The 242,924-nt window shown below is 38.3% G+C and overlaps 2 protein-coding genes and 1 long non-coding RNA gene across 16 annotated transcripts; all 3 read right to left on the bottom strand.

Annotated features, from left to right (window-relative positions):
- Nucleotides 1-43,312: 43,312 nt before the first annotated feature.
- Nucleotides 43,313-140,957, bottom strand: GALNT3 (polypeptide N-acetylgalactosaminyltransferase 3). Of its 7 annotated transcripts, XM_045868707.3 has the most exons (14): nucleotides 135,488-140,957; nucleotides 108,029-108,079; nucleotides 79,492-79,612; nucleotides 70,012-70,052; nucleotides 66,038-66,656; nucleotides 61,967-62,139; nucleotides 57,336-57,485; nucleotides 55,284-55,518; nucleotides 54,682-54,799; nucleotides 53,017-53,217; nucleotides 50,262-50,393; nucleotides 49,972-50,073; nucleotides 45,274-45,426; nucleotides 43,313-44,406 (listed from the first exon to the last, which is right to left on the bottom strand). In XM_045868707.3, the coding sequence occupies exons 5-14, from the start codon at nucleotides 66,616-66,618 to the stop codon at nucleotides 44,284-44,286; spliced, it is 1,968 nt and encodes a 655-aa protein (XP_045724663.1). In that variant the 5' UTR covers nucleotides 66,619-66,656; nucleotides 70,012-70,052; nucleotides 79,492-79,612; nucleotides 108,029-108,079; nucleotides 135,488-140,957; the 3' UTR covers nucleotides 43,313-44,283. The 7 variants fall into 7 exon arrangements, with proteins under 7 accessions (XP_045724663.1, XP_064442707.1, XP_064442708.1 ...); XM_064586637.1 differs by lacking the exon at nucleotides 70,012-70,052; XM_064586638.1 differs by lacking the exons at nucleotides 70,012-70,052; nucleotides 135,488-140,957 and having other exon boundaries at nucleotides 108,029-108,533.
- Nucleotides 140,958-141,090: 133 nt separating this feature from the next.
- On the bottom strand, nucleotides 141,091-235,154 carry TTC21B (tetratricopeptide repeat domain 21B). Of its 8 annotated transcripts, XR_010410173.1 has the most exons (31): nucleotides 235,017-235,154; nucleotides 231,411-231,540; nucleotides 231,209-231,319; nucleotides 227,947-228,113; nucleotides 225,067-225,189; nucleotides 222,163-222,320; nucleotides 217,131-217,215; nucleotides 215,829-215,927; nucleotides 213,514-213,706; nucleotides 212,748-212,845; nucleotides 212,224-212,424; nucleotides 208,436-208,565; nucleotides 205,047-205,204; nucleotides 203,133-203,354; nucleotides 201,134-201,372; nucleotides 199,469-199,541; nucleotides 198,877-198,987; nucleotides 198,015-198,153; nucleotides 193,943-194,049; nucleotides 186,236-186,424; nucleotides 184,699-184,809; nucleotides 183,421-183,502; nucleotides 175,122-175,272; nucleotides 174,760-174,921; nucleotides 172,514-172,709; nucleotides 170,523-170,630; nucleotides 168,760-168,984; nucleotides 163,755-163,875; nucleotides 159,689-159,756; nucleotides 155,306-158,104; nucleotides 143,929-145,175 (listed from the first exon to the last, which is right to left on the bottom strand). XR_010410173.1 is itself a non-coding variant. In XM_054506157.2 (30 exons), exons 1-30 carry the CDS (start codon nucleotides 235,035-235,037, stop codon nucleotides 141,106-141,108), a joined length of 3,990 nt encoding a protein of 1,329 aa, XP_054362132.1. In that variant the 5' UTR covers nucleotides 235,038-235,154; the 3' UTR covers nucleotides 141,091-141,105. The 8 variants fall into 8 exon arrangements, 7 of the variants coding, with proteins under 7 accessions (XP_054362132.1, XP_045724657.1, XP_045724656.1 ...); XM_054506157.2 differs by lacking the exons at nucleotides 143,929-145,175; nucleotides 155,306-158,104 and adding an exon at nucleotides 141,091-141,117; XM_045868701.3 differs by lacking the exon at nucleotides 155,306-158,104.
- On the bottom strand, nucleotides 164,347-168,751 carry LOC135363886 (uncharacterized). Its single transcript, XR_010410174.1, has 2 exons — nucleotides 167,700-168,751; nucleotides 164,347-167,585 (listed from the first exon to the last, which is right to left on the bottom strand). It is a non-coding gene; the product is annotated as an uncharacterized LOC135363886 (long non-coding RNA).
- Nucleotides 235,155-242,924: the final 7,770 nt, after the last annotated feature.

Here is a 242,924-nt window from a genome sequence, read left to right on the forward strand (position 1 = left end):
TATAAGGAGATTTCCTTTTAGTGACTAGCTGATTGAAGGGGGCCTTTACCCAAATACTCAACTAGGCCTTACTTTTCTGAAGCGTTTTGATTTCTCTTGCCTGGGACAATTAGCAAAACAGTCCAGAATGCGTTGAATACTTTCTAATTACCTCACGTTCTCTTATTAAAGGGGACAGATAGAAATTAAAACATGCACTCCCCACCTTTAGATTATCTGCACTTGGTTCGTCGGAGGACTTCTAAGATCCTGTTTTCCTGTACATTAATTTAGGTACCTAACTAGTGTGTTCTACCTTCCCCCCCCCCCAATGCAATATGACTATGCTAAGTCTGTTTCATATTTTCAACCTTCTGTTGTTACAGCATTTCACATTTTATGCCTCTTTGAAATGTGGACATGCCTTGCTATTCAGTGACTGCATTGCTAATTTTTATGTCTTCTAGGCTTAGGTGTTTAGAAATATGGATATAAATATATGGTAGATCTCAATTCTTTAAAAAATACTATTTTATTTCATTGAACTTAAAAATGTTTGATCTCAAGAAAGTCCTCCAGTGGAAAAGATTCTACTAAAACTTGGTTTGGGGAAAACATGTCTCCTGGGCAGCTCCTTCCTCTTTGCGGTCAGTCCCGCCCTATCTCCCCCCTCCAGGGGGCCAGATTTATAACTATTAATGTTAACATTAAAGGAGCTGTGGGTGTGTCCTTATGGAAGTAGCAGTAAGGAGGGCAGGCATGTGACTCTTGAATGATAAGCCCTTTGGGTTAATCAGATTGGGGTTTTTGCTCAAATCTCAATAGTATGTCTCACGTTGTCTACAAAGTTACACTTTTTAGTGCTTGGTTTCCAAAACTGTTTCCCTTACCAATACAATCTAAAGAGCGCAGGCCCAAAGAAAAATGACAAGAGGCTACTGTCCCTTCATTTAGGCGTGTGAAAAAAACCACATGGGCCCTATTTGCTGGACCATTACAAGCCCTTGAAATATTTACTCGTGAAGCAGTCAGCATATTCTTGGAACACAGACGGTGGCGGGGGGAGAAGAGACTCTGGCTGGGGCAAATTTGAAGGGTAGAATGTCAGTCCAGTTTCTGCAAGGATAGATACTTAATTTGGTTCAGCTTTGTATTCGCAAGAAGGTTGATGCCTACTTGTTTGTTTGGCTAGGTCTCTGTTTTGTAGCTTCATTTCCAAAAGGATGCTTAACCTAGAAACAGGCAAACAAAAAAAATCAGAGCTTTTTCCCCTGTCCATTTGGAGTTGAAAGTCACTGGGCACAGAAGGATTAACCTTCCAAGCATGAATTCCATTCCAAATTTTCATACACATAAACTAACCCCTAAACATCTCCCACAAACTACATACACAGATTACCTATTAAAATACACACACACACATACACACGATGTATACTACACACTGGAGAATGACAGATTTTAGGCTATGGCCAATAATAAATACTGTATTTTTTCCCTACCCTAGGACAGGATGCCGTTTTATGATCAAAAAGGAAGGTCTAGAAAAGAGGATAATTTGTAAAGCTATAGTTTGAAAATGTTGGGTCAAAGTTGCAAATAATATTAATGATGGATTCATTTCATTGTTACTTCCTTTCCCAGAAATGCTGAGAGAGCACAGTGTTCTATCTGACTTTTTTTTTCCTTTAATAGCCCTTCTATTCAACAAAAACTGCCCACATGCCAGGAGAGCGCTACAGTTTTTCTAAGCTTTTTAAAATGGGGATCAAGCTAGATGCGGCCGGTTGGGATACTTAAGATCTTTATACTGAGACACAGTGACACCTGACCTGCAGCTGTTGTATTGCCCCCATAGTATATCTAACCAAATTTCTGTCTTTTTCTGACACGTGGCTTTTTAGTCATTGACTGCCAGGCAAAGCGTCGTGCTTTGGTCCCTGTTGTTTTAGCACCAGCCCTACACTTTTTATTGGGACTTAATTCCTAGTTATAATACAGACTAGATTGATTTGCAAATCAAGTGGCAGGAGCAGCTTGCATTTTCTTTGTCATTCTAGGTTTCCTTTGGGAGAAAGAAGTCAACGAAAGAGATTTACTTAAGTTCCCCACCGCCCATCGTTTAATCATTGATTATTAAGACATAAGTAAAACGTGTTCGACTCATGTCTTTTGTTAGCTGAATAATATAGTTACTTTTTAAAAGTCAGTCTTTTCTTTGTGATAAAACTGTATTTTTCCCAGTGTACCAGCCACATATAAAATGTGAAATGAATATTATTCGAGTCATAAAATCTTCACAATCATTATGGCCCAGCAATACCCTCCCCCCCACACACAAAACTCTATGAATTACAGAAACACTCGCCACAAAATAATCAAGAAGCTAAGATATTATGTGATTATGTTCTTTATATTTTTATATTCTAACAGATGATATCCCAGCAAAATTCTGGTTTGGTTATCATTAAACAGGGAAATAGATCATGATTTATTTCCTATACATTGATATATCATTGGTTCTCTAATTAAACTTCTGATATTGTACAAGTTTATAATTCTTTGATCTTGATATTTAGAATTTACTAAGTATCAACTCTATCAACAAATATTTATAAAACACCTACCCTGTTAGAGGAAGTGTTCTAAGTGGGTAAAAAGAGGAGGTAAAACACTACACATTCTAAGGGATTGTGATGATGAAGAGGTACGGCATGAAATAAGCCTCACTGTAATTCTTTTTTGTTGTTGTTCTTTTTTTTTTATTATGTTGTTAGTCACCATACTTCTAAGATCCCGTTTTCCTGTACATTAATTTAGGTACCTAACTAGTGTGTTCTACCTTCCCCCCCCCAATGCAATATGACTGTGCTAAGTCTGTTTCATATTTTCAACCTTCTGTTGTTACAGCATTTCACATTTTATGCCTCTTTGAAATGTGGACATGCCTTGCTATTCATACATCATTAGTTTTTTTTTATGTTATGTTAATCACCATACATTACCTCATTAGTTTTTGATGTAGTGTTCCATGATTCATTGTGCATAACACCCAGTGCTCCATGCAGAACGTGCCCTCTTTAATACCCATCACCTGGCTAACCCATCCTCCCACCCCCCTCCACTCTAGAACCCTCAGTTTGTTTCTCAGAGTCCATAGTCTCTCATGGTTCGTCTCCCCCTCTGATTTCCCCCCCTTCATTCTTCCCCTCTTGCTATCTTCTTCTTCTTTTTTTTTTTTTTAACATATAATGTATTATTTGCTTCAGAGGTACAGATCCGTGATTCAACAGTCTTGCACAATTCACAGCGCTCACCATAGCACATACCCTCCCCAATGTCTATCACCCAGCCACACCATCCCTCCCACCCCCCCACCACTCCAGCAACCCTCAGTTTGTTTCCTGAGATTAAGAATTCCTCACTATAATTCTTTTAACTGGTGATTTTATATCACGAATTAGAAAAAGTGACATCAATTCTTGTCTAATTATATGCAAACTGTAACTAAAAGGATACTTCTTCTCCCTAAATTAATGGAATTCACTGGATGCTCTTCTTTTCCTCTCCCCCTGTCCAAAATTTCTGAATTAAATCTAGACTCAGCTAGAGGAACTGAATCGAATGAAAAAGAGATTTTCAGCTAATTGCTTCTTCAGTGTTAGGTCTATATAAGCGATGCTAAATTTATACTAGCAAATCCCTACCAGATAGTTTCCAAAGCTGGTTGACTCATACATAAACCAGGAAACATTTCAGGAAAACTTTGAAACAATGATGTGGAACATAATCACCTTTACTTCTATTTATAAACAAACAGCTTAAAAAATTAGCAAAACCATAGTTCCAAGTTCCAAAGGCATTGCCTTGTAGCCTGTAGAAAACAGAGGTCATTCGGGCCACCTCAGTTTTCGCTGGGGTTACGAAACCATCAAATGAGCAGGTGGAAAATGGACATTCTCAGAAGTCAGATAGAGACTGCTTTTTTAAAAGGTGCCACGAGGCCTTCCATTTCTCCAAATATGACTTCACCTTCCTGTTTAAAAATGGCATCTGTCCTTATTCTCTCGCAGAAAGTTTAGAGTGTTATTACTGTAGCCAGCGTATAAAAGACCAACCTTGAGTGGGAAGTACCTTCTTACTTTCAAAGGCAAGACTCGAGTGTAATTTGAAACCAGAACTCTCTGTGTATCCTTTACCACAACCAACATGGAAAGCTTAAAGCCTTAATTGCTCTCCGTTCTAACACAAATTTGCAACTTCTGATTATATTATTCTGAGATCTGCTAACTTGTGCTCAAGCAACTTAAATACCTAAGCCACATGCCACAGCTTCGCACAAATAGCACAGCTCAACAGATGTTTACTGGTGCATTAAAGAATTCAGTTGACTTAATTTAACTGAATATCAGCAATTGAAAAGCCCACTAAAATTATGGCGGTGTCAGGGTGGGGTGGGGTGAGGACGGAATCTAAGCAAAATAAGTGGTAGTGTCTCCCGGGAACTGAAATGTTTCCGCAGAGCTGAACAACTAGAATTTTCACCAGAAAAACTAGATTCACAAATGGCAGCCTGAAACCTAGAAGGGGCAGTGACAATCTCGAAACTCAGAGCCCAGTTGGTGTTCACATCTGCTGCCCACCATCCACATCGATTACGTCTTACTCTCTAAAGATCATTTGATGCTTGCTTTAAAAAATAAAAAAACCAAGCTCCAACATGCTAAAGAAACTATTTTTAAGATTTAGACACATTTTATATTAAAGTGACTGACAGACTATTGTCAAAAGTGATGAATATGGAAATAAAAGAGCTCTTTAATATTTTACCTGTCAAATCTGCATATTTAATGTGACTTTTTAAAATAGTCACTTCTAAGTTTTACTTCAACTCCTCTCAGCTTTCAAACTAGACCATGAGACCCCCTTCCAACCAACCAATGAAGGTGGGGGTTTTTGTTTATTTTCTTTCTTATCATAAATTCAAACTCAAAGCTTGATATGACCTGGGTTTTACCTGGTGAGTGGTCCCGCGGTTAGTCTAACTTTGGGCTGTCGGGAGAGTAAATGGACTGCCTTGGGTTTTGATCTCTGACAGTAGTAATTCAGACAGAATAATTGGAAGCAGGAAGGTGATTACAACCAGAATCAAAGCCTAAACCAGTTCATTCTTTATATGCAATTATTGTAATCTAATTAACATATAACCTGGAATTTTAGTAAATACAGGTACATGTTACATTCATGGAAAATGAAGTAATTTCAAAGATTTAAGTCATGTTGTTGAGTACTTTCTTTCACTTGTGATAAATATATCACTATACAGGGTAATTGTTTCTTAGTTGCTACTTTACACTTGCTTATAATTCAAGAAAAGTCAACTCTAGTGTGTCATTTTATTTCATCTCATAAGTTGCTGGCAGAACTCAAGTTTCAAGAGATTATGATAGAATTTATTTTGGACAATATTTGCATTTAATGTGCTAATGATGACATTCCTTTCTTCGCATTACTCATTACCCTGGTGATAATCAAATCAGTTCAGTAACTCATTTTTGTGACATGTATGAGGCCATTTCAATATTTTAAGATGATGTATATTGATTCAAAGGATTTAGGAAAAGACAAATTGATGGTAGAAGTTAGCCTTGCCTTTGTCTACGTGAATTTATGTGGCCTGGTTGTATGGTTTTAGTGGCAATTTTGGAATAACTGTTTTGTTAGGTATGCCTTTCCTTCTACTTTGGCTTTCTTGTGATATTTTTATCTGGCTTGGGGGTGTCTTAAAAGTTTTTTATTGATGAGTATTTGGAAGGACATTGATTGAGAAAATATCTCTTTAAAAATTATGTAGGTGCTTCTATCACCAGAGAACTTTATCAAGTCTTACTGCCCACTATGTAAGACCAGAAACCCCTCTGTTTTTGCTGTTGTCTCTACATAGGAAGCCTATTCAAAATTAGATAAGAATTTTAAACTTTGTAACATAATTTATCCAATTTTGTTTTGCTTCTCCTTTTTATGTTGGTCAGCAAGCTTTTCCCCTTAGCCGTAAAGAAAGCCACCCATCCTTAAAACAATTTCAAAGGAATTTGAAATTTTACTTATTTATTTTTGGAAATTTTATTTAAATATAAAAGAAAGGAAGGAAGGAAATAAAATCAAAATCTGAATTCTCCTAAAGAGGAAAAACATAAATATCTAAGCCTAAGAAATAAATTGCCTGAGGTTATTCTTTTTTTAATTAAGTGTTGTTCCTTGGATGCTTTAATGATACCCAAATGATATCTGAACTTGATAGACTTTAAATTTTAGTAGTTGGCACAGTCATTTCCTTTGTACCATGATTAAATAGGGTCCCCTGCCAAAGGTTACGCTCTGAATCTTGATTCATTAGGCGCTAGTCATGCCAAACGGGTGTCTTAGACTAGTTTAATCTTTTCATGGATACTCACAATGGCCAACTGTGTGTGAATAATGAAAAGTTTGAGATTCTTGTGTATTCTTCAAATTTTATAGTCCTGAGACTAGAAGAGATCTCCAGAGGTCATCTGCTTCATCCATCTATCTCCAGGGAGGACTGTCATTCAGGCATGCCCAACAGGATAGATACCCATCTATTCTTAACATCGCTAGGGAAAGCGGTTTCCTTGGCAACACAATCCAGTCCTCTTAGGTTTTTCTCACAATAAGAAAATATCTTGGCCAGTCTTTGTGGGCTAGGCACCTGGCAACAGTTGTGGTGATTTGGGCCATTGTCCTGGCAGACTCAAAGGACACTGGGTTTCCCCTTACTTTGATGATTATTGTATTTGATGACTCCGCAAGTCCCCTAAGAAATCAGATTCTTAAAAAATAAAGATGTGAGTATTGAGACCATGTTCAGTACCATGACCTGCTTTCAACAAATATGACGGTAGTTTTTTTTTTAAATTATTTTTATTTTTTCATTTGTGTTCACCACTGCTGTAATGTCAGGAGGTAATGCTAAGAAAGGTGACTGTTTCAGATCCCCAGTGACAGACATCAGAGTTAGGATCAAGTGACTTGACTCACTCAATTTTCTGAGAAGTTACAATGACATCAAGTGAGCATTTTCTACCTTCTTGCTTCTAAATAAGTACCTTCTCATTAATCTTTCTTTACCCTAAAATGACAAATGAGAATCTCAAGCTTTTCCACTCCTTCTGGGGAAGATGTGACTAGTTTTGGAGAGTCTGCTATAGAATAAAATGACTCTGAAGAATTACTCAGCCACCATTTGATCCCAGCCTTTGTCCCCATGTTATTTTAAACAATGGCTGCCTGCCTTCTCAGGGATCAGCAGAATGATTTAAAAATTTGTCATCTTGACAAGGCCTGAAATCGAAGGGAGGAGTCTGGGAAGATGGTGATTTTTTTTTTTTTTTTCTGATTACATCACTTGACCCCCTGCAGCTTTCAGAGCATTTTCTGTTTGCTCAGACTCGTTTCCAACTCAGAGTCAGAACTAACCAGAAGATGAGGAGCACTCCGGAAATCAATGTTTCCTTTCTCCATGGGATTTTTTTCAATCTAGATACAACTGCTTATCTCCCCAACTCGGATGCTCTTGGTGAAATGACAGCCACATCAGTGTGGTTGTTCCCCACAAATAACACTAGGGGAAATAACCCTTTTGCTTTAAAAAAAAAAAAAAAAAAGCTATAGAATGTTTATGTAAAGAATTTTGAATAATTTGGCCCATGTTTTAATTGACTCTAGACACCTCTATGGAAGTAAGTCTGAGGCGTAGTTTGTGAAACATGTTTCAAAAGTGTTTGATGTAAAATAAATGCTAGACATTTACAGTACAGACATAGTTAAAAAAATTTAAGAACCTGTAGATTACAACTCTGTTCCTAAGAACCTCAGCCTTTATTGTGTCTTAGTAAAGTTGATCTGCTTTCATTTTAGTTTATTGCATTTCTGGTGTAATAGCCTCTTAAGATAGAACTATTAATACATATGTACTGGTTAATGCCTGTTAATGCAGAAAATGGCACTTTGTTATTTCAGTGTGCTTCCCTCAGTGTCACAGGGTATATCAATTTGATAGGAAAAGGTCATTTGACATTGGTCAAAAATGCATTTTCCCCATTTAAAATATATATGTATAATTGGTTGCATAGACAAATGGCACCTTTTGCAGTATCTTTATCTTGATCATAGTCTTAGATGTCAACTGTGTCTCCACTTTCCAGCTGCCATAGCAATTTGGAACATTTGCAAATTCTGGTGAAATTGAGTGAGCTGAATGTAATGGTAGATCGAAGAATCCAAAGGACTTGAGTGTTATCCTTCAGTCTATGTTGAACCATTCACACATTGGGAATGGTCTTTACACAAGGGAAGTCTTTTGAGTGTGTTTTTTTGGTTTGGTTTGGTTTGGTTTGGTTTGGGGTTTTTTGTTTATTTTTTGCTGACGAAAACAGTAATTTAAAAACTCAGTGAGACAAACTCACTGTAACATTTTGTTGACATTGTGATTGGTTTTATTTCTTCATTGATTTCTGTTACCGCTTCTACTCAATTTCAACAGCATTTCAACAGACATTTTCTTACTGTTATGTTCAATTTAATCACTCAGAAAAGTTGAAAGGGAAGAAAATCAAACAACAGTTCATACATACAATCGCTCTACACTAAAACGTCATATTGTATGTCACACAGTTTCTAGATTGATTTCTCTTGTGTATAAGTTATAACATCAAAGATGCCAAAGGGTATATAAAATAAGCTACAATAATATTCAACAGAACTTAACCTGGATCTTATGTTGTAATAATTTATTCATATTAGATGTAGTCTTCTGTATTTATATTTTCAGTATTTATTATGAATGACATGGAAATTCGTGTATTTATTGTGGCTTTTTATTGCAGTGTGTATATATATAAATCACAAATAAGCATTTTTAAGTCTTATCCTTAAGTTTCTTTTACTAGTGGCACTTGTATTATGCTGTACTTTTTATTATATATTGTACAATATCTTGTCCCTTTGTTTGCAGCAGAGTAAAACCGGTTTCTAAGTTGTATCTACTGTTGCATTCTTTTGTATTTTGTGTAAATCCTTTGTTCTTACATACTGAGCTGTCACAAAACACGCAGGAATACCTCCCTCCCTCTGGGTAACAGAGTCTTTAAACGGTGAATGGCTCCTGTGAATGGCTTATTACATTATCATCTCAAAGAGGTGTTAACTTTATTATGATTGATCCTGCTAACATTTTTCTTCCTCAACTATTCAACTCCTTCACCAAGTAATGATGTGTGAACAAATATGAGGGCCAGAGAGGAACTCCCTATTCAAATGAAATTTGGGAGGATATTTTGACAAAGATCCAATTTCTTGTAAATAGTATCCTGTAATACACCTGATTAGTAGTATTTTTGTTTTGCTTTGCTTAAAGCAGACTCTGTGTGATTTGGTGTTTAAAATATTTGTGTACACAGAGAGCATATAAATACCTGCTTCATAATGCTGAATTAAGGTAACCTTTTGTTGACAATAGAACAAAGAGAAAATGGATCCTTCTTCATCTCCTATTATATACAAGTCACTGTCCTCAAACAACTTGTTTTCTTACTCTTGGACACTAGATTTATATTTTTGAAAGTGCAGTCATAATACGTGATTGTGAGAACATCCTACAACTCAAATTTGATCATGTTGCTCGCTTACTTAAAATATCTCCTCTGATAGTCCTTCCTCACTGCCAACAAGATAAAATCCAAACTCTTTGGGATGCCCCACGAGATCACCCAAGATCTGAGCACAACAAACATTTCCAACTTTTTTGCTCATCAAGCTCTCTCTTCACTTCACATGTCCTCCTTTGCCCACAAGACAGACTGCTTAGACCGTGTCCGCTACTCTATTTTTCACTGCCTTTGTTCAGCATGCCCCTTTTGTCCAGAACACACCCCCCACAACCCTGTCCTAATAGCACAATTCTAATGACCGTCTGCTTGTTTTTCAAGGGAAAACTCAAATGTCTCTTCCTTTATGTTGCCTTTCTGATTTTCCTGAAACTGGATTACCTGCTATTTTATACCCAGTGCAGACATTTCCCTTCACGGTCCACTGCACTCACTTATTTATGTACCTACTGCCTCTACAGGACTCCCTGAGCACAGAAAATGTGTCTCTACTCTCCATATCCTTAGCATCCAGCTTAGTGCCTGGAACATAGTAGACACGTAAAATATTTGCTGATACATTTGTGGTACAATAACAAAGGGTGCACTTGCAGAATTTCAGATGAGGGAAAGATGACTGGCTGAAAGGGAGGAGAAGAAGTCAGATTTAAGGGGAGGGAGAATTTCAGCTGGTCGGGGACATTCCATATTCCACCTTATGATCAGCTCGAGGAGAGTCTGAGTCAGGACCAAGTCACACCCTTCCGTGCAGAGCAGAGGGACGTTGCTAAGAGCAGATGATTTACCTTTGGAACAAATGAACAATCAGATGAGAATCAATTCAAGTCAATTCAGATACTGAAAAGCTCTGAGAACCAGACCAAAGAATCTGACTTATATCCTTAGGGAAATAGGGAAATCCCAAAGACATCACGAATCAGGGTAGTTGCAGTACACAGATGGTTTGGGAAGATGAGAATGCCAGAGTAAAAATCTTCTCGGGAAGAAAATAATAATAATTGCTGAGGGCCTACTCTGTTTAGAGCACTGTGCTAGAAAATGAGGGGCCGGTGGTGCACAAGATAAGCAGGGTCCCTCCAGACCAGCGAGGATAGAGGTCTGGGTGATTGTGGCCAAGAAAAGATCAGTTATTTGAAGCCCTACTGAGGTGTGAAAGATTAAGAGTAACAGCAAAATTATGAGTTTGAAATACTGTAGATGGAGTATGGGAAAGGATTTAAGAGAACAGATATATCATTACCAGCGTCAGGAGGTTACAAGAAGGAAGATGTGTTCTTTTTAGACATTGAGTTGACTCTGGAATACTTAATGAAAATAACAAATGATGGAGGGAAACAGGAGTCTAGAACTTAAATAAAAATGTAAGATTGGGGCAAAGGACTGTTTTGTTCGAGAATACAGGTTTCCCCTGCTATCCGGAAGGAGAGTGTTCCCACAAAACCTTTCCTAAGCTGGAATGACGTATTACCATTTCGTAAAATCGAGGATCCTCTTCAGAGTTCTTTTGGTTATCAAAAGCAGATACACTAGGGCTTTCACAGAAACTGAGTGGCCTCAAGTTAAGGAAATTTCAGAGAGCAGGAAAAGCCTGGGTGGAGAGAGAAAAAGAGGAGGAGAATGGAGAGGACTGAACATTTGCGAGGCTGGTGGTGCAGGTTGTGTTCTCCAGGAGCGGATGCCGAGATGGAGTTGAGCAAGTTTTTTTTTAGGGCTCAATACTTGTGGAAGCCAACGGGAGGAAGCAGATCAGGAAGAGGGAGAAATCAAGCTCTGATGCAGACCCAACAAAGCCCCAGCCAGGCCACCCCCACTGGGGTACTCCGGAACATAAACGGCTCCTCTGCCCTTGGTGGGCTGAAGACGGCTGGGCCTTTATAACCAGCCACGACCAGTCTTTTGGTGTAGTCCACCCCGGGAAGGGGGTGCTCTGGGGAAACATGGCACTCTATAGTAGAGGAGCACTCTCAGAAGCTGGGAAAATCCGTCCTTGAAGAGAAGCCCTTGAAGGTGGCAGAGCTCCGTGTGTTCCACATTCCACCCCTCAGAAGCACTTCATCATTTAAATTTCAGGGAGCAGGCCTTCTAGGATTCTGGAAAACTTAGACGGGTTTGGTGAGTGAACTACAGCCCCTGCCACTCTAGCTGGTCGTGAACCACAACTGATACTCATTATCTCCCTCTTTCACTATAAATTCTACATTCTCTTCTGCTTCAGTAACCACCTCTGCTAGTCTCGGTGGCTTACTCGGTGGTATGAGCCAGACCCAAGAGGCATCTAAGTGGTTATTCCTTCATGCTTCCAGGGTGTTACATCAGCCCCAACTCTTCCTGATGATCAAGGTTGTCAATTACCTCTACAAGGATGGTGACTCTTCTCCCTGCCCCCAAATGCCCAGGCAGCAGCAGGAGCGTAAGTTCTATGGGAATCTTTCGCTCCCTGATAGAAGTGTGCCCTGAGAATTAGGACCTTTAATCTGGTGGAGCCTACAGAGTTGCAGGGTAGGAAGCACAGATTTCCCCAGCGGGTCATGTTAAATGGGTCCATTTCGCTTTCTCCCCATGGAAGAAAGCTATGCCTTGGTATAAACTGAAAAGTACCCATGTTGGCTGTCCATCTACTTTGTCTCTAGATGTATCAGTTTCTACTAACTGTTTCCATAACGCTCTGTAGGTCAGGGTCCCTTGGCTACCACTTTAACTTTGCTGCTCATTATAATTGTATCCTCCTTGTTTTAGTACTTACGTGTCATCACCTGTCCTCTCTTGTTTTAGAGTTCTATCATCCCCATTGGCTACTACTTGAGGCCAAGAAATGTCCATGCTCCATATACCATCAGTAAGGGAATCCACATTACTAGCCAAGTGGTAAGTGCAGCTCCCAAACTTCTTCTTCTTAACTGATTTTCTGGACCATTCCCAGTACCAAATGTCAGATTGGATTTTTTAGAAGCAGACTCTAAAATGGAGATGGACACGTAGGGTATTTATTAGGTATCAACACCTGTGGAAGCAAGGAGAAAAAGCAATTGGACAGAGGGATAAGTTGAACTTTGATGCAGGTCTGACAAAGCCTCGGGCCAACTCACAGGGAGCCCCAGAGCTGATACGGCCCACTGGAGTTGTCCCCTAGTGAGCCAAAAATGTCAGATCTTTATGTCCCCACCATGACCAGTCATTGGATGTGAGTACCCCAGGCAGGTCATGCTTTTGAGCAAGACATCTCTCTGCAGCTGAGGTCATCCCCAAAAGAGAGATAAGTTTGCCCTGATATGAATTTGGGTGGTACATCTCCACGTCCATCACATCAAAAGAAGAAGTAAAGACATGTAACAGTTAAGAGATCGACATAAAGTTTTGAACGTAGATTGAAAGAAAATGAACACATATATTTACCAGTACTATGGTTAGAAGCTCTCTTTGTTGGAATCTCTCAACAAAGTCTCCACTAATGTACTTTCTTATAGATGTTTTCCACGCACAAGTTCCCTATGCTTTCCACCACCCTGTCAGTATGGAACAGCTTCTGCTTCTTTGTCAAGTTTTCACTGGTAAAGCGAAGCAGCAAGCCAATTACCGAGATCATTCAGATGAAAATTTTACTTTTGCCTGAATTAGCCAGAGAATTGAAGCATAAATAGACCTTTTCACTTGACTGATTGAGATAATTGCCTCACTTTTCTAAAGGAGACCTATAGCTGGGAGGCTGTGTTTGGTCACCAAAACATGTTTGTAATATGCATTATTGACTTTTCTTGAAACAACTATGCTTGGCCAGGTGCCACACCCAAACGCTTGCCCTCATGAAACAATACACAGTAATACCACACCTGGAAAAACTCAGTGCTTGAAGTCTTTCATTTTGGGCAAGCCGCAGAACACCCCAGCTCAGATCTCCAGAAGGGGTAAAATGGCATCTGGGGGGGGGGGGTCCTGCAGGGCAGGAGGTTGGCTCAGTGGATGCAATGCAGGAAGTGAGAATTAGCTCCAGGGGCATGGGGACAAATGGCCTTTCCTGAAAGGAGTGGGTAGGTGGACTTGAAAGAAACATGTAATTTCCATTTATTATTGGAGGGGTGAGGGGAGTTAATAGAGAGACCTGAGTAGGGGCAGACATTAGAGCCTCAGCGGGACTCCGAGCACAGCCTCTGGCCCGGCTCCTATGTAATAGCAGCGCTTTCTAACAGCAGGGGACACGGGGAAAGAGAGAGTCCAAAGAAACAGCACAGCATCTGAGTTTTTCTGCAGCATTACTATCTGGTGGCCTGCGGTTTCCACTGCACGGTCAGCAACGACCTAGAAAATTCACTGAAGAGCAAGGTACACATTAGAAAAACCCCTCACAAACTTGAATTCCAGGAGAAATGGTTGGCATGTGCCTGTAATTACTTTGTGATGGCTCCCCTCACTGGCTAACTGGCAGAACATCTCAGACCCTGAACGGGAGTGGGAGGACATACCCCTGAGGCATCCTACTTAACTTCTAAGTTGCCTGCACTTCCAAAAAAAAAAAAAAGTTGCTAAAGTAGATTTTATTTTCTGAGTAGCAAGGTAAACGAAGGGAAATCTCAGCCACAGAATTTATAAAATCCAGCAGAATTATTTTCTGATTTCTCTATTTATTTACCTTCAGTGGATGCTTAAAAGGTTTGGTGTTAAGATTTGTGATTATAAAATAATATGACTGCTTTAAACCTTTTAATTTTTAAAACTTTTATAGCACATCTAAGTGTTCAAACTATTTTTTTTTTTAAAGATTTTATTTATTTATTCATGAGAGACAGAGAGAGAGAGAGGCAGAGGGAGAAGCAGGCTCCCAAGGAGCAGAGAGCCCGATGCGGGACTCGATCCCAGGACCCTGGGATCACTACCTGAGCCGAAGGCAGACGCTTAACGACTGAGCCACCCAGGCACCCTAAGTGTTCAAGCTATTTGAGGTGATAGATGAGATACCACAGCAAGCACACACACGCATCAGGATTGATGTATCTAAACACGCTGCCTTTTGTTTTTTGAGAAGACACCGTAGGGAGGCTGCCATTGTTCAAAGTTATATTGAATTTCATTTAAAAAATTGTTTGGGATATAGCTTTAATTGTGACAAATCTTAATACTTTAGAAATCTATTTGGCTTTTTTTTTAATATCCACGTCATTCAAATCAATTATGTTGAAACACCGATGAACTAGTAAAGTTAAACCATTTATCTAAAATAATAAAAATAGGGCGGCTGGGTGGCTCAGTTGGTTGGGCGACTGCCTTTGGCTCAGGTCATGATCCTGGAGTCCCAGGATCGAGTCCCGCATTGGGCTCCCTGCTCGGCGGGGAGTCTGCTTCTCCCTCTGACCCTAACCCCTCTCATGTGCTCTCTCTCATTCTCTCTCTCTCAAATAAATAAATAAAATCTTAAAAAATAATAAAATAGAAATAAAATAAAATAATAAAAATAGGGGCACGTGGGTGGCTCAGCCGGTTAAGTGTCTGACTCTTGATTTCAGCTCATGTCTTGATCTTAGGGTTGTGAGTTCAAGCCTGGCAATGGGCTCCATGCTGAGTGTGAAACCTACTTAAATAAAATAAAATAATAACAATAAAATATGTCTTCCAAATTGTTCCCCAGGATTCCCCCCAAAATAATATTAAAAATGTCAGATAACGGTACTAAGTACATATCAGCTACCTTTCCCATAGTTTTTGTATATGGCTCTTTATTTGAATATAAGAACTGGTATATTTTATCAAAAATTTTAAAAACAATTTTACATATAGGTATCATCAAATGTTTTTATGTACATTTTGTCATCAAGATGTCTAAGAAGACTAATTCAGTTAGTACAGGGCTAATTTTTTGCTTTGATCTAAGCCAAGACTAACAAATCTTGCTTGCAAAAGATACTGGCATGGGGACAAACAAAACAAAACAAAAAACCTTTAAACTGATTATTTTATTTAAGCTGATCCTACAATAGTTAGGATATTCTTGAAATTAACACATTCTTACTCTTTCAGTTTTATTTTTATTTACATTTATTTTAGCATATCCACTGGATTAGTTAAAAGATTCTAAAGTATGCTATGTTTAGAGGCAAACAAGCCTTTAAATCTCAATGGTTGAAAACCCGGTCTCACTTCAGGTCCATCTTAAATGGGTGAGGCACTCCGCTCTAAGCTGACCTCCTGGGCTATTGAGACTGGGGAAGGCTCCACACTCTGAATCGTTGCCGCCTCCCGGAGGGCATGTGGCTAATCACGCACTGCTTCTTTAAGGTTTCTAACTAGAAGTAACACATATCACGTCCCCTGCCATTGCATTGCCCAAAATAAATCATACAGACAGAAAGAGAATTGCATTTTACTTCCTATCGTCTTACCTGATTCCCAACAAAGGTACTTGAATTATTAAAAAGGGGGAGGGGCTGGGTAATGCCACCTACTAGGTGCCAGGAAGAACAGAAACCGGTGACTATGAATAGCATTCGCCAAACGAGGAGCTTTATCTCGGTGCAGAGAAAGGACACAGTGCTTCTTAGTCGAGAATCGAATGCAGCAACAGGATAGAGTAAAATTTGAACTATATACTTTGATTTTCTTTCTTGTTAACAGCAAGAGGCCTACCATTGTATTTGCTGGTTAGGTTTAACATCTGAATTTCTTTCCGAGTCCTACTTTTTACTGCAATAAATTGCGCTTAAATAGGGCTCTCTGGGGATTTCCCAGGGATTAATGAGACGGTGGGTAGGGCCACTCAGGATGGCTGGGAGGAGTGGGCAACCGCCTGCTGTCAGGGCTCCCACCTCCTTCTTGACCGTTGCCATGGTGACAGCTGCAGTGGGAGCCCCCTGGGAGCCTGCTAGGCACCCCGCGGCCAGACCTTTGTATCGGACGGCGTGCTATCCCCAGCCTTTCAGAATCAGCACAATGAACTCTTTAGCCAGGGTGTTTCTGCTTACTAACCTAGGGGACAGTTTATTCTTGCTTGGACTGTCACTGGCCAGATGTCAGTTTAGAAAGAAACTATTTTCTCCTTCTTCCTGCCCCCTTCCTCTCAGCTTGTTTTCATCACACCCCATCATTTTTTTTCTCATGCTATTGTTACGTACATAGGAGTTATTAATAGAGCAATTCACAAATTTAGATACAATGGAAAAGCCAAAGAAACAAATAGGGTCTCTCACACAGCACGACTCATCGACAGAATTTTCTGTGATGGTAGAAATGTTCCAAATCCGTGCTGTTCAATGAAGCAGCCACTGGTCACACATGGCTACTCAGCACTTAAAGCGTAGACAGTACAACTGAGTAAATTTTCAAATTTCTTTAATTCCTTTTAATTTTAATTGGAATAGCTGCATGTTGGTTAAGTGAGGACTACTGTCCTGAGCAGCATAGTTCTAGAATCATATTTAAGCCCGGTGAGTTGTGCCACCTACGGCTGCCCAGGGAGGAACCATCCTCAGCAGCTTCCTCTCATCTGAAGTAGCGGGTTTATTATCTGCTCTAAAGCATGTTATTGTTCTTGCCGCATACGGTATGCCTTGGCCTGCACTGACTGCCTCTTGTAAATTTAATTATGCAGCTAAAGAAAAAGGAGGGGAAGGAGACGTGATGATTTGGGCCATTACAGGTAATAATCATCTGGAAGCAACCCTTAAGGGGAAAGATGCTACTGTTTCTAAATAACATATTGGCCACATTACTGTGATTCTGCAAAAGAACCAGATCCTAACTAGAGGTTGTCAGTTCTAGTCCCAGATTTTATGCTAGTTAACGGTGTTACTTAGAAAAGACACACAGCAGAGGGGTTTTTTGGCCTAAAAATCCTTATCTGTTTGAAAAGGGAGACAATAGTATTCACCATGTGTTTACTAATATGACAGAGGCTTTATTTAAGTCTCATTTATTCCTTTTAACAAATTCATAAAGTAGGGATTATTCTGTACATTCCAGAGGAGGAAATTGAAGCTTAGGAGGGGTAAGGGGTCAACACTTCCTACTAGTAATTGGAAGAACCAAAAGTCATTCAACCCTGAGTCTGTCTCCAAAACCCAAGCTCTGCCTACAGAATCTCATTAGAACAGGTCTAACATCCCTCCTAATTCTTGTGGCTGAAGTGAGTGCCATGTATTTAACATATTGAATGAACTTTGCATACAACTAAATGTAGAACTCTTGACTGTACTCCATTTTTAAAAACATAATAATGACTGTAACCATTAGCAGCTTCCTAACCTGGACCCATCTATGGTGCCCTAATTCAGTGGTTTTGAACCCTGGCTTCACATTAAAATTATTTGGAGAATTTTTAAAAATACTAATGCCAGGGATCCTTCTCAAACCAATAAAATCTCCAGGAAGAATACGTCCGAAGGATAATTTGTTTTAAGATCCTCAAGTGAGGGGCACCTGGGTGGCTCAGTCGGTTAAGCGTCTGCTCAGGTCATGATCCCAGGTTTCTGGGATGGAGCCCCACGTTGGACTCCCTGCTCAGTGGGGAGCCTGCTTCTCCCCCTGCCTCTGCCTCCCCCCCACCCGGCTCGTGCTTGCACTCATGCTCTCTCTCTTTCTCTGAAATAAATAAATAAAATCTTTAAAAAAAAAAAAAAGACCCTCAAGCGATTCCAACGTACGGGTGCGGCTGAGAACTAATGTATCAGATGGCAAGTGGTGGAAACCCGGCTCTCCTGAGCCACCTGCTAGATCTTCATGGACCTGCCTCCAGGAGAAAACCCTTTGGTATCTTTCTTTTTTTTTTTAAGGGAACAAATCTGTGGTTTATTTTTTTATTTTTTTAAAGATTTTATTTATTTATTTGAGACAGAGAGAATGAGAGAGAGAGAGCACAAGACGGAAGAGGGTCAGAGGGAGAAGCAGACTCCCTGATGAGCAGGGAGCCCGATGCGGGACTCGATCCCGGGACTCCAGGATCATGACCTGAGCCGAAGGCAGTCGCTTAACCAACTGAGCCACCCAGGCGCCCTGTGGTTTATTTTTTAAAATATTTTATTTATTTATTTCAGAGAGACAGAGATAACAAGAGCGAGCTCGAGCAGGAAGGAGGGGGAGAAGCAGACACCTCACCGAGCAGGGAGCCCGATGCGGGACTCGATCCCAGGACCCTGGGATCATGACCTGAGCCGAAGGCAGACGCTTAACCGACTGAGCCCCCCAGGCGCCCCAGCCCTTTGGTATCTTGGTCCATATGTTTCATTCTGTGGACTCATGCTGGAGGAAACTATCCAGTTAAGACGGGAGAGCCATGTCGCACAAACAAACTTCTGACCACTGACTAACCAGGAAGCAAGAGGAATTTTTCCTTTGAAGCCTCAAGGCTCCGAAGCCTCTGTCTGTCACGTGCAAAACGGGAAGCAAAGCAGTGCAAAGAGAGTCCTCACCTGACGGGAGAAGGAAGGACATGGCAGCTTTGTTCTGGAGTCCTTTTCACGCACAGTAGTGCTATAGTGATACCCGCCTACGTTCAGGCTGCCCCAGGGTTGAAAAGGCTCCCAGCTGGCAGGTAATGGCATAGGGATGCAGGTATTCTGAAGCAGGAGTCTCCCACAGAGCACAGGGACTTAATAACTAAGGTGGTTCGTAGACTAGAAAAACAGGCTTGCCCATACTCTCACACCTAAACCAACTGCCTTTTGTTTTAATTTGATCCAAGTTCTAAGCAGACTTTTCTCTTACCAAAAAAAAAAAAAGCAATTGTACATCAAACGTTTAGTAGCCCTCAGCACAGCTTAACTCTCACATGATTTTCAAGAGCTCAAAGTTTATGTTAAAATCGTGTTTTACAAAAAAAAAAAAAGAAGAAGAAGAAGAAGGTAGCAGGAGGGGAAGAATGAAGGGGGGGAAATCGGAGGGGTAGACGAACCATGAGAGACGATGGACTCTGAAAAACAAACAGGGTTCTAGAGGGGAGGGGGGTGGGAGGATGGGTTAGCCTGGTGATGGGTATTAAAGAGGGCACGTTCTGTAGGGAGCACTGGGTGTTATGCACAAACAATGAATCATGGAACACTACATCTAAAACTAATGATGTAATGTATGGGGATTAACATAAGAATAAAAAAAAATTAAAAATAAAAAAAATTTTTTAAAAATCGTGTTTTACTAATTTCACTCCTCTGCTCATCCTCAAAAATCTTAAGTGACATGACTTTCTCAACAGCAGTGATTCACAGACTTGGAGAGTCTTGTTTAAAATGCATATTCCTGGGCGCCTGGGTGGCTCAGAGGTTAAGCAACTGCCTTCGGCTCAGGTCATGATCCCAGGGTCCTGGGATCGAGTCCCACATCGGGCTCCCGGCTCAGCAGGAAGCCTGCTTCTCCTTCTCCCACTCCCCCTGCTTGTGTTCCTGCTCTCGCTGTCTCTGTCTCTGTCAAATAAATAAATAAAATCTTTAAAAAATAAAAAAATAAATAAAATGCATATTCCTGGACCCCACTCCCAGAGGTCTAGAAAGGGACTCATTCGAAATCTGTGTATTTTAGGGATTCCGGAAAACTGTGATAGGTGCTCATGGTAGGCTCAATAATGATCCTCTAAAGATGTCCCTATTGTAACCTTCAGAACCTGTGAATAAATTGGCTTAAATGGCAAAAGGATCTTTGCAGACGTCCTGAGGTAAAGGATCTTGAGGTGGGAAGATTATCCTGATTATCTCTGTGGGCCCAGTGTCATCCCAAGGGCCCTAATCAGAGGGAAGCAGGAGGGTCAAAGTCAAAAAAAGGCAATGTCACATCGGGACGAGTGGTTGCAGTGATGTGCTTTGACGATGGAGGAAGGAGTCACGAGCCAAAGAATATAGACAGTCTCTAGAAGCCGAAAAAGGCAAGGGAACAGATTCTCAGATTGTCTCCTGTGAAGCCTCGAGAAGAAATTCTGCTCTGCCAGCATTTCTTGATTTTAGACTTCTGATCTCTAGAACTGTAAAATAATAAATTTATATCGCTTTAAGCCGTTAACTTTGTGGCCATTTGCTATAGCAGGTAATAGGAAACTAATACAGTGATCCATGAAATACAACATTAACCCAAATAACACACTTGCTATAGAAATCAGCTTCAGTGCCTCTTTTTCTATAATGAACAGGAACCTAGAACAGGAAGGGTGAAGTAAATTATCCAACCTCACTCAGACTTGGGGAAAGTCCAGAATAAAAGTGGCTCTTAGTTTGGTTCTACTCTATCCTGGAGTTCAAGGTGTCCTTCTCAATCTAGCCCAGCCTCTCCGGCATGTTCCTCTTCTTCCTCCATCCTTACTCCCATGGACAAAGCAAACTAGTAGACACATTTTCCTCCCTGAATAAGCCACATAATTTGCATTGCACTACCTTGGTATATATACTTCCCTCCTCAAGTCCTTGCATTCTTGAATGATGAGGTTCCTCCAGGGTCAGTCTTGCCTCTCCCTGAGCTGTCCTGCATCAAGAGGAGCACTGACCTCTGACCTCTTTGATGTTGGTACAACTGTTTTTTAGAGATCAGGATGAAGAATACTCAGTGAATCTAGTTATTCTTCGGTGTGATGATCTGATTGGCTCTGGGCTTGCTGATACTCCCTAAAGTAACAGTGAGGCAGGAATGGATGACTAAGGAACTTTAATCCAAGTCAAGTCCCTTGATTTTTAAGTTCTATGTCTTTATGAATTATCTTTAACTTATTTTAACAACTTTTAAATAATAAATTGGAACTACTTGTGTTGTTAGTGTAAATAGATACCTTCCTTGTTCAACAATTAAATTCTTGGGGTGCCTAGGGGGCTCAGTTGGTTAAGAATCTGACTCTTGGGCGCCTGGGTGGCTCAGTCATTAAGCGTCTGCCTTGAGCTCAGGTCATGATCCCAGGGTCCTGGGATCGAGTCCCACACCGGGCTCCCTACTCAGCAGGAAGCCTGCTTCTCCCTCTCCCACTCCCCCTGCTTGTGTTCCTGCTCTTGCTATCTCTCTCTCTGTCAAATAAATAAATAAAATCTTTAAAAAAGAATCTGACTCTTGGTTTCAGCTCAGGTCATGATCTCAGGGACATAAGATCAAGCCCCGCGTACGGCTCTGCCCTGGGTGCAGACCCTGCTTGGGATTCTCTCTCTTCTCCCTCTGTCCCTCCACGCTCTCTCTTCCACTCTCTAAAACAAACAAATAAAAAAACAAACCTGCACAGTTACTTGATTTATAGATGGCAACCTTGATATTTACATCTCAGTGGAGAAACACAGACTTTTTAAACATATTCCTTATTGAGACATAATTCACAAACCATAAAATTCACCATTTTAAAGTTGTTTTTAATATATTTACAGAGTTGTGGAACCATCACCACTCATTCCAGGACATTTTCACTACCCCACAAAAAAAAAAATCCTTGAACCGTTAATAGACACTCCCTATTCTCCCTGCTTCTCAGCCCTGCCCCAGCCCCTGACAACAACTAATCAATTTTATCTCTCTATGGACTTGTCTGTTCCATGTAAATTAAATCATTCAATAAGAGGTCTTTGTGGCTAGCTTGTTTTACTAAGTTTAATGTTTTTAAAGTTCATCCATAAATGTATCAGAATCTCATTTCTTGTTACGATTGAATAACATACTCCTGTATGGATTTACCACGTTTTTTTAGCCATTCATCAGTTGACAGATATTTGGGTAATTTCCACTTTTTATGTAATGTGAATAATATTGCTATAAACATTTGTGCACCAGGTTTTTTCGGTGTGTGAAAATATGTTTTCAATTCTATTTGGTATACAGCTAGAAGTAGAATTGTTGGAGCATATGAAAACCTATACGTAACTTTTTGAGGTATTATCAAACTGTTTCCCATTGTTTTGGTGACTATGCCTAGTTTACATTCCCACCAGCAATATATAAGGATTCCAATTTCTCCACATCTTTGGCAACACTTGTTATTTTCCTTTTTTATTTTAATTAGAGCCTTTCTAGTGGGTATGCAGTGGTATCTCATTATGGTTGCATTTCCCTAGTAGATAATGATGCTGAACCTCTTTTCTTGTGCTTTATTGACCATTTGCATATTTTTAAAGAAATGTCTATTCAAATTTTTGCCTATTTTTAGTTGGGTTATTTGTCTTTTTTATTATAGAGAACATAGTCTCTTAGATTACTCTAAGAGTCCAGAATTTGGAGTACACCTCCCAGGCATTAGCCTGCATCTTTCTCCTTTTCATAGATTCATTTGTGTATTTCAGGTCACCGGTCCCGTTACAGCATCCCCTTCCTCACAGCAATCAAAGTTAGGACCAAGAAATGAGTGGAGAAGCCACTCTCCCAGCTCCAAAGAAGTTTGGAAGGATGGTTGAATGGCTGCCTCCTTCTTGCCACTCAGATCTCAGAGAGTCTTTGTTTGACCATGGCACTCACTTTCTAGTGTCATTATTTTGTTTCATACTTTCTGTGAAATGTGAAAAGAACTACCTAGAGGATTCTTAGGTCGTCTAGTATCAGAGCCCCTAGATAGCCTCTTTATTCTGTTTTCTGTTTTTAAGAAAATCTGGCAAACTAAAAGTGTACTCATATTCAATAGTAATTATCAGAAGTAATTCCACATTCTAGAAACTAATTTAACTCAATGAATGTGGTAACCTGGTTTAAGGTTAATCAGGGAAAAAAAAAATGTCAGATGCTTTCATTCTTCGTACCCTCGTAAATAAAGCATAGTGAATATTTCATGTTCAGTTCTTGCATAATTTCAAGTTTGTCATATGGGTTTATTTTATTGCTACCACAGAGAGAAAAGAGGGTCCGAATGTACATCACTCCCCAGAAAACAGTATTTTAGCAGCACTTATCAGTAGTCACATACAGCTCTGCCACTCACCATCAGTAGAACTTCGGCAAAATGAGGAACTTATCTGAGTCCCTCTCCCATTTTGGGGAAAATGGGGATAATAATACTATCTTATAGAAGAGTTTTGAGGATTGAAAACAATATTGTATCTAGCATTGCATTTCTTACAATAGGTGATCAGTAATATTAGCTGCTTTCCTCTCTTTAAATGTTTGTTTCATCTACAACTTTGTTATGGTGGGTGGAAGGGAGAAAAATTAGGTAAAAGTTTACCAAAAGAAAAAACATTAGGGAAAGCAAAATAAGGCTCATCATGTATTTGGATACCAGCTAATGAAGGTCCACTCCAGACCTTCAGGTAGGAACTCGATGATCTGTGTCTTAACAAGCTCCTCAAGGATCCTAGTGATTGGCTAAGATAGGAAATTGGGGGTGCCTGGGTGGTGCAGTTGGTTAAGCTTCCACCTCTTGGTTTCAGCTCAGGTCGTGATCTGAGGGTCCTGAGATCCAACCCCAACTTGAGCTCTGCGCTCAGTGGGGAGTCTGCTTGAGATTCTCTTCCTCTTTCTCTGCCCCCACCCCCGTGCTCTCTCTCTCTCTCAAATAATAAATAAACCTTTAAAAACAATAGAAAATTGATGCTGTATCTTTTATTTTTCTCCCCAGAAAAACTAATAAAGTTCAAAGTTGAACATTAAAGATAGGCAGAATGCAGTTGGCTTAACTACTGGGATAGAAATGATGATAAAAAGTTTAATAGAAACTTTTGTCAGGACTGTAAGAATGGACTGCTAAAGACCTATTGTATCAAGCACAAGGAAGGCAAAGATTTGCTGGGGACACAGTCAAATGCTGTTGCCTATGGGACATGAAACTTAAGACTCCCCATTCCCAGCCAAGATCAGTTTTCCTCTTCTATAGCTGTACCTAATTGAGTATGTGCAAAACTGAAAGTTGTTTTAATTCAAAAATAAAAATGCATAACACATTTCTTAGTTTAGAGTCTTTGTTCCCAAAGTTAGCTCTAAATTAGTTGCTTAGAACCACATAAATATCTTTTAAAAGAGATAGTAATTGGTGCAAATGGTTAATGTACTTTTAGGTTTTTGCAGCATATTAAACATCTATTTGAAATAACATAGCAGAAGAACAGTTCAAATAGACCTCTCTTAAGTTCTGGAAATAGAAGGCCATGGAGAGAATGCAGCAAACACCAAGAGCTGAGAAAAGGGGAAACAAAGGGAGTGTGTTTCCTCTTCTTGTCTGAATGTGGAGTTTACCATAACGACAATGTTTTTTCCTCTTTCCTTGACGTTTTTGCTCCCTTCCCCCCCTGCACTGGTCTGCAGTGCCTTCAGAGTTATACCACAGGAAGACCAACCCTAACCCAGTCAAGGTTTTCCTCTACTTAGTAAACACACCCTGTACCTCCAGTGTGTGCAAAATTATGGGAAAATCTTTATCTCATGCAAAATCCTTTTATCATCTCCATGGAACCTACAGTGTTTTATGGAGGCTGTCATCCAGGAGAGAGATAATATATGTAACTTATGGAATATTAGGCAACGCAAAACAGTGAAGAACAACAATGATAACAACACTGAAGTTAGGCTATCGGCAGGAATGCAAGGGCCGCTAGTTTTAACCCAGTTTTCAAAAAAACTCAAGGGGTACCACCGCTTGTAGTATTTATGCTGTTGGAAATGTGAAATTGTCCTTGGAGTCTTAAAAGACTGGAATTTCTTTCATTTACCGATAGCCCCAATTCTCTTAAATAGGTGGCACTTAAAATAATTTAAGTTACCAAAATCTCAGTAACACTCAGCTTTTCTTTACATATATATATACACACACACATATATAATATTTATTTATTTATTTACTTATTTACTTATTTATTTATTTTGGAGAGAGAAAAAGAGGGCACGGGTGAGAAGGGGAAGGGCAGAGGGAGAGTCTCAAGCAGACTCGCCTTGAGCGTGGAGCCCATGCGGGACTCCATCCCAGGACCCCAAGATCACAACCCAGAGATCACGACCTGAGCAGAAATCAAAAGTCAGACGCTTAACCCTTAACTGACTGCACCACCCAGGCGCCACACCCAGCTGTTCATAATACACCAGGTAAAGAGACATGGAGATAATCTTTTACTTAAATTCTTCGTGTCACAATGTTTTCATCATGCTAAAAAGAAAAGTAGAGTCAAAATGGAGATGCACTGTTATTTTTTCATTGTGTTCTCTTTTTAGGACATTGTAGTAGTTTTCTTTTAACTTTTAATTGTTACATAATTTCACATGTATAGAAAAGTTTCAAGAGTGTTACAGAAAATTTCCATATTCCTTTTACCCTGATCCCCCAAATGTTAAATTTTACTGTCTTTACTATATCTCTCAAACATTCCCCACCCCGTGCCCCCCAGAAGTTTGGCTGTAAGTTGCAGAAATGATGTCCCTTCGCCACGAAATCCTTCAATGTTTTACCCGCTCTGCTTGCTGGGTGAGTCTCCAAACCCTCTGAGGCACACGGGCTGGAGGGTTGTAACACCTCCCTCCCAAGACTTCCAGCTCAGCGTTAGACCCAAGCTTCCATGGACGACAACATCTCCGCAGGAAGTTTGGAGCAGTTTCTGGAGTCTCTTGAGAAGAAGAGGGCAGTAACTATTGTCTTTCCCGTCAGGGCCTTTGCTTTCTAAAGCTTTTTGACACCCAAAGCTGCGCGAGTAGTAAAAACAATATATCATTTCCCTCCCGCCTTAGCTGCTGACCTAATTCAGCTGAACACACCCTATTAAATATTTACTAAACATCAGTTCGTGGAAGCACTATATCAAATGGGTACACAAGGGCAATGCCCACCGGGCGGGTTTCCAGTAGATCAAGAAGCACAGTTCTGAATTAGGAGAGTGGCTGACGCTCCGAGAAGAGTAAGTGTAACGTGCACTTGACTGTTTGGAAAACGGTTCTACACAATGGCAGGAAGTAGAAAAAGATACGTTATAAAGCAGAACCAGAAACAGCAGAACTACAGCATCAGAGAAGCTACATATCTCCCTGGGTTGAGATGGAAATAATCTTCCTTCATTGATTGTTCATCTTTCGCATTTGCAATTGCTCATTTCCTTGAGCACCGAGGGCAAATCTGAGTGTTGTGGATGCTGATGCTTTTACAATGCAGGGGTCTCTTGTTATGAAAATAAACATAAAATTATGAACATAGAGTCCCAAGTAAATATATCTATAAAGAGAATTTAAACCTCAACAAATAAGCAAATTTTGAGGGGCTGACAAATAGCATAAATATCACAAAATCAATAATAATAACATACTAGATTTGTTAATTAACATGCCTTTACAATACTTTTCTTGCATTTTTTGGCTGCATGCTCTCTTCACATGATTTTTGTAATGTCATTCTCTACAGGGAGATTATAAAAATAATTCCCTCTTGGGGCACCTGGGTGGCTCAGTTGGTTAGGTGACTGACTCTTGGTTTTGGCTCAGGTCATGATCTCAGTGTTGGGAGGTGAAGCCCTGTGTTGGGTTCCATGCTCAGTGGGGAGTCTGCTTGAGATTCTTTTCCCCTCCCTCTGCCTTCCCCACACTGTTCCTCCTCCCCCACCCATACTCTCTCACTCTCAAATAAATAAATAAGTTCTTTAAAAAAATACTAATTCCCTCTTACCTCTACCATGACTGGATAAAATTTCTATAAAAAATAAATAAGTTGAGCCACACATCTGCCTTCGGCTCAGGTCATGATTCCGGGGTTCTGGGACCAAGTCCCACATCGGGCTCCCTGCTCAGTGGGGACCCTGCTTTTCCCTCTGCCTGCTGCTCCCCCTGCTTGTGCTCTCTCTCCCTCTCTCTCTCTCTCTGACAAATTAAATAAATAAAATCTTTAAAAAAATAAAAATAAATAAGTTGACTCCTTTATTGCTGCCAATTTTAAACAATGGTTTAAACTTCTCTTTATAATTACGTCCTTCATCCTGTGGATGGTGCAGGAAAAATTGTTCTGTAATAAGTGACAGGGTGGGAGTGAGGAACTTATCAGAGGCTTTCCAAATGTGAAACCTTTTGTTAGAGTGAGGGAGGAAGAACAAGAGGAGCTTGGGACGTGGGGGAGGAGGAAGGACAATGAAAAGAGACAAGAGCGGAGAAGAGGAAGCAGAAAGCAGAGCTGGGGAGACAATGCTGAAATCATGTTTCCCAGACCTTGACTCATAAGGCCTTCCCTAACTTTTTCTCTTCTCCTATCACAAAGTGAATCGGAATGCCGAGGGGCAGGCAGGCTTCCATTGTTGAGAGAAACGGATCCTAAAAATAAGAACAAGCAGACACGAATGGGTGACAAACATGATGAGCACTGCGGTGTCCACTTTTCAGTGAACCATAAAAAGATGTAAGCACAGATGGAAGAGGACAGTTGATCTTTGCTGTGAGGCTTGAAAAATAAAGACCAGAAATATAAATGCCATCAAAATGTTGACTCTTCTCAAACCAGAAATTTTGGTTTCATATTCAAAGCCATGCCCATTTAGAAGAAACACACATTCATTTGGGTTTTGTGGTTTGGGAAAAGGACTGCCAGAGAGGAGGCGGCGGCCACAGCGGAACATTCCTGGACGATCCGCAGCGGGCCCGGGGTGATCACCATGCTGGGGACTCCTGCTCCCTAATAGTCAAAATAGCAACAGGACCACAAATAATTCAAAGCCTGAAACATTCTCTTCCCTCCAGTTCAAACTCTCCTGCTTCTTCTATCAGATGGCTCCAGCCATCCTGCCCCCTCCACAAAACCTTTCCTCACTGACCCGGTGACAACTCCCTTTGAACTCCATATAAACACACAATTCCCATGGCCCCCTTGTAACTCCAGTAAATGCACTTGCTCTTTGCTTGCAACGTAATGCAAATCCTTTTATGCGGCATTTGTTCAATGCTCGTTGCTTTGGCTTCTCAGCTGTTATATTCGGCAGGCTCTTCTAAAGTATTGTGAGTTCCATATCTAATTCATCAAGCATTTTACTTAGCAAAACCTCTTCTACAGATAAACAAATATTTATAATTCATGCTCAGTGATAAATTAGAGACGAGGCCATTTTAAAGAAAATAAGGATAAAATAATGGTCAGCAAAGCAAACCGTCCTTGTGAGTGATGTGTATGCCTCCTTCCACAACCCCCTTACCTCCTCACCATCTTCCAGTTCCTGCTTTTTTCACCTAACCTTTTTTCTTTTAATTATGAAATGCTTCATATACACCTAAGACCATATAAAATATAAATCTTCAGGAGCGCCTGGGGGGCTCAGTAGGTTGAGCGGCTGCCTTCTGCTCAGGTCATGATCCCAGGATCCTGGGATCGAGTCCCGCGTCGGGCTCCCTGCTCTGCAGGAAGCCTGCTTCTCCGTCTCCCTCTGCCTGCCGCTCTTCCTGCTTGTGCTCTCTCTCTCTCTGACAAATGAATGAATAAAATCTTTAAAATATATATATAAATCTTCATTTTCAAGAATAATAATAGAATGAACACCTCTGCACCCACCTTAAGAAACAGAACGTGCCTTAGACATGCCTGCGTGTCCCTTCACAACCACATCCCTGTCCTTCCACGTTCCAAGGTAACCACAATCTCAACTTTTGTGTTACTCACTGACTTTTGTAGTAACCCAGACTTTTGCGATTCTTTCTCTCTAACGATACATCATTTAGTGTTAAAACACTCAGTAGCAATCACAAGCCCATCTGTGTAAGAAAAAAAAAAAAAATCAATATTGCCACTGATAGAAGACCTCCCCTGGAAGAAAATAAGCTGACAAAGGGCTCTCCATCCTAGTGTGGCTTCAGTTTCCCTGGGAGTTTACAAAAGTCATTAATAGGGAAGCAGAGGGAAACAGACCGGGAAAGTGAGCCTGCCAAAGTCAGGGCATCTGGGGGGTGAGTCTGGAGTCGGAGGTCTGGCAGTGATGGGCCAGGACAGAGGGCAACTCTGTTTTCTCTGCTTCTACATTCACTGAGGCCTACTCCCTGCTCTCAAGAGGAGGTGAAAGATCACCCTCTTTTACCTTATCCAAAGAATAAACTCCAGATTACTGGTGTAATGTCTAAGTTGTCCTTCCAAGGACAGCTCACTTCATGTCTTCCACTAAAGCTTCCCTGACGTCCCCAGTGTGCATCCTCCTTACCTTGTCCTGTCTTTGGGCATGTCACGTCTTGGGCAGATACTTCCGTGACTGTGTCATTTGCACCAGCAACGAGACCTTTCCACAGTGATGCATGTGAAATAAAGATGTTAAAAAATATTTCCCACCTTCATTTAGCCCTAAAACCAAACTCATGTGTAATTGATTTTCTCATTTCCTTCTACTTTTTATAGCACAGCTGGAGGTTGTTTTACTCTCATAATTAAGAGGTAAACAGTAGGTGAACAAAATATTAAGAATGCCACTGCCTTTTAAATAATCTTTCCTAACTATAGCTTTCTATGATGGTAAGTACCTTTACCGTATTAACTAATCTATAAAAATTAGTAAAAGAATTTTCCAGATTATCAGATATTGCTATCACCCAGAATTAACCCTGTTACATTGCTATTTATCCTTCCAGATTTAATATCTTTTTTTTTTCACAAAAAAACTTAGATCATCCTGAATATGCTGTTTCTCAACTTGATTTTTTTTTTATTCAGTATACGCTGGGTTTCTTCCCATTTCAATAAATGCACTTCTAAAGCAGTAATGTTTAATGTCTGTATACGACTCCATACATGTGTAATAAAATCATAATAAAAGATGGGAAAATAAACATAAAATTCAGAAAAGTGGGTGTTTTTATTGAAAGGGGATTGGCTTTGAGAAGATTCTAGCCATGACTTTAGAGATATTAATATTTCATTATTTTTATACCATATATACTGTTTATAAAACTTATACACAAATAGACGATTTTATAATATAGATACATCAAAATTCATTCAAGCAAACTCCTTCCAGTGAACATTTATATTTTTCCAATCTTTCACTAAACAACACTGATGAATATTCTTACACTAAAACATATTACAAGTACCTTTATAGTTATCCTAGGACAAATCTCTAGAAATAAAATTGTTGAATCAAATGGTTTGCATAATTTTGAAGTCATTAATATATATTGCTGAACTCCCATCCAGAAAGTTTTACTAATTTGAATCCTCACCAGCAATGTTTGAGTGTCTTTCTCTCCCTGTCCTCACCAACACTGACCATAATTATGAAAAAAAAAAAAAAAATCTCTGCCAATTTGATTAGTGAAAATTTGTCTTCTGTATTTTCTCTAATTTGAATTTCTTTAATTACGGTGTAATCAAACACTTGATAAGTTTTGAGTCATTTCTACTTTTTCCTTTATTAATTACTTGTGAATATATTTTACTAATTTTTTTGATAAAACGTTATTATTTTTATTGGTTTCTAAGAATTACTTATATAAAGATGCCAATCTTTTGTCCATCTTATATCGTGGTAGGCAGAATAATAGCCTCCCCAAAATTTTCACCTCCTAGCATCCGAGAACCTCTGAATATATTGTATTCTGTGTCAAAAAAGGAATTAAGATTGCAGGTGGAACTAAGTTTGCTAATCAACTGATCTTAAAACGGGGAGATTATCCTGGATTATCCAGTGGACTCCTAATGTAATCATAAGGGGTCATAAAAGTGGAAGAGAGAGACAAAGGCAGGATCCGAGTCAGAGCGAGATTTCAAGATGCTACAGTGCTGCCTTTGATGATGGAGGAATGGAGCCAGAACCAAAGAATGTGGGTGGCCTCTAGAGGCTAGAAAAAGCAAGGAAATAGATCCTTTCCCAGAGCTTCCAGAAGGAACACAGCCCTGCCAACAGCTTGATTTTGGCCCGGTGAGACCCATTTCCGATTTCTGATCTCTTGAACTGTAAGGTAATAAATCTGTGTTGTTTTAAACCACCAAGTGTGTGGTAATTTGTTACAGCAGCAATAGGAAGCGGATACACACGTTGCAAATGTTTTCTCAATTTTTTATACACAGAGTCTTTAAAAGCTATCAAACTGTGCTTTTTAAAATGTATTCACTATATTTCTTCTATTCTCAACTTCAGTGAAACAGATAAAATTTGATCCAAAACGCAAGTGGTCTAGTTTGGCTTCAAATATATGTATTTTTTCTGTTTTGAGAAGTGTTTATAAAAAACAAGAGATTGTTTCCTCTTGTTTTCCTCCTCTCTTTTTCCTTTCCTTTCTCGTGGAGGTGGCTGGGGGCTGAGGAGGTTAGAAGGACAAGGAGGAAATGGCATTGCTAGGGGCTGAGGAAATGCTGGTAGGAAGGGCGGCCAAGAAGGGCAATGGCATAGTCAGGAGGCTGCTCACCTGCAGGGAGATTGAGCTAATAAGTAAATACATTGAAGATAATGGGAGCCAGGTTTCTCATGGTCAACGAAGGGATTTATAAAAATAGAAATGGGGAAGGCTAAGGTATTGGACTGCAACTGAGAGATAGAGAGCTATATAGTAATAAATAAAGATATGTGTACAGATATATAATTAAATAACATAGATATAATAAACATACCTGTGTCTGCCAAGAGGGCAAGAAGTAATAATACGCTACCAGTAATGAGCACACCGAGCACCCAGATATTGATTTCTACGTGCCTCCGCAAAAAGGAACCACGTTCTGTGGAGAAATGGTCGATTCCAAGGCTGGGACAGAGAAAGTACAAAATGAGTCAAAAGCACAGAAATGCTCAGAGAATGATGGGAACATGCTAAAAAACATCACAGGAGTCAGCTTGAAGAGGCTTCAATGGCCAAATTTGGGACAATCAGAGCATCAGAATAAATAATGATAGTAATCAGATTACAACCCATTGAATGAAGCAAAAATCCATCAGGCCAGGATGAAGGAATGAATAAGAAAGGAAAGCTTTGGGGTGCCTGGGTGGCTCAGTTGTTAAGCGTCTGCCTTTGGCTCAGGTCTTGATCCCAGAGTCCTGGGATTGAGCCCCACATCCGGCTCTCTGCTCCGCGGGAAGCCTTGCTTCTCCCTCTCCCACTCCCCCTGCTTGTGTTCCCTCTCTTGCTGTCTCTGTCAAATAAATAAATAAAAATCTTTAAAAAAAAAAAGAAAGAAAGAAAGAAAGGAAAGCTTTTTCTTTCAGTAGAATGCCAACAAATGCATGGAGCAGGAATGATGACACATGTCACAGTGGAGTCATCGGTGGATGCTAAAGCCAGTGGGTAGTAGCTTCATGAAGAACCTATATGTTTGCATAGTCTTGGAGTATCTCTTAACAAAGCCCACCCACGAAGGGGAAAATGATGACCTTATGGTTTAGGAATCTGGCAGTTACAACTTGGATGAGTTATCAAGGTTAACATCTCCAGTGGTAGGAAGGATCAACATGGAAGGACTCTTGATGTAATACTGTAAGGACAACATCATCTCTGTGCTATTCCTGATAAGAATTAACGGCCTGAGTCTGGCCATTTGGAAATACCACAAGGCCTTAGGTTGATTGACATTCTTTATAACTCTAAAACTGCGAGCTACACGAATGTCAGGGAAAGACTGTGGAGCTGCTCCAGTCTGAAGGAGACTAAAGAAATATGAGAACTAAATGCAATGGACGATGCTGAATTAGGTCCTTAATATATCTTTCAGAAAATAAAGGAGAAAACAACTTCCTAGTTTCGTGAGACTAGCACAAAATAACGCCCAGATAATGAAACCTGACAAAGCCATTACACGAAAATTCCAAACCAATGTCTTTCCTGAACACAGATACAGAATCCCTAACAAAATATTGGCCAATTAAGTCTTCCAAAATAGAACTAATAAACAAGTCCAGCAAGTGTGCAGGATACAAGGTAAATGCAAATGCAAATACAAGATACAAGATCAAATGCAAAGAACCTAGAATAGTCAAAACAATCTTGAAAAAGAATAATAAAGTTGAGCAACGTATTCCACAGGATTTCAAAACCTGCTATAGAACTACTATTGCCTAGAAAGACATGTAGAACAATAAAATAGAGTCTAGAAAGAGACACATACAGAGCGCGTCCATTCATTTTCAACAAGGACACCAGCGCAATTCTTTTGGGAAAGAAAGATCACAAATGGTATTGGAACAACTAGATATCTTTATGGAAAATTAAATAAATCTCAACCTCCATGTCACTCCAAAAACTGTTTCAAGATCAGAATTATTTCAAGACTCACCCAAAATAAAATCTAGAAGAGTAAAGTGTTTAAAAGAAATATAGAAATATAGCTTCACAGCCTTGGAGCAGGCAAAGATTTCTCGGTATATAAAAAGAACTAAATATAAAATAAAATGTGATAAATTACAATTCATCAAAAATAAGGAGTTCTATACATTAAAACACATCATTAAGGAAATAAAGAGTCAAACTTCAGACTGGAAGAAAATAGTTACATGTGTCTAACATAGGGCTTGTATTCATAATATATATTCATATATTTATATAATATATAAAAAGATCTTCTATAAATCAGTAATAAAGAAATCTACCCAATAAAATACACAGAAAGTTAAAACACTTTACAAAAAAGATATGACTGTCCAAAATGGACATGAAAAGATGTTCATTATTCATCAGAGAAATAAGAATAAAAACCACCATAAGATACCATTCTACACTCACTAGAATGCCTAAAATCAGAGACTGAAAATATCAAATGTTGGTGAGGATGCAGAGCCACTGGGAACTCTCATGTGCTGCTGGTGGAAATATAAAATATTACGATTTAAAAAAAAACACACATTGGGCAGTATCTTTCACTCATCAATTCTATAAACCCATTCCTAGGTGCCTATTTAAGAGAAGTAAAACCATACCTTTACAGAAAGACTTATACGTGAATGTTTATAGTACTCTTGTTCAAAGGAGCCTCAAATTTGGAACTCAAATGTCCATCAGTGAAAAATGAATAAACAAATTGTGGTGTATCCATACATGGAATATTACTCAGCAATGAATCGACACACGAACCTTCATGGATGGATCTCAAAAATAGTATGATGAATGAGAAACAGATACAAAAGGATATATAATGTATGATTCCATTGATATAAAGTGGAAAAAATAAAAACGAATTCATGCAGATAGAAATCAGAAAGTGGTCATTTCCTGGGTTGAAAGTTTAAGTGGAAGGAGACACAAGGGCACTTTGTGGTATGATGGAAATATTCTATATCTAGTTTTGGGTGGTGGTTACAAGGATATCTATAAGTTAAAACTCATCAAACCAAACCCTTGAGATTTGTGCAATTTATTGTATATAAATTACATCTTGATAAAAAGTTAATTTTCTAAAGCAAACTAAAACTTGTTGCTATAAGAAAACATGAATATGATCTCTGTGCAGTACAGAAAATATTTTGACCTAATTGAGAGGCAAAAAACAGTGAGAATGTTCATAATATGATGGATTAAGTGGAAGCATGTTCATATATACTCTATGCATAGCCAATTAAATGTGTTTGCTTTACACTTTAAAGCAAAAGATAGTAAGGAAAGAACGCAAATCATGTTATAGTTTACAAATCCTAGGATTTGTACTAAAGTCATTTGCATTTTTTTTAGCTTCCTGGCATCTGAACTTCTTTCCTAAGTCTGTGAAATGTCTGCCTTCTGCTGCAGAGGCCCCAAAGCCAAGCTCCAGTGCTTTGAGAGGGCGCATGAACAGGCTCAGTCCGTCTGCACCCAGCTGGAGATTGATCTGGGAGCTGTTGAGAAAAGAAGCCGGCTGTGGGGATTCATTCTGGCACGGGCAGCAGCTTGGAGGACACAGTCACAGCTCCGGCAGCAGTGGAGGGGGGGGACATCCAGTAGCCAGTGTCGGCAGTGGGCAATGCCACCGCGGGGGGAAATCAGGTGCAAACCATTCATCTGGTGTTTGGTGACAGCAGGACCGGTGTCCTCACCAGATGAGTTCTACCGCTTAATGTTCACTTCAAAGCTGTGTGCTCTGCTTTCCCCTGCTCATTTTTCTAGCCTTTTCTCCAGGGTTCCAAATGATTCTATAAACTCCTCAATACCCTTTCAAAAAATTCCTTTTTCACCGAAATCATCCAGAATTAATTTTTCTTGCCAGCAATAAGACCCTGTTGGGAAAATAAAATTAAAACACTCGAACATAGAATAACAGCAGAAATGATGCTCCTCCCAGTTATTTGGTTATTTTAAAAGTTTGGTTATTAAAAGGTTATTTGGTCTTTTAAAACAATTTTTAAGTTACTTTCAATAATTTAACATCCTGAGTTCAATTCATGCTTCCAAAGTATTTTTCACAATTAATGTTATGTTTTAAAAGAGGAGACATTTTCAAAATATGCACTGGCAAAAAACTAGATTTCTCCCATAATAATTTACACAGTGGATGACTGAGATTCTAAAGGAAAACCTTAAAGTTAAAAAAAAAATTGTTAAGTAGACACAAATACATAGCTAACATTCAAGGGAGTATTCGGTCTATGCTATAGTACTCAAGAGTACTCAAGAGATATGTAGTACTCAAAATGCTGTTGTCTTCTGTGTCACTCTAAGAGCTTCAAGACATGTTAAGCAGCCTACCTTTCCTTATCAGTTGTGAATTTATCAGTCATCAGTTCACTGAATCTACTTTATATCTATTCAAAATTTCCACCTACATAAACTCTTTAGGTAAAGAGCATGGATTTACTCTTTGCTATGTGAATTAGTACCTTTAAGTTTAGATTCCATTATTCTTATACCACTGGATTTTATAAATAAATCTATGACTCTGTAAAACACCTTTGGAAGAAATAATGCATAAACTCAGAGAATTTTTTCCATTAAGATTTTTTTTTTAACTTGGATCTATCTTCAACAGTCCAAGCAAAATCCTTTTTATGCTGTTCTCTCCTTTTTTCCCCCATTTTTCCTGTTCATCTTCCATTCCTATGCTCAGAGCCTTTCCCCATTCATACACATTCTGTGTTTAATATAAGTATTCTTGAAAAATACAGAGTTGTTTCATGTATAAGTATACTGAATTACCTAAAATTTAATGTGACATGAATTTCATTGCTCCTTACCTTGCCCTCACGAAGCTTCCATTTTGGTGGAGACAAAAGACAAATTCACAAATAAAATAAGACAATAATTTCAGGTAGTGATAAATTTAATAAAAGAAATACACAGGGTAGTGCAGTAATAATTGGGTTCCTTATAAAGGGTGGTCTCTTTTGAGAATGTTATTGAGCTGAAACCTGAAACATAAAAATACTGTGATGAAGAGCATCCATACAAAGAAGACATAGGCTTTGAAGCAAGAACAATGACATATGAGATGACTAGAAGAGACACCTGCCGTGTCTGGAGCACGAGCCAGAGAAAACGTGGTCATAGGCGGGGCAGGAGAAATAGGCAAAGAGTGGGTCATCTTGGGTCTTGTAGGCTGAAGCCAGGAGCACTGTTTTTATTTTAAGAACAACTGGAAGCCCTTGGAAGATTACAATGGCAAGAGGGCAATGTGTTTTTTATTTAAAGGGCAAACTTTAGTTTCTGTGGAAAAAAAAAAAATCAGCTAATGGAATGAGAAAAAAGCAGGGAAGTTAGTTAAGAGACCATCTTGGTCCATGTGAGATATGATGGTTTGGAGAAGAGCAATAGGACTGGAGATAGAAGCTTGTGGTGCCATAGAAGCCCAGAAAGGAGAGAATTTCAAAAACTTAAAAATGAGTTTGTAGTCAATCATTTCAAATGCTGCAGAACTTAGATATTTGAGGACATAAAAAGAAATATTGGATTTGGCAACTTGGAAGTTGTTAGTGACAGAAGATAGATTGGAGGTCGTTGAAGAATGAATGGAGGTTTTTTTTTTAATTTATTTATTTACTTGACAGAGAGAGAGAGCACAATCAGGGGGAGTGACAGGCAGAGGAAGAGGGAGAAACAGACTCCCCGCTGAGCAGGGAGCCTGACACAGGGCTCGATCCCAGAACCCTTGGATCATGACCTGAGCTGAAGGCAGATGCTTAACCAACAGCCACACAGACACTCCTGTTTTGTTTTATTTTTTATTCAGAATGCCAGATTCAACCCTCATTTTCTTTTGGTCCCTTCCAAAATTCCATGCAAATGACAATAAAGATAAAATGAAAATTCACAAATCCATAGGAAGAAAGAGCAGGGGAGGTTCAATTTTGGAGTTTGAAAAACAAATTAATTAGTAGTGAATGTCAACAGAATAAGGAAAGGTTAATCTAAAGCTAGTAGTGGAGCAAGCAGGGCAGTAATCAACCCATTTTGCACTGCAAGACCCCTAAGAGAATCCCCAAGAACTGGTGGTACCAGGTGCCTCTGGAAGAAGCACCTGGAGAAAATGGAGTTGAGAGAGGAGGACTGGTTACAACTCTACCAGTCTGATCCCTAGATCCTCTCTGATACCCAAGAAGAAACCTAGAGAGTCACTCACTGGAGAGTGTTAACAAGAGGGTCTCTAGAATAAGGAACATCAAGCACAGTTGAGGACAGGAGTCTTATATTGAAAACCTTCTCCCAATGGCAGTTAGTTTTACATCCTCCAGAAAAGTGATTGGAAGATTCTTCTCTGTGGATCTAACTAGTCATTTTGTTTCCCAGTATAAGGGCCCCATCAGGTCACCCTACAAGACAGACTACAGTCAACAAGTCCTCCCCGCACTACGGAAATTTCTAATAAGTATTCAATACTCCTCTGTTAAGGATAAACAGGCAAGAATCACCAGATATTCGAGGAAAGTATTATGAAATGCAGAGAGTAAAACAAATAGGAAAAAGACTGCAGGTCAGAGGAAACAGTCCATGAAAATAGATGAAAACTTTAAGATAAAAAAAACTATCATTAATATTCCTACAAAGGTAAAGGAAAAAATTTCATTCATATAGTATAACAAAATCTTATGCAAGAAGCATTCAGAGAATAAGAATGTGCTCATGGAAATTATAAGTGATAGAAATTTAAAAACTTAGTAGACGGCTTAGAATGATACATCAAGAATACTTCCTAGAAAATAGAATAAGCAAAGACATGGGATAAAGTGAGCAAAGTGCCCTTCCAAATATATTAAAAGATCAATATATTAGAGGTCTGATATAATACAGTTTCCAGAAAGAAACTAAGACTATAAAAGATAAAATTAAGAAATATTTAGAAAATTTCTCAGAATTGAAAGGCATGAGTATTTAAGGAGCACAGAAAAATATAAAGCAATGTAACACTCACTATGAAGTTTCAGAACATTAGGGCAAATAGAAGACCTGTAAGTTTTCAGAGAGAAAAAAATAAGATCACTAACAAAGGATCAAAAATAAAAAATGCACTGGATTTTCTTTTCTTTTTTTTTTTAAAGATTTTATTTATTTGACAGAGAGAGAGACAGTGAGAGAGGGAACACAAGCAGGGGGAGTGGGAGAGGGAGAAGCAGGCTTCCCGCTGAGCAGGGAACCCGATGCGGGGCTCGATCTCAGGACCCTGAGATCATGACCCGAGCCGAAGGCAGTTGCCCAACCGACTGAGCCACCCAGGTGCCCCTGGATTTTTCAATATGGGCATTTAGAAGAAAATGGAGCAATACCGTCAAAATATCAATTAAAGAAATGATTTCTAACCAAGAAATCTATATTCAGGCAACCTATTAAATGTGAGGGTAGAATAAAGGTATTTTCAGATATAAAGTTCTCAAAGAAAGTATGCATCCTGAACCCTTCCTCAGAAAGTTACCACATGGTGTACTCCAAAATGAGGAAACAAACCAAGAAGGAGGAAGGCATAGAATCCACAAGACTGGAGGATCAGCATGAGGGAGAGAGAGAGAGGAGTATTCCCAGAATGATGATGGTGAAGGTATCATTCCAGGATGCCAACTGCTAGGATGCAGGAGTAGAGGATGCAAATATTTTGTAAATACTTGGATTTATCCAGGATCTGGAATTTTTCAAGTAAGAATGATAGAGAAAAGAACATGTGAGTTGAAAGTGGTAGAGAATTATTATAATGTTAAAAAACTGAAACCATTTTGGACCAGCAGGTAGGTGTGGACTAGAGTTGATGATAGTGAATAACAAGATCAATGGTTTGAAGGTCTCAAAGAGGTAGGGAAAGGTTTTTTAAGAGAAAGAACTAGTATGAATGACCTAGAAGGACAGGAGGTGCTAGTCAGAGAGTTTATAAATGATCAAACTGTCAGAGAAGAAATGGTTACTAGTGATGCCAAGAAAGGGTGTGGCCGAGGGAAGGAAATATGGCAGTCAAGTAATTAGAGCACAGACACTGGAGTCATTTGCACGAACATTGAAGTCACCCACGAGTGTGATAGAACTAGGGGTATAAAGAAGGGAAGTCAAACAAGAACTAAAGTATTTAATGAATGGAGGGAATGAATCAAGAGAAATGACCTATAGATTTATAACTCACAAGAGCTAGAAAGGGTGGAGGATAATATATCCACATGGCATGGTCTTCATGGGGCATTTTTGTAGAAAGGACACACCTACTTCAAAACCTCAGTTTGAAGCACAAGAAGGTTAGAAAAAAAAGACAACAGCATTTAGATAGGAATAAGAGGAAGTATCCATAGATGTCTAGCTTGAGTTAAGGCAAGACAAAGAATAGAACTTCCAGAGATCAGGCTGTTGACACAAGGGAGTTTTCTGATCAAAGAACAGGAGTAGAAGCTGGCAGAGTAGAAGACAATGGACAAGGTGGGGGAATTGACCAAGCTAGGGAAATCACAAGATGTGGGAATTGCTGGAGAACCATAATGGCAACAGAGGACAGCAGAGAGCACTGTTCTATGGTGATGCCTGAAGTAATCAGATGTAAAGCATAATGGAAGTCACTGTGATCGTCTCAAAGGATCCTAGGCTTTGGTTCCATGAGTAGTCTTTTTACTCAAAGTGTGGTTTCAAGACCAGCAGCCTTGGCCCCATTTAAGAGCTTATTAGAAATACAGAATTTAAAAAAAAGAAGAAGAAGAAGTACAGAATCCTAGGTTCTACCCAGATGTAATGGATCAGAATCTGCATTTTAATAAGATCCAGTGTGCACAATCAAGCCTGACAAGCATACTCTAGCTATTTACCTCTAAAATACAAGGCACTGTTTTTTCCCTTCTTGTTCCTCGCAATGGACCCACTGCAGACTGAAGGTGTTGACTCATCATGGACTGTTTCTTTCCAAAATATCATTGTCAATCATTACTAGATGTAAACTTCTTGAAGGACCATTTTGTGTATCATTAGGTCCTGATGCCTACTACAATCACAAAAATACCGATATTTCCTGAATATCATTAAATATTGAAGAGCAATAGTGACTACACCTGTGTGCAGAAAAAGCTCTTCTCCAATGCAGTTGGACTGATAAGTGACTGACAATTTGAAAAATGTAGTTAAAATAGAAAGCCATAAAAAGAAGATATGTTTCAAATATTTTTAACTTAAAACACACACATTCATTCCTACACTTGTATGTATATTAATTTCTTCACAAACATTCCATTGAAAGGCCAAGGCCTTTTGAGTTTGAATTGGTTTATGAGAATTATGCAACATCTTTCCTGCACAAACCACACTAACAATACATTGTCTGAAGATCCTTTGTTTTGCTTTTTTAAAAGTAAATTGGAAGCAATTTGAATGCAGAATCTTCTGAGATATTTGTTTTCTCTTTCATAGTTCTCATCCACACATAACTTAGCATTTTAAAAAAATAATTTGGCTTTTTTTGTTGTTTTCCCAAAGCATTCAACCAGCTCCCTGTATCTTTGCATTTATATTTTGATGGCTTACATAGTATTTAATTAAATTGTCTAACAGTAAGGTCAATTATCTGGCAATATAGGGGCTTAAAAGTTCGTCATTATTGGTTGTAGTAATAGGCAATTTTAGTATATTGCTTATTTTCTCTTGTAGCTAGTCACAACTGGTTCTAAGTGAGCCCACCCATCAGGTTAACCCTAGAAGGTTTGGCAGTGAGCTTACCAATCTAGAGTTCTCAGGACTTAGTCCTCTGGAATGAAGGAAACATGCCAGGTCTTGTGAAGCAATTAGACCATTTGCCATGGTCACTTGAAATTGAGGAAAAGCTCCACAATTTCACACTTGTGTGTATTCAAGTCTCTCAGGTAGACGGCAACCAGACTCCATGAATAGATGCCTATTAGCATTGTTTCAGAATTATCCTGAAGGGTAAATTCCTAATGAAATGAATTATGTGACACTTGAACAACAGTCTGAGGCTCCCAAATCAGGTAAGAAGGACTCTACCTTTGATGCATTTAATACAGTCATAATAAAACCAACTAATCTAAATAGATTTTGGTTGAGTCTTGACATGACAACACATGCCTAATACACAGAGGGCACTCGAATTTTTTTTTTAAATATGCTTTATACATTTTCATTTACAGAATATCTTTGAGGATTTGTTTTGTGAGATATAATGAACTCTAAGAGCAGTATTTGCTCCTGGATATTTACTCTAGGGTAACAAATTGAGAAACAGAAATTGTGCATGTGAATGGGCATCCGTGTATCTTTCACAATACATATTAGTATTTAGCTATAGTAGTAAAAATACCTTTACTTATTAAAGAAATACCAAATATGAATAATAAGCTGTCATGTCATGAAATATAAATCATAATGTTACTATGCTATTTCAAAAAAAATTTTTTAGGGGCGCCTGGGTGGCTCAGTCAGTTAAGCATCTGTCTTCGGCTCAGGTCATGATCCCAGGCTCCCTGCTCTGCAGGGAGCCTGCTTCTCCCTCTTCCTCTGCTTGTGCTGTCAAATAAATAAATAAAATCTTTAAAAAAATTTTTTTAAAGCAGGGAGCCCGATGCAGGACTCGATCCCAGGCTCCTAGGATCATGACCTGAGCCGAAGGCAGACGCTTAACTGACCGAGCCACCCAGGCTTATGCTATTTCAAAATTATTTGTCTTTCTGCTCCATAAGATCTAAGCTCAAAGGCATTATAAGACTCATTCTGCCTACCATAACTTTGGGCACAAGTTAGACATATAATAAATGTTAGTTGAATTGAAATAAATGTTGGCATTGTAATAAATTAAAGAATGTTTTTTTTTTTTTAAGATTTCATTTATTTATTTGAGAGAAAGAGAGGGCATGCATGTGAGTTGGGGAGGAGAAGAGGGGAAGGGAGAAGGAGGGGAAAGAATCTTCAGCAGACTCTGCACTGAGTGCAGAGCCTGACACTGGAGCTCAATGCTGGGCTCAACCCCACAACCGGAGATAATGACCCCAAGATCATGACTGGAGCAGAAACCAAGAGTCAGTTGCCTAATCAACTAAGCCAACCAGGCATCCCAAGTCCCCAAGAATGCAGGTCTTTTAATGCAAGTTCAAAGTTACAAACAATGAAGTGAAGGAACCAATAATTTTAAAATATTTTCTTTTGTACAACTGAGGCTCAGCAACATTTAAAATATGAAGCCAATCATACTTTACTTCTTAAATAAGAATACAAGAGATCTCTATATAAAATGGACCAAAAAGAAAAGTGTTAAATCTATGTAGGCATCACATTTTTAAAAAATTACTCTATTAGATGCTCAAGGAATATCAGAAATTAGTACAAAATTTTCAAAATATCTAACATAGAATCCTCCACTCCCCATTTTTTATGCCATTACCACAAAATACTTGAGTTTTCCTTAAGAAATATCTGACGGCTCTACAATAGGTACTTAAATTAAGTATACAAAATTCATGCCCCCCCATCTAATATGAATTATATATTTTATCCAAAAGAGGAAAGAAATTTAAATCAAGTAATTACAACAGTGATAAGGATTCATTTTATTGTGTTTTCCACATAGAAGGATTTTTTTGATGAAAAAAATTCTTTACAAAGACAATCTAAATTGAATCAGTAACAAATAAAATTTAGCTTTTAAATGAGTCAAGTATTCTGCATTTGAAATTCAATTTCACAAACATTCAAGATTAGTGAATTTGGTAAGAAAAAAGGACTAGCAGAAAGGAAAAAGACACCTTTTCAACAGATAGTACTTTACAGTTTTTTTTTTTTAAATATTGCTTTGGGAAAACACACAGTATAGTTATTTAAGAAATATCTTTTAAGCAAGATTTAAGTGCTTTAAGTCAAGTGGGCTTCAGACAAAAAAATATTTTAAAATTTGCCAAGATACTGAAGTGTTAAAAATATTCTCCTTAATCATTTAATTTCATGTTTAAGGAAACCTATGACAGATAAGTAAACAAAAGGCAAAAAAGTTTACTTGCATTTTTATATAATAAATCCTAGATCTATAAAAATTTCCTGGTTTATACACAAAGGCCAATGCTTGACCTTCACTGATCCATTTCTATGTAGTTAAAAAAATATGGTATCAAATCTTTCTCCCTCCCCCCAAAAACTAGAAGAAATATTTTAAATTGTGAGTGTGTGAATGGAGCTATGCATATCTTTGAGTGTACAAAACACACATACATCACTTTACTTAGAAAATTATTTTCATCATACTGTAAACATCTCTTCCCCTACATCTGGACATTTCAAAATAGTCTTTGGTATTATTAGTTATTGTGCTTTGAAACGGAAACTTAAAAGATTTCTGTAGCAGTGCTACATAGACATTTTAAGATATAAATAAGAAAAATGCACTTGGAATAAGTTACAATTAGCTGCTTTTGCATAATTTTCAAAAACTACAGTGTATGCCTAGTCACAGTTTTATGAGAAAGAATATCTCCTTTTTCAACTCCTTAATTTTAAGGAACACTTAATCATTTTGGCTAAAAATCCATTTTTGAAGTGGATCTGATGGATTGCATGACACCAAGCTCGGATGCTCTCCATTTGCTGAAAGGCACATTTTTAAGAATGGATTATATAGAAGTTGATCCTAGAATAAAAGGAAACACAACAGACATTAAATTTCAAGACTCATGGTTAACTGATAAATATGAAAACTACATTATGGTCTCATCGAAGCTAAAGGAGACTCACATACCAAAGGTACACAGTTAACTTTTAATCTTTCTCAGATCAACCTTGTCTTGATAAAATCTTGTTGGTTTCTGGTATGAACAATACCATTTATACCACTACTTTTCAGTTCACAGGAGGTATTACATAAATAAAGAGATGTATAAAGAGTAAGGTCTGAATCAAGTTTTCAAATAAGAACCATTCCATTGGTATATCCATAAGTGACAAACTCTTTTTATAAGTTATAAAAATCAGTCTTTTAGTGTTCTAGTATGGCACAGAACAATTTTTAGGTAAGAATTGCTATGTTCCAGCTAAGCCTTAACACATATATTTAAAAACAGGAAGGATCTTTTTTGTATTCTCTCAATTCTAAATTCATTTTAAAAAACTACTGAAACAGGAGAAATGAATCACTTTAGGTGAGAAAAAGATAATGATTTTTTTTGTCTCTCTGCCATTATAAAAAAAAAAAATATGTGACTGTTGCCAGAAGAATTGTAAGAGACTCTAAAGAGACAAATATGAGCAACTATTATTAATAATTTACAAAAGTGTTGATCTGTATAAGTTATGCTTTCATTAAACAACTTGTTTCTAAGAGTATTGAATCCATAGATACATTCTCTCATCACATTGGTAGACATACACAACAAAGTTAAAAAAGAGAAATTCTGATGGATAACATTAATAATGCTATGTTTCATGCATTTTCCCAGATAAGCAATTAGAGCTAATCAAAATAATTATAGAAAGGGGTGAATTAATTGCACTGATGTACCTTCTGGATCTCCCATATCTGTTCTCCACTGGCCACTGTCCTGTGACCTTTGTAGGCACACGCTCTCAGCTGAACAAGACCTTGAGCAGCATGAAGACATAATTCCCTCTGGATGTTATGCCGAATTTCATGCTGAGCCGAGTATTCAAAATACTGTGAAAAGAAGAATGCTATTACTGACCTGTATTCTCACCCTGTATCCTCAGCTGCAAAATAATGGTCCAATAATAGTAATTTAAAAAAAACCCAGCAACCCACTGAATAATGAAGTCATGTGTATACACTCAACAAAATAATATAATAAAAATAGGTATTAGAAATATAAGCTGAGCTTTTACAACAGCAGATGCTATAACCCTTTCCTAGCCTATCACCACAGGAAGGTACATAAAAAAGTAATGTCTCCCTCCCGTGTCAGAAGTGGGAAGTTATCAGGTGGAATGGAGGTTAGCTAGGACAGGTACGTCTCAGAAAAGGACCTGGAAACTTCTAGCAAGCACATTAACTGCCTCTTCCTCTCCACAAGTGTTCCTTCTCTCTTATTCATCTCAATTAATGGCATTTTCACTTACACTAGGAACAATTAAATGAGGTAATCTCCATGTCTCAGTTTCCTTGCCTGTAAAATGGGTAATTTAATAGTTTTCCTGCCCCACAGGGTTATGAGGATAAAAGGGCTAATATATGTATAACACTCAGAAAAATAACTGGTACATGGTAAGCTTTTAATTCATCTTAGCTGTTATTACTAGGATTAATGTTTCTCTCTCCCCATATGTCCAACTAATTAATTAGCCCCTTAGTTCCACTGAATTTCCCTGTCAGATGTCACCATTGTACTTTGCTCTGTACCTCACTTCTCTTTTTCCAGCACTCAGAATCTCTACTGTAGTACTTCCAGCTAACCTGCAATTTCTATAATTTCACTCGGCTGCCAGTTAGTCTTTCATAACACTGATTTGATGTCCTACCTCCCTTACTTGAGTGAGTCACTACTGTTGCTAAGAGGAAGTCCACACTCCTTAACTAGTACATGAGCTCTTCCATTTTCAATCTTACATCAACCACTACCTGAACTCTACACCATGCTCTTTTCAAACAATTTTACCAATGTAGAACATATGCATCCATAAGTCTAAGACTGCTTTACTGTGCGCTGACTGAAATATCCTTCTGAATCCTTCTCTGCCTAGCTAATTCCTTTTTTATCCTTGAAAAGCCAAATCAAATGTTACTTTGCTTCTTTAGTTTCCCTGAGCTTGTCCTACTGAACAAAATTACACCCTTTTCAGGGTTCCTATAGTACATCAGAAATAACTTTTATAACTTTTACTCTGTTGGAATTGTGCGTGTAGCTAGCTGGCTTCACCACAGACCAAAGCCAGGCAGCGTATCTAGTAATAACATCCATTACAAATCAAATATTCCATAATGTTGACACTCCAAAGGCAAAATAAGTGAACATAATGGATTTTCAATAATGAAATAATTAGTCTTAGCACTAAAATTTATTGAGCCCTTATTATGTGCTAAGCAGGGACTGTTTTAAACCCTTTATGTGTATTGGAGTAGGCACTCCACAAACATTAGCTGAATTAATCTTAAGTTCCCCTGGTCTTGGTCTCATGCTTAATTTAGCTCCTTCCACAAATATATCCATCATTTTTATAACCTGATAGTTCTTCAGATGGAGACACTGAATGAAAATGAGTGTAGATCATGAAAACCGCATTTTGGCTATACTTCTTCAAGAAAGATAAATCTTAGGATATCAAAGGTGGTAGGAAAGTCTGTCCAATATTTTATTTCACCCACGTTATTAAAAAAAAATCATTAAAAGGCAAGTTATAAGGAATAGGAAGTAGGTGAAGATACTTAGGCAACCAAAAAGAATATGTAGTTAGCTCCCTGGGAACACTGGAGAGACATAAGCTAGAACCAGGACAAATACCCTGGAATAGGAAGCCAACGAAGCAAAGCACTAAGTGTTACAAAGTCATAATGACTTACACTGCCCTGCACCAGTATATTGGTCTGTACAGTCACATTATCAAAATACTTACTATTACTTGGCATATACAAATACTGTTACAATGGAGTTTCATGTTATACAAATATCATTATCTGCTCAAAACAGTAAAAGGGAGCATAAAGAAATGATCAAGTTGGATGATATCTCAAAAACGCTTAGCACTCAAGGAACTAAAATTTGCAGAGCAGTTTAAAGGCAATGTTTGACTGAGAAAAAAACTTAAAGGAAATAAAACAAAAAAAAATTGATGGCTATATTACAGTGCTAGAAATCAGAAGACTTTTTTCTTAAAATATAGACCGGGAAATACTATTCTCCTGCTCAAAACCCTCAGATGGCTTCTGTCACACTGAGAATTAAATCCAAGTTCCTAGGGGAGGCCTGCAAGGCCTTCTATGACCAGGCCCCTTATCTACGTCTCTGACCTTGTTTCCCACCCTGTCTTCCTGGACTACTCTGCTGCAGACACACACTAGCTTTCTGACTCCTCCACTGACCCGCCACCGGCCTCTAGCCTTGCACTCCCTCCGCCAGGACACGCCCCTCCTAGAACACAGTTCCTCTCCAATCCCTTTAGGGCTTTGCTCCAAGGTCGCCTTCTCAAAGAGGTCTTCCTGAACCTCTGAAAACAAACCCCTCTCCCACTCCCCAGGTTCACATTAACCACCTATCCTGCTTCATGTTTCTTTATGCCCAAAATTACGTATTTTTTTTTCTTTTCCTTCAAGATCACAAGCTCCACAAGGTAGAGATTTTGCCTTTTTCACTACGGTAACCCTGCAAGTGACATTATAGTCTCTAAACAAATATTTATTGAAAGAATATGTGACCTACTTCTCCATTCCCAAGGGAATTTTTAAAAGACAGCTATATTGTATTTATAATTTACAAATTATTTTAGAGACAAGACTATACAAACATCTTTATGGCAATGACAAGAGAAAAACATAAAACAACATATATTTTCAACTTTTATGATAAAATAAATGTAATGCTAGAGGAAGCCTGAGGCAAGTCTGTAAGTATTTATATTTAGTGATAAGATTTTTTACAAATGACAAAATAATTCTCATTGTCCAAAACCTTAATTTTAACTAGCATAGTCCAGTGTTATTTCCAAAAGAATGTGATTATTTATATAATTATTTTTCTTTTAATATATAGAAGGAAATCTTAAAATATGTATGTATATATATACACATACACACATATGTAGACATATACATGTATATAGATATATATGCATGTGTATATATATATACATACATATATATGTATGTGTGTGTGTGTGTGTGTATATATATATATATATATATACATATATATATATATATATATCTGTGTGTGTATCTTCATCCCATTTCAGAATTACACCTTAATCATCCAGAGATGGAACCTGTTCACTAGCTACAGCTTCTGGGCATCTGCGTCACCTACCCTCAGTAGATTGGTTCATTTGGATGAGTAGGGATTGGAACTAAATTAAGCTGAGGCTAATGAGTAGGGAGAAACATGGAAGAGGATAGACCAGGAGATAAACTGACTCTTTCTTCTTAAAACTGACATCACCAAAGTTCCATCCTCTTAAAAATAGGACATCACAAGTATTTAATATTGCAAAAATCCTCTACACCCATCTTGGACTCTCTACCAAAATACCTGCAACTCACAGAAAAAAAGACACACAAGCTCCTCTCCTTTGTACCTTCCTCTTCATACTCTTCTCATCCTGTTCTCATTCCCATCAGCTACCTCACTAACTCCTATGCACCTTCCAAAAAATGTTTTCAAATGTCCTCTCTCCAAGGAAAATGTATGGGCACCCAGTCTAATTCATTCATATGCCCTCCTTCATACTCTTGAAGTACTCTGAATGCTTTATCCCAGATCTTTTCAGGCTGACTGTAACCATTGGTGTTGAAATGTAGATTTCCTGAAGGAGTCAAAATCTAAATTGCTTGAACCCAGCAGAATATCCATCTGGCATGCAGGGGTCACTCAGTGAATTTGTTGAATGAACAAATGAGAGTCCAATCTTTCCAGGAGTTAACTTGTAAAAGGCAAGGCAAGGAAGCTAAATACTAGAAATGATATTTTCCTAAGTTCTGTACCCATAGTAGGCCAAAGAGTGACATGTAACATTTGAGTCTTGATTGTTGAAACAGTCAAAGAGTGGTAACAAGCAGATATATCATCAGTGAAGGATAATCAAGAACATGCCCTTATTTAACAACATATTGAAATAATATCATGACCCACAAAGATAACTTCTAATACTGCTCTTTTGGTATTAACACTTAATATAATTTGCTATTGAATGCAGTTAAGTAAATATAGCCTTTATGTATAATTTTGCAAAATCACCTTGCCAGTAGTCCCCTAACATCAAAGATCCACTTAAAAGATCCCATTTTTTAACTTCAAATGGCTTTATTCTATTATTTTCTCATCTGCCTTTCTACTGAGTGGATAAGCCACTTCAAGTTGTTTTCAGAGTCAGAAGGAGAGTCAAAATCAAGTACTCAGCAACTTTAATATTAATTGCCAAACTTAACCTAAAACATTTTAAACAGCCATTTACCTGAATACAAAGCTGATCTGGGACTTCTAACAACCTACTCGTGTTTGTGTCAGTGAAAAGGGAGGACTTTTAGTTCAGGGCTCACCTGGTTTCCCCCGAGGCCATGACATGTGTACAAAATTAACGGTTTGCCTCCTTGATTATTTTCTCCAACATCCAGACACAGAGGCTGACCAATGCTTTTAATCTGAAGGAAAATTTTCAAGTTATAGAAAAAAATTTTAATCTATGTGGTTGATATATTTTTTCAATTAATTTCAATAGTAATGCAAAATCTCAAAAGCCATAAACCAGAAAGTATTCCAATTTTCCCTGAACCACATAAATGTTTGTGGCAAGGCATATACCAAGTAAAAAGGAGCCGAAAATACTCACATATCCAGATATAACAGGATTAAGGTCTGGCACATATGCTTCTGGATAAATAGTGTTCAGATACCATGTAAAATTTTTACACTGAAGGCGGTGCTTTATTTCAAATCTTTTTGAAAGATCACCAAATGATTTCTGGAGAAAGATGAGAAGTAAAAAGAATGCTTAATCAAAACAGCACTGACAAAGGAGTTTAAATGCTATGATTTGTATTTATATTTGGGTCTTAAAAAAAGAATTCTGGGCCAAAATGCAAGATGCAATTTAACTGCATTCACCATTTATTCAGGCAACAAGTACGCTTCCCTGCTTGTTTCTGCCTTGAAAGAGAATCAAGTTACCACTGTGGGTGCTGACTTAAGCCTATTTTATTCTTTCTTTGTGCTACCAAACCTCCCTTACTGAGGCAAAGATCTTTAGAGAAATGGTAGTGGGAGAATCCAAAATTGATCCTCATTTTACACCCAAAAATTATCTGTGAAGTGAGGTGTGAGGAAGCAGGTATAAACAAACAGTTGCCAGGACACCTGGGCGGCTCAGTCAGTTAAGCATGACTCTTGATTTTAGCTCAGGTCATGATCTCAGGGTTGTAGGATCAAGCTCTACCTTGGGCTCTGCACTGATCGAAGTTGGCAGAGAAAATATTTAACCTTAATTGAAATGATAAGCTTGAGTATTTAAGCTACTTATATATTTTATATATATTCTCCCTCTCCCTCTGTCCCTCGCCCTCCCCACTCTCTCTCTCAAAAAAATTACATAAATAAAATAAAGAAACAGTTGCCAATACAATCTAATTCGTATCTCTTCTCTAGTCAAGACTACAAAAGACAACACAGTGGGGCATAATTTTTTTCTAGTTTTAAGGGTGTTACTCCTTAACAATAACAAAATATTCATAGAAAAAGGCAAGTTTTTAATCAATTGCATTTTATTTTCCTTTATTTTAAAAAGACTAAGAAAAAAAATTTTAAAGAACACTGTTAAACTGAAAAGGTATTTGGTCTATAGGCAAAATTTTAAAGAAAAATTATATTTAGTACCTAAATATATACAAAGTTTAAACACTCAAGCTTACCATTTCAATTTAAGGTAAATATTTTCTCTGCCAACATCAATGTCTTGAATCCAGGGGTTTTAGCAAAAAGGGTAAAACTCTAAAGGACTTCTGGCTAACTCAGGCATTTTATCACAAGATCTGTTTGCCCTGTGGTAAAAACAAGGGTTTACTGGCTTGCTTGCCCCTTTGTGGGTGACAAGGGAGTGTAAGCTGCAGTTAGTGTCCACCTGCCTGCTTAGCCAAGTACCCGTGTGCAGTACACAGTCTGCCCAATTTGTCCTGCCGGCCTTACATAAACAGATAACATCTAATCCAGGAGTGCTCTGACTTTGCATCTTACTAACATGTTACAGGGAGATACTGGAGACCAAAGAAAAGCTGGAAAGAGGTAACCAGACCTTTTGTTGTAACAGTCAAAATGCTAATGCCCTTTAATCTCAATATATACCCCCTGCAAATCAGCACTGTTTCTTTTTTTTTTTTTTTTTTAAGATTTTATTTATTTATTTGAGACAGAGAGAATGAGAGAGAGCACATGAGAGGGGGGAGGGCCAGAGGGAGAAGCAGACTCCCTGCCGAGCAGGGAGCCCGATGCGGGACTCGATCCCGGGACTCCAGGATCATGACCTGAGCCGAAGGCAGTCGCTTAACCAACTGAGCCACCCAGGCGCCCAATCAGCACTGTTTCTTAAAAAGGGTTGGGTGCCATTCACTGAGGCACACTCCTAAAACGTCTAGTTCATTTACCACAACCAATATTGAACCCATTGGACCTCAGTGCCAATGTATTAAGCATCACAATTCTGCAAAGCTTTTATCCGTGACAGGTCAGTAACAACAGTGCCATACATTTGTGAACACTTACTTCTTTATTTCATGACTACTCTGGGAGATAGGCAAGTATTTCACCTCTCAAGACGGAGAAGCAGAAAGAAGAAGGTTGGCTGAGCACACACCCCATGTTGGGCCAACCTCTCAACCACCCTATGAAGTGTCATCCCATTCTACAGTCTCAAAGGGGCTTTGCCAAGGTAACCCCTCCAGCAAGCAGTGCAACCAGAACTTGAAATAAAAAAAAAGGCTTGGGACACCTGGGTGGCTCAGTTGGTTAAGTGTCTGCCATGATCTTGGGGGTCTGGGGATCAAGCCCTGCATCAGGCTCCCTGCTCAGCAGGGAGTCTGCTTCTCCTTCTGCCTCTCCCCTCTCCCCTCTGCTTGTGCTCCCTCTCTCTCAAATAAATAAATAAAATCTTTAAAAAATATTTTTTAAAAAGCCTTAATATTCCTGGTTTATTATCCTGCCACATTCTGACACTGTGTCCAGCCCCAGTTCAAAAAGCCACTTAGCACCTTTCTTAAAGTGTTAATTGCATCACCTAAAACCAGTTAAAAGTGGTTCCACTTAATCTTACTTTTCTTTGAGGAAAATCCTGAACCAAGGCAGTTACAAAAACGAAATATCTTCCATATTTAAAGAGTAACATCAAGTGGAATGCCTAATTTTTTTAAAAAGCAGCTTACTTGACTTTTCCTTAAAAAGAGAAAAAAACTGGCATCAATAAGATATATTTTGAGTTTAAAAAACCAACTTCAAACATAATTTTTTACAATGTTTTGTACTTGAACTGACTCAAATAAAAGAATATGTGAACTTGGTGTGGATTTTAACTGTAATTTAATTATTTAGCTCTAACTTACTTGTTTAACAATTTTTGCTGCATCTGTGTTTCTCCTATAAAATATTTCCTTGTATTCATCCATCCAGACTTCTGCAAGGCGAACTTGGTTGCGAGCAATCACCTGAGTGCCTTTTGGAAAGGTATGAGGGCTTTTGCTGCGAAAAACATGTCCAACAACAGAGCAAGGCATAATCTCCAACTGCCCACCACATTGCCATACCTGATAATTAATGATATTTGTTTAATTTACAGTATATTTACAAAACCAAAATGCTGCTTTTAAGTTCATCTTTAAGATACTAATAAAAACAAAATATAGAAAAGAAATTTATTATAACCACAAATAGTCTCTGTCCCCTCCAGTTCAACTTAAATTCTTAAATAATAAAAAACAGTTTTATGAAATGGTACAAAAACTAAAGACAAAAAGGCATATTTTCAGAAAGTAATTTAATAAAATAGTGACTTCAGATCTTTCATAAAAACAAAGCCCCACGTTTCTTTTTTTTTTTGCAAACAATTATGCAGGCTCTCTAATATATACACCAAAGACCAAAGGCTCTTTTGTATTTGACTTCTACCTTCTTACACAAGCTACATGGTCACTTCACTTGAACCAAAGGTTCTCTCTTCTATGGCAGGAACTAGCAGTCTTGGAGTAAGTGGACCCAGACTCTGTTTACCCCTTGCATATTCAATTTTGTAATTAAGAAAACAATTCCAGATAATACCCAAGTACAGTCTTGCGAAGGAGTTGGTCATTATAAAAAACTCATACCTATTTAGAGATAGAGGGTCAAAAAACTTATTTGGGAAATTATTAAATCAATACCTACTCACTTAAAAATCTTTAATACAGCAATCAGTTCTGCCGTAGTCACTAAGCAAAAAATCTAAAATGAAGACATGTTTAAATAGTCTGTGCTAGTATTAGGGCAAGAGGTCATATTCTTTTTTTTAAACAAATGAGAAAACTCAGTGGTATATTTAATTCAACAAATTGTGCCTGAAATCTAACATGTGTTAGGGGTTGGGAATACTTAAATGAATAAAAAAAGGCCCTCCCTTGAGCAGTTCAAATTTGGCTAAGACCATCATTGCCATTATGTGATGAAGCCAGAACTAAAACTTAAATCTTCTAACTCCTAGTTCAGTTCTTTTCCCACTACATTCCAGTCTAAAAGATGAAAAATGAATGACAGGGTCATTGCAGAAAATGAACTCATGAAATCAAATAAGTGTACGTGGAGACCATCCAAAGTTTTTGTTTTGTTTCTCATACTAACTTTTAATATGCATAGGAAAAAAAAAAGCTCATTTAATGCAAAGAGTTAATGTCTTTTTAAAATTATACACAAATGTTTTTCCATTCTGACTCCCTTGATAATCAACTCATTTCCTGAAGCACTAGATTAAATTATATTTATCTTGGCTGGAATTCAATAGCTACAAGTGCATTAATTGGTGCTATTGGCTGAACACAGGCGTTTAACTGATTCCTCTTGTTACATTGGCAGCAATGAGTTACATTTTAAAAGAAATACCCTTATTCTAAAATTTCTAGCAATTAAATTTTAGAAAGCACAAAAAGTAAAGACTGCACACATCTATGATAATCTGTATCAGCCAATTAGAACAAAATGTGTATTTTACTGTTTAATATGTACTATATTTATAAACTTACTCTGAAAGACATTTCTATATTTTCACCTCCCCAGATTTCCATTTCTTCATCGTAAGTTCCAATATATTCAAAATATTCTTTTGATATGGAAAAAAGGCCTCCTGCAAAAGTGGGTGTTCTGAAAAATAATCCATTGTCAAACTTCGTTATAAAAATTAAATAAGAAAGAAGAACTTATTTAAAGAGCAACTGAATCAAATTCCCAAACAAATTAAAGAGAGATCACAATTTCAAAAGTTTTACATAGGTTAATAAAAACTAAAAATGCTATCTTCAGAGTCAAGTTTTGTGGGGGTGAAGGGTAGTAGTTTAAATATCCTTTTCCCAGCAGAACAAAATTATGAAGTGTCTTCTAACCAAGCCTAAAGATTCTGAAGTATGATTATGAGGAAGACTAAAGACCTCGCTTACTTCTACTTCCTACTCAGTAATATCATGCGTAAATATATATATAAATGGCTTTTTATTCCCTACATAGAATGTGTATGTTCTTTATCTCGTTAGTGTGAATTACCTTGGAGGCAAAAACTGTAAAAAACAAAGAGTGATTACATGTTTAAATAACTGAACTGCATATAAGACTTGGAGAACAATCATCTTACTTAATTGGGTAGGTTTCATCTTTCCTTCTTTGCCTCTCGTGATCAGGAAGCGATTCCCAGCCAAATGAAAGACTCCAGTCAAAGTTTCCACGGTTGTGATTACTTCCATAAGGAGAAGGTTTGTTGAATTCAAACGTGTTTAGATCTATGGATGCAATATCCGGACTCACAACTGCTGTGTAGTTCTCGGCTATTCTAGCCAACAAAGGTTCTAACCAGCCATAGAAACACTCACCTGAAAGGAACATAATTCTAATCAATCCAATGAAAACACTGAGGGTTTTCTCCTTTGTTTTTTGAAGACAGTTTAGAGAAATGAATAATAGTCAATTGTGTTTTGAACATTTAACATCGAGGAGATTTCTTAAAGGTTTCTTGTGATGCGATGAGGGTAAAGCAAGATTCAGCATAGTTCGGAAAGTTTGTATACAGGAGATGATTTTTTTTTTTTTTTTTTACCTTAGTGAGGAAGTAAAATGACACTGGAGTATTTAAGTTTCAGATGCTGTGTTTCCCTCTGAAACGAGCTATGAATCAAACGTAACTTCTTGCTGATCCATGCCACCTAAACCCATAAGTGTTCTGATTTATTAAACTCTCCCTGAGTAAGGTGTAGTAACCAAAATCGTCATTTCTCTGACTGAGTTTTAGGAGAAAATAAGTCAAGGAGTCAGAATATTTTGATTTCAGCAGTTGGAGAAGGACCATTCAAACCTGCCCCAGCCCTAATGGAAAGTGGGGGCAAAGGAATGCCATAAAAAAATCTTGGCCTGGCCAGGCTCACTTAACACACAGAATTCGGGAGATTCAGTCCTACCCAGGCTTCCCCATCAGGCAGAGTTTGGCAGTTATTAGGAGGACCACTTGGTATCATGGAGATCCATCAAATACATTTGCCTGATTGGAAGAATGCCCAGTCTGACATAATTGTAATTTTGGACCAGGAGAGGAAATATTGGAGAATGAACCATTTCCTTTTTTAAACATCTCTCTCTTCATTTAAGAGCCAGGTATTAAGAAAGTACTGGATATGATAGCTCAAAAGAGACTCAAGCAAATCCAAAAGCCCTCTGTAACAATTAGCATATAACCAAAACCATTTGCCGGGTCAAACATAATCTAAGGGCTAGTCAATTCAATTCAAAACTAAATGCTCATACAAAGAGTATAACCAACTAAATTTATAGCTGAGGGACTAAGTGACATTTTAGTAATCCCTAACATGCACTTTATTTTTTTAATTTTTTTAATTTTTTCATTTTTCTAAGATTTTATTTATTTTTTGAATGAGGGAGAGAGGGAAAACAAGCAGGGGAAGTGGGGGAGGGAGAAGCAGGCTTCCCGCCGAGCAGGGAGCCCAATGCGGGGCTAGATCCCAGGACCCTGGGATCAAGACCAGAGCCTAAGGAAGGCAGCCATTTAATGACTGAGCCACCCAGGCGCCCCTCCCTAACATGTACTTTAAACATGGGCTCTAAAAATTCTATATACTTTCTTTAAAGTCATTGACACTGGAGAACAAAACCATTAAAAATAAAAGGGAAAAAAACAGTAGCAATAAAACAAAAATTGATAATATTCATTTTAAAATGCCAGAAGAGGATGGAACACAGCACAAGAGGAGTCTGCAAATCTTTGAAAAAAGAACTAAAATACAGAAATTGAAAGTATCAGGACCAGGACAAAACTTTCATTCATTTTAAACTGTTAAGAATCAACAGTAATAAGGAAAAACTTTTTTTCTTTTTTTTTTTTGACAGAATGAGCATTTGAAAAAAAGCCCAGGCAAGGATAACTTGCTGGGGAAGTTGGTCACTGAAGGATACTGGAATTGAGGAGCCTAAAACACAGAGGAGGTAAGAACTCCATTAAGTTAAAGGAGGTTCCTACCCAGAGCTGTAATCTGCTTCGGCCATCATTGCTATAATCACCAGTTGAAAATGATGTTAAAGAAAATACAATTAGTCATTTAAAGAAAAGTCGTCTTCAATTTTTAAATTGGAGGGAAGCAGAGGGAAAATGTTACAACTATGTCTATACATATATACTTACAGTGAGCATCTAAAAATGTGAGTGTTTCAGCTGTTGCAACTGTTGCTCCTAGCAACCTTGCAGTGATCAGACCTTTTCTCTCTCTTTGTCTGACTATTTTTACTATAGAAAATTGTTTTATATATTCTTCTAGTTTATCATGTAAGTACTCTGTAAGAAAAAAAAATCAGGATTAATTCTTCCTAAGTTTATATTCATATATAACACATGAAGGCTAATTAAAAAAAACCACAGAGCAATGATATCGCCACATTTGTTGTCTTAACAATTGCACACACTCTTCCATTAGGATGAAAATTGTATATTTAGCTCTTTAATGAAAAAAAATATAGCTATATATGCAAATCTTAACTTCTGAACTACTATAACACAAAATGTTTTAACACAGACTTCTCCTGTACATGAAATATCAATAAATATATTTGGGAGAAAGCAGAGACTTCAAATGGAGTAGACCTCAGGAGTTAAGAAGACTCATTTAGGGGTCTAAGAACATTAGCTAAGGGAGTGAGGGAAACTGAATTTGGCCAAAAACATATTTGACACTTTTTTAAAATTGGGATTTAAATCTGGAAATTTAAAGAAAAATGACAAGTATCAAAAGGATTCTGATACTTAGGCAGTGATAAAATAATTTAAAACCAAAACATTAAGGAAAATGGCAAATAGGAAAGTCCAAGGCTATCGCAGTTTGGGAATATTTTTACAGAGTCAGCATAAAATTTTTGAAAGCTTTGGAGTCCCCTGACACACAATTTTTTTTCCAGTAAAAATATGACAGAAGAAGGGAGGATGTAGGTGAGGAATGAAGCTAAAAACAGGCTAAATCTTGTTAATGGGTATATAATTTAAGATATTCATTCCAATTTGGATGAGAGACATGATAAGCAAGAGTTAAAACAGTAGATAAAAGAAGACACATTAATCACATCAGTCAGGTGTTGCTCATATCGTGAAACAACTTCTTAAGTCTGCTTTTTCACCATTAAATTCATGATTTTTTGTTGAGTATATAATATAGTTCCTCAGGTAGCCTTCTTAGGCTCATAGTACAGCCTCAAAAAGATCTGGGAATGCTGAGAACATCAATAAATGTCCTAGGGTAGATGTTTGCTTCTGCCAGATTTCAGAAGCAAGCACAGATGACTTCATCTGTGATTATGTTTTTGTTTTTTTTCCTATTCTCCAGTGGTACAGATAAATGAGTTGCTTATTCAAAGCTTAAACATTCATAAAGAAGGTGAGAGTCCAGGAACAACTTCTGTGGAAAATAAATCTAAACACTGTTGCCACAGAGTAACAGACTAACTTTTTAACTGCCTTCTCAGGTACCTCAGAATTCATTCTCTGAAAGACAAGCAGGATTGTAATTTATCTTAAAATATAAATCATGGATATTCCTGTTTTAACCATAGATTTGACTTGTAAAATAAAAACTTATATAAAAACATTTCAAAGGTCTAAATGGGGATTTTTTTTTTTTTAATGGAGTCACTACAGATTCCTTCAGTAAACTGTCTCACTGTTTGATTTGTTAAGGAATTTTTCATTTACCCACAACTTCTGAACTTCCTATACATTTTTATCTGCCCCTTAAATTCAGTCCCCATCCATACCCATCTTTTTGTGAGGTTAAGAGCACAAAGCTGTGAAATCCGTTCTCCTGGGTTTATCTATTTAGAGCACCATTACTTTTAGCTGTGTGACCTTAGGTAAGTTATTTTATTTTACCTGTACTTCAGTTTATCTCTAAGATGGGGATAATAACACCCTCACAGGGGATTGCTGGGAGGATAAAATGAAAAATTACTATACAAATAAAGCATTTAAGACAGGGCTTACCACGTGACCTAAGCTCTGACAATGTTGATTATCTTTTGTTTTACTATCATTGGGACTTACCTATCTTTGTCACTTGATTAGCCACATATTTTTGCTGCTCTTCCCTAAACCAACTGAAATCAGGGATTATCATTTCTACCTCACACACTCCTTTACAGTGACTAGGGACACATTTTCCATAGTGGGTACTCATCATTAGATAGACCATTTATTCAGTAAGACAAATTAATTACATTAGTATGCAAAGATATCCCTCACCAAGAAAACTATTAATTATTATAAAGAATTATAAAAATATCCAGGACCAGGTGCCTGAGTGGCTCAGTTGGTTAAGCCACTGCCTTTGGCTCAGGTCATGATTCTGGAGTCTCAGGACTGAGTCCCACATTGGGCTCCCTGCTCAGCAGGGAGTCTGCTTCTCCCTCTGACCCTCCCTCCATCTCATGCTCTCTCCTTCTCTCTCTCTCAAATAAATAAATAAAATCTTAAAAAATATATATATATCCAGGCCCTTTGACCAAGCAGTCTAACTTACCCAAAGATACAATTCAAATGGAGGAAAATAACACAAGCACAAGGATATTCATTAAACACTGTAGAGTGAATAAAAGTGAATGGTTAAGTAAAATGGTCCATCATGGTCACCAAAAATAAAGTTCTGAAGGTGAAAGAAATGGGCTAATAATAATATTATATGAAAACGTCAGATTTCAAAATTGATTTCTGGCATGGATATAATTAGATAAACATGTTTATTTAGACAGTGATTAAGAGAGAAATAGAAAAATTAAAATGAAATAGGAAGATTATGATTGGATATCACTTTTTTTAAAAAGAGATTTTATTTATTTGAGAGAGAGAGCACGCGTGTGCACGCATGAGAGCACGAGAGAGAGAGAGAGAGAGAGAGAGCATAAGCAGGGGGAGAGGCAGTGGGAGAAGCAGACTCTCCGCTGAACAGGGAGCGGGGTGCGGGACTCAATCCCGGGACCCTGGGATCATGACCTGACCCAAAGGCAGATGCTTAACCAACTGAGCCACCCAGGGCCCCTACTTTTCTTTCTGATTTCCTTTAAATCTATTAATTTTATTTGTACAATTAAATAATAGAAGTTACTTTCAACTGAAGGCTTACTACAAGTAGCCTTATTGTGGCCCCGATTTCTCACTGCTTGAAAAATCAAACAAAATAAAAATCATCTGAGAAGAAAGCTCACAAAACCAGAGCAGGATTTTTTTTTTTTTTTTTTTTTTTAACGACAAACCCTATGAGAGACATGCAGAACTTAATTAAATGTCACTTAAAACTCTATGGACTGCAGACCAAGTAGAAAGAATCAGAAAAAATTCTGAACATTTTAAGCAGTAAATAAATTAGTTGATTACAATTAAGTGGTGATATAACCTGGGTAGGAGGACTGGAAATTCAAGTCAGAGATCTGTATGTAGTGTTACCCATGAGGAGGAGACTTGAATTATAAAACTTGCCCATTTGGTGAATTGGTTTCACATCCAGGTCAAAAATCTCTGGTGATAAGCAACCTTATTCCACTTAGATGTTAATGTAACTTCAAAACATAATCTCAATTCACTGATATTTTGAAATTATAGAAATGTTTAGGATTGTATGTAGAAATAATTAAATAAGCCCGGTTAATAATTTTATGTTTTATTCACTTATTATCATTTCTTAAGTCTGGATAAATCTTGTTATTGATGACATGTCTCTTAACAAGCAGTATTTTTTTTTCTTTTTTCATAGTACGTAAAGTAATGGTTTATCTTAAAATAGATGTTGCTTTGGATTTGATGAAAGAGTATTACTATCTCCATTTTATAGATGAGGAAACAGCTAATTAGTATTAGAGTTGGAATTTGACCTTAAAGAATTTGGATCCAAACTCAACTCATTCAGGAATAAATTCTGTGATCATTGAAATAATCTGTATCTGACTGATATTTAAAATACTTGTAATGTTTGAAAATTTAGCAACATAGGGTATTTGTCTGATTAGCTTTGTGATTCCAATTTAAAATGTATAATTTAGGACCTGACAATTGACTGGTAATTTTAAGTATAAATGCATTAAAGAATTTAGCTAACTTTGTAAACTATATTGGCATATTTAGCAGCCAAAGTAAAACAGAATGTAGCGACTCTTTAATGATTTTTAACTACTCGTTTATATTATTAATATATTATTTATATTAACTCATCTAATCTTCAAAACAACCCTAGGAGTTATGCACTACTTATGTATTTCCTCAATTCTAAGCTGCACAATTGGAAACTTCTTATAATCAATGGCATCTTTGTTTAATTGTCTGTGAGGGTTTTTTATTCAAGTGGTAAATAAACTAATGATGTATCATACAATACATTTGATGGAATATGGCATTTTCCCCATTTTACTGAGAAAGAAACTGAGACATAGAGGAATTAAGTAATTTGCCCAAGTTACATAGCTGGTTAGGACCAGAGCTGGGATTCAAACCAAGGCAGCCTCACTCAAGGCTCAAGTTTGTGTTCTTAACCACGATGCCTTACAATAAAAGTCTTACACCGAGGACTACAAAGTTATGAATCATGGTACTTCATACATTTCTGAACTCTAAAATATTTAAATATGGACACACTTAGGTTCTCCTTTCATCCATACCTACCATTCAAGGTATTATATTCAAGTTCTGAGGTGGCATACAGAAAGTACAATATAATAAAATAGACTTTGGACAACATCAGATGGGATTTACTTGGGAAACAATCTAATTTTCATGTGCTTTCTTACCATCTACACTAGCATCATCCACCAAAATGATTTCCTTCAGCAGTATGGCGGGGGAAGAATAAAGCACACTGTGGACAGTTCTAAGCAGCGTGGACCAGGCTTCATTATGAAAAACTATTATGACACTGGTGGTAGGCAGGGGAGGACAGCGCTTAAATTTTTGTTCAATACATCTAGAAGAAGTCAAAGAAGTAGAAGAACAATTACGAATTTTATTACTTTATTTCACAGCTATGTCATTACTAAAATTATCATTATTTAACCTTTATCACCATAGGAACAATAGTGGACAAATTTTTTCTATGTAAGTTGATCTTAATGCTATGGAAATATAAATAGATCACAACAAATTTTTTTACACAGAGATCATGTCCACTGACACAGATTACATGTCAAGGATTAAAATATGCTATTGTAAGTTTTCTCAACAATATAAAACACAAATAGCATTTCAAAAAGGGAAAATAACCTACAAGTGACACAAACCTGTAAAAATGGAAAATACTTGTAATAGCTCAAATAAAAACCAAGTTTTTCTCCTTCCTTGTAGAAATCATCCTTTTTTCTTATTACTTGCAATTTTTTAAACAGTGCAACTTTATTAAATGAATATTTATCTTTGCAGAGATTCTTATTTTCCTATGTAATATTTCTCATGTTTTTAAAATCAATTTACTTAATCTATACTTGAACCAAAAGGGAAAAAATGGCTTACCATAAAATCTATTTTTTATGGTGTTTATGACTCAGCAAGACTTATTAAGTTGCTACCATATGCCATGCTGTGTTAAAGATTTTGCTCCAATAATCTGATCCACAGTTTATTTAAATAAGACCTAGCATTTTAAAATACTAAACTTAAGAATTTTAAATAAAAATCCTAAATCCACGTTAAAAAGTCCTCCGATCCTGTTACCTTATGAAACATTATGGGCACAAGGAGAGAAGTAGTTTTTGGCTGATTAATGGTACTACCCATTAGTTAAACACATTAGTTACAAATTAATCTTGAATTCATTTTTATAATAACATCTTCCTCAATGAAAATAATCTTCATGTGAAGCCGTTAGGTGTGGGTGGATCTGTACGGTCTCCAGGCTTGGAGACTGAAGCTGACCACAGTCCCTTGCCTACTGAGTTGAGGTGGGGATCAAAAGATACAACATATAGTAGAGGGCTTCAGACCACCGTAAAACCAAACAAAGTGACCCCGGGACACAAAAGATGTGTGGTCTATGGTAAAGATAAATAAAGAAAATAACTATCTTTAAGTTCACTTAAAAATCATAAATGGTTGTACAATTTTAGACAATAGAGTATAAAATCCTCCCACACAGTAAAAAGGCACCACAAATACAGTGTGTGAACAATCAAACAGTGCTGTTCAAACCCAAAGATAAAGAAGTAAATCATTCACTTATGGAGATAAGAGTCTAGCACGCTTCAAATACTCTGTGAGGGTCCGTGGAGAAACCAGAGCCCCCAGTATGATACCAGAGGCCTGGGAAAGCCACCCTAAGAGAGATACCCTATAAATTCTCATGAATCACTTTCATAGCCATACCTCAGTATGAATGTGTTTCAGATCCTTTTCTGAGAAGAGGTCTTTAGGGTGGAATATTTGTAGGGATAAAAAAAGAATTAGATTGAGGATAGAGTATTAACAGAGTGTGTCAACACTGCTGAGTAAGAAAAGGAGAGGAAAGTTATAAGTGAAAGTGATTTTGCTCTCTTGTGCCTTCATGATTTCAAATATATATGCATAATCAGAAGCAAATAATCACATTCATCCTCACTGACAGATGAAAGCAAACCATTTATTTTAGATTGAATTTTGGATAAACTACCAATTAGAAATAAAGTCCAAACACAAACTACCTATTCATAATTACTCTTGACTCACAATTACACAGAAACAAATGACTAAATATAAGCTTGTATTTTTAAGACATAAAGGTTTACAAACCAACATAAACTAAAAGTAAAAATTATTAAAAACTCCATACTATTTTCCTTTAAAAAAAAACCTTATGACTTAATTGTCTTATAAGCATTTTGGGGAGGAGTTTGGGGATTAAAAAAAAAATTTCCCTACATTTACTTGTCATGGGACTAATAAACATAATATTAATTGAGAATTACAAAAAGGTTTTGGAATTTTAAATATAAAACCTCACAAAAATTCTCATAAATAAAATCTGATCACTTTAATCTTACAAGGCTTTCCCTCAGCTTAAGCTAGGATTTATCTGCTTAACTGATAACTACTAATACCAAGTAAAGGTGTCATGTTATAACATTAATGCAAGTGATAATAAAATTTCACAGTATGATTTTATAAACCCCAATTATTCTGAAACAATAAAAAAGTATGTTAAACTTATGCTTTAGAAATTTTTTCACGTCATTTAAAGTAGTGAAATCAAACAACTTACCAAACTGACTGCGTATTGCCAGTCAAACCATTTGTAAAATTTGACATATAGATATGTGCTTAAGTTATTACATGAACATCTGCCTTTGGGAGACCCTGGATCTATATTTTTAATGAGCATGGAAAAGATCAGCAATTCTTCAGAAAATGTGTTCCTTGCTGATATAGGTTAAATTTAAAGTAAGAAAGTGTTAAATCTTCACCAGTTCTTCACAGTTCTAGGTATCCAATTCCTATCCAAAAAAGGTTCTTTTGAGTGCTTAGTTGTTTTTCACTTACAATAATTTCATTAGTGAATATTATTGTAGCTCCTTAATGCTATACTGGGGGGAAAAACTTATCTTGAGCTGACACTGACTGTCACATCAAAGAATAAAAATTATGCTTCTTGATTTGTGATGTGGATTGCTTTTTAGTCAAGACCTCTCTCCAAATCAGTCAAATGCAATACTGCATTTTAACTATTAACATAAGAAAGGAACTATTCTGTGCCTTGTTATGAAGGTAGAATATTTTACAGACATCCATTTGTTTCTTCACACATTCATTTAAAAATGATGAGCACCTTAACTTTGAATCACACAGATTAGAATAGAGAGACAGAAGTCTAATCTACACAACTTCAATATTGAGTGATTCATAGTTAGAACAGGTATTTGTGATCATAACTCTAGAAAAATATGAGTGAAGCCATAGACTTAAGTCTATAAAAGTTCTTTTCTTCAGATTCACTTCCAAATATAATTCTATCATAACCAGAAAGCAAATATGTAGGCATCGCTTGCTTGCAGTTTGTCTATCTTACACTTTCAACCAATCAACGGTGGTTTGAAAGTGGTGGAATTTATTTTAGCCTATTTGAATTCAAATAGAGCATTTGAACACAACCTCAAAGAGAACAAAATGGTTAACTAAGGAGAGCATAGTAGGATCTGGAGGGAAACCATAGTAAAAATACTGTGTACTTGAGATAACATGTAAACAAAGTGACACAAAAAGCAATGTTGGCCTCTCAGAAGTTACAGGGAGACAATTCTATACATATGATACTCAACAAAACTCTGGAGAAAAAAAAAATCATAATTGAATTAGCAATTTAACAATATTGTTCCTTAAAAGAAAGGTTACAAAAGGTTACAGGGCATTGTGAAATACAATTACAGTGCTGAAAGTAGCCACAAAGTCTGTGACTTAGTTCATAGAATATTCTTATCTAATAGCTCCAAAGTCTTGGCACTTTTTTAAACATTTCTATTTATTCTATAGCAATACACAGAGGAACCGAGACAGCTCCTCCGCCTCCCACATTTCCCATAAAAACGGCCCCATATTCCCTACTTAATAGATTAGAAAACTAAAGCATTTAAGAATAAAGGATTTCTTTGTGGTTCTACAGAAGTCAGATCTAAAATTTAAGTTTTCCAATTTGTAAGGTAACAACTTTTCATGTCTGCAATGCCTCACCAAGCACAGATATGGTTGGCCTCAATACTAAACAAAAACATAATTAAACAAATTAAACAGCAATTGTTGATATTTGCCTCAGTGTGGCTGAAGAACAAGCACATTCCTTAGTTAATGCCCCTCCCCAGAAACCCTAATGTTAAACAGTAAACAATGAATATTCTTCAACATACTCAGGAGGTCGAGTGTCTGGTCCAAGATCTCGGTGTAAAGAAATCCTGTCACTTGCAAAAGCGTTAAAACAGTGTTTGGCTTCTCCACGTTCTTTTTCCTTCTGCTCTTCAACACTTAAATTGGTTGTCTTGAATGCTTTACCAGAAGCACCAGGTGCATTGGAATCCTGAGGTGGGCGGTCAAGAACCGGTTTCAATTCTGCTGCTGTATAATATCCTTGCAAACAGGGTCTCTCACCAGCATCAATGCTTTGCCTGACAGGTGCTCCTATTTGCATTTTTGGCATTGCATCTTTAATATTGTTTACAGCTTCTAACATTAAATCAAACATCTTGTTTTTGTTTATATTTCTTTCCATCTTTGATTCCTCTTTGGAATATTGAACACTTACTTCTCTTTGCATTAAAATCAAAAATATTATAAAGAAAAAAATTACTGCACCAAGCTTCCAGAACTTTTTATGATAATGTCTTTTAAGATGTAATTTTACTAGTCGCTTTATGTGAGCCATTCTGACATTAAAAGCTTGCCACTTGACAAATAACTTATAGTTTCCTCTGTTACTTATATTTTTTATCATAGAGTTGCTGGCAAGAAGCTTTCATTAAATGATAATACCTATAAACAGAAATGATAAATGGCATTAGTAGCTATTCATTCCTATAGGCAGGGGTCAATTCATTCATTCAAGCAACAACTAAACATAAGGTATAAATAACGTACTCTTATGGTTAACAAAAATACAAAAATATCTTGCCCTCAAGAAATTACACTTTTGGAAGAACACATTGCTATAATTAGTTATAATCTATTAAGGCTATAAAACATTAGGGATTTCCCTCCAGTAAAAAAAAAAAAAAAAATACCTTGTAAGCTGTGGCTAATATTTACTATATGATCGGCACACAATTATTTTTATAAACAAATTTAGAGAATTTTTAAAAAGGTATCTTAACTCAATGACCAAGGGGCCAAAAGACTTCATTGAATTGATTATAAAGAAAGGGTGAAATCCATAAGAAAGCAAAGGTATATAGGGACTGTTAGGCATACATCTAAAATAGTGGCTTTTATTTTATGGAATTTGCCCTCAATGTATGAACCTCTACTCCAAATGAATCAGTTAAGATTATAAACTGGCATGCTCTCAAATTTGTTTACCTGATAATACTTGTGAATCCTGACAGAGCCAATAAAGACTAGAAAATTAAGAGCATCTATTGCATTTTTATACCACAGCTATTTTCTTTTCTTTTCTTTAACCACAGCTATTTTCAACAACTCACACAAATACAAAATCTAACAGCAAAAAGAAGATGGCACTAAGCTTTACTTGAAGTGACTCTAAAAAGGCAACAAAGATCATTGAGTTACAAAAGCAGTATTTGGTTTAATAAAATACTGCTTGCAGTTGACCCTAAGAACAGAGCAACATGTTTATTAAACTCTAATATGGGCCACCAAAAATGAAAGAAAAGAAAAAGAAAAAAGAGAACTTTGATGACAGCCTGAGTCACAGTGAGGGTTGATTTTCTTTATGATGAAGTTTTAAAAAAGGCAATAGGAAGGGGTTTCAGTATATAATTACATACCATGCACCATTATACTCAATCCTATTTGCAGGGGCAAAGGGGAAGGAAAATGACTTTTTCCCTAAATCCTAAACATGTTTTAAGTCAAATTTAATTTATAGAAGTGAAAACTACGTTTGACACTTTATTCAGTTTCTCTTCCAAAGATATTGCTAAATTTAAAATTAAAAAGCCAAGTTCTAAGATGGATTCTCTGGCCTTTAGTAAGACATTTTAAGCTAAATAAATAAAATACGCAGAACTTGAATAGTTAGTTCTATATACTACCTCTATTTGGAAAGATGTATATGTATGTATGTATGTATTTATGTATGGAATAGACACTTTGGCTTCAAAAGATAACTCAATTATAATGTATGTTGCTCATAAAAATGAGATTTCAGTATTACTGAATTTGGGTTACTTCAAGAGCCGCATGTAAGAATTAAAATGACCTGGTTAGCTTTTTACATTATTTGAAGACATAATATAAATAGTTTCAGAACCACACAAATGTTGCTGTGTAAATTCTTACGTATCAAATGTTGTGCTAGGCTCTGGCTACCAAATTAAAGATAACTCTTACTTTCAAGGAGCAGAGACTAGTAGGAAATATGGCATGCCAACGTGCAACCATAAAACATGTGCTAAGATGGAAGACTGAAAGCAATACGGCAGGTAAGGAGAAATGTTAGGGAAATTTTGCCAAAGATAACACTGATGAGCAGAATCTTGAAAGATAAGCAATTTTTAGGCAGGTGGACAAGAGAGAAGAGAAAGAGAGAATGACAGATGCAAAGACATAAAAGCAAGACAAGACATGGGCAGTCCAAGTGAAAGACACAGATAGGAAATAGCAGGAGGGGATGCTGGGAGGTCACTTAAAGACTAGCACACAAAGTGAGTCTGGAATCCACCAATTTTGTTCGGAGTGGAAGGAAATGGATTATATTAAGGAAGAATCATAATCATATTTATGTTTTAGATAAGTCACAGGTTCCTCAGCACCAGTAAAGGTGATGAATATCAAAGAAATGAGGAAGGTAGAAAGGATGGAGAGGACTAATTCAGGAGTACAGGAAGTAGAATCAAATAGGACTTGGTGAAAGAAAGGGAGAATGGAAGGTGGATGGCTGAAGTGATGACATTAACAAAGGCAGGGAATATAGGAAGAAGGGTAGACCTGGGGTGGGAATTAGATAATTTGTTCAGTTTGGGAGACAAATTTGAGATGCTGATAGGACTTCCAAGGTGAGTTCTCATGAGCAAAAAGATACATAGGACTGAAAATCAGGGAAAAGTTCTGTGCTAGAGATGAAAATGTGGGAGTCAGTCTTGGGGTACTGAAGAGTTCACCTACAGTATATACAGTAAAGAGGCCAAAGAAATAGCTACATTTAAGGGGTGGGAGGAAAAAGGATAAACTGGAAAGATAGATCAGGGGGAATATGAAAACAAAATAGAGGACAGTCAAGGGAAAACAGGTTAACAGATAAAGTATCCATGTCATGTGGATATAGATTTTACAACCTGCAGTTTACCCTTGAGAGATGTTAATTCTTTGACAGTTGGTTCATCTTTAAAAGTAAACTGCACTAGACCTAGTCCAATGGGCTTTAGTGCAAAACCAGGAATGAACCTTGGCAGAGAATCCACTAGACTAGTTATAGTCCTGCCTCCAAGATCTAGGGCTTAGGATCTAGGGTACATTCAGAATAATAGGGCAACAACCTGATCTAAGAAGTTCTAGGAAGGTAAGAACAGGCAAAAGTTGAGGCTTCATAGGATAATGGTCACCTATGAAATACTACCTGATCACCTTTAATCACAGTTTGATAAATAGATATAAATCAACCTATGTTCACCCTCCTTCCTGTCCCTGAGTCAACCACCAAAAGTCCCCTTCTCCAGTGCTGCTAGTGATATTAGATCTCCTGAGAAGCCAGATATAAGCTAGATTAGGAATTTGAGAAGGAATGAGCTGGTCTTCTTAGGATGTTTTAACAACACGTAAATCAGGAAAGGGTTCAGGGAAAGTACAGAGTAAAGGGAGATGACAGAACTAGATACTTCTATAACAATGGTGGTTTTCCCAAAATATTATATGCCAGAAGTCATATTTGTGGGTAGGGTCGGGAATGAGAAAGAAGGATGGAATTAATGAGGTGGTTGGAAGAAAGGTTTTTTTTTTTTTTTTTAGGAATAAATTATAAACTAGAAAAGTCCTTCATCAATCGGACAAATAATCCTATCATCGTGTGTGTGTGTGTGTGTGTGTATCTAAAGACGTCACTCAATTAGTAGGTTTTAGTTTAGGATGTCTCCAATGAGGGAGTCAAGGAAAACTCATGAAGGATACAGATAGTGTCTCCCTCATTCATGGTTGTTTTTCTGGCACTTACCAGAATGTTGGTGACACAGTGAACACCCAATATAGGTTTGACTGGAAAAGGAAAGAAGGACCAAGATTTCATTTATTATTAGAAATAATAAAGCAATAATTCACTTCTGTTAAATGTTGATTAGGTCCCTGATATTTTAACATTACACAGGTTCTCATTTAGTCCTCCAACAATCTTGTGAAGTCATTCCCATTTTACTGACAAATACTGAATGTCAAACTGATTAAGGGGCTTGGCGAATGCCATTTGTTTAAGTGGAAAGGTAGCATTCTCCCAAATGTGTTCAAATTTGAACTAAATTACTGAGCTTTTTAACTTATCTGAAATAAGATCTTTAAGGGTCAAAAATTGACAATCTAGGGGCACCTGGGTGGCTCAATCAGTGAGGCGGCTGACTTCTGATTTCGGCTCAGGTTGTGATCTTGGGGTCCTGGGACAGAGGCCTGAGTCAGGCTCTGCACTCAGAGGGGAGTCTGCTTGAGGAGTCTCTCTCTCCCTCTCGTTCTGCCCCTAACACTGCTTGCGTGCACTCTCTCTAAAATAAATAATTTTTTTTTTAAAGAAGAATTGATAGTCTAAATGTAAGGAGATAAAGGAAAAACCTAAGGAAAGAACTACAAATAGCTTCATATCAGGTAAGGTTTTCTGGACAAATGAGTTAAAAAGGAAAAAAAAAAAACAAACAAACCCACACAACTGTTTTCAGAGCGTATTTTTAGAAATAAAGATTGAGGATGAGATTGTAGATTTTAACAATGGAGGATTAACAGATTGAGTCCTTTCAGTAGCACAGTCTACTAATGTAGGAACAGGATGCTTTCCTCTTTTCAGATTATTTCAGAAGGGAATAGTCTTTTATCAATTGCTGATCATTTGAAGATTCCAACATAAATCTCCCAGGGATTTTTATATGACTTTTCTGTCCTTTGCTGCTATTGTGCAGTATCAGGATTCCATTAATGAAAATTACACTCAACATTAAGCATCTCTATCAGCGGTCTTCAACTCTGGATACACATTAGCAGAAAGCTCTTTTAAAAAGAGTGCCTTAGGCTTCCCCTCTAGAGAGTATGATTTAATTGTTCCAGGGGCAAGGCATACATAGGGCCTGCTTTTGTTGTTATTTTAGGCTCTCTAGATAATTCTTTTTTTTTTTTAGATTTTATTTATTTGACAGAGACACAGTGAGAGAGGGAACACAAGCAGGGAGAGTGGGAGAGGGAGAAGCAGGCTTCCTGCAGAGCAGAGAGCCCCATGCGAGGCTCGATCCCAGGACTCTGGGATCATGACTTGAGCCGAAGGCAGACGCTTAACTGACTGAGCCACCCAGGCATCCCCAAAATAGATTCTTGATATAAAATGACCAAAAGTTATTTTGACTTAGATAGATTAGATGAAATCCAAAGCATGAATGGCCCAAAGTTTCCTGAAAAGGCTTAGAAATTAATGGTGATATAAATGAGGCACTGGGGTTTTATTACTAATTATAGTGTTGTAAAATCATCTTTAAAATATTTTAATCCCATCATAAAGATGGAAAAACCCATACTCTGAACAATAAAACACATAATCCAACACAATAAATGAATGAGTTAAAGAAAACCAGAATTCTTAATTCCCATTCCTGGGAATAACATCATGTTCCTAGACCTCACTACTTACCAAATTTGAAGACCTATGTGAAAACAGCCAGTAAAACAAAACAAATTTCTCCTAGAATCAACTTCCAATTAAACTCAGAAGTTTCAGAGATGAAAAAACAAAAAATCAGCACAACAGCAAATTCAGGATATAGAAACGAGCAGATGAAGGTCTTGTTCTTATTGTACTTTCTAAACCCTTAAATACACCTATCTAAAATGGTCATTTGCTAATTATAAAACATCAGATTCACAGGAGATAGGAATACCATGAAATCGTTTTTTAAACTAGAAAAAATTAAATTCAAAGACCTTCTAAATTCTAAAGTATAAATGTCTAAAATTAGAAAAATACAATAAAATTCAGAGGCCCCTGGTCTTAAAGAATATCAATCTATATGCTAGTTTATATGTAGACATTACAAGAGGGCATTAATAATAAATAAAAATATCCACAAAATGGTATTTTATAAGGCTAAAACAATATGCATTATTCTAACAGTCTGTGAGACTGGGTTAAAATCAATGGATTATTCTCAGGGGTAAAAATGTGTTTCTCTCTGAACAGAAAGAACTGAAATACCACAAATTAAAATAATCCAACTACAAAGCTGTGCCTACCAGTTATGTAGACTATGGTTTCTCAAACCCTAGTGTGACAATTAATCACCTGAGAATGTTGTTTAAATGCAGATTCAAATGGGAAAAGATCAAGATAAGATCCATCTTTAGTCTCTGTTGTCCCTTCCAGGTGGAAAAGGACACATTGCAAAAACATTAGTTAAGCTGTTAGTTTAATTTAAAAATTCCAACTGAAGCAATCTTCTAAAACAGTAAAAACAGAGCATTTCATAACTGCACATGAAAGTAACATTTAATAAAATAAGAGGAAAGTGGTTCTTTCCATTTCTTGTTCCTATATTCAAGAGAATAAACCTTTACATCCCCAGGGATTTAAGGTCTGGTTCCAGGTGACTTTAACTGACACAAAGCATAATTGGTATATGAAATGTGCTTGCTACTGTAAGAATTAAAGCATGATATAAAGAGTTAAGGGTAATCACAAAAAGCAAAAAATTACAAAACTATATACCTAAAATGTAGCATAGATTGTAGATTAAGAAAAGTATAGCACTGCAAAATTAATATATACTGAATCACTGCCACACATTATCATCTAGATTTCCTAATCAAATTAAAAAACAACAATAACAACAACAACAAAAAACTTGTCCTAATAATAAACCTTATGTGCTCGGGCAGAGATTTTATTAAGTGCCCTCATCTGCTGGTTAGGGAAGGGAGGAGTGGCAGGAAGTCATTTCTGCTTGTATTCATTGGTAAAATCAAATTTCACAGTGACTTGCTATTGTGGTTTGTTAGTTTTGATTATGTCTAAGTCCATGTCCACATCCTTGCCTGCAATTCTTCTGAGCAGGAAGTGACTTGTGGATGTATGATAGGTGACAAACACTGATGCAAAGCAAACTGCACCGAGATGGAGGAGGCAGAAACATCCCAAAGATCCCAGCTAAAGACAAAGTAGAGTAGCTCTAGCTGGCTGGAAAATGCCACCAGGGGACAACTAATTGCATGTAATTGTCATAGAGTAGGATGACTTTCTGAGTATCTGCAGGTTATGTGACAAAGAGCCTAGTGACAGAGTTGACCTCCAACAACTCAGAGGCACAGGTTTTAATACAGAAAAGCGTGTGGCCAAACATCCAACTTCTCAGCTAAACTTGGTCAGATAAGCATCTCCATTAACAATATTATCTTTGAAGGTCAAAGGTTATAGACAGGATCTTGATTTTGTGGACCAGCCAATTCTACCATTACAGTTTGGAGCAAACAAGTAATTATGGAACTATAATACACTTTGGCGAGAGGGTAGGATGATGGTGAAGGGGAGCTCACATACTCTCCAGCTACTGTGAATGAATCTGCAGCTGTGAAAGATATATACTGATAATTTATGACATACTAGACAGTAGAGAAATTTTGAGGAGTGATTTGAGTGGTCCCACAGATTACCCACTTAACTAGTACTTCCCCTGGGCAGAAGGATTACATTTTAAAAGATTTCTCTGTGTATTTACCTTGTAAACATAATTGATGGCTCTTGGATTAGTAAGGAGACAAAAACTACATAGTGATTTGAAAAAGGAAAGTTTAATCTATTATTGAGAGGATTGGAGTAACAGGGAATTGGTTAGTGAGTGAAAGAGAATTCTAAATGTTATAGTAGTAGATATAAGGGGCAACCACTACCCACAAGGCTGAGATGAGGGCCCAAGGAAGAACCCTCCCCTCACCAGCGCTGAGATCCAGAGATCTCTACAGACAGAGCACAGTGTTGGCTCCCTGATGGTGGAAAAGTGACAGAGGTGTTTCACTAGTGAGACTTGCCAAAAAAATCTGCCCTCTGTGGAGTCCCAGAAGAAGCCAGTCATAGCGAGGTGTCAAACCCTGGAATATGCTAGGTGCTGAGGAGAACTGCTTGCTTCTGGTTGCTGATGGCACCTGGAGTTAAGAAGCTGTCTTCTCCAAGAGTCTAGTGTACATTCATGTATAGCCTGGGCCAATATGGCGCCAAGCTGGTTCCTGGGATAAAATCTGGGCAGCAGGCTCCCTAGAAACCCAGTTTTGTGGGGCCCCCAGAGTGCGCATGTGTGGGGCTAAACACAGAGTGTGGGGATCGGTGACTTAGGCAAGGGAACAGGTCCATGATGTCTATAACTCCAGGGTACAACACTATTGCCCAAGTCAAGCTCTGGAGAAAGTGCAGGGGGTAGGGGTGTGCCAACTCTAGAGGAAGATGCGCCACACAATTACCTAACACTAGTGAAAACTATGTGGAGGCTGAGAAAGAGAGAAAAAATATGCCCAGAAAGAGCCTAACCAGGAAGCCACCCTGAAACCAGGAAGGGAAGCACCTTCTATTTCCAGTGTCCCTCCAGTGCCCTCTACTGGTTAAGGCTTAACATCAATACCAGTCAGCAGGGGGCGCCTGGGTGGCTCAGTTGGTTAAGCGACTGCCTTCGGCTCAGGTCATGATCCTGGAGTCCCGGGATCGAGTCCCGGAATCGAGTCCCGCGTCGGGCTCCCTGCTCAGCGAGGAGCCTGCTTCTCCCTCTAAACCTCCCCCTTCTCATGTACTCTCTCTCTCTCTCATTCTCACTCTCTCAAATAAATAATAAAATAAATCTTAAAAAAAAAAAAATACCAGTCAGCAAAGGAGAAATATTTACAGGGCCCTGCTCCATTATTACAGAGCAGAAGAGACTAAATTTGGACCTGAGAGACAATAAATAGGTAACAGCATAGTCTACCCTTTTGACTACTCAGTTTCCATATGTACACACTTTCTCACACATTTGAACTCTTGTACAATAACAAAACAACTCTATATTCTACCTAACAAGATGCAAGCATCCTCCTCACAAGTGAAGAGGAAACCTCAAAATGAGATGCAGAGTGCCGATAGCCATTGTATCCATTACTGTGACATTCTGAATTACTTTTCAAATTCTGTCACAATCCCACCTAATATCCTGTTACCTAAAGACTAAATTATAAACTTAATATTAAACAATTTCAATGTAATAATTTGTTTAAAGAAGAAGAAGAAGAAAATGGGAAGGAGAGAAGAAAATGTCACCTCCAAAAATAAAGGTCTATTAAGTATAGTGACCCAACTGAATGCCCAGAAATGTTACTGAAATGCTCCCAAATTTTTCTGGGTCTGATTACCCTCTGGTTCTCATAAACTTGACAAAGACACCTAAGGTACTTGCTACTTTTTGCTCATCAGATACAATCAACATAGTATTATCAACATAGTAAATCAATGTGATATTTTGTGGGTTGTTGGGATAATTAAGATTTCTGGGACAGGAGAACTGACCTGGCCTTGGCTGTGCTAGATAAAAGCAAATTGCCTTTGGTGGTCCTTGTAAATTGGTATGGAGAAAAAGCAATTAACCAAGTCAATAGCTACATACCAAATGCCAGAGGCTGTGTTGATTATATCAAGTAAAGATATCACATCTGGGACAGCAAGCACATTTGGAATCATCCAGTGATTAAGCTTACAATAGTCCATTCATTTTCTAAGATTCATCCAACTTTTGCAAAGGCCAAATAAGTGAGCTAATCGAGATGTGATAGATATCTCAAGTCTTATTTCAAATCTTTGAGGGTGGCACTGATCTGAACAAACCCCTTGGGGATACAGTATTATCTCTGATTTACTATCTTAGAAGGAAGAGAAGCTCTAAGGTCTTCCACTTAGCTCTCCTATCACAATGGTCCTCAACCTATGACTTAGAGAACCAATATAGGGATTCTGCCAGTCATCCAGAATGTCTTCCTTACACATTAAGGAAATGGGAGAAATAAGCACAGGGTAGATCTGCTGACACCTGGGCCTCCTGTGAGTCAGACTTGAGCAAAGACTCCATCTACTACCTAACTACTATAATTCCCCATTATGACTAGAGGGCCACAAGTGGTATTTTGGCTCCCTAGGAATTCGTATGAAAGGTCTGAGTATTTTCTTTTCCCCAAAGCATGGCTACACGTCTCTCTGGAGAAGGCTTTTGAGGAAGATCTGTGGTAAATGCTTGAAGCAATTGTGCAGCCTTCCTCAAGACTAGGCCTCAACTTCAATCAAAGGGCTCTGGGCCTGTGAAGTGACTTACATTTGGAAACTGGGGGAGAGGTAATGATGCTCAACTGTGGCAACCAAAGTCCATGTTTTTGCCCCCAGGCCTAGTTTTTTCTGGTACGTACACAAAGTGATACTGTAATACTGCCCAACTATTTCATTCATCCCATTTGCAAAACAGTGCCTTCTGATTACATCTCTGTCCCCGATTTCCATTACTGCATACATCCCTTCTTTGTCTTTGGTGATTAAATGCTACCACTTGTCTTCTGCTACTATGGGATCCCATCATCTCCACTGAAACCAGGGAGCCAATCTTAATAGCCTACAAAGGAGAGCAACCACAGATTTGTTTTCCCCACTAATGCAGGGACTTCCCTCGCTAATGTTTTTCTCAATATCTTAGTAAAGGGAGAGTATACTGGGCCTTATCACGGAACATAGTTCGAGGATAGGCATGCAGATTGCACACAGTAAGTTCAGCGAATATTCCTTTTATGAAGGAGTCCCAAAACTCACAATTAGTAGACAATTTCTATCCACTCATTCTCCCTTTTGAGGCCTCAGAATATTAAGGGATAAGGGAATGGGGGAGCAAGTGAGGAAGACTGCTTGCTGCTCAATTACTATCACTTTGCATTCACCTTTCTACAGGCTTATCTACAGCTCAATGGGTACTCATCCTCCACCTTTCAGCTTCCATTCCTCTCTAGAAAACAAGTCGGTGAACTTTCTATAAAGGGCTAAAGAGTAAATATGTTTTACTTTGTGGACCTTACGGTCTCTACTACAACTACTCAACTCTATTTTAGTTGTGCAAAAGCAGTCATACACAATAGACAAATGAATGGGCACAGCCAGTTCCAATAAAATTTTGTTTACAAAAACAGGTGGTGGATAGAATTTGGCCCAAAGGCTGTAGTTTCCCAACTCCTGGTCTAGAAATCCAAAAAGTCTTCAACCTGAACATTTACATATTTCCCTGTACTTACCCAGTCTCCATTAACTTCCACATTCCCAGATATAAAAGAACCAAATAGTCCTTCACAAACCCGTAACATCATTAAAAAAAAAAGGCATAAAATCAATGTCTGCCTTTAAGATTAGGCGATATTTGCACCTATTTTGAAACATACAATATCCCTCCACTTATCTAGTCACCATCTGAAATTCCTGCATTACCCACCCCTCATGGGTAAAGAATGAAAACGTCTTATTAATACATGTTTCAGTTGGAAATAAACCAGTGTCAGACTAAACTTTAATTCTTCTCTCAAAAGCCAACCTCAAACAGGATAATTTTCCTCAGGACTATACACAGTCAGTTACCACACAGTGAGGTCTATGAGAATGCTGAATGCCAAGCTCCATATAGGGAAGAGAGGGATACCTAATTCTGTGGGATTTGTACTTAATTCTTTAGGTAAAGGGGAGAGGCCCTGAGGGGTTTTAAATAAGGTGATGACCTAATCCCACAACTGAAATTTTAAAATGCTTATTCTTGAAGCTGTGCTGCATATAGATTTTTGGGGGCTGAGGGGCAAGCCAGAAAGGAGACTGAAGGTGATTAGGAGGCTATTAAAAGTAATCCAGGTGAGGGATTGAATAGAAGGGGTGTGGAGGTTCGGTAAGAGATCTGGGAGTCAGGGTTAGTTGAATTCAGCAAATGAATTGATGTGGAGGCTGGGAAGGTTGTTAAATGGTGAAGTGTGTAAAGATGGGTTCCTGACTTGCTGAAAAAGACCAGCTAAGGAATGCTCTCTGTTCTAGATTATCTGCAGAGAAGGACCTGGAGCTAAAATAACAGGGCAAGAGGCCATGAATGCTAACAGAGGTCATGATAGAGGGTAAGAGTATGAGAAGGAGACCGAGGTAATGACAGCAACAAGTCTTAATCAGTTCAAAAAAAAATGGGTCATATCTGAGAAAAACAAAGGTCATGGTCAAAAAGCTCAAATAAAACAAAGAAAATAATTTGCATCAGAAGTCCTAGGTAGGCAAATTATATATATTATATATTTTATACACACACACACACACAGAGCATTGTTTGCTCACAGGGAGGAAAATCAGGTGTCAGAGGGCAACAATGAAAGGAAGACTTATCATATACACCTCCTTACTTTTTTAAAATTTTGGAGCCTGTGAAGAGAGTGACTACTTAAAAAATAAGCTGGAAAAAAGTGAAGATAGAATAAAGATTTTCTGACAGGTAATATCTCAAATTTCTTAATCCCATTTCTCAAGAAGCTACTGGGGAATGTAGTCCATCTACATGAGACAGTAAATAAACAATAAAATCATCCGTATCTAAGAAATAGGGATTCCATCAGAAATGTCAGTAAAAAAAAATCCCAAACAACTGCTATGGAACAGCTCTAGTAAGCAATAGTCCAAATTGGAACGAGAGGACAGAGAGCTTCAGAAGAAACCAATAAATTGGTGTGATTATGTGGAAAAACCATACTGAGAAGATGTGGGAGTATATAGAAATAGGAACTGATATGTGGAAAAACTAAGCTATCTTTTTCTTAAATGAATTAATTATTAACTCCATGATTAAAATAATTTTACCCAGACTCACAATATACTTGCCTCAGTAAACAATATGTACATAATCATAAGTAAATACTAAAATGGAAACAAAAAATGTGAGAATTATATTGGGAGGCAGAAGAAGGGAGAGCAAGGGGAATGTGTGTAAGAGAGCTAAATATTTACCTCCTTTAATGGGAAGTCAGTAGATAATATCAAATATTGATAACTTAAGAAATAGCAGCATATACATATTATTGCAAAAGACAAATACCGCAAAAAACACCTAAAAGAGGTTGACGTTGTTGCCTAGAGGCAGCAGGACTGAGGGAGATGAGAGTTGCCTGGATTTTTTTTTTAATTTTTTATTCTTAATTTTTTTAGAAGATTTATTTATTGGAGAGTGAGTGACTGAGAGAGAAGCAGACTCCCCACTGAGCAGGGAGTCCCAACACGGGGATCCAGGCGATCCCACAGATACCCTAGTATGCTAGTAGAATGATAACCTGTAACTCTGCACATTAAAGCATCATTTTTATCTCCACAATAAGTTAAATAAAAAAAAAAAGAGTTGACTGGATTTTTGTTGCTGTTGCTGTTGTGAGCCTTTTAATAATTCTTTCTAATTTTACTTACATGTAAGTAGGATAGAAGTCCAGGATTTGGAATCAGACAGCCCGGATTTGAATACTGGCTCTGCCATCTCACTGGCCTCATAGACAGAGGCAAATTACTTAATCTCTCAATTTTCTTGTCTCTAAAATAGGGAGAAAAATAGCATGCACCTCATTGAGTGGCTTTGAAGATTAAATGTTTAATTCACGTAAATTGCTTAAAATATGCCTGGCACATAAGTGCTCAATAGTAAAATAGTAAATAAGGGCTAATACTTATTAAGACAACAAATATTAACTCTTGTTAATAAAAAATATAAAGACATTAATTAATAACTAAAACCTCATTTTAAAAACAGGAGCCACATATTAAAGTCTTTTCCCTTTGTGAGAAAACTCACAAAGTTAACACCCCCAGGTACTAAGTTGGACTTTATTTCTTGAGACTACAGTCTTCACTTTAATCCACAGTTAGGGGTGGGGGTGGGGGTGGGGGAGGAGAAGACTGGTGAAAAATTCTACTTAGTGCTGGAAAGGGGGAGCTCAAACTGGAATCTAAAGGGTGAGTTTTAGCTAGATAGGCCAAAAGAGGAGGGAAGAGAGTTCCAGGCAGGGATGATGACCCTTGAAAAGACAAAGGCAGGAGGAACACGGTGATAAAAAAAAGGCTAGCAGAGCCAGAACAGAGAGTAACATGACAGAGGTGTGCACACTACGCAGGAATAAAATCGTGCCAGGCCTTTAGGCTGAGTCAAGGAGTTTGCCTTATCCTAAGGTAATGAAGGGCTTTAAGCAGTTTTGAATGTTTTGAAAAGATCCCTCTGGGTACAGCATGGGGAGGGAACCAACCAGCAAGAATTCAGATAATCAATAGGGAGGCCATTTGCAAAAATCCAGGCAAGAGATGATGGTAGTGACAGGAATGGACAAAAGTAGATAGATTTGAAAAGTATTTATGTAAGGGGCGCCGGGTGGCTCAGTCGTTAAGCGTCTTGGGCTCAGGTCATGATCCCAGGGTCCTGGGATTGATTCCTGCATCAGGCTCCCTGCTCCGTGGGAAGCCTGCTTCTCCCTCTCCCACTCCCCCTGCTTGTGTTCCCTCTCTCGCTGTGTCTGTCAAATAAATAAATAAAACCTTAAAAAAAAAAAAAAAAGTATTTATGTAAGAGGTAAAACTGACAGAATGCCTTTTTTTTTTTTTTTGGTCTAGTCTGATTATATGATTTAAGTAAAAGCTGCCCCCCTTAACTCCTCACCAACAGCAATATACTCAATTGTAAAATATTCACAAACAAAAACTATAAGACATTTCAATCATAAAGTTAACTCTTCACTTCTAAATGGTAAAACCCAGGTCTTGGAACAAAACCAAAAGGCACAAAAATAATATAGAATTCAAAGGAATAAGATGGAAATAACAGCAATCTAAATTCAATAGACTAATTATATACATGAAACAAGTTTCCTTACTCCTCAACTTCTGTGGTTGCTGCCCATAAAAAAAGCAAATATCCTGCCTGCCCGATTCCTCTCCCCTCCCTGTGCCACTTTCACCCTAATATTTTTACTCCACAATAGGCTTAGAGGAAAGAGAAATATTCCATGCTTTGCAAATATCTAAAGGGGTGTGCGTGTGTGTACAGGCACAAAAGCAGATTATATTCAATCATATATGTAAAGTGCATGATAGAATTATGAATAGGACATCTCCCCCCAGCTCAGGTGTATATTGAGGTGTGTGTGTTGTGGGGTACAGTTTCCTAAGTGAGGTGAGAACTCAACTGAGTCTTAAAAACCAGAAAGAGTTACAGAGGTAAAGATAAAAGGAAGGTATCTCAGCAGGGGGGCGGGTAGTAACAAGAGAAAAGCACACAGGAAAAAACAATGAACTCTGTTGTTGGAATATAAAATTTTGGTTTACCGAGTACAGATCCACAGTTAAACAAGGGTCAGATTCTGTGGGACCATTTTAAGGACCATGGGTTCTATCCTGAGCAATGAGAAGTTACTAAAAGATTTAAGCAGAGGAGAATTCAGGTTTACATTTTTAGAGATCATTAGCTGAGGGGGTTCTGCTGAGAATGGATTTGAGCTTAACACCATCTGCTAAGATTTCAGGTAGCAGGTGGCTATGGTACCCCAGTTAAGAGTTGATGAGACCCTGAACTAGAGAAGTAGAATTTGTGGGGGAAAGAAGGGTGAAAACGTTAATAGATTCAGTGATCTGATAGTTGTGGAGGTTAAGAAAAGAGAGTAAAAAAAATGACTCCTGGATTTCTGCCATGATAGTTGGATAGTGGTACAGATCCATAAGCCATTCTCCAAAATCCCTGCAGCCAAGTATGTTTTAAAATTCAGAATATTTTGAAAAAAAAAAAAATTCAGAGTATTTTGGATGTTAGAAAGGAGACATGGTTTACATACCCAATATAACAGTGTACCCCCAGCAGTTCCTGGAACAATACCAAGTAATCAAATATAGCAGCATATCTGTAGAAGACACATCCCACCAAGTGGAATAAATGATAAATAGCTTCCTGACAGTGCATTTAGGTTTTGTAGCAAATTGAGTTCAAGTTTTGCTGACAAATGAGTTACCAAAACCATTTTGGTTTTCAGAGATTTTTTTTTTTTTTGGTTCTGGAATTGTGGATAAGAAATGTTAAATGTAGTAACACCTACAAATAAAATAAAGGAAGTAAAACAGGTTGTTTTTGTCTGATGGGATGAAGGTTCTGGTTTACTCAGGTATAATCTCAGATAATTATGACATCTTAAAGATGTCCAGCGGGGATTGGGATAGATGAACAAACTGGTGGGACAGCTTAAAACTAAAACAATTACAGGGAAAATGTAAACTCGGGGAAATACTCTATTTGGTGCCAAAAATATGAGCCCAACTCAGAGAATGACTCAAGGAAATTTCATCTGTCAATAGTCACTAATGACCCAGTATTCAGAGTCCTCCTTGTCTCTGCTGTACCACATAAATTAATGCATTCTGGTCTCTTGCCATTGCTGGCACTGATTTAAATTCAATGTTGCTATTAGCAGTACATTAACTGTGTTAAAATTACCCAAATTATAGAAAATGAATTATTCTGATATTGATGCATAATTCTGATGCATAATTAGGTGATTGAAAATATGTCCTTCCCGGGGCGCCTGGGTGGCTCAGCTGGTTGAGCGTCTGCCTTCGGCTCAGGTCATGATCCCAGGGTCCTGGGATCGAGCCCCGCATCGGGCTCCCTGCTCCGCGGGAAGCCTGCTTCTCCCTCTCCCACTCCCCCTGCTCGTGTTCCCTCTCTCGCTGTGTCTCTCTCTGTCAAATAAATAAATAAAATCTTTAAAAAAAAAAAAAAAAGAAAAAAGAAAATATGTCCTTCCCTATCAGATTTTCTAACCATAAAAGATCTGTCATAACAAATGCATTTCTACACTTTATGAACCAGAGAACTGAATATGTTCTCAAGATGATTTGGGCATTGATCATTTGCAAAATATTAAATATACTTATTTTCTTTTGGAGAAAAATTCCTTCTATCAGGAGTGAAAATTAAAAGCTTCTATGGAAGGCTTAATCATCCCATCAGAGTTTCCAAGCCTATGTCCCTACAGGTCACTTAGGGACCTCGTCCAACCTCTCAATCTCCCAGTCTAGTCTTTTTAGGGGCTAGGAGTCTGATTCCAAAAATTTGTCTCTTATATCTGTTTCATAGTAAAAGAAAAATATATATAAAATGTTAACAGACTACAACAATAAACTGGCTTATGTTTACTTTAATAATTTTTTTAACATCCCATCTAGCACTATTAACATGCCATAAAATTTAGAACTTAGAATAGAGCTGGACAGAATTATTTTTCTCTCTCAAACTTTCACTTGGTAATTGTTACTATCAAAATCCCCTCAGAAGAACTTTTCGTTTTCCCTGTCCCCAAACATACTACACTATGTTGAAGGATCCATTTAAAACACAGTAATGTACAGTGAAATTTCATACAGTTCCTATGTTTGAGAGATTTAGTCTAGCATCAGGTCCTAGAGTCTCAAGTCCTAAATGTTTAATGAGAATTAGAGTACAATTCTATATTTTTAAAAATGTACAGTTTGGTTTTCTTGCTTTCAAATATGTGTGTGTATATGACACAGTATGCTAATAGAAAAATCAGCCTTAAAAATGCAAATTCAATAGGATGCCATTTTTTGCATTGTAGGTTCCAGCCATTTGTGGTCATAAAAATCAATCCAGTGTGTTGAAACCAGTATTTTTAAAATAATAGAGAAAATCCACGTTGTGAGGTTAAATATTGTTTTGTGAGCCTTGTTACACATACACATACACACAGAGTGTACTGCACTGAAGCATAGAATACATTTCTTATTGAGGATTACAGTCCAAAAAGAAGTTTTAAAAATACTAATGTTGAAGAAGTGTGCTTGCCAGCCAAAAATCTAGAGTGTTGCCAATGGAGGGATGACCCTGGGTTGCTGCCTCATAAAATATATTTTAAGCCAATACAATAAAAGATCAGAAGACTGAATTATGTTGTCCATGTTGACTTAAAAAATTAACTGTGGCTCTGAAATACCAAGGAAGGATTAAACATCTCAATCCACATGGCATCTTCAATACACATGTGATCCACAGTAAGAGAAGAATGACATCCTCACTCATTCTCCCTGGAGTTAGGCATCATCTGGACAAGTAGAAATTAGGGTAAATCAGAGCTGGACAAAGAACAATGGACTATTCTGTACTCATAAAGGCCTTACAAACTATATGAAAGACAAAAAGATAAACATCTTATGATAAGTGGGATTAAAGGTGGTGAAAAGATAACATGAGCCTTGAGTCAAGTCTCTGGAATAATAATGCCATGTCTACCACTAACTTGCTAACTTGCTCAAGTTAGAATACCTCTCTCAGCTTTGGTTTATCACAAACTGGATGGATTGACTAAATATCCAAAGTGAGAAGGGCATCCTGATAATGCTAGGACAAGAGGAGATTCCTGATTTAAAGCCTCATTATCTTAATCTAGGGAAGTTTGTTTGTTTTTCTATTTTACAGATAGTTTAACTGAGGCACACTGTTACTCTAGCTAATGTAAACATGTTACATTTCTCCCTTAAGAGTAAAGATAGTCTAATGACATCTGGCTCAATAATCAATGAAGTTTAAATTAATACTCTAAACTTGAGGAACAACACCTACCTCTAATTTTTAAATAGTATTTAACATATGTATTTCTCTGAATGGAGAGATTAGGAGGGCCAGCCAGGCTCTTTTGACAAAAGCAGAAAGCATTGCTTGAAAATATCATTAATAATGACATCCTGTTTGTGTGGCTGACTTTTTATCTTTAACTGCACGTTAAAAAAAATAATAATAAATAAAACAAAAATGAGAGAGAGGGAGGCAAACCATAAGAGACTCAACTATGGGAAACAAAATGAGGGTTCCTGGAGGGGAGGAGGGTGGAGGGATGGGGTAACTGGGTGATGGGCATTAAGGAGGGCACTTGATGGAATGAGCACTGGGTGTTATATACAACTGAACTCTACCTCTGAAACTAATAATACAGTATTTGTTAATTTGAATTTAAACAAAATATTTAATAAAAACAACAACAAACTATAGGATTTGCCTAAAGTATTTTGTTAAGTGTGCAAATTTAAAATATATTTTTAAAAACCAGCAAATATAGCATAAACAAATGTAGGCACTGGAACTGCCATTTATTATTAGAAATCTCTATGTATAAATGCTATATAGTTAAAGCGATATAAAAAGAAAGACGCTTGGTACAAATAAGCTGTTCAGAATGTTTAAACTAATACGTATGCTAGACTTCAGATATTAAAAAGTAAAAGTTAAATTTAAAGAATTCTAATTGTAGGGTATGACTTTAACCTCATGTCTTTTAGCCACAGACTCAAAGAAAATGTATACAGTAAAAGCAGCAACAGACTTTCTCACAACCGGAAATTCTCAAATGAAAACACAGCAACTTTCTTACTTTTTAACAACAGAATTTGAATTTAAATGTCTTCATTATGTAGTATAACTTTTATAGCAAGTTACACTGGCTTCATCACATTTTCTAAAATCAGAAAAATTGTTAACTCTATGGGGTTCTAAAAACAAATATAGTTATTTGATGAGCTTGAAGTGGAGTGTTTTTGATGAGTTTTGAGAGAGAAGGAAATAAAAGGCTAAGGTAAGCACCAGTTTCACCCTCAGTTCTTAAGCTTCAGAAAAGCCTAATTAGGCAGGGAAAGGAATTTGGGCCTGGCACACCCAGGTTCAGTCGTGGCAGGATCCTGAAACAAAGTTTTTCTGAACCTTTGAGTCATATGCCGCAGGCAAACCAGAGCCGCGATATACAGGTCTTAAGTCAACAGGTCCTTTAACGAGACGGTGTGCGGTTGGTGAGTGGCAGCTGGATTTCTTCCTGCCACGAAGAAAATAACTCTTCCCGATCAAACCGGAAAGCGGGCGCAGCTCTGGCTTAGGGGGTGCGCCCGGAAAAGTGTACAGACCAGAGAGAGGGAGAGAGCGATGTCCGCGTCGCGACCGCAGAGCGCTTTCCAAACCCCTCGGAAACCATTTAAATGGCTAGGGCGGCCGCGGTTTCCAGCCTAGGGCTGTCTGGGGTCCGGCTGGGAGAGCTGCCTGGCAAAGCCATGCCCTTTCCCGTCGCGGACTTGTTCCCCACCCCCGCCCCCGCCCGCCCCGGCACGGGGACCAGAGACCACCAGCAACCTGTTAGCACGCGTGCCAACGCGGCCGTCTCGCGCCCAGCCCAGCCCCTCAGGCCTCCCCCCGCTCCCACTCGGACTCTCCCAGGGTCAAGCGGCGGGCCACCGGGACTTCTGACCGGCTCCGGCTCCTCGGGAGCCTCCCTACCGAGCCTGCCAGGGGCGACAGGGCTAACCCCCGGCGCGCCACCTGCCCCGGCCTCGGGCGCTCCTCTCGGCGTCTCGGGAGGGGCAACTGAAACACTGCTCTCGAGACCACCTCCAACCGGCCACTGGGACCGTGCCCCTCTCCCCACCACGGGAACCTTCGAGTCCGTCCTACCGCCCCTCGCGACGCTGCCCAGGGTCTCCTGGTCCCCCCGCCCCCGGCCCGAGCGCCGCTCCGCCCGCTTACCTGGCGGGTGGGCACGGCAGGACGGCGGGAAGCAGCGGCCGGGCGGGCGCTGGACTTGGGCCGGGCGCCAGGTGCAGGTGGCGGCGGCGGCGGCGCCTCCGGTTGCTGTCGCTACAGTTGCCGCTCAGTCCGGCTCCGCCTCCGCCGCCGCCGCCTCCTGCCTTCCCGCTGGCTCTCCTGCGTTGCCAGGAGAGGCCGAACCGAGGCTCCGCTTCCTCTTGGAGTCTCCCAGGTGAGCTCCAGCCTGCGACGTCGGCAGGGGCGAGGCCCCCGCCCCGCGCCTGCGCGCCAGGCTCCCGCCCCGCCCAAGCCCTACCTGAGCGCTCCAGGTGAGGACGGAGCGCCGCGCTCGCTGGGTGGGGGCGCTGTCCCCGCCGAGCGCAGCCGCCGCTCCGCTTCTCTCTCCGCGGGCCGTGAGGCCGGCTCTCCAAGCGAGGCGCGTCTCTGCCCGTCTACATTTGAGGAGTCCTGCCCTGACCTGGTGGCAGTGGTCACCTTGTAACCAGAAGTCAGTCTGGGTCCTTGGGGAACCAGAAGGTCTGTATTCCCCTCACACACTTCTGCTCCTCTCCACGGTTCGCCAAAATGAAGGGGTGCACTGCCGGGAGACTGAGGGGCCCAGTGCCCCGGAGAACCACCTCATGACGGCTGCAACTCTTGGCTCGTACGGTTTACTCGAGCAAGGTTCAGCAGCTTCTGTCACCAGTTAGGTTCGTGAGCTATTGGGTGAGCTTCCTTCCCATGTACTAGTCTTGATTTCATCACTTGACTCATTCGGCACAGCTAGTGGTTTCCGTTTCTGTAAGCGCGCTCTCTGGTAGGGGCGCCTCACGTCCAAAGGAGGAGCCTCCCTCTTCCAGAGAAGAGCCTCTGGTATTTGGCAGAGCCTTGCTAACTTGGGGGGCACCAACCCTTCCTGGATTGCTATCGAAAGGCAAACCAATTCCCAGAGGCGAGAGAAAGCAGCGACAATAGAGAGAAACCTGCTGTCCTTGTTTGCAAAGACACTGGCTTCCTGGAGAGGTTTTCCTTCTACTGTGGGTTTGCTTGAAAGCTCACCATCTATTGGGAGGGTGACAATGCAGACTCTAGGGAGATAGGGGGTTTTGCCACTGTTTTTAAAGACAGAATTTGTCTAACAGTATTTTTTCCTTTTATGATATTTGCTACTTTGTTTCAGCCTTCCTTCTGCTGTTATGACAAACATTGACACACCCAAAAGCAGGACTTAAAAATGACCTTTATACCTTCCTATAGACTCATTCACTATTTGGCTCTATCTTCAATGTACATATAAATAGAAAAATAGCCAAAAATGTTTTAGTATCATGTTAAATTACAAGGTGGTAGGTTTTTCTATAAAGTTTAGCTGTGGTCTTCCTCCTGTATTTTGACACATATACTTATGGTTTCTATTTATTGGTATATTAGTGTTATGTGTGACCTAAAACTAAAATTTAGAAATACTGGTTAGTATAGTATCAATAGGTGTAACTTTAGAACTTGGCTAGTCTGACATTGGTTTTAGCATCCACAGTACTATTCCTTTTTTTTTTTTTTTGAAGATTTTATTTATTTATTTGAGAGAGAGAAAGAGAGAGAGCACACAAATGGGGGGGAGGGGCAGAGGGAGAGGGACAAGCAGACTTGTGCTGAGCAGCAAGCCTGATGCAGGGCTCCATCCCAGGACTCTGAGATCAGGACTTGAGCCAAAGGCAGACGCTTAACTGACTGAGCCACCCAGGTGCCCCCATCCAGAGTGCTATTTCATACCACACCTATGAATCAGATTTAAAACTTCGGTTAGTTGTTTGTATTGTAGTTATTTTGCAAGCATCAAGGAAACTTTTTGTGTTTGTGACATTTTAATATCACTACCTACAAACAATTTTTAAGCTTTCCCTCTCTCCCCTGCAAAAAGTTCAAGAGCTCCTTATGTGTATGACCATACTAACTTGATAATATTTGTCCTTAGGTCCAAATCTGAAAATACTACCTACCCAAGTCCACCTACCCAGCCCCCTTTTTTTTTTGAGGTTCTGCAACTTTCTTTGTTGTTTGCCTCTAGATGGAGATTAGAGGCTCAGTCTTTGGGAAATCTGGGAGAAATCCTAAGCGTATAACCACAGAGTCTGTTTCCCATGCCTTGCATCACCCATCTCTGAATGAGGCAGGAACCGAAGATTATCAGAGTTTTGAGGTCCCACCAGGCAAAGAACAACAATTTTGGCTGACAAGAGCAGAACAGAGCAAATGGATATAGAATAGCAATTTGGAATCCAAGGACTGAGATGCATTGACAGCAAGACAAGTAAAGTCAAATAATGATTGGAAAAAGAAGCTAGGGCAGACCTGCAAAAAGAGAGAGCAAGCAAATAAGACCAAAATGCTGCATGAGGGGTGAAAAAAGAACAGAACAAATATAAAAATCAGAAGTTACTAAAAATTGACTGCCAGTTTTACAATAGAGACAGACAATTTAAACAAGGAAAACAGTTTTTTTGGGTCTGGCATACCTACCAGCATTATGGGTACTATTTCATTTCATTCTGAAAGCAAAGTCTTAAAATTAATAAAAGTTTTTTACTTAACAATAAAATCAAAATGCTGCAGGCCCAGAAGAAAAGTATTATGCTGCAATCTTTAATGCCCTAAATCCAATGAGATAAAGAGTTTTTGAAAGTATCATCCTATTCAAGATTATGAAATACAGAATTTGTGTTATAAAGGGGAAATTAGTATTTCTTTATAAAATAAAACCCAGGAGACTTAGTGTAGACACGCTTCTCAGAAACAAGCTTATTTCAGTACTGCATGTTTGGCATGTAATGGCAGTTAAAATAGAAAATTAGAAAGATTTCACATAGGAAAGAAGAAACATATCTATCTACACACGGCGGGGGATGGGGGAGAGAACTAGCCATAAATTGCTTATTTATATAGAATTAAAATAATATTCACTGTTTCATAATTTTTGTTAACATTTAAATTAATGCCAAGACCAGTATCTAACACTGAGTAAGTACTCAATAAATATTTGTTAAATTAATAAATTGATCCAGGAAAAAACCATGAAAAAAACCATCATGCATAATGTCTTACGCTGAGTACAACTCCAAAGAATGATTTAACCAAATAGTATGGAGAAATAATCTAAGGCAAGTAGACTAATGGACTAAGAATTTGAGGGACAAGCGTCTAGTAACGATAGCTATCAGCTATCATGTCCTGATGTTTCAAAAGGCACTCTGCAAAGCAACTTATACTCCTACAAGTTAGTTTACTTCTGGGCTTAAATTTCCTCTTCCTCAAAATAAAACACTGGTACAAGGTGATTACCAAGTTCCTTTACACATTGATTCATGTAAATTCCATGATAAGATAATGGTAATGCAAAAAAAAAAAAAAAATCCTCTGGATATAGGAATAGCAATTAATGGAAACCAAAGATGAAGGAATGGGAATTACTTAACTGAGATAGAAATTTTAATTCATAAAATTAATTATAATATATAATATAACTAGTAAAATTATTCAGATTCACTAAGTCCAGCTTTAAATGTCTTTAATTTGTTAATTTGTTTGTTGGTTACCCAGGGCTTAGCAACTTTAGCTTGAAACATAACTGCCTGCCTGGCTTAGCCTTTAAAAACAGTTTTGCCTTATGTGGAAACTGGAGTCTTCAGTCAGATCTCAAAGTCAAACTGAGAGTTTGGCTCAAAGACTAAACAGATTGAAATAATTTCTACTAAAAGAATTGAAAGGCTATTGATTTAAAAGGAGAATAGTGCTGGTACCACAGTGAAGAGCCACAAATATGTGGGTATTTTTTTTTTATAACTATTCAGCATAATGCTACATTGTGTTTAAAATATTATAAGAGTTAAAACAGTAAAACCATGAATAGATTATTTTTAGTATGAACTTTTTTGGACAGTGTCTTGTATGAAGATTGCTTATGAGGGTTTTTTCCCCTCTAAGAATATCAACAGAACAACCATCTGCGACTTTCAAAGAGCTACAGATTTCTATGATTGCGCTTATTGACTTAAAATGCAACAGAACTATGTTTTGTTAATCTTGTACCCTTAATGCTTGGCGCATAGTAGGTGCTCAATAAATATTTGATGAAATGGATTGAGTAGAGTGCAGTGTTTCAAGCTTTTAAGCATTAGCATAAGAGCAAAAAGAAATACCATGCTGAGTCAGGCTAATATTCAATCTAGCTAGCTCTAAATTCTGACAATGGCATCAAAGCATTTCTTCTGGGAAAAGATGGTGATAGTCCTGCATGATGTTGACCTCAGATATGTACTCCAGGTGTCTCTTACTCACTCTTTCCTAAATTGATCTCTCTTTTTCTATAAAACGGCTTTTTAAATTGTAATTCAATGCATATTTATTTTAGAAAAATCAGAAAATACAGATAAACTAAAGGGAACCAGTTGGAAACACCCCAAATTCCTCCCATGTAGATAAATCAGTGCTAACTACCAGACCTGTTTCTACTGTTTATCTCTCCAGATACTTTTGAAAAACGAGGGAGAGTGGAATGAAAGATATAGAAGGAAACAGAGACGTGTTTTTAAAATAAAAACTAGGTCATATTGGGATCTTGTTTTGTAGCCAGAGTTTTCTACTTAACATATCTTTCCATGTCAATGAATTCATTTTTTTACAGCATTGTTTTTAATTATTGCATGGTTTCTTTTTGTATGAATATATTTAATTAGTCACTTATTGGACAATGAAGATTGTTTTCAAATTTTGCTAAATTTTGCTATTCAAACCGTGCCATGATGATGCTCACATTCTTTAGTGCTCACTATCTTCATCTGTGGACACATTTACACTGCCTTTCTTCTGACTTTGTTAAGCCATTTTGTATCAACCACCCAAGATCCTAAACAATGATATTAGAAGAATCACATCACAAAGACAAATCAAAGAAAATATATTAATGATTTAGCACTTCCTATGTGTAAAAATATTAATTCTAGTTACCAAAACTTTATGTAAAGCATACTAATTATAATTAAAACCTTATCAGAAGGACATCTGGCTAGCTTAGTTGGAAGAACGTGAGACTCTTGATCTCAGAGTCATGAGTTCCAGTCCCACGTTGGGTATAAAGATTACTTAAATAAATATTTTTTAAAGACCTTATCATTTTAGAAATAGGAAAGTAGAGTATGCCCTTAATATGGAAAAGTCAGATCTCTTACCTTCTCCTGATCATAGCACACTAAGCTTCCCACCTCTGAAAATCTGTGTGTCTTTCTTCACTTCTCCAAATCCCCTCCAGCCCAGTGAAGGCCCTAGTCTCCTATGGAACCTCCTAGACCAGCCCAAATAACCTTGGTATTTCTTAATTCCAGTGCAGTAGCATAAAGTAAATTTCCTTCCTCCCTTGGTCCTTGCCTCCCTCCTTACTCCGATTTCAAGAAGGGAGAATTGTGTACAGACACTACTAATGGTATAATTTGTTGCCAAATGAGTTATGATAATTTGTTAAATAACTTAAGTCATAGAAGATAGGGATATTCTTTTAGCATAATAGCTCTCAGATATTAGGCCAAAAGAAATAGCATCATTGTGACTAAATTCAAGAGAGAAATATTGATTTTTCATGCGTATTAGAAGGGGAATTTTGAAAGAAATTATATTTTTTCAGTGTCTTTGATTTTTTTTAAAGATTTATTTTATTTATTTATTTTAGAGAGAGAGAGAGAGCAGGGTGAGGGACTGAGGGAGAGGGGGAGAGAGAGAGAATCTCAAGCAGACTCCTGGCTGACTGTGGAGCTCAATGCCAGGCTCAATTTCATGGCCCTGAGATCATGACCTGAACTGAAATCAAGAATCAGAAGCTTAACCGACTAAGCCACCCAGGTGCCCCTTAGTGTCTTTGATTTTTAATCTATTAACAGAAAAGTAATTTACTGCCCAAGTAGTATCTCATCATCATACCACCTTCTCAACCCCCCCCCTTTTTTTTTATATTTGAGAGAGAGAGAGCATGCACATGAATGAGGGGAGAAGGAGAGACTCTCTAGCACACTTCCCACTGACTGTGAAGCCCGACTCAGGGCTTGATCCCACTACCCTAGATCATGACCTGAGCCAGAATCAAGGGTTGGGTGCTTAACCAACTGAGCTACCCAGGTACCTGCCTCCGTCTCTACATTTAATCACAAAATTGGAATGTACCTGTTCTCCACTCCCAATGGTATCAGCAGACTCTAAGAGCACAGTGCATTCCTCACTTCCACAAAGTTTCAGGGACAGGGATTCCTGACATGTAACTGACATTTGGGGCTGCACACAAAAAAATCATGGTTAGGGAAGGAAGTTTCTTTATTTCAATTGGAGCAGTTGGTGAATAACAGCAAAAAGGGGAGTGGGAATGTAGATATTATAGAAAGAGGTTAAATGGCTTAGAAATGACAGAGGAGGAGAGGAGGAGAGGAGGAGAGGACAGAGGAATCACCCATGTGGGACATCCTCTTAAGGCTTAAGGAGAATCTCTGGGGACACATTCCCCCCAAGGCCCGGTACTGTGGCTTCACTCCTGGGAGTGAATACGGAGTGGAGGTAAACAAGGAATATCATCCAGTTTCTTTCCCTCTTTCCTTTTTCCCCTCACTGCAAACTCTGTACAGCTTTGGAATGATTAGCTAAACTCTGTTGTAAAGATCTTAGCATTCATCGAGATAGAGTGTATATTTGATTCACAGTAAGATAATACCCAGCAGGATCTCTACTAGCCTAAACAGTGTTCTGTGTGAATTAGAAAATGCCATCCATGAGCAGAGAGAGTCCATGAGTACATGGCTTGGCAAGTGGATGACCCCTTCCTTGAAGTAGATGCAAATCTACTCCAGGGCATCCAGTGAGCTGAATGGAACCCAGACTGCATGTCAGCCCTACTTGCCCTTTGGCAGGATACTTTTATGCAGGGCATAGCATAACAACCTGGTGTCCAATCAGGTGAAATCCGTTTCTTCACCCTTTGTATCTGGAGTGTCTGTGTCACTTGCATTGACCAATAGAATATGGTAGAAGTGATGTTATGTCACTTCCAAGGCTATGCTTTAAGTGATTTTTTTACCCTCTGCTTCTATTCTCTTGGAATGTTGCCATGCTATGAAGAAGCCTGGAGTGAAAGACCATGTAGAGAGAGAGGCCCAGCTGTCCCAGACATTCAAGCTGAGCTCAGACCCTAGCCAACCACCAGCTAAATGCAACTTTGTTACTGATCCCAGGCAAATACCAGCGGAAGGACCACCTGGTTAACCTACAAAACCATGAGAAATATTAATTCATTGCTGTTTTAAGCCACTAAGTTAAGGGGGAATTTTTTTTTAAATTTATTTAACTATTTCATCTAAACTTGGTGTCTCAACAAGAACAAGAAGATAAGCACCTTTTACATTTGTGCACCCTCTGTACTCTCCAGAGAAAGGTTTTGAGATGCAAAAGCTTGGATTTATTAGAATTTTCAAAGTCTAAGCCTTGAATGACTCTGAGTAAAATATGTGCTATAAGCCATACATTTTAAAGAATATATGCCCAGTCTGAATCAGCTTTCTATCTCCACCCCAAATCTTGATAAAATTTGTACAGAATGGGGAAAGAGAAGAGAGTTGGAGGAGGGGGGATTAGAGATGGCGGACATTGGCAGCATGCCTGAGCGGAAGCTCTGGAACGTCACCATGTAGGAATGCCATATTGCATCAATGCACACTTGACACTAAAAAACAGGCTGTGAGGAGACTCTGACAGCAAAAAACAAGCTACCCTGCAGAACAGTGAGACCCCAGGGTTTATTTCTTGCCCAATGTTGAAGAATGGTAAGAACAGAAAACATTTCCAAATAGGGTATTGGACAGCCCCAAGGTCTCTTGTGCCCCGGGAAGATTCAAAGAGCCCCCCAAATGCTTCCCAATGCAGGAGAGAATGATTTAGATCGGGATGTCTTTGTAAATTAAATTTTATCAGAAGAGACGCATGCCCATTCCTTTACCTATTGCTGTGGTTGTTCTGATGCTACCAAGGCAGAGCTGAGTGGTTGTGACAGAAACTGCATGGTCTGTAAAGCCCAAGATACTTACTATCTGGCCTTTTATTGAAAAAAAATTGCCAATCCTTGTTTTAGATGAAGCACAAAGAGCTGGGAAAACCTAAATTTTCTGCAATAACACATAACAAAAATGAAATGCTACCCATGACTAAAAGGGGCATTGGGACCAGGATGTAGTATCAGCAGATGATAGCCTGGATACTTGTGATGGCCTAATGCCAAGTGTCCCACACAAATACATTTTCTGACTCCCATCCCATACCTTGGAACATCCTAGGAAGAACCTATGGAATGCAGTTGTGTTCCTCATGAAACAGGGGAAGTCCCAGATTTACTGATAGTTATTACCACCAGGTGATATAGGGATTTGAAAGAGAAATTAAACTTAGGTATAGATGTCAAAAAATAATTTTACACTGAGTTTCTCATATATCTGATTCTGTCTTCAGAAACTAGCACCCACTACAAGGCCTTCCATAGTAATAAGCACAGAACTGATGCAAAAGAAATCTATGTTGAATGTTCAGCCTCAGTAGGATTTCCTTTGGTCTCTTACCTTACAAAACAGCATGATGGTATTGCCTTTTTGTATAGGAAGTATGTAGTCACAACTCATGTCTTTTTTTTTTTTTTAAGATTTTATTTATTTATTTGACAGAGAGAGACACAGCGAGAGAGGGAACACAAGCAGAGGAAGTGGGAGAGGGAGAAGCAGGCTTCCCGCCGAGTAGGGAGCCCGATGCGGGGATGCGGGGCTCGATCCCAGGACCCGATGCGAGGCTTGATCCCAGGACCCGGGGATCATGACCTGAGCCAAAGGCAGACGCTTAACCACTGAGCCACCCAGGCGCCCCTGACAACTCATGTCTTATATAAGCTTTCTCTGTTGATGGTGATGCACATTCCTTCCCTCCATTGTAAGGTTTATTTTTTTTTAAATTCCCTGAGACAACCATTCTCTTGTTCCAAACCTCAAAAGTAAAAGAGAATGGTGGTTGGGAAACATGTATGAAGTGAGTGGGAGGAGACGGTGGGGCAGGCATCCTGAGGTCTGTGGTTTATGTCACAAAAAACACTGGTGAGAGCTTTGGATGAAAAGGAAGTTGCTTATAATCTGTTAATATGACTTTATGTTCTTGTACTGAGAAAATTTTACTTCCTGCTTTGAGCTGGGATGTGGGGCAGGGAGAACATTTACTGAGTACTCACTTTGTCCCAGCAATTCTCCCTACATTATTCATTTAGCCTCCACAAAATCCCTGTATAATCTCTCGAGTGAGGAGACCTCAAGAGGAGTTCAATCGAAGAGGTATGGCTCATGGAGTTGGACTAGGAAAGCAGGTCTGTCAGACCCAAAACCCATGCTCTGTCAAGCCCATCCTGTCATAAAAGTTATAAGATTATTTTGCCCTGAACCCCACGGTGAATGATTTTGTATCTTCAGCTTGTCTTTAAGGCATTCATTGACAAATTCTATTTTCACAGTTTCTATTTCATTTGTAAATGATAACATCTGGAAGAGTTAAGCAATATACGGCTTTTTTTCCCACACATATATCTTACAATATCTTCAAATATGTTAAATCCAAAGTTGTTAATTTTGTTTCATATAGAGATTCCTTTAAATATAAGATGCTGGGGGGCGCCTGGGTGGCTCAGTCGTTAAGCGTCTGCCTTCGGCTCAGGTCATGATCCCAGGGTCCTGGGATCAAGTCCCACATCGGGCTCCCTCCTCGGCGGGAAGCCTGCTCTCCCTCTCCCACTCCCGGGGCTTGTGTTCCTGCTCTCGCTATCTCTGTCTCTGTCAAATAAATAGATAAAGTCTTTAAAATATATATATATATAAGATGCTGCGGCGCCTGGGTGGCTCAGTCGGTTAAGTGACTGCCTTCGGCTCAGGTCATGATCCCAGGGTCCTGGGATCGAGTCCCACATCGGGCTCCCTGCTCTGCAGGGAGCCTGCTTCTCCCTCTCCCACACCCCCTGCTTGTGTTCCTTCTTTCGCTGTGTCTCTCTCTGTCAAATAAATAAATAAAATCTTTAAATAAATAAACAAACAAACAAATAAATAAATGTAAGATACTGTGAAACAGTCATACCAAAAAACAAACACACTGATTTCTACAATCAGAACACTGAGGGGCGCCTGGGTGGCTCAATCGTTAAGCGTCTGCCTTCGGCTCAGGTCATTATCCCCGGGGTCCTGGGGTCTGGTTCCGCATCGGGCTCCCTGCTCAGTGGAAAGCCTGCTTCTCCCTCCCCCACTCGCCCTGCTTGTGTTCCTTCTCTTGCTTTGTCTCTGTCAAATAAATAAATAAAATCTTTAAAAAAAATTTAAAAAAAAGAACATTGAGGATCACAGGAATCTCTAGGTAACACAGGAGGATAAAAGAGGGCCCAAAGCTATCTTAATACAGCCTTCCATTTTACACAATAGATACACAAGTTGTTCATTTGGGGATTTTAAGTATAACTTTAAGTATAACAAATATTGCCCCCAAAGCGGTTAAAAATCTGGCATAATTATATAATCACTGGTGATGTTATATTTAAAAACATAAAATCCTCCAAAGTAATGCTTTGTACTATTGAATTGTATAATTTTGACCATCTAGTTATAACCAGAAAAATGTAAATGTCTCCAAATTGATATTTTGACATAAAAATATGAGTCTCTCCTACTTTTCAGTAATATACAAACTTCAGTTGAGAGTGAAACACTTGTGAAGAATTTTGGGCCAATAATTCTTGATTAAACCAATCTCTTGACAGAAGCAAAAATGTGAATTGAGAAGATACAATAAAACTCATTATTATATTATAAAAAATAGAATTGTGAGTTTTGTAATTCAATTGTATTAGAGCCCATATAAAGACAATAGATAGATGTATGGAATTGCAGTGTGTGGGCTGTACTAAAGAAATCATTCTAGAGGCATATAATATAAAGCTATTCAGTGAAAGGTAGACTAAAGTAAGAATCATCATGCATAGGGGCACCTGGGTGGCTCAGTCGTTAAGCGTCTGCCTTCGGCTCAGGTCATGATCCCGGGGTCTCTGGGATCGAGCCCCGCATCGAGCCCCGCATCGAGCCCCCTGCGCGCATCGAGCCCCCTGCGCACATCGGGCTCCCTGCTCGGTAGGAAGCCTGCTTCTCCCTCTCCCACTCTCCCCGGCTTGTGTTCCCTCTCTCGCTGTGTCTCTCTCTGTCAAATAAATAAATAAAATCTTAAAAAAAAAAAAAAGAATCATCATGCATAAATACATTTTACAACATCACAATGAGAGAGTTTTTAAAATAACTCTTCATTTCTAAAAATTGTCAAACACCAAAGACCTGAGACAGCCTGTCAATTTGTTTTATGGAATTTGACCTTTGGTAGCATCACAGGCCATAATGAACTGGACTGACTAGTTTTGCCATTTTTTTTTAACAGCAATTAAACCTTATCATAATCTCACAAAAATCAGGAAATAATGTCCCAGGCCATACACAAGTAGATGAGTTATAAAGGACTGAAAATTATATTTTCAAAATATTTTTCTTAAATATAATAATGGTAATGGTTGTGTAGCAGTCTTTGCTTTTTATTGTTTTTACCAAATACTGAGCAGTTTCAAAAGAACATTTAAAACATATAATATACAATGAATGATAATGCAACAAACAACTGTGTACCTACCGCCTACTTCAAGAGAAAGAATATTATTCTGATACCTTCTGTGGGACCCTTTCAATTCTACCCTTTGAATTTTATATTTTGAATTTTATATAACTTTGAATTTTATATTTAACATTCCTTTGCTTTTCTTCAGAGTTTGCCACACATGTTTGTATACAACAAAATACTGGTTAATTGTGTACATTTTTCCCCCAGGTCAGTTCCTCTTTTTTTTAGTTGAAGTATGATTAACCTACAGTGTTACATTAGTTTCAGGTGTACAATATAATAATTCAACAATTCTAGACATTACATTGTACTCATCACAATAAATGAACTCTAAATCCCCTTTATCTACTTCATCCATCTCCCCACTCACCTCCTTTCATTCATTTTTACATTTTTTAAAAAGATTTATTTATTTATTTTAGAGAGAGAGTGCACGGTTTGGGGAGAGGTAGAGGGAGAGGGAAAGAATCTGAAGCAGACTCGCCACTGAGCACTTGATCTTATCACCCTGAGATCATGACCTGAGCTGAAATCAAGAGTAAGAAGCTTAACCAACTGAGCCACCCAGGTGCCCCCGGAACATTTTTACATTTTATATATTATAGAAATGTACGTATAATATTCTACTACTTGATTTTTTTTTTGCTCACTATTTAGATGAGATTTATACATGTTTTCTCATGTAGCTGTTACTATTTAATTTCACACTGTATTGGTTTTATCCATTCTGCTCTTGATCAACATTTGAAAAATTTCTAGGTACATGTATGAGAGAGAAAGAGATTACAAACAATATTGCTAAGAACATTCTTATACTTGCCTTCTGGTACATGTGAAAGAGCTTCTCTTGGATAAATACCTAGGAGTGAAATTGCTAGGTTATAGCAAATTTACCAGATAATGCCAGTTATTTTCCAGAGTGGTTATAGTTATATAATACATCCTTATGGTTTTGATGGCATGCTCCTTTACTGAACTATACCATATATGTGTATATATACACATAGAGATATACATATATATACACAGACATATAATTATATATATTACTCTTTTTAAAATATTATTTCTTTTCTGAAAATAATTTTATATGCTAGAAATCTAAATAATAGTATTAGTGCTGCTTTTTCAAAGAACCAAGAATTGTGAAAGATGTGGTTGATTGGGAATTTTTGTTATTTGTTGCCAGGAAACAAAATATTAACGAAAAAATGGGAAGAATGTTTTAGTTATGTCTTAACAGATGGAAAAGCAAATGTATTTATCTTTCACTTGCCTTCCATTACACTACCGATGTCTTCATTTCTAGGACTGAAATAGGCATTTGCTCCATTCTCAATCTTGGTCTTTGGTCTTCTAAAGAAGTCCAAGGGCTGAGTGCTGACATTCAAAATAATGTGTTATGCAAGAAACCAATTTCAGGGATCAAGGGAAAGCTGCTCTTCTTTAGCTATAACTCCTAAAAATCATCAGAACGGGAGTACTGGAAAAGATTTCAATGTCTTTTTGTCTCCTCCATAATTTTTTTGTACTTTTTTTTAAATTTTATTTTCTCTTGTAACAATCCTCCACTTTAAGTTGAAGAGGGTTCATTAACTGCCCAACTGGGTATATTTGAAATATTCTAAAAGTTTAGACTTTACTTAACTAAAATCCTCTGGGTACAATACCACCAGAAGCACATGCTTCTCATTTATATCTAATAAGATTTCTTTAATCAGTGCAGGCCTATAAAAACGTGTTGTTCTTCAGAAGAAACATTTTGTAAAATGCCAAAAAAAGGTTTTTTTTTTAACTGCCTTTGTGTAAACATCCTACTTTTCAAAGCTTCCTAATGCTGTAAGAACTCCAAATTATTTAAATTAGAATCAAGCAAGTGATGATATTATCTTGAAAATTCCTTGAGTGGTACCCTCCCAGCTCATGTGTTCAACCGATTAATGTGTGTGCCCTGTTGATCTCTTGCACTAGGACCAGAAAGCTGTAAAATCCTATCTCGCGATTAGTGGCACAGTGGCTTAGATATTTCATGACGTGTTCATTCCAGTGGGGTACTGCATTCACTGATAATGTTTTATAAATACTAAACGAGTAACCTGAGTTATTTATAAGAAATCATTGCTATTAACCTCATGAGGAATTATTGGCATTGAATACTATGATAAGAAATATATCACAGGTCTCTGCTAAAAATTAAATGGAGAATTGCAGAAATTTTCTAAGATATCCAAGAAAAAAATATATGGTTCCTAAATTATTTGGTCATTGTTATTGCTTTGTTGATGGAGGGCTATTCAGTGCAGAGATGCTTTCTAATCTACAATCCAATATTGCAAAGCAAACGTATCAGCCTCTAAAAAAGCAAACATCTTAAGTTAAAATAATAATGATATTAAGAGTGAATATTAATGAGGGGTGCCTGGGTGGCACAGTCAGTTAAGCGTCTGGCTCTTGGTTTCAGGTCAGGTTATGATCTCAGGATCCTGAGATTGATCCCCGAGGCAGGCTCCACACTCTGCTAGGAGTCTGCTTGGGATTATCTCTCTCTCTCTCTCCCTCTCCCTCTGCCCCTCCCCACCAGGCACACACACTCTCTCTCTTTCTCTCTCTCTCAAATAAATACATAAATCTTTTCTTTTTTAAAGAGTTGAATATTAACAAATGCTTATTATGTGTACTAAGCATTTTACGTACCTTATTTCATTTAATTTGCACAAAAGCTCTCTGAGGTCGGTAACAGTATTACCATGTTACAGATGAGGAAAGTGAGATTTAGAAGATTATGTAAATTATTCCAGACTAGAAAGCTGTTGTGCAGCAAAGTGAGGATTCAGCTCATGCAGGCTGATACAGAAGCTTGTGTCCTTAATCATACTGTGCGATTCTAAATAATAGTATGAGTTTTTTACTGGTAACTTCCTTCTCACATCTAAGAACTCTGATGGTCCAAAACCCAGGTATATACACTTAACGTGTGAATGAGATGATTACTGTGTACATTGTGCTATGCGGAGTAATACAAGGACTCATTCACAGTCTGTCTCCCCAAGAAGTTTACAGTGTAGATGGGAGGTGGGGATAAAACACATGTAATCAAAAGCAAAATATGACAAGTGCCATATGAGACATACTGTGGTGATGCACCAAGGAAAGAAATACTTTTGGCTAGAAGGACATGAAGAGTCTTTCTTTGTAAAGCAGGTGATATGAATCCTTTGAGGGGAGTAAAAGGGAAAGTCAGGATTTTTCACAAAGCATGCCCCGCAGCCAAAAGCTCAAGGCACGTAAGGCATGACTTGTTCTCTTTCAACCTGGTTGAGCTAGGACAGCTTATGTACAAAGAAGACCTGGATGCTAGGGATGAAGAATTTGTGTTAAATTATTAGACAAAAGGGAGCCACTGAAGGTTTTGAAGTACAGAGTGACACCATTCATTCAACAGATATTTATGGGGTGTCAGTGTGTGCCAGGCACTGTGCTAGATGCTGGGGTGAGCAGGGCCGGTCCATTCCCTGCCCTCATCATACCTCTTACAGGCTGATGGCAAAGAAAGAGGCCAATTTTCATCACCAGTGACAAAGTGATGATTGTACACAGAACAGGGGCAAAAACTCTGTGTAGAAAAGAAATTCGATGCTTTGGTTTATTTTCCCTGATTTTTTTTTTTTTCAGAAATAAACATTTTGCTTTAGAATAATTTGATATTCTATTAACATTTATTTTAAGATAGTATTTTTTTTTAAAGATTTTATTTATTTTTTAGAGAGCGAGTGTGAGAGAAACAGCATGAGAGGGGAGAGGGTCAGAGGGAGAAGCAGGCTCCCTGCTGAGCTGGGAGCCCGACGTGGGACTCGATCCCAGGACCCTGGGATCATGACCTGAGCCGAAGGCAGACGCCCAACCATCTGAGCCACCCAGGCACCCTAAGATAGTATTAAATAATGACCTTTTTCTATTTAAAAAAAGTACATAATGAATCTGAACTTCACTGACTATGTTTACAGATCTGCAAAACATTTTCTTTTTTTTTAAACAGAAGTCTCCTGTTTTTCTTTTCTTTTTTTTTTTTTTTAAGATTATTTATTTGAGAGAAAGAGAGTGGAGAGAGAGCATGAGAGGGAAGAAGGCAGAGGGAGAAGCAGACCCCCCGCTGAGCAGGGAGCGCGATGCGGGACTTGATCCCGGGACTCCAGGATCATGACCTGAGCCGAAGGCAGAGGCTCAACCAACTGAGCCACGTAGGCGCCCCTGTGAAACATTTTCTTGATAGTAGTTTCTAGTACAGGTGATTTACAAAATTCATCTCAATCACTATTAAAATTGCTATTTGATCATTTAAGGCCTATCATTCCATGTCAGAGCTCTGTGGGATAAATTCCAAAAAGACAAAGGCTACTTTTTACAGGTTGGTTCCTGGCACAATACAAACTGCTTCCCATAGATGCCCATGTTGGCGGGATGTCTTCGGAAATTCTGAATTTGACTCTGGTTACTCTCCATATAGCAAATTACAAGGTTCTATTTGAGTTGGAGAATTTTGTAGTGACCAAATAAGTATCACAAATATGGGAAAGCCAGTTTCAAGAGGGGTCCACAGGAAAGACATATAAGCTAATTGCCCAACTATATTTATTATTTTTTTTAAAAGATTTTATTTATTTATTTGCGAGAGAGAGAATGGGAGACAGAGAGCATGAGAGGGAGGAGGGTCAGAGGGAGAAGCAGACTCCCTACTGAGCAGGGAGCCCGATGCGGGACTCGATCCCGGGACTCGATCCCGGGACTCCAGGATCATGACCTGAGCCAAAGGCAGTCGCTTAACCAACTGAGCCACCCAGGCGCTCCGCTAATTGCCCAACTATAATCAATCACCTTTATGAAAACAATTTTTGTGGTAAGACCTGCTTGTATTGAAAGTTTTCATAGGCTCAGGAACATAAAACTCAGATATTTTTGAAAATGAAAAACTAAAGAAGATTACTGAATTTATTCTAGGATAATAGTGTCTCAATAGAAAATAGCAGTTTAAGGTAAGCACTGCTAAACAATCTAATCCACATGGAGACACAAACTGATGGGTGGTGGTGAGCGAGGATTAATTAGGAATAAGAAAACAGATTGCAGCCAAACTTTAAAAAGAATTTAAATATGCTGATGTTTAGTTTCCTTTAAACAGCTCCATACCTGGGTGCCTGGGTGGGTCATGATGGAGCCTGCGCCAGGCTCCCTGCTTGGCGGGAAGCCTGCTTCTCCTTCTCCCACTCCCCCTGCTTGTGTTCCCTCTCTTGCCGTGTCTCTCTGTGTCAAAAAATAAATAAAATCTTAAAAAAAACCTAACAACAAAACAGCTCAATACCTGATGTTGACAAATGTGGATACAGCTGGCAAAACAGTGTGTGTTAATTGCCAATATCACATAACTAATATTTACTCTAAGATATTTCTTCCAAATAATTTTCTGTCACCATCAGATATCCATATGCATTTAGCGTTCTTTGTTTATGCTTTGAAATCTATATATATTATATTTTTCTTTCTCCTTTCAGGATTAAAACAAAGTTTTATGTTCTCTACTATATCTACTTTAAGAATATTCTAAATATTGAAGATTTTATTTGCTCAAATAAATTGTATTTTTATGACAGAAAGAGCTCCTCATTGTTTCCATACCAGCGATATTTCACTCCAGTGTTTACTTGTTCTGAAATTTCACAGCAACAGAAATTCTATTATATATTATGTTTTTATCTGGTATCTATTAAGAGTGTGTTTGGCTGCAATTTGGGGGAAAAAAGCTGACTAGCAGGGACTTAACAAATAGAGGTTTATTTTCTAGAAAACTGGGCAGCAACATGTGGAAGAATAAAACTGGACCAGTTTCTTACACCATACACAAAAATGAATTCAAAACGGATGAAAGACTTAAATGTAAGGTAGGAAACCATCAAAATCCTAGAGGAGAACACAGGCAGCAACCTCTTTGACCTTGGCTGCAGCAATTTCTTACTAGACACATAGCCAGAGGTGAGGGAAACAAAAACAAAAATGAACTATGGAGACTTCATCAAGATAAAAGCTGCACAGTGAAGAAAACAATCAACAAAACTAAAAGGCAGCCTAATGAATGGGAGAAGATATTTGCAAATGACATGCCTGATAAAGGGTTAGTAGCGAAAATCTATAAAGAACTTATCAAACTCAACACCCAAGAAACAAATAATTCACTTAAGAAAGGGGCAGAAGACATGAATAGACATTTTTGCAAAGAAGACATCCAGACAGCTCACAGACGCATGAAAAGATGTTCAACCTCATTCATCATCGGGAAATACAAGTCAAAACCATGATGAGATACCACCTCACACCTGTGGGAATGGCTACAAATAATAACACAGGAAACAACAGATATTGGTGAGTATGAAAACTGGTGCAGCCACTCTGGAAAACAGTATGGAGGTTCCTCAAAAAGTTAAAAATAGAGCCACCCTATGACCCAGCAATTGCAGTACTAGGTATTTACCCAAAGGATACAAAAATACTGATTCAAAAGGGTACATGCACCCCAATGTTTATGGCGGCATTATCAACAATAGCCAAACTCTGGAAAGAGCCCAAGTGTCCATTGACTGATGAATGGATAAAGAAGATGTGGTATATATATATATATATATATATAACTAAGTGTAATATGTAAGTTTTGGATCACTAAATTCTACTCCTGAAACCAATATTACACTATATGTTAACTAACTAGAATTTAAATAAAGATTTGGAAGAAAAAAAAAATAAAGGTTTGTTTTCTCACATAACAAGTCTAGAAGTAGGGGCTGCTGCCTTTGGTTTACTTAGTAATATAATCAATAACATTATTTTCTGCCCCACTGTCATTAGCATGTTGGTTTTCCTTCCCTCTGGTTACCATCTCAAGGCCACAAAAGACTGCTGCTGACCAGCAATACATGCATGCCCAAGCTACGACAGGATGGAGGGAAGGGCTCCCAGCTACTTCTGTCTCTTTTTGTCTGAAAGGCAAAAGGTTTCCCAGAAGCCCCCTTAGCAACTTCTTACATCTTCACTCCACTACAAGCTTCAAAGAAGGCTGGGAGAGTAGGAAACGAGACTCTCATGATTTAGATTATCATGAGACATTGCCCAGGCATGGGTACATTGACGTTTCAAACAGAACTATAAATTCTCAGCGAAGAAGGTGGGGGAACAGATATTTGGTAGGGAGCAAAAAAGGGTCTGTTTAAATGACCTAATCATTTGGAATGTAAAATTCTTAAAGACTGGGGTTGTGTCTAGTCCTTTCCTTACATATAGGACTTAGGTCATAACAAAAATTGTTGACGGTACAAATCCTGTATTAGATATAGATATACGGACTACATTCTTTTCTTAAAAAAAGATATTTATTTATTTATTTATTTATTTATTTATTTATTTATTTATTTATTTATTTATGAGAGAAAGAGAGAGAGAGGAGGAGCAGAAGATGAGGGACAAGCAGACTCCGTGCTGAGCACGGAGCCCGATGCAGGGCTCTATCTCAGGACTCAGAGATCATGACCTGAGCCGGAACCAAGAGTCAGCCACTCAATCAACTGAGCCACCCAAGCACCCCTGGCCTATATTCTATATATTAAGGCAGTATCACTGAATTTCACTCAGTTGTACCAATAGGAGAGGTACTATACAAAACTTAGCTCAGACTGCTGTAGCAAAATACCATGCACTGGGTGGCTTAAATAGCAGATATTTATTTCTAACAGTTCTGAAGGTGGGAAGTCCAAGCTCAGGATGCCACCAAATCCAGATTCTGATGAAAGCACATATCCTGGCTTACAGATGGCCAACCGCCTTCTTGCTGTGTCCTCATATGATGGAAAGACAGTATTCTTCTTAAAAAGGACACAAATCCCAACATGAGGGCCCCATTTCATGACCTCATCTAATCATAATTACCTCTTAAGAGCCCCACTTTCAAATACCATCACATTAGGAGTTAGAGCTCAACATAGGAATTCTGGGAGGGACAAAAACATTCAACCCATAACATATATATGTAATATCTGATATTACATATATAAATATATATAATAACACATATATATACAGAGTTTTAGTCCAAGTCTTTGAATACTTATGGATTCCTGTGACCAAAAAATTGTAGACACTGAAAAAATACTAACAGAAAATAGTTCTAGCTTTTAAGGCATTAAAGCCAAGACATAAAAGCTATAAATACAAATCCAAGCTGAACTAAAATGTTATGTAATCTATATAATAATATCAGCCTTTTTACTTGATGGCCATTATGTATTAGCAATATAACGTATTTTTATTTTATTAGAATTTCCCAACAATGCTGCAAGGTAGTCATTGACCTCATCTTAAGGATTAGGAAACTGAGGGGCGCCTGGCTGGCTGAGTCAGAAGAGTATGTGACTCTTGGTCTCGGGGTCATGAGTTTGAGCCCCACGTTGGGTGTAGAGACTGCTTAAACAAGTAAATAAATAAATAAGACACCTGAAAAAAAGGGATTAGGAAACCGAGAACACTGAGAGTTTAAGCAACTTGTTCCAGGTCCTCCAAGTCATAAGCAATGGATCTGAAGTTTGGAATGGCTCCCCTTTTTCCCCAAAGCCATGCTTTCACATAGCACACATACACACCACCACAGGCTGCTTACTTCATTTTGTGACTAGAAGCCTCCCTCATAATGTTGCTTCGTTTCACCCTTTTTCGTTCCTCGCTTTTTCATGGGTGACTTAGGTAAATGGGCAGAGGGAAACAAGAGCAGATTATGGAGATTATAAAATGATGAGGGATGAAATTATAAAGAGAGACAATGCTAAGAGTGAGAGGTGAATGAAAGGGTGGAAGAAGAGCCAAGAGAAAACCCATGGGATTCTGAAGGGAGCAAACAGGAAAGGGGAAAGAAGAGAATGAACACCGACGGGTATTTCTCCAGGCTGTGGGTCAGTGGAATGGCAGTACCCCACTCCATGTCCCTGCTCTCTCTGATCTCTGGCCATCCGTGTGGCTTGGCCTTGTCCCTCTAACAGCAGGATTCTGGGAGAGGCTCGTGGTAGTGACTGAATTACACTTTCCCGAGCTATTTTTGTGTTGCAATTCTCCCTTGAAGGTCGTTTATGGTTAATCTCAAACCACATACATATTTAACTCTCCTTTTAGTTACATTCCAGAAGCCTGTTCTCAAACAAGCATGAGTTAATACTCTAAATTTCAGTAACCACAAGCTGAGATTAATCTGCCCTAATGTCACTGTGTTCCTCGTCTTCAAGTGAGTTTAAAGAATGATGTGGGAAAAGCCTTGCTCAATTTGCCACTCCTTTTACCCCACTATTAATGTAGCATAGAATCTCGTATATCCTCAGCCAGTATTGCAATCTACCCACCCCTCTTTAACATTTTCCAAAGTGGTCTTTCAGCTAGATTTGAATGCTTCCTGTCCAGGGAGTTCCCTACCTCTGCAAATAGTCTTTTCCACCTTTGGACAACTCTTTTAGAGACAGCTTTTTTTTTTTTTTTTTTTTGGCAGTCAGGATAACTGAGATATTCCACAATAACAAAGGCCTAAAATGTCAGTGAATTTTTAACAACAGAGGCTTATTTCTTACTTACATTATGTGCCTCCCCGAGGTCAGCTTGGCCCTGCCCCACTTTGACTTCCCTCTGGGAAAGGAGGAAAAGAGGAAAAGAGTTTATGGCAAATCCCATGCTGTACTGTAAGTGTCTACATTTCATTAGCCAACAAAAGTCACATGAAATCCTAACCCAGGGTGGGACAAGGAAAGGGGAGAAACATCCCAGAGAAAAAGAGCAAATATTTTGAATGATAATATAATCTACCACGTATTTATTGAGTTAAAATCCTTTTCCAACTAACATCCCACCTGTGGTTCTTGCTCATCATCTCTTCTTTCTACCAGTTCTCTAAGTATTAGAAAACTGCAGTCATGTTCTCTCCTTTCTAGTCTAATCAGCTCCAATTCTTTCATCAACCTGTTCCCTGTATTTAGTGTTCTCACCTAACATCCTCTTTTAGAGCCTGTTCAGCCATCTTAGGTCCCCTGGTGAGAAAATTGTTCGTTTATTCTCCAAAGGAGGGCATCCCCTGACACACTCCCCTTTGGGCTGATGGGTTTTGGCTGATACTGAGTGTACAAGACAAAAAAATAATAAATAAATAAATAAATAAATAAATAAATAAATAAATAAATAAATAAATAAATAAATAAAAAGCTTTCCTTAAAAAATACCTTATCTGATAGCTCTCCATATTTTTCATCAGCTCAGGCCCTTCAGCTTTTCACAAACTTCCAGGTCCCTTGGCTGTTACACATCAGAATGTGGAAATCTCGTGAGCACTTCTGAGAGCAGATGTCACATCCCTGACTATACTTTAATTTAGCAATTTGAAAAGGGCTGTGAATGGGAAAAAGTAGTTGTACTGGCAAAATTGCCCAAGCCTCCTGTTGTTGTATAGGACTGGTACACAGTATGGACTTCCCAAACAATTGGCCCCAGATCAAACCTGACTCCACTAAATACTACCTATGTGACCTGGGGCAAGTGACTTAACCCTGAGCTTTTATTTCCTCATCTAACGAGATTGGGATAATAATAGTTATTTTCTTCAGGTGGTTTTTGAGAGGACTAGATGACACGACAGGGGAGCTCAAAGAACGTATTCTCGTTACCATATTGAGGTCCTAACGCTCAAACCTATCTCTATCTCTATCTCCTCTAGCATCCCCTAGGCTCTCCATAGCTGTGCACGCTTTCTCTCCCCAAAATACCCTCTGGGCTTATGCCATCTTTCATTCCCAATGTTAAAAATAAAACTAGAGGCCAAGGTAGAGTCACTTACCCCCAGGACAGTAAGCCAAGACCTAATTGCAGTTTCAACCTCTCCAAGAGTGGAATTTCTGATCAGCACCAATGAGGTAATCTATCACATCAGTGTCTCCATCCCCCAAAGGAAGATGAGGCGATCCACCTAATGAGACCCCCTGCGCGTCCCCCTAGGGGAAGGTGACCTTGCCTGAAAGAATCCTTTCTTTTCTTTTGCTGTTAACATCCCTGCCCCACCCTTATTCCTATAAAAACCTTCCATTTTGTAAAAATTCCTCAGCGCTCCCTTCTATTTGTTAGATGGGATGCTGACCGACTCGTGAACTGCTTAATAAAACCAATTAGATCTTCAAATTTACTCAGCTGAATTTCTGTTCTTTAACACCAAGTTGGCATTAGCCAAGCTCAACCAGTATCTCTCAAAGTGTTGTCTAAGTATAGGCTGCATTAAGAAGCACCTGGGTGGCTTAGTCAGTTAAGCAACTGACTCTTAATTTCGGCTCAGGTGTTGATGTGAGATCCAGCCCCACAGCTGTTTCCACCCCCACCTCCACCCCCCACCTCCCGCTCAGCTGGGAGTCTGCTTGAGATTCTCTCTCTCCCTCTCCCTCTGCCCCTCCCCCCTGCATGCACATGCACTCTCTCTCTCTCAAATAAATAAGTCCATCTTAAAAAAAAAAAAAAGGAACAAGCCACACTGAAATCACCCGGTGGACCACTTGGCCCTATTTCAGACTTACTGAGTATGAAACTGGTTAGTCTGCATTGTAATAGGCTCTCTATGTAGGGTTGCCAGAAAAAATACAGGACTTCCAGTTAACTCTGAATTTCACATAAAACATATTTTTAGTATAAGTATGTATCATGCAATATTTTGGGACATACTCATGCTAAAAAATAATTTTTTATTTATCTTGAATCTTAAATTTAGCTGTGTGTTGTGTATCTATTTTTTTATTGAAATATAGTTGATACATTGCATCCTGCATTTTTAATTGCTAAATCTGGCAAATCTATCCCAGGGATTCTGATGCCTACTAAATTTGAGAACCGCTGATACAAGAGATTTGGCAAAAACATCAAATTCAACTTCATGAATTTCCTCTCAAGGAAAAAAAAAAGGAGAAAAAGAAAAAAAGCTACCAAAATAACCTACATATCTCATGAGTCCCAAAACAAATATGCAGAAGAGCAAGGGTGCAGTTTTCTCTTTTTCAGAATAGGTTAGCTTTTCTTCCAGCAGCCACAATAGCAAAAGTAAACAATCCAGGAGCCAGAGAAGAATCCATGTCCTTATTTCTCTCATGCTAGTCTGTTTGTAGCTTTGGCTTGGGCTTTAGCTGTTCCCTCTGTGTTTGCCTTTCCTTCCTTCTTTCTTTTCTTTTTCTTTCTTTCTTTCTTTCTTTCTTTCTTTCTTTCTTTCTTTCTTTCTTTCTTTCATTCTTTCTTTCTTTCTTTCTTTCTTTCTTTCTTTCTTTCTTTCTTTCTTTCTTTCATTCTTTCTTTCTTCCTTTCTTTCTCTTTCTTTCCACTGTTTTTTGTTTTTGTTTTCACTTTTATTACAGAATTTTCTCAAATGTACACATAAATAAAGAGACAAGTACAATGAACCCTCACATACCTGTCACCCAGCTTCTACAGCTATTCACTTTTGTCCATTTTTTTCATTTATAACCTACTTTCTTTGGTTTTGCTTGGTTTCCCTTTGGGTAATAGTATTTTAAAGGCCTTGCCTTTTTTTAAATTTAAATTCCAGTTAGTTAATATACAGTGCAATATTAGTTTCAGTTGTATGATATAGTGATTCAACATTTCCATACATCACCCGATGCTCAACACAAGTACACTCCTCAATCCTCATCACCTATTTCGCCCAATCCAACAATTTTCACCCAACTCCCTCCTGGTAACCATCATTGTGTTCTCTATAGTTACCAGTCTGTTTCTTGGTTTTCCTCTCTTTTTTTTCCCCTATGATCATTTGTTTTGTTTCTTAAGTTCCACATATGAGTGAAATCATATGGTATTTGTCTTTCTCTGACTGACTTCTCCTTTCTTTCTTTCTTTCTTTCTTTCTTTCTTTCTTTCTTTCTTTCTTTCTTTCTTTCTTTCTTCTTTCTTTCTCTTTCTTCTTTTTGGTCTAATATCCCTATGCTGGTCATCATCTACTCATCTTCCATTTGGCACTTCCTCTTTTGCTCTCTCAGAAGACATACTGAGTATGTCTTCCTCTGTCTGCCTCAACTTCCAAATATCAGAATACTCTGCCACATGGCCATCATTTCCTTAATATCCAACCCAGTCTCCCTCAATTTCAGTCCTCTGATGGAAACTTCCTAACTCATAACTCTTTGCTTTTATGTGTAATATAGTAATGTGTTGTGTTTGTATGGTTTGTGTGCATTTACGGAGTCCTTAAAATAAACATTGTCTTAGTGGATTTTCGCAATAACCCCATAACCTAAGCAGTTGAAGTGTCGGGGCTCAGAAAGTTTGAGACAGCAAGACTTTCGTCTGAGGGGTTTTATTGCTAGAGCAGTCCCTTTTCACTCCGCTGTTGCTTCACTTCAGCTTATTACACTTATGTTGTTCATCTGTCATTTAAGATAGTGATTAAAACACAGCTGTGTGACTTTGGGCAAGTTTTTTTTTTTTTTTTAAACCTTTCTAAGCTTCCATTTCCTCATTTGTAAACTTAGGTTACTAGTAGTACCTACATCATGAGGCACTGGATTTAATGAGACAATCCGGGTCTCAATGACTGCATTTTGTAAGTACTTCGGAAATAGTAGCCATTATTAAAACTATCATCTGGGCTACATCATCTTCCGGCCCAGCTCTTTGCAGTGCTGTCTTTCAGTAGAGGCAAAAATGGGAAATCTAAACCAAAACTAGCAAAACGAGAAGTACGAATGGCTGCACAAGGAGGTAATGGCCATCTAGGCTAATTTTTCTCTTAGCAAACACTTCCTCTTTCATACCATCCCCCTCCCTTTATTCTCACAACTTTATTCCTCTGTACATAACAGTTTTAGTGCTCCTGAACTAGACTCAACAGTCTGGAGAAGAACTAACCGAAATAGTAAGGTCCTTAGTCAAAAGCAGGGACTAAAGTGTGGTACCAATTGCTTGCCTCTTGTCTACCTTCTGCATTTATACTAACCTCCTTCACTTTTCCTTTGTTCCATAGTAATTGTGGTATCTGAGTGCCAGCTGGTTTGGAGCGACATTATCGCTATGTTCGTCTTCTTTTCCCATTAGGGTCTTTATATGATGATAAGCAGTGTGATAGCATGATACCCCTAGAGGATGAGATAGAGTGCCCCCTACTTGGGAGACCTCAATGCACTCTTTTGAATTGCATCTACTGGGGCTATTTTCTTCAGAAAATACTCAGGGCAATGGCTCTGTGAGGAATGGGAAACAAATGGGTTTTGCACAAGGCAAATGAGTGTCAAACTACAGAATAAGAAAGAGAGACCGTCTGGATCAGTAGGTCTCAAGTTAGGGTCACTGTGCAGAACCAGAGGAGATGTAAGCAGCATTCTCTTCTCACGACTGGCCCAGCACTTGTGTCATTGCTGCCTTTCTCCTTAGACACGGCACACCACTATCCCAAAGATATGTGCGGGGCACAGCAGAGCAGACTCCTCCAAAAATTTCTTTGGGAAGAATGTGATATTTGAGCCTTTTACTTTATTTTTTTTTAAATGATTTTATTTATTTATTTGACAGAGAAAGAGAGAGAGCACAAGCAGGGGGAATCTTAGGCAGAGGGAGAGGGAGAAGCAGGCTTCCCACAGAGCAGGGAGCCTGATGTGGGGCTCGATCCCAGGACCCTGGGATCATGACCTGAGCCGAAGGCAGATGCTTAACCGACTGAGCCACCCAGGTGCCCGATATTTGAGCCTTTTTAAAAAGCCTGAAAGTGATCATCAGTGGGAAAAAATGGAATTTTAGAGGACTTTGTTATGCTTATTTTTGATTTAGAGTCTGTGGGCTTGGTTTGGTTTTTTTGTTTTTTTGGAATTCTACTTTTGGAAAGGTGGAAATGGGTACACATTATAATTGCTTTTATTGCTATAAACTCTAAATGGCTTAATCAAATTTGGACGAATACTGTGTAGGGATTGCTTGCCTTTTGCTGCTCAGACAGATATCATAATCCTTTACTACTCTGTCTGGAAAATGCTGATTTGTTTTTCCTCTAAGTTGTGGAATTGTTGCTCCTTTATATCGAACACGTTGGATTATGTATTCCATACAGGCCCTCCCATGGAAGAAAACTGCCTCAGAAACCTTCAGTGGGTCAAATACCCTGTCTTTGAACAGTATGAGGAAGTAGACTATACCTGGGACATACACTTGAACTTACTCTGCCCATTGAGATTCTAAGACTTTGATGAGGCCCATTTTAGTGCTATCTTATTCAACAAACAGTTCAATCCCACAAATACTGAGTAAGCAAGTACCATCTGCAAGACATTCATTCAATAAATATTTCCAACTTCAACTATGTATCATGCACGAGAGATTCACCTACAAGAAAAAGATGAAGAGAGATGGGGAGGAGGAGGAGGAGGAGAAACTATCCTGCTCTCAAGGAACTTCAAAGCTTCCCACGGAGAAGACATGTGAACATAATGGCATTACAATGTATGTGTTACCTCCATGGACTGAGAGTTGGGGGTGGTGGTGGTGCTGAGAGTGTGGGGGGGTAGATCCTTGAAGAGATAACTGGGTGTTATTAGAAAAAGGGGAAATGGATGCTGGGAGGGTAGAAACTACTGCTGAAACATGCAAACTGAGACTTGAGTCATGCCTTAGGGAGAGGTAGGACTTTTATTTGAGTTGAAACATAGGCAGTGGAAAATATGGATGTGAGAGCTAAACATGATTTCAGACCTGACTTTACCAGCAAGCTGTATGACCTTGAACAAGTTATTTTGCCTCTCTGAGCCTTGTTGCTGAAATCGGAATTGAGGCCTCACCCTAAGTGTTAATGTAAACATTGGCTTAAGCCGGTCAGCCTCACACAATAGCTCCGAGTCTGGTGCCAACACTGAGCTATTAAACTTGGGCAAGTTATTGAACCTATCAGTACCTCAGTTTCCACGTCTGAAAATGGAAATGATAATAAAAACACACCTACATCCCATGGTCGTGAGAATTAAATAATTATGTAATTAAAAGAGTGCCCACACATAGTAAGCCTTATAATCATTTGCTATTATAACCATGTATTTGATGCAATATAAGCCATTAAATTCTTTTACTGCCTGGATAGCAGATGCCTAGTAAGGTTGTTGTTTTATTTTTTTGAATCAAATATAGTGCATTGTGCTAAACACTGTGAGAAATATAAACATGTGTTTTTAGAGAAGACAATGAAAGAAATTATATCCTAGTTGTAAGTAATATTCACAATAACCATAATTAAGACAGTGTGTGATAAATGTTGCAAAGAAGAACAGATACATCCTGTTGGTTGTATAGGAGAACAAGAGGGCAGGAAAAGAAAAACTATAATTGAGAGCCTAGGGGAAGGAGTGGGTGTTTCTTCCTGGGTGGAAGGAGAAATAATGATCCTTGAGTCAGCAATGCTAGGATAAGTAGGCTGCTGCTAGATGAACCAAGTAAGGAAGACATTCCTGGCAAAACCAAGTATGTTCAAAGGCAGAGAAGCATGGGAGGGCTCTGAGTGTTGCAGAGGAAATTCAATCATTCAAGGTAGATGGGTCATGAGGTGTAAACTTGGGGTCATCACTTGACTGATGGGGACACAAAGATAAATAAGACGTGGTAAGAAGTCTTTTTGGATGATGTGTACTGAAGATTGTTTCTTGTTTCTCATAACCTTTCTCTCTTGCCTTCCTCTTACTCCTTCTCCATTCTTTCTTCCTTCAAAATATATTTATTTATAGCTATAATGTGTTAGAAAAATGTGCCTTCCCTTATGACATAGTTTTGTCAAGTCAAGATTTTTTTTCCAAGTTACAGTGAGATCCCAAACAGGGTTCTTTCATGAAATACCTTGTTGGTGCACAGGTCTTCTCTGACCGCCATGTCCCTGGAGGGCTCGGACAGCTTACAATTCTTTCTACAGTCCCCGGGGGCTTGGCACAGAGGAGGCAGGCAATAAATAATTGCAGAATTGAATTGCTTTGAGATCTTAAATGCTCTAGAGGGTATCTTCTTCACAACTTGGTAGCAAATTCTTTACGGAACTGAAAGTTGGGTGTTTCTTAAGAGAGCATAAGCCTGTGGCGATCCTTTCTCTCTGGTTTAATAGCATCTACATGCTGATTTTTTTTTTTTTTTGGCACTGGACATTCAAAAATGAGAGTTTTATTGACCTTAAATCAATGCCCATCACTGTTTCTGTTTTATACAGTGAGTTCTTTGTTTTTTTTTCATATTTTCATTGTGAAATTATTCAAGTGAAAAAACAAAATTTTGTCAAATCTACCAAACAGGGAGATTTTTTTTTTTTTTAACGTAACAAAAGACACCTTTATCACTCTCAACAATTAAGAAATTCCAAGGGTTTTGGAAGCTATGAACAAGGAATGGGGTTGAAGACCAAATATATATTTCTTATTATCAATCAAAGTATCACATTTTGCCACCAGTATTTGAAAATGCCTCCAGGAAGTGCCTTAGATGTGGATCTATTTTGTCCTTTCAAACTGAATACTCCTGTTCTTTATCTGGAGGATTTTCTTGAAATGTATTTTTGATGATTTCTTCCCCTCCATTTTCCCTGTCCTGTCTTTATGAAACTGCCATGATTTTGATATTAGACTGATTTTCTTACATTTTTCCCTTCTTATTTTCCATCTCTGATTTTTTGCTTTACTTTCTGGAAGAATTTCTCAACTTTATATTCTAAACTATTTAGTGTTTATTTCTGCTATCATATTTTCAATTTTCTTTTTTTTTTTATTCTTATGCTAATCCCCAACAGGGAGATTTTTAAGGGAGGTAGAGACTTTGACCGCGCAATTCTATTTCTAGAATTTTATCCTACTTACATATACTTACACGTACATGGGAAGACATATATCTCAATGTTTATTATTTATTGAAGCATTGGTTGTAAGAAAAAGAAAGAAGCCGGTAACAACCCAGCTATCCTTCAATAGGGAACTGATTAAATAAACTATGGTAATCCATATAATTAAATATTACGTCAGCATTAGAAAGAATAATGTAGATTTATATGGGCTTACTTGGAATGATCTCTAAGACATATTTTTAAATTAAAAAAAACATGAAAGATAAAGAAAGAGAAAAATAAAACTACAGAATAGGTATAAGGAAGAAAATTCCCATTTGTAAGATATATAAATATCTCTATGTTTTATATATTCATTTCTTACATATGAATGCTGTGTATGCACAGAAAATTTTTGAAAAGATAAGCAAGAAAGTACAAATAGTGATTACTTCTGGATGGGAATCCGGACTAGGCAACAAGCATACTTTTCATCATATATCCTTTGTATTTGCATTTTTTGCCATGCTAATGTATGTTTTATTAAAAATTATTTAATTGAAGAAAGAAAAGTAACAGAGAGAAGCCATTTTTGTTTTGAAATAATTCCCCCATTAATAAGCCCATATTTCCCAGCCCTAGTTTTATTACAAGGGCATCTTCAAATAGCTCAAATATGCATAGGATTATTTTAAGGATCTTAAAATAAAAATGAATGATAATTTAGTTTTAAAGGGAAACACTTCGGGAAAGAGAGAGGTGTTTTCAAAACGGGAGTAGTGTTCTGGTGAACAATCCTTTTGCATTCCTGCGTATCTTCACACTGAGTACAAACTCATAGTGTTCTTGTGGACTCCAGAGTAAACCTGCTTTATTTTTCCTATATTTAAAGGTCAAAAACAGCAGAGAGCCTATCATTCTTAACTTTAGCTCATTTGAGTAATATTTCTCTTTGCTCTGGAACATGGTTGGCTCTTGGGGAAAGAAACCAACTTTCCAGTTTCTGCTTTTCATGGTTTCTGCCTGCCCCTGGGCTTCAAGGCAGGTCAGTCACACAGATAAGCATTATGCCCAGAATAAAACTGGCTTTGTTTATCTGGACTAATAAATGAATGGAACCAGTTATTTTCATTGGCTTGGTCTGGAAGGAAACCAAACCAATTTTCACAGACCTTAAATTGGACCTCAGCCAAGCTCCTTGTCCTTACTAGTAATACCAGCGGTAACGATGAACCCAAGTATAGAAGTAAACATTTTTGCAAAGGTAATACCTACTTATTGCACGGAAAGGAAATTTGGCTAAAACTTGTAACTGTCGCTGGTTGCTCTGAAAGCTCTGAGATCTGCTTCATTTCCATATCAATGGGTTTGAGGTTTGCGGGTCAGTGGAACCTTTCTTTATGTTCTAGAGGTGCCAATTTCCTTGTGGTCCATTATCGTCACCAAGTTATTCCGCCTTACGCGGAGGAGCACAAAGTGTTTGTGTGGTATCATAAAAACTTTTGTACAAACCTCTGTTTTACTCTGGAAACTTGTAGAACTCACAACTGTATTTCCAAGGTTCCCAGTAAGTACGCAGTTTATTTCCCATCTCATCAAGGAAACAGTGAGATGTTGACTTCCCTTGAGCACAGAAAATAAATGTTCTTATCACTGATGGTCGCTAAGTTCATGGAAGCAGTTACAGCCTCTGCTTTGGTCGTTGTTGTTCGTGCCTCTGTTTAAGGGGTGTCGCTGCCCTATTTAAGACTCACGGTCGGCCTTTTCATTACACTCCCAACACTGCCTCTAGATATAGTCCCCAAGGAAAATGGATAAAGTCATTATTAAAAAGAAAACCATAGGCCCAAAATGGCATCACTTAGGCCAAGTCCCCACACCACGGCTTAATACCAAATCTAATTGCAGTTTCAAGAACCCCCACCCCCCACCCCCAAATGTATTTTAACCGGGCAGTCAGGCATTTTCTGATCAATGCAAAGGAGTCTGCCACAGGGACCCTCCCCATCGCCCACAGGAAGATGAGGTAAACTGCATGATAAGAACCCTCCCTCACCCCTACAAGAAGGTGACCTTGTCTGAAACAATCCTTTTCTTTTGCTAATAACGTTCATACCCCACCCTCCTTCCTATACAAACCTTGCTTTTTTTTTTTTTTTTAAGTTTTATTTATTTACTTATATGAGAGAGAAAGAAGGAGAGAAAGCACAAGCAGGGGGAGGGACAGAAGGAGAGGGAGAGAGAGAGAATCTCAAGCACTCTCCTCACTGAGCGTGGAGCCTTACACGGGGCTTGATATCACGGCCTGAGCTGAAACCAAGAGTCTGGCCGCTCAACCAACTGAGCCACCCAGGTGCCTCTAAAAACCTTCCATTTTGTGTAACTTCTGGTAGCACCCTTCTATCTGTTGCCTGGGATGCTGTCTGATTGAATAGCCAGTTAGTTCTTCAAGTTTATTCTGTTGAATTCTGTTTTTTAACAATATTTAACTTAGTTATTATCTTGCTCAAAGATTGGACAATTTCTTGGAGTTGCTTCCAGGACTATAATTTTAGGATGCAAAAGTTGTATAGCTATTTTCCCCATAGGTTAATCTGGATATATGAGAGAATGGAACAAATGCCATTAGAAGGAGGAAGGATTTGTAAAGAATTTAAATCAAAGAATAATTTTTTATAGTATGTATTTTTTTGATGAAAATCATTTATTCTTTCTGTGATTAAAAAATAATACCTAGGGGCACCTGGGTGGCTCAGTCAGTTAAGTGTTTACCTTCGGCTCAGGTCATGATTGCAGGGTCCTGGGATTGAGTCCTGCACCAGGGTCCCTGTTCAGCAGGGAGTCTGCTTCTCCCTCTACTCCTCCCCCCTGCTCGTTCGCTCTCTCTCTTTCATGCTCTCTCTCTCTCAAATAAATAAATAAAATCTTAAAAAAAAAAATACCTGTTTGTGGTAAAAAAAACTCGAGACAATTCTTTAAAATGTAAGAAAAGAAAAGAAAAAGAAATCCAGCCATATTCCTCAGCACCCAAAGACAATCACTATGAACATTTTTGTGTACCTCTTTCCAGACATTTATATGGGTAGACATTAGGAACACACACATTTTTAAAACAAAAATGGGGTACCATACTCTTAACAATATGCCCTTGAGCCCTTTTAAAATACATTAAGATACATAGATAATTAGATAAGTATAGAGAGAGATAATCTCCACATCACTGTTTATAATGCTGCATAGTACTGGAATTCTACGGTAGTTATTTCACTAATCCACTATTAAGGAACATTTAAGTAATTTCAATTCAAATGTTAAATAAGGCAAACATCCATGTGTGTTTGCTTGATTATCTCTTTAGATTTTATACCTAAAGTTTACTGACTATGACTACTTAAAATGTTTGAAATATATTCTCAACTGGCTCTCCAAAAATGTTAAAACGCATAGCACCGTTTCAATATAGTTCAAGGGTAATTTCTACTTCATGGGAAAGTTACTTGGAAAGAGCCTTCAGATGAAAGGAGATGGAGGACCAAGAGATGGGCATGACACTAGATGTATTTCTTAAAGTAAAAGGCATCTGTAAGAAGGTAGAAAAAATGAGTGCAGTTTGGAGATTTTAAAAAATAATGATGGAAAAGGTTAGGTGTTCCATGAAGTCAGACAGCAGTTTAAAGCAGGTGTTGAAGAGACCAGTTACCTCAAGGAGAGAAACCCAAAAGTTTTAGCTTGAATCAGCTGGAAAGTTACTGTTTTATTCAGGAGATTGTACCAGATAGCAAGAGATCTTGCCTAAACCTGTTTTCAAATACAATACTCCCAACTTTTTAACGGGCTGTAAAAACAGGCTCTCCTTCTCCTACTGTACTTAAAAAATGTATCGTCTTATTTTCCCTCCATACATCTTCAGTTTGGACCAAAACCCATTGGGTTAGAGATCTAGTTAACAAACATCCTTGAGGAGAAAATATATTTACAAAAAGAAGTTATTACTTAGAAATGTTTCCAAAGTGAATTAAGATACCTTTTACACTTCTACAAATACTTAAATCCAGGTATGTTTATTGAAATGGCTAAAACCATTATTAGTTTTGCAAACCTGGGAAGTAGAAAAACATCTTCTTCTGGATACTGTTTTTCGATCTGGTCACCCTTTCTCGGGTGCCAAACTTCCCCAACTGCCACCACTTTGTCCCTGCAGGTCTCTCCTCCTCCAGTCCAGCTTTGTCCTTTCAAGATAGGACTTTCGGGGGGGGTGGTGGGAGGGAGGCAAAGATCGTATTGACCTCACTCTCTACACACACTGAGGGCTTTCGTGTTTGGCTGTTTCCTTCGGGCACTCCTAAATGGTGCTGACTTATCTGATGAACTTCTTCGAAAATTAATGGACTGATGGTAGTTCAGTGTGTTACTACTTCTGATAACAACATCAATTAAAGAGTGGCCTCCAGTGCCTCAGTGGGAACAAAATCCCATCGATCAAGGGGATTCAGGTTTCTTTCAACAGGATGTTTTCAGGTAAACCCACAATCACACCAAGTGAGAAAAAAGCTCTTGGTTTCTATTCACAAATATAGATACTGGTGGGGAAATACTGACAAATATTTCAACAGAGCTTTCATTTTATTTAATTTTTAATTTTACCAGAGTAATATATGTATGCATACTTTTAATAAGGAGAAGAGCACTTAGGGCTTTTAATAAAAATAGCTAGCCCCTGTTCCATGGCCCCATCTCAAGCAGCACTAGATTTGTTTGTGATATATATATCCCCCCAATTTTTCAACTACTTGCTCACTCTATTGACTTGTCAATTTGAGATATCATTTTTGATTGATTTCCCTGCATGAAAAATGAAGATCAAGTAGTCTGATGCCCCCCTCCCATCACACACCACAAATACACATCCCCTCTTTCTGTCTTCCCGCTATAGTTACAGCATACTTGGGGGTTAAGTCCGTGTTTAAGATTTACATCGAATAACTGTGCATATCAGTCACAGCTGAACCACATCATGTTTTGTAACTTACATTTCTTTTCTTGTATTAATTTTTGTTTTAGGTGGACTTCAAAATGGCCCTGCGCTGTTTTGTTTCCTTAGGTTCCTACGTACCTATCGTTCACACACCCTCAATATTCTGACACAGTTGTTAAACCCTTAGTGAAATCTGACACATCAGTGAACTATCGGTACTACTTTTTCATGGACACAGTCTTCCTGGGGTCGTCTGTCTTTTTTGTACTCACGGCTGCTGCACAGATGTAGTCTTGGAAATTTCCTCTGCCCTTATCCTGAATATCCCCATCCTCGCTGATTTGTAATCTACCCATTTTAGTTTAGATTTCATGCCCTCCTCTTTTTTATTTACTCCCCCATTTTGAAGAAACACACGGTTCAGTGGCCTTTTGAGAATGAGGCCATCAGAGGTACACATGTTGAAATATTGTAAATCAGAAACTGTCTTTATTGTGTCCTTAGGTTTGATTGTGGTTTGGCCCGGTACAGAACTCAAGGTTGGAAATTAGTTTCCCTCACAATGTTGAACATAGTGCTCCAACCGGAACATGGCCTGCATTGCTGTTGAGAGGTTCAATGGAATCTGAGCCCAATTCTAAATCCTTGTCATGAGAGCTGATTTTTCTCTCTGGAAAACTTTCAAAGCTTTCTGATGATGAGCCTTAATATGGGCTTTTCTTCCTTCATTGTGCTAGACCTTTCATGTGCCCCTTTGATCTGAAAATGGTCCTTCAACTCCAAACTTTTTTATTCTATCACTTCTTTGATAATTATGTCTCCTCTGTTTTATCTCTCCTCTGACTGTGGAACTCTTATTCATTGGCTATGAAACCTCTGATGTTTTTGTCTTTTCTGTTCTATTTTTTCCATCTCTTTGCTTTGTATTTGAGTTTCTGAAAGAGTTCCTCAAAACAATTCCTCTGTTTTTATTTGCACTGTTACATTCTTTTTAATTTTAAGAACGCTTTTTTTTTAATGTTCTTTTTAAAAAGTATTTTATTCTTGTTTCATGATGCAATATCTACTTCTGTCTCTGAAGATGTTATATAGAGACACTGCCACAGCTCCATGGAATAAGCTCCACGCTTACAGCATACGGAGAAAGGGTGAGGAGCTTAGACTCTGCAGCCAGTAAAATACCAGTAGTGCCTTGATTATGACCTATGACCGTGAGCAAGTTACCTGACTTCTGTTTATCAGTTTTCTTAGTAAAATATAGATAATAACAGGACCTATTGGATAGGGTTGTTGGGAGGTACAAATGACATTAACAGGTACTAGGCAATTAGAAGGGTCCCTGGAAAATAGTAAGCCTTGATAATATGTTATTGTATCCACTTCCTCTGAATTCCTTTTTTCCCTGGTTTTATTTGATTTAGTCATCTTTTGTGTTAGGCACTTTCCTCCAATGCCTGATGATCCTTGGCTGTGTGTTCACATTTGAGAGTAAAGAACTAAAAAGCTGATTGGAAGCTCTGACTTTGGACCTCTGAGTTGCCACGTGGGAAACCCAATTCCCTGAGGCTGTCATGCTGGAGAGACCACACTTAGGGTCCAGAGAGGGCCAGCTGCTGTAATCACTACCTGCAGCCACAAGACACCCACCTCACCGAATCCAGTCAACCCCAAAGCCATGAGAAGTCAGAACAATAACAAATGAGTGCTGTTGATTCATGCCACTAAGTTATGCAACAGCAGAGAAATAATACAGAGGAGGAGAATGGACTCCACAATGAGCATGGACCCCAGCCAGTATCAGACCTTGTGACTTGTTAAGTTTCAATTAGTTGTCCAGAAATCACCTCCTGGATCTCTATTCCTAGAGTCTACTAGAGAACATCCTTGTTTGATTCTCCATAGACATTAAAAATGTTTCTCTCTGGGCGCCTGGGTGGCTCAGTTGGTTAAGCGACTGCCTTCGGCTCAGGTCATGATCCTGGAGTCCCGGGATCAACTCGAGTCCCGCATCGGGCTCCCTGCTTGGCAGGGAGTCTGCTTCTCCCTCTGACCCTCCCAACCCTCCCCCCTCTCATGTGCTCTCTCTCTCAGTCTCTCTCTCTCAAATAAATAAATAAAATCTTAAAAAAAAAAGAAAATTATTCTTTAAAAAAAAAAAGTTTCTCTCTCTCTTCAGTTCAAAGTCAATCATAACATCACAGCTGGGAGGTAGAAGAAGAGAAGCCCCTCTAAGGCACAGTAATCACTTGTTCCCTAGGTATTGAGATAATGCATAATAATAAACCACCTACAACAAACAGTGTCATTTTTATCTAGATCGATAACACTCTTTTTCCCTTTGCATCTCATCACTTCTCTTACTCATCTAAATTCATTCCTGTGCCAGAAACAGGATTTCAGAAAAGAGATTCCTTTGCAAACTCAAAAGAGTACTTCAAATTAAGGGAAAAGAAAATGAGGTGAGAGGGCCAGAGAAAGCTCAGAAAGCTAAAACAATTCTTTGAAGAGATGACCGCAAACATTAAGGCTTGACTTTTAGAAGCAGATAATTCAGCATAAAATGATGTGCAACGTAATTGCCAAGAGTATATTTGTTTAAACTGTGGTGCAGTTATTACCCTGTGGGAAGGATTTTCGGACTTTGAACATCTTGAGAGAGACCTTGTGTCTAAAACATATTTATTTCAAGTCAATAGACGTTGCTTACATTTCACTGTTTATTTTATTTCCACCACTGAGAATGAGATTAATCTTTCCCTAAAGAAGTCACTGCTACAAGGATGGGTAAAAGCAGACAGTAGTCCAGGAGATCTCACAGGGGGAAGGTAACTAAACATCCAAATTGAAACACTTAAAACAGTTGCAAACCATGAAATCAGCCATTTGGAATGTAACCGTCAAATTCAACCACACTTACTGAAAATTCTTTTTTTTTTTTTAAGATTTTATTTATTTATTTGACAGAGAGAGAAATAGCGAGAGCAGGAACACAAGCAGGGGGAATGGGAGAGGGAGAAGCAGGCTTCCTGCCGAGCAGGGAGCCCGATGTGGGACTCGATCCCAGGACCCTGGGATCATGACCTGAGCCGAAGGCAGACGCTTAACCAACTGAGCCACCCAGGCGCCCAGAGAGAAACATTTCTACTTGGTGTTTATTTGAAATGTTTCAAAACTCTTAAGTTTAAGATGAATAGCATATTAGCCTAGCAGGGGAAATTTTCCCTATTCTAATTTTATTCAATTATAGTGAACTATGGGGAGCTAGTGTAAGTTGCCTAGAAGATATTTACTGAAACTGTCCTCACCATTCCCTGCTTGAACCTTAACCTTCAGCTGCTGTGTGTACGAATATGGGGAGGATGAGTATCTATCCTGTAAGTGTCCTAGATTCAAAGAAAAACAGATTGATACCTTTTAAAATCTTACACTGTCTCAAAAATGATTCAGCCACTTTCATCTCCTTTTGAAGTGGGTGTCAGCTATGGGTTGTGGTCGAAGCAGTTGTAAACTATGAAACAGAGCAGTGGTTTCTAACTTGAACACGCATTAGTCTCACGGAGAGGGCTGGATAAGACACAGATTTCTGGGCCCCACTTTCGTGACTTTTGATTCAGTCAATCTGGAGGGGAGCCAGAGAATTTACATTTCAACCAGCTCCCAGGTGATGCTGCTGCTGGTCAGGGACCACACTTTGAGAACCACTGAAATAGAGCAATCAAAACCATTATGAAGACCCGTAAGTGGTGTGTGTGTGTGTGTGCACACATGCACGTGTATTATCAAATTATCTTGGGCAAGGAATCCATCTTAGCTGATTCTTTGGAAACGATCAACGTCAAGAAGAAAGCACAGACAAGCCAAGTCCTCAGGGTGGAACCCAAAGGGCTTACAGAGTGCTGAGGATATAAGTAAGACAACATGTAACATTTGACTTGCTTCTATTGAAAAGAGCTCAAAGCATGCACGAAGGTCGGAAGGTCGTCTGTAATACTAGATCCAGGGTGGGTCTTGGGACTATGTATAGATTTGGACTAATTGAATTAAATCAAAAGAAATTAATATTCAAAAAACTCACTACTATGACATCATAGATGTCTTAACTGGGGGATTATTTTAACACAAACAGAGTCACTGAAAAGGGTAAAATCTTGACAAGCATCTCTCAAATAGAAAATGTCATCATCAGGCGCCTGGGTGGCTCAGTCGTTAAGCGTCTGCCTTCGGCTCGGGTCATGGTCCCAGGGTCCTGGGATCGAGTCCCACATCGGGCTCCCTCCTCGGGGGGAAGCCTGCTTCTCCCTCTCCCACTCCCACTGCTTGTGTTCCTGCTCTCGCTATCTCTGTCTCTGTCAAATAAATAAATAAAATCTTTAAAAAAAAAAAAAAGAAAAGAAAATGTCATCATCATCATCATTGTACTCATTATCATCACTGTCTTTATTATTTAAGTGAGTTTTCATTGTGCTAAATAATTAACATATATTGGCTTACTTAAAGGCAACACTGTAAGATAGGTATACTTAAATCCATTTTAACTGGAAAGAAGGCTCTGAGACTTGACGTTTACACAGCTAACAAGTGGCAAAGGGGGTATACGAATCCTAGTGTTTCTGACTCCAAAACCTTACTGTGAAATAATTCTAATAATGGTTATTTTAACAATTAAATTTTGGTTCACTTAATTTCAAATTAATAAAAAAGTCAACAAAGTTGGATAGGACCCGATGCCATTCCAAGAGCTTTCCTTGGTTATATTACACTTTTATATTTCTCATTAGCCATATGCAGTAGGCAAAAAAATAAAGTCTTTTTTTTAATTTTTTTTTTTTAAGATTTTATTTATTTATTTGAGACAGAGAGAATGAGAGACAGAGAGCATGAGAGGGAGGAGGGTCAGAGGGAGAAGCAGACTCCCTGCCAAGCAGGGAGCCCGATGCGGGACTCGATCCCGGGACTCCAGGATCATGAACTGAGCCGAAGGCAGTCGCTTAACCAACTGAGCCACCCAGGCGCCCCCAAAAATAAAGTCTTAATGCCAACCCTGCCCAGGATGTTCAGTAGGGAAAGGTTTTCCTTGATACTCCAAATTGCCTGTTAAAGCCTTATCTACCTCTGATAGCACTGGGAAGATTTATCTATTTTTTTAATTAATTAATTTATTTTTTTAAAAGATTTTATTTATTTATTTGACAGAGAGAGACACAGAGAGAGAGGGAACACAAGCAGGGGGAGTGGGAGAGGGAGAAGCAGGCTCCCAAAGAGCAGGGAGCCCGATGTGGGGCTCGATCCCAGGACCCTGGGATCATGACCTGAGCCGAAGGCAGACGCTTAATGACTGAGCCACCCAGGCGCCCCTCAAGTCAGTGTTTTACTTGGTAAACATGTCTGAGACCATGCATCCCTGGCTGCTAAGCACCATGGTGGACAGGGCTAGAAAGGTAACAGCTTTATTTTGAGCAGGGGGCAAAGACAAGGCAGCACTGTGAAGATTTATCTAGCCTCTTCATAGTCTTTGCATTCTTCTCAATCATATAAATAGCTAAGATGACAAGGTCAAACCTGTAACTTCTCTCTAATCTATTTATCATCAAGCGAGAACATATTGTATCAAAGGAATAAATGCTGGTTGGTGAATTTTAATCATTGACAATAACCCTAGAAGAGCTTTTGTGTATTTCTCCTTTGTAGAGCAGGGAAAGGAGCTAGAGATAGAATGGCAGGATGTGTGGTAGAGAGCAGTTTGGAGGAAAAGAAATCCTCTTTTGCGGTAAGGCCCTCACTTTATTTGTAATGACTCCGCCTCTGGATCAAGAGTATTATGGAAAAATTATTACTAATTGTGGATTGTTACAAGTGGTAAAATAGAGAGCTATTACTCTTAGTCTTTATGTATCTACCAACATATATGTATGTGTGTGTGTTATGAATTCACTGCTGTAAACATTGTGTGTGCGTGTGTGTTATAAATTTACCACTAAAAACATTAAGCATCAATGGGGACAGTTATCTGTATCACTAGGTAAGATCTATCTGTCAAGGCAAAGGGCCTAGAGTTCTGGGGAATGGAGTGGGGTGGTCTCGTGGCCTACCAGAAGGAGAGAACTTCCATGACTGATGAAGGGTTCACAGCTGAGTCAACTTCCCTTAACACAACCACACTCAATTGAGTGGTCGAAGCCTTCAAGTATTCCATTCAAGATTCAGCAGCTTCAATGGCCAATTCCACTTAGAATGCCAAGGAGAATGCCCCTGTAGTTCACTCATCTGCATAGAGCCCAAAGAACTGTTCTAAATCACAAGAAACACCTTCCTTCCAGACCTGAAGAGTGGGCCAGTCATCCTTAGTACCTTCTGTTTTCTCGTTTTCTGGCCAAAGGTAGTGGTAAAATTGAGGAGCACTAAAGACATTTTGTTTTCTCCTTGTCTTGGGATAAAATCATCTTCTGTGGAGAAACGGTAATGAAACTTAATCAGGGCTTTAGGAAAAAACCCACATCTGAAACCTTGTTAGCACAAGGTATCACAACGGCTGGTTTTTCTTTCTGAGACTGGCCTGAAATTAAACCAGTCTTTGAAGACAGAACTTCATAGCAATCTCCAGAATGAGAAAGTCTGCACTTATTCATTCATTTATTCTTTCAAGAAATATTTACGGGCTGACTTCTAGGTGGCACAGCATTCCCGTGTTTTCTTGTTGGACATTAAAGCAGAAAATGAGTGGCAGCCTAACCCTCACAATCCAAAGCCTGACAAAAAATTGGAAAATTGAGGGACGCCTGGGTGGCTCAGTCGGTTAAGCGTCTGCCTTCAGCTCGGGTCATGATCCCAGGGTCCTGGGATCGAGTCCCGCATCGGGCTCCCTGCTCTGCAGGGAGCCTGCTTCTCCCTCTGCCTCTGCCTCTCTCTCTCTATCTCTCATGAATAGATAAATAAAATCTTAAAAAAAAAAAAAATTGGAAAATTGAAATGGAGGTGGGGCTTGGTTTTTGTTTTCTCCTCATGTTTTTAGAAACCCCCATCCCTCCTGCCAACTGAATTTCCTGATGAAAGTGTGAAGTTTATTATTCAATGACCAGGGGATTCCTGGATCCTTGGATGTCTGGAAGAGGCGATCAGGGTCATGGGTCACTGTGGCTCCCAAATGCTTTTGGTAAAGAGCCTGAGCTGGACCTTGCGGGAGTCATTCATTCTCTGGGCTTCAATTTCCTAGGATTTCCGCCCTCCCCCCGGCCCCCCAGGTTTTAAATGGACATCAAAACAAAACCAAAACTACTTCACAAAGAAATAAAGAGAGAACTTCCGCAGGGAACTTGATCATCAAATGTGAGATAACACATCCCAAATCACTAAAATAGGAACTTGAACCAGGACAGATTGCTTCAAATTGCAGGGGATCTAAAATGCCATATAAGAGGGTCAGACAAAATGCTTCACCAGTTCAAAGGGGGGGATGATTTGGTTCTCTGTGGAGCACTCCCCTATTGAATGTGTTTTGAGAAATGGTGCTATGGCAGTAAAATCAGGTGGCCCAACCTGGTCTTTTCCCTAGAGGCATGCCCTAGAGAGGCATGCCCCCTTTATGTTTTTTCCTGGGTAGAAAGAGAAAAGGAAGTTCAGAGAATTAAAGCCTCACTCTCCTCTTTTGATAAAGACATCTGGCAGGAACCACCATGGAATTCCACAAGCATTAGTCCTTGGGAGATCTACAGCACTGAAGAACAGAAAAACCTGTTGCTACAAGTTTCTTGTCAGGAATAATTTGGACTGACCAGTCTGGCTCTTCCACTCAATTTGGCCACTGGTTCTCAAAGTGTGAACTTCTAGAGGTGTGTTTAGGTCATGGGTAGCTTTAAGCATACTGAAGAACCCTACTATTTTGACAAAATTGAGGATATGATTTGTTTGTGTTTGCCTATTTTATCTAATAAGAAAGAAACAGCAAGCTCCATTAGAGCAAGAATTTTGCCTCCCTGGCCTACTACAGGTTCTAAATAAATAAGTAAGCAAGTAAGTAAATAAATGCCAGAAAAAAACCTGTGAAAAGATTTATGTAGTTCTATTTTGGGGATTTTTAATGATGAGGAAGGTGGCAAGAATTACACGGAATAAGAAGAAATGCAGCCTTTAATTTATTACGCTATCTGACGTAATTTGAAGATAAAGTGAATATGCCGAGAAGGCAGAGCTGGAGAAATCTGCAGAGAAATGGAGCCTTATCACCCGGAGTCTGCCTTATCTCTGGCCTTAGTGTTAAGACAATGTGTTTCCTTATTGATCAAATCTGTTTTTCTATTATTTGTGGTTAAAAGCATCACAACTGGTTCAACATCAATGCATTTACTTCCACTGAAGCAAATTCCTTACCAGAAATGCATTTATCTCCTATTCTAGGCACCCTTTTTTATGTTGGAAGATCTAGGGAGCCAGATTAGTCATCAGATGGTTCTCCCTTCCCCCCACCCAACCTCCATATCTCTAGCTCTATCTACTTCTATCTCTACCTCTATCTTCTTCTCTTTCTCTTTTTCTCTTTCTCTTTTTCTCTTTCTCTTTCTCCTCTTTCTCTTTCATCTCTTTCTCCTGAGAGTGAAGTCTTTTTAAAGGGAATGGGATAGTTATGGATAGTTTTCCAGAGGATGTTAATTCAGTCTTTAGAATTCCAGTTAAAATATTGCTATTCAGAAACAGAGAGCCTCTCTCCAGTGACTGGGAAATTCAATGCACTCCAGAGCAAGACTTTATTTCCTCTTGGACAATGATAGAGACCCTCTGTCCTTGTCTTCTTCTTTACTGGTGTTTATATAGACCATCAGGGTTGAAAAGAAAGATAACATGAGCCTCAAGTGTGAGCAGGGAAATTTCCTAGTAGCCATATTTTTAAAAGTAATGAGAAATAGGTGAAATTAAATTTAATGATATATCTTTAAATCCATATATCTAAAATATCATTTCAACATGTAGTCAATATAAAATTATTTTTTCAATATAAAATTATTGTTATTTTACGTTATTTTTCTACTAGGTCTTTGGAAGTCTGTGAAATCTTATTTTACATTTCTAGCACTCCTCAGTTTGGACCACTCACATTTCAAGTGCCTAGCAGTGTAGTTGAAGCTGGATACAAATCTTTACTTCTGTTACAGCCTGAGACACATGGACACATAACATTTGATCAGGTAATTGCATTACCTTGTTATTGCAATCATCTCCAAACTAGTGTCATTCATCCTTTTATCTGATTTAATGCGGTCTTATGGTGTAATAGTTTTTTGTTTTGTTTTGTTTTTAAGTAGGCTCCATGTCCAACATGAGGCTTGAACTCACGACTCTGAGTCAAGAGTCATATGCTCTTGACCGGCTGAGCCAGCCAGTGCCCTGTGTGTCATAGCTTCTAATAGTAAGTGAACAAGCCAGTCTTCCTGATAGATATAAGGGAGCCCATTTATCTTTATCCAAGGATTTCCTTATTAGTCCTTAAAATATATATTACATATAATATATATATGTATAGAGAGAATATATTCTTTATTTCAAAAAGTGACTGAATGTTAGTTTTACAGCTCTTAAATAGAAATATTATAATTCATCCTAGGAACTCTACTTTTAAACTATGTATTGACCAAAAGTAAATATGTACAAAGTGTCTGTTTATTCATGGTAAACAGGGATAGCTAATGTAGCAAACAGGCACTCAAACAAAAAGTAAACTTTACTTTGTTGGCCTTTAGGTTTAAAAGTGTTTTTATGATTAGTTGCATTCTAACTATCTTGAGAAATGGATGAACTGAGTGTCCAAGAGACAGTGTATCACAGTGAACAGAACGTGGCCATCAGTCAAGCCACTTGGCTCTATTGCTTACGAGCTGTGGGACATTGGGCATATTTGTTAACTTCTCTCCATCTCAGTTTCCTCATTTGTAGAATGAGAATGACAACATACCATAATGGAAACTGTGAGTTTTATCCCAACATCTATCTTCCTTTCTTTATCAGCCAAAAATCTCCAGACGATAGCTAGACACCAGGATGCCCAAAGTGAAGTCCACATTTCCAGCCTCCCTTGCAGTTAGATGTGCTTAAGTGATTAATTTCTCCCCAAAGAGGTGAAAAGAGAGGTGGCACCTGCCACTTCCAAGAAGTTTCCCTAAAAGAAGAGGGAGCTTGCCCTTGGGCTTCCCTTTTTTTCCCTTCCTGCAGGCTGGGATTCAGATGCAGCCAGTGGAGAGGAATTAGTGGTCTTGAAAAACAAGAGGTAAGCAGAGCATGGAGCCTAACCCAGCAAGAGCAGGAACTTGGGCCACTTATGATTACGAAACCACCATAAACACCCTAGATCATTTGCCCAGGCTTTTAGAGAAGGGGAAAAAAAGGCATATTTCTATTTTGTTTGAGGTATTGTTATTTATTTTCTGTTACTTCCTGCCCAACCTAATGCATGCCTAATCCATAGGGCTGCTTTAAAGATTAAATGAGATAGTATATGTCAAGTACTTTGTTCAGCTCATGCACAAGGGAGTGTCAGTGTCAATATCTGATTGCTGCTACTGTTATTAGGATAAAATAGCTCAATAAGAGACCACTCTAAGGGTCAAGTGAAAAATACAAGTGAATATGTTTTTTAATCTGTAAATCTAAAAATCTAAATGTTGGTCATAATTATCATCATCATTAAATTATTACAAGGAATTAGCTAAGTGCTAGCACAATCTACTTAGATCAATCTACCTAGGCCAATAAAAGAAGTAGACACAGACTTCTTTTGTTAGGTTTACTTAGTTTTAGTCAATTGTGAATATTTAGAGGCTTGTCATTATTTTGATGCTTTAGAACTTTGATGAAATACTCATTTGAGTAATATAAAGGAAATATATAGAACCCAGCAAAACTACGACATCTTTTATTTATTTACTTTTACCTTTAAAAAGTTCTCCATTACCAAAATCAATGTAGTGTTTGTAGTTAACATCAAGTACAATTACAAAAACTTAAGTAAAAGGAGAGTCCATCTCCTTCCTTCTCTTCCCCACCCCATTCTTTAGAATTAACTATATTACAGTTTAATTCATAATTCTTTATGGGTAAATATTTATTTTTTTTGTCTAATGACATAGATATACATTTTCTCTTTACAAAATAAATGCAATCATTTTTGCAGGAAGTTCAAAATTGCAGAAAAGAAAGTTTTGCAACAGCTTTTGGGTTTTGTTTCATTTTGTTTTCCGATTTATAATATCCCTTGAACATCGGGGCGCCTGGGTGGCTCAGTCGTTAAGCGTCTGCCTTCGGCTCAGGTCATGATCCCAGGGTCCTGGGATCGAGCCCCACATCGGGCTCCCTGCTCCGCGGGAAGCCTGCTTCTCCCTCTCCCACTCCCCCTGCTTGTGTTCCCTCTCTCGCTGTGTCTCTCTCTGTCAAATAAATAAATAAATAATCTTAAAAAAAAAAAAATCCCTCGAACATCTCTCCATGTTAGTACATATCCATCTATTTCATTTTTAAACAACTTCTAGGGAGTCATTTAAACTTTTTACTTATAAGTTATGGTTAAATTATTTGTGAAACAAAGGAGATTGCCCTTGAAATAAAATAATAGTAGGTAGCAACTCTGAGCACTGTGAAGATTTCATTAGATGATTCAGCAGAGTGCTTAGCCTAAAGTCTGCACATAGTAAATGATTACTAAGTATAAATATTAGGTATTATGGTATTGAAAATAACAATAATTAAAGTTAACCATTTCTCGGAGCTCCATCTCAATAAATTGCTATTGTCAAAGAAGTGGTTTTTTATCCTCTATAAGACATTACTCAATATATATATAATATTCCTCATATTTTCAGTTTAGACCCTGCTTGGGCTCTGTTGTATGGTGGAGGTGGGTGTCATGTTCTGGAGGACTGTCAGACTCAAGTTGGTTCTCTCCAGGATCTGCTCAGCCCTTGACTATCCAGCTCAGTGCCAAAACTGAACAAAAAATATCGTCCACCCTTCAGCCAGCTGCTGAGGCAGCAAAGAAGGCATTTAGCTTCTAGGGCATTTGGGAATCTAAAGATCCCTTGTCAGAAGGAGAGCCGCCTGCTGGGTTGAGCCTTTGGGACCAGTGGGGATTAGGGCCTAATGGCTCCTGAATAGCTACCAGGCAACCAGTGATGCAGCCTGCCCTGGGGAGATGAGTCACAGGGTGCAGTGGGTAGCAAGTCCCTGGGAGGAGCCAACTGGGGGTGTCTGCTCCCAGGAAGGGGCCGAGCTGATGTGGACTGATGGCCCTGGGACAGAGGGAGCGGACTGTGACAGGAACTATCACTCAGAAGGGGCAAATGGGAAATCCACCTTGAAAGATGGTAGCCTTCACCTTATAAATCTGATAATTTTGCCATTCCCCAAATGTCTTAAGTATAATTATACCAGAGCCTGAAAAACAGACTGAATTAGGGAAAAAAATGAAATCAAATTATTTCGTACAAACATACAATTCTGCCTTCAAATATGTTAGGTGCCCAGGTAAATAATGTTAAAAATAAATCCAAGAGCACCTCATTTTCTAAAACTGGAGTATTCAGGAATCTATATTTATCTGAAGTTGGTAGTAACTTTTTTCAGAACATTTCTGTTTCTTGTGAAGCTGGAGCCTTGAATGGTCATAGCTGGATCAGAAATAACACTGAACTCAGTACCATCATATACTTTTTTGCTCTTGTAGCATTCGAGGCCCTGAAATCCATCTCTCACTGCTCTTGAAAAACTCTGGGTCTTAAAGAAGGAATGCCTTTCGGTCATGTATCTACCAGGGATGGGGAGCCTTTTGATAATCCCCACAAAGTCTTTGCTGGCGGAGGTCTTGCTTGAACAGGCTGAGAGACTTAGGTTTGGATCTCAGTAGAAGTGCCTGCCACCACCATCATTCCTGTTTATATGAAGCCATTCTCAATCCCATAAACTCATAGGGTCATGGCATTTAGAACTTGTTAAATATCTTAGAAATTGCCAATTTGAACTCATTTTATAGAAGAGATAACTGAGCCATGGAGAAGAGTTTTGCCCAAGTTTAGATAGCTAATAATAATTTTATCCAAGGACATTATAATATAATCTTTTATGAGTTTGTTCATAGTCCCATTTTTACTAATGTATCACTAAAACTTTACTGTGTATTTATTGAGGTTTAAGTAGACAGGTAAAAATAAAGGCAATTCTGCTTACTGCTTAGGTCATAAAAAATGTTGGTTCTCAGTATAGACTTTCATATTCTGCTATTTTACTACATTCAAGATTTCCAGTTAAAATGTTGTGGTCACTTCCTCTGAGAAATCTTTCCTTTCCTCTCCAGAATAGGTTGGGTATCCCTCCCATGTGCCTGCCCATCACCTTGGCTTTCTCTCTGATAACATTTGTGACATTATATTATAGTTGTCATTTAAATTTTGATTCCCTATAACCCTTAAGCTCTATCAAATGAAGGAGCCAGGGGCGCCTGGGTGGCTCAGTCGTTAAGCGTCTGCCTTCGGCTCAGGTCATGATCCCGGGGTCCTGGGATTGAGCCCCACATCGGGCTTCCTGCTCCACCTGAAGCCTGCTTCTCCCTCTCGCACTCCCCCTACTTATGTTCCCTCTCTCTCTGTGTCTCTCCCTGTCAAATAAATAAAATCTTTAAAAAAAAAAATGAAGGGGGATGCCTGGGTGGCTCAGTTGGTTAGGCGACTGCCTTCGGCTCAGGTCATGATCCTGGAATCCTGGGATCGAGTCCGGCATCGGGCTCCCTGCTGAGCGGGGGGTCTGCTTCTCCCTCTGACCCTCCCCTCTCTCATGTGTGCGCTCTCTCTCACTCATTCTCTCTCTCTCAAATAAATAAAATCTTAAAAAAAAAAAAACTGGCTTTAAAAAAAAAAATGAAGGAGCCAAATAAGAGAGGGTACAAATAAATGTAAGAATTAAATAGTTACAAAGTTTATAAAATTTATAATTACAATTTAAAATTGATAATTACAAAAATTCACAAAGTTTTAAGATTTCTACGTAAGTAGGACAGAATATAATACTTGTTAGCAGAGTTCTCTGTCTTTGCCTTTATGTGCCTATTTACATGTGGGGGTATTGGAGGTGTGGGGCAGACACCATCTAGGGGACCCCCCACGTTTCCTGCCTCCTGAGGTTCACTTCTTTCTGTAATTCTCTCCTCTTGCGTGTGGCCTTTGACCTTCTTCAAACCAATGAATATGGCAGAGGTAAGGAGGTGTCACTCTTGAGATTATATTACCTTATATAAGACAGTCTGGCAAGCGGACTTCTCTAGAGGCTCTCTTTGCTGGCTCAGAGAAGGAAGCCACGGGAAAGCCTGTGTGGCAAGGAGCTGCAGGTGGCCTCTAGGAAATGGGGGTGTCTGCTAGGAACTGAGGGCAACATCCAGCTGACACTCAACAAGAAGCCAAGATCTTCAGTCCTACAAGTGAAAGGAGAATGAGTTCTGCCAACAACCTGAATACACTTGGAAGAAGATTCTTCCCTATTTAAGCCTCCAGATAAGAATACAGCCCAGCTGACACCTTGCTTGCGGCTTTGTAAGATCTTAAGCAAAGGACCCAACTAGGTCATGCCTAGACTCCAGACTCACAGAAATTGTGAGATAATAAATGTGTGCTGTTTTCAGCCATGAAATTTGTGGTAATTCATCACACAGCAAGAGATAACTAGTATAAAGTGTTAGTTTATACAGATGCTGCATAAATAACTAGCCCTCCATTGGAAGGAAGGGAGGAAGGAAGGAAGGAAGGAAAGAATATAGCTTCAGTTAAAGTTTCTAGATTTTTTAGAGGATTTATTTGGTCACTTTAAAATCGGTTTAAAAAACACCCAAAGATGTTACCTTAAAAGATTTTAAGAAAATAGCAAACATCAAATATCTATCTGACCTGGGAGGTTTAGGCAAATTTTTATGGGTGAACTCTGTGAACGTATAGGACTGAAGAGGATCTTAGGAAGACCAGTGATTTATGTGTGTCTTCAGGCAAGGTTGTCCCTAAACCTTCCCAAACATACAGTGACAATGATGATGATGACATGAATATTATGAGGTTCCATTTATTGAGTTCCTCATATGCATCACACAGAATAGGAAGCAACTGACTTTTACAGAGCACTTAAAATTGTTCATGTATTGTACTGTGAACTTTATATAAATAATCCTATATTAAATATAGGATTTCTCTTTCACAGTAAGCCACGAGTATTATTTTCCCCCATTTTATTGCCACACGTGGGCTCACATACTTGGCATGCATGCAAAAAGAGACACATGGAAAGATAGCGCTTTATTCCAAGTCAACCAGCAATTAAGTTGTGAAACTGTGATTCAAATACATAATTAACCATTCTCACTACCTGGAAATTTCCCCAAACAATCTGATTTCCAACTTTCACGCTATATTTTAATCTCAAGGTTGCTACAGATGTGAAAAAGGCAATTCACAGAAGAGAACGGCAAATGGCTCATAAGTATACAGTCCAATGGTCACCCTCACTAGCAGTCAGAGAAACATATATATATATTTATCAGGTTGGTAAAAATTAAAACTTTCAATAATATCAAGTGTTGGGGAGTCTGATTAGATCAATTTGCAGTATTTGGAGAGATTCACCATGTGTAGATCTAAGACCTAACCTAGGGCCAGCAACCTAGTTTGTAGAAGCTAGGAGCTGGTGTCAACCTAGATCTATCATTGGAGGAATGGATAATTAAAATGTGTTGGATGCCTCCTATGAAATAACACACAGTGGTTAGAAGCAATGAATTAGTACATATAGCAACATCTTAAAAATACAGCATTGAATGAATAAAAAGTACAGGAGAGAATGAGATCTACTGTGCAGCACCACTTATGTATATTAAGCCAGGCATACATACAACCAGTTTATGTATTTTTAAAAGACATTTACAATAACCTATATTGAACTCATTAAAAGAGGCTGCCTGTAGGAGAGGGAAAGATAGATGGTGGGTGGCGGGGGAGGGATAGGGAACAGACTGGAAGAAAAAAAACATATGAAGGAAAATAAAGGTGGGGTCTTGACCAGACTAATAATTGTTAATTATGAACTAATTAAAACATCTCTCAGCATTTGAGGTCCCCCAAAAGACAACTAGAAATGCTGTGGAATGAAGCTTTATTATTATTGGCTAAAGACTTTATGTTGATCTGGGATATTTGAATTTAAAAATGGGTACCCAACTTTTTACTGGAAAGAAGAGTCACATCAGGATAATGCACTCTCAAATGCTGAGGGAAATAGAGATTTTTTTTTCTTCTAAAAATAAAGTGGGGCAATTTCTTAGATTTGTACTTGGAGAAAACACAATGACAAATATTTTGGCAAGGTGTTAGAACTTGTGCATTAGTCTTGTCTTAATGGAAGAGAATCTGATGAAATCATTACATTTAAGCAGAGCAATCTTATAGTAGATGACGCTCTATCTATGTATAAACAGCCAAAAGAGACTTTCAGCCTAGGTTTCATGGTGCATCCCACTTATATACTCTCTAACCAAGGACTGTGGGATCATACTCAGGTCTATGTGAATATCCAGCTCAACAAGGCAGGGCACACCAATGGAATTTTTTTTTAATCCCAGTCAATCTGAGTTCACAAGGAAGAAATTACAAGGAATAGTTGACATAAGTCTTTTCCAAACAATTACACATATTTGACATAGTTTAGACATGTGATTCAGAATACATTTTCAATCTAGCATTTTAGAACTCACTTAGGAAGTCACAAATTATAAATGAATGAATGAATAAACAAATAAACCAACGAAAGCAAGGCAAACAAAAATAGAAAATGCAAGGTACATGTCTTTGCTATAAATACAATTATCACCATTGGCTATGAATTTGAGGGAGTATGTCCCACAATAAATGCTATCATTCGGCTGAAAATGATTTTTGCCTATTTTGAAAAGTAGCAGATAGATGGAGGATAAAGAAAAGGTGAGTAAGAAATTTAATGACACAGAGAACATTAGCATGGACACTATGCAAGGATGACATATAAATTCGCAAGTGTCCCATATTAAAAAAAAGAAAGGAAATTACTCCATCTATCTATACCTTTGGGGAATGATGAAATGTTTTATATAAGTGATTGATCACTTAACCTGATGACTACTTTTTTTTTTAGTTCACCCACCTCTTTTTCTTAATGAAAACACTTTCTGTGGAATTTTCTAGTTTGTACAGTGGATAGAAATTAATGATATACCTTTAGGCATAAGATCTCCAGGTATCCATCAACTCTGATGTAACACAGTAATGTCTGTAAGGGCCTTCGGGGTGTAAAGCCTTAGCATCATATATATAGCCCTGAACTCCACGTTTACAAAACTAGTCTGCCTTTTATTGGTATCTTCCTTCTCAGTCTTCTGTCGTTTCCTCCTGCCATGATTGTTTTAGCTGTTCTACCCTTTCTTGGCCATCCCCATGCCTACCACATTCACATCCTCTCCCATCGGAAAAGAATCCACGGACTTTGTGACAACCATGTAGAGTAGCTATTCTCTTCTTACTTCCTGGTGTGTGTATCCAACTCGAATACCCAAGGCAAATTCTAAAAGCGTAGTGGTACCCAGACTAGAAAATCCTTTCTGACTGAAATTATTTTAAATCAAACTGTCATGGTTTTTCCTGTCTACTAATAGGTAAATGTGTCCCATTTGGAGTTTATAGTTCATTTCATTCTACAAGGTGATCCACCAAAACACCAGATATAATTTTATCCATACTTATTTTATTGTGCTCCTCCTGCATTTTACCAGGGAGTTCGAGATAAGTTTTTTTTTTTGGTGTTTCCACCAAAACACCAGATATAATTTTATCCATACTTATTTTATTGTGCTCCTCCTGCATTTTACCAGGGAGTTCGAGATAAGTTTTTTTTTTCCTCTTTGCTCTCTTCTGCTAACTCCAAAATTTCCCAGAGGCTAATAAAATCTGAAACTTAATAAGTTCCTAGTTATAGCAACAGCAAAATTTTAGCATAGCTTAAGAGATATGAATAAAACTTCCCAGGCTTTTTTTCTCATTAGAATGCTACTCTCCAGATACATAGAATAAGCCTCATGAATGAAGCTATGCTTAACAGTAGAACTGTAACAGAATTTCAGCGAGCAGCTTTTCATTGGAGGCCCTCTAAAGTTGAGCCTTTCACATGGCCCACAGTGTATAAACTATGACCTACAAACATAAGCCTTTCAAACACTAAATACAATGCCCTGTTCCTAGTAGGTACTTTATAAATAGTAGAGCACCATTTCCCTCTCTTTCCTCCTTAAAATAACCTTAACCAGTAAACATTTCAACCCCATTTTTCTGAATGGAAATTAAAAATAACAATAACCACTTGGCCCTACTTGGTCAGAATGAAAAAAGGTACATCTGCCTACCCAGGCTGATTACAGAAGCTTAGCGGTAAAACTATTTCTGAACTGGTCTGCGTTCTTCCAACTTAGAGGCCTCCTTAAGTATCAGCCACCATCCTGCTTTGCAGGACTGTAATTGCTCGAGTTGAGGAAGGGTTGGGTGGTCTGGGCTGTGCACCATGTCATGCACTGCCAAGTCAATCAAATGGCCATCAGGACAGTGTGAGGACAACTGAATGCCTATGTGAGTAATTCTGAGTCTGTAAGCACAGAGTGTACATAGGAGAACAACCCTTAAACGGCCTAAAAAGCATAAACTGTAATATGCTGGACTCCCACAGTCACACTCCAATTCAGTAATGTTTTCAATCAGTATTAATGAAAGGTCCTTTTTTCAGGGGCTCACATGTTATTTTCCTGAAAGGAACAAAACATGCTAGAAGACTATCTTCTAATTCCTACCTTTGTTTCTTTAATATTATTAAATCATAATGTACAGTAAACTCTGATGTCATACTGAGACAATACTTCTGTAAATCTAACATTTTTATTACACTCTCAAGTCACAAATATGGTTATATCACAAATTTACATGTAATGCATAGTCCCCAAAGAAAGAACTCCATTCCCTAAAAAAGTGACAAAGCATTTGGGCATATTTCTGAGCAAGAACATTCAAATCAAAATTATCAACAAGTGGAAAGTGACCGTTTTCTATGAAGAAAACTATAGAAAATAATTGAATCAGTTTACCATTTATAGCAAAAATAAAATAATCCATACCTGATGCATTCTGTGATACTTTAGAAACTTTCCAATCATGGCATTTGCAAAAAGAAACATATGTGTATCTAATATTTTTCTTCTGATATACATATAAAGTACAAGAACAATCATGGCAATCAAAAGTTTTATGTAATTTTTAAATTTGATTTAAGAATGTCCAGTGGAAAGCCACTTTTAAAGCATAATATCACAACAATTAAAATATCTACAGTTCATTAAATTTAAAAATATTCTTTTACTTTCCACCTGAAAGGTCAACAATTAATCCATGTTATAATTTATTTTGTAATCTACCTCAATTTAATACTTGCAGGATTAACTTCTCTGCAACTTTTCTTTAATATTCTGGGATTCAAAGTTCTTTCTAAAAGGTTTCTGAAAATATTGGTATCTTTCTTCCCCTTGTATAAGAGGAGTTACTTTTTTTGGAAGGGGGGCAGTTGCTTTAAAAAAAACCACATGAAATGTGAGTGGGCACCCAGTTACACACTGTTTTAGTTTTAAAATGGGAGGGGATGGTGGTGGGAAATACTCACAAAAAGATACCTGTGATGCAGACTCTTCAATTCGTTCATTTTATGTTTTCTTTCTTTTTTTTCCTCCTTAATGAAGGAGAGGAAAATAAATCTTTGACATTCCAAGGAAGTGATTCTGAAGTGTAACCTCCATCAGATCATCTAGAAGATCAACTGTCCAACAACATTATATTAAAGGCAGTAAATAAGGTTGTTCCAAAGACCAGACGAAAGCTGGAGCTTCTGTCAATGGCCATGACTGAAGCTCATCACGGTTTGGACACTGCAGCGGAAACCTCAAGCCTTATGCCCTGAGCAACAATGAAGATATTGTACAATCAACTAGGATTACAGTGAAGAAAAACAAAGTGCTTTCAGATCATAAAAGAAATGATTATCACGAGGAAAGAGAAGGGACTGTTGGATTTAAAAGGCAACCAGAGAAAAATAAAAACAAAAGTAAATATAAAACATCAGCACCCTACCCCCGAGGATGTTAAAATCACAAAGAATTTCCAAAGAAAATATAATAAGCTCACAGATGAAAAAGCATTTACACAATCCATCTCAGGATGTACACTTTGCTAAATGATCTGCAAAATAAGAAAAAGAAACTGATTCATTGTAGAGGTGCATTATCTGAAGAGTACACAGTGTCCAGAAATTCTGTTGCTTCTTTCATAAGAATCAGTGTGAGGTTTGCATTAGTAAAGATGGTGAAGTCATTTTATAAGAAGGAGGAGGAGGAGGAGGGGAAGGAGGAGGGGGAGAAGGAGGAGGAGGGGGGAAAAGAAAGCTAGAGAACTAGTATCAAGCCAAGAAGCAAAAGGGAGTGTCAGCAATGTTTATTTCCAAATATGGAGAGGACTTATTGCAATATAATAAAGTGCCTCCTTTTTCCTTCAACTAAGATGGAAAGTTAAAAATCTCCAGTATTCCTGAAAAGAGATGGTTTCTGCAAATGATGCACTTTTTAAATACCTTTCAATAGCTACTGTTGAAATTTGGCTCATGAAAAAGTTGCCAGAGGGGAGGGCAAAAGAGGTGAAGAGGAACCGGAGGTACAGGCTTCCAGTTAGGGAATGAAAACGTCATGGAGCTCCAAGTCACAGAGTAGGGAATATTGTCAATGGCATTGTAACAGCGCTGTATGGTGACAGATGGGAGCTATACTTCTAGTGAGCATGGAATAGACTTGTCCAACCACTATGTCGGACACCTGAAGCTATTATAACATTGCGTGTCAACTATTCTTCAGTATAAAAAAAAAGGTAAAAAAAAAAAAGCTGCAGTTACATTTTTCATGAGGCAAATGACACTAGGCACACCAGTTAGTTGTGCAATGTCTTGCCACTGTTTTGTTTCAGGAACACTTGTGTCAAAATTTGTAACAGTGTTTCTTATCCTCTTATGTCCCAATACACCTGATGTGAATGTTATTCTCCTATCAGTGACAGGCATCACTGCAGCAATCATGAATCCTTTCAGAGAAGATGATGTTGAGTGTTAAAACGCTTCTCTAGTGGGAAGCTGAGAAGGGGCCACAGCTTTAAATACCTTGTTCAGGAGCTTCTGATAGGACCCCCAGGGGGTGTAAATCTCTTCCCCTTTTGAGAATCACTAATCTTCTCAAAGGTTTATAAACTCCTTTCCCCCTTAAGAATAACTGATCTTTGAATGAAGATAAAGAATTTATAGATTTTTTTTCTCCATGCCAAGTTAGCAAGCTTCCAAAACATGGTGTATATATGCTGGATTCACCAAGGTGATTCAGTAACTCACATTTGGTAGGGCTTGCACTTTGAGATATATATAATTTTTTTTTTCCCTTGTAGCAATGAAAGATTTATACCTATTCATCACTTTATTGTGATCACCAGCAGAGGAAAGTTGTCTGGGGTTAAGGGTGTAGACAGGCCATGGGATAGAATGAAGTTTCACTTTGGCTTATCTGCTCAGCAATTCTTACCAAAGCTAATAAACCATAGATCAAAGTCATATGTTTACAGTAATATTAATGGCAACCTCAGTTTTAAGTAAATTATCTGGGCCTTTCATTCAGATGTGTGGATCTTAGGAAGATGAAGGAGGTCAGACAAGCCTTGGCCGTGACAACATTCACTAGGATGACTAGCAACTGACACAATTAGCTTTAGTAGCCACGTAAGTCTTTAAGTGCTTAATGACTATTTTTCTATCCCAATGACTGAAAAACTATATAAAAAAGTAATCTCCTTATACATAGGCATTGCATCCCACCAGTGGATTCTGTAGTAGGCACCGTCTTCCTCTTCGGGATCAAAGCATTCCTTCCCCCAGCTGCCAGGATGTTGGCTGCTGGTGGCTCACAGCTAAGCCCTTTTTTAGGAATTATCCTTGGCCAAAGATTATACCCCTTACTGGAGTGGAGGGAGGGACAGCCTGCGTACAATGCAGGGCCAAGAGGAAGGTGGAGCAAGTGAGGAATGGGCCTTGCCACAAAACTCAGTAATCAAGCGAAATAGTATCTTCATGCGCTATTTTTAAAAACAAAAAATATGAAGAATCCACGATGATCAAATATGACAATTTTAAATAAAGACAGCATCGGTAAGAACTAATTTCTCTTTCGGCCTCAGGCTCCAATATGGGTCCACACAGCACTCCTACTGATCCCATCTTTTTTTTTTTTTAAGATTTTATTTATTTATTTATTTGAGAGAGAGAGAGAGAGAGAAACAGCATGAGAGGAGATAGGGTCAGAGGGAGAAGCAGGCTCCCCGCTGAGCCGGGAGCCCGATGTGGGACTCGATCCCAGGACTCCGGGATCATGACCTGAGCCGAAGGCAGTCGCTTAACCAACTGAGCCACCCAGGCGCCCCCTACTGACCCCATCTTTATTTAATATGGTTCAATATTTTGTTCTTTGTGGATGTTGTATTAATTTAGATTTCTAGAAATAGTGCATTAAAATATTTATCTTGGTTACTGAGTTTTTTGGCACCCCTAAATTTTATCCTTGAGCAGAGCGCCTCCCTTACCTCACCCTAGTCCTAACCCTGGCAGGTGGTACCATTGCTTGGCTCATTTGCCCTATGGAGGGACAATGCTGAAGGGCCATCCCAGCAACAGAATCCCTGTGGGACCGGCTGAAGCCTTTCTTGTGACTTCATTGAAGTCCAATCCTATTTCTCTCATTCCCTTCCCAGTGTTATTCCGAAGAACACCCTTACGGGCAAGTCTCTGTCTCTGTGTGTTTCCCCTAAAACGTCCCCATAGAAGAGAGGTGAAAATCAAAACTCAGAGAAGCTGTGGGACTTGCCCAGGTTCTCCGAGCTCCTGAGTGGTGGAGATGAGAACCCAGATATGTCTAACTTGAAGCCAGGGCTACTCTTGGTAACACCCATAGACTAAGACCAGAATTTAGGACTACAGTCAAATAAGCCAAAGGTCAAACCCAGATCCCAACAATCCCCATGCATTTACCTGATAGTGAACTGGAAATCAGGCTGATTTCCAGGAAGTAAGCCTCTGCTTATGTCAGACCCTGCAGCATACAGAATAATGCCTGCCCCACCCCACAACAAAGATATCTACCTCCTAATCCCTAGAACCTAGGAATATGTTAACTGACATGGGAAAATGGATTTTTCATCTGTCATTAAGTTAAGGATCTCGAGATGGGCAGATTATACTGCATTTCCAGGTGGCCCAATATAAGCACAAGGGGCCTTTTAGGGAAAGAGTTGTGATGATGGAAGCAGAGGTCAGAGGGGTGTGACCATGAGCCAAAGAATGCGGGCATCCTCTAGAATCTGGAAAAGTCAAGGAACAGATTCTCCCCTAGAGCCTCCAAAAGAAACACAGTTCTCCTTGACCTTGATTTTAGCCCCATAAGAGCCATTTGGACTTCTGACCTCCAGCAGTATGAGAAAATACGTTCATGCTCTTTCAAGCCACTCCGTTTGTGGTAATTTGTTACAGCAGCAACACGAAAGGAAAACAGATCCCAAAGGTGGCATCTTTGCCCTCACATCATGGCCCTGCTCACCACACTCAGAGGTGGAATGCATCCCTAACAGAAATCACACAGAACCAGCAGTGGAATTTAACAAATGACTTCTCAGTCGTGTTATATAGAAAAAAATTTTTTTTCAAGAACTTGGATATGTGAAAGGATTGATGATCTTGTTCTGGCTCCAGATGGTCATGTTCTCCTAATGACAGATGGAAGTCAGGACAGGCGGGCTCCTCTACATGGAAGAGAGAAATGATTAATATAAGAAGGCCAGCAAGATCCAAGATCTCTTTAAAGCAAGCTTCTTTCTTTTCAGATTCTTCATTAATTCTCTTTGAACTGTGAATATTATATTCCTAATATTTTACAATGGAACAAACTACTCTTGTTTTTCTTCTCTCTCTTTGCTGCACTTGAAGAGTTTAGAGTTTAAGCTTCTGCACTGAAACAACAACAAACATTTTTGTTGTTCTTGCTGATCAGATCTGGGGTCTGATGTGCCATCAATTTTATTATAAAAAAGCTGAATATTGGGGTGCCTGGGTGGCTCAGTTGGTTACACCTCTGCCTTCAGCTCAGGTCATGATCTCAGGGTCCTGGGATGGAGCCCTGCATGGGGCTCCCAGCTCAGCGGGAAGCCTGCTTCTCCCTCTCCCACTCCCTCTGCTTGTGTTCCCTCTTTCGCTGTGTCTCTCTCTGTCAGATAAATAAATAAAATCTTAAAAAAAATTTAAAAAGCTGAATATTAAAGAGGTTTTTGTTTGTTTTTTAAGACTCATTAGAAGAAAGGGACAAAAGAAGCCAAAACAGGAGAATTTGGGGCACCAAGAAAATATCTTGAACAGAAACAGAAAACAGTAGGGCTTCACTACAGGTAGGAAAGGGGTCCTGTCATGGGGACAGACAAGAAGAGAGAGGAAAGTACCAGTACCATGTGTATGTAAATCAGGGGTGGGACGGGGAGGAAAAGGGGCAAGGGGAGGCGGTTATACCTAAGCAGATGGGACCTGGAGCAGTCTCGCCATCAGTCTTGCGTCAAGTGTGTCCCCACGAGATGTAGTACCACGAGCGACCTCATAGGAGCAGTCCTCGCTGGTGAGTGTTAGCTTTCAGCCAAGTGAGCATCTCCTGCCTCTGCAGCCCCCCTTGGCTTTACTAACTTGCCTTCCGCTTCAGCTGAAGATTTCGCTCCATCAGCTAGCATCTTGTTGGCGGCCACCCTGAAGAAATGATGCAGATCCATTTCCTTAAATTTTGCTTGGTTTCTGCCTAACTGGGTCTTACCTCACCTTGCCTCAGGACATAATGTGAGCCCAAGAGAGGTGGGCTGGAGTCCTGGAGACTTAATGGGATAGCACAGCAAAAAATCCTTGGGAGCTAAATGGAATCAGCTTAATTTGTTACCCCCTCCCCCAGTACGTCTTTCACATGAGATGGGATAATGTTTAATGGTCTCCTTTTACACGATAATAGATTAACGTGTAAATATAAGGGCCATCCTGCACAGAAGGAATATGCAGGTCAAAGGTCTTGTTATAGATCAACATGGTCTTTGAAATAGCTTACTCATCAGTATGAAGGAGCACTGGTCATTATGGTTGTTTTTCCCCTGCTGTGGAAAAGCATCGGCCTGGACAGTTATGGAGTCACTGAGACTCTCAGCAAGGTAGGCCCCCTGCACTCCTAGTTAGCACTGAAGTGGTGCAGAGCTTGGTAGGTCCTCGGCTGGGTTTTTTAGACATCTGGTAGAAAGCAACCAGATGAAAGAATTATGATTTTGAACAAATAATTTACCATGTTAAAAATTAGTTTATCAGTGAAACTTGAGGACTTTTCCCCATTATTTAACTGAAGTGTGTGCTTTTTTATGTAGATGGTCAGCTATGCTAGTGTCCGAATGACTTTTAAAAAAATATACTGTATTAAATACTATGGAGGGAGATGCGCAAAAAGATCAGAGGGCTGCCTGCCCAGAACTTTCTGAGCCAAAGAGGGAGACTTGGGTAGCCTGTTTCACTGGGCGACCTCTCTCGTGGCCAGAATGGGAGAGAGATGGGACCAAGGGGCTGTATGTCCGTCCCTGCATGTGGCTAAATGTGGACGACGGGAGCAGGGAAATGTCCCTGAGAAATGGAGAAGAGCACGTCTGCTCTGTTTGACGTTCTCTTGCCTGGCGCAGAAGATGTCTTCAGTGAGCATTTGTTGAATGTCTTGAATTAGTAAACGGCTGGATGGAAGGATGAATACAGACATGCAGAAAACAGCAGAGGAAAAGGGGTAGAGTCCTGCCCACATTCCAATTCGTGGTTCCAGTTCCTTCCCGCCTCCTAGCTCCAGTGCTGACCTTCATAGCCCTCCATGAGGTCCTAAGAACCTCATGTGTAACTTGGGCCATTCTGTGTTGGTTTCTGTTACTTGCAAATTGTAATCACTAATGATAATGGGGAGTTTGGAGTCTCCTTTGAGACAAACATAAAAAAAAAATCTGTAAGACTTATTCTCCTTATATATGTGTATATTTATATGACTGTATGTGTGTGCATGTGTGTGTATATATAGTATCATGTACATATATAGAGCTCCAAATGAGCTGGATCAATTAATCAGTGTCCCTGAGCTCTCTTCCTTATATGTAAAATGAAGGGATTAGACTAAATGATCTGAATTTTTAAGAGGTAATGCTTTCTAGGAATTATGCCAATGATTTGTATAGAAGATATAATGTTGCCAGAAAACAGTGCCCAAGAGAGGTACTTGGGAAATTCTTACACTTTCCATGTTGTGTCGTTGCTGAAAACAGTTTGGCGGCTCTTTTGGAAGTGCATTCGGAGGTGGTTGCCCACTATTTGAACTCCCTCCACTGAGGCAGACCTCCAGTTTGATGAAAGGGTGACTGAGGGTGTTGGCAACACCAGTTTGGGCAGAAAGCAAAATCTGGCTGTACAATAGCAGTTTTCCCATGACCTGGCCCTGGAGGCAGACCCCAGGGCGAGCCGTGTCATAGGGATGGAGTATCCGTGACAATGACAAACCAAATTGGAATGTCTGGAGGCGGGAAGGGGGATAACCTGCAGGCGTCACTCACACGTGGCTGCCCTCTTTCCGGCTGGGGCCTCGGGATCCCTCTCACGTTGAGCATGATGCTGGGCCCATACCGTGTGTTCAATAAGTGCCGGGTGATTGACGGAGCCAGATTCATAGCGACAGCCAGGTCGCTTTACATAGATTTTCTTACTTCACACTGTCAACAGTCTCCTTTTTAGGCCCATTTCAAATGTTAGGAAAGAGACGTCAGGGACTTAAGCAACTTGTCCCAAATCCCACCACTAGCAAGCGGCAGAGGACTGAAGCCAGGCTGTCTGACTCCAGAGCCCGCTATGGTCTCCTGCCTCCCCCTTCTCGGCCATAATTGGAGGCAAGCGAGAATGGCACAAGGCATTTTACCCTCTACCTGATTTAACTAGCAATCATGAAGACTCTCCATTAAATAATATTGATCTGAGCCATAATGTTCTCCTGAACAGCATCGTCCGCCTAGAAAATAAAGTTAGGGGATCATAAATGGTTCCAAACATTGCCCGTCAATATTTTCACAATGTGAAAATAACATGCATTTCTAGCTGTTATTTTTATTTTCCGAATGTCTGAAAGGGCAGCGTATCTTCTAGAATACTCTTCTCTACGTGTCTCTGCTGCCCATGTGGGCTTACACTGGCATTGCGTTATCGTCCCCTCCTTCTCTTATGTGCCTTCAGTTAGGGCAATTCTGCCACCCACTGAAGTTCAGTTCTAAAAAGCAAATAGCTTTGGCAAAACAGCACAGAGGGGTTAGTTATTTTTTTTTTCAAGTTAGTGTGGAGGAAAGGGAATAGAACAGGTTCTTCCCAGCTGCCTGATTTCTAGTCAGCAAGCTGCACGAATCCCTAGTTGAACACATTTCAGCCATCCTGTGCCTAAGGAGAAAACCACCACTCTTGCCTGCGTCGCTATGGTAACTGATGCTCAGCAGGCAGTTTCATTTAACGTAACTGGCTTTTAGAACTTGAGGGGAAAGTATGCTTTCATGTAAGAGAAAGGGAAAGGCGAGTGGTTTAATTAACGTGTCTCGATTTAACATAGGGATACAGGTCACTTCCACTGTTTGACCATAGCGTGTGTAGCTCTGTTTTATATCTGTACCAGATCTAAGGCATCAAAGGATGGAATATTGCTCTCATCATGTGTGAAGTGTACAAAGTGGGCAGAAAAGCAGAGACGGGTTGTGTTGGACCCTTTGCGAAAGGTTTTTCACTTTATAAAACCATCTCGGCTTGAGAGTGTATAGAAGAATTGCTTCCTCTTCTCGCATCCACAAAGGAGGCCTGAGAGATGGGTTGCTAGGCAACCTCACACCGAAGACTGGGGCTCTTTGAAATTAACATAGCTGACCTCCCCGTCAGCTCTGCAGCTCTGCTATTCAAAACCATTTTGTGAGGCCGTAGGATGCAATAAAATAGCTATAAAATGTAAATACAAAAATAAAGACTAAGGGAAATACATCTAACTTTTTCCAGCAAAGACCAGGATTCTCTCAATGAAAAAGGCAACAGTATGAAAGGGCAGGTTGAGGGGAAAATGGTGTTAGTGGCTAGAAATCTAGAAACTTGTATTTTGAGTAATCTAGGAAGCAAAATCTCCTATGTTTTTAGAGATGTTTATAACTGCCACATAAACTATCATAGCAAAGGGTCTGAAAATACGTGAGGGCAAACACAAATCAGTTTATGATAGTAAGATCTGCTACATATTTTTAACAAAACGCTCAACTCTCAGTCCTCAGAACGTGATGTTTTGCTTAAGCTCCAGAGTCTCCTATTCTCCTTCCTGCCACTACATCATTAATATGACACTGGTTAGTGTGGGAAGGGATGGCATTTATTTTCCAAGTAGATGAATATTTGGAGGGAGATTGCAAAGCTGGTTTATGGAGCAAAGCATACACTCTTGTCAGCAATAAATTATTTAGTTTGATTTTTAAAATACCTCATACCACTGCAAAATGCTTATGGCAACACTTTGATAGGTTGTTAAATTTATCAACATTAAAATCAATCAAAATTGGTGGTGCTGAGGAAGGTGGGGGACAGCAAACAAATCTTGAGGTCTTTAGTAGGTTTGTTTTTTGTCATGAGTGTTGGGTGAAGCAATTCTGAAACTATTTTAGATGGATTATAGGATTGAAGAAATGAACAAATATGTTGAGGTTGTTGGGACTCAAGGTCTCACTGTGGAAGAAGGGAGGTACAAATGAAGACTGGGGGAAAGCAAGAAAGAACCCAACATGATAAACTGGAATTGGAGAAATGGATGTAGTTTTGTGATTTCTAAAATATGTGTGTGTGTATTTATTTGTGCACTCATGTGTATGTGCACACATATATGTGTATACATGTGTACGTGTGCATATGCATGCATGTTTTTTATTTGCTCAAAGTGTTTACATTTCTTTTTAGAAGATTTATTTATTTGAGAAAGAGAGAGAGAGTGAGCAAGGGGAGGGGCAGAGGGAGAGGGAGAGAATCTCAAACAGACTCCCCGCTGAGTGCAGAACCAGACACAGGGCTCTATCTCATGACCGTGAGATCGTGACCTGAGCTGAAACCAGGAGTCAGACACTTAACCGACTGAGCCCCCAAGGTGCCCCTGCTCAGAGTGTTTAGAAACAGTTCACCCTAGTAGCAGTGAGCACTTTAGCAGTAAGATCTTGATCTCTAACACCATCCCCTCACTAAAGGGAACCAGGGCTCCTTGGAGAAACTGCTGACTGCAGGGCTGGGGAAGGGCAATTAGAAGTTCAACCCAAGACATTTTGTTATACTAGAAAGTAGGGAAGTGCTCAAAAAGAAAAAAAAAAAAAATGATGGGGGCATGTCCCAAGGCCAGAGGAGTCAGCTTAATGCAGGTCCCGCTGGCCAAATCTGAAACAATTCAAGCACCAAAATAAGGACATTAGTGACTTATGAGTCATTGGGGAGGGGGGAATAAAAAGAATTCATGAATCCATAAATAATAGATTAATTCACAAAAAGTAAAAAATAATAAGAAAGGGAGGGGCTCTTGCTTACAGTAAAATGCTGAGGGCTGACTGGTTGGTACATGTGGAGAATGTGCTGATGACAGACGGGACTGTCTTTTATAACCATCATGGTAAAGAAGAGATCAGGAAAGAATCATGCTAACCTAGGGAATATTTTTGAAGAAGAGTAGACTATTTGTATGATCTAAAAGTATCTCCTCACAGATTGGTTACTAGGTACAAGGGAAAACACTAACAACTCCAGAGTGGGAAAATTTGACTGGGTAATCAAAATTAATGTCATCAACCAGGACAGATGGACACGATGTGCTTCCAGAGGATACCCTAAGGACAAGGCATTACTTATAGGATTATGGCCAGGTGTGCTCAATGTAAATCTAACCGTGAAGAGCTTTCAGACTATCCCCAAATGAGGAACAACTCTACAATAAAGAAAAGGGCTGGATGACTGTATCCTTCAGACATGGCTGTGTTACAAAAGACAGAGAAAGGTTGTGGGAATTGCCCCAGCTTTAAACAAGACTAAAGAGGCATGACAAGCAATGCAGTCCCCGATCCCAGAGTGGAACCGGACTGGAGGAAAAGGATGCTATGGGATAGAGGACATTATGGCACCAACTGGCAGTAGAGTGGGAGATTAAAATTCCTGTGTCGATGTTAAATATACTCAAGCTCACGACTGTACTGTGACTGGAGAAGGATTTCCATTCTTGGGAAATACACAAGAAAGTACTTAGGAGAACAGGGGCATGTATAATATATGCAACTTACTCTCAAAGTGCTCAGAAAAAAATTCTATGTATGGGTATGAGTATCTAAGTGTGTATGCATCAACGTATACAGAAACATACGTAACCACACAGAGAAGGCACACAGGATGGAGCCTTGAGGTAAGACAGTGGCAATATTTTTATATCTGAGTAAACGGCAGGTGGGTAGTCTTTGTACTTTCTTATTCATGCAACTTCTGTAAGTCTGAAAAGATTTCCAAATGAAAAGTTAAAGTCAACCAAAAAAGCAAAAAAATTCCCTTTTTGTGAAAATAAAAACAATTTGCACTGGAACTAAAATAATGAATATTTGACATTTTAAGAAATCTATGAAAACAACAATAACAAAAGCATACAAAAAGATCCGACACTGTAACTTAAGAGTTATGTGTTTAGCACAAAGAAGTGCTAGCAGGATCCAGACACACCCTGTTTGTAACATTTCTTCCTCTTGCCTCTTTGTGGGGCATATGTTCAATCATTTTTACTTTGCTCTTGGGTGTTCTCAAAATCCTGGACTTTCCCAATTCCTAAATTCCCCTCCAAATGTCCTCTGCACTTTGTGACTTAAGTGAAATGTGAAAAATCGGTCAGACGTTTTTCAAGAAATTGTATGTCAGGGGAGAAGTTTTTATTCATTAACTAGAGCAATTTCAAGTATTTAACTTAAAGTGTTTGAAAAGAGCATTTATAAAACTGCTTAGCATTTTAGCACATTTTTTTTTCCTTCTAAGTTTTTAAACTTAGTTTTTCAAAGAAAGTTTAATCTCTAACTGGGGAGCAGAACCTCTTACCCTGGCCCATTAAAAGTGAGCATACTACTACTTCCCAGCTCTGTTTGTGATTTAAAAAAAAAAAATTTTTTTTTAAACTTCTTACATCATTTACCCATTAAAAATAAAAGTAGCCTGTCTTTGGCGGAAACTGAAATAGTAATTACCTTCTTAAAATACCCTTATTTATTTTTTTTTTAAACAGAGTTTCTTTTACGTTGCCAAAACAATTTGTTTGAAGAAAGATAAAAATAACATGCACACTATTTGAAAACAGTTTGGTTTAAAGATTGCCATAGCTTCTAAGGTTATACCACTCGGAAGGAAGACATTTAGAACCTGCTCATTACTCAGCTTTCATTTATGGGATCAAATTGCTTTTGTGGGCATGGTGCCAGATTCATTTATGTGCACTGTAAGGCAGATTGTAGAGTGAAGCATTTTTCTAGAAAACATCTGGTTCTTAAGAAGAGTATTAAAAGGTGGGTAGCACTTTTTTCCGCCCATAACTATGATTTATTATGTTACAGTAACCCCCCTCTAATCTGGCAGGCAGACTTCCAGCAACCACCACCAGGAACCTGGAAGTAAGTGAAAAATACTTCAGAGCCCAAGGAAAACAGAGGCCCCCAAATTCCATGCATATGAAGCAGTGGTACTGCATTTAGGTCAAAGTCCATTTTATTTATTACAAAATTATTGGAGTCAATTAGCATAAGAGCTCCCGAGGCCACCTTTATCTGTCAGACCTCTTTTCTGCAGTTTTTTGGTTCTGATATTCTCCTTACAAAAATCACACATCCCTGCAAACTCTTATTCTTCTAAACGCCCCCGGACCCTCACCCTTTTCCTACTCCAGTTTGCCCCTCTTCTCTTTCTTGTACCTTCAATATCTGTTGGCTTTAAATATTCCAAGATGCTCAAGTAGCTCCTATCTTAGAAACCAGAAAAACGAAGCAAGACACTGGTCACATCACAGGGCTCTGCAGCCGGCATGCCCCCCAAGCCCTTACCCTCGGCTCTGTATCTGTATCCTAGGCTGTCTGCTGTCTGTAACTCACCTTCCATTCACAGGGCTGTTACTAACCTACAAGGAATCTTGGTTCAGATTAGAAGAGGGGGCCCTCTTCCTCCAAGGAGGGGGGGGGGGAGGCTCAGGACACAAAACTGAACAACCACACTTTGTGGCCCTGTGTGAGTTCAGTTATTTCCACTGGCTTCTTATTAAATTTGGTAGGATCATCACTAGAACTTTACTAGAATATGAGCTAAAACTGCAGAGAACTGGCTTTGCTCTCAATTTTTCTGCACTTGCGAGGCTGTGCTCTTTACCCATTTTGACGAGAGAAACTTCTAGCCTCTTTAGTAATCCCATGTTCTCCTATTATCATGACTATTACCACCCCGTTAACATTTCCCGCAGTCTTTTTTTATCTTCTACATCCTGAATCTTTTCCTCTGACAAGTGAAATAAACCAGATTACATTCTGCATAAACAATTAGTAGTAAAGTGTGGGTGTTAAGAGTTGAAAGAATGTTAGCTTTTGTTTAGTTTTTCCTACTCATCTTTGCTCAGCTAAAGAACTTTAAACAGTCAGCAAGAAGCAAGTTTGAGAACATTCTCTAAAAAAAAAAACCACAAATTTTTTTAGTGTATATGTTCATTGCAGCTAACTTGTAAAATAAATACATTTCTGATTATTTCAGCACTCAGATATAATGAGTTAAAATTTGGGTTAATTTCTTTAAAAAAAAAAGATTTATTTATTTGAGAGAGAGCATGAGTCGGGCAGGTGGGGGGGTGGAGGGAGAGTTCGGAGAAGCAGAGTCCCCGCTAAGCAGGGAGCCTGACGTGGGGCTCGATCTCAGGACCCTGGGATGATGACCTGAGCCGAAGGCAGATGCTTAACTGACTGAGCCACCCAAGCGCCTCCCAAAAATTGGGTTAGTTTCCTCTGGTTTTGTATGTATTTATATCCATGCATCTATTTTTTTCCAAGTTAATATTTTATATGGAGTTATGTTTCCTGCTATTTTGCTTATTATTTTGTGAGAACTTTAGCAGTTAAAAATCTTTGAGTAGTTTTAAAAAACACATAAAAACATCTTTGAAAATAGTTTTGATGACTACATAGTATTCCATTATTGGGTAAACTTTAATATATTTGACCACTTCCTTTATGTTGAGTGTTTTGGTAACAAAAACAACAAACCCAAAAACCAAAAAATAAGCTTTCTGCTGTTTGTTTTTTTTAACTGAAAAATTTCGAGAAATTTCTGAATATCTCCCATGAAAAACTTTTCTAAGTGCGATTACTCAAAGGACAAGCTCTTAATTCATGCTGCCGAATGCCCTTCAGGAAGGCTGACTACACTGTACCAGGAGAGTATGAACGTGTTAGCTTCCCTGCACCTTTGCCAGTCCTTCATGTATTACTTCACCAGCGCTAGCAGTGCTATATAATCCTATTATAAGGCTAGTCGCTTGTCTCCAGTCCCAAACTAAAAGTTTCTGTCAGTCTTAATTGGTCATTTGGTTTCCACAGCGACTCTACTACTCTAGTAGGGACTAGATGTACCCTAATGCAAGGTTCAACGTAGCTTCCTCAGCTGTACATGCGGAAAACCCTTCCAGAACTGCTCTAGGTTCTTAACTTCTAGGGAAGAAAGCTATTTCTTCTTGGGACCCAGTTCATACTAGCTGGCTTAAGGTCAAAGTGCATTAAACTTGTAACTGCTTCCTCACCATGAGGGGATGGTATTCTGATCCGAGGTTGATAGAAGATTCTTTCATGTTGTGCTCCTCTGCTGTCCTTAGTGCAGTCCCCAAACTCTCATTTCACCTGATTCCTTCAACTAGCAGTTTGAGTTCCCGCTTTCCTCGATATGTGATCTTGGGTATGTCACCTAAGGCCTGGTCATAAACCATGCCTCAGTGAACAAGAAGACATCAGAGACTGGTTAAGCGCTAAACAGTTTAAAAAGGGTGATAAGATACAGCATGACAGGATGGCTACTTTAGACTGTGGGTCCGGACGTGGACATGGCCTCTGATGAGGTGACAATAAACTGACACCTGAAAGAAAGAAAGAATAAGCCTAGAGCAGGAAGCTCGGAGACAGGAAGCAGGGTAAGGGAGAGGAGAGCAGGGAGAGAACCCCAGGTTAGAGAAGGCTAGAGCAAAGGCAGAGATGGATGAAGAGATTATGCATGTAAAGAGTACAGCACAGTGTTTGGTGTGGGGAGGGGAGAGGACAGAGGGGAAAAGAGAAGGAGTAGGGTGGGGAGGAGGGCGAGCATGAATGAGAACCCTGAATCCCGTTCAGCTGAGCGGTCTTGGGGAACTCACTTGTCCTTTTTATCTCACCTTGGACTTCATTTTTTTCTTCTGTGAAGGTTTTTCTCAGTTGCAGTTACTACTTGGCCCTGTTCCACTCATAAGAAATAAGTAGAGCCACTGTTCATTAAGAGCCTAAGTGAGTCAGGTTCATTACACGTTTTATGTATGTTTTCTCATTTAATCCTCACAACGACCTGAGGCAGATTATCCTTATACGCTTCTTTATGGATGAGAAAACAGAAGCTCAGAGAACCTACATAACTTGAGAAAGATTAAACACCTAGTAAGCGGTAGAACCCAGCTGAAACCCAGGCTGGTCTGATTTCAAATCCATGTACTTAACTGCCACACTACACTACTCCTCAGCTAGACTTCCTTTCGGTAATTTCACGTTTGTAAGAACTGTTCACTCCACTCAGTTCATCTTGTTCCTCATTACTTGACTAGCTCTGTGATAGAACACTTAGTTTCTTCTGCTGGCCAGATGTGGACAAGAGAATTTTTTCTTATAGACACAATCCCTCTTACTGATGCAAAATGTCCTAATATAGGAAACAGGGCGTGAGCTTTGAAGTTGTCTGGGTCAGTATGGCATCCAGATTCTGACACTTTTTCTGTGACCTTGGGCAAATCATTTAGTTTGAAACTCCATCCTCCTCATCTGAAAAATAAGAGTATTATTTCTCTGGGAAGCTGAGTGTAAATTAGAAGACATAATGTAAGTAAAGTTCTTAGAATAGTACCTCACAAATGGCAGGTGCAAAATATTAAGTGGTTGCTAAAGAAACAAAAACAAACTCCCCATTTTACAGATAGGAAGACTGATCTGGAAGTGTCTTGCTGGGAGAAGAGATGTTCTACTTTCTCTATCCAATTTCCAGGACTCTAGCATTCCATGATGCAAATTCACTGGAACTACTTAAGGTACTCTGTTATATAATATCCTTAACAACGTCCATTCAGGCTGAATTACAAAGAAAGAGCTAATCTGCCGCAGTTCCAGAATCACACATTCTAGGGTTCTGGTGATCAACTGTAATAAGACACATGAAAGTGTTCTAACAGATATGAAATGCTTCATAAATGCTCTTAAATATTTTCATGAAATGCCATAAATAAGGTAGGTGAACAAGAAGAATGATGAGAATTTTATGACGTATAACTGGAATTAGAAGGACTTTGGAAAATTGCAGAAGTAGTCAAAAACAAGAGAATATAGCTCAAAAAAAATAAACATAGGACACTTACAAGCAACAAGCGACTTAAAAATACTCTGTATTTATTGGAAATGCAAATGAAAGAGTAGACCCTATTTATGGTATTCTTAAAGACAACTGAAAAAGATGTAGACAACAAGTCAGAAGTAATGCTGAACACTGAGTTGATTAAGATTAGGTTAAATTTAACCTGAGAGGCTGAGAGCCGCTATGCCAGAGGGTGGCAGGCACGGTAAGGGAAGCAGCTGTTTTCACAGGGTGTGCCTGGGAGTCCCTGCTGACCAAAACTGTCCTGTCGCCCTTCCCGGCCAGATGTTACCGTGTCTCAAGTGCCATCAAGAGATCTAGTCTTCGGGCTAAGGTGAATTATTGCTCTGAGAGTTTACCTATTTCAACTGATTTCACATCCAGATTATTTCTTAAGATCACATTGGCATCGAAAGCAGAAAGAATGAGTTCAACAAAGGGAATGGAAGCTCCCATTCTTTACACTTTTCCAAAAAGATTTTTCTAGGAATGTCACATATTCCAACTACTCATTAACAGTGCAAATTGTTTAGGGGGCTTACCCTGGTTTTGCAAAACTTACCACGTCTTTTGAGTTCCAACAGCAATACAAACCATACATTTATAAAGTTTTTATTAAAATATACTTTTTCTTTTCATACATTATTTACAAGAACATTTTCTCAAACCTTTCAAACAACAGAGAATGTTACAAAAAAATTTTAACAAAGAACAAAAGCATTTTGAATGTATTTCCTGAACTAAACAACTAATATTCCTTAGAAAAGACATAGGATACTTAATTACCTCGTATTTAACAAAATATTCGTTATAGAAATGGGTTATAATCTTTACCACAGAGACACCAAATCTGCTCCTAATCAAGAAAGTCAATCAAATAAACCAGCTCCCACGGACCTTCTCCATCAGAAACCCAGCCATTTGACATAGCATTTCTCTTTATATACAATAGCGGCCTCTGCTGGAGAAAGGAAAGTATGCTTCTGTTACAAAGTTTTAGCTCAAACCTATTCTGAACTACAGGAACTGAGACCTGTCATTTCCTGCATAACCAACAAACTAAATTAAACTACTTTTCAAGGCCTCAAAGATATACGGGCCTTATCAAGTATATCCTTCCTGATTTTTGGATAAGTTGGATGTCCTTCAAGAACCTGCAAACACAAAAAAACCAAAAACAAAACTAAAGCACGAGAACTCGTAAATGATTACTGAGAACTGGAGAGCTACAGAACTTGCTGGAAATGAGCATTACAGTTGAGATTTCATTGTATTAACACTACAAATATAACAACCCTTCTTAAAGGTGACAGCTGAAATGTGACATAACTCATAGTAATAGTAATTAGATGACAACAACAGAATACAAATACATGTGGGAAATACAACAAATATACTTACTTCCTTAATAGATCAGTTGCAAAAAAACAAGTATGTATCAATGATTTTAAGTATTTAGAAAATTTAGGCTATTCATATGATACTTAAAAAACCCTTACAGAGTTATTTTTGACCAGGAGCACACATCAGATTTACCTGGAGGGATTTTGAAACATATGAATTTCCAGGTCTACTGAGTCTAGGAGTGGGGAGATAGTCATTTTTAAAAGAATTAACGCACAACCTTAACCTTAATGTGAAATACTGCCTTGCAGAGTTCAGTAATCAATAGCAATCACTGAAGCCACGTATTTGCTATAATGATGCTGAGACAGCGATCTGGGGTATGAGACATTACATAATTCTTTTCTAAGGAGCTTTTCTTGGAGTTCCTAACCATGTTGAATATAATGCCTTATCTGGAACAATGGGGCAATGCCTTATATATCAGCGAGACAATGTATATATAAAGAAGCTGCCAATTCTAGGGGCGCCTGGGGGGCTCAGTCATTAAGCGTCTGCCTTCGGCTCAGGTCATGGTCCCAGGGCCCTGGGATCAAGCCCCGCTCCGTGGGGAGCCTGCTTCTCCCTCTCCCTCTCCCCCTGCTTGTGTTCCCTCTCTAGCTGTCTCTCTCTCTGTCAAACAAATAAAATCTTTAAAAAACAAAACAAAACAAAACAATGTACATATAAGGAAGCTGCAAATTCTAGAAGTGTAACTTAAGTATTTGTCATTTTAGTAAGGGATCGTTTAGTTAGGGATCAATTACAGAAATGTAATCGAATGACTTCTAAATAACAGAAATACCTCTTATCTCTGATTTATAAATCTGAATTCTCTACTAACCAGACTTGGACACATTCACAAGAACTTCATTCAGAACAATGGCTTGGAGAATCAGTAGTTTTATTTCACATGCTTCTCCTCTAGCCTCTTTCACTTGATAGAAACATTTTATTATTGGAGCCCCAATTAAAAACATGTTTAAGGAAACTTGATCATTTTCTAAACTTGGAAAGGTGGTAATCTCTCTCAGATGTATCTGATGAGTCATTTAACCAAAACACAACATTCTCTACCTCTATTCATGTACATCTTGAGATGAACTAAAAGTAGGAAATCGTGCAGCTGAAAAGTTTTAAGACATCTAAATTGAAGTGTTACCTGGTGACATATGTCAATGGCATCCACATATCTTTTTGCTTTTAAGTAATTAAATGCCAGTTTGTATCCTGTTAAGACAAAAAAAAAAGAAAACCATAATGATGTAGTACTATTTACAGAGCACACGGCTAGCATCACCTTTTTTGCCTCCTCCTTTGTTTGCTTACTCATGGGAGAAGTCTAAAAGAAGGCTAGAAGAGAGAGGTGATGGGATGATGGGAGGGAGAACAGGTACAACAGAAAATGGAGCTGGAAAAAGGCCTGCAGTGAGAAGACTGCCATCCTGCAAGATGGCTTTTGTAACTTACTAACAAAGTCCCATTTATGTCAGGTTACAGTGCAGACTCATCACCGGACAATAAACGATACCACAGCTATCCATTTAGATAGCACAGATTTGTTTCGCCCTTAACATGTCAGGCACACTGTTCCGACAGGCAGGAGGTTTGCAGTCTATTAGGAAATAATGTAGGTTATTTAAAAAATCACACAAGTAAGTTACCACTTTCAAAAGTGAGATAAATGGTATGAAAGCAAGGTACGGGCCAAGAACCCTTGAGTAAGAAACCTGGATGGGGAGAGGGCGGGTATCAGGCGACGCTTGCAGTCAGAAGGAGGAGGCCTGCACTGAAGCGTGAACACTCTTAGGCAGAGGAAGCTGCTCTGATAACAGGCGGTGGTGGGAGCCACAGGAATGGAACAGACCAGAGTACAACGTGACAGGGCAGAGCAGGTAGGACAGCCGCCCAGAAGAGGGTAGAGTAGTCGCCAGACATTCCACATCAACCATAAGTAACAACGATCGCAAGTACTGATACTGAAGTGCCAGGGTTCAAATACATTTAAAATAAGGTTTTAAGACAGTCTTAAAGGACTGCTGTTTTTCCATAAGAACGCTATGAGAGTTAGCAAACAGAAGGAGATAAGAAAGTAACAGTGGCATTGTACCCACAAATGCGAAGTGATATACCACGGTGTAAAATAGTATGTGAAAATTCATAAATTTGGTATTTCACTTTACGTCTTACAAATATAAGTTAGGTACATTTGAATGCTGCTCCTGGGCCCTAATAAAAGTACCAAAGCATTTTTTTTTTTAATTTCAAACAAATATTTGAAAAGAATTACTGGCTAATGTAATCATAAGGTAGTGAACAGTAAGAGAGAGGAATTACCTAAAATTCATAATATTTGATATAAACACACATAAACATACATGCCTATAAAATTGTCAATGATGAAAACAGTAAGTTTCAGAGAGTTAAACTTGATACCATTACCAAGGAAATGTAAAACAGGCTAAAAATAAAGTCGGTGACATTTAAAAAGGAAAACAATTTAAGATGTCATGCCATGTCAATCATACTTTACATGGAAACTAGAGCCAAAAAGCCTGGATTTCAGTTTTGGTTTCTGGCTTCCTGACTAGCTTGGAGACCTGAGCAAGTCAGGTGAGCTGTCAATTTCAAGTTTCCTCACCAGAACCCCACCCCCAACTCCTAGTGCGATTTTTTTTTTTTTTTAAAGATTTTATTTATCTGACAGAGAGAGACACAGCGAGAGAGGGAACACAAGCAGGGGGAGTGGGAGAGGGAGAAACACGCTTCCTGCGGAGCAGAGAGCCCGATGCGGGCTCGATCCCAGGACTCTGGGATCATGACCTAAGCCGAAGGCAGACGCTTAACGACTGAGCCACCCAGGCGCCCCCCTAGTGCGATTTTAAGATCAAATGAAATACTTGTGAAATGCTTTTAAGTTTTAGAGTGCCACACATATATTAGCAATTTAGTCAATTACTAAATTGGAAGCACAAAGTTTTAATGTTGGAAGAAACTTGATGGATCATCTTGCCCAAAAAATCTGAGAGAGGAAATAAAGGGCCAGAAATGGCGAAAAAAATGTGCACTGCTGTCACATTACACCTGTCAAGCTTATAAAAATTCAACACTATGTAATCGGCGGGGGGAAAGGTAGCAGGGGAGGGGAGTGGAGAGAGGAATATGGACACTGCGAACAGTCTCGTTAGTGGTGCCTGTGCCCCCAGAATGGGTGCAGAGGGGCAGACACAGATGTGTTTTCTTCCTGGCTCTCCGTTCCCGGTGCTTCTCACAGCGATAGCACTCAAGCCTGAATCTCACGGAAAGAACAAGACCACGATTTGAAGGATTTCCTGACAACTGAAAAAGTGAAATGCACTGTTAACTTGGCCAGGCAATTGCGGGTGTTAGATGTAATGACCACCTGAAGGAAGAAACTAAAGAATGAATTAAGAGCCTCAGGGAAAACTTACCAATGAGAAGTCCCCAGGGAAATTGATAAAATCATCTATAAAATACACAGATGACACAATGGAAGAACTAATGAGTTAGAATCTCTGTATTTGCTGAAGTCTTCCAAGGAATAGAATGTTTAAATCATTTAACTTCTAAATGTATACCTTCTATGGAATAAAGTATCAAAATTACATATATTTTTAAAGACATTTAAGGAATTTTCATTTTACAAGCTGACTTGATTCTGTAGGATACAGGATACTTGAGAAGGAAAAATACCATCAACAAATGGTACTGTATTAGTTCCTCTGCCCTATACAAGTCTAGTAAAGTAACAGAACCCAGAAAAATACATGGTGGGGGAAGTCCTGAACTAACAGCAGTTAATGTAAAGATGACCTATCGGACTGCAAATTAAATCTGAGTCCATACCATGACATGGCTGCTAAAGACAGATGCCACCTTAAGGCCGAATTAACAACTACTAAAATGCCTGATAAAAAAACCAGCTTGATTATACATAATCTTAAGTATAATTCAGGAACTTGTTCATTTCTAGTACAACAGGTCAGGAGGGGCATGGACCAGTAAAACGGCCTTTTCCAAACTCATTTGGCCATGAAATCTAATCTCCTCATACTCAACTCTCTCTTTTCATTTGTTCTTTTTTGTAAAGAAATAACTATTAATATCTCACCAAGTATTCCAAAGCACAGATTGGGAAGCACTATTTTAGAGTTTCCAGGAGACAGCAACAAGGAGGGTGAAAGATTTGGAAGCAAGTCTCAGGAAAAATGGGCAAGTAACTGAGATAGTTTGAAGAGATGTGTTCGGAGAGACAGGACAGAAAGCTGAATTAGAGTACACCACACGTGTAAGAAGGAAAGGGCTCTGTGGGTTGCTCTAGAAAGAAGACCTGGCAGCTTCAATGCAGCATATTTCAGCTCAGTACAAAGAAAGGGAAGAACATAGGGATGAGCTCCCTCACAATGTGGGGGGAGGCTAGTCACTAAGTATATCCTGGATCTGTCTATCTGGTAGGGATGTTGGAGAGCGCATTCCTTGAGTCTATCACTGGAACAAGCTGATGTTTCTCGATGCTCAGGAAAAAAAAATGTCTACGGTCATACTATCGGGGGAAACATGTTCCCTCTGTGACATCCATCATCATTTACATTAGTGTATAAAAGCACAGAGGGCGCCTGGGTGGCTCAGTTGGTTGAGCGACTGCCTTCGGCTCAGGTCATGATCCTGGAGTCCCTGGATCGAGTCCCGCATCGGGCTCCCTGCTCGGCGGGGAGCCTGCTTCTCCCTCTGACCCTCCCCACTCTCATGTGCTCTCTCTCTCTCATTCTCTCTTTCTCAAATAAATAAATAAAATCTTTAAAAAAAAAAAAATAAATAAAAGCACAGAGAAGTCCTGCAATAAAGAAACCTACAGAACTTGATTTAATGAAATGTTTTCCTAACTGACCTGACGCGGGAACACTTTTCCCCCCAGCATTACCATTCAGAAATGGCTGAGGGTTAAGGGAGAGAAAGGGGCAGAATTAGATTAGATGTCCTTTAAGGTGACTGAGGACCAGTTTGAATCTCAAGAAATTATACTTAATAACTATTAAGTTAATAATCTATTATGAATATAAAATTTATTTTTTCAGAAGGACTAATAAAGGAAGTTGGCTCTTAATGTATATTTTGTTCTTAAAAAGAAATCAAATGCATTTAAATGAAGATTTACAAATAGAACCCAAGTTTCCAGTGAAAACCTGTACCTAATTTGTTAAACTCACCAACTGTTGGATTTGTCTGATTGCCATGTTTCCACGCCATCTCATAGTTTAAGGCAGCATCTGTGTATGCTTGCTCTTTTTCCATAATGTACCCCATATATTCATAAGCTTTGCAGCAAGACTGAAGGAAAATGGAAGATGTATTAATAGATTAAACTTGATTTGATGGGGTGCTTAGGACTGTAGAGGTCGACCACATTAAGTCATTTAATGGGCTCATAAAACAATGTTTTTCAACCTTGGCTATGCAATCAAATCATCTATGGGACTTAATAAAAGATTCTAATCAAGCCCGACTCCCATTCCCCCCAGAGTCAGGATTTTTAGGGGACAGGCAAGGGAATGTATATTTTACATATATACATATACAGTTTTTATTACAAATAATTTCAAGTTAAAATTTACAGTGTAATGAACCCCATGAACCTCTATCTTCAACAATTAAATCACGACTAATACTGTTTTAACATCTACCTCCCCATACTCGTCCTTCTGTATTAGCAAATAAAAAATCCTCAGATATTGTACCATCTCATTCATAAATATTTTAGTATGCTTCTTTAAATATAAGGACTTCCTTTAAACAGAACCACAGTTTATCATACCTAAAACGTAACAACTCCTTGGTATTACCAAATATCCAGTCATTATTCAAATTCCAACTGGTCTCAATATAATTTTGTTTTGTCTTTAGTTTGTTAGGATGATGAGCCAAACAAGGCCCACATGTTGTGACTGGCTAAAATGTCTCTTAATTTTCCTTTGATTTAGAGGTTTCCCTTCATTTCTTTCCAGGTCTCCTTTCTTGCGGTTAAATGTAGCAAACAAGAATTTTTATCCTTGAGTTTGTCACAGCCCAGATTTAGTTGAGTGCATCCTTGCGGTGCTTATGTAATGTATTCCCATGTCACCGATATCTGGAAATTATAATTAGATCTAGAGGTTTAAATTTGATTTCAATCTTTGGGGACAGAGGTGAAAGGACTTCAGAGGTCAGTGCCCTGCTGAGCCACATTGGAGCCTGAGGCAAAAGGAAAAATGTATACATGCTTTTGTGATTTTTTAATTGCTAATTTTTTCCCAAACATTAATTTTTACAAATCAAACTGAAAAGCGGGGATGTTGAAATTCACATTTTAAATCTGGATATTTTCTTTATACCCAGACAAAATTTATTATTTTATTTTCCTGACTTTAATGGGAGTAAATATGTCAATAATATTTTCATTAAAATCATTACCCATTGAAAAATACATAAAAACATGGATATGGAGGCATACATTTCCCCTTTTGTTTCTGGCTTCAAAGCGTTCAGCACAGCACTGTCAGATGCTATTTATTTGTCATTTTGATTTAAAAAATATTGCATTAAATTATTTATAATAATTTTTATTATAATTTGTTATAATATTCTATAATAATCTTGATTAAATGCTTATTTATCTACAGTGGACTCGATGTTTAAAAAATTCATACATTGAAACCCTCACCTCCAGTGTGATGGTACTAGGAGATGGGGTCTTTGTGAGGGAATTCGGTTACGAGGATGGAGCTCTCACGAATGGGACCAGTGTCCTTATAAAAGAGACCCCAGACAGTTCTCTCACCCTCTCCTTCCACCATGTGAGGATAAAACAAAAAGTTGGTGGTCTGCAACCCAGAAGAAAGCCCTCACCAGAACTGAACCAGGCTGGCATCCTGATCTTAGACTTCCAGCCTCTAGAACCAGGAGAAATCAGTTTCTGCTGTTTATAAGACACCCGGTCTATAGGACTTTGTTATAGTAGCACCAGCTGCTGAAGATAATTCCTGAGACTTAAAGTGCCCTTTTAAATTCTGGACCCCAAGTGAGGGTTTGACTTGCTCACCCCGGTCCGGCCCCGTCATAGATGGCATGTTCTTCCCTCAGGAGGCACATAATATCAGATTCTCTTTTTATGATGTTAAATCCATTCATTAATTTATCAGGGATGGAAAATGGTGATAGTCTCTCACTCTTCATTTATTAGCTGGGAAATACCTATCATGAGAAATGTCTCCTTTTATGCTCTATTGTTGCCCAGTAGTAGAGTTCACACAGAAAAGGTAGGCTAAGTGCTTAATGCCTTCCCTTCATTTGCTGGCTTCAGAAATAACGGTTCATGAGCATAGTTCAGTGGAGACCAATTAGGTTTTTGATTTCTTTTTTCTTTTTCGGGTCTTTGTAAACTCATGGGATTTAAACTTATTTGGTGTGTTTCAATCCACTGCAGTTACTATTCTTACTGACAGTTAATGTGTTCCAACTTTGGCTAGTGCGAGTGTCTTCAAGTTGGCTCCTAAGTCCTTGACGGGACTCTAATCATCTTCGATAGCTTCCTTGCCATCTGGTATGACAAGATGGTCTAGTATCATCTTGTGCATTTCTGTCCCAGATCTGGATGATCTCCATCTTTTAATTATACAATTCAAGGTTTCTAAGCTCTAGTTCCTGAATCTCATGCTTCCAATATTGACATGTCTAATCAGCCAAACTGGCGCCTCTGAAGTAGCCATCGTGTTCAACCAGGCAATATATCGTTGTCAGTGTTCTGGCAAACTGAAATTCTGTCTGTACTGAAACCCCAATTCCCCCGTAATCTTGCTTAATCCTAGACTAGGCACGTAAGGGTCAGCCATCTGGCAGTTTACATTTTTCTTTTTCCTTTTTTTTTTTTTTTATTGAAGTAGAGTTGACCCACAATGTTACATTAATTTTAGGTGTACAACAGAGTGATTTAACAAGTCTATACCTTATGCTATGCTCATCACAAGTGCAGCTACCATCTGTTATCATACAATACTATTACAATATCACATATTCCCCATGCTGTACCTTTCGTCCCCATGACTTATTCATCCCATAATTCATCCCATAACTGGAAGTCTGTATCTCCCATTTCTCTTCACCCATTTTGCCCATCCCCTTACTCCCGAACCCTCTGGCAACCATTAGTTTGTTCTTTGAATTTAAGAGTATGTTTGTTGTTGTTGTTGTTTGTTTAGATTCCACATATAAGTGAAATCTATGGTATTTGTCTTTCTCTGACTTATTTCACTTAGCATAATACCCTCTAGGGTCATCCAATGTTGTCACAAATGGCAAGGACTCATTCTGTTTTATGGCTGATAATATTCTATTGTATATATATGCCACATCTTCTTTATTCGTTCATCTATCAATGTACACTTGTATCACTTCTTTTTATTTTTTTTAAAGATTTATTTATTTATTTACTTAGAGAGAGAGAGAGAGAGAGAGAGAAAACATGAGTGGGGGAAGGGCAGAGGGCCTAGAGTGGGGGGGGGAGAGAGAGAGAGAAGCAGACTCCTGAATTAGTACTTTCATTTTCTTTGGGTAAATACCCAGTAGTGGAATTATTGGATCATATGGTATTTCTACTTTTAATTTTTTTGGGAACGTCCATACTGTTTTCCATAGTGGCTGCACCAATACACATTCCCACCAAAAAAAAAAAAAAAGGAAAAAGAAAAATGTAAACTGTCAGATGGCTGACCCTTACGTGCCTAGTCTAGGATTAAGCAAGATTACAGGGGAATTAGGGTTTCAGTACAGACAGAATTTCAGTTTTCCATAGTGGCTGCACCAATACACATTCCCACCATCACATTCCCACAAGAGTTTCCTTACCTCCACATACTCGCCAACACTTGTTATTTTTTGTCTTTTCGATACTAGCCATTGTGACAAGTATAAAGTAATATTTCATCATGGTTTTGATTTGCATTTCCCTGATGGTTAGTGATGTTGAGCATCTTTTCATGTGTCCATTGTGGCCACCTGTATGTTTTCTTTGGAAAAAATGTCTATTCAGATCCTCTGCCCATTTTTAAATTGGACTATTTGGGGGTTTTTTGGTGTTGAGTTGTACAACTTGTCTGTATCTTTGGATAGTAATCTCTTACCAAATATATCATTGCAAATATCTTCTCCCACGTATAGACTGCCTTTCTGTTTTGTTGATGGTTTCCTTCTCTGTGCAGAAGCTTTTTATTTTGGTGTCATCCCAACAGTTTATTTTTGCTTTGTTTCCCCTGCCTGAGGGGTCTGGGAGTTTAGATTTTTGAAAACCTATTAATGAGAATCTGTTTTTCAAGCACAATTTAACTTAAAATTAGATGTACAGACTCTAAATTGATAAATGGCTTGATGTTTTAGGTTTTTAAAGTTCCTAAGAAAATAACTTAATAGCATTAGATGATCATAACTCTTTAAAAAACAAATGATCCACTTCGTAATCTAATATGCTGAAAATAAAACAGATTTACTATGATTAAAATGTTGAAGTAATTGCTATGAATCTGTAAAGATAAATATCCTCAAGTTTCTAAGTTAAGTACAATTATTTTTCAACAAATACTAACAAATTCTTAACTTAAAAAATGATAAAATAAAACCTTCTTTTTTTGTGACTAAACACCAAAATGCACTGTTACTAAAAGGCCTTGGATTTCCACAGACTTGAAGATTTTCAATTTCATACCTAAAGATAAGGACTTTTTAATAAACAAATTAAATGCTGAAAAGACTTTTACCCACAAAATGTATTATGCATAGTGGATTCTAATAGTGTGAAAACAACATGCAGCTGTGGTAAATTCATCTAGAGTATTTCTTAATAGGAGGGACAGACGTCCGCAATTAACGTTCTTCTGCAATTTTCATTAGGTCTGGGATGAGCTCGATAATCACAGGCAAATGCTTGACATTCCATAAACACTCTCTGTAAGTGGGGCATACCACAGCTGAAACTTGAAACTGCATAAATCTCTATCTTTATTTTCAAGAGCAAACGGCTTCTTTCTTCTTATTAATGTTTATTCCCTGATTGTGGTAAGAATAAACATTTAATTTTCAAAAAACACACAGGAACCCTTAGAAATGGACCATCATTCTATAATAACCTATTACAGAAAACTTTTACATCGAAGGTTAACAGTAATTTTTTACTCTTCGGTCACCTACCTTATTATGACGCAGGCACCGTTTCAGCAGCTCTTCTGCCATGTCGTATTTTGCTGATTGAATATAAATATCGGCAAGCAGCAGCCAACCCTTCTCAAAGTCCTCAGCATCAATAGGATTCCAGTTCATTTTCGCAATCCGCTTCAGCTGGTTTCTGGCTCGTGGAGTCTGTTTCAAGATCATATAAGCTGTTGCCATTCCCAGAAGTGCTGGAATATGATCCTTCTGTAAGAACGCAAAACTTCAGACCCCCAGATCCACAAACACAGATGTCCTATGTTTAAAAGGAAACATGGCAAGTAGCAAGGGCCTGTGGACTCCATATCTGGCTCCTCATAGATAACTGTGATATGGTCATTCTTTAATGCACCAAGTTACCTCAAGCTACCATGAAGAAACTTGGTCAGGCACCACGTGGTCAAAATAATCCAATAAATACGCAGATGCCATAACCACATGATTCAGACAATTAGGGCGACTTGATCTTTAATGGGACTGACTAGCTATTATGGTTTTATATAGAAACAGAAAAAAACAAAATTCTATTTCAACATAATCCTAACTGGAACATTTGTGTTTCAGATTCAGCATTTTGGCTTCTTAGTTCTTTCACTTGTAAAACAAGAATGAGATTGATTTACCTGCAAATGATATTCCTTACCTACACGAACTTGTACTGACTTATCTATATTGACTTTTTATCAAAACTGACTTCTATTGCTCCTTTTCCCTTCCTACTTGTTTTATTCAAAAGCTTTTTCACTCAATAAAGTTTGACCAATGAAATGTTATAAACAAGGCATGCGATTAATTAATCACTTGGAAATTATGAAATAAATTCATGCCTTAAAATACTTGTAGACTTAGAGTGCAGCTTCTTCATAGTGTCTGTAAAACACAATGTTCTTTTAGAGGGGAGTTCAGTGTCAGGAAATGTCACTCTGTGAAACCAACAAACTAATAAGAATTGGTATAAAATGGAAGCTATTGGTAATCTACCCAGGAAACCAAATTACCTAAGCAATATGTGTATATCCCTGATAAAACAAGGGTGGCTTCTTATATTTCAGCAGAGGGACTGTGATGTTTTTATAAAGGGGAAGGCTTCAGGTTAAAATACAAATAAAGGATGAGCAACTGTGATATAGAAATTATAATATCAAGACTATAATAAAGGTGCACGGTGAGATAGAAAGTTTGGGTAACCAATAAGGAACACTGCAAAAGGAGAATAGAGCAGTTTGTTCATTGTCCAACACCAACCATGGTTGGAAGTCAGAAAAAACCCTGGAATAGAGAAGGACAATTCCTTAGAGCTTGATGAAAATAATTTTTCAGAAGATAAAACTTCTTTGGTTGTAATTCTATGCCTACCCACAAACTTCCAGTATGTGATTTGTCCTTCTAATTAAGGAATGGCAAAAAGGTTTGAGTGCCAAATCCAGCCAACTGGTAGTAGGTTTCGGAGACACGAGGGGTATATCATCCATTTATTGAGGACCCTTTCCCCCTGCCTCCTCCTGTAGAAAGGAAAGAAAGTAGAGGCCTGCTCTGAATTTGTCAGCCAGGTCCTAGAACATTCCAAGCCAAGAAGGGTCCTGTAAACATGTCCAGATCTAGTCACATGCTAAAAATATCCCACACTATACATTTAAAAATAAGCTCTCTGATTTTAAAATCCCACACCCTGAGTAGAATTAATCAATACCTCACAGCTTGATCACTACTGAATGAACTCAAGGATAGTTTCTAAAAGTACAAACCTGAGTTCCAACCCCTGCATTAGACCCGCGTGTCTTTTCTGGTGCAGACATCCTAAGGTGTTCAGCTGGCTTTCCTCTGTCTTTCTCAGTCACTCTGAGCTGCAACAACTTTAGATCACAGAGGACAATACAGCCATGTTATAAACAACACACCCTTCGGGTTCAAGGTGACAGGATGAAAGCAGGTGGAAACATTTTGCTTGGGTTTAAGGTATCTTGCACTGCTTCCTCCCGACTTCCTGTCACGTAACTCTTTTTCAATCAATCTGAACGCCACATAGTGTCGTGAATAGACAGGATGCATCCCTGCCTGCGTGCTTTTGTTTATATTTTCCCCTGCCTCTAGAATGTATCTTCTCCATCTCTGCCTGTGGAAATGCAATTTATTGTGGTTCTTCTTAAATCATACTTCTCCACAAAAGGGCCTCCCCACTCTCCTAATATTGTTTCCTACAGCACTTTTACCTGCAACTCTAGAACAGAATGTAATAGATTTTGGTTTGTACACAGTCAGTATGCTTTGCCTCATCTTCCCTGGATTGTGATAAACTTGACAGAAGAGACTGTCCTTGGTTTATCTTTATGATTCCCCCACTGTCCTTAGCACCCACTGGCTGCTTAACGAATATTCATTATATTTAATACATGCAGCTTATGAGTTAAAAGGAAAAAATGCAAGATAAAACTCATTGTTTCTGAAACTTCATGCATCAGTCTTTGGCTGGTATGGTCAGTTGACAGATTTGAGGATAGCGTATTACTAATCACATATGTAAGAATGGTAAAAAATAATGCAGTCTCATCAACACAAGAAACCGGTATTTCTAGGAAATAGCCACAATGTCACTCACAGCTTTTGGTGTTCTCTCAAACATCACACTTTAAACTCTCTCTCCTACTTCGGGTCTCCATTTGCCAGCCACTGTCATCCATCCGCTGCCCCGTGGCCTGCCCCCTGAGAACATTACTTCACAGGCAGCAGACGGGCCCTGCTCTAGGATGTCGTTGCTGCGGGAGCTACCTGCTGTTTAGTTCCAAGGTGGCTTACAGTGCTGATAAAATGCCATCTAGGATACATGTTCCGAAATGGCAACAGGAGCTGCAGGTTCCCCAAAGCTCTCCCGGGTCCCAGGAGGCAGGAGGAAGGGGCCCCGGTAGGGAGTTTTTAGTAGCTTACTGCCACCACTATGACCAGTGAACCGCAAGGAAACACAGCAAAGTTCTGTATATCCTCTGAGAGACACAAATTTTGAGTTTTCGGTGGCCTACAACACTGCTGAGTGGAAGAACACGAAATCCAGTGAGTACGCTCAGACCTAGCTCACTCCATGAGCAGTGGGCACCTAGAACCCCTTCCTTAATATCAAGCCACTGGAGAAATACAGCACTATGTGAGGGAAGGAAAAACTGAGCACCCAGAGAGTGAGAAGGTGGATCTGAGTGAGTTGGAAAGAGAAGAAAGCCTCTGCTCTAATTATTATTATTGTTGTCACTACTATTATTATTGCAGGGGGTTATTTCAGTGTTGCTAAAAAACACCACCATTATTCGCATGACTGAATTATAAGCTGTCAGTACTGATCCCATTTAGCCTTAGAGCTGGAAACATTTCAAGTTTGCCTAAGTGAAAAAGGTGAGCTATCAATGCAGCCAGGTGTTTATTTTCACTTAGTCACTTAAGCGAAACAACACAGAAATTCTCCAGACAATAAAGCCATTCCTTTGAGAGTTAATTTATGCCCTTTTGAAGAAGAATTTTCCTTTCTCTAGAAGTTACCATTCTAATAGAAAAAATATATCAAAATATCAAAATAGTAACAAAATACTATCTTCTAGAAACGAAGGTACGTTATGTAGAATTATGCCAAGGTATAGAGACAATTTTTACTTGTAATTAAGTCAATCTTCAGAAAATACACAGCTCATCGCAATACATATTTCTATACTGCCAAGGAAAGAGAATATAAAGCTGAAAAACAAAATCTACTGACCTCAGATGTTGCTATCTTGGTGAAGGTATTCAATGCTTGCTCAACGTTAGACTTCTGTTTGGTAGCGACCAGGCAATAGTTTTCCAGGATGCGAAGCTGTACGTGACCCTGAATGGTCTGAGGTTTTAGTTCTTTAAGGAGTTTTTCTGCTGTTCTCACTGCTAACTGCACAGACTCTTGCTTTTCAGTTGAATTACTGTATACAATTAAAAATAAATCTCTTATGTCTATTACTCATGAAGCAAAATTCATTGAGATTAGACTGAGCCCCAGGGTACACTGGTTTCTTTTCTGTCACTAATTTGAAGTAATCCTTTTGCAGAATATCACTCATTCTCTTCTAATACAACGCGAACCACAGATGTAATGCATTACATTTAAACAAAATTAATATAGCTTTAATAAAACACCATTAAACATTTACTCACTTTAGACTGAAGACAAAAATTGGACAGTATCTACATGTGGTGTGTTCATTTCTGCTAACATAAAACTAGAATTCAGGATAAGTAGAATCATATAATTATCAAGTAGTAGATCTACTCAGAAAATGAAAGAAAGGAGGGAGTAAAAACTGACCTTGCTAAAGCACCTACGATGTGCCAAGCACTGCAATATTTTTAGCTGCCTATCCGACTCTCAGAAGAGAAGCTATGTATCTGGGGTGCCTGGGTGGCTCAGACAGTTAAGCATCTGCCTTCAGCTCAAGTCTAGATAGCATCCACTCCTTGCTCAGCAGGGAGCCTGCTTCTCGCTCTGCCCCTCCCCCTGACCCTGCTCCTGTGTTCTCTCTCTCAAATAAATAAAATCTTAAAAAAAAAGAAACTATGTATCTGTCAAAAGGTTGTAAATTTCAAGTGCAATAACAATTCGAATATGTAGTATCAATTTTCTTATTTTTTTTTTAAATATATAAATCAATTAATAAAAGGAGACTAAATTCTCAAAGCCCAATCACTAAAGCTGCTGGTCTTTTTCTTAGGCTTTAGGCTTTATCTTCTCTAAAACATTTCACACTGTTAGGTACCTTCTTCAAAGTTCCCCTCCTTTGCCTTTTGTAACATTACACGGTTCTGGGTCTCTTTCTACCACACTGATTGCCCTTTTCTGACCTCCCTTCCCCCTCCAATCCCCTTAAATGTCAGCATGCCCAAAATTTAGTTCTCAAACGTCTGTCACTGCATTCTATTTGCAAAGAGGCCATTCACTGGGTTCCAACTATCTACTCTGAGGATCTGTCCCTCAAACCTGTATTTCCAGTTGTGACCTCCCTCTTGTTTTGTTGTTTTGTATTTTCAACTATTTGCTAGAGATTTCCAGGAGGACAGCCTATAGTTGCACAACAGTACGTTACCTTAACCTTTCTAACACAAACAAACATGCCTCTCCCTTGCTCTAAAACTTTCAATGGTCTCTATAATCTAAGCCTTCAAACTGTCATTAAAACCTCTCAGCAGTCTGGTTCTAATTTTCTCTCACTCCTCTGTTCATCTTCCCCCGACTGCTTGGCGGCACTGCTAGGATTTCTATGATTTCCTGTAACACTTAATATCCATCTTGCCCATTTCTGTTTTGTCAGAGACTGGTTTCAGATATTGTCTTGCCTCCTAGGTAAATTACTATGCTCCTGAAGGCAGAAACTACCTTATATACCCTATACATTTACATCTTTACATACCCCCTATCATGCTTTGCCCAATTCTGGGAACAGCAACAAACATAGGTTGATAGCAATAACACCATTTATCTGCAGTGCACTACAGGGGCTTCGCGGTAACAGAGAAATTAATCCACATCTTGCCCCCACCCTTGACTACTACATTAGGTTAACTCTGAGCTTAGTTCACAACGCTGTTGCAGGGAGCAAATAAGACAATGCATATGAAGTATGAAGTGCAGGGTATGGCAAAGAACTACCATTTGCTAAGGGGTTACTATTATTGTGTGGATAACTTTTGCTAACATAATCACATTCTACAATTTACCCTGTTCTCAACAGAGTAACTAGGGGAGCGTCTTTGTAACATGCTTCTGATTTTGGAAACCTCCTAAAAGCATTTCATGCTTGTTTCAGAGAACAGCTATTCTAGCTATGATTTTTTCTTTTTTTTAAATTTTAACTATGATTTTTTTCATCTGACCTTTCATTAGTGCTGTCCTAGAATTGAGCCCTCTTTTAGAAGGTATCCTTGCCGATTATCCCTGGTGTTTCCAGAAAAGGGATAATTTGTCAAACGATAACTCACCCCAGGTCTCCATCCAGATTTTCAAATACTTCACCTCCAACAGTTTCATTATCTGGATTCAGACATATTTCTATCATATTATAAAGGGCATTTTGGCCCCAGTCACTGTCCTTCCGAGCTTTATTAAAATGTCGAAGGGCATCATTTGGTTCTCCAGTATACCTTGTTAGATGTTTAAAAAAAAAAAAATCACTTATTTCAATTGTTGACTACAAACTTTAAGTCATTTATAATCTCTTTGGTAAATAAAATTATTAACATTTTTTAAAATGTAGATCTATCTTAAGACAAGGAAATTTATTCTACTTTATTCACAATGAGAAAATATCTATGACACAGGATTTATTCACCAACAGATTTACCAAAGATATAGTCCTTTACAGTATTGAAATCCTGGCTCCAATTTTGCTCTGGAGTTACGTTTTTCAGCCATTAAGAAAAATCTTGGAACATCCTCAAGTTTTCCACATCGTCTCAGGAAATCAATTAAACGAGATAGTGTCATATAATTATCTAGAAACAAAGAATATTTTGGATATAGACAACATTTTTTTTCTTTTTTTTTTTTTTAAAGATTTTATTTATTTATTCATGAGAGACAGAGAGAAACAGAGGAAGAAGCAGGCTCCCAAGGAGCGGTAAGCCCGATGCGGGACTCGATCCTAGGACCCTGGGATCATGACCTGAGCCGGAGGCAGACGGTTAACCATCTGAGCCACCCAGGCGCCCTAGACAACATTTTTTACCTCTTGTTTTGACAGTTATAATCCTACTTCATTCAAGTATAGTTTACTTCAAATGAAGTAGAATTTAAATACAATCAAAAGGAATGCCTTAGGGGTTATAAATCCCTAAAGAGACTATATGGGCAACTGGATAAGGGTTTGGTTGGTCTGGACAGTGAAAGAAGCTAATCTATAAAATACAATCCAATCTATAAAAATGTACATTTGTTGTAACTTAATTTTCAACTGTTCCTGGGAACAAAACCTAGAAACAGTCTCTGCATTGGTCATCTAAACCCTTAACTGTAAAATTCAGGAGGGTTGATGAGATTGCACAGGCTGAGTCTATCTCTGACGTCCTTATTCACTGCAGCTAGGAAGGGGGTGAGAACACTACCTTTTTTTTTTTTTTTTTTAAGATTTTATTTATTTATTTGACAGAGAAAGACACAGTGAGAGAGGGAACACAAGCAGGGGGAGTGGGAGAGGGAGAAGCAGACTCCCTGCCGAGCAGGGAGCCCGATGCGGGACTCGATCCAGGGACTCCAGGATCATGACCTGAGCCGAAGGCAGTCGCTTAACCAACTGAGCCACCCAGGCGCCCGAGAACACTACCTTTTGATTATAATGTTTGGGGTAGGCAATTAGAAATTTTACTCCAGACTTTCCTTAATATGCGTATGTGACTAATGTACTAGATGCTAGCTTACCATAATATAACTGTAATAAATTAGTCCCAGTATTTTTTTTCTTTTAAAGATTTTATTTATTTGACACAGAGAGAGACACAGCGTGAGAGAGGGAATACAAGCAGGGGAAATGGGAGAGGGAGAAGCAGGCCTCCCGCTGAGCAGGGAGCCCGATGCGGGGCTCCATCCCAGGACCCTGGGATCATGATCTGAGCTGAAGGCAGACGCTTAATGACTGAGCCACCCAGGTGCCCCTAGTCCCAGCATTTTAATCCTATTTTATCTTCTCCTAAGAAAAAAGAATTAATTTAGTTCTTTGGTGTCAGGTATAATTTCCTGGCAGTTTCCTAGAAAGCCGCCTTCTCCCAACTCTATCTAGTTCTTTTGCATCACTAAAATACTAAGCTTTGAGAAAAAATTAGTATTTTTAAGATTGTAAAAATAATGCAGACACTTTAGAAAATTTGGAAAAACAAAGAAAAAGAGAAGTATAAAGAAGAAAAAAAAATCACTCATATTCCCACCAGCTAAAGATTACCACATTTTGGTACGTTTCCTTTCACATAGTTATGAGTGAAAATCATCCTATTGATCTTTAAAACATATTTCTTTGCTTATATATATACAAAGTTGAAGTCACACTTTGGGTTTTAATTTTGGCTCAACACTGGTACAGTAAACGTTTCCCAAATGTCAATAAATGGCCTTCAAAAACATGAGTTAAATGGCTGCATAACAGTCTATTATATTGATGGCTCACATTTTATTTCTCTGTAGTTGTCCTTTGTAGATAATTTGGGCTCTCAAGTTTCAGTTAGCACAGGATTCATAGTAGGGGATTTGCAAAAATTCCCATTACATAAGCTATGCTGATCTTGTTTGTAGGGTGAGAATTAAAACACACAAAAACTTTTTAAGCAATTTATCTTTGATTTTATGTTCTAAGAGAAAATATCATATGATCCAGCAAGTCCACTTCTGGGTATATATTCAAGAGAACTGAAAGCAGGGAATCAAGCAAATATTTGTGCACCAGTATCTACAGCAGCATTACTCCCAGTAGCCAAAAGTAGAAACAACCCCGAGTTCATCATCAGATGAATGAATAAATAAAAATATGGTGTATATATACACAGCGGGATATTATTTGGCCTTAAAAAGGAAGGGAATTCTGACACATGCTACAACACGAATGAACCTTGAAAACATTCTACTAAGTGAAATAAGCCAGGCACAAAAGGACAAATACCATATGGTTCCACTTTATATAAAGTATCTATAGGAGTCAAATTCATAGACAGGTAGAATGGTGGTTGCCAGGGGATGGGGAGAGAGAAGAGGGGGAGTTAGTGTTTAACAGGTACAGAATGTTAGCTTGGAATGATGAAAAAGTTCTGAAGATGAATAATGGTGATGGTTACAAAAATAATTTGAACGTACTTAATGTCCTTTAACTGTACACTTAAAAATGGCTAAAATGGACGGAGATTAGTTTGAGGTGCCTGGGTGGCTCAGTTGGTTAAGCGACTGCCTTCGGCTCAGGTCATGATCCTGGAGTCCCGGGATCGAGTCCCGCATCGGGCTCCCTGCTCGGCAGGGAGTCTGCTTCTCCCTCTGACCCTCCTCCCTCTCATTCTCTCTCTCTCAAATAAATAAATAAAATCTTTAAAAAAAAAATGGCTAAAATGGGAAATTTTATGTTATGTATTTTATGTTATCGCAATAAAAAATATTTAAAAAAAGAACTTCTGTAGGCTTTGTATCTACTCTATTGTATGATGTCAAGATAATCCAGGTTATGATGACAACATCATCATTCATCTTCCTTGACCTATAAACTTGGGTATCAAGATTTTGTTCTTCCTGCCTCCTGGCATCACTAAAAAGCAGAGGATGATAAGACTATAGCTTCAGAAAGAGAGGATTCAAATATCGGTCTTGTATTTTAGCTATGCAAATTCAAGCAAATTATTCAAATTCTCTGAGTCAAGAAATACTTATTTTCTTAAAAGAGAATTATAATCTTGACCCTCAAAATGTCATTGAAACCAAATAAAATAAGGTCATGAAAGAGCTTTAAAAATACAATGGTCATTAGGAATATTTACAACTCCAAAAGTTTTGATAGGACCTAGGGATAACTACCTAGAATAAAGTCACAGAATCTAGAAGCTGTATTGGATTAGGCAGGACATAAAGGTTAAAATTTCAGGCTAAAGTTTTTTTGTATGATATTGCTAATATGTGTGATGCATGATATTGCTAATATTATCTAAAGTCAACCTTGGGAGGCCAGGTAATAATTATCACCTTCTAATATTACTGAAATGTATTATTAGTTTAAATTATAATTACCACTGGTAGATCAAATTACATTAACTTGTCTCTTAGTTAACCATGAAATTTGACAGCAGGCAAATTTCTGTACTTAAGGAATCCATTGAAGACTGAAATGTATTACATTCTAAAAATACATAGCCCATACTTATTGATGGATAGTGAGAAAATATCAAAATACAGTGTGATGTGATGCAGCAGGAATAAAGTGCAAGGGAATTACAACGCATGGAATTCTTCACCTTTGCCTGGAGGAGGCAGGAGGTTTCGCACAGAATCAGACTTGTGGGCAGCCTGAAGGCTAAGAGGAGGATCTTGCCAGACAGACAAAGACATTCCAAGAGGCAGATGGTGTGTGCAGGGACAGAGCAGCAGAGCCCAGGGAGTGCTGCTAAGTCCAAGGTTACTAGATATTAAAGTGGAGGAAGAGGGCTGAGAAATACAAATGGACCAATAATTTAGGGCCATCTTATTTTCAAAATAATGCTATGATTTTAGACTCTACCCTGGAGAGCCATCCTAATTTTTTAAGCAAAGGACTAGCTTCTGATTTATAAAAGTGATATGACAGTCCTATGAAGGTGTGGGGCAGCAAGAAATGAGAGGCTGGAAGGTGACTGCACCGGGCTGGGTCAGAGGGGATAGTGGCCCTAATTTGAGCCAGGGGCTAGGACAGGGTGGCCTGCGTGTGACAGCAGGCTCTTCAGCACAGAGAACTGATGGGACTTGTTCAGCAGTTAGTGTCGGGGAGGGAAAACCCAGGATGATGTGGAGATTTTGAGAGAGAAGAAGTGTCACCTGTCAAGAGAAGAGTAATTCTATCTATAAGAAGGATTCTCTACTAGCTAGGTTAAGTCAAATTAGACAGTACATTTCTGAAGTAAGCTAAAATACAGCATTAATTTAAGGTATAACATGTGCTGCTAAGGATGACCTATAATTCATGCAGAAAGTATAGATACATAATTCTGATAAAACAGATCTGTGAATGGAGTCCTATTAGGAATAAAGCATAGAGTACATAAAATATGACATAGACGACAATCTTAACATTTTGTATTTTTAAATGACTAGGTATTTGAGTCATTCATTGATCCATGCTACCAATTAACATTTCTTCTGTACCATCTTACATGTCAGGCAATGTGTCTGACGCCAGGGATGTAAGATGGGTATGACATGATCCCTGCAAACATGAGGAGTTTGCAGTCTCATGGAGAAGACAAATGTATGCATACATATTTTCAGAAAAACGCTAGAAGAGATAAAGAGGTATGGATGAAGTTTCCAGGATTGGGGTGATCAACTCCTCCCAGGTGGTTGAGACTTTCTTTCTTTTAGGATCAGAAGTCCTGCATTGTCCAGGAGATCCCCCCATCTCAGGCAAATTGAGGCATCACATAAGGCATCTTAAAACGTCGTAGGTGATGGTAGTAAGACCTAGGCTTTTGTTTTTGGCAAGGGGTGAGTAGATTTTAGATTATGTGTTGGGAAAGACAGAGAAGAAGAAGGAAGGCAAAGTACACTATAGGCAAAAGGAAAAAGAAACACGCAAAGATTGGGAGGTGTGGATGTATGTCATTTGATACTTGATATTTCTGGAGTACAAGATCCTTACACTGATAAACTTACAAATAATTTACTTCGTATTTGTTTATAAATAGTCCAAAGTTTCCAGTCGACTAAGCCAATTTGACTATTATTTATTTTAAAAGAATGCTGATGCTAAGTTACCTGGCTGAGATGAAATTCACACAACAGATGAGGGCTTCTTCAAATCTTCCATGTGAACACACACTAGTGTCATCAATGGCTTAAAAGATTTGCAAGGGCGGAGGTGTGTTTTTAAAGAAGCCAGGTTGGATTATTCTCTCAGAGGGAAGTGCTACAATATGCCAACAGCTTAAGACAGAATGTAAATAGTATGTATATCCCCTTAAGAGGCAATTCAGAGAAGAAAAGGACACAACTGAGTCTGGAACCCAGGAGAGGAACTCATGAGAAAAATAACTTAGACTTAAAGAAAGCAAGAATCCACTTTGGGCAACTGGGCGGGTAGGACAGGCCTGTATTTTGGAGTCCTAGAGAGTAGAAGAGGTAAGGTGCTGATGTAACCAACACGGAGCAGAAGCTGGGACCAACAAGGCCAAGAAACAACCGCATGGCCTGAGGCAATCCAGAGGTGGGTGAACATTTAAAAAGACAATAAAAATAATACAAAGAAAAATGTTGATATTACTACAAAGACAGATAGGACCTTTTTCCTTTCAATCTTGACCCTAGCTAGGGGTACTTTATTCGTAAGCAGAAAGTGTTGTTCTCAAATACAAACTTTTTTAAAGGTATAAACATTAGTAAGTACGACACGGAGAGGACAGCTGGTGCTTTGAGTTGCCCTACTTGAAGGAGATAATGTGTGTCCCATGTGTCCACGCCGCCCGAACCAGGCAGCTCTGACTGCCCGATCATCCCGCCACGGAGGCGTCAGGGTTTACAAGAACTGAATGACAGCTCTAGGACTCCCCTGGGACTTCAAATTCTCCTTGGTAAAAACATAAGTAACGCACATTACTGTTTCTACCTTCCTTTCCTGTTTTCCCCTTCCTTCCCCTCGCTCCTTTCCTTTGCTCCTTCCACTCTTCTTTCTATTCAATATTCACTGAGCACCGAGCCAGCCAGATACGGTTCTAAATCCTGGAAACACAGCAACGAAGACAAACTTCGTGGCCACTTGATGCTTATGTTCAATGATTTATAATTTTTGTTTTGTTTTGTTTTACAAGGGTGATATAAAACAACAAAACGCAAGATAGAAAGATGGAGAGCAGTAAGAGGTGCTGTTGATACAGGATGGCCGCGGAAGGGCGCTCTCAGGAAGTGGCCTTCTGGCGCCACACCCTGAAAGAACGAAGGAGCCGCCACCGGGCTGTTTGGGAGAAGCATATTCAGGAAGGGGGAAGGGCAACTCTAAAGTCTCTGGGCACTAACCTGCTCGGACTGTTGCCTACCTAACATCTACTATCCCTTTCTTCCTCACTACCAGAATTCTGACTTTATACAACGTGGCACTGGGTTCAGGTAAAGGATGACATTTCCCACCATCTTTGGCAGCCATGGAGGTGCTTTTAGAAAGGAGTTTTTTAAAGAAAAAAAAAAAAAAGGTGGTTCCCTGGGGAGCTATGCCTTTTGGCCCACCTCTATCCCAGCCTTCCTTCCCCATCCAGGCCCTGGAACATTGAGGCTAGAGCTGCAGTCATCATGGACCGTGAGGTGATCCTCGGAACGGAAGTTAGGCTGGTGACGACTGAAGAAAAAGGCAGAGGACTCAGGCGTCCTGATGATACTGTGGAACCTCCGTGCTACTCCCTACATAACCTACTTTTAAATTTCTTTCACGTAAGAGAAAGACCAAAAGCCATAATTATTTGGGCCACTGGAATTTCGAGGGGGGGAGGCTCTGCTACTTTCAGCTGAAAGCATTTCTAAACTGTCCAGAGGCAAGGAACAGAAACTGGGGTGCATTACGAGAACGGAGCAGTAATAATCGACAGGAGAGCTGATGATGGGCAGCTGAGCCCCGGTGGCAGCAGCAGCGCAGGAGGTAAAAGGTGATGGGATCCCAGACAGACCCTGAAGGCAGAGCAAAGAGGGATCTGCTGACAGGCGGCATGCGGTACAAAGATGAGCCAAAGGCCACTGGAAGAATTAGGGCCTGACAAAGTGGGTAAATGGTGCTGCTATTTACTGAGGTGAGAAATGGAGAAGGAGCGGATTTGAAGGGACAGAAAGATCAGCCGTTCTCCGTGGGCATGTTAAGCTGGAGATCCTCCGGGACACCTAAGTGGGAACGTAAACAGACGGTGGTGTGTGTGAGGCAGGACGGGAGATGCACATCTGCAAGACACCGGCACGCACACAGGACGTTAAAGCCACGGGCCTGCATGAAGTCACCCAGCGGGCTGAATGTATAAAAAAAGAGAAAAAGTTCAAGAGCCGAGGTCTAGAACGTTCTGAGATTTACAGGTCATAAAGAGAAAACAGATCGAGCAAAGGGGTGGGGCAGCGGAAAGCAGAAAACCCAGGGAAGCCTAGCACCCCGGCAGACAAGTGGAGAAAGTCCTTCCGGAGGGCGGGGAGAAGCTGTGCTAATAAGCACGACGGCAGGCCGAGCAGGCGGACTGCTGAGACCTGAACGTGGGCCTGGCAGCACGGAAGCGGCTGGCTGCCCTGCAGGAGCAGCTTCCCTGGACTGCAGGAGCGGAGCAGACTGAGGGGCCGCAGCTTCGAGGCAATTTGCTGGAAAGGGAGATGGAAGAATGGAGCCATCATTGGGAGGAGGGTTAAGAATTGGTTTTTATTTATTAACGTATTTAGCATGTTTGTGTGCGGACAGGGGAAACAATGGTGGTGCAGGAGAGAGAGGTGTCAGGAGAGAAGCGCTCTAGGAGGTGAGGGGTGGCGTCCCGAGCCCATGGGGAGATGATGGCACACCTGGGGAGGGCGATGGCTGGGAGCAGGCAGACTTCGTGACAGGTGGATGCAGACATTCTCTTTCAGTTGCTCATATTTTCCTACTCAAGTAGGAGGCAACATTTTTAGCTGAGGACAAGGAAGGGGCAGAGTGGACTGGAGGTTTGAGGAGGGAGGAGAAAGTGTAAAAAGTACTTAGAGGGAGCGAAATCATTAGAGAAATACAGCAGGACAGCCAGGCAGCATCTGAGGGCCCACTGGGGTCTGTGGTCATCATTTAAGGCGAGGCCAGTCCATGCTGTTGCATTTTCCTTACAGCTATTTCTGCTGCTCAAGGGCAAGTGTGGACTAAGTAGACAGCTGGATTCAACCGAGGTTTCCATAATAGCCAAAAAGAGGCTATTATGCATTAGAAAAAAACATAATCAGTGGATATTTACCTGGTTTGCGTTCTAAAAGCTGCTGTAAATGAAACACTGCTTGTTCATAGTCCTGTTTTCTGAACATGAGATCTGCCATCATCTGTAAAGGTAAAAGTTGGTTCTAAAAATATTGCCATTATGTTTTAGAAAACACATCTTTCCTATCAAATAGATTTAGGGCTATGCAAACACATACAAAAAACACGAGGGGGGCAAAGATTATAAAAAGGAGCCATTTAAAGTTCAAGTATACCTTAAGCAAATTAGCACTGATATCAGCCTAACAGAAGAAAATTAAGGATGTGAAACAGATCGCTCTGTTCACAAAACTTTATTTTTAGCAGAAAATATGTTCCAAGTAGTTATTTTAAAAACAGAAATTTGAAGGGAATTGCACACTCTATGTGTTATCATTGAAAGGATGCCTCCCTGGACTTGGCTAAAATGACGGGAAGATTTAAAAAAAACCAAAACACTCTTAAACCCTCAATATTTCAAAAGAATTTAAAATGAGCAAAATCTACTGAGCCTTTCTTATTGTGTGTTTTAAAAGGGATACTTTTTATATTTCTTTTTAGTTATAACTTTCAGTGAACCTCACACACTGTCATCTATGTAGCTGTTTGAAAGCTAATGAATACCTCAACCCAGGCAAAACTGAGAAAGCAAAAGCAAATCTCTGAAACACACCATCTTAGAATGATATATGAAGTTTTCCTCTGAAACTCCAAAGTCCCACAGAAACTTGTAACGGAGTTCAGCATGTCTGGGTAAGTACTTAAGACCTAGTCTTTAGCAAGTTATAGCTTTATCACATGAACTCCTCCTGACCAAGTATCCTCTTCGGCATAAAGAAAAATTAACTAGGCCCGCCAGGGCAAGTAAAGATCTGATCAGGTTTACCATTCTTTTTTTTTTTTTTAAAGATTTTTATTTATTTATTTGAGACAGAGAGAATGAGAGACAGAGAGCATGAGAGGGAGCAGCAGACTCCCTGCCGAGCAGGGAGCGCGATGCGGGACTCGATCCTGGGACTCCAGGATCATGACCTGAGCCGAAGGCAGTCGCTTAACCAACTGAGCCACCCAGGCGCCCCAGGTTTACCATTCTTATAAAACAAAAAGACTCTTGGTCTTTACTGGTAAAATGAACTAATAATGTTAAAAATATTATTTCCTCCAAAAGCCAACATGAGCTAGGTCTCTCTAGTATTAGTTTTATCTGGTAAAACTGAAAACTTCCCCATGGAATATAAAACACAACGGCCCTTATGGCACTGAAGTCTCGTGGACTGACCATGGTGGCAGCCTCCCTGTCCTGGTCGCTCTGCAGAAGGAGGGTACAGTGCCGCAGGCAGGCATCGGGGTCATCCTGCGCCAGGTATAATCGTGCCAGCTCCAACAGTATCTACAGAAAAAGCGCAGCATCAGTCAGAGACTGTCTGGAATAAAACATGAGTAAGGAAAATGTCTGGACACGGATTACGTCTTAGTTGATCAGAACGGATTGCAATAAAAATGCCAAGCCTGAGAGGCGGGAAAGCTATGGCTATGTTCGGCTCTACTTTCTCTTACACTGGAAAAAAAGGGGAAAAACAGGTAGCAACTCACTCGAAAGGCAGAGAGACACAAAGCACTGTGAAAAGAACACCGGTCTTAAATCAGGGATTCGATTCTGGTCCAGGCTTCTCCACGATGGGCCTAAGTCCCTGCTACCTCTCTAAACCTGTTTTCCCATTTGAAAAATAAAAAGCTTGGAGCAGATGATTTCTAAGGTATGCTTCAGATTTCAAACCATGATTCCAACTTCCTCAGCCACCACTAAACAAGGTACCTGTTTGGTTATGCCTTAAAGGTTACTTCTGCCTTACATCTGAGTTGTATTCATTTTAAAATATTCAATTTAAAACCTTAAATTCTAACATATGGCTGTCTTTTGTTCCACACCATGAAATAAGTCAGTCAGAGAAAGACAAATACCATATGACTTCACTCATATGTGGAATTTAAGAAACAAAACAAACAAGCAAAGGGAAAAAAAGAAGAGAAAGAGGAAAACCAAGAAAGACTCAACCACAGAGAACACACTGCTGGTTACCAGAGGGGAGGTGTGTGTGTGGGGGGGATGGGTGATGGGGATTAAGGAGGGCACTTGTTATGATGAGCACAGGGTGACGTATGGAAGTGTTGAATCACTGTATTGTACACTGGAAACTAATATTACACTGTATGTTAGCTAGAATTTAAATTTAAAAAAAAGGAAAAAAGAAGTATTTAGCCATATATAAGTTTTTTAAAAAAATTAATCTATCAAGATCTGAAAGAGTAACAGGATTTTAATTTACATAACCAGAGACATAAAGAAGTTTTCTATACCAGTATTATCCTTACATTATTCTCATGCTGAACCACTTGAGGTAAGAGATTCAATGTAGTCACCTCTTTTTGCATATCTAGCACCAAACAGCAATTGAAATACAGAGGTATACAACAACAGTTTAGTAAAGTGAACTGAATCATCTAGATCCAGATATTCGAGATTGAGAAATTGTTTTAAAGTGATTATTAAAACACAGATTAATATCAACAAAACCAAAGAGCTTGCAGATTTACTTTATATCACTTGTTCTATAATAACTTTAAAACTCTAACATTATTAAGGCATCATATAAGTATTTCAAAGAACTTCTAGAAACGATATTTATTTTTTAGCTTGTGTTTTTATTACATTTCTTTTTTTACAAATAAACTGGTAAGAATTTTACATTTGGGGCAACAATGTGACAGACGACATCTGGAATAAAAGGTGGTGAAAACTGTATAAAGGTACTGACCTTATTATCTGTTTCACAATGAACAAGAGCCTCTCTATAAAACTTAATTGCTTTTTCATAGTCTCGCTGAGCAACAGAATGTTTTGCAATCCCTGCACAAATTTCAGCCGCTAAGTGTTTCTGTGCAGGAGCTGCGTCTGGCTGTTCCATCTGAACACGTTTTAGTACCCGAGCTTGTAATTCTCGAGCCTAGAAAAAAAATAAGGATAAAAAAGAATTTAAAAAAGAAAGAGAAAATAAATGATTCTCAATAACTCACACATAGCATAATTGTACAGAAGATCTATTTAAGCATTACTGGCCCTCAATCTAACAAAGCCTGATCCAAAGAAAATGTCTTAATTAAGGTCTTAAACATGAGCTTGTTTGCAAATGAGCCAGCGTGCACGTATCTTTCCAACCAAAGTATAAGAACATTACTGGGTCTTTTCCCACTGTTAGAAGGATTATGTACAGAAAGCTCATGAAGGAGGAAATGCAGCCATGAAACAAGTATTTGAAAAAGAATCTAGATGCTGTAATTAAATAAGTGGAAATGTAAAATGTTTATTAAATTAATAAACTAGTATCTAAAAATTATTAAATCAAATATTGGCAGGTTTCAGAGAGTAAGTACATCCACATATTATTAATGGCATACGAATGAGTCCAATCTTTCTAGAGAGCACCCTAAACAAAAGATGCCAACTTGATAAAACTAACCAGACTACTGAACTTAGTTGTTCCACTCTTAGGAAGGTATTATGGAGGGGCACCTGGGTGGCTCAGTCATTAAGCATCTGCCTTCGGCTCAGGTCATGATCCCAGGGTCCTGGGATCAAGCCCCGCATCGGGCTCCCTGCTCGGCGGGAAGCCTGCTTCTCCCTCTCCCACTCCCCCTGTTTGTGTTCCCTCTCTCGCTATGTCTCTCTCTGTCAAATAAATAAATAAAATCTTAAAAAAAAAAAAATCTTTAAAAAAAAAAGGAAGGTATTATGGATATTACATAGAAGAAAAAAGGAAACGTTATCTGTTATAAGGAAAAAACTATCTCTGTTATTTGTTGTAAAAAGAAAAAAAGAAACAACAACAAAAAACCAGAAATCTGAAAGCAACTCAAATGTCTAATGATGGGGAAATGACTAATCAATTGATGGTGTCTATATGAGGTCCAATGCTATATAGAAACCCAGAAAGAAGGCAGGGGCCTCCTTCAAAGTAAGAATGTGGAGTAGGCTGCTAAACGGGGAAAAGTATCAGCCTTATCACCTATATGTTTGATTTCTGAAACACTGAGACCTTCCTTTTGTAAGTGACAGAGAAATCCTATGTTTTAGGCCTTCACAATAAAATTTAACTTTGAGCTATAGATAAGCATCCACTAATGCATTCATGCATTCATTTAACAAAGAGTAAAATGCCCACCATCTGCCACACATTCTGCTACACACAGGGAGCCCTTCTGGGGACTCCTGTCAAAATGTTGGTTGACAACTGGTATTTGACGAAGATGGTCTAAAGCTGGGTATTGTTCAGAACCACGGGTCATAAAATTAATTTAAGGCATCATAATAAGCATTCTTTTGGAAATGAAAGAGGAAAGATTAGAAAATAATGGTGTATATAGCATGTGGTGAAGGTTGATACTGTTTCATGGAATTTTTACTTTGGTTATATTAATGTGTGCTTATTTTAAGTACAGAGATATGTGCACATTTGTGTATTTCATGTTTTTTTATATATGTAAATATTGGTGTGTATGGTTTTGCACACAGGTGCACAAATGCACACACTCAATGACAAAAAACTCTGAAACAACCGGTCTAAATAGAGTGATCGTATCCTTCCATTTCGCAGTACCTTTTATACCTGTTGTTCCAGCTTAATTCTGCCTTCTTCCCTTTCAAAAGTATTTTGACTTGAATGATAAATTCTATGGTCACCCTAGGTCTAAAAGATATACAATTCATTCTCTAGATAGTCTAATTTTTATCTCTGCATCAACTAAATCTCTACAAAGTCAGATAAGACCTCATTAGCTTAACTTCCTAGAGAAACACATTTATAAGTTAGATTTTGTGATGTTTTGCATTTTTTCTTTTTTTTTGTTAAAAGATTTTATTTGAGAGGGAGAAAGAAAGAGAGAGAGAGCATGAGTTGGGGGAGGAGCAGAGGGAGAAGCAGGCTTCCCACTGAGCAGGGAGTCCGACGTGGAGCTCAATCCCAGGACCCTGAGACCATGACCTGAGCTGAAGGCAGATGCTTAACCGACTAAGCCACCCAGGTGCAAAGAAATGCTTTGCATTTCTTAAAGGTAAATAATCAGGGCAGATATTTTGGGCAAAATCCTTTTGCATTTCTTATTAAAGGCATTTCATAAAAGAACGCTCAATTATTGTTAAGTATATACAATGATCATTATGAAACATTTTCACACAGAATAAAATTTTCTTCAAGAATTGATACCATTCCCTATGTTTTTCCTTGGATTCCAGAAAGATCAGAACTAAATTTAATTATCTATTACAATAACTATGTTAACCTTGATTGTCAATGCATTTACATTTCTCAGGGGTGCCTGGTAGCTCAGGTGGTTAAGCGTCTGCCTTCGGCTCTGGTCATGATCCCAGGGTCCTGGGATCAAGCCCCGCATCAGGCTCTCTGCTCAGCAGGAAGCCTGCTTCTCCCTCTGCCTACCCACCACTCTGCCTATCTGTGCTCTCTCTGTGTAAAATAAATAAATAAAATATTTTTAAAAAATCAAATATCACATTACTTTTTATATGATGAATTGTAAGTGACAGAGAAATCCTATGTTTTAGGCCTTCACAATAAAATTTAACTTTGAGGTATAAATAAGCATCCACTAATGCATTCATGCATTTATTTAACAAAGAGTAAATGGACCTATATAGACATAATGGAAAAATCCACACAAATGAATGTTAAGTGAAAGAAGCAAAAATAATCTGTATTATTTAAAACTATATAAAGTTAGAAAGTCATAAAATTCTTAGTGTTTTATGGCATATGGGTTGTTTATATATGATTTATTTAATTTTATTTTCACAGAAAAGATGGTTAATTTAATATGTCAAAAGTGATTTTTTCCCTGTAATTTTTCCTGCAACTAAAAAATTAAAATAATGTATGGTTTCCTTTCAGTCATTCAACTAAAATTTCAAGCACCTATCATGGTTGACAGATTCTGAGAGGACTCACATGATCCTCACCTCCTGGTCTTCACTACCTTGTATAATCACCCCCTTTGTGTGAGGTGCGACCTGTAACTTGCTTGTAACCAACGGAATATGGCAAATATGATGGAATGTCACTCCCTTGATTACATCATGTAAGACTGTCTTGTTAGCAGACTCATTCTACAGCCTTTCTCCCTTGCTGGCTTTGAAGAACTAAGTAGTCATATTAGCCGGCCTATCAGGCAGGGTGCTGATGAACCTCTAGGGTGTGAGAACCTCTAGGATCTGCAACAAGAAGCAAAGAAGAAGCTGGAGCCCTAAGTCTTATAGCCTTGAGGAAATGAATTCTGCTAATAACCTATGTAAGCTTGGAAGTAGATCCTCCACCAGACAAGTCTCTAGATAAGAACCCAACCCTGGCCATACCTTGACTATCTTTTTTTTTTTTTTTAAGATTTTATTTATTTATTTATTTATTTATTTATTTATTTATTTATTTATTTATTTATTTATTTAATTGACAGAGAGAGGGAGAGAGACAGCTAGAGAGGGAACACAAGCAGCGGGAGTGGGAGAGGGAGAAGCAGGCTTCCCGCCGAGCAGGGAGCCCGATGTGGTGCTTGATCCCAGGACCCTGGGATTATGACCTGAGCTGAAGGCAGCCACTCAACCAACTGGGCCTCCCTGGTGCCCCCACACCTTGACTATCCTGACACCTTGTAGAGGACCCAGCTAACACATGCCCAGAATATGGACCCACAGAAACTGTGAAAAAACAAATGTGTGTATTGTTTTCATCGACTAAAATTTGTGGTAATTTGCTACACAGCACAGAAAACTAATGAGGCAAGCATTTGCTAGGGTCACAAAACATGGGACTATACCTACTCTCATGGAAATTTTAATATAAGCAGAAAGATAGATAATAAAATAATTACAGCAAATTATGAGGAGTTTTATGACTGGGAAATACCACTTCCCATGGGAGTACATAATATGAGACCTAACCTAGTCTTGGAGGTGAAGTGAGATATAAAGAATTACTGGTAGTTACATCCATGTTGAGTTTGGGAAAAGAAAGGAGATGGAACCAGAGTACAGACATTTGGAATTACAGGTGAAGGAAAGAAGGTAAGGGATACTATTGTTTGACTAAAGAATTAGAAGGAAAAATGGCTAGAAATACAGAGAAAATTTACATCAGGTAAGTTCGTTAAATAATTTGCTTTTTATTCTAGAGGGCAGTTTTTTCTACAGAGCAGTTACTACTACATGTTTATAAGCAATGGAATAACAAGATTAGGTCTGCCTTTCAGACCAATTACACTGGTGTTGTGGAGAACTACCTGGAATGACACAAGATTGGAAGAGGATAGGGATCAGTCAGGAGGTTACTGGAGGAGTCTGGGCAAAAGATAATGCTGGACAGGGCTAAAAGGTGAAAGAGATGACAGAGATGGAAAAGTGTGGAGTTATTTCAGAAATCTGAAGTTTTTAAAAAGTAAATTAATTAAGACTTGGGGATTCCCTAAATGTAGCAGTCCTGCCACTGCCTAAAATGTTTAGCAACTATGCAAAAATACTACGATGGAACTCCTAAATTTCTACACTGTGGGGATTAGGCTCAATAAATGGTTCCTGAATAAATGAGCTTTAAATACCAAAAACTATGATTACATGTATAAGTTTCTGTTGGAACTGTAACTCAAGATTTATCTTTTTGGAGATCTGAATGCAGAGAATGTTAACAATTGGGAAGAATTTTATGGCTCTTTAAATTTTATTAAAGATGAATAATCTCTGTGCTATAACATATAAACTTAAAATTAATTGAATTTGGTTCACTAGCATAGTCTAACCATGTATACTGTTTATCCTCTTCTTAGTGTTGCTTGAAATATCTGCTCATATAACATAAGGACTCACATAACCAGGGCAGCTGGGACGAGTAATATTCATAAAAAGGTAAAATGGGCCAAATTCACTTCTAAAATATTTTAAACATCTAAATTTACTGAAATTACACTTCCTTTGTAGCTAATGGTAGCTAACCTAGGATTAGGTATAATTTTCTTACCATGGGATCAGAATGTAAGGATAAAACATACCAACAATTAAGGATAAGATATTAACATTTTAAAGATGACATGTTGTAATGAAATCATAAATTTAGATGGGTATCACAGAAATCAAATGGCCCAAGCTCAATTCATTCACAACTGGGATAAAAAAAATTGGACATATTGGACAAATTATTGAAATGTTATTTTACACACACATACACACACCCCACTGTTAGCTAAAGCTCAAAGTCAAAACATTTAATAAATTATTTGGAGAATGCGGAACTCTTCTGGGTACATGAAAATTAGGTCAAAAGGTGGCAAGTAGTGTGGTATTCTAGAAAGCATACAGGATTACTAGGTACTCTATGTTCTACTTCAAGCTCTGAGAAGATGGAGGATAGATCAATTCACAAACCTGACTTAACTACCACATATTGAACTAAGCACTCAGTAATGCCAGAAACACATTATTTCAAATCCACATGGAACCTATAGCAAAACTGATTATAATATAGGACAGAGAGCAAGTTTTAACAAATATCAAAGGATTGAATTGTTCAAAGTATGTCTTTGGCCACAGTGGAATTAAACTAGAAATCAATATCCAAAAGATAACAAGGACTCAAATACAGAGAACTGGTGGTTGCCAGAAAGGATGGGGTGGAGGGATGGACAAAATAGGTGAAAGGGATTAAGAGGTACCAAAAAAAAAAAAAAAAAAAAAAGATAACAAGAAAATTAGAACTGCCTGGAAATAACCCATGGGTTAAAGAAGCAATCAAAGTAGAAAGGAGGAATATTATGAACAGAATAATAATAAACTTGTGGGAGGTAGCTAAAGCAATGCTTGAGAAAAATTATCACCTTAAATGAGTAAGAACAGAACTAAGGCTAACTAATCCATTACCTAACATACTATTTCAATAAGCTAGGCAAAGATCAACAAACCAAACCCAAAAAGAAAGTAGAAGAAACTAATTAATGAGATAAAAGGAGAACATTTAATGAAGCCAGAAAAGGCAAAAGTTGGTTCTTTGAAAATATTAAGATAATAAACTCCCGGAATAATTGATCATTAACAGTAGAAGGAAAATAAAATAAAATCACCAATATTAGGGCCATAAAAAAAGACATTTTTATAGCACTTGCAGACATTCAAAAATAAGAAGATATAATGAACAAATTTAAAAATACAGCCGTTCAACCTAACGTAAGAAGTTTAAAAATAATCAGTCTGAATTCTAAAGATGTTGAATCCACTAATAAAAACCTTCCATCAATGAAGCCTCAAGGTCCAAATGGTTTTAACTGAATTGTTCCAAACATTAAAGAAACAGCAATAGTCTTAGAGATCCAAACACCTTCATGAACATAGATATACAAATTTTGCACAAAATACTAGTATCTTTAAATTCCAGCAATATCTTTTTAAAAATCACAATAAAATGACATTTAAGAAATATAAGGGTAGTTTAGCATTTGAAAATCAATTTAATACACCACATTAACCGGGAACAAAATAATAGGAGAAAAGTCACCTGATGACCTTGAAAACTGTGGAGTGCTGTAGATAAAATTTAAGTCATCTATAAAAAAATTGTTAACAGGGCGCCTGGGTGGCTCAGTTGTTAAGCAACTGCCTTCGGCTCAGGTCATGGTCCCAGGGTCCTGGGATTGAGTCCCATATCGGGCTCTCTGCTCTGCGGGAAGCCTGCTTCTCCCTCTCCCACTCCCCCTGCTTGTGTTCCCTCTTTCGCTGTGTCTCTCTCTGTCAAATAAATAAATAAAATCTTTTTTTTTTTTAAAGATTCCATTTATTTAATTGAGAGAGAGAGAATGAGAGAGAACAAGCACATGAGAGGGGGGAGGGTCAGAGGGAGAAGCAGACCCCCTGCCGAGCAGGGAGCCCGATGCCGGACTCGATCCCGGGACTCCAGGATCATGACCTGAGCCGAAGGCAGTCGCTCAACCGACTGAGCCACCCAGGCACCCCAATAAATAAAATCTTTAAAAAAAAAAAAAAATTGTTAACAAACTAGAAATTGAAAAATCATCAAAAACCATCAGCTGCTTAGGAATACATCTAAGCAAATGTATATAAAACCTCTCCTTAGAAAAACCTCGAATTATTAAGAGAAATTAAGAAAGATATAAATAAGCAAAAGAGAAAAAAAATGAGTTCACATCCTGCCTATGACCCTATTCGTGTGGCTTTACACAAATTATTAAACCAAGCTTCCTCAGCTATAAGAGATTAAAAATATCAACTTGCTCTAATTGTTATATTAATTAGCAATAACACATTTAAGCAGTACAATCCATTCGCATTCAATCACTATTTCTATTTTGGCTTATTTTCTGTGGCAGTTGAGCAGAAATAAATTGTCTTCCTCTTACACATAGCATTTTGCCTTCTTCTCCCACCTCCCACCCCACAACCACTCACAACCAAACACATTTACCTGTTGTAATGAAGTGATTGCATCTCCAGGTCTTTCCATTTTACTATAAACTTCCGCTAGAAGAACATGAGAACGTCCATCTTCCATGAGAGTGGACAGTTCATTTACTAGGAGAGAAGATATTGGGAACAAATATTCACTTCAATGAACATTTACATTCTTCTACAAGTTTTGAAACTGCTCTTTAGGAAGAATGACTTTGAACAATAGTGAATAAAGTTGAAAAATTCTTAGTCAGTTAACTGAAGGTTGGCCAAATTAAAAAAAAAAAAAGATTTAGGATGAAAACTAGCTAGAAAAAAAGTTAAAGAACTGGATAACAACAAGGTTTTCTTAAACATATATTAAGAGATAACAATGTAACAACATACATAAAAATTTCAATTTACATTTTTTAAGTCTGTAAACATCTTTGTTTACTGAAGTCATTAAAAAATAATACAGACTAGTTGCTATGGGCAATTAAGAAGATAACTGCTGTTTTTAAAATAATAGATACTTGACAAGCGATGAAGTATGGTCTTTAAGGGCACCGACTTTGATAGCAATCTGTCTGGTTTCAAATCTAGGCCTTCTCACTTACTAGCTATTTAACCTTGAACAAGGTACTTTTCCATTTTGTGCTTCTCTTTCATCTGTAAAACAGTGGAAACAATAGTACCTATCTCAGAGGGTTGTTGTAAAATTTAAAAAGTTCATAAGTTATTGGGCGCCTGGGTGGCTCTGTTGGTTGGGCGACTGCCTTCGGCTCGGGTCATGATCCTGGAGTCCTGGGATTGGGTCCCGCATTGGGCTCCCTGCTTGGCGGGGTGTCTGCTTCTCCCTCTGACCTCCCCCCTCTCGTGCTCTCTCTCTCTCTCATTCTCTCTCTCTCAAATAAATAAATAACATCTTTAAAAAAAAAAGTTCGTGAGTTATGAAACAAGTTCACATATGCAATTAAAATATTCTAGTACATGATAAGTGCTATTTAAATACTTGGTATTATTATTTTGTGATTTAAAAGCAATAAAAGAACCCTAGATAAATAACAAAATAGTATTTCTTCCAGTATCTATCCAGTGCATGGTCTGTGCCACACATGTATCAAAGTGGTTTATATATATTGTTTCTTCAAAATCTCAGGAGGGGCAGGTTTTGTTATTGCTACTTTACAGGTAAGAGAAACTGTGAGACGGCACAAGGAACAAGGAGACTGTCACAGTGGGACAGAGGAGCAATGTCGCGCACATGAGAAGGGCCCCATACCCCACTGTGAAGACTTCGGCTTAACTCTGAGGGAAATGGGAGATGGCAGGGAGCTTGAGCAGACAAGAGCAGACCTACTCTGCTTAAAACGCTCAGTGATGCAGCTGTGGAGAGAGGCTACAGCAGGGGCTTGGGGCTGAGGACGGGCTAGGGAGGCCAGCTGGAAGGTCACTGCCAGAATCCACTTGAGACGATGGTGGCTTGTACAAGGCGACAGCTGTGGAACTAGTGGCACAGAGTGGGGTTCGGAATATATTCACAAGGTAGAATCAACAGGATTTCCTATGGTCAGGGACAAGGGTGACGGCTAGGATTGGGGCTCTCAGCAAGGGCTAAGAGGGATGAAGCTGTTCTTGAGACGAAGAAGGCTGTGTGCGGAACAGATATGAGGAGGCAGATGAGGAATTCTGACTAGACATGCCAAGTTTAAGATGCTTATTAGAACCCAGGTGCTACTTCAGCTAGATGAAGGTGGATATGTCAAGAAAACTGAGCCTTAGATTGCTAATTTAAAGATGGGGGTAATTATAATCACCTCAAAAACAAATGTGGACATTAAGGAAATTATAATGAAATGCTCAACAAATATTTATTATATGAAAGCATTTATGTTACATAAATGTAATAAACTTAACACTCACACAAGTAGAACGTGCTACTTGAGTCTCTCTTCTTTTATACCCTTTCCAAAAATGCATATGCACATGCAAGGCCATCTGCAGTGTTTCAAGCAAGGTCTGACAGACCCAGGCAAATATTTTTACGGAACCAATAACACTTTATGTAGTAAATGCATCCCAAATTAGAAGAATTTAAACACCAACTTCCTCAAAGCTAAATTAAAAGACCACTTTGAAAATACTAGAAAACTCAAGAGTTGGGCTGACCTTATCAGGTATCCAAACACATTTACAGTGAATAGGACACAGGCAAAAGCAAAATAACTCAGGGTAAGAAAATGAAGATTCCCAGAATCAGCCATACACATAAATAAGTTTATTATACAGTAAAGGTGGCATCTCAATACATGGCACTGAAATAAAACTGTTCTCCATTTGGGAAACTATATAGTAAAAACTGTATGGGGATTAAAGCACATGGATTAATGTTCTATAAAAATTCCAGAAAAATACAAAAGAATATTTTTACAATGTTAGGATGAGGGAAGTTTTTCTGAGCATGATAGGAAATTCAGAACTCAAAAAAAGAAAAGACTGGTATATATAATAATTAAGTATTCTATTTGACTGAAGAAATAATAAATTCAATTGAAAAAAACAAAAAAAGGAACAGGTTGGGAGAAAAATGTCTCCAAATGAGTAACAGGTGACAGATGATGAATCAGAGGTTCAGGGTCAAAGACAAAGGATATGAACAAAAACATCTAGAAGAAAATGTGATCTACAGACATAAAATAATGCCTAGCCTTATCAATCATCAAAAAAATGCAAATTAAAGTGTTTTTCCCCCCTCTGATTAATACTACACAATTATGGGACATTTTGGCCTTAAGAAAGAACCATGGGGCATGACTCAATTCTAGGAAGCACACAGAGGTATATAAACAAGGACTCAGTCTCAGTACTGTCTCCAACTTTTCTTCAATCTAAATGTCTATCAATAGGGGACTCATCAAATAAATTCTGATATCAACATATAGTAGAATGCTCTACCTGTGCTAAAGAAAATAAAGAAGAACTACATTTACCAACATGGAGAGAAGCTACTAAGCGAAAAATGCCTACTGCAGATGTGCAGCACAATATGATCCCATCTTGGTAGGAAAAATGTGGTAATTACATGAGAGAGAGAGAGAGGCATGGTGGGGACACTAATGAGAATGATACACAAGGTAAATGTGGTTTTCTCTGGAGAGTGGGACAACACAACTTGCATTCACTTCTGTAATCTTTAAATTTTGGGGATGAGTAAGTGCTAGATTTTAATTTAAAATAAAGATCTTTAAAAAGCAAACTTGTAAGAAGGCAATTTATAGTATCCAGTTATGTTTTCAATGCATGTAGTTTTTGACTTAGCATCTTGCTCCTAAGAAATAGAAGCAAGTATATACCAACGAATGAGATACTAGGATATTTCCTGTAACATAGTTTATTAATATCAAAAGAACGGAAAACCAACTAAATGCCCAATAATTGAAGGGAAGTTTAAAAAACACTATGGAGTTATAAACAAAACAAAACAAAAACTATGGAGTTATAGAATATTATGATGGCATTAGAATGATATGAATGTACTAACATCAAATGATATCTGGCACATGCTGTCTGTGAAAAAAAATTACAGGATGGGAAAAACAATCCATTTGAAAAGAAAATTATGCATATTACACTTATATATTTACAAATACACTAAAACACAAAAATGGTTACCTCTAGGGAGGTAGTTTGAGAACAGGGCAAGTAGAATTCACAGGAGAAATTGGAGACTTACACATTATATTCTTTTAGAGTGTTGAATTTTTAAAAAAACTTAAAAGAGGAGTAAAGATTATAAAGGTGTTTACTTGATATATAAAAATATCAGATGTAGTTGTAATTTAAAGGAAACTCCCTTTATATCATTTTGGAAAGTAAAGTATCTTTCTATAACACAACTAGCTGTTTCATAAATCTGTTGTTAGATTAGTCAAATATTTTAATAGAGTGACATGCTCATAAATGAAATAATCAACCTCACACATATAATACTGAAAATATATATAATACTGAGAATACAAATAAACATTTATACAATATAAAAATAAAATAGATCAGACCTATCAGGTATGGTATATATATTTTTCAAATCAGAAAGACTTTCATACCAGGTTCATGAGCTAGAGCATGTTGAAGAACTTTTTCTGCTTTGTCATACCATTTCAATTTTAATAGAAGCTCAGCCAGGTCATAGCAAAGATAATTTTGTTGTCCACTTTTCAGAGCGGCTTCATAGTAAGTGATTGCCTAAACAAAATGCATTTCAGTTAGAAAATAAGGCAATGAGAATGGTGTTAAGCATAGATATTTTATACATTACAGACTTAAAGCATATAAAAATTGGAAAAAACTTAGAGGAGAAGCTTAGGCATGTACCTGCCTGTCAGTTAAGTATGCCATTTTTCTTAGACAATCAAACATCAGACAAGGCAACGAGCATTTCTTATGAAAAGCAGCTAACGAAAAGTGCTTGGTGAAACTGTTTTTACCAGTTTTAGTCCAGAGGCCAGTGAACTTCAGTGAATGCAAATACTCTGCTAGCGGCTGTATATATGTTCAGTAGTGACCAGGGATAGAACAAGACATTAACAACTAAAGGAAAATCCACTACCCGTACTAGAGGGGGGAAAAAAAAGCACACAGCTTATCAAAACTGGTTCAACAGAAAGGACATCTGTTATGCTTTGTCATAGAATGAAAAAGATGTAACCACAGCAATTTCATCGTAATTGGCTGCAGGGTTTAGGTGTAAGATGATGTCGGAAGTAAACTTCAGGGCCCAAACAGTCTTGGCAAAATGCAGCGATGAAGAGACACTGAGAAAGTCTTTAACATAAATTCCTGTTTGTGAATATAAATTTGGAGTTTACAACCATCAGGATGTAAACGGTGCTTGCTAAAGACTTCTCATAAAGCAGGGTTTGAAACATTGAATCCAATAGACATATTTCAAACATATAAAGTGCTTACCTTCGAATAGTTGTGGGTTTTGACAAGTGCTTTCCCAATTTTGCTTGCCAGTGTTCCATCTTTGGGATTCTGATTTAATGCTTGCTCATACGCTACTATGGCTTCTTCAGGCTAATGTTGGCGGATACAAAAAATAAGCAATGAATAAACAGCTTAGCTGGATCCCATTAAAGGACAACATTTCTATAATTAAGCTCTATACCTGGAGTATTCACTCAGTGAGACAAATAAAGCACATATTTAAGTCTAGAAACGTTAACAGTTTCAGAGAGGTGACAGTCACTACTGGTAGGTGTAACTCATTAGTAAACACCATTTTGGCCACTAGCTCTCTTCATTCTTCCACTTAAAAGACTCTCTTAACTTGCTTCTGGTACCATCTCTATTTCAAATGATAGTGCTGAATTAATTGCATCTCAATTTGAAAACAACTTTTTTGTTGTAATGGTTATTTCCTTTTACAGTGATGACTGGATTGTCATATATTAAATAACATTAAAAAATTCCTTTTAAGAGACTATGAAGCTAATCACAAAAAAGAGTTTTACCATTTTTTAAAAAAATCTGAGTTCAGTAGCATCAGGAACTTTACCTCTTGTATATTCATGTATGCATCACCAAGGAGAAGAAAAGAACGAGGGCTGGGCATTCTCTCAGCAATTTCTCTAGAAATCAGACCAACTCTATTTAGTAGACTGAATACAAGTATCTTCTTCTACACCAGCTAAATACAAGGTAAGCTCACTTATTTCAATTAGCCAATAGCCTTCAGAGTACCTTCTACATTTTCAACAGTGTAACATTGTAAAAGAAAAAAACCACCTACCCATACCCACACCCAGATTATTTATGCTAGATCAACTCTTTTTTTTTTTTTTCATTCAATCTTTCCATTTTCTGAAATGCAGGTAACAAGAGTACTGGTAGACAGTAAACATATCAATTATACAGAAACAGGTTTTGTTATCTCTAATTCTGAAATGATGTGAGTGAAGGCACAAAAATATCATGTGATGCTATTGCAACGTATGGTTTCTCATTCAATTGGTCCAAAAACTATTTGAGAAGTATAATTTTATAGATGTTGCTGAAGAACTGAAGTCTACAACTAATGTGTCAGATCTGCCTGAAACAAAGCCTGTGCTTTTAACTATGATATTAGAGAGTATCCAAAACAAAGCGACCCTATTTTAAAATATTTTTCTATCATGAGAAATGACAGTTAGTGCTGATCTTTTGGAAACATCATAGAAAATATGATCTAGGACCTCTAGTTCATCCATCTATACATGGGATGCTGCTCAGTTTCTTTGAATCACTCAGCACCTACAAAGAACCTGAGCAGAGTTCCAAGTTTGGGTATTTACATAATATAGATGAACCAATGACTGAATTCATCAACATGTTGCTGTGTTCTCAACAGATAAAAATGTTGATTTTCTGTTACATAAAGTGTGTGCTTGTATGTTTATCTTTTTGTTTGGGGAGAAAAGTAAGAGCAGCCCGTGTGTATGTCTGTGCACACACATGCACACGCACGCACATGAATGTGTGTATCCCAATAACCCCTAAGGGCACCAGTGTATAATGTAACTGTTAAAGTCCCTGCCCTTTCACCAAGGAAAATTTGTAATCCATACCTTGGTGTGGTATATACTAAGCCATAATTTCGTATTGCTAGAGCTGTCACGCTGAGCATTAAAAATGGCCCTGAGGGGCGCCTGGGTGGCTCAGATGGTTAAGCGTCTGCCTTCGGCTCAGGTCATGATCCCAGGGTCCTGGGATCGAGCCCCGCATTGGGCTTCTGGCTCAGCAGGGAGCCTGCTTCTCCCTCTCCCTCTGCCTCTCTCCCTGCTCATGCTCTCTCTCTCTCTCAATCTCTGTGTCTCAAATGAATAAATAAAGTCTTTAAATGGCCCTGAACTGTTGTTACATTACACAGCTTTCTTAAGCTATTAGAATACACATAACTTGCTCTTGCCCATCCCAAACAGGAAGATTAAAGTGAAATCACATCTAAGGAAGGAGGACAGCTAAGAATCCAGAGTAAGCCACAGGTTGAAATAATCATAATCACTACGGCTTATGTCTTAGGGAGACTGAGTTACTTGGTTAGTGTGATTGTGGTTGGTAGTTGAACATATTAGGGAAAGGGTCTATACGGTAAAGCAGTTAAAAGAAAAGAAAAAAAGAAATTTGGGGATTAATTTTAAGAAGTAAGTGTGTCAAAATACAATGGGTTAAAATAATCACTTACCTATAACAAGTAATATATAACATTTTCTCTTTTCTGTGCTTCAGATAAATATCTGCCATTTTCTCTTTGGCCTCTGTGAAATAAGGCTGCTCAGCTGTAACGTTCCGAAGCATGCTTAAAGCCCGCTCCACATCTCCTTGCGCCAGAGCTAGGTCTGCGTTAGCAATGGTAACACGTAATTCTTCAGACGTCCCAGAAAATTCATGGATGGCATCTTGTAAAACTTTTGCTGCCTCGTGCTGTAAAGATGAAGTTAAAATAACACTCTTTCAAAATATTCAACAAATTACATTAGAAAGGAAGATTTTCTCCAAATCCAGAATGAACAGTAAATGTTAGGATCTTCATGAAATATTGACAGATTTTTGAAAAACACAAAAATTTAAAATTAAACTCAGAGACCAAATTCAGATGACTGTATAAATATCTGTTGGCTGAAAAGTGTTTTCATGACCGGGACAATGGGGGTTGCTACACGAGAGCTGTTGCTACTGCAATTTAATAAGCATTTACTTTGCGTCCAGCATCTAATTCTCATAGAAATTCTCTGAAGTAGTTACTATCATTATCCCCACCGTGCAGCAAGGAAACTGAAATTTGGAGAGTGAAGAAGTTAACAAACGACAGACTCAGAACCCAAACTCAGGCAGCTTGACCCCAGAGCTTAAACTCTTAGCCATGCTCATTACTGCCTCCTTGATGGGATCCAGTCCACAATCCTCCCCTGTACCAAATGGCTCTTCATTAACTAGCAGATTACTTTATTCCCTATGCCAGGACCTCATTTCTGTTATGTCTCAGCTGAATACATTCCCTCAGTTCCAAATCTGTACCTCGATGAATCTAAAATGTCATTTATTTTAGGATTCATCTCAACTTAAGAGATTATAAGACATTTTGATTTCAGAAATGTTAACATGTGAAAAAAAATAGTGCATTCTGGAATCAACTATCTATGGCAGAACTGGTTCTTCTTAAATATATATTTAGGTTAATGTATTAGTGAAATAGAAATTATTTTGAGATTTGGCAAGTATCTAGACACAGCCTTCTTAATTTCCACTAAAATATGAAAATAACTGATGAGCAACTGTTGCAATCTAAAAAACAGATATAAATGTTAAGTTCCTCATTTTTTTTTTTTTTTTAGATTTTACTTATTTATTTATTTGACACAGAGAGAGAGATAGCAAGAGAGGGAACACAAGCAGGGGGAGTGGGAGAGGGAGAGGCAGGCTCCCCACTGAGCAGGGAGCCCGATGCAGGGGCTCGATCCCAGGACCCCGGGATCATGACCTGAGCCGAAGGCAGACGTTTAATGACTGAGCCACCCAGGCGCCCCAGGTTCCTCATTTTTTATAAGGCTTTAACTCTTCTCTCAAAAGTGCATGCTTGCTTGCTTTCTACTTATTATTATATTATTATATGTATTATTTTAAGTATTTGATTTTACGATCATCCTATGAATTTACCAAAGCTGTATTCATCAAGTGGTTCTTTCGTTTTGTCAACTACTAGAGTTTCAGGTTGGTACTTTCATTCGATTCCAGTAGCACTTGTGTGTACATGGACGTGTGTGCTGGCGTGTGTGTGACTCTTTCAGGAGTCTACAGAATGATAACCATGTTATATTATTACCTTTCATGGTAGCCAAGGTCATCAAAGATTATATTATTACATACATCATATTACACTGATACATTTCATGGTACATAGTAATTTATATTATTACTCATATTAGATTACACATAGATGGCATTACTATATTGCCTGGTAGCTAATGAAAGCACACTGTTACCTAAGGTCATCCAGCTGCAAATTATGTTTAACGTCAGGGGTTTGCAGAAAGGACATGACTTGGTTCAAAGTAATGAGAAATAAATTTTCTAAACTCGGCCAGTTAAGCAAGAAAATAATTTCAGCTTTTTCATTTCCTACTAATATATATACTTGTCTAACAAAGTTCCGAGCTGAACCACTGAATTAAAACTTGACTTACCTGTTCTCCATTTAAGCGGTGAACCTCTACCAACTCGAGAAAGATTGATAAACGATGGTTTGCATCAACTTCAGTTTTTCTGTATTTTGATTTTGAGGAAGCTCCAATTCTCATTCCTGGTAAACTCATTGCCATATGTAGAGTTTTAATTGCTTCTGCTATTTCACCCATTTTCTTTTGTGACTGAGCTTTTATCAAATGATATAAAGGGTATTCTCTCACCTGAAAAAAAATACTATTTAGAAATATTTCCTTGGAGTGCTTACAATGCCAACACATAATTTACAATTCACCAAACATTAAAATAACAGAATCTCTGAGGATAGTCTACCTGTGATTGTATACATGAGGTCTATTTCTGTCTTTTTATTAACTTTCTGATCATTTATGGTGTTAAATCAGATTCAGGCAACCTGCCACTACCCAGCATCCTCCTGGATGACAAACAAGGTGATTAAGGGCTTTTACCATGATAGAAGAGAAAATACAAAAAAAAAGCTTGTAAGGCTAGCAAATATATTCTAGGAAATTTAGTTTTCAGGAAAGGAATTTATCTGGGACTTCTTTTTTTTTTTTTTTAAAGATTTTATTTATTTATTTGACAGAGAGATAGACAGAAGAGCACAAGCAGAGGGAGTGGCAGAGGGAGAGGGAGAAGCAGGCTCTGCACTGAGCAGGGAACCCGATGTGGGGCTCGATCCCAGGACCCTGAGATCATGACCTGAGCCGAAGGCAGACGCTTAACCCTCTGAGCCACCCAGGCGCCCCTATCTGGGACTTCTAATACTGGTATCAAGTCATTAGATTTCTAGAAACAGTTTTTTCCCTTTCTTTTATTTTTTAGTTTTAAGATTAAAAATCCCAGAACACTTTAGTCAAACTTGGTTTTACCCTTTGATACTACTCTGCAACACCTAGTTATGAAGGCTCTATCTTTATTTTGGGTACCAAAAGTGTATACAGAAAAAATAAGAAAATGACAAAAAGATCGAAGAAGGAGTCGAAGGAGATGATCATGTCTAGGAAGGCTCCAATCATCCTTACGGCTATGGCTGTAAGCCTGAGCTAGGCATCACATTTTCTGGTGGGCTCTGTGTAAATACTCATGATTCTGTTCTTTTCTCAAGAGATTTCGAGTCATTGGGATGGGGTACTGGCACTAGGGTGGTAACACACCACTAGTCTTGAGAACTACTGACCAAGAAGCAGGCACCGTCTTCTGCAAATCCTGAATTCTCCAGTCCACTGAAGGGTCCTCACATAACAGGGTTCAAAACCCTGTGAACCAAAGCAAAAGTCTGAGGAGCTCCTCCACGACTCCAGGTAGTTCAGGAAGCATCTGAACCTATGATTTTCCCTAATGCTTAGGGATATGGGATGTAACGCAGAGTGTCTTGGCTAGAAATCTAACGTGTTTATATCCTCAAACCACACACGAACTTTCAAAATGACTAGGTGTTCTTTGATGATGACTCTAAAAAGTTATTAAAACCCACAATCCAAGAAAGAAACAAGCAATAAATAAGAGTTCTTACACATAAAAACATTTGGCATAATGCTCTACAGTTTACAATTATTTTTATTTACATCGATTACTGCATTTTATGCCCACTACAACTGTAAGGTGTTATTATATGAGTTTTATAGAGAAGAAAACAGGTTCAGAGAGAGAAAAGTGGAAAAACCAGACACTGACCCCCAGGTCCTCTGTCTCCAAGTTCATATAGTTTTTTTAATTACAAAACAGCTGCCTCCACTTTTTCTCCTGCTTGTGAATCCAAACTTTTTTCCACGAAAAATAAATTTATTAGCAAAACATTATAGGCAAAAATACAAAACAGGTGAATATGTAGACACTTGCTAAAGGTTCAAGGAGGGTGATATGTTTTATCCACCTGAATCTGGAATACGTACCTTAAAATTATAGCTCAGACAAAGTTCAAGTGACTGAGAACACAATTTGAATTTTTCCTGAGACAAATAAACCTGAGCTATCAGGAGATGAGCATCTGCATAAGAAGGGTTGTGTTCTAGGCAATGCTGCAGGTTATTATAAGCTGCTTCAATGTCACCTAGTAAGAGAAACAAAGCATTATAATTCAAATGGTTGAGAGAGAAAGATGTGAGAGAGAAGAGGGACATGAATAGTTTATGGACAGTTCCATGCCTACCTGCCCCAGGTAGCCCCTATCTAGTCTTCATGAAAGAATATACCTGTAAGTCAGGCCAGCCATAAGGAGCAAACCAGGGAAAGCTGTGAAAGGATCAGAGTCAATCACCATTGCTACTTCTGAGAGGACTATAAATGTACCTTTATTTATTTTCCTGATCAAAAAACTTTTTACTTAAAATTTCATTACAGTAAGTTTTGCAAAACACAGACATTTAAATAGCTAGAATTCTGTACTGTCACTTATATTAACAAAGAGGATATATAGTCTTATAATCATCCTTGGCCAGAAATTTTACCACTGTATTTAAAATAACAAAAAAAGCATTAAGGATATATTCCGGACATTCAGAAATAGGAGTTATTGATTTAATATGCCTTTAAATGCCAAGTGTAATAGCCAATGTTTTGGACACACATCCTCTGTACATCTACGAGTCTTAGATGGAAGAAATGATCAAAATTAAAGTACAGGAATGGTGGAATCTGTTGGGCTGGTAGATGGGGTAGAAAGAGGCTCTTCAGAGAAGGAACAGTATAAACTCTAGGTCCTAGAAGAAATTTCTAGTGATATAACCCACAGTATTCCGCCTAAAGCCATCTCACAGACTGTGTTAAGTAGGTATAGGATCCCAGCTCCCCATTCAACCTTGCTAGGAGCACCAGGGAAGAACAGACCCTAAATTACTCTCTGCTCCTTAACCTCACCTGATACCTCAATAGACCAAACGAGGCTTACAGTTAGGGCTTCCAGTTCCCAAAGGCCCAACCTACCCATGACAGAATCCATCTACACAGAAAACAGTTTTCTTACAGACATAGGATTAATAAACAAGTAACAGGCTGAGGCTGCATAATAACATACAAAACATAGTATCAAAATTTGTCAATCAACCAACAAACATAATAAATAATATTGGATTATTTATTGTTGTGATACACTCTAACACTCAAGAACTGAGCAGGCAGAAAAGGAAATAGGAAATGGGAACGCTAAGTATAATAAACTGGTGTGCAAATTACCACCCCCATGTTCTTTAAGGAGGAAAAGGATTAAGGAGATAGCTTGAAGGTTACTGCTAAGGGGGAAAGCACATAGGAAAAGAATCAGGGTTTACAAATAAGAGACTGAAGAATATGAGGACTGAATGAATAATTGAGATCAGAATCTTTCTTTTAAGTGTGATGAGGGGGCAAAGATGCGTGGTTAGTATTTAGAAGGTCACTAAATATTTAAAAATGAGAAATGGGTAATCACTGTTGTGGAAAATAGCCATATAAAAAAAGAACACAACAATATAACATTTTAATCTAAGAGCAGCCTAATTTCCTTTAAGGGAAAAATGAAAGACATTTCTGTCCTGCATGTATGTCTTTGTAACATAGAATTTGGCTGGTCTTTGTCCCAGGTTCTTGGGACAGAGTCTTAAAATCTTGGAGTTTCCTGAGTGAGAGAAGTATCTTTGTTGTTTTGAGGTTGGCTTTGACAATTTATATAAGTGAGAAGATGAAGAGTAAGCCCTAGATAGCTTATGTTCAGAATATGACTCAATGGGGACCAGCCATGCCAGAAAGACCAACCAAGCAGAGGATGGTGTTATCTACCTGAACTGGGGAGCAGGACCCTGAAGCCTGACTTCAATCACATGCCCAATGATTCCATATCCATGCCTATATAATGAACCTGGGGTGAGCTTCCCTAGTTGTTAATGCTCTCTACGTACTGTCATATATACATGTGTTGGATTGTTGATGTGTACCAACTCCATAGACCGAACAATGGCAGCTTCACATTTGGAACCCTCCCAGGCCTTTGCCCTGTGCATCTCTCCCTTTTGCTAGTTTGTATTAGTATCCTTTTGCTATACTAAAACTCTAATCATATGTATAGCAATTTCCTGAATTCTAGGAGTCGTTCTAGTGAACTTGAACCTGAGGGGTCATAGAAACCCCGAATTTGTAGCCAGCTAGTCAGAAGTTCAGGTGGCCTTGGCAACCCCAGAACTTATGGCTCATGTCTGTGCCCTTAACCTGTGAAGTCTGGTCCAACTCCGGGTAGTTCTGGGGTTAGAAGTCATTGTAGTTGGCAGTTTTATCAGGATACTGCTATTCGGACATACGGCAGCACTATTTCAAATGATTTAAGGCTGCTGTTTTTAAAAATGGGGTCAATATAGGAGACTTTCACTTCTAGAGACTTTGGCAATTAAGAATTACTACACTGAGACTGATTTATATCAATTTTCAAAATAACAGATGTCTAATAAATTAATCACAGAACTCAAAGTCCCAGTTTAATTATTTAGTAGATAATACCATTTCAACTTGGAGGAAAGTAGAAATTTCATGTGGCTCAACAGAACCTAACCGGAAGAAGATATAATAGAGCCACTTCTTACATCTAGAGTATTTCAGAGATACGAGCTTTTGAGATCATCTAGTTTGTTTGTTTTTTTAACAGTTAAAATTGAGGTACAAAAAATTAGCAAAGTCAATCTTCTAACTCTCTCCATTATATATAAGAAATAATTGTTTAGGATGATACCTTTAAGTTGTTTTCTACCCCTTATGATTTTACAAACTTAATTTACTTTGCATGGTATTCATCTAGAAAAGGTACATAAACAGAAGCCCCAAAGGTTGGTCTACTATGTATATAGTCACAAACCCATTTGTGTCCTAAAAGAAGAAGGTTATATATCTGGGGTTATTATTTTTTTTTTTTGCTATACATAATCACAGAAACTAAACAGGAATTAATCAGTACATTTCATAAAGGCCCCAAACCTGGTAAACCTTGCATCTGGCTCTGCCAATGAGTCAATAACTATGGACTAAAGACTATAAATTCTTACTGCCATCTAAGTATCTGACGGACTTTTTTTTTAAGTGGTACAACTGCATTTTCCCAGCAATTCACTTATCAACAAATATTATATTTATCGTAATTTTTAAAGAATTAAATAGTACAGAATATTATGCAATTTTATTTTGGATTAAAATTATTTATTTGTGCACAAGTAAAATGCATTTTATGTGACTGTTCTCCATATATATACTTAGTTTATTTCCCTTTTGTTTTTGTCAACATCAGAATAAAAAAGTTATTTTAAGTTTTTAAGGTATATTCTACCTGATAAATATTTCACTTTGGCTATTAGGAAGACAGCTTGCAGAAGACCTGGTACAGTTCTTACTATAGTCTCCAGGATTGAGGTACAACGTCTGAGAAGTGGAGAGAGAGGTTGCCCAGGACTTGCAGGCTATAAACAAAACAAATTAGCATATCATTTTATAAGTTTTAGTATTTAGTTAAAAGTGAACACACACATTAAATTTTAGTATAACTAGCAAAACTATGTATTTTTCCAAAATTTCTGTTATTCTACTTTTGCATCTCTTTACCATAATGTGACTAATACTAATTTATCTGCCTGGGATCTATGAACAAACCATGTAAATAACGGCTTTTATTCAGCAAAATAGTTATGAATTATACAATTACTGATTTGATAACACGAAAGGAGTGTATTTGTTCAAAAACTGTAAAGGAAACATATTCAAAGGAAAGATAACTAAGAGGCAGAATTTCTTGCTGGAATTGAGAGTCAAGGCAATGTGAATTCTAATTCTAGACCTGCCTTGTGATTTATTCAGTTCAGTAACTTGCATTGCCCCCTAGAGTACTGTAAGATCAGTTTCTGAAAATTCTTTTTTTTCCTAGTAGATATCAGAAGGTAGAAAACACTCATGTGCACTACACCAGATGTCTCATACCTTCACATTTTCTGCTTCTCTGCCTGGCATGCTGGAGGTCCTCAAAGGTTTTTGTTGTTGTTTTTTTCTCTTTTTATTAATATGCAGTAAATATAACTAAAAGAGTACTAGAAATTTATTGTCTTAATGGCTGTCTTAATCAATGATTACCCACTCACAAGCTAAAATATGATATTAGAATTTAAATGTCAAATGTTCATTCTCCCTGCTTTGCCCTACTAATGCTGCTTCCAATCTTCCCCATTGTGCCCCTATGCCCCACAAGTATATAGTCTTAGCTAGAGTACGGTCTCTTACTGACAATCACTTCTACCACGAGACGTTGTTATTGACAAGAAAGTGCCACATCTCTTTGCTACCTTGCAGCACAAAAAAATGCGCAAAAATTTCAAAAGGAATTTCAAAATATGACCCCTGGTGCCTAGAACACCTCAACTTCTTTAAATTTCTACAGCACTTATAATCTGTGTAATAAAATTTAGCATTCTATATTATCTTATACAACCCCATAGTAGTTTCATATTTTGTTTTGCTTCTCTTATAGGGCTAGGGTGCCTTGAAGATTGGAATTTTACACGTTTTCAAACAGTAATGAATACAGAGTAAACTCTTTAAAAGTACTTTTTTCACTTGAAAACAGTGGAAGTGTAGGTGATATAGTGAGGTTAAGGTTCTTTGCCATCTGCTAAGAATTATTTATTGAAAAAAATTATTATTTGAGAACCACCATCATTTTTACTGTAAATGCTTTCAGAGTAAAGCATATATGGACAATCTCTAAGATAACATCTGTTTGATTAAAAAAAAACCTATATAAAAGGGGCAAGGAACAGAGCTGGAGAGACAGACAAGTCTGTCTTTCTGGTATTTCCCTATGAAAACAGCATTGTAAGTGCTAATTAGGTGCTATCACGCTGACAAAGGTTATATTGCAGGAACACAGAATGTCGTGGACTAGGGACACAATTACCACTTTACCACATTACCACATTATTTCTTTCTCCACCTACAATTAATTCTTAGCATAGCTGCCAGAGAAATCCTTTTAACCTGTTGAGTCAGATCATGCTGGAAACCTTTTGCTGGCTCCTCACTGTGCTCAGAGTTGCTGCTGGGGAAGTGACAACAACTTCTAAGGCCCCACGTGGTCTTGTATCCTCTCCTGTGACCTCCTCCTCACTCCCTCCCGGTCACATGAGTCTCCTGTGTCCCTCGAGGCCACAGCACAAGTGTTCCTGTGCCTGAGACAATCCATACCGTATTTCCACAGGAACACTTCAAGTTTTTGTTCAACTTTTACCATCTCAAAGAGGCCTAACCAGACCATCTTATCCAAAATTACCACCCCCGACCCTAGTCTGTTATTTTCTATTACATAATTGACTTGACTACATTATCTGTCTCCTCTGGCTAGTTATATATGCTTCAAGAGGGCAAAGGCTGTGGTTTATTCTTACACGACCACCTCGCCAGCTCCAAGCGGAGCCCTGGGTACTCTACAAGCATTTGTTGAGTGAATTCTGAATACTGCACAAGTACTGAAAAATGTATTCTGACTCTAAGCAACTGAGAACAGATCACGACAGGGGAGACTGGGATCAATCCTAGGTGTTATTCCAGAAGGGTTAATTTATTTTTCTTTCTTTTCTAGTTTTTATTTAAATTCTAGTTAGTTAACATACATTGCAATATGGTTTTAGGTGTAGAATTTAGTGATTCATCACTTACATATAACACCCAGCGCTCATCATAACAAGTGCCCTCCTTAATCCCCATCACCCATCTAGCCCATCCCCCACCCACCTCCCCTCCAGCAACCCTCAGTTTGTTCTCTATAGTTAAGAAGGGTTAATTTAAAACACATTATGAAAGTCTGTAAAAGGACTTGGTGATCAAAACAGCAGCATGGTTTCCCTAAAGAAAGGCCATTATCTTCATTTCTTCCAACACAAGGAAGCTGTAAATCAGGGAGAATGCTAAGTATTATGCTTTTAGCAATGAGGTATTTGATAGTCCCTCTTAGGATATTCCTGTGCTGAATCGTGAGCTGAGTATACTAATGTTAAGTCGTCTGCTTACTGTCTGTAATAAAAAGAGTGCTGACTAATGGACCCACATAAATTTGGAAAGAACTCTCTGAGAATACAATAAAAGGTTCCATATTCAGTTCTATTCAGAGGTAGATGAGGCAGATAATGGAGGACAGTAAAGATCCATATAAAGCAGATGACAATCAGGATCTAAAAGAATATGGTAATCTGGAATTATGAATCTGAGGAGATAAAATTTCCTAGGGATAGAGTCTACACGTGGGTCCTCAGTTGCAGTGAATAATAGATCCAAGGACTTTAGTTAACTATTAATTCAATAGGGGTCAATAATATAAATCACGAAAGAAAGCTAGAGGAACACCCAGAATTAGGGAGGAAGAGGACCTGTTAAGGCCAAACCCATATACGGAATAGTGAGCTTACTGAGAGCTTACTAACAAAATAAAGGCTGTCCTCAGGCTCACGGCCAGGGTTCTAACTATGTCATATAAAAAATAAATGGCTAAAAACCTGGAATTGTTTAGGGGGACCATGAAACCTAATTTCTAAAATCCAAAGGTCTGTGTTATGAATGAGGAATAATCCTTGCTTTGGCGAAGTAACTGGACTTGCTCTGTGCCACTCGAGAGAGCAGGAGGCGGACCAGGAAATGGGTGGACTTTTTTTTTAACACAAAGTTGAGTCTGACAACATCGGAAATACAGTCTAATAGTCATAGTCACACAGTAAGAACTGCATTTTTGAATGCACCCCAGGGTTGGATGGACACGTAATGTGGATGCTGTGGAGTAGATTCAAATATCACATGCATGTCTGAATTAAATGACTTCTAGTATTTCTTCTAAACCGAAGATATTAAGATTTTATGAACCGTAAGTGAATATTTGTAAACCAATATTTATTATTTGATAGCAGTCACTGGTGTAAGTACTCTGATTTAAAAACTATTTCAACTAATAGAGATATAAATACGACCATTAAGATGCTGATATAATCTAACATGTGAAAGACAATTTATTAGCACGTTTTATAAAACATCATATAAGTGATGTTGAAAATATTTTCGTTGAAAATAAGTCCCAGGATTACTTACCTGCATTGGACAGAAATTCAGATATTCGGTAATAATTTCTAGCAAGAAATCAGGATTTAAGTTCTCAAAATACTGTATGCCAAGTGGTAGATCTTCTAATTGTGAAAAATGAGTGTCCAGAACATCGTTTAACAAATTAATAACTTCCTCTTGTTGTTTATTTTTCTTCATAGCAAGAATTGCATGTAAATAGGTTAATTCCTAGAAATTAAGTAGCTGTCATTAATTACCCCATTCAGTTGTAAAGCCATTTATTTCTACTTAGATTTCAAACATTTATGAAGTGCTATTTATGTGCATTATCTGTTCGAATTTAAGTATTAGCCTGGACAAACTTTTAGAATCTTATACAAGAATATTTAAAGTCTAATTCTGTGTGGAGGTAAGTTAGTAAATGCAATTATATATTAAAATTAGTGTATATGTTAAAATTAGTGAAAGCCATTACTATTACTAAAATTTAAAATCTCGTATTTTATAAACAGTACCTAGGATCTACCATCTGATAAAATAAAACACTGTACCGCAGATTTTCCAATAGACTGCTGAATTTCCCTAAGGAATTCTAGCTGCTGATCTGCATCCTGTAACTGCCCTTCAATTAATCGACATCGGATAAATCCTAAAACCAAACAGGACAAAAACAGTCAAAGTCCACCTCAATTCAGGCATGTACACTTCAAGCTAACACAAACATTAATGAAACAGATTTTCCCTCCATAATAAAGTATTAATCATTATAATAAAGTATAATAGACTAAAGTAATACTACTTCCGATTTAAGAAAAAAAGAATAAAAGAAAATAAAATGGGCAGCTTTGTACCCAAATAAAATCAGTTACTAAGAAATTCAAAATTTATAGGAACTATCTCATAAAAATCTATTCTCTCAGACGATGGACTCTGAAAAACAAACTGAGGGTTCTAGAGGGTAGGGGGGTGGGAGGATGGGTTAGCCTGGTGATGGGTATTAAAGAGGGGACGTATTGAATGGAGCACTGGGTGTTATACACAAATAATGAATCATGGAACACTACATCAAAAACTAATGATGTAATGTATGGGGATTAACATAAGAATAAAAAAAAAGGAAAAAAATCTATTCTCTCAAGATATTTAAGAAATAAAAACTTCATTTTTAAAGACATGTTTTTTTTTCTATTGTGGATAATGGAGGACAGTTTAATTTTAGAAAACCACAACATACATTTTTTTCTCCTTTAACAGCATGTATTAAAAGGAATTATGACTTGCATCTCTCTGAGGAACATTTAGAAAGAGCTGTCATACCAGTCAGTGCAGGGATGCTAGTTTCATCAAGTGTCATGGCAGTCTTATACCACTTCAATGCCTCCTTAACTTTTCCTTGTAAAATCATTTGGCATCCAAGTTCTGCAGCAAATTCTGATTGCTGAGGGGCTAAACTAAAAGCTCTTTCTAGTAATGTCTGAATTTTTTGAAGAATGAGTTGACTTCGCCCACACTAAAAAGAAAAAAGAAATTTTAGACTAGAAAGTCAAACACTTCTACTCAGGTGGGAGGATTATTTTTTCCTAAAGATACAAATTATTTGTACTTCATAGAAATAGAATGAAAAAATAAATAAAAGTATTTAATAATCAAATAAAACTTCTCTATTTACTATCTAGACAGTACAGCAAAAGTTTATATCCTAGCAGAACTTAAAATCCTAATGAGCTATTTTAAACAATAGCTTCTTGAAAAGTATACTCTAATGAAGTTGCTGTACATTTTTTAGAACTTTTTCTACTTTTCATACTTTTTAAAACTGTCTCATGATTGTTTTACAAATTAGACAAGAAAATTGTTAAAGGTTTATATATATATACATATATACATATATATATATATACATATATTAATCTAATCAAAACTTAAGACAAGGATTTGCTTTCCCCCTAAGGAGAAGGTATGCCACCATGGAGAATATTTTAAAAGATCACGCATTAGAATCTTTATGAAAAAAGCTTCAAAAAAATTTTAAGAAATGGCAACTCTGCTGAAGTATGTAATGTTCTAACATAATAACTTTTAAGAGTAAAATACTAAACTGCTTGAATTTTTGTAAGCTTGTTTAAAAACTAATCAAAATAAATTATCTGGCAATAAAGTAAATAAAAAAGGTAAATATCTTCCTTAATTCAAACTCTTGTAATAGCACAGGATTTTTTTCCCTCTACATTTCACACAATGTGACAATCTGTTTTTTAACAAAAGAATTCAGTTTCAATGTCATTTAATAATTAAGATCCTTGATTTTTTCTTTCAATTTTATGTCTAGTATTTCACTTGAATATATCGTTTTCCTTATTTTTTTCTAGTTTAATTAAGAACTTTTCAATCCTCTCATTCCTTGTATTGAGATTCTGCAGTATTTTTCTGTTCCATTCCTGATGATCTTCTTATTGGATGTTGTAATAGAAACATTTCTTTACTACTATTATTAAAAAAAAAAAAAAAAATCCCAGCCATTTTCCCCACCAAAATTGTCTCCCACCCATGTTAAAACTGTTTTTCAAATACAGTTGACCCTTGAATAATGCAGGGGTGAGGGTGCTGTCACCCATGCCCTATCCCCCTCTCCCGCACCACACAGTTGAAAATCTGCATATAGGGGCGCCTGGGTGGCTCAGTCGTTAAGCGTCTGCCTTTGGCTCAGGTCATGATCCCAGGGTCCTGGAATTGAGCCCCACATTGGGATCCCTGTTCAGCAGGAAGCCTGCTTCTCCCTCTCCCACTCCCCCTGCTTATGTTCCCTCTCTTGCTGTCTGTCAAATAAATAAATAAATAAAATTTTTTTTTTTAAAGATTTTTTATTTATTTATTTGAGACAGAGAGAGCACATGAGAGGGGGGAGGGTCAGAGGGAGAAGCAGGCTCCCTGCTGAGCAGGGAGCCCGATGCGGGACTCGATCCAGGGACTCCAGGATCATGACCTGAGCCGAAGGCAGTCGCTTAACCAACTGAGCCACCCAGGTGCCCGATAAATAAAATTTTTTAAAAAAAAGAAGAAAAAAGAAAATCTGCATATAATTTTTGACTTCCCAAACACTTAACTATTAATAGCCTACATTGACCACACCTTCCTGATAACCGGAACAGTCTATTAACACATATTTTGTATGTTATATATTCTTACAATAAAATTATAGAAAAGAAAATCATAAGGAAAATACATTTACAATACTGTATTGATTGAACACATCTGCATTAAGTGGACTCACACAGTTCAAACTTGTGTTGTTCAAGGGTCAACTGTAGTTTCAAAAAACAAAATAAAGAATAACCCTAGTTATAAATCCTATGCTCAGATTAATAAATGACTTCCCACTTCCTTTGGAATTTCCCACTTCCCTATCCTTAAAGGCTCCACAAGGGCTACTTCCATGAAGGCTCCATTATGCCTTCTTATGGTTGGAAATCATATCTCCTCTGAACTGACTTTCCTACAAATGTATCACATATTTACATACATATGGTATTTTCATTCTAGGCCATATGCTCTTTGATGCCTCAACCTTTGTGACTTGTTTTATATTCCCAGCCACAGATAACAGAGCTGTGTTACATAGCAGGCTCTCTTACAGTTCTGCTGAAGGCTACTGTGATCTTATAAAAAAGTTGAGCATTCTGTGGTTCCATGGCATCCAATGCATTCTCTAAGTTTTCCAGCTTGGTGGCAGCCTAAAACAAAAGTATCAGTATAATTTTAAAATAAGAAAAAAAGAATACATGACATATACACTAATAAGTATTAATAATAAAAAAAATCTTTGCTTTTACAAATTCCCTCTTGTCCAGTGAAATCTTCTATGTTGCGAAATGTATTAAAAGTTCTTTTAAAAAGCTCAAGAATTATGAATAAAGACTTGAGTTTTAAGATGTGTTTTTTAGGGGTCCCTGGCTGACTCAGTCAGAGAGCATGCGACTCTTGATCTCGGGGTCATGAGTTCAAGTCCCACATTGGGTATGGAAATTACTTACATAAATAAAACTTAAAATAAAATAAAATAAATAAAATGTGTTTTTAAAATATTTGTTATTAAATGGAAACCTCTGGGTAGATAAAGATAGCCATAATATTCAATTAACTATATACGCGAAGCTCCCTCTCCAATAATTAGTTCATGACACACATGAGATATGAAAAATAACATATAATTATAAACATTAATATTATATGAGATCAGATTCTGGATTACCTATATAGTCTGGTTTATTTTAAAATATTTTCTAGAATAGAAAAATCATTAAGACACTGTAAGTAATTTCAATGCCTGGAAAATTTACTGAAGAGTTGCCCCTAGTAAAATTCCTCTGGTATTTACTGAAGAACTTATTAGTTGCCATGACATTTAACAATTTAACCAGAACGAAACATGATTCAAATCTACTACTTGTTATAATACTATTTGCTTCAGACTGGATTTTGGCATTCCATAACCCAGTACATAATCAATGTGCTCATTACTAGAGAAACATGAATCTTATTATAAGGTCTGGTCCAATGGGATGTCATCCTAAGCCCATTTAAATTATGCAAACTCAGTTAAACTGTAAAAAAACTAAGAATTATATTTTGCATATATATTCTTCCATACCTAGCATCACCAGTTACATTAATCATGTATAGGAGTTTTATGTAGAAAACCACATATACTGTAATAAATTATTTAAGGAATTTTCAAGGTATTTTAAGTATTCAATATTTTTGCTTTATTAGTTGATTTAAGAAGCTCATCACTATATTAAAGTGCATTTCTAGGAATCAAGTAAAAACTACCATGGCATACATTCTGAAAGAGCTCTTCAAGGCTCTAATGTACAGGCATATGTGTGTGTAACTACATATTTTTTAATACAGGAAACTTAAATAATACAACTTACCTTCTCTATGTCCCCCTCCCTACACAAATAGTAAAGAGCCAGGATCCTTAGCGCTTCCACATTTTGATTATCCTGAAGCATTAACCTGCAGAAAAACATTTCACTTAATATTGAAATAAACTTAATGCGTTTTTTTTTTTAAAGATTTTATTTATTTATTTGACAGAGAGAGACACAGCGAGAGAGGGAACACAAGCAGGGGGAGTGGGAGAGGGAGAAGCAGGCTTCCCACTGAGCAGGGAGCCCAATGCAGGGCTCGATCCCAATACCCCGGGATCATGACCTGAGCCGAAGGTAGATGCTTAACCGACTGAGCCACCCAGGCGCCCCTTAATGTGGTTTCTTTTATTTGAGGGTTTGAAAAGGCAGTTTGCTGGTCTGACTATTCCACTGTCTAAATAAGAATTTTAATTAGTAAGATAGCATATCCTTTATGAAAATTATCAACCTCATTATTTAAGCTAAAAAAAAAATTTCTGAATCTTTAATATGTTTTAAAAAGATATGAATAGATTGTATCAGTCCCTTTAAATCCTTTGGCAATCCAGGGTGCCTGGGTGGCTCAGTCGTTAAGCATCTGCCTTCGGCTTGGGTCGTGATCCCAGGGTCCTGGGATCAAGCCCCGTGATAGGCTCCCTGCTCCGCGGGAAGCCTGCTTCTCCCTCTCCCACTCCCCCTACTTGTGTTCCTTCTCTCACTGTGTCATTCTCTGTCAAATAAATAAATAAAATCTTAAAAAAAAAAAAAAATCCGTTGGCAATCCTAAATAAAGTATTAGTTAACCATATCCAACAGTATATTAAAAGAATAATTTGGGGCACCTGGGTAGCTCAGTTGGTTAAGTGTCCGATTCTTGATTTCAGCTCAGGTCATGATCTCAGGGTTATGAGATCGAGCTACCTACATCAGGCTCTGCGTGGTGTGTGGAGCCTGCTTAAGATTCTCTCTCTCTCCCTCCCCCCATCACCCTCTCCCTCTCAGAAAAAAAAAAAAAGAATAATTCACCCTGACCAGGAAGATGTATTACAAGAATTTCAGGAATGAAAAGATGGGTTAAACATTTAAAAATCTGTTAATGTAATTCACAACATTAAAACAGATTCCTATGTGATAAAAACAAATCAGAAAAAAATTAGTAACAACTCCCCTTTCCCAAAAAAGACATAAACTTAGTAAAAAATATGCAAAAGCTATATAAATTCCTAAACTTTACTCAAGGACATTTGAAAAACTGAACAAATGGGGTAACTAACACACTAGGTTTCTTCTTATCATGAATGGTGTGGTACATTGAATTATTAGCTTCAATCTTCCCACCTTCCATTAATACATGCTTTCCACCATGAAAGTGAGCAGTTCCTCCCATAAATGCTGACATGTACTTTACTGCTTCTTGGCTATGGACCTGGACATTTTCCTTATATTGGTCAATGGAATGTGAGTAAGAATGGAAGTGTGCCACCCCAAAGTTTCAGAGGCACTGAATATTTCTGCCTGTCCTCTTGCATCTCTGCTATCACCATGAGAAGAGTTTCCTCTGGGTAGCTGCTGCTCTCTGGCTTGAGCCCAGAGAAGAACACCCTTAGAGCTGACCAGAGACCAAACTGCAACGAGGTGCTACACCCAGCCAGCTGGATCTAAAATTTGAAGCAGAACCCTGGGCAAGCCTGGTCGAGGTCAGATGATCCTTACCAAAGTGAGAAATGAGTGCTTATAGTCATATGCCCTGAGATCTGTAGTTGTTTGCTATGCCCCGATAGCTGCCCCATGATAATACTCATCTTTGGTTAAAAAATATTTTTCCCCAAATAATCTATAGATTTAATGCAATTCAAACCAAAATCCTATAAGGTTGTTTTTTTTTTTTTTTAACTTGGTAAGTTAATTCTGACAGTCAATTGCAAAAGAAGAGCCAAGAAAACTATCAAAAAAGAAACATGATAGAGAACTTGCCTTAAAAAATAGAAAAATCCATTAGAAATATAGGAAAGGCTAGACCCAGTTTAAAAAAAAAAAAAAAAAGGACCAGTCAGCATGGGGGGGGGCTCGGTGAATAGCTTTTGGTATTAAAAAGATGCTCAATCTCAACATAATTGAAGAAATGAAAATAAAAATAAGGTTTGATTCTACCAGATTCTACCACTTTTATTCTATCAGATTGTTAAAAACAAAAACAAAAACACCACACCAATAATAGCCAGAATTAATAAAGAAGGGGGAGGGGGCATCCAGTAGACTACTGATGGGAGTATAAATTAGCATAAATTCTTAGGAGAACAATTTGGTAGTGTGTTCCAGAATTTCAAACATGCATACCTGAGGTAGAGACTGCAATCTGTCCCCTCAAATCCATTCTCTCTTTATTTGCTTGGGCACACAGCTAGCCTACATTTTCCTGCCACCTTTGCAATTAGATGTGGCCCATGGGAGACAAAGCACTGTATGCCACTTCTGGGCCAGGGCTTTTAAGAAAAGTGGAATGACTCCACCCTCTTTCCCTTTGTACCAGCTGGATAGCAATGTCATGAGGTTTTAGGACAAGGCAGGGTTGCAAGACAGAAAGGGACTAGGTCCCTTAATGATGGTGTGGAGGAAGGCTGCTTGATCAAGATTTACACCCACTCAAAATAGTTACATATCACAAGAAAAATTCTATTATGTGTTTAGATCTTTTTTTTTTTTTATAGGAGCTTAGCCTATCCTAACAAATATGATTCCCTTTAACTCAGTAATCCCTTATTTGGGAAACATCCTCCAGAAATACACCTATTTGTGTATAAAGGGGTGTGTGTGTGTATAGGCCTAAGTGTCTACCAATGAGAAAAGATAAACTATTTGTATGTTTATTTTACAGATGTTTTCATTGTTAGAAAAGAATTATGTATATCTGTGTGAATGGATATAAAAGAACATCCACAAAATACTAAGTTAAAGAAAAACCAAGTTTAGGGGCACCTGGGTGGCGCAGTATCTAACTCTTGGTTTCAGCTCAGGTAGTGATCTCAGGGTTGTGAGATCAAGCCCCGCATTGGGCTCCATGCTCAGCACTGAGTCTGCTTGAGTTTCTCTCTCCCTCTCCCTCTGCCCCTCCCCACCACAACATGTACTCTCTCTCTCTCTAAAATAAATCTTTAAAAAAAAAGAAAAATCAAGTTTATAAACTATATAACAAGTCTATTTTTTACACACATCCCCCAAAATATATTTTTTATATATTATCCCCTCACCCCCTCACTCACACAGTGCCTAGAAATCTAGAAAAATATAAATATCAAAGAGTTACTAATGTCCAAATTGTGGCCTCCAAATATCATTTCCCACTAAAAGGGATTAGACTGCATTCCACAATGGCTAATACCTGTTTGGGGCAGTAAATATACAAAATGACCCTAGTATATCTTGCTGTATACCAAATAGCAAGGAAACTATCAAAGACTACTAGGATCATATGAAAAGAACTTAAAAACTAACTTGAAGAGGCTACTAAGAGCCAAAGATGAGACAATTTGAGCAATTATAATAACCAAAATGGTTAGAGACATGTAAGTTTAATCTATGTCATATAAACAAATCCAAACTACTGATCAGTCACTACTGCAGGATGCCAGGGAATTTTTAAACTTTTTTTGGTTTTTGAAACCCAGAAATAAAAGACTCAAGCACTTATCCAATTTTTCTTATATGAACTATAGCACCAGATAACCACCAGTAGATTAGAAGGTTTTTTTTTTTTTTAATAGTATTCCAGCTAAGAAATGAAGAAAGAATGATATAATCATATTAATCCTACAGCACCCACATACTGAGCATAAATTTCTGAGCCACCTGGGTGGCTCAGTCAGTTAAGTGTCCAACTCTGGATTTTGGCTCAGGTCATGGTCTTGGGGCTGGGAGATCGAGCCCCGCACTGGGTGTGGAGGCTGCTTAGGATTCTCTCTCTCCCTCTGCCCCTCCCCCCACTACCTCTCTTAAAAAAAGAAAATTCTGCTAATAGCACAAAAAGACAAGCACAGATTATGTCCCTTTGATGAAAGAACACATCACCACTTACTAAATAATTGCAAAAAAAAAAAAAAAAAATTGAACATGAATCTAACCAAGCCTCTATATCCAGTACCAATTTATAGGAAATTCATAGGATAGCAACAAGTTATGTGGTACATGGCATGTAGTCAATAAAATTCGTATGGAAAACCTACAGGATAAAAGACTGGTTTCTTTAACTTACACATCAAAAAAAAAAAAGGGGGTGGGAGAAGTGGGAGGCAGGTGGAGGGAGAAAAAAGGAAAATGAGAAGGGGCGGAGAGAGAAAAGGAACCCTCCAATGACTTCACACTTCAGAAGAAAAATCCAAATCCTTAAGATGACCAAGACCTTTCATATCCTGGCTCCCTAAGACCTTTCACATCCTGGCTCCCTAAGACCTTTCACATCCTGGCTCCCCAGCTCCACCCTTCTGCTCTGACTTCACTGTCCAGTCATTTTATCCCCTCCTACTCCTTAAAAATATGACACAAACTTTTGCCTCAAGGTTTTCGCACTTGTTTTTCCTTCTTTCTGCAAAGTCTTCTTCCAGATATCTGCATGGCTTGCTCCCTTAGTTCAAACGCCATCTGCTCACTGAGGCCTTCTCTGGTCATCCCATCGAATGGAACCCTTCCCCCCACTCCCTATTTCCTTCCCAGCTTTATCTTGTTCTCCATAGCAAACTCTCTAAAATACTACATAACCTCTTATTTGTTCTGCTTTTTATGTGGTTCCTCTCATTTGAATATAAGCTTCACAAGGGCAGGGTCATTTTCCATAAAAGAGTGTCTTTGAACAGCTATTCAGATATTTACATAAATCAATAAATTGAGTTTTTAAAAATCATGCAATGTTAAGTTCTTCAATTCTATATTGTTTGAAAACATCAAACTTAAAATATGAAAAAATCAAACTTAAAATATGATAAAAATATATAGTTGTTTTTTTTTTCCTGGAAATTATAACCAGATCCAAAGGTACTTGTATTATATTTTTTTACTTAACCTCTGTGCTGTTTCAACAGTCTGGTCCCAATCCTGTAAGGCAAGTTGTAGTTTCATTTTCTTTACAAAAGCAGGAAGGAAACTTGGAAAGTTCACTATTATCTGGTTCACAGTCTCCAGAGCACCGGAGTAATTCTGGCGCATCTCAAGGCATTGCGCCTAATGGGAGAAAAAATGTGATATCAAAACTGTGATCATATATACCAAGGTTCTCACAACAGTTATCCTGGAAGAGGTACAATACTAGTGTTTAACACATTCTATATTTTTGTTTTCTGACTTTTCTGTAGGGAACAGTTATTTTTATAATGAGAAGTACAAAATAAGTTTTTAACAAAACAAAAACTTCAAAACATTACAGAACAATAAAAATATTTTATGTAATTGACTTTGTTATAAAACCCTAATTTGAATAACTAGAAGAGAACAATTATCTTTTAGAATAAAATATTTCTAGGTTATTTGCAAAAAGCATCTAAAATGAAGAGATTTTGTATGTTTTTTTAAAAAAATTACTTTCAGGCTAAAGAAGATAAGACTTTAAAAAATAAGCAAAATAAAGTTCAAGCAACTCCTTCTAGCTCAACATTTTCAATTCTAGAAAGTATTTTAAGGAAATAACTGAGTAAGACCACAAAAAAATATAGATTATAGTTATGGCAGATTTCTAATAGATATAATGGAAAAAATAAAAATAATCCAAAATGTCCATACAGGATTAAATTATAGCCTATCTATTTAATCAAATTTTAGGTGGTTATATGGATTTGTAGATCTATAGTTACTGACATGAAGAGATGTCATTTATAATGCAATAGTTTAACTAGTTATCTTTAATGGTGATATTTATTCTTAATTCAGATATTACTGAATTGTGAATATTTTTTACAATGTTTATGTATTACTTTCATAGTCAGAAAAAATAAAGCTATAGAGTTACTGCTTTAAGAAAAGATATGAGGCATATTTATCACATATCAGATTTTTAAAAATTTGCTTCGAGATCTCCTTTAGGAATAAATTTAGTCCTGGAATATCTCAGTTCAAAATGATCATCCAGTCTCAAAAGATGCAATATAATCCTAAAATTGGTTTGAGATTATATTTTCATGTATATTCCCATATAATTATATTCCCATATAATTAAAGTCTGAGAACCATCCAAAGATGCCATTATGTCAAAATAAATTACTATTAAAATTTCTAAATAGCTGAGAAAGATTAATGCAGAGCATTTTTTCAAATTACATATATCTTTAGAATCTGTCTAAATAGCTGGTAATGTAAAAAAAGAAAATCATGTTAAAAGACCACATCTATTACTTCCTTAGACTATCATCTCCCATATGATGCCACATACATATTAAATGAAACTAAATTTGCTGTGTATTTGGTTCACATCATTCCAAGTTGGAATTAGGCTAATGCAAACATCCTCTATTGAATTAATTGAAAAATAAATACATAATTGGGATGAGTTGTAGCAGAAAAAGAATTTAAACCAATCTTAAGTATAGGATGAAAAAGGTAAGTCCCTCCTAAAATATACTAACACCTGAAATTGCCCCACCTTAAGAGATTATCAACTAGCTTTTCTTTAAGAAATAGGGAGGAGGAGAAATGATCAAAAAAAACTTTTTAAAAACTTGATAAATACTCAATTCCTCTAGCAGTGCCTTTAGGTAAAACTTGACTCCAATCAGCTGGAATGCTAGTGTATACCATAGGTGCATATCTGAACAAGCTCACTAGCCACAGAAATTGACAAGAGTGATGAGGGGATATTAACAACAGCCAAGACACTAATAATCCTCTCCTCTTCCTTTTTATCCCCCAATTACTGCTTATCTAACAAGGTGTTTTCCTAACATATACATTTAATTTCTTGTTGCCAAATCAAAAATATGAAAAATTTTAAGGCGTTCTAAAGGCATCAATGGAACTGAAGAAAGGCCCGAATTATACATTTCTACCTACCAATGATTTCTAATGACTCTGTCAATTAATTGCTCATCCCTCACAATATAAGTCAGATCATACTGTTTCTCTTTTCATCGGCTGCCTATCTGGTTCAAATTAAAAGCCAAAGGCTTTATACAATCAGCCCTGCCTCTCCTCATTCCCCCCATGCCCACCTGCCCCCACACCCACCTTCTTTTCCTCTAGTCTCCACTTCTAACCTCCGCTTTACTCATTCCACTTTCATGTCCTGGTCTCCCAGCAATACCCTGAACATGCCTTAAGGTATTTCAACTTGTTATCTCCCCTATTTGTAATGCTTTCCTGCAGGAGCCCACGGAGCTTCAACTCTCACCTCCTATATATGTCTTTGCTCAAATGTCACTTTCTCTGACCACATCATTTAAACCTACAAATTCATAACCCAGCTCTACATCTCCCCCTTTACCTGATTTATTTATTTTTCCATTGCACTTATCACCTTCTAATACGCTACATAATTTACTTATTTATTTTTTATTATGTTATGTTAATCACCATACATCATTAGTTTTTGAGGTTTACTTATTTATTTTATTGTCCGTCTCCAACAACAGAGTATAAGCTCCAAAAAGCAAGAAGTTTTATTTTGCTTCAGGGTATCCCTAGTATCTGGAGTGATGCCTTGCACACATTAGACTATAAATTTTTAGTGAGTAAATGATATAGGAACCGCCACCAACAACAATTAAAACCAATCAAGATTTAGGAATTTGGTAAGGAATACATCTCTCTAGTTTGTTGTTCACTGTCCTGTACAAATAAAATCCAAGTCCCTCCCATAACTGAGAGCTGATAAAAGTAACATGACAATTATTATCTTTTTTGGGCTACTCATTTTGTTGGGTTTCCAATATATTATGAATAAATTTTAAAACATGATTTATTTACCCTCACTCCAACTCACCTTACCCAGCAGAGCGAAAATATCATTTCCGTCTTGTAATCCCTCCTCAAAATATCTCAGTGCTTTTTTAGTATAAGGTTCTTTTCCTCTTGTGATATCAAGCCATGCTCTCAAAACCTGTCCCTGTAGAATGAAAAATTCTAATCATACTTTCATTTTATTGTAAATGAAAGAAATAAATGTTGATGAAAGAGGTAAACCTAACATCCTTTTTTGTGATTAGTAACAAAAAATCACTCTGTCAAAAATGTTATGAATAATAAGAGTGTTCAGTAAAACTGTTTTCAAACCCTTTCCAGCCTAAGTCTCAGGAACTGTTATGTATTTCAGCCCTTACGGTTACAACATATTCAATATTAATATTAAGAAACTTATCAAACATTCCATTAATCCTAAATAACCAATATTCTTACCTGGGACTTTGCTAGTAAATTACTTTAGTAATTTGTGCCACTGAAGCGAGCACTAGTAAATTATTAATAGTAATTGTTAAACATGTAATTCAATACACAAACAAGAATCCATTACCTCTTTTTTTGGGCAAACAGACCAAGTGAACTAAGATGGAAAAACAGAAGTGTCTTGCTTGATACGTATTAAAAATTAAGATAATCTGGCAACTATCTTAATCCTTGTGACTCGTCCACTGAGTTTCAAATGAAAGGAAAAATGGCCTCAGAAATCAAAGACTGAAGAAGTCATGGATGCTTACTTTCAGAAATGCTACTGAGTCAGCAGGTTATAAGGTTTATAGGATTAGAAAGAAGATGGATACATGTTACTGTACTTTTCAGTGTCCAAAAAAATTGTGAAATCTGTTCTTCTATCAAAAAATTTCTAGGTTAACTCATAAACTTGTAAATCTTTAAGATTATATTTACCTCCCTGCATTTCACTTGAAAAGAAAGATATGAATACTAAAACAATGCTATTTCTCTCTTTTTTTTTTTAAAGATTTATTTATTTATTTGAGAGAGCGAGAATGAGAGAGAGAGAGTACATGAGAGGGGGGAGGGTTAGAGGGAGAAGCAGGCTCCTCGCCGAGCAGGGAGCCTGATGCGGGACTCGATCCCGGGACTCCAGGATCATGACCTGAGCCGAAGGCAGTCGCTTAACCAACTGAGCCACCCAGGCGCCCCTATTTCTCTCTTTTTTAAAGATTTTATTTACTTGAGAGGGCAAGCATGCGCATGTGTGCAGGAGCAGGGGTGGGGGCAAAGAGAGAGGGAGAGGGACAGCAGGCCCCTCACTGAGCAGGGAGCTGGATGCAGGGCTAGATCCCAGGACCCCAGGATCATGAACTGAGCTGAAGGTAGAGATTTAACCCACTGAGCCACCCAGGTGCCCCTAAAACAATGCTATTTCTATTCACTAGATCAATGTCTGTATTTGAATCATTTCAACTATTGTCTCTGTGTGGATGATGCCCAGCCTTTTTTCTAGTCCAATACCTCATCTAAACTTTTCTTTTTCCAAAAGCTCATCTACTATCTCCATCACACTGTTCTACCAGAGATGGAAACACAGCATGTCTGGAACCAAATATCCTACCCCCTCCAAGATTACCTTCTCATCCCAACATTCTCTGTTCATGTTAACCTGAACCATGGTCTCTGAACTGTCCAGGCTTAAGACCTCAGAGAGACATCCTTGATATCTGACACCTCAAAATCTTGCCCCTGCCACTTATAATCAGTTGACAGCTCTTGTGGGTATTTAATAATTCTCAAACTTATACCCATGGTACAATATTTTAGTCTAGGCTCACAAAACCTTCTGTCAGAAAGCATGTACTACCATTTTTGGGGCTGCACTCTAGTTTCTCTCCACACCAATTCATCCTATAAACCATCATTAAATCAGTCTTGTAAATTTGCACTCTAATAATACCACTGCCACGATTAAAAACCTCAATAACGGGGAGGCCTGGGTGGCTCAGTTGGTTAAGCGTCTGCCTTTGGCTCAGGTCATAATCCCAGGGTCCTGGGATTGAGTCCCGCATCGGGCTCCCTGCTCATTGAGGAGCCTGCTTCTCCCTCTGCCGGCCATTCCCCCTGCATGTGCTCACTCTCTCTCTCTCTCTCTCTGACAAATAAATAAAAATCTTAAAAAAAAAAAAAACCACACACACCTCAATGACCTCTCCATTGCCTATCAAATTAGATATAAATATGTGTATACATCTCCTTGTTTTTCTTATTTCCATTTATTATTTCCCACCTTGGGAGTACTGCTTCCCTTTTCCATCATCTTTGCATTTGGAAACTGTATCCATCTTTCAGGTTTCAGCTCAAATGCTACTTCCTTCAAGAAATTCTTCCTCATTCTCCTAACACTTATAGATGCAATCTCTCCTTAAACTCTTAGAACAATGCCTAGCACAAAGTAAGTGAGCAATAACTTAATTACTATTTTATATTTTAATCACATGTCTCTCATACCACTTATAAATGTTCTCATAATATTAGCTGGGTATGTGCTCTATAACACTACTAGACTGATCCATCCATGTAAGTAAAGTTTATGTATTCCTGATCTTTGTATCATTAACAGTGCAAATATCAGTGCCTTGTATCTAGAGTTCGATAAGGAAAGTGAGAGGAAAGGACAGATAAGGAAGGAAGGGAGGAAAGGGACCAGGGAGGAATCTTTTAAAGAGTTAATAAATAGCATAAAAACAAACAACCTTAGACAACCACAATTTTACAAAATAAAGCTTTTACAATCTTTTACAATAGTTTTGTAATATTTACAATATTTACAAAATATTAAAATAAAGCTATTTATAAAACGAGAATAGAGTAGAATAATAAGGAATACTACTGAAAATATAAGCTTCTTTTACTAGTGTATCTATTTCAAAATAAGAAACCCAGTTACCTCTTTATTGCCATTTGACATTTTGATCATTCTGTCAATATACTCTCTAGCCTTGTCATGACGGCCAATGTGCCATAGAAATAAGCCTGCATGGTACAAAGCTTTCGGCCCAGCTCCTTTACGTTGCTCCTTCACTCTGGCATCTGATTCCAGAATAGCTTCTCTATCTAGGAGGGGAAAAAAGGCATTAAATGAAAATTAAATTCTAGATCAAGTGTTCATAATGGGTCAATTAACAGAGCACAGAATATAGTTCTCTCTATAGCACCACTGTCTAATAGAAATAAAATACAAGCCACATTTGTAATTTAAAATTTCCTAGTAGCCACATCAAAGTAGCAAAAAGAAACAAGTAAAATTGATTTCAATAATATTTTATTTAACCTAATATATCCAAGTTATCATTCCAACACAAAATTGACATGAAAATTGAGATACTTTATTAAATTTTTAAAATCTCATATGTATCTTATACAAAGTATATCTAAATTATGATGCTAAATTTTCTTCAAAAATACTTGATTTGGGGCGCCTGGGTGGCTTAGTCTGTTAAGCATCTGCCTTCAACTCAGGTTATGATCCCAGGGTCCTGGGATCGAGCTCTGTGTCAGGCACCCTGCTCAGCAGGGAGTCTGCTTCTCCCTCTGCCCCTCCCCCTCTCATGCTCTCTCTCTCTCTCTCTCTCTCTCTCTCTCTAATAAAAAGTTTAATAAAAAAATACTTGATTTGTACTTAGATTCCATAAAATTTATAGCTAAAAATAGCAGATTCATATATTCACTATTCCAAACATAACTTTTCTAATAACTGAATCAAGTATCAGTTTTTAAACTTACATTTAATTAAAATTAAATGTGTATTTTAAATTTAGTCTCTCAAACTAGATACATTTCAAGTACTCAGCAGCCACGTGTGGTTAATGATCACTGTAATGTACACTATAGTTCTACAGTTTACGTCATTCTCAAGATCTAAAGGCTAAATATGCAAATTTTTTTAAATAATAAGACTTGAAAAAATTAGCAATGATTCTAAAATTATTAGGGGCAAATCCAAAACTAGTACTCAAATTACCCAACTCCCTAATCCAATTCTAAAATATGTAAACATTCCTGGCTATTGTCATAGGCCAGTGAAAGGTAATATAATTACTATTATTTACATGGTTTAATACCGACTGCTTGGCAGCTCCCTTACAAAGACGGTCTACCTCTAATAACTCTAACCATTAAATCTATTAGGTACGTACTTAGGACACAAATGTCAATTAGATCCAAATCCTGAATTGAATCAGAATATGGATCAGCTATGCAATAAGTTATAAGAAATGTCAAAGTTGAAGACTGTGATTCTAACCAACTACCTTTCTGGAAATACCAGAAAACGGTATTATCTCTTCCTTTTATCTCTAATGATACCAATGTAAACTTACATTTTGAGCTCACAAAACAAAATTGTTTTTGGAAGGCTACAGATTGCCTGGCAAGAAGACCCTCCAACACTCCCACTTGAACACCTTCATAAGTTCTCATTAAATAGTCATGATACAGAAAGAGAACTCATCAGGGCAGGGGCAGGATTTGTACTTTCCTGCTAGATGTCCATCAAGTCCCATGTGGGGCATCTGTTAGCTGTGACACCATCTGCACAAAGCTGGCTCTTACCAGATATCAGCTCACGTTCTTAAAGCACGACAGCCCTTTTATAATCAGGGCTTATGTCAGCATTTAGGAAGAATGAACGTGAACAATCAAGGGCCTTCCTAGGCAATACTGATGGACATCTGGGTCTCTCCTGAGCTTAACCCCACTCAGAATCATCTACGGCAGAAAGTAGAGTCAGTACTCAGGTGTTTCTACACAGTATTTCTGCCTCCATCTTTTTACTGTCCTGGAAATCACATTTCCCAACAGAACCAACACCCCTTGAGAACAACCAATTAAATGAAAACGTGATTCTAAGAGGAAAATATTTGGTACTAATTTGTTTTTTAGATTTACTGGCTATATCTCTCCATGCAAATTCTCTGCTCTACCTAATACACTCCTGCTGGATCAGAGACCCATACAAGAGCCTAATCCTGAACCACTTCGACATATTTCCCATCGATTTAGCCTGACAAATATGCTTTATATTCAAATCCTACTTGTCCTTCAAAGACCAGATTAAGGCCCCACAAAACCTCCACAGCCTTCTACGGATTAACAGTACATAATCATTTTCAGTTAATTATGGACTCATTTGTTTTCTCATAATTTTATTTAATAGTAACATTAGCATTTAACCTTTGTGGGTTTTACATTTTCTTTTCTTCACTAGACTATAAACTTGATGTCACAGACCACTTTTTACAATTCTTTTGTATTCTCTAACTATATTTGACATAGTCCCTTGCAGAAAGTAAGCATCTAGTCATTAGATTTGTTTACTTGTTACACATATTAATGTTTTAAATAACTTTTTGTTCATTTGTGCAAGTGTATGTGAGGTGAAGGAGGTATGTGATACTTTGCTAAGGAAAAAAATTTTCTAATATTAAGAAAAAATTCTGTGACATCTGATTACTGTCTAATTATTTGAAACATGATCTATATTTACAATGCTATTAGCTGTTAGTGAATGTATATAAAAGAATACAATACTATTTCCTCTTTATTACCTATAATTATGATATTCTGCTTCCACCATTAAGATCCACCATATATTGACAGTTCACATAATTTTAATTGCTGGTTTATGCATAAAGTTCTCTCTATAATTTACTTATACTTTCCAGCCGACTACTGGATAAAAATTTACTGCATATCTTCCAAGAGCTAGCAAGCCCCCTGTGGGGATGTGTACAGGCCTTGAAGAAGCTTAAGATACAGTGGAAGAGATAAATTGCATATAGCTATAGATTTGCACATAACAAGCTATAAAGTTGGCTGCTGCAGAGCAATTTCCGCATATACCTCTTTTGCGCTGTCCTTTGCTTAATAACTGCCAATATACATTCAACTTGATATTAATTCCAATGATCCCTATATAGAAATGAAACTTCTGTCGTAAGATATATGGAATATGAAAGGGATATAAGACACATATTTCTTGTGCTTGACATATTTGTAACCTTGTCAGGGAAGATAAGACAAATTGATAAAATAGTATTCACAGAAAATTATAATATAGTATTATTAGACTAAGTGCAATGGTAATTGAGAAAAATCAAAATGAATTGAGTAGAAAAAATTGTCTTAAGCCTTAAACTTAAATACTATACCTGGATTAGGACTCATTTTATGGGCATATATCAGTGCAATTAGAGAACAAAGTGATACATCTTGTTTATTTTTAATAGCCTCAAATTCGCGAAGAGCTTCTTGAGTTTTACCTGAAAATCAAAATTATAATGTGAAAAACTGTTCATACTACAAAACAAGAACTTAAAAACGTATGGAACATGTTTAATAATTAGCACGTACCTTCCATTAATGTACCATAGGCATGATAAAACCTGAACACTGGGTCATTGCCATACCTCTTAACTCCTTCACTGGCAGTAAGTAACACATGATGGAAATATTTCTCTTGACAATAGTAATTAATCAAAGTCTAAAAGGAAATAAGGACTAAATGTTAAAAGAGATTTTGCTGTTCTGAAATACCATAAGAAACAGATATTTACCTAAAATCTTGAATAATCTAAAATTCAGATGTGATTTTTTTTTTCTTCCAAGTTCCTGAAAATATTTTAAAGACTAGCACTTAACACTAAGGAATGCAAAACACAATGAACACAAAATTTTTGAAAAAACTCAATGTTTCCTAATAATTTCAGTCTTCTTTTTCTAAATTGTTTGTTAACAATACTGAAGTTGGGCTACTTTCACCTCTCTCCTTTCCTTTGCCCATATTTTCTTAAAGGTTTTAGAAAATGGGAAAACAGACAAAAAACAGGAATAATAAGAGGCTTCCATTGCCAGACCATAGGATTCTTTTTTAAAAAATCTTGCTTCTATTTTGTTGTTACAGCATTACAAAGTAATAACAAACTGAATTCAGCAATTCATTGTCAAATGTTGTCTTGTTCTCTGAGTTCTACAACAAATCACTGTCAGTAAGAACAAATGATCTAAACTGTTTCTTAATGGAAATTACTATCTTTAAGCCCTTTCTGAAATTGTTTTATTTAGATTTACATGGCAGAAAACTAGTATTGGGAGATACTAAGTTCAGATTAATTGGGTCTATGCTTTACACCTTTTGCTCAGGATCATGTGTAAGGCTTGGTTGCTAACCTAATCAAAGAGGGAAGTCAGATTCACTATCACTGAGATACACCTGATTCACCTCCATTAACCAATCTGGGCCATCCCATACTCACCTACTGACTCTGAAGCTGGTACAGCAGGGGCGAGAAATAAGGATGAAGCAGCAACTGACAGGATTGAAATATGAGTGTCTAAACTGCTCTTTTTTTTACAATCTGTTGTTTCTGAAGGGCTACAGTTCACATGCTTCTCTAGAGCAGTTAGGCAAACATTCTCTGTAACTTCTACTCTGCTTCCCTCCTTGCGGTTACTGCTCTCTAGTTCCTGTGCCCCCCACAGCACACTCCAGTAAAGTGCAGTTTTGCTCCAGTGCCCTTCCCTAAGATCGCAGATGACCTCTTAGTTTACCACAACTGAGGACTTCCGTTCAGCATTTAAGCACCTACAACTCTCCTGAAAGGTATCATAAAAAGGACATGGATTTAAAGGTGAAAAGAACTGTTTTTAAATTTCTGGTCCATCTTACAGCACCTTAGTTTGCTCATTTGTAAAAAGGCTGTTAGTTATTTACGGATCATTGTGAGAATTAATTATGACATTATACTGTAAAGCTCCTAAAAAAATAAGTTCCTCTGAACCCCATACATTGATGAAGTAAAAAACGTAGTATCCAATCAAGACCTCTCATCTAAGCTCCAGATTCATCTTTCCATTTGCCCCTGCTACCCAAGCCCGAAATCAAGTCATGGCATGCTCCCTTCCAGTTTGCCCAGTCCCCCGATTCTAACCAGTCAGTAAGGCTCTTCTGTTTCTCTAGCCTACGGCCTACTCTCCATACCTTACCACTCCTTGGTTTGTTCAGTCCAACAAACATTTACTGCCTACCAGTGCCAGGCACTGGGCTAGATGCTGTGAATGTGAAGATGAGTAAAATATGGTTCCTAACCCAGAAAAGCTTAAATTCTCCAACTGAGACTAGAATCTAAAGACTAACAAATACAATGCAGTAAATGCAAGCAAGAAAAGAGCTTAGAAAGTGCTTTAGGGATGTCGAAGAATGACGCTGGGGTACGGGAGGATGGAAGAATAAAAGTAAGGGAAAGATTCTCTGGGAGGACTTCAGAACTGCCTCTTGACTCGTGAACTCCTCACTCTCCCTCCACACATACACATTCTCCCTATTTCCCTTTCGAGATCCTCGAGGAAGACAGAAGACTTAGCCAGGCACGGTAACCTCAAAAACAGACATAAGAAATCAGCAACGATACACAAGGATGGGGTGGGGATGGAGAGGACTGAAAGCCATTTTATTTTGTAGAGCAGAGATTGGCAAACTATGGCCTGCTGCATCTCTTTGTACGGGCAGCAAACTAAGAATGGTTTGTACATTTTCAAATGGTTGAGGGGGAAAAAGAAAAAAAAAAAGCAAAAGAAGAAAAAAATACTCATAATGTGAAAATTTTAAGAAATTCAAACTTTAGTGTCCATAAATAAAGTTTTATTGGAACAGGGCTGTGCTCATTTGTTTAAGTATGTCTATGGCTGCTTTCAAGCTACAATGACAGATTAGATGACGGAGACACTCTGGCCTGAAAAACCCAAGAAAATGTACTATTTGACCCTTTATAGGAAAAGTTTGCCATTCCCTGTTTTAGAGTCTTAAGAAAACAGATAATAGAATGAGGAGGTTGGAGAGAAAGGTAGGGTCTAGCAGGGCCTCATATTAAGTCCTTGGATTTGCTCTTCTAGTCTAAGTGATGAGGAATCACATAACTGTATTTAGCATGAAAGTGTTTTTATTAAAGATTTCATTTGGGTGGTAGTGGAAAGGATAAATTAAAGTGATGAAAAAAATTAAGTAGATGGGGAAAGGTAGCTCAGGCAAAAAAAGCTGCCAGCGCTCCCTATCACTGCCAAATTGTCCTTCATCCACTTATCTCCACCTAACATGGTACTTCCTGTCTCTCACCCTACTCAAATGTAAGCTCCAAAGACTGGGAGAATTTTTCTTAGTTTTAATATTGCAGGGCTGATTATCTTCAGGGCCTAGAATAGCGCCAGCAATATAGCGTGCATTCAATACATATTTACTTACGAACAAGTATTTGTTGGGTTAATTTAAGGTTTTTGTCCAGCATTAGACTGTAAAATCTGTGAAGGCAAGGACGGTCTCCAGCTTCTAGTGGACACAGAGTGAGCCCTCCATCAACATGTGCTGAACGACTTAATCAGTGAACAAATGGAGACTATCACCCTACAAAAAAAACCTTGTAATTCTCAAGCCTCATGCCCCTGTTTTTAGATCATTTCTTAAGGGGTCTGTCATAAAATATTTGCTTAATAGATGATCAGTGACGGAGAGGACCATCACCCTCAAATACTCTTCCGCTTCCAAGCCTCTGTCTTTGTTTTCATGTAATCTTTCCGTGCCCCTTTCTGTGCAACAGGTTTACTGACATGACTTTGCTTAATTAAGTCCTTAAAAATCGCACCGGGAGGCGCCGTTGGTGTTACTCGTTGACCAAGCTTTCTGAGCCGACGGGATACAAAGTACAAGTACACACCACAAACCGGGTGGGACAAGCACCCGACCGCGATGCCTTAGCAGCTTGGCGCGCGGGCTGCCCTGGACCTCAAGATTTCAAAGCAGGGCCCACGGAGGTGGCCCGAGTGATGCAGCTATGGGCCCACACGCCACGCTGGGGCCCCTGGCGAACTGGGGCAGCAAAAGCACAGCAGGGTAATGACGCCCTCGCTAATTCTGCCCCTCCCCAGGCTCCCCGGCCCCCTCGCTACCGGCAAAGGCAGCTCGCTCACCTTCAGCCCCTGCGAATCCATGGCTCCCACGGGGCTGGGTCGCAGGCCTCCAGGCCAAGCGCCCGGCGGAGCCCAGCCGAGCAGCCCGGAGCTCAGCGGCCCCGCAGCCCGGGCCCAAGCCCCGCTCGCGCTCCAGGACGCGGCGGGAGGGGCGGGGCGGGGCGGGCCCGCGCCGCCATTGGCTGCCGGTGGCAGGGGGCGGGCTCTCAACGCAGGGATTTGCGGGGAGGAGGTGCTGCGAGGGAGGAGGTGCTGCGAGGGAGGAGGTGCTGCGAGGAGCCGGAGGAAGGGCTGCGGGTGGGAGAGGGGGAGCGACCTGACGGGGCGGAAGGCGAAGGGGTTTCAGACGAGGGAACGGCCCAAGGAGGACAGCGGGTGGGCGGGCCCGAGGATTTGGAAGGAAGGAATTAAGGAACTAGGGCAGGAAGTAGGAAAAAGAGCAGTGTTTCCCAGCTCTGGCTACAAAGAAAGACACCATTTTCTGCCCGTTTGTGTAGAGGCCAGTTTCCGCAATGCGGCTGTTGGAGGCCTGACCGGCGCAGAGAAAAACCTTTAACTTCACGTGCAGTAGTTGTATTACCGCCGCAAGGTGGCGCAGAAAAGTCACAGTTCTTAACAGAAGGGTGATAAGCTTCTTGAGCTCTTTACAGACATTGCTGCAATCCCGTGTTTGTTAGAATACGCTTTAAACTGGTCCTTTTTTCTCTCAGATAATGACAGAGGCATTTTTTCCAGGATTTTAAGTTGACAATAAAATTACTTCCTGTGCATGGGGCGCCTGGCTGGCTCAGACGTAGAGCGTGTGACTCTTGGTCTCCCGGTCCCGAGTTCTAGACCCACGTTGGGTGTAGAACTTACTTAAAAAAAAAATTCATTCCTGTGCAAACTATTATGTTTGCACCCATTAGGCAACTCTATCAGCTGCTCATAGATTTCTTCAGGTCAGAGAATTAAATTGAATTAAAATGAAGTAAGAGATTTCCTATTTCTGCTTCAAGATACTTTAAAAATAGTGGTAAAGATTTGAGGTTTAAGTGTTCTTTGTAGATTCCAAATTTCCATACCATTGTTAATTATCTTACTTTAGTTGATATATTTGGAAGTTGCCATAATCAAATTTTAAATTTGTTGAGCAGGAGGGGCACCTAGGTGGCTCCACTGGTTGAGCTTCTGACCCCAGGTTTGGGCTCAGGTCATGATCTCAGGGTGGTGAGATCCAGGCCAGTGCCTAGCTCTGTACTAGCTCCTGCTCTCTCTCTCTCTCTCTCAAATAAATAAATCAATCTTAAAAAAAATTGTTGAGGAGACAATGAACATTAGCTTTTTTCCATGCTAGTAGGTTAGGTAATGACAATCTAGAAGGAAAAAGTGGTTACTTTCCCATACTTAAAGCCTAGTAATATTTTTCGTTGGTTTCCTTTTAAAGACTGCTCCACCCAAAAAGGCACATACTGTTTTCATGAGGATTATCTTTTTTGTTTTCCATATTCATAGTCAAGCTAAACAGTGTGGACAACTTGTAAGTGCTGGTCTGATTTTCAAAGCATGTGGCATAATCTGCTCTTTGTATGCAGCAGAAAATACCACAAGCCATGGTGCTCATTAAAGTTTATCATCTTGAACTCTTTGGTTTTGGTTCCAAGTGAAAAGTTCATCTGAAAGAAAATATCTAAGGCTGTGATTAAAGGAACAGGTGGTCAGCTACCTTTCTGAGAACTTTAAAGTTTGTTTTTTTTTTTTTTTTTTTAAGATTTTATTTATTTATTTGACAGAGAGAGACACAGCGAGAGAGGAAACACATGCGGGGGGAGTGGGAGAGAGAGAAGCAGGCTTCCCGCGGAGCAGGGAGCCCGATGCAGGGCTCGATCCCAGGACTCTGGGATCGTGACCTGAGTGGAAGGTAGACACTTAACGACTGAGCCAGCCAGCCCCAGAACTTTAAAGTCTAAACTTCGACTGTAAGACCATTGGAAGGCTGCATGCTTGGACCATATTAATTTAGCCCTTTACAGAATTTCCTTCATTGAATTTTGTTCTAAGGTTAAATTATTTAACACAAAACACCATGCCTAGCACTCCATGAGTGTCTGTTGGATTAAATCTACTTTGGGAATTTGCTTTGACCACTCCTGGCAACTTGATGTTCTCCGCATAAGGTAAAAATTGTCTTTTGGATCTCAGGCCAGGAAAAACTGTCTTCCCTGAAAAACCACGGAATGTGTTCCTGAGCTCGGACATTTTTATCGGCTCACTTTTGCCTACCAACATTTGAGTATGGCATCTAAGACCCTTCACCTCATTGTCTTTTCCAACCTGCTTCACCCTTCCCAGAGCCTTTATTCCAGGCAAACGGGACAACCATTCTTTCTTCTGGGAATGCTTTCCCCTACTCTGAGCTCTTTCTTCATCTGACAAAATCTACTCTTGATTCAGAGTTCATCTCAAATCTCATTCTGTAGGAAGGCTTTAGGATCACCGTAACTGGATGGATGTGAGAGATTGCATGGGATAGTAGCAAGAATATGGTCTCCCAGACCTAAGGTAGAGCTCTTGTCTGTTTACTTTTGTGACTTAGAAAGAAGTAATTTCCTGAGCCTTAATTTCCTTATTTACCAAAGAAACTAAACACTTAACATACATGGAAAGTTCCTGACATATACTAGGCAGTCTACAACCAGTAATTTCCATTAAACATACGGTGCCCTGCAAGACCTACAGCACTTGTATATTCTTTGTATTATGGTCTTGGTGTGCTATTTGCTAATTTAATCTTATTTATTATATGGTGAGCACCTTAAGGCCATGCATGTAGTGTAGTGGGTAAGAGCTTAGTCCCTAGAGATAAATCATCTGGGATCATATCTTAATACTATTATTCACTAGTTGTTCATTTGGAAAAATTACTTAACCTCTCTGTGTTTCAGCTGTAAACTGAGACTAATACTTCAGAGAGTTGTTAAGAAGATTAAATGAGTTAATATTTAATGGACCCAGCAGTATTAGGTACATGGTAAGCAATGAATAACTTTAACCTATAATTATTTGTACTCCCAACTTCTCCAAATATAGAATATAGTATTGATTCTGTAAGCATTTAGTAAATCTTATGAGGACTGTTGGGGCCCTTCAATTGTGTCTCTGTTTAGCTTTCTTTTCTCCCATTCTTAAACTAAGCTACTTTTATCTATATCATTTCATTATATATTCTAGAAGTTAAAGGAAAACATTTAGGAAGAAGTGGTTCTGGTGAAAATAAAAGTAAAAGTAAGAAAAAATAAAACAGAGATATGGAATTTGGAATCTGGTAAGAACTCTAGAAACGATTGTCCAACTTCTTTATTTTACAAAGGAGTAGAATGAAGTCCAAAAATATAAAGTAACTCACCCAAGGTCTCACAGTTCTCTATTTCCAATCTAGCCTCCAAAGCAGTTATGAATAATGGACAAGATGAAGTGTTTTTCTTTTTTCTTAAGGCTATTACTCTAAAGTTGAAACAGGAGATAAAGAGTTTAAAAATGTGTGAAATCCAAATAAACTAGCACACAGTTCAGTCTCAGAGGTGACATCATGGGAAAGTTAGAGATTAATGAAGTCGGGAATTAGAGTTATGGCTCTGACCCTTAATAACTCTGCAACTCTAGGCAAGTGGTTAATCTTTCTCTGCTTTAGTTGATATGTTTACAATTGGAGTAATTGGAAATAGGATCATAATATTTACTTTGTCAATGTATAGACTAAATGAGATTATAGTAAGGTCATTGAAAAATTGAAAAACTCTGTGTAAAAGTTCATATCACATTTACAGAAAAACTTCATAGCACAGTTACAAGAAAGCTCCTTAAGTCATGAGCTGTTTGACTATGGGGCAGCCACCTTACTTCTCTGAGTTTAGGATCCAACCTTTCATATACAGTCTAGTGCTCTTTTCTTTTCCAAATAACACAGTACAAAAGTACCATATTTTTGAATCCTGTATGAAGCATGGTATCTGCTGACATAAAAAATATGATTGTCATAACTCATCCATTTATTTATTTTTATTTTTATATTTTTTATAATGTTATATTAGTTACCATACAGTACATCATTAGTTTTTGATGTAGTGTTCCATGATTCATTGTTTGCGTATAACACCCAGTGCTCCATGCAGTACGTGCCTTCTTTAATACCCATCACCAGGCTAACCCATCCCCCCACCCTCCTCCCCTCTAGAACCCTCAGTTTCTTTCTTGGAGTCCACAGTCTCTCATGATTCGTCTCCCCCTCCAATTTCATTCCCTCTTCATTTTTCCCTTCCTTCTCCTAATGTCCTCCATGCTATTCCTTATGTTCCACAAATAAGTGAAACCATATGATAATTGACTTTCTCAGCTTGACCTATTTCACTTAACATAATCTCCTCCAGTCCCATCCATGCTGATGCAAAAGTTGGGTATTCATCCTTTCTGATGGCTGAGTAATGTTCCATTGTATTTATGGACCACATCTTCTTTATCCATTCGTCTGTTGAAGGGCATCTCGGCTCTTTCCACAGTTTGGCTGTTGCGGACATTGCTGCTATGAACATTGGGGTGCATATGGCCCTTCTTTTCACTACATCTGTGTTTTGGGGGTAAATACCCAGGAGTGCAATTACTGGGTCATAGGGTAGCTCTATTTTTAATTTTTTGAGGAACCTCCACACTGGAGAAAGGGGAACTCTCTTACACTGTTGGTGGGAATGCAAGTTGGTACAGCCACTTTGGAAAACAGTGTGGAGGTTCCTCAAAAAACAACTCATCCATTTAAAATTCTACAATTTTACTCATTTAAGTTAGGGAGAAGACAGTAATGGTCAGGCACATGCCTTTCACATTTCTTTTGCTTAATAACACTATAGAGGAAGTTGAAGATGTGATCTAACTTCTAACAATATATTGTTTAATCATTTATTCATTTCATTCAGCCAAACATTTAATGAGTGCCTATGACTGAGAACAAAATTCTTGTTCCCACCCTCTTATACTTTAAAGTCTAGTAAAGGTAGACAGACATTGAATAGGTAGTCACAAAAGGAAATGAATAAATTACAATTAGTGACAGCTTTAATAGCTGTTTTAGGAAGGCAGTTAAACAAGAGACTAAATTGAGTGGTCTCTTCACAACTTCGGATTAGTATATTAAGAATGAAGTGAAATTAACATCACTTGTTACAGTCCAGAGACTCCTTCTAGTCAATTCCTACAATTGACTTCAACCACTGATACTTTGTTTTTCTTCAAAATGACCCAGACAGCTCAGATATCTGGCTAAGAACTTCCTGATAACAGAAAAATTTGCTTCTTGCTCACCTGTCAGATGTAGTGACTGTTTCCACTCAAATACCATGATGGAGACTTACCAGGAAAGTTATTTTTTCTTGGGTTTCTTGATTATATCTTGACATTTCATCTATGCAAAAGTAGGAGAGAGAAGATACAGAAAAATACTTTTCAGAAGAGTCTGGTATTTTGAAATAGAAATAATGAATTATTTAATTGTTTACAACCACAATATACAGAACATCTTCACGAGATGCCATTTGTCATTCTTTCTACTCCTTTCAAGAACTTTATCTGGTTATAAAATAAGAATGAAGAATAGTGATAACTCCCCCCTCAGCCTAGAATTTACTCACTTAGGTTCAAGTTCACATCTGAAAAATCTTACCCAACATTAGATTCACACTGCCGTCTTCCTAGACACTCTATTATTTCTGGATATAAGATAACCAGAGGTCTGTTCTACTTTTTATCTGAAGGTTGAGAAAAATCAGGCCTTAGCTTTATAGGTGTCTCTTGATAACTTTGTTTATAGCAGAGTTTCCAACTAGTCACCAGCATTCCTTAGAGGCAACACATGCTAATGTAAAATGTTGAGTTTGCAAAAATAAGTGAGGGAACAGTGGCTTCATGCCCAGTACACTTGATGTCATGAAGGATGCTATGCTCTAATGCGATTGTCTTTGAGTATGTCAGATACAATTTTTCTCAGCAACTTTCCTTTCTCTGCCTTTCCCATCGGTCTCTCTTCCCTGCATCCACTTCAGCATCTGTGTGACAGGCATTGTATGATCCCTCTGCTCCCCACTGAATTGCCTCTCCCAGCTTGTCATTCCAATGTTCTTATCCTAAATACCTCTTATTCTTCCAACTTTGACTTCTCTATCTACCAGAAATCAGGCCAGAAGCTCATTAGAGTGTCACCTTACTCAGAGGCACATAGCATTCCCTCCACAGTGGAGGCACCTGAGTCCATCTCCCTTAGGAAGAGCACCTTTCTCATTCAGAGTGATGCCTGGAAGCAGAGCTTCCCTCTGACAGCTGAGGAGATTTTTTTTTTCCTCACCTCAAAGCATCCAGGTTTTCTCTTTTCGCATCCAACTCCTAGCTTCTCCTTCACGTGGCCCTCCTCATCGGCCCCTACCACTTATCTGAATTAGCTGAATTAAAACAGCTGGAGCTCACACCGCTGGATCCCTGCTCATAAATCCATTTATAACTAGCTTTAATTTGTGGCAGTATATTTTTCCCCAGACCTTTACTTTGAGAATGTTCAAACATGTGAAAAGTTGAACAATATAATGAACACTCCTATACTCATCCCCAGAGAACTTTTCTGAGATGCTCTTTTGTATTGCTCTCCAGATTTTCCATTCTCTTTGATTTATGTAGACAACTAGGTCATTAGTATTTTGTAGCAGGGTGGAAGCAAAAGTCTTTAGAAATGTGTTGCCCAATAAAGTTGCCACTGGCCACATGAGGCTGTTTACATAGTTAACATTGAACACTACATCAAAAACTAATGATGCACAATATGTTGGCTAACTGAACATAATTAAAAAAATAAAAATAAATAAAATGAATGATTATATATATATATAAAGAAAAAGAAAATAATGGATGCACTAAAATCTGTAAGTGAGTTATAATACATATTTGAACAGTATATACAGAAAAGTGGAACCCATTAACAGGATATTTCTTAGGGGGTGGGGAGAGGGATTGAGAGAACAATTGCATTTTCTGCATTACACACATCTAAATGTTTGAAATGTATTTAAATCAAGTTTTTAAATGTCAGAGAAAAAAATTAAAAAAAAAATAAATTTACACAGTTAAAATAAAAATTAAATTCATCAGTTGCTCTAGACACATTTCAGATACTCAAGAGCCCCGTGTGTAGTGGACAGCACATAGAGAGGACAATTTTGTCATCTCAAGAAATTCGATTTTACAGCACTTTAGAAGACTTTGGGATCTTTTGTAAAGTAAAAATCTTTTTATAAAGGATCTGGGTTTCTTGGTGGGTAGTAGGGGCCAGAGAAGTGCCACTCAGGCAAGAGAAGGAGGAGCACTTTCCAGAAACAGAGACAGAGACAAAAGTCAATAGGGTCCTGTAATTTCAGGCATCCACCCCCTGATCTGTGGCAGTGCACCCAGAGGGAGATGAAACTTGAGATAAATGGTGGCATGGTGTACCCAGTAGAGCTGATTCTACAATACTGACCTGACTATAATACTGACCACTTTAGCTGGGACAAGGAGGATGTCATCAGAAGCTGTCTTGGACCGGAGGGTCAAGAAACTTCTCCATTTTCTGAACACCGTATGAGTCTCTTGGATTCTGGTTGAGTCCTGGGAGAGGAGGATGTTAATACCAAGTGGAATGCATTTCCTGGCAATCCAATGGACTGATGCTAAGCTTTGGATTTTATTAGATTTAAAAGAAGAAATAGAAATTTTCTGCACACGTGAATTTTGGGACAATTTCAAGCCCACTAAAAATAGTGAACATTTTCTTTGGTAATTATTTAAAATATATACATGTATTTACATAGTGTGTGGGTTTTTGGCCACTGGGGGACATTGTTGCCCCATGCACAAGAC

Source organism: Mirounga angustirostris, unplaced genomic scaffold, assembly GCF_029215605.1.
Source record: "Mirounga angustirostris isolate CCGP_5_RB_7025 unplaced genomic scaffold, mMirAng1.0.hap1 SCAF_3, whole genome shotgun sequence".
NCBI classification, from domain to species: Eukaryota; Metazoa; Chordata; class Mammalia; order Carnivora; family Phocidae; genus Mirounga; species Mirounga angustirostris.

Bases quoted from the DNA above. Each gene is read 5' to 3' on its own strand.
- GALNT3 (XM_064586637.1), bottom strand. From the start codon at position 66,618: ATGATAAAAAATATAAGTAACAGAGGAAACTATAAGTTATTTGTCAAG. The intron at 50,074-50,261 runs GTGAGTATTTTC...ATTTTCCTTCAG, and splicing joins ATCCTGTTATATCTGGATAT to ATTAAAAGCATTGGTCAGCC. The intron at 44,407-45,273 runs GTACATCAGTGC...CTTTTATTCTAG, and splicing joins AGATATGGGAGATCCAGAAG to GATCAACTTCTATATAATCC.
- TTC21B (XM_054506156.2), bottom strand. From the start codon at position 235,037: ATGGATTCGCAGGGGCTGAAG. The intron at 203,355-205,046 runs GTACGTATTCCA...ATTTTTTTTCAG, and splicing joins GTCTGAGCTATAATTTTAAG to GTGAGAGAATACCCTTTATA. The intron at 199,542-201,133 runs GTAAGTGATTAT...TCTGATTTCTAG, and splicing joins TTATATATTACTTGTTATAG to AGAAATTGCTGAGAGAATGC.